This window comes from Dama dama, chromosome 15 (assembly GCF_033118175.1).
Source record: "Dama dama isolate Ldn47 chromosome 15, ASM3311817v1, whole genome shotgun sequence".
NCBI lineage: Eukaryota > Metazoa > Chordata > Mammalia > Artiodactyla > Cervidae > Dama > Dama dama.
This window is the reverse complement of record NC_083695.1, coordinates 82,201,293-82,469,423: the sequence shown is the minus strand read 5'-3', so window position 1 is coordinate 82,469,423 and position 268,131 is coordinate 82,201,293. Positions and strand designations below refer to the sequence as shown.

Below are 268,131 nucleotides of genomic sequence, written 5' to 3'. Positions count from 1 at the left end.
TTTCTGGTCTTACATTTAGGTCTTTAATCTATTTTGAATTTATCTTTGGGTTTAGGAAGTGTATTTTTAGGAAGTGTATTGTGTTTAGGAAGTGTATTTAGGAAGTGTTCTAATTTCATTCTTTTACTTGTAGCTGTCCAGTTTTCCAAGCACACTTATTAAAGAGGCTAACATTGCCCCATTGTATATGCTTGCCTCCTTTGTCAAAAATAAGGTGCCCATAGGTGCGTGTGTTTATCTCCAGGCTCTCTATCTTGTTCCAGTGGTCTATATTTCTGTTTTCTACTGGCACCCTACTGTCTTGATCACTGCAGCTTTGTAGTATAGTCTGAAGTCAAGAAGGTTCTTTCCTCCAGCTCTATTCTTTCTCAAGACTGCTTTGGCTATTAGGGGTCTTTCATGTTTCCATATGAATTGTGAAATTTTTTGTTCTAGTTCTGTGAAAAATGCCATTGGTAATTTGACAGGGATAACACTGATTCTGTAGATTGAATTTGGCAGTATAATCATTTTCACATTATTGATTCTTCCTATCCAGGAACATGGAATATGTTATTGGTTTGTTTTCTTACCTGTTATTTATTTTAGTCATTAATGTATTCTTTGCCTACCTAATAAGTTCATGGCAATTTAGTAAATAATTGACTCCTTAGTTATTAAGTCCAAATTTACACCAACAATCAATACATTATACTCTAATCTCTTTTTGCAATTTTTAGGAAAATTTCTATTTAATTCAGTGAATTAATCATGGTGACTATTTGGAAATGTGAGGTAAATTTCAATATTTTTGTTACTTTCTATGATTATTCACAGTGACTCTTTAGAAAGTTTGAAGAAAAATGTACATATATACATGTGTAGATAGAGTGAACCATAAATCCTATACATTCTTAAAATAATTTGAAAAATTGCTCATTTATCACAGTAAAATTACTTTATGTTTCCAATATTTAAAATGAATTTAGTGGCCTTAGTACAATAGTATTACACTATAAAAGTTAAACACTGCCATTATTTTTTCTTCATGATGCCATAGACAGTTCAAAATGTTCTATCATAGTTTACATGGCTCATAAACCTTACCTTTCATTTGACATTGCAGATGTGTTGATAATAGGATATGGAAACTCTGTAAGATGGTTAAAGGAAACAATTAATTAGCATTTAAATAAAAGAGCTCCCTAAGAAACAGTTTAAACAGAGAATAAACTGATTATTTAACAGGTAATAGTAAGCAGTTCTGGAATAGAATTGAAGGGAATGAATAAAGAGAGTAAAAGGAATTTAAATATGTGAAAATAAATGAAGAAATATTGCAATATATTAGACTTACTGCAGCTGTGTATACATCATCATTTGAAATTTGACAGTCTTGTAATTCTGCACTTGTTGTATCTCATTATTCTGCTTATAAAATGTGTACATGCACAGGTCTCCTAAACCTTTTGATAAGGTACCTTTACCATTTCCTTTTCTAAGGTGAGAAAACAGAGAAAAGCAGAAAACAGCCGAGATCCTGCACCCTGTTTATTCAAGTGAAAAAACACAAGGGATGTGAACACAAGACCCAAACACTCATAAAAATGATTCATGATGATAGTCTCAGAAGAAATTAATAAAGCCTAAGAGAACTTGTCAGAAGTATGTCCTAAAGATGATTTTATTTCAGCAACTGTTGTATTTTAAATGCTTTCATTTTCTTTTGATGTCTTTATCTTATTTAAAGATGCTATTACTCATCAAATATGATATTTCAGTCCAGAAGGCTGTAGCTGTGAATGAAACATAATATTCTCATCAACAAGTAGATAAGGGGATTCAAATCTCCTGCTTCACTGTGTAAGCTGATTACCAGAGAGGTCAGGAAACTAGTTTCCACTTCCTTTCAGTACCATCTATTTAATATGATATTTTCTATAACCGACCAGACATCTTGCCTTTCCCTTATTCATTCCCAGCCACTGATTGGCAGCCCATCTTGGTGGTATACGAGGTGGACTAGGAATAGAGTGGTGGCAGGAATTTAGGATGAGGCCAGGAGGAATGACCACAGATATCATTCACTGAGTGTTCAGTGAGTAACCACTGTGTACCAGGCTCAACAATACGCAGGATGGATAAGCTCTTTGCCCACGTGGAGCCCACAGGGGCCACAGGAAATAACAGACACACATTCATCAGCTCAATACAGACTGAGTGAGCGATGATGTAAAAGCTATTCGCATGAGGCAGAGACCCACTGCAGGCTGCGGCTGGTACATTATGTTTCATCAAGTCTCTCAGGCTGGACAGAGCTGGTGTCTGGAGAACAGACAGAAAGCCAGCAGGATCAAAGCACAGACGGGGTTGGTGAAATGGTCAGGGCACAATCATGCTGAGTCTTGAAGGCAATGGAAGGAGTTTGGGTTTTATTCAAAATGCAGTGGATGGTCATGAAAAGACTCTGTAGGGGAATAATTGCACTTTAAGGACAAACAATGACCACTAAGCACTGTTCCCTTGGTGGAGGAGTGACTAAACATCACTGGATGGAAATGCAGAGTGCTGACCTGGGTCCAGAGCTTAATTTGGCTGGTCACTAGTTATGTGACCTTGAACAAGTCACTGACTCTCTATCCTCCTTATTTCATTTGTTTTCAAATGGTGATAGAGAGGAAGAGTATAAGAGAGAAGGAAACAAAAGAGATAATTAAGGTAATCTCAATACTTGGCAGATGGAAATTTCAGATAGTAAATTGAAAAAGCAAACAACTAAGAATTTAGTGTCAATAATATTAATAAAATATTAAATTAATTAAGCAAGAAGGAGTCATCTCAGTCCCCATTCTGGAAAAGCCCAATGGAGGATATATAGAGGGCTTCCCAGGTGGCACTAGTCGTAAAGAACCTGCCTTCCAATGCTGGAGACAGTAAGAGACCTGGATTTGATCCATGGGTAGGGAAGATCCCCTGGAAGAGGGCATGGCAACCCACTTCAGACTTTTGCCTAGAGAATCCCATGAACAGAGGAGCCTGGTGAGCTACAGTCCATGGAGTTGCAATGAGTTGGTCATGACAAGCAACACCACAGCGCAGGATATATAGAAAAGAACCTAGAAATTTGTTAGAGCCATTGCCTTTGTTCCTTTGGTTAAAGTTTATATCAGGGCCCTAAGGAAGAAAAATTTAAGAATGATGCTAGAATCTACTCTATATCCTTTAGATTTATTTGTTCATAAGTGTATGCATAGCCAACTTCCCTAGCACACACATTCTGACTGCAAAAATATTGAAATACTCTCACACTGGCTAGTAAATAACCATGCCCCTAGCCCTCTAGTGTCAACTCCCACCGCCAGACTGCCAACCTCCATGACCATGCAGGTCTCCACTATGTGGCAACTAATGGTTGATACTTGGCTTGGCCTAGCAGAGGGTCTCAAGGAACCTGGTCAGGGTCAGTTCTTATATCTACTGAGACCTATCAGAATATTGTTTTATTGCTGTTATAACAAATTGCCACAAACTCAAGGGTGTAAAATATTTGTTATCTTGCAGTTCTAGAGATCAGAGGTCCAAAGCCAGTCTTAATGGGCTAAAAAAAATTTTTTTTAAATCATCATTCTGGAGGCTCTAGAAGAAAATTTGTCTCCTTGCCTTTTCCAGCCTGCAGAAGCTGCTTGCATCCTTTGGCTTCTGGCCCCTTTCTCCATCTTCAAGCCAGCGACATAGCATCCTCAAATCTCTCTCCTTGTCTAACCTTTCTGATGTTCTCTTAAAGGACCCTGTGGCTCCCTTGAGCCTGCCTGGGTAAGTCATGATCTCAGTATCTCAAGATCTTTAACTTCAATCACATTTTTGAAGTCCCTTTTGCTACATAAGCTGACATAGAGGTTTCAGGGATTAGAGGCAGATATCTTTGGGGGCCATTATTCTGACTGCCACGGTGGTTATATATTTAAAATATCATCTCTGAATGTATATAATAAGTTACTTTAAAATTTGCATAAAATAAATCTGATTGTCATAGTCAAAAGCTGACACATGAAAGAATCCATCATACAGGAAAAACTTAATATAGGTCCATATCTCAAGAAATATTTTAAGTACTTCAGACTTTTAATTTCCCATCTGATTTAGTAGTTCTCAGTATCAAATAGATGAAACAGTTAAAAGTGAAAAAAAGTTTGGAGAAATATAAAAAGATGGAGTAAGGAAGAGAGAGAAAGAATAGAAATATCACTTGTGTGTCCAGATCTCCTGTAAGGATTGAGAAAGGGAAGAGCAAAGACCTTCAGGTGAATGGATCCCAGCAAGGCTAGAGGAGACCCGAAACTGATGGTGGGATTCAGCAGATAACGCCCAGCCCTCCCAGGATCAGTTGTCTCTCAATCCGGTATACTAAGGCACAAAGGAAGTGAAAAATGACAATTTGAATTTCCTCTGTGACTTAATGTCCCTGGAACTACATGGGATTGGTTTGATGAGATTTGGGGAAATTTAACGATGGATGCGACTTAACAGCAGCAGCAGCAGCAAGACTAGTCAAGGCTATGGTTTTTCCAGGGGTCATGTATGGATGTGAGAGTTGGACTGTGAAGAAAGCTGAGTGCCAAAGAATTGATGCTTTTGAACTGTGGTGTTGGAGAAGACTCTTGAGAGTCCCTTGGACTGCAAGGAGATCCAACCAGTCCATCCTAAAGGAGATCAGTCCTGGGTGTTCATTGGAAGGACTGATGTTGAAGCTGAAACTCCAGTACTTTGGCCACCTGATGTGAAGGGTTGACTCATTGGAGAAGACCCTGACGCTGGGAGGGATTGAGGGCAGGAGGAGAAGGGGACAACAGAGGATGAGATCACCGACTCGATGGGCATGAGTTTGAGTAAACTCCGGGAGTTGGTGATGGACAGGGAGGCCTGGCATGCTGCGATTCATGGGGTCGCAAAGAGTCGGACACGACTAAGCGACTGAACTGAACTGAAGACACAGCTAATTTTAGAGGGCCAGGCCATATCTGGTGGGTCTTTGTACATCAAAATGCCTTGGGGACTTCCCTCGTGGTTCAGTGGTTAAGAATCCACCTTCCGATGTAGGGGATGTGGGTTTGATCCCTGGTTGGGGAACTAAGATTCTCACAGGCCACAAGGCAACTAAGCCTGCACAATGCAACTACTGAGCGCATGTCACAACCAGAGAGAGGCCCTTCCACCGCAACGAAAGAGCCTACATGCCTCAACTAAGACCCAATGAAGAAAGAAAAAAAAAGCCTCGTATGCAGGGAGAACAAGTGTCCTGAAATAAAATCCAGGAGCCACAATAGGCAGTTAGCTCCATGAGGAAGGGTTTGTTAGTCTTGTCACCACCAATTCCCAGATATTGCACCAGGCAAAGAGCAGGGGCCCAGTAACTGTGGTAAATGAAAAGAAGAAAAATAAATATATGAAAATATTTGGTATAAACAAAGTCTTTTTGTGTAGGCAATGAACATGTAAATGTTCCTTTCAATAACAGGAAAATGCTAGAAACCAATACTCAATTCAATATACTGCATTTTGATGCATCATATCAGAACCTAAATGATCAAATGAAAGAGAGCCCTATAGTCCTGTCTATAAATACAGTTGCCAGATTTATCAAATAAAAATACAAGGTGCTCAGTTAAATGTGAACATCAGATAAATGACGAATAATTTTTCATATAAGTGTTTTCCAAATATTGTATAGCAATCTAGCTATAAAGTCATATTGTATCATATTTTAGACAAATTGTAACTTTGTAAAGATGTTACTGCCTTAATGATGTTATTATGCAGGAAGAAAAGGAAGTGCTGTCAGATTGTGTTCACAAATGGGGGTAGAGGGTGGATACTGGCTGTGTTGCATTGTGCTGTTTTAAAAGTATGCTTAACTATGAGCCAGTGCCCACAGAGAGGGGACTGAAATTCAGCTTCTCATAAATTCTGCAGTGCTACTGGGGAACAGTAATCAACAAGGATAAAATCTGGAGGGAAGGTCAGTGAGGCAGGTAAGAACTGGTACATCCATATTACCTAAAGAAAACACGGCTCCACGAAGCAGGACCAAGCAGGACCTAGAGAGGACAAAGAGGGAAAAATAGAATCCCCCTGTGTGAGTTTTGTTAGATTGCCTATAGGAAAAAGCCCACATCAGCCCCCACAGCCTACTTTAATTTTATGTTCATGTTGTGCTTGCTTAGCCTATGAGCTAGAGTTGCGCCTGCCCTGTGTACTAAGTGGCCGGCTTTCATAACAGCCCTGTTGCTGGTGAAGTAATTCACAGTGTTTCTTAGGAAGGACATGGTGTTGCTGTGTTCAGTTGTGCCTGATCTGAAAAATCTCTGTTGAAACCTTTTTTTTTCCCACTAGGCATTTAGATGCTACCTGGCTGTTAGGCCTGAAAATACCAGATGGAACTGGGGAGCAGAGCAGACACTGTTGTCATAGAAACGAGATGCTATCCCAGCTCTATGCAGCTGCCATCTTTTTTTTTTCCCCCCTTTCTCTGTGAGGAGTTCTGATAGGAGCAAGAACTGATAAAATATAGAGACCCCCCTCCCCCACTATGCTCACCTACCTCGGAAAATAAAACTACATTTCAAATGTTGCACCGGTAATTCATTAATACATCCTTCAGTGGACTGAGAACATGAAACTGTGGAGAAATGACTTGATTTCCGGGTCTTCTAATCAGAGTACAACTGGGAAGCCCATGCTTTGACATCATCTTCTTTCCTCTAAATGTGATGCATTTGCCCTAACCCCAAATGAGACAATATCCTTTGCAACCAGGGGAGCTCAGCTTTGACATTTCTGGAAAATGCAGCCTAACTGTTCGGAATCATTCTGCAATGTCTGTGCTCAGCAGGAGAATGGGGAGTAACCTCTCGTAATTCTCTGCATTCCCCACAGTGGCCAGCAGAATGCTGGGCACATGGGAGTGGTATGATGAATCCTTGTGGCTTGATGTCTAAGCTTGAAGGATGCAGTTATTGGCCAGGGTCCCACACTGCTGCCTTTTTTCTTGGGCCCTGGTGACTTCCACAGGGGAATGTGACTGTGAGCAAAGTATTCAACACAGGTGTGTGTGTGGTGGGGGTGGGCAGCAGTATTTTCTAGAGACAAGGCTGCTTTTGTGTCCTTCTACCCTTGGAAACAGGTTAAATCCTAGGACCTTGAAAGCTCTGGCTTGAGGAATTGTGTTTAGCAACAGGGACTACTAAAATTGATACAGTTTAGGGCAGTGATTTCCTGTATTCATTTCCTATTGCCACTGTACCAAATTACCATACACAGTGACTTTAAACGACACAGATTTATTTTACAGTTCTTAAGGTCAAAAGTTCAAAATCTGTTTCACTCATTTGAAGTCAAGGTGCCAGCAAGGCTTGCTCCTTCTGGGGCCTGTAGGAGAGAATCTCCTCTTGCCCTCTCCCACTTCCAGTTTCACCTACATGTATCGGCTCTTGGCCTCTTTCTCCATCTTCAAAGTCAGAGGCTTGGCATCTTGCTTCTATCATCATTTTGCCTCCTTCTATAGTCAAAGCTCATTGTCTCCCTCTTGATTATGTTCACAGCTCATCCATATAATCCAGGCTAATCTCCACTTTTCAAAAATATTAGGTTAATCACATCTGTAACCTCCCTTTTACCGCTTAAGGTAACACTTGCAGGTTCCAAGGAGTAGAATATGGATATCTTTGGGTCCATTATTCAGTCTACCACATTTTTCAAACCCAGATGGTAGTCAGAATTACCTGGGAAACTTTTCAAATATAGAGATTCTTGATACGACTAGAGATTATCATACTAAGTAAACTATGGTTTTTCCAGTAGTCACATATGGATGTGAGGACCATAAAGAAAGCTGAGCGTCAAAGAATTGATGCTTTTGAACTGTGATATTGAAGAAGACTATTGAGAGTCCCTTGAACTGCAAGAAGATCAAATCAGTCCATTCTAAAGGAGATCAGTCCTGAATATTCTTTGGAAGGACTGATGATAAAGCTGAAACTCCACTACTTTGGCCACCTGATGTGAAGAACTGACTCATTAGGAAAGACCCTGATGCTGGGAAAGATTGAAGGCAGGAGGATAAGGGGACGACAAAGGATGAGATGTCTGGATGGCATCACCGACTTGATGGACACGAGTTCGAGCAAGATCCAGGAGTTGGTGATGGACATGGAAGCCTGGTGTGCTGCAGTCCAAGGGGTCACAAAGAATTGAACATGACTGAGTGACTGAACTGACTGAAAGAAAGTAAGTCAGAAAGAGAAAGGCAAATACCATGTGATATCACTTATATGTGGAATCTAAAATATGACACAATATGACATATGACAATATGACACAATATGAAACTATGTGTGAAACAGAAATGGAATCATAGACACAGAGAACAGACTGATGGTTGCAAAGAGGAAGAGGTTAAGGGAGGGATGGACTGGGAGGCTGGGGTTAGCAGATATAAGCTTTTACATACAGAACGAATAAGCAATAAGAATTTACATTATAGTACAGAGAACTATATTCAACATCTTATGATAAAACAACAGAAAAGAATATTTAGAAAAAGAATGTACATGTAAATATGTGTGCATGTGCTCAGTCATTTCAGCAGTACCTGACTCTTTGTGATCCTATGAACTATAGCCTGCCAGGCTCCTCTGTCCATGGAATTCTCCAGGCAAGAATACTGGAGTGGGTTGCCATGCCCTCCTCCAGGGGATCTTCCTGACCCAGGGATCGAACTCGTGTCTCCTGTGTCTCCTGCATTTCAGGTGGATTCTTTACCACTGAGTCGCCAGGGAAAACTGCTTATATATGTATATGTATGTATAACTATATGTATAACTGTAATTAACACAGCATTGTAAATCTATACTCAAGAAAAAGTAACAGAGATTCTTAGACCCTATGCTAGAGTGAGCCTACTGGAATTTCTTAGGTTGGGTGGGGCCTGAAAAGGTCTTTGAAAGACTCCAGTGATTTTGTGGGAAACTTTCGTTAGAGCTTCTTCAGGGTCTTTTTTAGACACACGCACTGGAGAGTTCATGACACTGTGATTGGTTTCTTCAGGGTCACTGAGCATGTGGGAGAAGTTTTAAAAAGGTATGTGTTTGGAAGCTTAGATGGCCAGATTATCTTCTGTGTTCACAACTCCAACTGATTCACTCTGGCAAATGACTACATCACATGACCTGGACCTAGTGACTCTTCCATTTAATGGGAAAAATACCAAAATTGTGTGCTAATACATCCCTAGACCTTTACCATATGAAATATATATCTTGATATCTGGGATCAGCTGTTGTTTCTTTTCCTTATAGAAACATCTCCATTTACTGCCTGAGAACATTCTCTTCCTTCAAAGATGCTTCCATGCTGTTCTCAGAGCTCTTAAAGTTGCCTATTTTGCCTGCTTCAAGAAGAATAGCTGTGGTAGAGGAAAAAAACCTGTATAGTATCTTTAGAAAAACTGTAAATATTTCATCATTTCTTACTAAACATACATTATTTACTCTGTAATGTAAATATTTTATGGACTGCAACTAGCAATTTTGGAATGTATTGGTATGTTTGGAGAATTGCAATTCAGTTAAAAAAAAAAAATACCCTACACTGCATACCCAGCTCATATTTAACTTACACACTCTTTAAAAGGTGTTTAACTCTCACAATTAAGGGAGCAATAGAATCTATTTTTCAGAAGGGAGGCTTGAGGATCAAACTCAGAACCTGAGACATTTGTGTAAAAAGAGCAAGTTGGAAACTGTAACAACTTTAGACTTCCCTTCCTTGCAGGATAGGAAGGAGATATAGTTACCAGCCAGAGTGGGTCCTATTTCATCTAGTGGAGCAAAGAGAGCAGACATGCCCACACCCAGCTTATTAGAATGTTCCCAATCTGGTTAGGAGTGGAATCTGAGGAGAAGAATTCTACCACACACAAAAAAAAGGCAGAAAATCTTCTCCAGCTTTAGGATAAGTATTTGGAGCTGTGGCTAGGACAAGAAAATCCTTTCATTAAATAAAATGGCTTCATGTCAGACATTTAAGCCAGATTTTCAAATATAAACTTAAACTGTTTGGAGAATTTTTTTTTTTTAATTCCAGTGACTCTCCAATATAGAGGTCATAAGAGCTGCCATCTTTCTAAATTACAGCCCATTTCAGAGGTTGGCTGTAATCCAGGAGGTTGCATTATTCCAAATTGCCTGTCAAAAACTGTCAAAACACTGCCATTATCAAAAAGTAGTCCTTTTAAATAATTTTCTCACTCTTTCCCCTGAAACTTTACTGGCAGTGAGCCTTAATATCATAGCTTATAGGCATAGTAAGTGAAAGCCTTTCAAATGAGAAGTGGGAAAAAAAATTCTAGGCATAAAAAAACATACAAAATTCCAGGCAAAAAAATGAATCAAGTTTGGAAATGCTGAAACCCTCAAAGCAATAGCCATTGCTAATCTACGTGTGAAATGGTAACCAAAGGATACAGAATTAGGAGTCCTAATGGTATGACTTTTTTTGCCACATTTAGCACATGGAAAAAAAAACAAAAACCTGGAGTCAGTTGAAAGACTCCATATTTTCCCTCTTGCCCCACTCCCCTTCCATATCATCTTTCTAATAAAAAATATTATATCTTCAAGGTTACTGATGTCTATTCCCTTCATTTCATAAATGTGGAAATTGACATCTAGACAACTGTCTGATTTACCTAAGGTTTCGTGACAGATCTAGACCTGAGCCCAGTACTCTTTTTAATACCCATTCTAACTCTCTTTTTGATTTAGAAATCCGTCTGCTTCATCTTCTACTTTTTAAGTTAGACTTGACCCTACAGAATTCCCCTGCTTGGAGAAGAAAAACCTACCCCCAAAAGAGCACTATATTCTCTCTGATATAGACCTTGATGTTAAAACTTCAATTCTAACATAGAATTCCGGCAACTATTCTGTTTAAGACCATTTATCTTTCAAACAGTGTAAGACGACAAAATATTTTAGAGACACTGCTCTTATTTTGAGTCATTACAATTCAGGCAACGAATTAGGAAATCAACAGGGTGATTCAGTCTTACAATCACCGTGACAGTTGTATTTGTCAACAACTAGTTTTCAGAAGAAATGGAACTCAGAGAAAATACACAGCTTCCAGATTCAGACAGCAATACACAGAAATAAATCTCTAAGCTATCAGTAGTGTGTTATAGAGAACATTCAATGTGCAGGTGAATTCTTTTAACAGAAAGACAATGCTTTGAACAAATGTAGCATAAAGATATTTCAAAATAGATCTGCAGCTTCTAGGGATGCTCGTAATATATGTAATGGTGCTTGGTCTCATTAACAAGCAGCTCAAATTCTTCAGCTATCATAAAATACAAGTCATCAGCGGCACATTCTCAGCATTCTCAGGACTAATATATCTGTCTGACCCAACTTCTGCTCTGCAGTTAACAATTTTGTTTTAATCTGTAAAAAAAGAAATCCTCCTCATCTTTAAATTGGGCAAGTGATCACCCTAAAGTCTAGTTTTCATGGTGCCTATGGTTCTATGTTTCACAGCAATTTCTAGATTGGGCAAATGTTCCTTTTAAAATGACTGAAAAGCCACAATTAATTCATTACTTACAAAGACAACCCTAAGACCTTCCAGCAGAGGACTCCCTGAAACCACCCCACCCAAAAGAGCATTTTTGGCTTGGGTTCTTTTGGTTCTTTATCCTGCTGTTCAAAAACCTACCAGCCTAAAATATCTGAGCTTAAGAAAACATGCATAAAGAAGTTTTTTCCAGACTGTGCCTTAAGGAACCCTTGGGCTTCCTAGGTGGCGCTGATGGTAAAGAACCCACCTGCCAGTGTAGGAGATGCGGGTTCCATCCTGGATCCAGAAGATACCCTGAAGGAGGGCATGGCAACCCACTCCAGTATTCTTGCCTGGAGAATCCCATGGATAAAGTAGCTTGGTGGGCTACAGTTCATAGGGTTACAAAAAATCGGACATGACTACAGCTACTTAGCAAGCAATATTTCTCAAGATATTCATAGGCTTTCTTTAAAAATAACAGATATTGGTTCGAGATGGTGGAGTAGAAGCACTCATTTCCTCCTGTGAGAGCACTGAAATTGCAACAACCTGTTGAACCTCCATCTATAGGAGGATGCTGGAACCCACTAGAAAACAAGACCAGTGATTCTATATGAAAAAAGTTCAGGAATGGCATTCTACAGTCCCCTGGAGACACACAATGCACATTAGTTTATTAAGGTTCTGAGACATCCTGAAACGACAAAAAAAAAAAAACCCTAATTTGTAGTTTAAAGAAATGATCCCAAACAAATTTGGTCATGACCCTTGTTTCCTGTAACTTAGTTAACCGTATTAGGGCCGAGGATGTCTTGCAATCTATAATATGGTTCCAAGCCTGATCCGGAGTTCTGTCCTTCGCAGCTACCAAGGCCTTGGTCATAGGCTCTTCAGCTTCTTTCCGGCCAGGCATTCTGAAAGTTATATTCCTGATCTAGACTTGCATTCCAGTAAACTGGTCTTCACCAGGGGAACAAGACATGACTGTATATTTTGAATAGAGCAAATCACCACTGATAATTTTGCTGCTAAAACATGTTTTCTTGATGACAAAAATAATGAACATTTGGGCTTTCCAGTGGTCCAGTGGTTAAGAATCTGCCTGCCAATGCAGAGGACATGGGTTAGATCCCTGGTTCAGGAAGATCTCACATGCCACGGGGCAATTAAGCCTGTGAACCGCAGCTGCTGAGCCTGTACTCTGGAGCCTGTGAGCCTCAATCACTGAAGCCCGCACCACAGAGCCTGTGTCCTACAAAAGGAGCCTCTGCAAGGAGAAGCCGGAACACCGCAACTAGAGAATAGCCCCAGCTCTCTGCAAAAATAAAGAAAGCCTGCATGCAGCACCAAGGCCCAGTGTGGCCAAAAATAAATATTTTTTAAAATAATGAACTTTATTCTGCACTTATAGCATATAGAAATGCCATCCTCACTACTTTGGCTATAAATTCTTTAAATCCACATTAACATACCTAAATTTTTCTTTTCCAGATAAGGAAACTGAGGCACACACAGCAAGACTGAGGGCTGGGATTACCAACAAGTAAGTAGGATTCAGATTTAAGCCATCTGGTTCCAGAATTCCTGGTCTTCACACATGTGCACACACACACACACATACATACAAACATTCAAGTTTGCAAATGAAAAGGTGGGCTTCTCCAAATACATTATTTCTCATGATACGTAAGTATGACCAATATTTCCTTATGTCCCCTAAGGCTGGGAATAAAAATAAGATTGCAAAATAAATAGCACAATGATATCTCAGTTTTAAGACAATTGCTACCTTTGAAAATAATGTATCATCACCCTGCCTCCACACAAGGCTACATCTAAGCTATCTAAGAAGAAATAATAGCTACAATTCTCTTAATTGATTGGTTTTCAGCTACTAATAATGGTAGCTCACATCTGTTATCCCATTTGATACTCAACGACAATTCCGTGAAGAAGCAGAGCAATTATGATCATGGTCTCTATATTATAGATCAAGATACTGAAGGTTCTGATTTGTTCAAATGTGCAAGCAATAAGGGTTGGTTCTAGACACAAAAGTCACCACTTTTGCTTAGCTTTTTCTAAACTGAGAAGCCTTAAAGTCTAGATTCTTTGTCCAATTAAAAATTTTTTTCTTAACTTCACACTCTTTTAAAGAAAGGCCAGAAATCAGTGTAGACACAGCCAAAGACCATCACAGTGTCTCTTGAGAAATTGATGTGAGAAACTAGCATTTAATTATGAAGAAGAATTATGTTAATTATCCATCCTGCAAAGTTATGTTTACTTAGTTTTGTAAAGTCTAACATACCTATTATGATTTTTCCATTAATTTTTTCCTTAAATTTCATTATGAATACATGGTGTGGCCCACTCCTGTTATTCCAAATACATGTTATACTTCTTCTGAATTGTATCTCCCTTTTGTACTTAATCATCATTCAGAATGATGGATGACCACAAGGAGCCATGTCTTACAACTGCTCAGCTGTTTCAATAAATCACAAACAGTCGACATTTCCCTTTGGTGTACGTATCCAGCTAAAAGTAAATTTAAATGGCAGCTATGTGAATAAAGTCATGGGAAATTCTGCCCACAAAGTGTTTAGCCCTAAGTACTCTCTTCCAGGAGCTTCTTCTCAATTTGATATCTGCAATCAGTCATATGTTATTCCTTTTGTGTTAAACGAGATGAATTATAATGTTTTGAAGCAGTTACACAAAGATCTATTTACAATACAACCCACTGAAAAGTTTGCCATGACTTCTGTTTTCACACAAGTTCATATTTCAGCTCCTTTCTAAGAAATCTATTCCAAGTCAAGAGCCCAACAAGCAAATACATTTTAAAGACATGCAGTCCTGAATTATATACCTACTTCTTCTGGGTAACATAAACACAACATTCATCATCATTTTTGAATCATAGACAACTCCACTGTTAACCCACACTACACTTCACTTAGAAGCTTATGCTTCCTTCTGTCTTACGAAGAGAACATACAGCTCAAGACAAAGATTAAATATAAGCATATTCTGAGGCTTGACATGTTTTGGAAGTGTGTTTTCAGACAACAAGAGGAATTTCTGCCTTGAGGATGTAAAAAGCTTTGTGTTATGGCCGTTTGGGCCCAGTATTAACATTACACTAGCACCCCCTCGTGAGTTTGAGTAAACTCCAGGAGTTGGTGATGGACAGGGAGGCCTGGCGTGCTGCGTCTCAAAGAGTCAGACACGACTGAGTGACTGAACTGAACTGAACTGAGCACCCCCCCCCCTTCTCTCTCTGCAACCAAGCTCTTGTGATGCCAAATGGCCAAGGTTTCCAGCAAAAGGAGCCCAATGACCTTGTCTTTCCTCTTTGCAAATAACAAAAGGGTAAAAAGCACTGAAGGTCATCGCTTGGCCTCCTGATGATATTCAACATGGATCAACGTCATAGTGACAGTTCCCAAATCTTATTGTAACACCTTAGTGAAGGGACCAACAGATGAGATTGATGGTACCAGATTAAAATCTTGATGTAAAGTCTGCTTCTGTGCAGCCTGCTAACTTGCTTCAGTTGTGTCCAACTCTTTGCAATCCTATGGACTGTAGCCCACCAGGCTCTTCTGTCCATGGGATTCTCTAGGCAAGAATACTGGTTCTTTACCACTAGTACCACCTGGGAATCCCATCTGCTTCTGTGGTTAGTATCAAAAAAAAAAAAAATTAGTCACTCAGTCATGTCTGACTCTTTGCAACCCTGTGAATCAGGCTCCTCTGCCCATGGGATTCTCTAGGCAAGAATATTGGAGTGGGCGGCCATTGCCGCCAGGGGATCTTCCCAACCCAGGGATCAAACCATGGTATCTTGCGTTACAGATGGATTCTTTACCATCTGAGCCACCAGGGAAGTCCAGTTAGTACCAGTTTTAGGGCAATTTCCCATAATTTCACTGCTATGTTAATTTCAAGATAATACTGTGTGCCAGGCATGATGTAAAACATTTTTTCATGGATTGTTCATTGTAGTACCCAAAATAACTCGACACTCTTGATTCCTATTTTAAAACTGAGGTCTAGAGAAGTTAAGAAACTTGTCCAAAGTCACACAGTTAATTATGGTAGTGCTAAAATTCAAACTGAGGTCCATTTAGTTTCTGTTCATTTGTGGTGCATTTTATAGATTTTAAGTCAGTATTTCTTCCCTCTTCAGATGTCTGCATGTATTTCTTTACCAAAGACTTGTTTTCACATAAATTCATAATCTCTTTCCTTGCAAGGCAAAAATTTAATGCTATGTAATCTTCAAAGGATATGTTGAATGCTGACAAGCCACCCAGGCATTTGGGGAGATGGGATAATACAGAAGAAGACCTGGAAGTCAATTCCTGGAGTTCAACTTTAGCTTGGTTTTGATGTTAGTAAATTCTTGAAAAATTATTTGAATAATTACCATCATCCTACTACAACTATTTACAAAGCTTTCACAAGACATTCACTGCATATAGACACATGGTTTTTACCCAGTGGATTTGCTCTTTGAGGTGAAACCCTCCTCCTCACTCCCACTTCTGGCAGGGGAGGGGGGAAGGTGGAGGAAAAAGTGGAGAGAGAGAGAGAGACAGGGAAGAAAGGTTTTTGTTTCCTTGTTTCATAAAGTCTAGTTTTCCCCAGTTGAAATCAGGTGTTCTGGTTTTTCTCTGTTTTGTCGAAAAAATAATTTTTCCATCGCTTAACACTGTGTGGTCTCTGGAACCAAGACTCTTCACTCTTACAAAAATGCAGTAATGGCCAAATTTCCACAGCCAGGAGGAAAGGAAAGATTGAGACAGTTTTCTCAATAATTGCTTCAATCCTCCCCCTTGTGCTGGCTGTAGAAACTTGGCCAGCGACTATTAGAGAGATGCTGGATTGATTTTCCCTCCCTCTAGTTACTGTTTCCTCTGCCTAAAATGCTGCTCTCCTTCTAAGTTATCACACTCCCTCTTGTTCTGCAGGTCAGATGTCATCTCTCCTGGGAAACCTCTACTGACATTCCTCTCTCTCCCCTTCCCTGATTCCTGTTCATTCCCTCCATCTCCAGCAAAATATACCACATCTTCCTCTTTGTTCCTATAACACTTTGTTATGCCATTCTCACACTTTCCTGGGCTTCCCTAAAAACTGCATTTTCTGAAGGCAGGGAATTAAAAAAAAAAAATTCACCAATAAGTCCCCATAATGTTTGATATGTAAAAGGTGTGCAGTCCATCTTCTTTTAACCAGATTTGTACCAGAAATAGCCTCCCTAGTCAAATTCCAAGGGAAGAGAAACTTCCCATTGTCAGTGCTTCCTCTCATTTCTTGCAAGAAACACCAGCTTACTCCATGGCCTGGTCCCTTGTGCACATTTGGAAGCCTGGGTACATGTGCACAAGTTTTGAGCAACACATTCTTGGTCAGGGTGGGTCCAGCAGGAGGAAGAATAGAAACAAACCTTCCTTTCCTCATTTACCTCCCAGTGACAGACCTCCATATTGGAATTATTTCAATTGGCTTTAGAGATCCCAACTGGATCAGAAAACTAAGATCAGAGAAAATCACACAAAACAGCAAATCCTGATTATTCACAGGGGTTTCAGTGGTTTTTTTACTTATGTTTGGTAGAACACTTACTTCTAAGGACTCCTTCCCTTACCCCAGTTGCACATATATTTGGCGGGGCTGTCCATTAAGATATGGTTCAATTTTCCACGGAGATGGGATATCCTAGGCCCACCAGAAAACTCCATCCCACTGGGCACAGTGATTGGTCAGGTTTGGGGGAGTTGATTATCTTAACAGGACCAATTAGTGTCCTGTTTCAAAATCTGATATGGATTGGGAGGGATGTGGAGGGGAGGAAGAGAAATGAGAAACAAAGAGCAAGACAGATAGATAGAGACTCACCTTGAGAAATGACGGAAGCCCTTGAGAGGACCCATGAGAGGGGAAAGAGTGGGAGTATGTGTGTTCAATGGGGAAGATAGTGCACATTACGGAGCAAGAGATCCAGAAGGGTGCTCTGGGCCTCAAGTGCTGATCAATACAAACAAATGTGAGAACTTTAAAAGAATTTACCCCTTGGTGGAGCATGGGAAAAGAAAAGTCCTCCTGGCCACGACAGCTTTCTGCAAGGGCCTTTCAGATGGTTGCAGCCAGTCTGGGGATGAGGCCATTACAGAGGAAGCACAGCTGAGAGATGGAAGGAAAAAGACATACTTTTGATGACATCATGTGAACCCCTGAATCCAGCCTTACTTCCACTCTCTAATAATATGTAGCAATAAATTATCTTTTGGCCGAAGCTAGCAGGAGTTTGGTTTCTGTCACTTGCAACTGAAAGTGATCTGACCAATATATTTTTCTAATACATAAATCTGCTTCCCTTTTCCAGGTTATGGGAAGGGTATTCCAAGTGCAATGATGCAAGGCCATTGACTTAATTTTGATGCTATGTTGTTCAGTCACTCAGTCATGTCTGATTCTTTGTGACCCCATGGACTGCAGCACACCAGGCTTCCTTGTCCTTCACTATCTCCCCCAGAGTTTTCTCAAACTCCTGTCCATTGAGTTGATGATATCATCCAACCATCTCATCCTCTGTTGCCCCCTGTTCCTCCTGCCTTCAATCTTTCCCAGCATCAGGGTCTTTTCCAATGAGTCAGTTCTTCACATCAGGTGGCCAAAGTACTGGAGCTTCAGCTTTGGTGTCAGTCTTTCCAATGACTATTCAGGATTGATTTCCTTTAGGATTGACTGGTTTGATTTTGCTGCCCAAAGGATGCTATACTTGGAGCTATACTTGGCTGTTACTTTTGGGAAGATGTTACCTAAGAGTGAATTTAAAGGAGTGAGCAGGTTGAGAGAGTTCAGATTCAGACTTTATTAGAACACTTGTCTTACTGATCCATCAGAATTTATCTCCTGATAAAACTTCTTGCCTATATAAATACATTCTGGCTCTTCAAGAGTGATTGCTTTGGCCTGCTAGGGCCTGCATTGAAAGATGTCACTGTCTATGGATTCTGCAATTGTCCATTTATTCTAACACAAAGTGAGTTTATAGTCTAACTGAATATCTTGGAAATTTTCAAACTATCATAAAGGTGCTTGGTAAGAAAAGTTTGAGGTTAATGAGATTCCTAATAATTTGCATTGTTTTTTCTATAACCTAGAAATAAAGCAAAACTCCAAGCCTTAATAATTTAAAATGACCATACCAGTCAAACAGTTCTCACATTTTCAATTTTCCTGTAACATATCATGTTTCCATTGAAGTGGACAATTATAGCTGCCTGAAAAAGTATTGTTTGATGTCTGTAAGCGCAGTCAGCAATCAATAATTTGAAATTTGTACCATTTGTACCTTTAAGTTCTGGCACATCATTTTTTTATTTCATTCAATCTGCTTACTGTTGAAGAAAAAGGATTTTGAACCATTGCCACAGAGCACATTTATGTGTGAAACAAGGTTCATTTATACAGTGGAAAGTATATCATTTTGACGTTTATTTGCAATATTAATTGTGTATATTGATTCCATTTTTTCAGAAATTGTAAATTTATTATAAATACTACCGCTGATGACCTTATTTTGGTGAGAATGTTCTTCTGGAGAACTTGAAAACATTTTGGAGTCAAGTCATGGATTTTTAAATTCAGAAAGACAGCATATGTTGTAATATTAAATTAAAATTCCATGATTGGTTGTTAGTCCAAGGACACACTTGAACAGGAAATGCGTTTTTTTAAATGTTGTCTTTTAACTGTTAGGTTAAGAACAAACGGCCTTTTGTAATCTTTAGCTCTTATTTATGCATTTCTTGTGTTTGATCTTAAGCCCAAACATAAATGTAGTGTGGAAAGTTGTCTTTAGCCATTTCTAAGTGTCCCCAGTGTTTTCAGTTAATCATAAGAGCAGCCTATCTCAAAATTTTTCTTTGCCTTTTCTGAATATACCAGCCCCCACACAAACACACAGGGGTATAGGTTAGGATTTGGAAACTGCTGAGTCATCACCCAAGGAACACCTGAGTTCAGCACACCTGGGAAGAAAAATCAGAAAGCTACTGCCCAAGAATCCTGGGAGCATCTTCACAAAGAAGAAAATTTCAGATTCCTCACTAGGTATGAGATGCTCTCGAGCTGTTAAAAAGATTATGAGATGTAGGCTGCTGGGCAGGCACTGAAGGAATGTTGCCAGCAAGACAGGAACACTCTTGAGACAGGATAACTTCCCTCTGGGAGAGAGTGATAATCTGGATTCTGTCCTTTCACTCACTCAGAAGTATAGGTCAGTTACTTTATTTTACAGTCTTGTAATTAAAAAAATTACATCAAGCTATTTAGTGCTTGCATATTTATCAAGCACCTTCTGTGCGATGATGTGATAGGCACCACGGAGGGGATGTGGTGGGGGAGATGAAAGCCTTGACCTTGCAGCTGAGAGGCCTCTAATGTGGTGGAATAAAAAGTAAATGTATAGAACTCTAAGACAATGCAGAAGGAGATAAGTGCCTGCAGAGATGTATAGATAAAGTGCTATAAATATTTACAAGAGGAAAAGACTGTTTCTGCCCTGAGGAAATTGAGAAGACTTCACAAAGGAGGGGGCATTTGAGTTGAATCTTAAAGGGTGGGTAAGAAGAGACAGAGAGAAGAACATTAAACAAAGGGAATCCATGACAAAGGGCAATATATATGTGTGTATATCAATATATACTATATTGATATACTATATATGTGTTTTTGTTGTTGTTGTTTAGTTGCTAAATTGCGTCTGATTCTTTGTGACCCCATGCCCTGCAGCACGTCAGGCTCCCCTGTCCTCCACTATCTCCTGGAGCTTGCTCAAATTCATGTCCATTGAGTCAGTGATGCCATCCAACCATCTCATTCTCTGTCGCCCCCTTCTTCTCCTGGCCTCAATCTTCTCAGCATCAGAGTCTTTTCTAATGAGTCGGCTCTTCTCATCAGGTAGCCAAAGTATTGGAGCTTCAGCTTTAGCATCAGTCCTTCCAAAGAATATTCAGGGTTGATTTCCTTTAGGATTGATCTCCATAGTTTGATCTCCACAGTATACATATTATATAGTATATTCAGGAAACATTATCCAATATACATGGCATATAAAATATAGAAAATAGAGAAGGGAAAGATAAGACTAGAAAAGCAGACTGGAGCTAAAATGTGGCAAGGCAGGTCTTAAATAACAAAAGCAGAGTTTGGACTTTCCTCTGCAGACACTGAGAGGCCACTAAATGTTCTTGGGTAAGACAGCCAAGATCCTATCAGAATCTAGGAAAACTCATCCTAGCACTGTTCTTTTTCATGAAAATTGGGGCATCTGGAGGGAGACAACCAGGAGTAAGGCAGTGAGAGGCTGATGGGGGTGACAGCAGCTGGAATGAAAAGAAGGGGAGCAATCAGGAGATTTGGCAGAAGTCAAACAGTCAGGTTCCAGCAGCTGCCTGAGTGGTGGGTGCAAGAAACCAGTGGATGGCTGAGTCTGGGTAAGGAGAGGATGGTGGGAGGTGATGAATTTGATCCTGGACATGTTGACTTAAAGTTTCCGATGGTAGACAGGAGCAGAGTCCAGCCGACAGCTGGAAATGTGGTTGGGAGAGAGGATGCAGCTAAGATAAGGATTTGGGAGTCAGCCAGAGAGAGGTAAGAGTGGATACCCTGAGAACGGATTAGATCACCAAGGAGAAACCATATGGAGGGAGGATGGGGATGAGCAGAGAGGAAACTGAAAATGGAAGACTGGAGAGTGCCAGAGAAGTGCTCTATAATAATGAGCATTCATAGAATAAAAGGCTATTATTTGGAGATGAAAGGGACCTTAGAGCTTAGTTGGTCCAATCTTTGCATTTGACAGGAAGCAGAGGCTCAGAAAGGTTAAATTACAGCCGGCAAACAGCTGTATTCTGAGCTGTACTGAATCCAGATTGAGACGTAGGTAAAACTTGTTTCCTTGTCTTCCTACCTCCCTTTTCCTGGTAATTCTCTCCTCCTCTATCACTTATAATAATATTCAGATTTGCGACATTCACTCAGTTCTTTCTTGGAACCATGTATAGGGTCATGGTTATAGACTTTGGAGACGAGATTCCCTGGATTCTAAACTTGACCTCTCTCCTTCCTAGCTGCATGACTTTACACAGACTAGTTAATCTTTCCAAGCCTCAGTGTCCTCAGCTGTAAATGGGGTAATAACAGTATTTGCCTCGTAGTTAATATATGTAGAACACTTAGACGAGTACTTGGCATTGTGGAATTGCTGTATAAGCATTAGCTGTTATTTTATGAAGTACTCTAAATTAGGAAAGTGTATAATTTATTGTTCAAACTGGTAGGCTTTTGAGCAGTGCCAGGCGGAACCATATGGGAGCCTGAGGCAAAAGGAAAAATCAGCAATACTGATCTTTCTTTTATTTAAATTGGTATTTTGTTAGTCATGGATTTTTTTTTTTTTGCATTTTAAATTTTTTTTTTTTTAATTGCTGTAAAGTATGATATGTCTAGGCTTCCCAGGTGGCGCTAGGGGTAAAGAATCTGTCTGCCAATGTATGAGATGATGAGATGTGGGTTTGATCCTATCCCTAGGTTGGAAAGATCCTTCAGAGTAGGGCATGGCAACCCACTCCAGTATTCTTGCCTGGAGAATTCCATGGACAGAGGAGCCTAGAGGACTACAGTCCATGGGGTCACAAAGAGTTGGACATGACTGAGCGACTGGACACACACATGATATATCTTGATTGCTTAGGTTTTTGGCATCACTTAAATTTTGCACCCTAGCAAATACCTCACTCACCTCATTCCCCTACCTCTAAGTCTGCTTTTAGGGGTGATATAGGGGACTTTTAATAATTATGCAGGAACAGCAGGCATATCAGTACATTCCCTGGACCCAGTGAGACATACAGCTCCCTCTAGTAGCTTCCACTGCGTGATCTGTAGAGCTCCTCTCTATTTGTGTGTGTGTGTGTGTGTGTGTGTGTGTGTCTTTCCTGCCACTAGGGGACACGCTGCCCTTCCCAGGGCATAGCTGTGACCTCAAGACCAATTGGGAACCATGTATGAAATTTGAGTTTGTCCCACAAAACACCGCCTAGAATTGGAAACTGGCCCAAGCCCCTGCCTCACTGAAGTTGTTTCCCTGTAAGTTTGTGGCTTTGGCTTTCTTTCTTTCTTTTTTTTTTTTTTTGGACTGCACAGTATGCGAGATCTTAGTTTCCCAACCAGGGATGGAACCGGTGACCCCTGCATTAGAAGCGCAGAGTCTTAATCGCTGGACCACCAGGGAAGTCCCTTCAGCTTTCAATTCTTATGTCTCTGAAAACATGCCACTAGGGCCAATGATAAGCTTGTCTCAGGAATGAAGATGACTAAAAGCTTAGTGTCTTACTATGTCCTGGAGTATTTGCATAATTTGAGGGATAATATTAGACCCTATCTCATACGATTAAATGAAATAATGTCTATATAAACTACTTAGCAAAATGTGCGGACATGGTAAATACTCAATAGGTGATAGGAGCTGTTATTGCTGTTCCACTAATAACAAATGATTACATGTTTATCATTATGGTTGGACCGGTTGAAGTTCTTGGTAGCCAACAGTGTTTGATCTGCAAAAATAGCAATCTCACATGGTTCAACCGCCTACTAAAACTATACTGTGTTAATTAGACTAGTTTAAACTCTATTAAAATGTCACTTGGGGGATCAAAAAATGGTCAGATGTTGGCAATTTCATATGGTTCACCCTAATAAAAACAGTCTATTGTTGGCAAGACAGTTAATCAAAAGGGCTGAGTAATTAACGATTTCTATACTGCATAATCACTTCGCATGGATAACTGCTTGGTTTCTGATTTAGCAAGTTCTTCCTAATTTACATGCTATACAATTATCTAGAGTATCACTGCATACATTCCACTGCCTTCCACAAACATTATGAAGCTTTCCCAAGCTTCAGGTGTCAGGTTTGGTGAAGTGACTGAAAAGAGTAGATGACTATCCTAGAGTTGATTTTCTCCAGTGCTCAGAGTTTTGGAGACTGAGGTTGTACTTCAGATTGTGTCCTTTTAGACAGTACATATTACTGTAAGTAATTACTTCTCATGGTCATTTTCCTATGTTTATAATTCCCAAGTTTTTCTTTTTCTTTTTCTTTTTTTAAATCACTCTTACAGCAGAGCCAGTGCAGTTATCAGAAATGATATATGAGATGGTGTCAGATGGGGGTGTTTCCGGCTTTATTCCCAGTTCTGTAAGCTACAGCCCAGAACAAGCTGAAAGGAAGCCTACACACTTGATTTTGATTTGCTGACATACACTGTGAACCCCTTGTGTCCAGACTCCCTAAGTTATCCCCGTGAGAAGACAGGATTTAAAAATGCATAAGTATTATACTCTCCGGAAACAATGTGGTTTAAGTTACAGTATGTCAGCCAGCTTGACCTTTGTGTTTTTGCATTTGCAGAGAACTGGAGGGATTTGCAAACTCTTCCCTTTGTCTTTCCAAGTCTTCTCAATTGACTTAGATCCTTCCTGCAGTGTGCTCATTCAGCCTCCCCTAGTTCACATAGAATTTGGCCTCAAATGAAGTTTATCTAGAAGTGTTCTGATTAAATAGGGGTAAAAAAAGATTCTGGGAATCATTGGCAGTCTTTTAAAATGCCTAGGAAGTCAGTTACCAAGAATCTATAGAAATAAACAGATTCAAGATTTTTCTTGAACTCCCATTAAAACCAGTGAAGCAGTAACTGGGACATGATACGATTAACTCTCAGAAATAGAGGATGGTAGATAAGCAGGTCTATGTGAACTTCAGCATAAACAACTTCAATCGCGATTTCTCCCCTGAAAATGACCAAATATGCAAATATTTTTTAGAAACAATTCTTTCAGAAGAAAATGTATCAAAGTAACTTAAAGCAATCTTGCGAGGCTCCATCTTTGTTTTGCTGACTTATTTATTGATTTATTTATTAGCTATAATTCTTCTTTGTGTGTAAAAACATTTAAGATCTGCTTTTAGCAAATTTCAAGTATACAATACAGTGTTATTAACCATAGTCACCGAGTTGTATATTAGATTTCAAGAACTTATTCACACACACACAAAAAAATAAATAAAAAAAAAAGAACTTATTCACCTGCAGAACTAAAACTATTCCACCTGACCAACGTCTCCCCATATGCCCCACCCTCCAGCCCCCAGTAACCACCATTTCACTCTCTGCTTCTGTGAATTTGACTTTTTTTAGAATCCATACATAAGTGAGATCGTGTAGTACATATTGGTCATTCTGCACCCAGCTTATTTCACTTAACATAATGTCTTCCAGGTCCATCCACCTGATTGCAAATTGCAGGATTTTCTTCTTTTTTAAAGGCTGAATAATATTCTATTGTATGAATGCTTTATTTAATTCTTTCTCTCTCCCTGGAATAGAGGGGAAAGAGCTTTTCAAACTTCAAGTTAAAACTTCCTCTTTCCTTTCCCTCTGCATGTCTTGTCTTCCATCCATTTTTCTCTGCTTACCCTTTTCCTGGCTAAAGCACTGATCATGTGTCAGTCTGAGCCCCTGAAACCTCAGTGTACAGACTTCAAAATATGTCTGTCTGCTCTCTCATGCTATGAAACTGACTTTGGAACAATCTCTTTATTCCGGGTAGTACGGGTTCCTGAACTTCTCCTAGCCTGGCACTTGGTCCAATTTATCCTTCCAGACAGGGGTATTCCTTCCCACTTCTGTGAAGGGCACTTTTTGATGGCTAAGTCACAAGCTTCTTAAGGTACTGCTTTTCTTTAAAACAAAGTTTTATTTGCAACCTTTTTGTTTTCATAATTGTTTTGCTGTTTTGTTTCCTTCTCTAATACATAATAAATATTATATTAATTTTAAGCAAATGGTAACCCGTTTTTGCCTCTTTTCAAATTGCTTCCTTCAGAGGATGAGATTGTTAGGTAGCATCACCAACTCAATGGACATGAATCTGAGCAAACTCGGGGAGATGGTGAAGGACAGGGAAACCTGGCCTGCTACAGTTTATGGAGTTGTAAAGAGTCGGACATAACTTAGTGACCGAACAGCAACAAATTCTGCGAATCATGTTCATTTCTTTTTTCATTCACTGAATTTTTATTTGATCTCATTTTATTAAAAAAGTATCCATCACATAATATACTGTGAGATATTTCAGTGCTGTTACTCAGTAGTGTTGTTGAGAGATATTCAAAGACGATTAAGAAATCATTCCTACCTTCAAGAAACTTGCAACCTAGCAAAGTAAAATAAGAAATATACACAGTAACCTATAATACAAGGTATATTATAGTAAATATCATCCAAGTTAAATGGATTAAGGACTTCCCTTGTGCCTCAGCTGGTAAGGAGTCTGCCTGCAATGAAGGAGACCTGGGTTCGATCCCTGGGTTGGAAAAATCCCCTGGAAAAGGAAATGGCAACCCACTCCAGAATTCTTACCTGGAAAATCCCATGGACAGAGGAGCCTGGCAGGCTACAGTTCATCGGGTCACAAAGAGTTGAACATGACTGAGTGACTTCACTTCTAAATGGATTAAGTATTCAGAAAAGCATTCTCCTGAATTTCAAGTCTCCCTCAGCCTAAACTTTTATTTCTTAAGTCAGACATTTAAAAAATCATGTCCCACCAGGCATCTTTTTTCATAATATCAGATCTTTTCAAAGTAACTTAGCCATGAAAGACTTCCTCTATTTTCCCTCTCCAAGAACAAAAGCTTTCCAGTCAACGTATCCTGATAGTCTCATATAGTGTTGGTGAACTGTGGTAAATGTGTGACAGCCACTCCCAAAGGAGGAAACCAAGAAATCAATGCCAATATTTGATCAGTAACAAAGGGATGGATTAGTGATTGAAATAAAGAATGCCCCCAAAACATGGATATTATCACCAGTGATAATTCTCTCATGCCTAAGGAAAAAAAGATTTTAATGTCATCAGCTTAGGTTTCTACAGATAGGTATTTTAAGTACTAAATCATCCTTTGACATTTCCTGGGATCCGCATGGAGGGAAATTATTAATAATGTTAAGTGATTTTTGTGGATTTTGTGAAACAATTATCAAAATTATATACAGCAACAATTTCCTATAATTTTCCAGCATGTAGCATGGTGCCTGGCTTGTTCTAAGTGAATGGATGAAAGAGCACGTGTTATTGCTCGTACCTAGCAAGGTGCCTGCCACACAGAGGACACTTAACACATATTTGTTAAAAGAATGATTGACTCATGCTCTTTTTCTAGGTACTAAAAACTAAGTTTTGACAGTGATTTACAGTCCTCAGGACTGATGAATGTTCTGTGTTGATTCCAAAATCTCAGTATTTCAGGTAAGGGTCAAAGTCTCACTTCCAAGCATCCAGGGTCAATGTTATTGCTTCCCTTTGACTTGATTAACTCTTACTCATGCTCTGAGACCTGGTTTGAATGTCAGTTTCTCTGGGAGGCTTTCCCTAACTCCTAGACTAGCATTTATCAAAGTCTGCCTCATGACCCATCTGTATCAGATCCACCTGGGTTTTTAATCAAAGTACAGATTCCTATCAGTATCAAACAGATACTGATGCAATCATGTTCATATCAGCATTATGCAAAATAGCCAAAAGGTAGAAGCAGTGCAAGTGTCTATCAACAGATGAATAGATAAACAAAATATTATCTGTATATACACACACAGAATAAAATATTATACATTCTTGAAAAGGAAGGAAATTCTGATACATGCTATCACAAGGAAGAAACACAAGGACATTTTATTGCTGGAAGGAGAGCAGAATGGAGAGTTATTAGATGGAGTTTCAGATTAGGAAGAAGAAAAAAGTTCTGAAGATGGTACAAATGTTTGCACAATAATGCGAATGTATTAACGCTATTAAACTGTAGCCTTAAACATGTTAAATACTAATAAAATGGTAAATATTTTGCTATCTATACTTCACCACAATTTAAAAGAAAGGGTATATTCCTGGCTTCCTCTCTGGCTTATTAAATCAGAAAATTGAATGGAAGGAACAGGAATGTAGCAGGAACCTGCAAGTCTTCCAGGTGACGCTGATATAAAAATGTCAGAACACAGATACAAACCACATTAAATAGCCCCTGCTTTATACCTCCCACAGCAATCTACACTCTCACTTTGTCATTCATGCTTGCAATTTGACTGTATGCTCCACGAGGGCAGGGACTATGGATGTCTTGCTCAGCACTGCATCTCCAGTATTTAGTACAATACCTGGCTCAGAGTGGCACTCATTGTATATTGATTGAATTGCTTTATCTAAACAGTAGTTTCATATACTTTATTTGAAAATAAATATAATAATTGTCTTAAGGGACTGATAAGAAAATCTGAGATACTACACATAAAGGATTTCCCACTGTGCCTGACTCATAGTAAGAGCTCAATTACTGTTATTATTATTACTAGAAGGGGGAGGAGTATAACTATTCAAGGTTTAGAACAGGAGTTACAAGCTTAGATACTCACAGCCTCCAAGCAGGTAATAAAATTGCTTTCAGCATGCTGGGTTTATAATATCCAGTAGGAAGTGGTGGGTACTGTGGAGGTCAGAGTGTCTATAGTTCATCTAAAGGAGGTTACCACTACCTAGCTTTTGTCTGTTGGTGCTATAAGAGTACTCAAGTCCAGACCTAGCAGATCTTTTTTGTTTTTTTTTTAAGAAAAGCAGGTAACATGAATTTCCACCTGAAATTTCACAGTTTATAAAAGACACCTGGTTATTTAAAGTTTTTGAAAGTTCTGTGTAAACCAAATAAAACACATTTGTTCATGGGCCATGAGTTTGTATCCCTGGATTTATCCCGAGGCCCAGAACACTGTAGGTCTGCAGAACAGATCCTCCTTGTATGAAAACGGAACTGGAAGCATCCATCTTGTTCGGGCTCACTGTACTTCTGGGTATTGGAGACTATCTAATTCAAAGCAATCAAAACAATAGGGGAAAGGGTGTGGGCATTGTCTTTATACTGACCTGTTAAGAAGGTCAGGGCTATGGCAGGCCAAGATGCATGTTCATGGATGCTTACAGCAGTGTGGACCATCACTACCAACCTGAATGGTAAGATGATAGTGAGGGATCATGCCAGATGCTTTTATTTAATTGTTTTCCAATAGGATTCTTGGTAAACTATTTACTGCCTTTGCAGTTAGGTTATTTATCTACACCCAGAAGGACAGAATTATTTCTAACAGCTAGGGGGCTCTAGCAGTCCACCTTTTGGACTCAAATGGATTTGAGCTCTAACAGTTTCAGATCTAAAAATGGCTGATTCTTAATCATCATCTCTAAATATCAATAGATTAATCTTATCTAAATTTTATTTAATCCATATACAAAATTGCCAGTAGGATACGTCAAAATTCTTTCCATTTTTTTTTTTTACTTTTTTCTCCTTTTCATTAATTTTTTTTGTCTATGTGTAATTGAGCTTCTTGATTTTATGCTGAAAGTATTCGTCTAAAAATCTAAATTAGAAAGTAAATTTCTATTGATGTGGTAAATTATTAAAATATCTGATAATCCTATTTAAGCATTTAGGTTGCTATATTTTAATTCAATTCTTGCCTAGCACATCTGGGGGAAATCTATGGAATAATACTGATAAAAATCAAGAAAAAGAAACTCTCACTCCACAAAATTTAGACAATTTGACCATTTTAGAACCAAAACAACACTTCAGCTTTTAGGGATGCTAAACAAAAGAAGATTTAAGTGGCACATCTGAAGTTTTATCTGCTTGTCATTCCTGCTATTTTTTCTGACATTTCCACTATCGAGACACTTAAATGTTATAATTTAGCCTTAATTCCCAGTTTCTCTTTCTTGTGCCCTCCATTTTGCTCTAGGATATGTTTTAAAAGCACTTAGAGGCACTTAATGGGCAGATTTAGCAAAATCTTCATCCTGTTTCCACAACTCAGTCACATACAAAAGCCTGAATAAACTCTTTCCTCTTTCTGCCTTCATCCCCTAAAAATATTGATTGTGGTCAAAGGGGGAGGCAGAGGGAGATTTCTCTTGTGTGAAAGCCTCACAGAAATAAAAAAAATTTTTTTTGAATTGGTTCTTTTCAGATACAAAATGCCCACTTCCTCTTTCTTATCAGCCACTTTAGTTACTACTGGAAATAACAGTACTTAAACAAGTACCCACATGTATTTTCAGTTTCCTGAACATCTCAAACATCACTGTTTCCCAAATATACTGACTTCAGAAAAATAGAAAATACATTTTATTCCAAACCACTCTTTCTGATTTGCAAACCCAAGAGAGTTTAAGGGAAATGCAATCCACATGTTTCTGGCCATTTCTAGTCACATACATTTATCTAAAGGTTTCTTTTTCTTTTTTCTTTGTAAAAATAATTTGATGTCTATGAAGCTTTGAAAATAAATCTGGGTACTTTTTATTTTTCTAAGAAAGAGGAAGTTTCTTGGGATAAGAGTAAATTAATAGAAACTCTTTAAGATTTGATTTGGCTTCAAATTTAAAAGTCATTTGGTAAGGGTGCGTTCTACACTCACTTCTAATCTATCACACCATCTAGTCCCTTCACTGTTTATTATTTCCATTACACTGTTTCAAATTCTTTGTGTATAGTAAGTCATTCATTCACCCAACTTATATTTAGAGTGCTGACTTGAGCCAGGCCCTATCTGTGTGCTGGAGACACAAACAGAATATGGTAGAGTCTAGAGGAAAAAGACATGCTGAACAAGGGATTCCAAGTCTGATGAGACATTGCCAAGGGATCACAGCAAGCAAGGCTTCCCAGAGGAAGGGTCTTAGAAGACAAGATCTTCAGCCAAACAATAGAGGGGTCAAGTCAACAGCCAGGCTAAGGGAGCAACAAGTTGTAAAGCTCTGAGGTGGAACAGAAAGAAGGTCAATACAGTTGGAGCTTAGGAATGGGAGAGGAAAGCGTGCAAGGTGAAGCTTGGCAGAGCATGTAAGACCCTGTCACTCCATCTGCCTCTCAGAATTCATGCAAACTGATAGGGACAAAGTAGGATCCTCCCAGCCTGACATTCCTCCCAGACCAACCCGCTGTGAGCTTCCACCTGAGGCCACCAGCCAGGCTAAGCAAAGGCTCCAAGGGCAAAGACACTTCCTCTGAAATCTTTTAATAAAGATCTTATATATAAAATAATATATTCATATATATGTAATAAATGTATATGCATAATATATGTAGTAGGTATGAATATATATTCAAATATATTTATATATTTTTTATCTATACACATATATATGAATGCAAGTCTATCTTTTCTATTTTACTACCTTCTAAGTGGAGTCCTCTCCCTCACCACCGCGGCTGCCTTTGTTCAGCTCACTTTTTCGCCATGCACCCCAGGCTATGTGATTCAGTCTCACTGTCTCCAACCTCTTCCCTTTCCAGTATCCACTGCTGTCCTTAATACTGTCACTTCCCTGGTGAGAAATTCCAGAGACGTTCTAGATGAATCTCTGATACATCTGCTTTCCCCAGAGGGCAGAATCCAGAGAAGTTTCTGGCCCCCATCCACTTCATCAGCCAGGCCTCCTGCCATTTGCCTCCCCGACACCCTCTCCTTCACCTCTGGGCCCTCTGCACTGTAGCCAGGCAGTCACACAGGTCTTCTCCTCTTCATCTCTCAGTCTATGCTGGGAAATATTGTTTCCATGGGGTGTTCATAGGAGTTAGGCCTTCAAATAGTTAAACATGTTGGCAAATGATGATAGTTTGTTATGCACTAAATGATGTCCCTGCTTCCCCAAAGCTGGGCTTCCCAGGTGGCACTAGCAGTAAAGAACCCACCTGCCAATGCAGGAGACATAAGAGACACAGGTTCAATCCCTGGGTCAGGAAGATCCCCTGGAAGAGGAAATGCAACCCACTCCAGTATTCTTGCCCGGACAATCTCATGGACAGAGGAGCCTAGAAGGTTATGGTCCATAGCATCACAAAGAGTAGGACATAAGTGAAGAGACTTAGCATGCACACACACAACGGGAGGCAAATATGCAGTGAGTGTATGAGTAAACAAGTTCTCCTTATGTTGTGAATAACTAATAGCCATTTAATATTCCTGAATATTCTCCTCCACAAAGTGCATCTCTGATGGCTAGAGGCTGAGGCCCTGTGGAAAACAGTGAAAAACTGCCAGGGGTGAGAGGGTAAGCATTTGGGGGTGGTAAGATATTCCATTCTTTTATTTCTTCACTATCACTTGATCAAGGTCCAGTTTTGTAATTTGTGGGGCACAAGGCAAAATGAAAACGCAGGATTCCTTGTTCATAAATTATTAAGAATTTCAAAATAGCAATAGCAGAGCATTAAGCCAAGCTCAGGACCCTTGTAAACATGGATCCCATCTCATGCTCATGAAACCACTTCTTGTTTGATGGGTCTAACCTCATCCTTTGTATTCTTAGCACTGCTTGTCTATTCATTTATTGTATTACATGTAGAATATTTCAGTGTTGGAAGTCCCCCAAACTATGCCCAGGTTCAATGATTTTCTAAAAAGATGCATAACATTCAGCATCTAGCTGTACTCATATGCTTGGTTGCTAAGTCGTGTCCGACTCCTTGCAACCTTATGGACAGTAGCCCACGAGGCTCCTCTGTGCATGGGATTTTCCAGGCAAGAATACTGGAGGGGGTTGCCATTTCTTTCTCTGATTTTCCTGACCTAGGGATCAATCCCACATCTCCTGTGTCTCCTGTATTGGCAGGTGGATTCTTTACCAGTGAACCTCTTGGGAAGTCCTGTTGTACTCATGGCCATGGTTTATTACAGTGAAAGGAGACAATGCAAGATCAGGAAGGGAAAAGGTATACGGGACAAAGTCTGAGGAAACCAGGCACAAATTTCAGAGTTTTCTCCCAGACGAGTCACAGAGGATCCATTTAACTCTCCCAACAAGGAGTTGTGACACTATGTGAAATACTGTGTAACAGAGAAGTTCACTTGAGACTTGGTGGCCAATGTTTCTATTGGAGCTGGTCATATAGTCACCCTCTTTCCAGCATGAACCAAAATTCTAGACTCCCAGAAGAAAAGGGAGTATTTAGGATAAAGCATATTGTTTCCACAAACCATTTAGGCACAGTGAGTCATTCTTATCAGGAAATGCTGGGAACCCTCCTGAAATCTAAGTTCCCTGATGCCAGTCAAGGGCCAACCTTTAAAACAGAGCATTCTCAGGATAGCACTTTAAGATCTGCTGTGTTGCCTTTTTTTTCCCTAAACAGTTCCAAAGACATGTTTTCCACAATTCATTAGGTTTTGCTAATAAATGTTTATGCTAACAGGGAATAGTGAATTCAGACATTACTCATCTAATCGGAACACTCTTTCCAACTCATGCTGGGTTGATATACTTATCAATGAATTCAGATTTCTTCTGTTTAGCAATTAAGATGACACCTCTAAGAAGCCTGTAAACGATGACAGAGTGAGTCTCAGCTATCTGGCAAAGAAGCCTTTCTATCTCGGTTCCTACAACTCACTTGACCATGAGGTGAAAGTGGGAGCTCATCATACCTTTTTTAGAAGTATTACCCTCAAGCATTTGGATGCTGTTACAAACCAACTCCAAGCTGACCACAGGTTTCCAGAAATGAGTCTCTTTTTGGTGAGCTTGATGCTCATCTGCTCCAGGACATGCTTGTCTGCTCCAGAAAACGGTGTAATCGGCAGCCCTTTCTCCTTTCAACTAAGTGACCACAAACTCAGTTACACGAAAATAAAATTGGCTGAAAACACTTTCAAGCTAACTCTTGCAAGGATATTGGTGTTTGACAGCGCGCAGTAAGTATAGCAAAGCCTTAAAGACGGATCCCCCAGCCGGCAGAGCAGGGAATCATTTCGGTAGGACAGGAAGCTGTCCTGAACCCTCAGGCGCACCTTCTACGCACTCTAAATTGGAAGTGTTCAACAGCAGCCTCAGTCAGTTCACTGAAAGCCTGCACTGACTTCATGTTCTTCACCATTTATTAGTCTTCACAGTGATTACAGTGAGAATGACTCAGGTTAAGCCAACTGTCTCCTAATATTTTGCAGAGGCATATAGGTGAAGGGGTCTAGGGTAATAATTCAAATTATCCATATTTCTATTTGTCCATATTGTGTTTGGTCTTGATCATTCTTCAGTATTTCACGATGGGAGAGATTAGACAATTCACCAACCAATGTTAAAGACGTGTTTGTATTCCACACTTATCAATTCAGTGCACTAGGGAGTGTAGAATATAAACACATGCGTTTTACCCTTCAGAACATCATGAATCTTGGATAAACACTGTGGCATAAGGGAAAGGACACAGGACTTAGAACTTGGCTCCTTGGCTAAGAAGCTGGGTGGCCTTGGGCTAGTCACTCTTTGGTAAGTCATTAAACAGTTCTGAGCTTCAGTTACCTCATCTGTTCAATCAAATAAATAACTTCTCTCCATCACAGAGTAGGTATCAGGATCAAATAGTATGATTGAATTAATGTTGAAGTGGTTGGTAAACTATAAATTGTATATGCTTGTGTATATGTGTGTGTGTGCATGTGTGCATATGCACTTAAAGAACAAGAGAAAGTGATTGCATTTAAGAAAACCAGCACGTTTAATAAATGATGGCAATAACCCAGCCCCATTATGGGGAGCAGTTACTGCCATCCTTTGCATCAATGATGGTGCAATTAACTTAATTAACACATACCTCTGCGGTGAGTCTGCTGAAATAACACTTTGCCTTTTCACATGGCCCAGCCTTGCCAGCAAGGCGTCTCCAACTCATGCATCTTCCAAGTTGAGAAGCCAGAATGTTAAATGGTTTTGAGTTGGTATGCAGAAAACAGAATTCCAGAATACCCAGCTCGAATTACCTAGAGAAATATTAGAAAACTCATCGAAAACTTGTAGAATAAGGCAGACACCTTATTGGGAAAGAAGGAAGGCAAAAGGAGAAGAGGGCAGTAGAGAATGAGACTGTTAGAGAGCATCACTGACTCAATGGACATGAATTTGAGCAAACATGGGGAGATGGTGAAGGACAGGGAAGCTTGGCTGCTGCGGTCTATGGTGTTGCAGAGTCAGACACAGCTGAGCAACTGAACAGCAGCAACAACAAAGGCAGACACCAATGCATCTAAAGTGGAGGCATGGATGGTTGTGACCCTCTAAGGAAGTCATTCCCACCAATGCCAGAATAACTTCCCACAGAGATAGCATCCTGTCCTTGCATGTGAAAGTCCCTCAGTTGTGTCCAACTCTTTGCGACCCCAAAGGCTATACAGTCCATGGAATTCTCTAGACCAGAATACTGGAGTGGGTAGCCTTTCCCTTCTCCAGGGGATCTTCCCAACCCAGGGTTCGAACGTGGGTCTCCCACATTGCAGGTGGATTTTTTTACCAGCTGAGCCACAAGGGAAGCCCAAGAATACTGGAGTGGGTAGCCTATCCCTTCTCTAGCGAATCTTCCCAACCCAGGGATCAAACCGGAGTCTCCAGTACTGCAGGCGGTTTCATCACCAACTGAGCTATCAGGGAAGCCCTGCATGAAGTACAAACAAAAGAGCTTTCTGCCCATCAAGATGGCAACAAGGGCTTTGATAAGTGAGAGTGAGTCTGTGCCCGGATAAGGAACAAATCTGAGGATTGGCCACTTTGCTGTAGCATGGAGCCTTGACTGAATGCTCTAGAGGAATGGTTTAGGGAGACCTGGGATAAAGGGCATAACACTTCTATTTGGGGGTCTTCAGTTTCATTCTAGTCCTTCAGAGTAGCTGAAAAGCTCTCAAGAATGTTCCTTCTACTTCATGACCTTCTCTTTTCTCCTTTTCTCAATTCCATGGATCCACTCATTTTCTATCTTTCTACCTATCTCCTGTGACTCTGAGGAGCTTTATTTTTTATTTCCTTTCATGTTGACAATTCACCTTACACTCCTTTACCGTATTGATTATTTCAGGCACGCAGTTCATCAATAAGATTACATTTTCCTTCAGCTCCGACGTTCTTCTGTTATTTCCCACAGCAATTGAGCAGGGGGCTGGTCCATGATAGAGTCTCAGGAAACAATTGCTGGATTTCTTTTTCTTTCTTTTCTTCCATTAGAAAGTGGATGTACTAGTTCCACCAGATTGGCTGTCTGTATTGGAGACTTAGGGGCTTCCCCGGTGGCTCAGTGGTAAAGAATCCGCCTACAGTGCAGGAGCTGGAGGAGACATGGGTTTGATCCCTCAGCCAGGAAGATCACCAAGAGGAGGGCAGGGCAACCCACTCCAGTATTCTTGCCTGGAGAATCCCATGGACAGAGGAGACTGGGGGGCTATAGTCCACAGGGTCACAAAGAGTCGGACATGACTGAAATGACAGCACAGCACAGCATTGGAGACCCAATATAACAGTGGCTTAATAACGGGCTTATTAAGAGGCTTATTTATTTGTCTCTCACATAATGCTGTGGAGATGGAAGGTCCAGGGTAGGCAGGCAGCTTTGCTTCAGGAGGTCATCCTGGGGACTCAAGTCCCTTCTGTCCGCTGTTCTGTTTCTCTGGTTGCTCTTCTCACATGCCTGGTCAAATGTAACAGGCTGAGCAGCAGGATGGAGAACAGCAGAAAAATGGAGAGTAAGGATGGCCCTCAGTGATTCTTCACATCCTCTCTGTTACCTCTGATTCATCAGATCCAGGCCACAGGCCCACAACTGGCTGTAACGAAGGCTCAGAAGTATAGTCTTTATTCTGTCAGGTGTCCAAATAAAAATCAGAGCATTAATTAATTTCGAGCAGTGATTTTTCAAGGTTTTTAACCATGATTCATGATAAGGAACACATTCTACATGACAATCCAATACAGGCATCACATACATTTAGAAATTAAAAGTTTTTTGAAACTATTTTTACCCCTTCTCTGGGTAATGCATTTTTATATTTCATAAATGTTGTCTGTGACCAATGAATGGAGCATGGCCTGCAATTTGAAAGGTACTACTCTGAAAGGATGAGAGAAGAATCCTAGTGGGTAGTTGGGGGTCTCTATTGGGAAGGAAGTATTTGGGTCTGACCTTAGGCAAGATCAAGTACCTGCATCCTTTGTAGTGTACATCACAGTACTATCCACCATACTGGATACATACAAGAAAATAAATAAGTCAACCAAAGTAATCAGACCACGAATCGATTGGGCAATCAATGAAATCTTAGAGAATAAAGGTGAATCTCTACTGATGCTTGAGACAGAGTATTGAAGGCTAGAGGGGCCTTTCCACCAAGAGATCCTCTAGGGATGGGAAAAGAAGAAATTCTTTTTGTCTCTTATTATGCGTTATGTGCAGATAAAACATTCACACAAATATCCATCCTATTGATCCTTCTGTATTTTAAGCTTAACAGATAATTCAGGTCAAAACCAAATTGATCTTGTGTTAATTCTTTGTCATGGCCTCAAATTTATGAACTGTGTCAAGGGCAGTCTCACATCTTCATTGCGCTAGTGTGTCTCCTAGACTATCCTAATTCACTTTTGTGCTAGAATAATCTATATAACAGATTTGTCATTCTTTTGATACATTTCAAGTCTGGGGAAAACCTCATACCGTGTGATGTTTTCTTCTTTGACAGTTTCAACTGACTTTTGTCAGATTTTTGACAGGGGAAAATAAAACCAACAACGCGAAGAACATTACACTGCATTTGTTTTCTGAGCAACAGTTTTGGATGAGTTTGAAATGACTTTTAAATGATGTCACAATCGATGCTTTAAAACAGGCCCAAATCCTTTGTGCTGCAAGCACTGTTGGCTTAATTAGTTCTGGTGGGGGCTGCGTCATTAACTGCCGGCTAATTGTGTTAGTGGGCTCCTACTGCAGCGCTGCCAGAGGTTTGGGTTTTGGTAAACAGTGCATTTCCATGGCATTCATTGAAGGACGCCTGGGCAAGTGGCAGGACAAGGGTGTGCTTTGCTACAGAGCTTTTCATTGTTGCAGGCAGGGCCTCCGAACCACTCACTCCCAAGTTTTTGGTCGTCTTTCCTGCTTCTCTATTTCATCACTTCTGGGAGAGGCCCCATCCTACCACTTTAGACCTAATGAGTAGCAAAATAAGTCAGAAGTTTTCACTGCCTTTAAGGCTGCTAAAAGGCTTCTGAAGAAATGAGTCAGTGTTTTCAGGCTTGTTTTCATTCCACGTCCCAAAGCTCATCCGGATCGGCATCTGTGTTTGCTGCCTCCGGAGAGTGAGAGGCTAATTACTGGACAAAGCTGGGGATTAAGCTTCCCTCTTGCCCTCATGATGGAATAGTCCCTCCGGAACAGGGTTTAGGGCTTATTAGGAGAGTGGTGTAGAGAAAAGGTGTTTCCTCAGTGCAGCCCTTCCCCATCCTTTCTGGATAAAGAGGAATGAAATGTACAGGGCTTTTCATCTACCACCTTTGGCAATCACTAAGAAAATCTCGCAAGTCCCCTGCAGATGGGGTATCTCTTGCTACCTAGCCAAGCTAAGACATGACAGGCACTTTATTGCATCAGAGCTGCACACCTTGAATGCATTTTGTGGCATAAGGCCAAAGTACAAATGACTTCCAACTCTCACAAAATGCAATATTCTTTCACAAATGCATTAAAACCCTTGCATTGACTTATTACTACTAAGAAATGAAAAGTGCTTGAAAACTAAGGAGGAAGTAAGGTTTCCTACCAGAGGCTCCTAAGGGTCAGGCACCTTGACAGCCAATAAGAAGCTTCCATTTGCAAATAATGTTCAAAAGACACATTTTAATGTAGTCAGGCTGGAAAAGGGCTCTGAAATCTGAGAGCAATGGCTCTTCCTGTACCCCCAAAGGGCAAACGTTGATGTACAGCCCTAAAGGGCGAAATTGGTGCTGCCATATAGACCCTTATGCCAGCCTCCTAGATTTGGATGATTTCTAGTTTCTCATTTTCCTGAAAGACTGCACGAGGTCTTCCATGTTTATAAAAGAATCGCTAACCCTTGGCTTCCAAAAATTTGCTTTCGAGGATGAAGCCTCCAGGTTAACTGTAGTCTGGCCCTTCTAAATTCTTCTCTCCCAGAGAGAGACACATTTCCAGATGATTAGAGAACTTCAGGTGGGACTGTTACTCTGCCTCTGGCTTTATGCCTTAGAATGTGACCTAAGGCAAACTATCATTTCCCATAAATGAAATATGTCATATGTTACTATTAAAGTGAGCCAGAAAAACAGCATTCTATTACAATAATTTTTTTTAAAAAATGTAAATGTCAAATCCCCAAAGGAATAATACATATTTGATACTATTATTGAAGCAGCAATACCAGCAATTGCATGAGGTACTTACATTTAGTATTTTTCCTGTAGCAAAGGGATTTTATGTAAATCTTTCAGTTGAATTATTGTGTCAGAGGAAAATGAGAAACAGCATCACTTATTATGCATGCCATCAGTGTACATTTCTTGGAGATGACTGTGTGTCTGTTATCAGTCTAAATGGTGGGGATGCAAAAATAAAATGAATAGGAAATGTTCCTGCCTTCAAGGAACTCACATTCCAGTTGAAGATGCAGATATAGCAACCAACTATAACGCAGTGTCACAATAGTTGTGATAAAGACTCCAACTAGTCCATGAGAGTACACGTTATAGACAACGATTCTTCATAACCAAAGTCCTCACTGTCCTTAGAGACCTATTAAAGCTTAGCTGGGTCTTCAAATATCAGGAAGAAAAGTGCATATGATGGAGACAGAACAGCATGGGCAAGCTTGTAGCAGGAAAAAAAAAAACATGGCACATTTAGGTAATAATGAGTGGTTTCGAGTAGTTACAGAGGTAAGCCTGTCAAACTGTCTAATGTCAAATACTTTGATAGACTAGTTTGAGTTAAAAAAAAAAAAACCTTGAGTGATTTGTGAGCAGTATAATTTGACAAAATGAATGTATTTTGCATTATACTCTATAGGGCCAAGGCAGTGAAAGTAGGAGACAAAATACTGCATGGAATAAAACTGTCATACTCACCATGACTCATCTGTTAAGTTATGAAAATACACTTACATCAAGAAATGCAAGAAAATTGCTCACTTCACGTGCTTATGGGTGGATTGAACCCAATTTTGTAGCATTAAAACCAATTTCCCACTGAGAAAACATGTCACAGATGATGGCATGAACCTTTATAATTATTAATAATATTTGATATTTCAATGTCACCTTTCATCCCGAGATCAGTCCTGGTACACACGGGAACAGATAAGCTCCAAGGGAACAGAGATAATACTAATACAGTAATTCACACTGCATTTCTATCTTTTATATTCCAATGGCTTTCCAGCTATGTATTTTTCTCGCTTTTAGAAAGTCGTGGATATAGTTGTAAAGCAGAGGCTTTTTTGAGCTCCTACTACAAGAAGTTTTAGGGTGGTGTACGGGCCACATCTTTCTGCACACAGCTATCCTTGGGAGATTACTTCTCTTTCCTTAGTTTCTTTACCTGTTGATCTCCTTCTGAGAACCAGCAGTGGGCTATGTTCTCATGGATTCTCCAACTTCCTTCAAACGATTAACATCATTATCATCATCATTACAATAATGGTGACTACTACCGTTGCTGCTTGTAAAACATTCACTTTAGGCCTGCTCTGTTCTACTTTCTGAGAACTTTATATACCTGCGGCATTAATAATTTCACACCAACATTATAGAGTAGGACTGTTCAGCAGAACTTTCTGTAATGATGGACATGTTCTATATCTATGCTGTCTGATATGGTGGCCACTAGCCACAGAGGGATATTGGGTACCTGAAATATAGCTAGTGCTACTGAATAGTAAAAAATCTACCAGCAATGCGGGAGACCAGGTTCGATCTTTGGGTCAGGAAGATCCCCTGGAGAAGGGAATGGCCACCCACTCTACTATTTTTGCCTGGAGAATTCCCTGAACAGAAGAGCCTGGCTGGCTACAGCCCATGGGATCGAAAAGAGTCAGATACAGTTGAATGACTCACACAGTGCTACTGAGGAACTGTGTCTTTCTTTTATTTAATTTTCATTGACATACTCACATGGCTAGTGAACTTGATATACACATCACATAAAATAATTCGACACCATTGTAAAGTTCTGTTCAATAGACCTTTCTCTGATGATGGAAATGTGGCTAGTGACTATTGAGTTGGACAACACAGTTATATAATTTGTGGTTTATTTTTTCATCATCAGTAAGAACTTAAGACTAGGGTGATTGAAAAGCTCAGAAATATCTCAAAGCTTACAAATATTTTAAAAGAAGTCCCATATTTTACATTTGGAGAACTTTTATTTATATCTTCTCCCTGTCAAAATTTTATTTAAAAGATGCCTGTGGAATGGTAGGAAAGCACAGGATAATTTCTTAACAAAGAACCCTTATAAAAGACGTGGGTGATGTCCTTAAATGAAATCTCATTGTCCTCCAACCATTTCACATGGTCTGCAATGACAGGCACTAGTCCAGCCACTGAAAATTGAAATTCCAATTACTGATACTTCCAAAGGAAGACATTCACCACCACTAAAATGGAGTGATGAAAGAGAGTTTTATGTTTTGGGTGTCCATGGAGAAACAATCTTCAGATAAACTCTTAATTCACATTTCTGTAATTCTCTCACTGAAACCACCTCCCCAGGATTTCTCTAGTCTGTGTGTGAAAATATGGGAATAAACTGTTTTGACATGGAGAAATTGATTGGAAGACTTAATTGCATTTCCGCTTAGTCCACTCTGTAACTTAGACTGTTATCACTGCCAGAGACAGAGATTGCAAGTAGCCTTTGGTTTGAACCATCTGTCGCGAAAATGTGACATATGTTTGCTTTGTTTACTCAACAACCAAGCGTAAACTGATACACTGAACAAGAAATCCGTGTGTGGTGTGACTGCGTGTGTGTGTGCGCGCGCGTTTGTACGCGCGGCGCGTGTGGGGAGGGGGGTGCTTGCTTAGGGCTTCACACCCGCCCCGGAGGAACACGTGCACAGGAGCGCAGATCCGTCGGATGTCCCCTGGGTTTGGAGCGCGTGTTGATGCCTCCGCGCACTCCAAACAAAGCGCAGCGCGCGACCCAGTGGCCGCCGCCGCGGTGAGGCACACGCCTGACTTAAGTGTAGTTGAATGAAGAGCTACGCAGCCCTCCGCGTCCTTCCTCCTTTTTTCCCCGCCCTTACACCCCGGCCTCAAACTTCAACCCAAGCCCCTGCCCTTTTCAATTATCCACCCTTCCGTCAATCAAATTGACCATTTTTCTCTCTCTCTCCTAGGCAGCCCATTGTCTAGTACGATGGGTTTGCATATTTGACAGCTGGGCTCACCTAGACATGAAAACTCGGCTTCCCCAAGAGATGAACTTAGACACCAGCAAAGATCCCATGTACAAGTCCCGAGCCCCTGGATGAGCTTGCCACCGCGAGCTGTTGCCCAGACCCTTCTCTGGACCCAGTGTAGACGTTAATGCCCCGTGCGACCCCCGGCGTGTGAAGAGGGGAGCGTGTCTTCAGGGCGGGGTGGGGTGGGGGTGTGGGGTCAGCAACCTGGCTGAGAACGAGTGGTCCCAGGGGTTGGGATCAAGGGCTGCGCGTGTGTTGAACCTTTAAATTTATTATTATTTTAAATTTTACTCTTGAAACAGCCAAGATGGAGGTCAGCTTATAAATTTCCCAAAGCCAGGTCTGACGCGGTTTAAATGCAGTGGGCGAGGGGGTGCGCTTTTGTCCCCTTGTTCAGGCTGGAGAAGAGAGGCAGAGACTGCGTGTGCATGTGCGAGTGTGAGTGTGAGCATGTTGGCGTGGATGACTGGCTGGGCACATCCCGCGATCGCAGCTCCGAGGGCCAGGGTCTGAGCGTGTATTCTAACGCGCCCCGAGGGCCAAGGTCTGAGTGTGTGTTCTAACGCGCCAAATCTTGAGTCACAGCCGCGGGTGACGTGGGGAGAAACTTTGCGGTGAGAAGAAGGGTCTGGTTTGATTGCGCTAAGAGGGAAGGAAGAAAGAGGCCTTGTGCATTGTGCGTGTGTGTGTGAGAGAGAGAGAGAACTGAGAGAGAGAGACTAGCGGCGCTCGCGGCCGGCTGCATAGCGCTGTGTGTCCTGTGCGCGCTTGCGGGATCCAGCCCCGGGTCCCACGGCCCGTGAGTGTGTGCATCTACGGCGTCCCTGCGGGCGAGTATCGGAGGGGCTGGCGGTGTGCTGCGGCTGGCGGGAGCAGGAACAGGCGGAGGGTGCTCCGACAAAGAAATCTGGCCTCGGAACCCACTGTCCGCCGAGCAGCTCCCAGTAACCACTAACATCCCTAAGGGACCTCCCGAGCCGGGGCTCTGCTCGGAAAACACCCTGCCCCAACTTGGTCCTCTGCGCTCTCGAAGATTACCGCATCTTTCTTCCTAGTGCAGAGAAGTGAGATTGGAAAGGGAAGGAGGGGGCGAGTACAATCCCCCCACCCCAACCCCCCACCCCCCAGTAAATAAATAAATAAACTGGCATCTCGCCGCAGCTGGTTAAGTCCAGGTTGGTAGCATTTGGATAGAGTTCTCCCACTCTGTCGGTTTGGGAACCCGTCGCCTCACCCTCATTCTCCCCTACCCGTCTTGTGGGCGCCCCTGAACTTTGGGGCGCAGCGTCTTGCGCGGCGCGGGGCTGCACCTGCCCTGGCGCTCCAGAGCTGCGGGCCCTGTGCGCTCGGCCAGGGTGGCGGCGATGATGCGCACGACTCCGGGGCGCTGGGCTAGTGTCTACGCGGCGCGGACGCCAGGAAGCCAGCCGAGGACAGTGCGGCGGGTAGGGGCTCGCGAGCCGGGTTTCAGCCCCAACCGGGACATCGGTTCCCCCTCTCGCGACTGCCTCTGAATGGAGGCGAGCCCGAGGAGGAGGGGATACGGCAATGGGGGGCAGCGATTGGTGGTTTGGGTGGAGAGGGCCGGCTGAGCCAGCGAGCTGGCGTGAGGAGGGGGCGGTGAACTTCCCGGGAGAAGGGGCTCTTTCCGCGCCAGGGCTGGCGAGAAAGCTGCCGCCGCCGAGTGCTTCGACTCCAAGCAGCGGCCGGCTCGCTCTCGGAAAGTAACGTTATTTATTTATTTGCTTGCGTTCAACCTCTTGGATTGGACCCAGCAGACACCCCCTTGGACTTTGGGAGCCCGCGTCCGACCTCTCTAGCCTTTACCCTGCGCGTGCGGGCGGCTCCCGGGAATACACGCACATGCACCCCCGGGGGCCCCCTCCCTGCGCCCCGACCCGGGTAGGGGTGGGCCCTCACCCGGGCGCTAAAAAGTCCCCCAAGGCAGGAGCCGGGGAGGGCAGAGGGGCGGGGGAGGCTCCAGCGCTCTCCGCTCTCGTTTGAAAGCGCGCTCTCCCTTCCAGGTTGGGTCGGACCTGAACCCCTAAAAGCGGAACCGCCTCCCGCCCTCGCGCCAGCCGCCCGCCCGGAGCTGAGTCGCCGGCGGCGGTGGCGGCGGACGGACCGGGGAGTTTCCTCTCGCCCTGGTTGGAGCTGAACTTTGGGTGCCCAGAACAGCGCAGCCGTCCGGGGATCGCTGCATGCTGAGCTCCCTTGGCGAGACCGAGCGGCAGGCCGGGATTTTCGGGGGGGCGGGGACCAGCTGCGCGCCGGCACCATGTTCCTGGCGACCCTGTACTTCGTACTGCCGCTTCTGGGTAAGTCGAGGCCGCCGCTGGCTTTCTCATCCGCGGAGTCTTTCCGGGAATACTAGCGGCAGCAACCACCCCCCCACCCCCGGCCCCGGCCCCAAATTGCGTTGCTGGTGCGGTGGGGGTGGGAGCGGGAAGTTTCGTTGCTGAACCCTCAGCAACCCCGGCTAGGGAGTGGGGCGCGGGCGGCGCGGCACTTGCCCGCAATTTTTCTTCCTTGGTTTTTGTTTCCTACGTTTTGTATTGACCTAGCCTGCGGGCATTGAAAGGGTCTGAGTCCTCCAGCCCCGAGCCCGAAGCTCCTTGGGAATCCACGGGAGCTCGCGGAGGCGCGGCGGGCAGGTGGGGTGTGGACGAGCACCCGGCCAGGAGAGCAAAGTTGGAAGGAAAAAACTTTTTCCCCAATAGCATCTCAGGGCTCCCCACCGGGCGGGCTGGGGACCAGGGTTCGTCCTCACCGCGGCCAGTGCCCAGCCCGTTGCTCTCGCCTTCCGAAAGCCCCTGGGCTTCAGTCGGGCCAGGCGGAGCGAATGGCTGCAACTGGGGCCGGCGGCCCTGGAGGTCCAGCGTACGCTGAGGCCGGTGGGTCCCGGGGCGGCAGGGCCGGCGCTCGCGGTGGGCAGCGCTGGCTCCGGCCAAATCGCGAGAAGCCCGCAAGCTTCGGGATGGAGTAGGGGGAGACCGGCGACAGGAGGTGCGAGGCGCGAAGATGGACTCGGGCGCAGCGGGGCGGGCGTGCTGGGTGCGCCGGGAGCCCCAGAAGCCGGGCCCTGCGCGCGTCCTCCCTCCCCGCTGGCGCCCCGCGCCCATGCCCCGCCGCACTCACGCGCCCTTCCCTCCGCCCGCAGACATTCTCCTGTCGGCCGAGGTGAGCGGCGGGGACCGCCTGGACTGCGTGAAAGCCAGCGATCAGTGCCTGAAGGAGCAGAGCTGCAGCACCAAATACCGCACGCTCCGGCAGTGCGTGGCGGGCAAGGAGACCAACTTCAGCTTGACCTCGGGCCTCGAGGCCAAGGACGAGTGCCGCAGTGCCATGGAGGCCCTCAAACAGAAGTCCCTTTACAACTGCCGCTGCAAGCGGGGCATGAAGAAGGAGAAGAACTGTCTGCGCATCTACTGGAGCATGTATCAGAGCCTGCAGGGTACGCGCGACCGGCTCCTTTACCCGCCCCCCCGCCCCAGCCCTTGAAGACAGGGGGCCCCCAGGCCCCGGGGTCTGGCTGACTTCATCTTCCACTCAGTTCTCCCCAGCTGCAGAATGAGGACCTTTCATGGGCCCTCAGGGACGTCGGCAGCTGGTGTTTGCTGCCTCCCTAGCAGCACTGTTGGGGCCTGGTTGTTGGCAAACCCGTGATGGGGTGGAGGGACATCCCAGGGACCCCTGCTGACCTCTCTGAAACTTGGTCATAACACCGGAGTAGGAATCCATTAAAGGCCGCCTCGAGGAACCTGTGACTTCCCTCCGAGGAGGAGAGCTGGCTCCCCAGGATAATCCAAAAGCTTGCACTGCGTCTTGCCTGGAGTTTCTCTCTCCTCTCCTTCTGTTCTGACACAAGATAAAGAACTCAGGATAAAAAGTCCAGTGGAATCTTTACCATCCCCCCACCTCCAAACCTGATCAAAGGCAGATGTGAGGGGAAAAAAAAAATTGTCATCTTAGCTGATCTGAGTCTTGAACCAGCTAGTGTGGTTCAGCGTTGGTTCATACAGAAATGACTCAGAGAGGGACAGGTCTGCTTGTTATAGTCATCCATTACAATGGCAGTTCTTTGGTCCTTGTGTGCCAGAGGTGGCTCATGTTTGTAAATCTAACACAAACATTCAGTGCCTTCATTCTCCACTGAGACTCTTGCTGAAAATCTGTAATATACAGATTTGACCTCTCAGCAGCTACTTCCTCCAGAACCTGTTAATGAAAACCTATTTCAGAGGCTGAGTGTTTAATAGCCAGAGTACCTGCTTTGTGACCGCATGTCATGTTTTGGGAGCCAAAAAAAAAAAAAAAAAAAAAAGCAGGGGAGTGGGGGCTCTTTAGGGTCACCTTTCTTCCATTGGCTCCTGGAGGCAATCTGGGCTTGTGACGTCACTGATTCCTTCCTCTCTGGTTTCCTTCCTTTGCAAAGAGTGGGAGAGTTTTCTGGCAAGATCAGCCTGGGTTGCTCTCCAATGTTTTCATGGCACTCTGGGGAGATCAAGGACAACAGAGGCAGAGGGAATGAAAAGAAATAACCAGAGCCAAATAGATGCATTTGAAATCTTTGAAAGTTTCAGCATCTTTTTGTTACACAATCATCACGTAATTAGAATTCAGATTCAGTAACAAAAACTGCCTGAAATATGCCTGTTTTCCAATCTGAACCCAATCTTTCTGTTGTTTTTAGGAAATGATCTGCTTGAAGATTCCCCATATGAGCCAGTGAACAGCAGATTGTCTGATATATTCCGGGTGGTCCCATTCATACCAGGTAAGCAGATTCATACTTCCACTCTGATGCCCTCGCCCGCTTAAAATCCATTGGCTTGCGTTCTCTTTGGCTCTCAAGCAGTGTATAAGGAGATAGTTGAATGGCACAGTGTTTCTGGGAAATTAGAAACAGGATGATGATAATGAAGAGGCAGAATGCCTAGAGATGATTGTATGACTTGAAAGTAATTCTAAATGAAGTAATGTGGTGTGGTGGTTTGAAAGAGGTTGGAGGAAAGTGACTTGGTTGAATTCCTCCCCACCCCCCCGCAATAAAATATGATTGGCTAACTCTTGCAAAGGGAGTGCCACTTCTGTCTGTAGGTGGCAATCGTATTCCCTTCTTGCTGCATACTGTACACAGTGCCTCCCTGGAAATGGGATCTATTTAAATGATGCTGCTTTACTTTACAAGATGCTTGAAGATAATCTTAGATTGCTGAAGACTCTTGGATGGACTCACGTGTCTGCCTTTGATTTAAAACATTAAGTTCTACTATTTGTTAACTTTTTGTTTGTTTGTTTTTAATTTTTCCTGAGCAAGTGTGTGCATATATGGAAGAATGTGTTACTGCCCTTTCTAAAGTGGTCTCACTTCCCATGGTTTGTTTTGTCTTTGCAAAGCTACATTTAGTTTGGAAGTGAACTTGGTTTTAGAATTAAGTTTTCTGTAACATCTGCATTCAGATAGCCCCATAAATAATGAGTGAGGCAGTAATTTCCCTTAATGACATACAGATTCCAGACTGATGTTGTCTTTATTTGTTTACAGTTAAGACTTTCTCAAGTATACATGGCCATCACAAATTGTATGTTTCTTGGTGGTTAGACGTGGTGGTTCACATTGAATGCGATTCTATGAGATGGTGTTTTGGTCCTGGTGAGAGTGTTCTAGTGTTTTAAATGTCTTATGCTTTCCTGCAGAAAGTTGTAGAACCAAGAAAGTATGTAAATACTGAAATTATGTGTGAGTGTATTATACATAAATTCATTCACAGACATCTATTGAGCACCTGCTGCATTCTCACCATTGGGAGTTTGGCAGTGAGCCAGATAGAAGTCATATCTGCTCCCGTGAATCTTAGAAGCAGCCAGCAACTGGCATTTATTAAGCTTTTGTTATGTGCCAGGCACTGTTTAAGATCTTTTCATCACTAGCTTATGTAGTCTTCGTCAAGTGTGTCTTACATATTGTTATTTCCATTTTAGAGATGAGATGATTGAGGCAAGGGGAAGTTAGGAAACCAGCCTAAGATCACAGAGGTCGTTACTGGTGAAACCAGCATTTAAACTCAGATTTATTTGCTTGGTTTTGTAACATTTGTCTCTTACTGCTCAGAGTGTGCTCCTCAGACCATCAGCATGGACTGATGTCACCTGAAAGTTTGTTAGAAGTATGGAATCTCAGGCTACTTCCCAGAGCTGTGGGATGAGAATTTACATTTTAGTAAGCTTCCTGGGCTGAGTGCTTTATATGCTCAAGAAGCTTGAGAATCACTCCTCTGTATTATTTTTTGTGTGTGTTTATGTGGCCTGTTTCTGGGATAGAATATAAGAGGACAAGTTTAGTATCAGAGGCATTCATACATGATCCTAAATAATGTTGATAGCTTATACCCCAGATCCCTGTTAATATTCTCTGTCCCTTTGGCCCAGCCAGGACAGTGGCTCAGACAGTGGAGTAGGAATGCGCAGGCAAGAGTGTATGACCATCAGAGTTTTTGTGTTAGCAGATCAGTAGGAACTAGGGTTGGGTACCAGAAACCTGGCTGACCTTCCTGGTACCGTGAGGCGCAGTGCCTCCTGCTGGCTGCCTGTGCCTTGGAAGCATTACTGCTCAGTCTTTGTACCAATGCCTGGAAGGATGTGAACCCTTCTCGCCTGCTGGTCAAGTGAGAGTAAGGAAATAGGTAAGGAAGAAGGTTCATGTGGGTTTTAATTTTAAAACTGTTATGAACTATAGGGCTGTAATAGACTCATTTTACTTTCTCTGGGTCTCTCTTTTTTTGGTATAATGAGACCATTGAAGTAAAAAATCCCCAGTCCTAACAGTCCATGATTCTGAGGGTGGATTGAGGTCACCTCCAAAATCCCCTTCTTTTCAATCCTTGCATTCTTTCTCCACTTAAAGTGACCTGGCCATTCTTGGATACCACTGGCTTGTCTGGATTTTTTTTTTGATGATTATCAGAAATGCTTCTGCCTGGACCAAGTCCCAAGTCCCACCCATTCAATTTTTTGGATTGCTCTCTCAAACAGGTATGTTTTCGTGACAAATACATTGTAAGACCCAGCCTATCGAGGACCCAGAAGTTGTAATGAATTACTCAGGGCCAGGAAGATCTTGTCTGGAGCTATATTTTAAATCTCAAGGGCATTGGATTTAGGTTCCAGCTGTAATGAGCTTTGACCTCTACAGTGACTGTGTTTCTTAAGTGGGTATAAGAGAGCCAAATGGAGCCTCGAGAGGTTTTGAGCCATTGAATAATGCATATGATCCAGTTTGGCATTTGTAGGATGGAGAGGGACAGAGGATTGGGATGATGAATGCTGCTCTTCACGGTGTGACTCTGAGTTTCTAGAACATCTCTTCTGTTTTAAGAGTGTCTCTGAGGAAACCGGGACAGCAGGGCCTTTGCCTTTTACAGATAGAGTAGCCATCAGAGTTTCCATATTTGGATGTCTCTGCCCAAGGTGAAGAGAGTGTTTATCCACATATGTTAAGGGTGAGCTGAATCCTTTCACCGAACAAGACATGTTTGACGTTCTTGCATTTCCATTTTCCTTGGACTCATCAAACCCACAGCCATCTTTGCCACTGTTTACTTGATCACTAGTTAAAAGGCCATATGGAGATATTATCAGTGATGGGAACAAGGAAGGGACCAAAAATAAGGTTGAATAATGTAAAAACTGTCATCTGAAGCCTGAACTGAAGAAGGGAAATCAAGCAGGCTAGTCTGGCGAGAATTGAGGTGGGAAGTTGGAAGGATTCTTCTCTTGGAAGCACAATAGCAGAAGTGGAAGCATTGGCCTCCAAGGCACTTTGAAGGGCTCTAGGAAGTGGCCTTTCTGTGGGTGGATGCTGGTGTGATTTTTAGGGGTCCCACCAGACAGTGAGCTAGAGGACACAAAGGAACAAGTGAGTCAGTGCAAGAGGACGTCAGAAGAGAGGATCAAACACAGGAAAGTGTCTTGGGAGCCAAGAGGGCAGGGCTGTGTGGGTGCTCAGGGTGTCTGAGGTTGGAGCTATCAAGTGATAATTTCACATCTGTGACTCTTAGCCATGACTTTACTCTTTCACTTCCATTCTGCCTCACCTTCTTCACCAAAGTTCAAATGCAGCAAGAAATAAATAGTGATTTGAAAGGAAGATGAGCTTGTTGGCACTGTTTTTGGACTCTGGAGGGGGAGCGCAAAGCAGTGAGAAATTTGAAGAGTGGAGTGGGTGCTGAGAAGAGCCTGGAGGTGGAGGATCAGAGAGTGGATATTAGCCCCTCGAAGGCAGCAAGAGACTTTTTTTTTTTTTGAGATTTTTTTTTTAAGAAAGGGCTCCAAGATTTAAAAGTATTGATTGGGAGGTTGGATTTTGTAGAGGAGTCAAGAAATGCCAGACCTTCCTCAGGGGTAATCAAAGTCAATGGTATTTGCAAACAAGAGTCAAGTGGAGAGATTGTGGGACAAGAGTGATGCTGGTATTTGAACATCCTGTATCTGCTTTGGTGAAAGACAAAGTTCTAGTTCTCTGGCTTTGCAACCATTTCCCTGCCAAGTCCCAGTCAGTGGCTTAGATTTTCGCAGGAAACCTTAGGATCTTGAGATTGGTTCCCAAGTAATTGGAAATGGCTTGTCGCAGCATCAGATGCCCCTAAGCTCTCCTGAGTTTGGCTCCTTTTTGAATGATGCTGTAAATCATGAGCCAAGTTTAACATTTCTGTTTTAATGCACCATCATATTTATGTAACTATTAAATGAAAAGTTTCTTAAAATGTTTACATGTTGAAGAAGAGCCTTATAAGACCATCTGCTGTCTTGTCAAATTATGACAAGAGAGAAGAGCTTGTAAGTACTAGCTGCTAGGGGTGTATGGTGGTCCTCTCCTTTTTATTCAGCTCTCTAATCATGTGTCCCTCTGTTGAGAAACCCTATAAGTCTTTTGTTCTCTATTCTGGCATATGTTAAATTCCTTCACGGGGCTTCCAAGTGGTGCAGTGGTAAAGAAACCACTTGCTAATGCCGAAGCAGCAAGAGGCGTGGATTGGATCCCCGGGTTGGGAAGATCCCGTAGAGTAGAAAATGGCAACCGGCCCCAGTATTCTTACCTGGAAAGTTCCATGGACAGAGGAGCCTGGCAGGCTACAATCCATGGGGTTGCAAAGAATTGGACAAGGCTGAGCGACTGAACACACAGCACACGACCATCTTCCACACCTGGGCTCTGCCCTCCCTCTCGAAGCCACTTCACCTCTCCAGTCAAGCTCACTCTGTAGGCCATTCCCAGGTATTTCGTGTGTGTTCACTTTCCCATGCCTTGACACTTGGCTTTGCCTCCGTTTGGGAGGTTTCTGTTAGTTCTTCAAGAACAAGATCAGGTTTCATCTCTGAGGGCCATGCTGGAATTCCCCCAGACAGGCACTTCCACTCAGGATTCTCTCACGCTGCAGTTCTCTCTTGCCTTTATGATAGCTGTTAATCACAGACTATCGAGAGGACTTATTTATGCGTCTATCTTTCTCACTGGAAAGTTGGGGATTTGCTTATGCTGCCGGGTGTTTGCTCAGCATCAAGCGTCCTTCCTGGCTCCAAGCAGGCATTAGCACAACCATATGTGCTAAGTCACTTCAGTCCTGTCCGACTCTTGGAACCCCATGTACTGTAGGCCGCCAGGCTTCTCTGTCCATGGGATTTTCCAGGCAAGAATACTGGAGTGGGTTGCCATTTCCTACTCCAGAGGATCTTCCTGACTCAGGGATTGAACTGGCATTTCTTACACCTCCTGCATTGGCAGGCAGGTTCTTTCCCACAAGTACCACTGGGGAAGCCTTTATCAACCATGAAATTGAAATTGAAATTGAAGTCACTCAGTCGTGTCCGACTCTTTGCGACCCTATGGACGGTAGCCTACCAGGCTCCGCGGTCCATGGGATTTTCCAGGCAAGAATACTGGAGTGGGCTGCCATTTCCTTCTCCAGGAGATCTTCCAAACTCAGGGATCGAACCTGGGTTTCCTGCATTGCAGACAGATGCTTTACCGTCTGAGCCACTAGGGAAGCCCTTATCAACCATAGGTGGTTGAATATCAGCGAAGAGCCTTAGGGATCTAATCCTTTGCTTTTGCAAAATTGAAGTTCAGAGATGGGAAGCCATTTGGCCTGGGCCACATTGCTTGAGGGTCTCCTCCAGAACCTTTACTTGGATCTGGTACTGCCTTAGAGAATGTCGGCGTTGTCCTCTTTCTGTTCTGCCTACTCTCTGAACTAACATCATCTGTCTCTGGGACCTCAGCTACCATGAACACTGATGACTTGGAGTCTTCCCTCCTGCCCCTCTCTAGCCTCTCCTGAGCTCTAAACCAGCATTTCCAGTTGAATCCTAGCTGAATCCATCAGGTTGTATCTCAGTTACTTCAAACTCAGCGCATACAAACTGGATCTCATCATCTCCCCTTTTCTTCTTAGATCCTCCTCTCCCTGTGTCTCTTGTTTTATATAAAAACATTGTCTGCCTAACTCGTAAGCTTTGGAATCATCTCCACCATCTCCCCTCCCCTCCTCAACTCCTTCCACTGGACCCATGACTAAGTCCTCCTGAAATTACCTGTTGTTTCTTGAATTGCCCTTCTCTCCATTCCCATAGTCTACCTATCTTATCTTTCACTTGAGCTTTGCATTGGTCTTCTTACTGGCCCCACGCCTGTGTCTCGTTTCTCCTTGTTCAACCTGGCCACCCATCGCCATCTGTAACCTTAGCACCTTGGTGACTTCCAGGAGTGATCTGGTTTCAGTCTCCCTTGTTAGATTCTTCTGTTAATCAACCTCCCATCTCACCTCAGTCACCTGTGTCTAAACAAACTAGGTTGACCAGCTGCTGTCCCCCCAGTGCTCTGGGCAGCTTTGCGCCTCTTTCATCTTTGTGTGTGCTGGTGCTGGAGAATGGACGCATGCTCCGGAGTTGCACTCACCTGGGCGGATCTCTAGCTCTGCCGCTTGTTTTGGGCAGGTCATTTGATCTCACTGTACCTGGAAATCCTTGGATATCAGATGAGATGGTGATAATACCTCCTTTAAGGTTTTGGGGAATTAAAAAGGCTATATGTAAAAAGCCTTGCCTCCTGCCTGAAATATAATTGGTCCTCAATAAAATCTCAGTCATTTTTAATGCTGTGCAAGGCAGTGTTAGCTGCTGGCTCACTCCTGACTCCAAAAGTGGGGCTCATTTTCGACAGACCATATTCCCTGGTCCAGGCTTCCCAGGTGGCTGAGTGGTAAAGAATCTGCCTGCCAATGTAGGAGATACCGGAGACACGAGTTCCATCCCTGGGTTGGCAGGATCCCCTTGAGGGGGGAGTGGCACCCCCACTCCAGCATTCTTGCCTGGATAATCCCATGGACAGAGGAGCCTGGCGGGCTTCAGTCCATGGGCTCACATGGAGTAGGATGCTGCTGAGTGACTGAACATGCACACGTGATTCCCTGGTCGTGGAACCATGATTCTATGTCTTGAAAAGCATAGCAACCCCCAAGCTTTCAGAAAGGCTGCTCATCAACTGGGTTGGACAAGAAAGAAGAAATCTATCCAATATCTAAAGGGCCCTGGCGGAAAGCCCTAACTTTTAATAGCCCAGTTTGAGTCTTAAATCCCCCTCGGGGAGGGTCTTCCTTCTGCCTGCTCTGAGCCCCCTGTCCCTTCCTTTGGCTCTTTGCTGCAGCTGGCTGTCACCCCGGGTGGGAGCTCTTGCTGTACTTAAGGATTCTTGTGATCAGCCTACCCTTCTCAGCTTGACTGATTCCCATTCTTCTAACCTCTCCCCATAAATCTTCTTTGCAACGCCCCTCATAGCGGGAAGAATTACTGCTGCCTGAGAAGGGCATGCCTCAAACCTGGGAAAGGCTTCCGTCTCCACAGGCCCTGCTAAGTACACTTCCATTTCACTTTCACAGACCACTACTTTTCGCTTTTATTCTCACTCTCCGGCCCCTCGGCGATCCATGTTTATGGTACGACAGTAAGAAATTACAAACAGGTAGGAAAGGAAAGCGAATTTAAACCATTCGTAGTCTCAGCTCCCGAGGATAACCACTGTAAACATCTGATAGGAGCCTTTGCAGCTTTTTTCCTATATATATGACTATATACAACTGTGTGTGTACATATATATTTATCTTTTTTTTTCTTTTTTACAAAAATGAAGTCGTAGTCTACACTTGCTTTCTTATTGCCTACCTCATGACCTGAGGAATCTGGGTCTTATGTCACCGACCACTTCCTAAAGGCAAGTTTTATTATTTAGATGAACTGTCAACCTTGAGAAGTTTCATGAGTAAGGCGTCAGCTCTTTCCAGCGTCTCAATGCTTCTGGCAACGGCCGGAATGTTCCAGTGCAGGCTGTGAAAGTAGAGACAGTCAGATATTTTGCATAGAATAACTGTAGGTCCCGTTACCCAAAGAGGGGCGATAAAACATCGGTGAGTGACAGGTAATTGCATGAACTGAAGATTGTTACAAGGTGCAAAATTATTTATAGCCAATATGTCTGTCCTCATTCCTTCTCCTTAGTCTTCTGAAGTATTTCTTTCTGCCACCTCTTAATTTTTCTGCTGTCGAAGCTTGTTTTTTCCAAAGAATGTCCTTTTTTTGTTGTTGCTATTCTCTGGGATACAGTGGAGAATCGTCAAGAGAAGTCATCAGGATTGTTTTATCCAAAGAGCACACTGGTCCAGGAATCAAGAGCCTGTGTTCTGCCTCCAGCATCTAGCTGGTGACCTTGGGCAAGTGTTTGCCTTTCCGGAGAGACACCCTCTCCTTTTGTAAAATAAGGGCAGCAGCTGAAGATGACCTGTAACGTCTTCCTTCTTTCCCTAAGGGCCTAACTGTGGAATCTTGTGTTATTTTGTGACTTACTGTTTTTCTATCCAGCCTTTTATTTCTACCAGAGAAAATCATCATCTCACCATATATATTTTCATATTAATAACATTTATAAAGCATGATTTATTCAATATATACCTTACTTTGCACCAGAGTGTATTTAAAGCATCTCATTTGAATACATGCAAGAAGATAAAATAAGAAAGTGGAGAAAATAAAGGAGAGGGGAAAACGAGAGTAGGAAAGAGAAAAGGAAGCCAGGAGTGAAGACAAAATGCATGTCGTAAAATTATATTTTAACAAATCAAATTATCGGAAGTACAGTGCAAAAACAAAGGGATAAATATAATCCCCGATGGTAGATGCCATAGGACTTTTGGAGGTCATTCTAGTCCAATCCTTTTATTTTACTGATAAGAAAACTGAGAGTTCCATAAATTTCCAGGACGGTGAAACATAAATTGTCGAGGACAGTGATGACAAGTAAAATTAGGTATGTGTTTGTTTTTAAATTGATATTTGAAATTCTCCATCTCCTGGCATTTCCTCACCTCCTTTAAATTGTCCTTCACCTGCTCCTCAGCCATGCACCCTTTTAGCTTGCCAGACTTTGTTCTCACAGTTAGAGTGAGAAGCACAGCCTTCGACTTCAGTTAAAGGGTTGGCTGTCCATTGTTTCGGAATTACTTCAGAACAAGGGTTAATTAATAGGTATCTGTTTGGCAACAGAACCCAGTGGCCAGAATGTTCATTTTCTTATCTTTTGACCCCCTTCAGAATTGTCTGCAATGAAAACTAAGAAATTATTTGTTGCTTTAAGCCTGCCCAGCCTTCACATTTTAAAAAAAAATTAATCTTTTGTCTGGATTTTTTTTTGTTAAAGAAACTAACCACTTCCCGTAATTTAGAGACTCAACTAGCTGGGTCAGTGATGAGAACGAATGGGTAATTTGCATAAGGGGCTAATTTATTATGTCCCCTGGGCATTTCTTTCATCTCTCTTCCCATTCTAATTAATGTTCTAAGAGGGTCTATCACCATATCAGAAATTAGGGGTGAAAGCAACCATTGTTAACCTTTATTCTTATGATTTTTTATCTTCTGTGATCTTTTAACCATTTTCTTTTCATATCCAGGGATTTGGCCAGATAGAGCTGGGGAGAGCAGGGAGAGGAGATTTTAGGGGTGTGCTCTTTGCTGATCTTTCTTCAAATAGTGGGTTGTTGTAAAAATAAAAATGACTCAGGGTGGCTTTCCAACCACGGAGGGATTTGTAAAACACACAGAAGTGTACAGTCATGGTGCAGAATTGTTACTGAATTTGAGCCCTCTAGAAACATCTATATAAACATGTATATACACACGCACAGATAGAGATATATGTATATATCTGCCTGTTCATGTGTGTATGTGTGTATTTATAGCATGTGTGAGTGTGGATGTCTGTATTATTAAACATTTTGCCTCTAAAAGATCTTCCTTGACACGTGTTTCAGTCTGTTCTGGCTGTGACAAAGACAGCTGTGTGTGAGAGAGTGTGACACAGCTGAGGAAAGGCAAGAGAACAAGCAATTTCTTCGAAAATCAATTGCAATTTACTCCCGCTAAATTGGCCCATGGTCCGCCCCGTCCTAGCATTAGCATATGACAGACTTTTAATCATTTGGTCAAATGGCCTATTTCTGGTCAAACCACAGTTGCCTCTGGGACTCTGCCCTTAGTCCTAGAGCTGTGTTGTCTCCAGACCTGCTGTCTCTTTAAAGAGGATATAACTGGGGGGGGGAGGAGTTCCTAGGGGAGCCCCTGCTGAGTGCCCTCAAGGCCATTATTTCCTTTTGATCCCCACCTATGCTAAAAGGTGAGCTCCCCTGGTGCCTCAGACAGTAAAGAATCTGCCTGTAATGTGGGAGACCCAGGTTCCATCCCTGGGTCTGGAAGATCCCCTGGAGAAGGGAATGACAATCCACTCTAGTATCCTTGCCTGGAGAATTCCATGGACAGAGGAACCTGGCAGGTTAACAGTCTGTGGGGTCGCGAAGAGTCAAATTACACTGAGCAGTTAACACTATGCTAAAAGGTAGGTATAATACTCTGATTTCTGAAAGGGAAACATGAGATCAGAGAGGATGATTAACTTTCTCAGCACCACACCACCAATAAGTAGAAGAGTTAAGTCTCACATCTTATTCCTGCATCTTCAAAGCCTGTGCTCTTTCTAGTTATGTGATGAAATTTTAAGCACAGACCTGATCCTTTACTAAGGAGGAACCTACGTAGTTCCTGCTGTCTTCCCTTAATTCCCAGTTTCCCTTCCTCTGTTTTCCACCTTAAAGCACTATTTGACAAAAGGCCTTTAAAGTTGAAAGATAAACCAATATCTATTATTTTAATACTTAGCCCTGCATTCCGATGGGTTCTTAATTGACAAGTAAAATCCAGAACACGCATGATATTAAAACCATTCCTGTGGAACTGCAGAAATATTAACCAAAGAAGCAATTTCTGGTTTGTATCTTTTTTTTTTTTTCATTTCAGTGTGAGATGGAAGGATTCTAAAGTAGAGCAGAATGCCTAGAGCCATTTTTTTGTCATGTTGTTGTATAAATAGCATTATACAGTGGTAAAGAAAGAAATACATACTTTAGTCCCACTTGAAGGTGACCTAATAGGCTATTCAGAAAACTAAGATCATGGCATCTGGTCCCGTCACTTCATGGGACATAGATGGGGAGACAGTAGAAACAGTGTCAGACTCTATTTTTTAGGGCTCCAAAATCACTGCAGATGGTGATTGCAGCCATGAAATTAAAAGACACTTACTCCTTGGAAGGAAAGTTATGACCAACCTAGATAGCATATTAAAAAGCAGAGACATTACTTTGCCAACAAAGGTCCGTCTGGTCAAGGCTATGGTTTTTCCAGTGGTCATGTATGGATGTGAGAGTTGGACTGTGAGGAAAGCTGAGCGCCAAAAAATTGATGCTTTTGAACTGTGGTGTTGGAGAAGACTCTTGAGAGTCCCTTGGACTGCAAGGAGATCCAGTCAGTCCATCCTAAACGAGATCAGTCCTGGGTGTTCATTGGACGGACTGATGCTGAAGCTGAAACTCCAATAATTTGGCCACCTGATGCGAAGAGTTGACTCATTGGAAAAGACCCTGATGCTGGGAGGGATTGCGGGCAGGAGGAGAAGGGGGCGACAGAGGATGAGATGGCTGGATGGCATCACTGACTCGATGGACATGAGTTTGAGTAAACTCCGGGAGTTGGTGATGGACAGGGAGGCCTGGCGTGCTGCAATTCATGGGGTCGCAAAGAGTTGGACTCGACCGAGCGACTGAACTGAACTGAACTGAACTGAATAGGCTATTCATTTGTCTTCCATCATACTGGTACCACTTTCCTTCACGTCCCTCTGATGGTGTAAGAAACACCATGCCAACTGTTATTCCTGTTGCCCTGTGTACATTATTGTTTTGTATATAGTTAATAATGTATGAAAATAAGTATTGATTGCATTCTTTGTAGAAATAGGCCAGCAGGTTTTCTAAAGCCCGTGTTTATGAAATGTTTCATTGATCCCTGTTAGTATGAGTTTCAAATAAACTCTTGATGAAGAAGATACCAGGAGATCAGAGAATTCTGGAGAGTTCTTGATGGAACCATTATATTCTCATATGTTTAGGAATGGCAAGTGGGATTTGAATGGGAGGCGTGACCAGGTGAACTCTAAACATACTCCTGATGGAAATGGTTACACTCCCCATGAGACCTTAAGAAAATAAATAATAATTAGCAACATCTATGAGAGGCAGTGAGCTAGGTGTTTTGCATGCAATAGCTTGTGTTAACCTTGTTCAGTAGAGGGTACTCTTAGCCCCACTTCATGGGTAAGAGGACTGAGACCCAAGTAAGGAACTGGCCTGAGGGCACATGCCCAGGAATGGGTGGAGCCACATTTTCACCCAGGAGGCCTGGCTCAAGAACCCACACTGTAGTGTCTTTGCATACGTGTAACAGGAGAGAGAGTCCCTGAAAGTCAAGGGCACAAACTGCATGAAGTCATAGACATTTCGTACTGAGTTATATATATGTGTGTGCGTGTATGATATACACATGTAATATATATTATATATAAAATAAGTACACTATAACAAAGAGAAGAATTGGTTGATTTCTATGATCTCTGTTGACTTTCAGTATTTTGGTGTGATAGAGTGGCATTTCTGTCAAATTCACTCATCACTTACTTATTGAGAACTTATGTGATGATCCTAGTAAGAGGCCTAGGTGAGTCAGACCCTGCTGTTGCCTTTTAAGATTTCTTTTTTCTTGCTTTAGGGATAGGTATAAAACAAAACAAAATAGGTTATAGGGATAGGTATAAAACAAAACAAAAAAATAGGTTATATGAATAGGTATAAAAGAAGCAGGTTATGTTGCTAAGTGGTAGGCAAATGAGTAGAACTCCGTACAGGTTCAGATGTAGCCCTAAGGAGAGAATATCTGACTAGATGGAGATATGGACCAGAAAAGGCTTCTGAAGGAGACTTTGAGCTGGGCTTTGAGGGGTAGATAGAAATCTCGTACATAGAGTGGTTGGGGAGGGCATTCCAGGCAGGGGCAACAGCATGGGCAAAGGCGCGGAGTGTCCAGGTTGCAATAATAAGCTACTTTCTACAGCTGGGGATGTCGGTATGAGCAGCGGTGGGAGACAAGCTGGGCAGAGAGGTGGGTTTTTCACGCTCAGGGGCTTGGCCTTTGTCTCAGCAGAACCAGGGAAGGATGACTGCTCGTGTATCTTAGCACTATTGGTATTTTTAGGTTGAATCGTATGAAATTGCCATTTTTGCAGGTCAGCATGGTAGAATAGCACAGATTTCACACGGCTCAACCTAATATAGCTGTGTGTCATAAAAGCACGTGGGGTTCTGGATGCTCCCAGATTGGAGAACGACATAGGGTTAGGATTTGTAACTCCTCATCTCAGAGGGTACCTGCTTACTTCAGCTCCTGATGGACACAGAGCAAGTGGAGGTCAAGTGTAAGCTTCTTTCTTTCAGACCTTCTCCTTGGGGGGAACAGATGCCAAAGGCAGCCAGTGCACACAGCTCCCCAGTTAGGTGCCCAGGGCGGGCAGAAGAGCAGGAGTCAGTGAGGCCACCTGGACCTCACAGGGTGGTCTCGGAAAGGGAGTGGGGCACCTGGAGAGCAGCTGACAGCAGGATTGAGTGCAGGAAGCAGGGTGGTCTGGGGCCAGGTTATGAAAAGTCTTCATGCTGTTGTTATAGGAGACATATTGACTTGTAGCAGGAGAAAGGGTGTTATGGAAAATTGTTCAGTGGATCCTCTTAGACACCGAGTGATCTGGCTGGTGAAAAGGGATAGCCTGGAGGTCAGTGGGAATGTGTACAGTCTTGGATCCCCCAGAGGAATGGCTCCCCACCTGCCTTCTTTTTTGTTTTTCCCTAAGATTAAACGTATCTATTTTTGGCTATGCTGGATCTTCCTTGCTGCATGCGCGGACTGTTGTAGAGAGCGGGGGCTACTCTCTGCGGTGCATGGGCTTCTCATTGTGGTGTCTTCTCTTGTTGTGGAGCACAGGCTCAGTAGTTGTGGCACATGGGCTTTGTTGCTCTCAGGCATGTGGGATCTTCCTGGAGCAGGGATTGAACCTGTGTCCCCTGAATTGGCAGTAGATTCTCTACCTCTCAACCACTCGGGGCTTCCCTCATAGCTCTGCAATGCAGGAGACCCGGGATCAATTCCTGGGTTGGGAAGATCTCCTGGAGAAGGAAATGGCAACCCACTCCAGTATTCTTGCCTGGAGAACCCCATGGACAGAGGAGCCTGGTAGGCTTTATAGTCCATAGTGTCGCAAGGGTTGGGCACGACTTAGTGACCAAACCACCACCATCTCAACCATTCCAATGCTTGCCCGTCTACCTTTTGCAGTGCCTAAATCCAACCCCAGTGCTGTCCTCCAGCCTGGAATCAGGATGGGCTTCTGCTTTTTTGACTTGGGGACAGTGGTCAGTCATGGGTCAGGTTTGATCTCCAGGCCAGAGTTGTCCTCCTGGCTGGCAGAGATGGCCCTGCTCAACCAGTGTGTGTCCACCTGTTGGGAGGACTTGATGTATGGGCTTGTTTCTGAATTTCTTTTCTAGATACTCTTTTATTCTCCTGGCTCCCTAGTCCTGGGTCTCACTTGGCAGTTTTCTGCGCCCCATTCTCGACTTGCTTCAGAACTTTTTGCAAGAGTCTGTCTGAATAAAAACTCTAAGATTCTAAGTGCAGGGAGTTGTCTTAATTGATAGAGATGCCCACTAACCCCAGGGCAAGCCCAGTGAGAGAAGGGTGAGGAAGGAGGGCCTTTGGGATTGCAGCCAGTAATTACCGAAGCTCACGGAGTGGTTCCTAAGAAGAAACCAAACCCTCTCTGTGGTTTTTTGAGCCCAGAGTGTGTTTCTGATGGTGTTTTAATGATACCACTGGGGTGGGAGCAGGAAGAGGTTGTGCTTTGCCCTTTATGGCTGCTGCCGATCTCCTATAAGAACACACCCAGAGCCAGGGAGCTTTTTGCTAAAGCGCCACTGGGCAGACCATCTGTATTCATTCCGGAGATTGGGGTGGGGCTGGGGAGGGGCAGGGGAATGAGGTCCCAGTAATCCTAGGAAATTATGGAATGCAGAATAGCAATGGTAAAGAGCAAAGTCTTGGGGTTAAGCACATCCAGATTTGAGTCCCACATTCCAGCACTTACTAGGTGTGGGACCCAGGGTTAATAAAGACTCAGCCTATAAGTGGGGATAATAATAGTATCCAATTCATAAGGTTATTGGCAGTAACACTTAGGATGAGCACTGAAAAGTGCTTGGGAAATGGTAGGTGAATGACTGCCAGGAGCTTCCTTTTACATGCGCCCTAACTTCCTGCCTTCTCCCTCCTCTCCCAATTTATTAGCATGAAACAGCAATAGTAGATTATTTGAGTGGATGTAGATTTCTTTTCTGCTCTGAAAGAAAAAAAAAAAGACACCAAGAGCCATACGGGAAATGATGATCACCAGTTCAGTTCAGTCCAAAACATCAAGTATCTTCTCTAAAAATAATAGTAGTTGCATTCTCTGAGAACCTCCTCTGTGCCCGGCACCGTGCTAGTTGCTGGGGAGATGGTGGAACCAGGAAGAGGGTGCGGACCACAGGGACTGTCAGGGAGGGAGCGGGAAGGAGGAGCCACAGAGGGAAGTAGGATGCATTAGAGAGAGGAAAGCTCTGGAAGACAGGTGTAGGGATGCGAGGAGTGGACTCCAGGTGAGCCAAGGTGCACTGGTAGAAAGGGAGCACAGAAAATTAACAATAAGATAGGCTAGTCCTGCGTTGAGCAGCTGTGAGCATGCTGAAAACCTAGTGTGTCTTTTTCTTGATTATTCTCAAGAATGTTTTAAAAAAATGTAATGTTTGCAAACAAAGTAGAAACAGTCGAAGCATTGTTTTCTATTAGCAGTATAAGGTTCACTGGCTATGGGTATTTTTTCATCCTTGTCTTCCAAATTGTAATTTTAAAATATGAGGCATTTCATATTCAAGAGTTTCCTTTGTCTGAAATAAATTATTCATTTCTACCCACTTTCAGAAACAATGAACATAATACTTAATGCATCACAATTAAGCGGGTGTAGCTTCATATAAAATTATGTTCTGTGCATCTTGGTGGCAGACAGAGCAGCGTATCCTATATCTTGTCGACATTTGTTCCTCATAAGCAAAACATAGAGAAGGAGAGACTCTGAAACGTGTTTTCTTTCCTCTCTTGATGGAGGAGGGGTAACTTTAGACCCGAGCAGCCTTGTTTTTGACATTCCACAGCTGCTGGGGGCTGTGTCACTGTGCAGAGAAAGTGAAGTTACTGTTACTTTATTGTGCACGGGGTCAGGTGAGGGTCAGAATTCTTGAGCGCTGCCCATTCATCTCAGCCCCCTTTGTCTGGGTTTGCGATCCCTCTAGAATCCTCTCTGAGAAGAGTATTGCCTGGAAATGACTTCCTTTTGGATTTAGTGGCAACTGCTTCCTGAATGCTGGCCGGTTGGTCACACAATGCACTGTTTCTGAGCCTCTGGCTCTTTGAAGTACCTTTTTCTGTGTGTTTGTGACAAGATTCTGCCTCTGGGACATAGGCATTGCCAGCAAGGATTGAGATGTCCATCGCAAGCCTGTTCAGTCTTGAAGGGGATGGTCCTCAGGAACTCAAGTCCCACCTGAGAGGTCAGAGTCAAAGCTGGCTATGATTGCCAGAGAGCAATTGTGAAGAACATCACTTGTGAAATGCCTGCTGGTTTCCCAGCAGTAGGATACCAGATGCCTCCTTAGATTATTTCATTTCATCCTGAGTGTTGGCCTAGGGTGGGGTGGAAGCATTATTTCCATCTTATGTAAGAAGAAACACAAACTCAGAGAAGTCAAGTGTCGTGCCGAGGGCCACACAGCTAGTTTTTGGAAGATGTTGAATTCAAGCCTAATTTGTCCAGCTCCTAAGACCTGGGTTCTGGTATGCTTTTCTGCTTGTTGCTTTTTTTTATTGTTAGGTCAAGAACAAAAGCAACCACATGCAAGATGAGTTCTCAGTTACCTCTGGTCTTAGCACTATTGTATTCAATAGAAACAATACTATCTTTCTAATTTTAAAGAGGGTTGAAACTTAGCTAGCAGGGCTTCCCAGGTGGCTCAGTGGTAAAGATTCTGCCTGCAGTTCAGGAGCCACAGGAGATGTGGGTTTGATCCCTGCATGGGGAAGATCCCTTGGAGGAGGGCATGGTAACCCACTCCAGTATTCTTGCCTGGAGAATCCCATGGACAGAGGAGCCTGGAGGGTTACAGTCCATGGGATTGCAAGGAGTTGGATACAGCTGAAGTGATTTAGTTCACACCCACGCACAACTTTAGTGACTGAACAACAACGACAAGGAAGATGTGCTGGACTTGGCCAAAGGTTTTCCCAGATGCTTCCCTGCCCTTGACTCTGGTGTAGTGTGCTGAGCACCTGCCTTGGCTGGACTGACTGTGTCTGGCCTGTGGGTGTTCTCAGGGTCTCTGCTTCCACCTGCGTGCCTGTGCAGCTCCTCTGGACTTTATTCTGAGTCCCTTGCTCTGACCAATATCTCCCTTGGAGTCTTCGTACTCTCAGTTTGAGGAGCCCCCTTTGAGTCTCTTTGAGCTGTGTCCATCCAACTTCATGCTGGGTGGTGCCACCAAGTATTAGAGTTATTCTGGTCGTAACTCAGATGTGCTCCATGTTGAACTTGCCTCTCTTAAACCCGGGAAACCAGGAAGAGGCTTGTTTAGAACCTTTAGGGAGATACTTTCATAGGTTGGGGAGAGTAGTGCCCAAGTGGAAAGAATGTGGATTTGGAGTCAGACCTAGGTTTGCATCCTGACTTCATCGTCTCATAACTTCAGCAAGTTATTTACCTGCATTAGGCCTCCATTTCTTGCTTTTTCCAGTGTGGATAATATCTATGCTGCAGGGTCATTGTGAGGACTGAGTTGTGAGACATTATGTTTAAGTAGAAATGATAGAGGGCTTCCCTGGCGGCAATAGCGGTAAAGAACCCACCTGCTAATGCAGAAGACACAGGAGATGCAGGTTTGATCCCTGGGTTGGGAAGATCCCCTGGAGAAGGAAATGGCAACCTACTCTAATATTCTTGCGTGGAAAATCCCATGGACAGAGGAGCCTGGCAAGTTACAGTCCATAGGGTCACAAAGAGTCAGACATGACTAAAACAATTTAGCACATGCACGCAGAAATGATAGAAATTCTTACTTAAAAAAAATGATTCTTACTAAAAAAAACATAAGAACTTACTCCTCAGCCTCAAGACACTGTGCTGCACCCAGGGAGGGGGTGGCAGTCCTGTGCGCAACCTTCTAGATTTCCCTCAGACCAGGTGATTGCTTTCTGTGGACCTCCTAGTATATCTGAAGTTGCAACCTTGAGATGGTCGGTGACCAGTGGCCTGGTTCAGCTTGTGAAGCCGAGCTATGCCGGCTGTTTCTGTTTTCTTGCTGTCATCTGAAACCCTGCCTTACAGCTCCTTGATTTCCCCAAACATTCTGTAGCCTGGAGTAGGGTTGGTCCTGGACTTGTTCCCCTGTGCCCTCACTCTTAATTAAGAGAAAGTGCAGTGCACATGGGTAGACATTCCAGAAAGTGCTCTTATGCAGATCCTGTGGCTACTACTGTTGGGGTGCACCTTGGAGACTTGGGCAAGGAGAGTGCTTCATGGGTTCACATGCCGGGTGAGGATGCTGAGTTGAAGGTAGAATTTTCCTATCAGGTGCAGAACCAAAGAGCTTTTTAGATAAGTGCTCTGATGTGGGCCAGAAACACCAGGCAAATATTTACCCTAGATGTAAAACACTCACTAAGTTAAATGTTATTTAGAAACCCTAAAATAGAAAAAATTACACTCAGGGTTTTTATATCTGGTGATTGTTTAAAAAAAAAAAAAAAGTCCGACTGCTGTTACCCCTTTCCTCTGAGCTGTTTTTTTATAACATGGAATGACAGTGGAATGGTACCCTCCTGGCCTGCACATTCTGGAACTTTCCCTCTCGGTCCACGTTTACCCCATGCCCCTCTTAGACATGTACCCTTCCCTCCCACTCCCATTCCCAGTGACTCTGCTCTTCTGCTCTGGATGCCCCGACCGTGGACCTGGCACCACCTCACCTGTCCCTCCCTGTGGATCTCCACGTGCCAAGTGTGGGATGCTGGCTTTGGCAGACGTCCCTCCCCACCGGTTTCCAGCTCCTGTTGACTAGGTTGTTTAAACTCCAAGAAGACTGGCACACTGGGGGCCTTGAGAAGGTCTATGCAAGTGTCAGACACCTGGGTTTGAGACTCTGAGCATCCCATTAAAAAGAGTTACTTTCCTTGGCTAGACCCCTCTGTTCCTCTCTGGCAAAGCAGTGTATGTGCTGGTGGTTCTGACCTGGCATCATCGAGCATTACCTATGTCCTATGGGGGAGGTTTATGACATCCTGATGGCTCTCTCCACCCCCACCCCAGGCGTGCTGTTTCGGTTGAAAATTGTTGGGCTACAACTGCATGCTTTCCTTAGGAACTTGTCGGTTCTGACCTGTCTTATGGTCTTTGATGCTTTGTCAGGGATCTTAGGATGACTTCTTTCTTCTGTTCATCAACAAATTTTTACCGAGTCGACTGTCTGTGGGCTGGACACAGCGATGGGTCCTGAGGACACGGCATGGGTGAGACAGATAGGGCTCTGAACTCAGGAAGCTCATGGTCTAGTGGAGGAGGCGTAATGAGTTCAAAGAAGCTAGTGGTTTTTGATAACAGTAAGTCATCTGAAGAAGATAGACCAATATGACATCAAATAGAGGGGAGAGGGTAACCCCACAGCATCAGGATAATAGGAGGGCCTCTCTGAGCAAGTGACTTTGCCCAGGGACCTGAATGACAAAGAATTGCCTGTTCTCAGCACTGATCGGAGTGCATTTAGCAGAGGGCAGAGGCCCCCAGGTGCCGTCTCCGTGAACAGGGAGGCCAGTGTGGTAGGAGACGTGTACCGTTTTGCCAGTGATGGTCTCTTGCTGCTGCCCTGGGCAGGGGGCCAGTGAAGGGGGCAAGGCTGACACCGTGGGTCAGAAGGGAGCCACGGTGGAGGTGGGGGCGCAGAGAGCACTAGGAGACTTTGGAGCCATGGTTCCTGCTTTGGGGAGGCGCATGCATTCATTCACCTTACACAGGAAAGGTTCCGCATCTGCGTGAACCGCTCTAGAATTCTGAGGTGTGAGCAAAGCAGCTGTTGGGGTTGGACCCGGAGGCTTTGTGTTTGAGTGTTTCTGACTTTGCTCTGTTGCCCTCCTGATATATGTTTTGAAAACATAATTCTTAAGTGAGAGTTCTCTTTCAAGTCTGGATTTATGGTTTCCATTGATTTGCCTCTTCTTTTAAAGACAATGAAATGGAAGTTAATTATAGACCATTGAGGATAAAAGAGTCTTTTCTGATCCCCAAGTCCAGGCCCTTGGCTGATGAATGGATGACTGGACTGGAGACTAGAATGGCTGAGGGGCTTGCTAAGGGGGCAGACTGATCCAGTAATGGGGGTCAGACTCGGTCTGGGTGGAAAGAACATGCTAGGCAGGGAAGGGAGAGGTTGAGGCTGTGTGATGTGAGAGAGCAGGCGATGAAGGAGGCCAGTGGGAGCTGAGACTGGAGGAGCCACCTCCGTCTGGTTAGACTGGGCGGGGGAACGCTGGTCTGCACACACAGCCTGTGTGCCCGCTCGTCGGAATGCACTGTGGTAGGAGCTGCGGGCCTGCATGGTTTTCTCAGCCCACGGTCATCATTGTCGCATTTGGGAAGGACTGACCACAGTCATCTGGGAAGAAGAGGCCCTGAGCCCAAGCTCTGGATTTCAGGGCTGCCGCTCACTTGCTTTTCAGAAAGAACCCCCTTCTCTTGATGATGCCCTCTGCCCTCCCGGGCTCGGTCTCCTCAGCTGTGAACGGGCTCACACTCCGCCTGCCCTGGGTACTTCATAGACTCCTCGGCAGGCAGGCATGAGATGACACGTGGCATGAGATGCTTTGTGAACTGCACGGGTCAAAACCAGGTAGTGTTGATTTTCCTTCAACTCTGGGGAGAGACATGGATTCAAGACAGTGTGGAATGATGAGTTCTAGAACTCTGAGATCCGAAGGAGCCTGAGGGAGCTTTTTGGTTGACAGCTGTTTTCTCCTCCTCCCCCTTGGTTCCCAGGTCACCCACATTCTAGAAGGAGTTTGAGACCACAGGTCTGTCTCATTCAACCTGTGGAACACACAAATGGCTCCTGTTTGCCTCTTATTTTTTTCTTTTTTCTAACTTTTTATTTTACGTGGGAATGTGGCTCCACGGTAAAGAATCTGCATGCAATTCAGGAGATGAAGGAGATGCAGGTTCAATCCCTGAGTCTGGAAGATCCCCTGGAGGAGAGCATGGCAACCCATTCTATTATCCTTGCCTGGGGAATCCCATGGACAGAGGAGCCTGGAGGGCTACAGTCCATAGGATTGCAAAGAGTCAGGCATGACTGAGGCAACGTACACATAGGTGATTAACGATGCTGTGTTAGTTTCAGGTGTACAACAAAGTGATTCAATTGTACACATACGTGTATCTATTCGTTTTCAAATTCTTTTCCCAGTTAGGTTGTTACAGAATATGGAGCAGAGTTCCCTGTGCTATATAGTAGTTCTCTGTTGGTTATCCATGTGAAGCTATTATATGTAAAGTTGATGTGTACAAACGCATCACTGAATAATTGATTAGTTCTACAGGTATTTTCTGATTCTTTCTCTGGGCCAGGTACTGTTCTGTATGTTGAGGATACAGTGAGGAACAAGCCAGGAAGAGGCCTTGCCCTCAAGGAGCCCACATTCTGTCCAGGGGGAGACAGTTGGTAAAGGGATGTAGAAGGAAAACAAGCAGAGGAGAGAGAGAGGAGAGGAGCGGAGGGTGAGCACTCGCTTAGACAGAGGAAGCCTTCTCTGGTGAGAAGTTTGACCCGAAGTAACAGTGGAATCTGATACAGTGTTTGAGGAGCCAGCCAATGCCCAGGCCCAGGACTGGGGGTACTGTTGGGTCCTGAACATGGTGACCAGTGGCAGGACAATGGAATGAGCGGGGGTAGAAGAGCCAGCTGGGGCGGGTGACATGGTTGGATGACTTGCTGGGCTATGATAAGGACTTTGGGTTTGTACCTCCTGGGACGAGAAGCTCTTGGAAGGACTGTGAAGGGTTTGTAGTTGTTGTTCAGTGGCTAAGTCATGCCTGACTCTTTGTGACTCCATGGACTGCAGCACACCAGGCTTCCCTTTCCTTCACTGTCTCTTAGAGTTTGCTGAAATTCATATCCGTTGAGTCAGTGATGCTGTCTAACCAGCTCATCCTCTGCCGTCCCCTTCTTCTTTTGCCTTCAATTTCTCCCAGCATCATGGTCTTTTCCAATGAAGGATTTGTGGCAAGATAAAGTCATGATCTTATTTGTCTTAGAAGTAGTACTCTTGATGGTAGATCTTGCCTCTGGTAGGGCAAGAGGAGAAGCAGGAAACCCAGTTAGAAGACTGTGTAGCATCAACCCTTGAGCCAATGGCAGCTCACACTGGGTTAGTGATTTGGAGCCGTTAAGACTCAAGGGATGCACTGGACTTACTGATGGGTTGAGTGTTAAGGGCGGTAGACAGAGAGAAGGCGGGGATGACTTCTGGGCAATTTGGATGCTGTCATTTAGCTGGGTGAAAAATGGTGTCATTTTCTGAGATGGGGAAGACCAGGGGTGAGTGCTGTTATTTGCTTTGGGAAGTGAGGATTTAGAATTCCGTTTTGGACATATTAAACTTTAAAATGCTTTTAGCCTTCTGAGCGGAGGTCTTCCTCTCTGGAATTCAGTGTTCACAGGGCGGCTGTTCATCTTTGTGCTTTAGTGCATATGTATTTCCATGAATAATAGTCCACTGTGGGTGGGCGTTTAGGTTGTTTTTTTGTTTTTGAGATTACAAATAATGCCACAATAATGTTTTTCTTCTGGCCTTTCTGTATGTATATGGCAGAATTTATACTTGGAAACAGAGCTACTGGGCTATGGGCCATGTACATTTCATTTTGGTAACAGTTTTATTGAGGTATAATTCACATACCATACAAGGGGATGGATATTTTCATGCGTTTTTAAATCCTCCAAAACCACTTTCATTGTTTTTAAGTAGTCGGTACATTTTTCAATTTACTAACATATTTAACTGATTTATTTGCTAACCCTTCCGAGTGTTCCTTTTGCTGATGCATATCTTTAAATAGTTATTTCATAAAGTTTCCATGCCTAGTAATTGCTGCCCTTTTTTTTTCTTTTTAAAATCATAGACAATATTTTAAAATTTTAGATCTGTGGAAAAGCTAAGCAGATGGTATAGAGGTTCTTATATAGCCTCCTCCTCCACAGTTCTCTCATTATTAATATCTTGCGTTAATGTGGGACATTTGTTACAATTAATGAGCCAATATTGACATGTTATTATTAACAAATGTACCATTCCCTTTTTCTGTTATATAGTTCTGTGGGTTCTGACAAATGTAGAATATCTTGTATCCACAGTTACAGTATCATGGCTTCCCTGGCGGCGCAGCAGTAAAGAATCTCCCTGCCAATGAGGAGATGTAAGAGACGTGGGTTTGATCCTTGGGTCAGGAAGATCCCCTGGAGAAGGAAATGGCAACCCATTCTGGTATTCTTGCCTGGAAAACACCATGGACAGAGGAGCCTGGCAGGCTATAGTCCATGGGGTTAAAAATGAGTTGGAGAGGGCTTAGCGGCTGAACAATAGCAGTATCAAATAGAATAGTTTCATCACTCTAAAAATCCCCTCTGCTCCATCTGTTTATTTTTGCCCTTTCTTTGAGCCTTTGGCAACCACTGATCTTTTTACTTCCTCCCTAGTTTTGCCTTTTCCAAAATGCCACAGGTTGGAATTATACAACTTTCCTCCACGTCTTTTTGTGACTTGGTAGTTCATTTCTTTTTATTACTGAATGATAGACATTGTCTGCATGAACCACAGGTTGTTGTTGTTTTTTTTTTTTTGCATCCATTCACTTATGGAAGGATGTCTTCCTTTCAGCTTTGGTTGATTTCGGTTTTTGGAGATTATAAATAAAGCTGTTATAAACATTTGTGTTGAGATTTTTCTATTCCTGCTTACTCATTTGTGAACATAGCTTTTCAACTCCTAAATACCTAGGAGTGCAATTGTTAGACTGTATTTTTGGTATATAGTTAGCATTGTGAAAACTGCCAAACTGTCTTCCAAAGTGGCTATGCATTTTGTGTTCTCACCAGTAATGTATGAGAGTTCTCTGTGTTCTCATCAGCTTTTGACATTGTCAGGTTTTTGGATTTTAGCCACTTTAATTGATGTGGAGTGATAGCTCATGGTTGTTTTAATTTGTAATTCCCTAGTAGCATATGCTGTTGAACACTTTTCCATATGCTTATTTGCCATCTGTGTATCTTCTTTGGTGAGAAGTCTGTTCAGATTTTTACTTATTTTGAAAACTGGGTTGTTTGCTTTCTTATTATTGATTTTTAAGAGTTCTCTATATGTTTTGTATGTAATTTTTAAAATCAGATATGTGTTTCACTGCATCTTTTTACACTTCAAAATGTCTTAATTTAGTCTTCATTCTTGGATAATTTTCCTAAGTATAATACTTTAGTTTGGCAGTTATTTTCTTTTAGCACTTTTACAATATTATTCCACTGCTAGTTGGCTTCTGTTGTTGCTGATGTGAAGTCTGTTGCCAGTCTACTGATTGTTTCTTTGAGTAACCTTTTAATTTTTATTTCAAATTTTTCTTTCTTTCTACTTAATCTGAGTAGTTTAAGGTTTCCCTGTTGTTTTCTATTCACTGATTTCACTGATATTTAGGTAGGATTTATTTTGAATTTATCCTGTTGGGCAATAGGTATAATTCTGTCTTTTATCTGAACACCTGTACTTTTGCGTTGTTTGGAAAATTCAGTGATGATCTCTTCTAATATGTCTCTGTTCTTTCAGTTCTCTTTCTTTTAAACTTCTGTAAAACAGAGTTGTTACTCTTTCCTCAGTTTCTCAGAACTGTGGATCCATATTTTCATTTCTGTATTTCTCTGAGTTCTTTAGGCCTGTCTTCCTAGTCATTCTCTCTTCTATGTTTCACTGAACTCATCTATGGAAGTTTTTATTTAAACAGTATATTTTCATTTTAGAATCTCTATGTTTTTAAAAAATCTTATTTTTTGAGCTGTGTTCTGTGGTTCCCATTTCTCTTTCTATCTCACTGAATGTGTATTTTTAAAAACTCACTTTCACATTCATCTCTTCTCTCATTCTTCCAGTTGTTGCTCCTTTCTATTTTGGTATAGGTTTTAATTTGCAACTATAAGTTTATCTGCAGTGACAATGGCTCTTCCTAGGAGTACTGCAGAAGTCTTGAAGGCAGTGTAACTTGGCATAAATAGAGTCAAGTCTGAAGTTTTGGGAGCGTGTTTTGAAAATTTGACAGAGATCATTTCTTTTAAACTGCACTATCTATAAGAAGTCACTTAAGCAGAGAATGACAATTTGTCCCCCCCCCCCCCCAAACGAATGCATATAAAATAAAACATGTTCTTAATGGCTCTTCTTTGTGTTTCTCATTATTTCAGGAGAGAAGGTATTCATGAAAATAGGTTTTTTTTAAAATTGCAATATAGTTGACTTACAGTGTTGTGTTTGAAAACAGTTTTTAATAACAGAGAGCCCCTTCTTTTTGTATCTTGCCCCAGGCTAGTGAGCAGAGATACTCTGGGTCTCTTTTCAAGTTCTAGAACTTCTGGGTCTCTGGTTTCATGCAGGGAGGGCTTTCAGAGTTTTCTGGTCAAAGGTTTGTGACCATGGCAGCTGCTCCCTCACATCCCTGTAACAGTGTACATTGGAATCACCAATGTACATTGGGCTGTACACTGGAATCATTGGAATTCCATGTACATTGTACACGGATTGTACAATTCAGTGTACATTAGAACCACCAGTGTACATTTGGCTGTACACTGGAATCATTGGAATTCCAGTGTACATTGCAATCAACTGGGAGCTTTAGTATCCTGAAACCTGCACCTCACCACAGAGATTTTTTTTTTTTTTAAGCTTCTAGATGATTCTAAATGTGCAACCCACATTTAGTAAGTTGAAAATTACTGCCTTATAAATATATGCCGAGGCTTCCCAGGTGACACAGTGGTTAAAGAATCCTCCTGCCATTGCAGGAGACATAAGAGATGTGGGTTTCATCCCTGAGTTGGAAAGACCCCCTGAAGTAGGAAATGGCAACCTACTCCAGTAATCTTGCTTGGAAAATCCCATGGACAGAGGAGGCTAGCAGGTTATAGTCCATGGGGTCCTAAAGAGTCAGACACAATTGAGCATACACACATAAGCATGTGCCCAGTTCCCCGGACTTTTTCTAGCTTTCATGAGTCTTTGTTGTTGTTTTTGCATTTAGTATTTTATCTTTTGGGGGGGTCGGGGAGGAGTTTATATATCTGCATCTGTTCGGGTTATCGTATTGACCGGAAATGAGAGGCACATTTTAACCAATGTGTTTAGATAATCGGACTTAAATGGAAGGTTTCAAGAGCCCTCTCTGGCTTGTTGAATTCTTCGTGCGATTTTTAATTTCTCTGAAAAAGATAAGTCTTTTTCTGGAGCCCTTCCCTCTTCATTCCTTTCAGCATGTGTGCTTATCAAATATCTTTAATTAAAATGAATTTATAGTTTGGGGCTGCATTTGAGTTAGTGGCATTCTCTTCTTCTCCTTTGTGATATGAATATTTGAATATTTTCTGTGGTTGGAGATATATTCCAAAATAAGTTAGCTTTGGAGGGGGTACACATGGGAATTATGGACTTTTGGGAGGGGGGAGAAAGCTGATAGTTCAAAAATCAAGGTGAAAAGAAGTGATATTTAGAAAGGAGGTCATTTTTCTAGCTGATTTGAGAAATATATTTCTGAAGTGAAAAAGGAAGCAATTTTTGAAGGGATTCTTTGTTACTAAAGCATTTGCTTTCATAGATACTTTCTCTCCTGAAATAATCAAAGAATCAAATTAGGGCAGTTTTAAGGATTTGTTTTATTTTATATGGATTAGGTCTTGGGGATAAATTGTCATTATCTGTGAAAGTGACTTTTTATAAGAGGTGGAGTTTAAAAGGAACAATCTCTGCTTTTAGTCAGAATTTCAAAACAGGTTTCCAAAACTTCAGACTTGACTGGTCTGGTCTGTGTTGTTACATCTGCATGTAATTGTAACCATAGACACTTGTGTCCCTAAGTATGTACATCTGCAAATGATTGTATTTTCAATTACCAATGCACAGGTTGGGTTTTAGGCTATGTCTAAATAAGAATAGTGGAGAGATGAAGCAATTATCTGGATAATTCAAGCTAAAAAATTAGAGTCCCCCATATTATATCTTCGCTTTTCTGGATATTTCACTTGAGAGGATGTTTTGATTGAAATCATCTGGGTAATTGCCTCAGTTTTCCACTTCACTTTGTATGTGTAAACACAGCTGTTGTATGATTGACTTTTTTCTTCCAATTTCCATTTTGGAAAGCACCATTTTTCAATATCAAAACTCTTACTTGAACCTACTTTTCATATACTTGGGTACTCTCTGCCTTCCAGGGGAAATAGCTGGGTAGCAGGTTGATTTTCCTGCCCCTGATGTTGAAGGAGCTTCTTTCTGAATCGAGTGATATTTCTAGCTAACCTCTAGAGAAATCAGATGTCTAGCCAGTGCTGTCAAGTCCTGTACATTAAAAAAGCTTCGGTCTTCACCTGTATCTAACAATCACAAATAGCATGGCAAATACTCCTGTGTTTAGAAAAATATCCAATTTGACCATCCTATCAGTTCCAGATGGTACCTGCTTCTGATGAGCCTCTGTTTACTGCCAAAGTGGAGGCTCAGCCAATGCATTTTAATTCCATTCCCAAACTCATCTGCATTGTGCAGCAATACAGATTAATACCCATTGAGCTGCTGCTTGGATCAGCTGAGGATGCTAACACGGTCAAGGGGGACAATGATGAGATTCTCAGCTAGGAGGTTTCGGAGACCTTCAGAGACTCTGCATCGTTGCATCGGGGTGAAAGCACGATAAGAGCTGAGCAATTGTGTGGCTGAGATCTGTTTTGACAGATTTGGTTCTCCAGGGCACCTCTGTTTTCTCAGTCTCTTCCAGGCAATTTGAAATGCTTACAACCAGAGAGTTGGACCAAAGCATGGGGACCATGAACCTCCTGGTGACAGGTTCTTGGAAATGTGTGAATTCATTTTGCCCCCTGTTGTTGATTTTTAAAGTTCTTTAAGTTCTGGCAAAAAACACCCTGATACTACAATGTCTGAGAGTATTGTTTTTCAAAAATGCACATGTTTTAGAAATCCATTGTGTCATGAAATTATAAATTATCCATTATGTGAAAATAGTTGCATCTTAAGTAAGGACTTGCTTTTGAGGATTGAGAGCCATTTTATTAATCACTTAAGTACTTTAGCACAATGGTTGAGAGCATAAGTTCTGGAACATATGGTTTTGTGCATGACTGCTAAGTTGCTTCAGTTGTGTCTAGCTCTTTGAAACTCTGTGGCCCATAGCCTGCCGGGTTCCTCTGTCCATAGGATTCTCCAGGCAAGAATACAGAAATGGATTGCCACGCCCTCCTCCAGGGGATCTTCCCAACCCAGGGATGGAACGCATGTCTCTTACATCTCCAGCATTGGCAGGCAGGTTCTTTACCTCTAGCACCACCTGGGAAAGCCCCATATGGTTTGATACCAGGTCCCAACTCCTTAAGTCTTGGCTGGATAATTTTAACCTTTCTAAGCCTCTGTTTCATCATCTACAAAACAGGATGATCTTGACATACCTTTACGCACCTTATGAGATTGTCTTGAAGATTAAAAGCTTATTGTCTTCCCTGACATAGAGTAAGCACTCAGCTGGTTTCATTCATTTATTCCTTTTAGTCTACAAATATTTGTGTGGTTATGGAGAAACATAAGATTTAGTCTCTATCCTCTAGCAAGCTGCTCATGGCTAATGGGTTTGAAAGGCAGATGAAAGCTACCTGCGATACCCTATGATGAATGGTAGGCAGACATACCCTTTCTAGTTGTTTTCTGCCTATACGAAGACCTTCTTTTTTGCCACTCAAATGTCATTTATGTGTCCCTAAAAGGAAAATGTTCAAAGTGAGTCATTCACTCTTTGGGTTCTTTGGTTTTTGAGAGAAGCTAGGACTTAACCCCTTGAAGAGAAATCCATCTTTAGAAAACACCTCTTTGTAAATGTAGTTTTGTTTCTGTGTGGGGAAAAGAAAATAGCCATGGGTGCCAAGATTTTAGTCTTAATTTTTGCTGCCTGGGGAGATGGGTGAGGCATTGTCTGAGCCTAGAAAGAGTAATGCGAGGATAAAGCTGAGTAAGTGAGCCCAGGGTTGGGGGGTCTCACCATCCAGCAAGAACAGAGCTGTGGAGCAGTTAAGTCACAAGGATGGGAGTTAAAAGCAAGTGTGTTAGGTTAGCCTGGCAAAACAGTAAGAGCTTTGTTCTAGGATTTAGGATTATGGCAGCTGCTTCCTAAGACTGAAGTCACTTGGATTTTCTTGGTGGCTTGATGAACCAGATACAGAATATTTAAATGCAGTGGCTTCCCATTTTTTATAATATACCATGGAGAAATCAGACAAACACCTGCTGTAGATGCCTCTTTTTCTCTTGCTGAAGGTGAAGTGCTCTGATTTCCCGGATCCAGCAAGTCCTAAGAGACACATTGTGACCTTTTAGTCTGATGACCCTCAATTCATATAATGAGGATCCGTGCTAATAGGGCTCCACTGTGAAACATTTTCAAGATTGCATTTATGGTTTTGCTCAGACTTAACTCTTCAAAAGTTTTGATAAATCCTGGGAGACTTGACTGTCGGCTTTGCTATTGTTGTTAGATTAAAAAAAACCCCAAATATAAATTATCTTTTAATGAAGACCAGTAACCTTCTTTTGTTGATGATGATACTTGTCTATAACAAGATAAATAATCATTTTAATTATTACCGTGGCATGGGAAACTACCGTTTCAAAAGAATTTCATTCTAAGTACATGACAGACTAAATTAGCATTTAGGAAGTATGAAAAGGAATTCATTGTTAAGTTACGTTTTTATCTTATGTCCTATCTGACTTTCTTTCTTTAATTGAATGTTATTATTTTGGACCACATAATATTTGCTGTGGGTAAAATAACAATAACTCATTAGATTCACTGCCTCTGTATGAGATCAATAACAAAATTTCCATTATTTATTTTCCCAGAAGACCTTTAGACACTGCACTTCCAGCACGGTATAAAGGAAAGAGATTTTTATAATGATTTACTTTAAAAAGATTTTCACCTCTGATATATATCTGGCAAAGACCCACTAGAATTGCACTGTGATAATAATAATTATAAAACAAAAATGTCAAGAAATTGTTCTGTCGTGATCTGCATTTTGACTATATATGAAACCTGATAAATACAGGCATGCAAAGCATAACAGTGTTTAGACACAGGCTTTGTTCACACAACATTTATTAACATAATGTGTTAGAAAGAACTACGTCTATAAACATTTTTAATGGAAACCCACAAATTAAGATGAACGTGTTTGTTGACTGATTGGCTGGGTGTCTGTCTCTTTCTCTCTGGACATCTTGGTAAAATGCATTTTTCTGTTTGTTTCTAAGATAGCTGAATGTGTCTCCTGATACTCCTGCTTTGAGATTTCTGTTCTACGTGTTTCAGGGTGAGCCTAGTTGAGGAAAATGAAAGGCAAACACATAATCTTCAGGAATTTCTCACTTTAGGGAAATTGCAAATGTTAATCCTATAGCTAGCAAGCTAGCCTTCAAGATGGGCAAAAATGATAGATTCTTTTTTGGTATTGCAACCTTTAAAAGGAATGGCTATTTGTTTTGCATGTCAATAGTTTGGAATTAAATGGGGAGGAAGAGATTGAACTATTCTGTCTCAGGAAAATCTGTAATGTCGCATGGATTTTAGATTAAATGGATTAGATTAGAATAATTGGAGAGGACATTATTTCTTCATTGAGCAGATGACAACCAATTAAGTTGTAATTCTGAGCCCTTGTTGAATAAATAACTCTTATTATCAAACACGACAGCAAAGGATCAGAGGAAGGATGGGTGTGTGTTTCTCAAGGCAGTCACTCACTTTCCAGAAATTTCACATGTATACAGAATACATATAGAGAATGTAGACGCAGCATGGTATATGTCACATTCTGAGTCGTTTTAAGTCTGGTTCATCTGAAGGCAGGCATCCCATGTCTTTGGAGGGGCTGGAAGGCTGAGTGCAGATGGTGATGTTTGTAACGTTCTCCTAACACAAGTCAGGAGAGTTAAACCCTTCTGATACCTTGTGAGGTCACAGGGAGGTTACCTTCCTGGCCAGTGGTCCCTGGGGCCGGTAGTGTTGAAAGACACAGCTTTCCTGTTGTCAGATACTTTACCTTCCCCGCAGCTGCTCACAAAGGCCTGTGAAGAAATCAGCTGTGTTTGAATGCACTTAATGTTGTATGTAATTCTGGTGTTAAATTTATTGGACGGCTGAGCCGAACGTGAAACACAGTGTAAAAACAAGGCTACATGTGTCAGCTTTTTGGCACATTTGGAAGGAGCTGAAGGTTTGGGGGATGTCTGCATTATAGAGGAAAACCGGCTGTGAAGTCCGGGAGTGATCTGGAAGTTGGCTGTCTAATCTGCAGTGACGCTCAGATGTGTCATTGTGACCCCCAGGGTCTAGGCACAGGTGTTGTTTGGCCCCAGGAACTCTCTCTTCCCACCTCCTTGTGACCTTCTTGAGCAGCCCTTTGGGGTTTTTGGCCAACAGAGGTGATGTTGCATCCATTCTAGGATATCCTTCATCCAGAGTCTGAATAGGATTAAATAATGTACAGGACTCCGGCAGGACCCAGGAATGGCTGCAGGTCTTTGTTCTGCTGCTATGATACAGTGTACAGAAGTAGATGTGGGTATCTAGAGTGAAGAATAGTGGTTAACAGTGAAGGATGCAGGAAAGAAAGAACAGAGTTGCTCCTCTTGCTATTTTTTCTTTTTTAAAAATTTTTATATTTTTTGCAGTTTTGTTGGCTCATTAATCTACTCATTAAATATTTATTGAGTCTCTGCTACATGCCAGGCATTGTGCCAGGCAACAAATACAGCAAATTGCTTAAGAGTTTAGGCCTGAATCGAATCAACTTGAGTCCTTTCTCTGTCATATACCAACTGTGTGACTTGGGACACGTCACTTAACCTCTCTGAGCCTTAAGTTTTCTCATCTGTAAAATATCATAATGTAAGCATCCATGTGTCGATCAGTAGAAGTGTGGTTAAATATATTCTGGTTCAATCACAGAGCTGAATACTATATAGCTATAAGAAAAGTATGAGATAGCTTTCTGTGTAAAGATCTCCAAGATAAGTAAACATTTCCAAGTGCAGAGCAACTTGTATTAATATGCTACCTTTTATATAAAACATGAGGCTTTTATATACATCAACTGTGGTTGGATACACAAGACATGAATAATAATAGTTATATGTGAAAGGCCTTCTCTTGTGGCTCAGTGGTAAGGAATCTGCCTGCAATGCAGGAGATACAGGAAATGTGAGTTTATTCCTGGGTGGGGAAGATCCCCTGAAGGATGGAAATGCAGGAAAGGAGGAGATGGCAACCCACTCCATTATTCTTGCCAGGAAAATCCCGTGGACAGAGGAGCCTGGCAGGCTACAGTCCATGGAGTTGCAAAGAGTCGGACACAACTGCGTGACTAAGCGCGGCACATATGTGAAGGGGGTATGGGAACTTGGCCTATGGGGGACTGCAGTGGGAGGGAGGCTGTACTATATACCCTTATGTTGGTGTTTTTAAAAATATTTTTATACCATGTAAATATATTGCCTCTTATAAAATAATAATAGTAGAGCCTTACAAGTTAGTTGTGAGGATTAAATGAGATCATGCACCTCAAGTTCTTATCCAAAGCCTGGCTCAGAAGAAGCACAGGTTATGTTGGTGTGGTGGCAATGTTGAAACAAAGTTACAGGTAAGAAGGAAGCCTTTCCTGTGAAGTGGAGAAGGGATACTCACAGGATATTACTAATGGGGTGCCTGGGAAGGTATAAAACATTCTGGAAGCCTAGTTGAGATTGTTTCCTGAGCGTCTTGGGGAAGTGATAGGGAACCTTGCAGAGGTGGTGACAAGACCATATACCTTCATATCCTTTCTTGATTAAATAAATGTGTCATTTAGTTCTAACAGCTGCTTCTTCCCTCATATGGGATACCCACAGTGGATATTTAATTTGTATATATATGGAGGATTTATTTAGTAGTTTTCACTAGTTGCTTGGTTTTAATCATATTTTCCCCCACCTCTGGGTCTGTTTTTCCGCAGATCACCTGCCTCCTGGAAGGCAGGAACCGTATTAATTTAGCTTGTTTTCTTCCTGGTGATTTGTTCTTACTTGGTAATTTTTATAAATACGAAACAGTATGTACTTTTCTCCTTTTGTATCTGGTCCTGGCAACCTTCTTTTTGGGAATGGAGGGAAAATTTTCCACCCGGGGCCCTGTTGCGTGCTGAAAGGAAATTGTTGTTCTCCGTTCCGTGGTTCCTGGCAAAGGCGTTGCCTCCAGGCTCCTTCCGGGGAGTTGCTGGGTGAGGAGGGGAGGGAGCGGCAGCCCCATCGTTTTGGGGCCCCTCCCCTCGGGGGACATTGGGTAGGGGTGGGTATCCTCAGCAGACACTAGGGGGCGCCCACGTTCATCTCCTGCTGGTTATGTGCCTGCAAAGTGAAAGTGAAGTCGGTCGTGTCCGACTCTCTGCGACCCCATGGACTGTAGCCTACCAGGATTCTCCATCCATGGGATTTTCCAGGCAAGAGTACTGGAGTGGGTTGCCATTTCCTTTTCCCGGGGATCTTCCCAACCCAGAGATCGAACCTGGGTCTTCCGCATTGTAGGCAGACGCTTTACTGTCTGAGCCAGCAGGGAAGTCCAATGTGCCTGCAACAAATGCAGAAGCAAAGGTAGACAGGCTCTGGTCAGAATAGACGTGACCTTTATGGCTCCCTTCACTGGACTCCTCCTCTGTCACTGTCCTGAAGGGCAATTGCAGAGCTCACAGGGGTGATGTCTTTCTCAGTTTACCCTTGAAGCCCTCCAGGTTCCTCTATCCATGGGTTTCTCCAGGCAAGAATACTGGAGTGGGTTGCCATGCCCCGCCTCCAGGGGATCTTACTGACTCATATCTCTTGCATTGTCAGGCGAGTCCTTTACCTCTAGCACCACCTGGGACGCCCTTGGGCTAACATAACAAACACCATAGACTGGGTGCCTTGACCAATAGCGATGTGTTTCTCACTGGAGGCTGGGAAGGCCAAGATCAAGGTGCCAACAAGGTGTAGGTTTCATTCTGAGTCCTCTCTTCCTGGCTTGTAGGTGGCTGTCTTCTCTCTATGTGCTCACATCACCTCTTCGTGTCTGTTGGCGGTTGGGGGGTGGTTGGAATGTGGGGAGCAAGCTCTTTCTGGTGTCTCTTCTAATAAGAGCTTTAATCTCAGCATGAGGGACCTCATCTCTACCTAACTGCCTCCCAAAGGCCCCATCTGCAAATACCATCACATTGGGAGGTAAGGTACTACTAGCATGGTGTAGTTTGGGGGGAGGGTGGTCATAGACATTCAGTCTGTGAGAAGTGGACATCTGTCATTTTTGGGGAGGGAAAGTTGCTGAAACCCATTCTGGTGGACTCTGCCATCTTACGCAGCGTGGGGCAGCCACTGGCTGGATCAACTTCTTTGGTTCGGATTGGGGTTCCAGGTACCGGGGGTGGGTTATGAGTTAGCAAAATGTTTGGATATTCAATCAGATGTCGTCAGCACCATTTCACTCATTGTTAGGGAGAGTACATGCACTTGGAGATTTATTTCTTAAGAAAAAGAAATCTGTGGATCAGAAAATGAAACTGGTTAACAGCCTGGGGCTACTTAGGAAATGATGCACTTTCAGGCAAGTTATAATGGCCGTTTCAGCTACACGTGTCTTCCCTTTGAGTGGCCTTGGCAAACCAGCTCCAAGGGTTTGGTGTGGTTTGGTTATCTGCTCTCTGAGAAGGATACAGATGATCCTGACTCAGTGGATCTGGAGCTTGAAGACTGATTTTCCTAGTGCTACTCTGGGTTAGTGGTATGGGTCCTTGTGTAACCTCTGGGCTCCATGCAGAGGCCCTGAGTTATATAGTTTTTGTCTGTCTGTAGTATAACTTACATTACCAAGTATTTGTGTATATAAGGGGGACAATAAGAGATCAAAGGCATAATCTAACGGAGGGCAGAGTTTACAGGCCCATGTCTATGAAGAATTAGCTGATCTGGACCCCAGTGAGTGGACCTCCCTTGAGTGAAATCTCCATTGCTATGCATCCTGAGTTTAAGGTATACTCTGGTCAGAATAGACATGACCTTTATACTCTGAGGGTTCAGAAATATCCATCCCAGGTGAAAAAGGCTGTCTAAATGTTAGGATTCTAGCCCTGATTTCCCCACACCAGTTGGAGCTGGTTTCTTCTTTATGTTTGTCCCTTTATATCGCTAGATCCCAAGATGCTCTCCAGTTAAACAAGTAAGTGGTGTGACTCGAGTCAAATGAGAATTAAATGAGTTTCTGTAGCTGGAAGTTCTTCCCAGCACTTTAAAAGTTACACTGGACAGGAATAAAACAAGTCAGTGTGGGCATTTTCTTGAAAGGTAACCGAAAATCAGTGATAGTGGGGTCATCAGAGCACTTTTCTGGATTAGCACAAAAACTCTGCATTCATCAGAGCTGTAAATGTAAGTACAGTTCTACCTATTCCCAAAAAGTAAAGAGATTTAAAATGTTTATTTAACCCAGGGGCTGAGGAGCAAAACAAAAGGAACCACATCCAAGAGTGAATCGATCCACAGCTGCCCATTCCAGGCACCAGTTATATAGTAAATAAAAGATTTTTCCCCAAAGCCATGTTAGTGAGGTTTAAGGAAAATAAATTATTTTTCCCCCTTTTATGTGAGATGGACTTTTATCCATAATTTGTGTTGGGGGAAAAAATGAAAAAGTTGTTTGTTAAAAGAAGCCAGGCAAAGTAATTAGATTGTTCAGTTTTCAAAGAGGAAGCCATTTGGGCTGGACAGAAGGAGAAAGATGCTGATAGATTGGGAGTGTCTCACGGGTCGTGGCTCTGGGTGGGATGGAGAGAGGAGCCAGGTGAGCAATGGAGCAGGCAGGCTGTGTCTCCCTGGAGCCCTAGGTCTAGCAGGGCTCGGCGGGAGAGGGTCACAAGAGAGGAGAGTGAGTCCTGGGTCCTTAAACCAGGGAGACTCAGCATCCTAGCTGGGCCGGGCCAGGTTGCAGCAGTATCCGCCCAGGGCATCTGTGCAGGGAAATCATTGACTGGATTGCTCTGAGATACTGGGGATTAATCCTGGGAACTCCCTAAGACAGGGAATCCTTATAATTTAACATGCTCACCCACTGCCAGGTGTACTCAGAAATCTGACTCACTCAATTCAATGTAAGTATACTTTTTGAATTATCACAAGACGGAACAGAAGGGAGTGTCTTAGAATTCTGGTTTAGGCCTGAGCTTAACTTGTTCTTTGACCTGAACAAGCAAGCTGTATTTATTGAAAGGTCAGAAATCTCCTAAGCAGGAAAGTATCTGAGAAGTGGGCTTTCCAGGAGTTCCCTCTGAGGTGACTTATCAAGATCAAGATGGCACTTCACACTGATGATGACCCTTAGTTGTAGATCCTGGGAACATCTGAGCCTTTGGGGCCTCAGAATTGGAGATGGTCCCATAACCTTCCTGATTATTTTTTTTAAAACACCTTTGAGGAGTTTAATGATTAAAATGTGTTCCACTTCAGAAAACTTCAGAACAAGCTGTAAAAAGTAATTTGCAATTCTTCCTTTCTCCATATCTATGTCGAATGTGGTGTTTAATTACTCCATAATAGCTTTTTGTTCTGGTGATTTGTTACAAAAATAGACAAGTTCTTTATCATCATTAAACACCAGGATTAGTTTTTTTTTTTTTTTTTCCAATTAGGAATCATTTAACTATCTTAAAAGGTTTAAAGAAAAATCCCAAGAACTTTTTTTGAGATATGAAATTTTAAATACAATATCTTGATATTTACAATAAATGAATTCATTCAAATGGTGTATATTTAAAGAAAAGTCAAGGCACTAAAATACTCATCTCTTTAAATCACCCAATAGCTATTTAAGACAAGATCCTGGAGGGCAGCCAAATTACACTCTGTAATGTATATTCCCCGGGAGGATGAATTCTCTGGTGTTTTTGCTCACGGTATTTCTGAATAGTACAGAATATGTTTAATCTTTAGCCTATCTATTCTAACAGTTTCCAGAGTTCAGCAGCAGTTTTGGATAGTTTGACATAAAGAGGCAGCCTTCTTATCTGAAGCTCTTGCCCTTTGAGTCATCAGATATTTGTTGAAAAGAAGAGAATGTGAACCACTGAGGAAGAGAGAGGTTTGCCTCCTCTCTCTCTTCTCTTTGGCCATCCTCTCCATACCAGTAATAACATCATCATTCACATAGCCATATTTTGGAAAAAAAAAAAAAATCCCTCTGAAATGGTCCTCTTTGCAGATGGAAGTGCAGTTGATTCATATCTTGGCTGAATTCATTTTAAATAAGCTTGTGTGCCCAGGTCTTGATTTAGGTGCTGTGGAAATGTGAAGTAATGCCTGCCACAGAGCATTAGCTTTTATATTGTAGTTAGAATTTAAATTTATGGGTATATTCCACCAGATTATTTTTCTTCACTAAGCAGGTGAGTTGGGAAAAACTTGGCAGCTGTTTTTAGTTAAGACAAAGGTCTTGATTTGGAAAGGGAAAAGGGAATACTACTTCTTAAGGCTGGGAAAGGAAGACATTATGTAATCAAGGTAGCCTTCAAAATAAGAAACTTTCACTTGGATTTACTTAACATATATAATACGTACTTTACATAAATTATGTCTTTTGACTCTGCAGTGAGATCCAAGTGACTTTAGGACTAGTTATCTCCGTGCTTTTCATGATGCAAAGGCACATTTGCTGTGGTGAGTACAGATTTGTAACTTTGTATCATAGCAGTTTAGAGTTAGATGGATTTTTAGCAATTACTTAGTTCAACCTCATCAGTTTAGGTATGGGAGGACTGAGGTTCAGGAAGTTATCATAACTTGACTCATGTCAGAGAGTGGTGAACAAGTTGGGACTAGAAATCTAGACTCTTGGTCAGACCTCGCAGACTCAGGACACTCACACAGACTGTACAGGGACCCATCTGCCATTGCCAATCCCCATACCTCTCTCTGGAAATCTCTTAAAGCACAGCTGAAAACAGTTCACTTCCCTGTTCAGAAGTCTTCGTGGCTCCCCTTGGAATGCATTTTAAATATGTATATATATAAAACAATAATTTTATAATAGAAAATAATGTCCAAACTTCCCTTAACATCATATTCAATGCCTTCCCCAACCTGGAATCTACCCCCCTCTTACCTTTCTAGCTTCCTCTCTGTTTTTCTTCTGCCCTGAGAACACTGAGATAGATGCTCCTTTCATCCCAAGACGCTCTGTGTTTCCACATCCCCATGTTTTCCTTCTGCTTCTGCTTTTGGAGTGTGTCTTCCCTCTGAAGCATACTCAGTTAATTTCAGTGCATGATCAGTTGCACAATTGTGTCTGATCTTTGTGATCTCCGGGGACACTAGTCCGCCAGGCTTCTCTTCCATGAGATTTTACAGGCAAGAATACTAAAGTGGGTTACCATTTCCTTCTCCAGGGGATCTTCCTAACCCAGGGATTGAACCTCTGTCTCGTGCATCTCCTGCATTGTCAGGTGGATTCTTTACCACTGAGCCACCTAGGAAGCCCATTAATTTCACTGGCTGCTGCTTATTTAGCCCCTTTATAGCTGACAGCTTTGATACAGTTCTTATTTTCTGTCTTATGATTGTGTGTATGTGTGCACATGTGTGTGTGCAGGCCTGATTTCTTTAGTAGAATGTGGGGTTCTGGCCTGTTTATATGCATGGCTTCTGTCTAGTAGTTGCTCAGTAAATATTTTTAGAGTTGAAACCAGGCTTGTTTATGTCACCAAGAACCCTTCCCTGTACTAGCTAGAGAAGCTAGATTTCAACTGAGAATCTTATATATATATATATATATATATATATATATATGTGTGTGTGTGTGTGTGTGTGTGTGTGTGTGTGTGTGTGTGTGTGTATACACACACACATTGTAGCACTTTTTAAGAAATTTCTGGGGAACAAGTATTTTCCATCTGGAAGGCCATCCAACATAGTGAGAAGAACCTGGATGCTGGCATGAGAGAGACCTGATTCCGAATTCAAGCTCTATTATTTAATAGCACTGTGACCTTGAACATGTTACCAGCCTCAGTTTCCTCATCTGGGGATAATGAACTCATCTTTTAGGGACACTATTGGGATTAAATCAGAAAACACATATGTAGTACTTTGAATAGGGTAGGCACTCAGGCAGTGGTGCTGAGAATCATCCTAATGGATCAGGAATCCCTTTGGTTAGGAACCATACTTTTGACAAGTTTGTTACCCTATTTGCTATTCAATGATGAGCTCTTTGGGTTGATGAGATTAAACACTGAGACCTCCAGAAAGTTGTCAAATAGGTGGATGACTACTTCCTTGGGTGGATGATGTGGTCAAGTACAAAGTGGCTCAGAGAAGCTCCAACACGATTATTTTCATCAGTGATAACTGCTTAAGATAAACCATCATCTCTTCCTTAAGGAGAAACGGAAGAGGGAGAAGGGTACCTACCAGTCCCTCCATCATGAACTAAGCCCCAACAGTTAGTTCCAGAAACTAACATATTTCCTTCAAACATGTGTGCGTTGGGGGAAGGGCAATCCTACAACTAACTTTCTGTATAGAAGCGTCATAGGTTTATGGTTTAAGCCAGGAGAGGAGCACTCTCCTCATCTCCCTTTGTCACTCCAAGTATCTGCAATGAACACAGCAGGCTACACTTAAGGAGGTTGGGGAGGATCAAAGTCTTAGGAGCAAGACTCTTGCTTTCCCTACTCTCCTTCCACAGGAGAAGAGGTCTGTCTGATACTATGATGCTGAGCAGGTCCTAGATGAATAATGACGCAACAGTTCTGCAGGGCCGACAAGAACATACAGAGTCAACCCAAAGTGTTGGCTCCTTCTCTGCAGCCCAGCGCTTTGATGCAGTTTATACTTTCAGTCTCATCTTTGATGGGAGTTGTATGGAGTCATTCCATAGAAACGCTTGAGCTTTCTTTGGGACAGAACTGATGAGTTGGTTAAGCCAGTTGTTTTGACTGTGCAGTCACTGCCCTGGTCACTTGTCCTCATTGCCTGATATCCCAGTTTGGTTTGGTGTAAGCCAGGGTGTTGGCTTTCTTTTGCTGCCCTGACAGATTATTCCAAACTCAGTGGTTTAATCAACGCAAAGTTGTTATCTTGCAATTTTATAGGTCAGAAGTCTAGTATGGGTCTTACTAGGCTAACATCAACTTGTTAACAAGACTGTGTTCTTTCTGCATACCCTAAGGAAGAATCTATTTCCTTGCCTTTTCCAACTTCTTGAGGACACTTGGATTCCTTGGCTCATAGCTCTCTTCCTCCATAATCAAAATCAGCATCTTAGCATCTCTCTGGCCCTTTTCCTGTCTGAGCATCTCTCTAGAGAAAGGCTCTCTACTTTTAGAGATTCATGTGATTATATTGTTTCCTCCCAAATAATCTGAGATAACCTCCCCATTTTAAGACCGTTCATTTAATCAGATCTGCAAAGTCCTTTTTGCCAATTAAGGTAAAATAGACACAGATTCCTGGGATTAGAACATGGGCATCTTTGAGGGGCCATTATTCTGCCCAGCAAACCCAGAGATACAGAGATAAAGGAGAGAGTATTGGCCCTGGCTATCTTTTGAAGCCATCTGGCTTCCTAGGAGTCGCTAGCTGGAGATAATTGAGATATTTTTGAACAGAGGGATTCAGACTTACAATGGTCTACAATGACATTTCCATCATAATTTCTTTACTTTTCCAAAGCACACCACCCAGGGTTTTTCTAAGGCAGGCCATTGCTTACTGTCTCCCAGGTCTGGGAGAAAATGGAAGTGGTGGGAGGAGAATGGTTAATGAGAGCTTTGATTACCCAGGCCCTGAAACAGGCCATCTAGAAATAGCCATGTTACAGCGGGTTCTTTTGAAACACAAAATCAGGTACATTTGGTAACGACTGCTATAATTTCAGACAACATCTCAAGCCACAAACCAGCTCCAGAAATGAGCTTTGTTCTTTACAGCCCACTTTGCCCCAAACATAGGCCCTTTAAAACAACTTGGTAGGCACTCACTGAGGAACAGCCGAGAGGGCGGAGACCCACAAGTGTGCATCTCCGCGTGTCCGGCGCCGAGCATGGGGCACGGCCTGCCTTGGGTGGTAGAACGAGCGTGGTACAGTGTGCCCTCCATTTGTGAGCGTGTGGAAGAAGTGGGTCTTTGATGACAGGACACTGAATGAAGCCCTGTGTTCCCTACTTCTACCCACCGCACGCCCAGAGGAGATGAAGGATCCTGAGAGATTTTGTCTCTGCTTCCACTATGCGCAGAACGGAGGTAATTAAGCCAATGAAACTTGCCTTCCATTTCAGTTTACTGGAGCTACTGAACAGAAGTAGGTGTAGGAAGTGAAGAGCATCTCGCTTGAGCAGGCAGGATTCTGGTGCATATTATCTTTTCAAAACACGTCACCCTAACCTTCTATTCGCACTGCACACACCCTAGAGTGGTGTTTGTGGAATGAAAGGATGACAGTATAGTTCAGTGCGGAAAAAGGCTGTTAGCTTTGGACTTTAGCCGTCCCATGTTGGAAGCATGGCTGTGCCACTTACCAAGACTGTGACTCTGGATACCTTACTTCACCTCCAAACCTTCTCTCTCTCTTTCTTTTTAAAAAATATGTGTCTATTTATTTGGCTGTGTTGGGTCTTAGTTATGGCATGCGGGATACTCACTGTGGTTCACAGGCTCACCAGTTGTGGGGAGTGGGCTCTCTAGTTGCAGCAGAGGGATTTAGTTCTCCAGTGGCATGTGGGATCTTAGTTTCCCGGCCAATGATCGAACTCACACGCCCTGCGTTGCAAGGTGGATTCTTAACCACTAGACCACCAGGGAAGTCCCCAGACCTTCTCTCTTAACCCCAGAGAGCCCAGGAATAAAAAGGTCAGTTGGCATACTTCTTTGGGCATTTGCTGAGTAAAGAAGAAACAAGATGTGTTGGTAGGGGTCTCAGCTACTTTGTGATCGCACTTCATCTCCATAGCCTGCCACATCTGAGGTCCATTTCTGTGTCCTCTCCAAGGGCACAGACATACCTCTGGATTTCTTAGAAAGTTGCAACAAGGTCGGAAGTGTAGAGCTTGCCTCTGCCCCATAGGCCCAGTTCCTATTACCCTGGACATGTGGATCAAAGAGGAAGTCAAAGAAGGAGAAGCGAAAATCTCTAAACAACTCAGGGTTCACAATTGAGGGCTGAAGGGAACCCCTGCAGATGACATGCAAAGCCCCTTGTAGATGGAATTTCTTTCAGCAGAAATTTTCTATCTGTGAATAGGCGCCTGTCATTTCAGTGTGATCTTTAATTATTTTCAAAAGGCAACCCTTTTGATCGTGAGTCTTAAAGAGTTCAGATGAAGTTTTCTGTGCCTGCCTTATTTGGGAAACATTTGTGCTTTGTGAAGACTTGGGCACGCCAATATTTAAAAGGCCAAGCCGAGCATCTTCATCTCTAGTCCAAGGGACCAATTGGCAGAGGGCAGCAAACAAGAGACCTTTTGTGCCTCCGTAATTGTAGAGCAGTGGGCATTTTATAACTGCTGAGTGGACTTCAGAGTTAATTACCATTTAGAAGTCTGTGTAAGATAATCTTCCAAAACACTGGGGGTCAGGAAAGTTTCAGTGCTTTATTTATATTTAAAAACCTAAACCGGCACTGCCCCATAGAAATAGAATATGAGCTACAGATGTGATTTTAAATGTCCTGGTGTCACATTCAAAAGTAAAAAAGCACAGGTGAAATTAATTTTACCATCTACTCTAACCCAGTCTGTCCAAAATATCATTTCAGCATGTTATTCAGTATAAACAATTATTAATGAACTATTTTACTTTTTTTGCTCAGCCCTTGAAATTCGATGTCCTTGAAATTTTATGCTCTCAATTCAGACTCACCACGTTTAAGTGCTCGGTAGCCACCTGTGGCTAGGTTACACTGAAGCCCTGATTGGTGATCCCTTGAGAAGTGAGGATGTTGTTTTTCATTTATGCACAGCGTTCTCACTGCCCAGCATGGTACCCAGTACCTGAGCATGATTCTTTAGATGTGTCCATAGGATGAAGTGCTGGATGCAGTTATGAGATTGGCTTGCCCCACTGCGGCCCAGAGAAGTAGTGACATTGCCAGTCATTAGAAGTGTAACCAGCAATCCAAGACTCACTCTTTTTTTCCTCAATCGCTTTATTGAGATATAATTCACATACTATGTAATTCACTCACTTAAAGTGTACCATTTAGTGGGTTTTAGTATATTTGCTGGAAAAGGCAATGGCAACCCACTTCAGTACTCTTGCCTGGAAAATCCCATGGACGGAGGAGCCTGGTAGGCTACAGTCCCTGGGGTCGTGAAGAGTCAGGACACAACGGAGCGACTTCACTTTCATGCACTGGAGAAGGAAATGGCAACCCACTCCAGTGTTCTTGCCTGGAGAATCCCGAGGACGGAGGAGCCTTTGGGCTGCTGTCTATGGGGTTGCACAGAGTCGGACACGACTGAAGTGACTTAGCAGCAGCAGCAGCGGTATATTTGCAGAGTTGTCCATCTGTCAGTCAGTCAATTTTAAAATGTTTTCATTATCCCGAAAGAAACCCTGCACCCCTTAACTGTCACTCCCTTCATCCTCTCCTGCCGTCTACCCTAGCTTACTATTTATTTTCTGTCTCTAGATTTACCTGTTCTGTACATTTCATATAAATGAAACCGTACTTAGCAAACTATTTTCAAGATTCATCTACACTGTAGCATGTATTAGGACTTCATTTCTTTTCATTGTCAAATAATATCCCATTGTATGGATATACCACATTTTATTTAAATATTTACCAGTTGATGGTCATTTAGAGTGTTTTCAGTTTTTGGCTATTATGAATAATGCTGTTGTGAATATTCATGTACTAGTTTTTGTGTGGATGTATGTGTTCCTTTTGGGGGGTAAACAGCTAGGAGTGGAATGGCTAGATCATATGATAAACTCTCTATTAACCATCTGAGGACCTGCCAGATTTTCCAATGGGTACACCATTTTACATTCCCACCAGCAGTGTTCCAGTCTCCCCAGATCTTTACCAACAGGTATGTTTTTGATTACAGCCATTCTAGTTATCCTAGTGGTGTGATATGGTATCTCACTGTGGTTTTGATTTGTCTCTCCCTGGTGCCTAGTGATGTGGACCATCTTTCTGTGTGCTTATTGGCCATTTATATATCTTTGGAGAATTGTCTGTTTGGATTCTTTGCCCATTTTTAAATTGAGTTATTTGTCTTTTATTTTTGAGTTGTAATACATCTTTATATATAGTTTAGGTACAAATGTCTTATCAGATATGCGATTTGCAATTATTTTCTATAATTCTGTGAGTTGTCTTTTTACTTTCTTAATGTTGCCCTTGAGACACAGGCGTTTTTAATTTTGAAGTTGTTCAGTTTATCTATTTTTTGTTGTTGTTATTGTTTGTGCTTTTGATTCCATACTTAAGAAACTATGGCCTAATCTAAAGTCAAAAGATTTATACCTGTGTTTTCTTTTAAGAGTTTTATAGTTTTACATTTTTGAACCGTTTTGAGTTGATTTTTGTATATGGTATGAAATGAGGTTATTTATTAATTAAATAATTTAATTATTTTGCATGTAGATATCAAGTTGTTCCAACACTATTATTTGAAAATATTATTTTCCCCCATTGAACTGTCTTATCAGAATTCAGTTGATCATAAATGTGAAGGTTCTTTTTATGGATTCTTAATTCTATTTCATAGATCTGTGTGTCTAAAATATATAACCATGCCACAGATCACTCTAGCTTTGTAGTAAGTTTTGAAGTGAGGAAATACGGTCTTCCAATTTTGCTCTTCTCTTTCAAGACTTTTTGGCTGTTCAAGATCCCTTACAATTCCATTTGAATTTTAGGATCGACTCACCAATTTCTGCAAAGAAATAATGGAATTTTGATGGGATTGTGTTGGATCTGTAGATCAGTGTGGGGAGTATTACCATTTTTTTCCACCCTTGATTGATTTTCCTTTTCTAGAATCTCACATTAATGAAACTGTACAGTATGTACTCTTTTTGTGTAAGGCCTCTTCCACTCAGCCTAGAATTAATGAGATTCATTCATATTGTGTATTATTACTATTTATGTTCCTTTATATTGTTGAGTAGTGTTCTACTTGATGAATATGTTGTACTTATGGTTATTTATCCGTTCTGTTAATGGACACCTGGACTGTTTCTAACTGTTATGAAGATTTACATACAAGTTGTTTTTGAGGAATTTGTTTTCATTTGTCTTAAGTAAGTACCTAGAAGCAGAACTGCAGGATCTTGGTGTAGGTGTATTTTTAGTTTTATAAGAAATTGCTAGACCTATTCCCAAAGTAGTGCAGTTTTACATCCCCCCTAACAATGAATGAGAGTTTTAGCTGTTATTTATCCTCGCTGACATATGGTTTTGTGAATCTTTTTAACTTTAGCCATCCTGGTAAGTGTATAGTGATATGTTATTGTGGATTTAATTTGCATTTTCTTTATGACTAATAATGTTGGACAATTTTTGTGTGCTTATTGGTCATTTGTATATCTTCCCTTGTGAACTGTCTGTTCAAATATTTTGCCCATTTGAGTAACAGGTTGTTTGTCTTTCTGTTAGTGAGTTGTAGATGAATTTACTTACTCATAAGTCACTGGAGTATTTTGCTGTTTTTTTTCTAGAAATGTTGCAGTTTTAGCATTTATCTGCAGGTCTATGACTTATGAATATTTTTGTGTATGGAGTGAAGTAAGGGTCTAAATTTGTTATTCTCTATATGGATGTTCAGGTACCATTTGTTGAAGAGACTTGCCTTTCCTCACTGGATTGCATTGACTCCTTTGTCAGAAATCGCATGATTGTAAAGCTGTAGGTCTGTTTCTGGACTTAACTATTTTGCTCCATTGATCTGTTTGTCTATCTAAATGTTAGCAACACTCTGTCTTGATTATTATAGCTTTATTATATGTTTTGAGGTCAAGTAGTGTCAGTCCTCTGACTTTACTCTTTTTCAGGATTATTTTGATTACTCTAGATTCTTATATTTCGTATAAATTTTACAACTGGCTTATCATTTCCCACCAGAAGTCTGGTGGAACTGCTGTTAGGATTGTGTTCCATATGTAGTTCAATTTGGGGATAATTAGTATCTTAATAATATTGAGTCTTCCAGCGGGTAAATACTGGAATGTTTTCTGACTCACTTATCTTGCCGGTCCCTTTTCTCTCGTTTTCATGTTTTGAGTCCTAAGAGGTGCGGTGGTGAGGAAGGGCCCTACAATCAGCTTGCCTGTGGGGTCTTTGACAAATTAACCTGATTTGTTAAATGGGAATAAGAAGGATAGTTATTTCTTCGAGTTTTGGGGAGCATTATGTGGAATATTTAAGAAGAGTCCTTAGAATTGAGGGTCATAAGTGTTGGGTTTGTTTAGGACTGCCCTTCAGGATCTGGCTTAGATTGTACCTGGTCCGCTCAGAGTCTCAACCTTGAAGTATCTCTTTTCCTCACTGTGCTGTTTTCCTCCTTGTGTAGAATTTAGCACCTTTTCCTTGAGTGTATCTCACTCTCCTTATCATCATAAGCTCTTTGACTATGAGGTCTGGATTTTAGCTTCTTTGGGGTCCATTAAGTGCTCATTATAGTGTGTTAGCTTTGGTGGACACTAAAAAACTCTCAAGAATTTTAAGTTTTTTTTCTGAAGGTGATCACATATACTTTCTTATATTTTCCTCAAAGAAATAGTTAAAGCAGAGTTTATTCTCAATTACAGATGAGGAAACTGAGGTGGAGCACAAGAGAGGCTAAGCTACTAACTATAACCAGTTAGGAACAGAGCTAGAACTAGAATCTAGCCCTCTGGACTTGAAGAGTAGTAATGTGATGTTTTATTCTATTACATAATTTTTATATATTGTGTATTATATTATCCTTGTGTGTATATCATATTTATTATATTGTATATATTTTTATTATGTTATCATGCTTGTGCTCACTGTTCAGTTGTGTCCACCTCTTTGCGACCCCATGGTAGCCTGCTAGGCTCCTCTGTCCATGAGATCTCTCAGGCAAGAATCCTGGAGTGGGTTGTCATTTCCTACTTTAGGACATCTTCCAGACCCAGGGATCGAACCCATATCTCTTATGTCTCCTGCATTTACAGGCAGTTTCTTTACCACTGAGCCACCTAGAAAGCCTTATTATGTTATAAATGCATATTATGTACAATATGTATGTTATATATGCAATATATGTTAGAGTATTTTTATATATGTATATATAACAATTTCTTAAGCTCTGTGAGATGCTGGAATTCCTCTTATCAGGGCAAACCAGCCACAAAAGTCCTTCATGAAAATGACATTTACATTTTGTGACTTTGTGACTAGGTGAATAATATCATATAGGTTTAAATGAGCACCTTTTGCAGAGGTGCTCAGTGGGGTACGATCTGTGGTAAGCACATTTACTGCCTGCTGACTCTTCTTCACAAGGATGGACATTTACAGCTACAGAGGTTGTTTGTAAGATGTCCTCAGCACTCCTCTCTGTCCCTCTGATCTGCTTGACTTCACGGTAGAAGAGCCCCTCGCAGCCTGAGGTCCTGCCACGCCCAGCTGTGACTGATGTGGATGACGGGGGGATAAGAGTTGCATTTGCTCCCAAACCTATGGGTGGGTGACTTTAAAAACACGTACTGCCTTCCCCAAGAAAGACCTGTGCTCTGACCGATTCATGATGCATCTAGAGTTCACCTTTGATTACTTGCTCCAAGTTACCCATGAAAAATACTAGCACTTATGTGATGTTGAGTGTGGGGGTAATACTTGTAGGGTTTAACGTTTTTCATGTGATAAGCATTGATCTTGCTTCCAGAGCACACCTGTGACTAGGAGAGAGTGAGTGCTCCCCTGCTAAAGATGTTTTCTATATCTCTCCCTGCCCCATTGCCCTCAGCGGCATTTCTCCATGCTGGAGGGTGGTGGACCTGGGGAGTAGACTGTGATATTTTACTGGCGTCTGGTTGTTTGATTTTAGAATCCACGCAAGTACATTTTATTCATCCCAATATAGGCATAATGGCTGGGGTGCCAAAGAACTTCGTTGATCTTAATGATACCCTGAAACTAAATTTCTCCCAAGTCTCTGTCCAGATTACCTGCTTCCAGTAAGTGCCTTCTTTGTGTCAGGCCCTGTGTTGAGTCTTTAGGAGCTTAATATCCTTTATTCCTGACAACAGCCTCTGTCACTCCCACCGTATCAGGTAGAAATGCTGAGACGGAGAGAGGGCTTCTAACTTGGCCAGTGGCAGAGTTGGGATCAAAACTCAAGCACTCTTGACTCTGGAGCCCGCATACATATTACCTGCACTGACTTACCAGTTACCTCCATTATTTCCCTCCCACCACCTCTCACCACCTGTCACACCCTCCTGGTTAGATGACAGCTGGATCAGGGGCAGCTGCACACATCTTTGTAACTCCGCCATGTGTCCTTGTGTTGTCTCCTTTTCGTGGTCCTCCTCTTGGAATTCTCCTGTTTTCATTCAGGTCTGCATCCTCTCCCCATGCCCTACCTTGCCTTAGCTGTTGCCATAAACCTAGTGAGATAGTTGCATTTTTTTAAAAGAGAATTTGTAAAATTTTAAAAATGTAAAGGTGCGTCTAGGTGGTTTCTGCAATTGGACCCCAAATTCGCAGATAAAAGGTTAGAATTCTAGACATACAGGGATTATGGTATTAAAAATACTATGCGCATGGCTCAAATTAACTCCTGGGTGTGGGGGGCTTGGAAAGAATGCATGCTAAGTTGCTTCAATTGTGTCCCACTCTGTGTGACCCCATGGACTGTAGCCCACCAGGCTCCTCTGTCCATGGGATTCTCCAGGCAAGGATACTGGAGTGGGTTGCCGTGCTCTCCTCCAGGGGATCTTCCCAACCCAGGGATCGAACCCACATCTCTTACGTCTTATGGATTGGCAAGCAGGTTCTTTACCACTTGGGAAGCCCCAAGAATGTGGTATGTTTGCTTAATCATCTGTCTACACATCTACCAACTGGGCAATCATTGAGAGACAGCATAGCTTAGTGGTTAAGAGTTAGATCTCTGAGCCCAGGCTGCTTGGGTTGAATCACAGATCACTTTCTTCCTTGTGACTTTTGGCAACTTTAATTATTACCTTCTCTGAGTCTGTTTCCTTATCTGCCTATAGTTATAACTACCTCTTATGGTGATTGAGAGGATTAAAGCAAAGTCTGTCATACACTTAAAATAGCGCCTGATCCATGAGAAGCTTTGAAAACACATTAGTTATTGTTATTGTTCAGTCGCCAAGTTGTGTCCGTCTCTTTGCGACCCCATAATCTGCAGCATGCCAAAAAGGGCCAGCTGTGCCCTGATATTCTTCCCTGGATTTGGACACATCAGTGGACAAAACATCCCTGGAGTCATAGTGCTTTCAGCTTAGTGAGAAGGAGAGAGAGAGAATTATAAGTGTGTATCTGTGCACTAAGAAGACATACAGGTGGGGTTTGAGTGTGTCTCAGAGGGTCCTACTGAAAGATCCTGATTGTGTTCACTGTAGAACTTTAGAACAGGAAAGAATTGCGGAGACTCTCTAGTTAAACCTTTGGAAACTAGAAAGCTTAGATGAATCGCCCCATTTATTCAGAGATTTATGGAAGAGCCAGGACAGAATCTGTATCTCCTGAAACGGATGTCAGACTAGTGAATATCACGTGGCCAAACCTCCTCCTTGAAGACTTGAGCCAATTTGCTGAAACATTTACTCCAAAATCATTCTCATCAACAATGCTTGATGCTGGGGCAGCTTCTCTGAACTCAGACTTTAATTGTTTCTGGCTCCCGGGAGCTCTTATGACAGTAATTTGTGCCAAGTCATCAGAATAATGATGATGGCCATTGTCTTACGTTTACTTAAAAGTTGTCCATCCTGGTAATGATCACCTGGCAAAGAAAAATTGTCTAGATTATTCTGCTAGACATTTGTAAATATCTAGTTTGGATTTAGGAGACTGGGTAACCAATCAAATTAAAACCCGGATCTCACAGACCTGTCTGAGGAATTCACATATGATAAAACTAATCAGTTGGCTTTGAAATGGAGATGAAGGCATCTTTAGGGAGGTGTATGTTGGATGGGGGTGGAAGGGGATAAACACCGATTCAAGGAAGCATAACCCTTAAAAGTTTCAGATGGTTTATAATTTATCTGTAATGGGGAAAATACTTTACCATCAAGATAATATCTTGGAATAAATTTGAAATCACCAGCCATATTATGGATATGTTTGTGGATGTATGTAAATTGTAGGGATTGAAGTTTTTTCTGTGAATGAGATGACAAATAAGCTGTATGCCATAAAGCCCATTTGATATAATGTAATTTTAAACTTAAAACCATCATGTTTAAGAACCATAAGGGACCTTAGAGATCATCTAATACAAGTCACTTTGCAGATGGAGGAACAGAACTCCAGAGAAGGCAAGTGGCTTGGCCCATAGTGTGAACTGGAATCCAGATACTTAGATTATTGAGTTTGGAGATTTTTTTAGAAGATAAGGAGTGATACCCACACCCTCACTTTTAGTATTTTTTATTTTTTACCCATAGTGGTTTTATGGCATTGTTAATCATAGCTATACTTGATTTCTTTTGCAAGATGAACCCATTCTTCAGCTCTTTATACATGTTGGTGCTTAATAAAAATATTTTCTGTGACTCCTAATTAATGCTGAAATAAATTTAGGGAAGTTAGAACAATATTGTTTGTCAGCGTCTTCCTTGGTTTCAGCTATTAATGTGGTTTCTTATGATTTCCCAGCTAGCTGATTTAAAATAATTCAGAGAAAGTCATATATGCTGTGCTTTTCAAAGCAAAGCCCTGGTTGCTAGAGGGATGGAGTTTAATATAGTTTCATATCACAGAGGTTTTAATAATGCAGTCTAAAGTATTTGTACATGAATTCATTAGGCCTAGATTAGTCTTATTATAATTACTCAAAAAGTAATTCAATTTAAGAGAAAACATTTTAAATGGATATAAAATACCCTGTTAGCTGGGAAGCCATACTGTTCTACTTTATCAGCTCCATAAAGTACTAGCAGATTTGAACATAACTTTCACAGTATACAGAATGCAATCATAAAAAGTATTATTCCTAAATCTATTTTTTTATGTTCTTTCAGTACTTAAGAGCTTTATCCTTCTGTGCTAGGAATGAGATATACTCGGGATAGAATGTCATAAAAATGTTAGGGACTTAACTAGCTCACAGCCCGTGCACTGCCTCCCCAACTCAGCGTCAGCTGATGGGTCACAAGTACAGAGCCTCAGATTGATGCTGGTCGCACATTCCAGAGGAAATGGAGCAGGAAGAGACTTTGGGGCTTTTGCAATTTTTTTAACAACAGTGACAGGCGGAGGAGGGGGTCTTCATTTCTAACATGGTTAAAGGTGAGGGGAGCCAAGAGCAAGGAAAACAATAGAACTTTCCCTGGCCCACATCCAGAATGGGACAGAGAATAAAAAGGAGAGAGTGATGATATAGATCATACAAGTTAAAGAACAACTTAGTATTTGGTGCAGAGGGCAGGAGATGGGGAGTGAGGCCTTGCAGTTGGTCCTTAATGACCAAGACTCACCGGGCTCTGGGCAGTGGAAAGCTGCCTGGGTACCCCTGGGGAAGCAGGAGGGGCAGGGAGATGAGTTCTGTGGCCACGTGGCTGCCTGAGCTGTCTGTGCTGTCTGGCTTTGGAGACACAGAAAACTAATCACGGCCCCTGTGTGGTGCCATCGAGGCCAGGCAGGGGCTCTGGCTGGACTCCAAGAGAGCACAGACCTGCACTCGGACAGGAAGGGGTTCCACTTAAGTGGTTTGTTGTGTTCAAACTTTTACTAATTTATTTGATGAGCAGCAGAACCCTTTCCAGGCAAATTCTTCATCGAACCCCACTGTCCTGAGCAGAGTGGTTCTCAGTTCAGCTGCCACATGCAGTCTTAACTTTTTTAAACCCTGGACCTGCACTCCTCACACCTTAGGGCAGGGATGGGTGACCTTGAGACATAACGGCACAGGCAATGCCAGATGGGTGAGTGGTGCCAGAAATGAAGGCCAGGCTCTGGATTTTTGGAACATCTGGTGCTCATTCCAACCCCGTAAAACTGGTGTTTGGAGATAGGATGGCAATGGATCTCTGATCTTAAAGATTAAAAATAATTGATTCATAAAATAATATTTAATAATTGCCTTAGAGTCTCTTAATGGCACGTAGCTACATGATGACAAGAAGGAATTAAAATGATCATTTAATTTTAATGGATTTTCCTCTTATGATATTTTACAGTCCTGTACAAGTCACAACTGGTGATTATTTTCAGATAAGATCTCCTGGAGATGGGAATGGCTACCCATTCCGGTATTCTTGCCTAGAGAATTCCATGGACAGAGGAGCCTGGTGGGCTACAGTCCATAGGGTCGCAAGGAGTCAGACATGACTGAGTACCTAAGCACATTCCCTGCATACAAGTCACAAATGATGATTATTTTCAAATAGTAGGCAATCAATAAATGTTTGTTGGCTAATAATGCTACAAGTTATAGAAGTCTATCTAAATATTAGTCACTGTGCACTTTGTATGCTTTACCTCGTTTAATCTCCAAAGCAATTTATGAGACAGCACAAAAATTAGCTATTTTTATTATCTGCATGTTGCTGATAAGAAAAACACGGTTTTGGGAGGTTAAATAATTTGCCTAAGATCACACAGTGAGACATGAAACCAGTTCTGACTTCAGGACCTGAGCTCTTTGCTACCCTACTGCCCTATTCTGTTGCTTATTGTTACACCAACATTAAATTCAGTTACTGAATGTCTACCGTAAGCCAGCTCCATGTGCTAAAAGTGCTTTACATATATGATCTGGGTTGTTCTTATGAAGTTTGAAAGATATTTTATTTTCATTTTTTACATATAGAAACTGAGACTCAAAGAGGTTGAATAGTTGCCCAAGATAGCTAGGATGGTAGACCAGCAAGTATTTGAACCTGGTATTATGTGACTTTGAAGTCTATGAGCTGCATGCTGATTAAATGAGCTAATTTGACCCTCATGATACTTCTATGGTAGGATAAAAGCTTATCTCTATCAGCTGATTTTACAAGTCAGAACATAGGCTACAAGAAGCTTCACCTTGAGTTTCCACCTGGTGAGGGGCTGGGGACCCAATCTTAGGTCATGGGTTCAAGTGGCCACCATCATGCAGAGACCCGACACTGGACTGTATTTAGGAGAGAAGGTGTTAACCCTGCTTTCCCTGGGAAGATCACCTGCCATTTTTGGACCTAGACTTCTTCAATTTGAAGCTGAACTGTTCTGGAGTGCTGAGGAGACTTTGGTGAGCCCCACTTGTCAACCTTGAAAATAAATAATTTCAGTTCATTTACAGAGATTTACAGAAGTATACAGACTGAATTCTAGAAAACTCTTCAATATCTGTGCATAGAGCTTGCTGGTTTTTGAAACTTCGCGAGGGGGCAGCTCTGCTCATCTTGAAATTGACTTTGGTTAATGGTGAACTTGACCCCATCCAACGAAGTGGTGTTCATTCCAACTGCTCCCTACATCCCTTCTTTTGCTCCTGGTTAGTTAGGTCCCAGTAGCATTTACGGGGCTTTACTGTAATGGCGTTTGAAAGAGAGTGGTACTTGAAAGAGAATTTTCTTTCTGTAGTTCAAACCACAGGAGGACTCACAAGACAGCTCTCTCCCCAGGTGAGACTTCTTAAATGGGAGTTAAGTACAGGCATTTTCAAGAAACTAAACTCCCCTCATATATAATTTAACCTAGAAAAGAAAGCAAAATTGAGAGAGTAGTATGATCACATTGTTTGAGGGCTAGTAACTTTACTTCCCTCAGTCTTACGGAAGTCAGGCACACTTTCACTGTTTGGCATATCTTTAATGCTGTGGGATGTGGGTTAGATGTGATACTGTAATAATAGTGAGGATTTCTCTAACCATAGTTACGAGCTGAGCTATGGATTGAAATAGTAAATTATTCCTAGCAGACTGAATGGGCAATAAGACTGCCATCTAGTTCTCCTCATAAAACAAAGCAATAGATAAATAAAGGAGATCCAACTCACTTAACCCGCGCGGCTCTGTGCACCGCTAATTATTAACCCAGGCACAAGAGAAGGGTTCACCCAGAGTGTGGTTAAATCATTTTTAATAGAGGTAAACACGAGCCATGTGGATGAGTAGCACTCAAGCAAGTTTTTAATCAGCAACGTTTAGGAATCACCCAGCCTAATTGCCATAACTTATTAATAATAATAAATAATCTGGTCTTTTTATGGCTCCTGTCTCTGGAGGACTCAGTGCATTAAAGATCTCTGGGGTGTGAATCTCTCAGTAGCTATGGGGGAGGTGGGCAAATATCCCTGATGCTCATTCCTAACAGAAGAAAGTGGACATTGAGGCCAAGAAAGGCAAATCTGAGTTCGTTCGTTCTTACTTGCTTCTTCCTACATCTGAATCGCCAATTTATAGATGCCCTTTCATCTATCTATAGGACCAGAATGGCTCTGGTGGGGGTGGTGTCGGAGAATAGGCTTTTCTTTGTTGATGTAAATGATTGGGGTTGAGGCTTTTTCCCTTGGGAAGTGAGTATGAGCAGAGCTCTGTCTGGAGGAGTTCATTTCCTCTGCACAAGTGTCCCTGGTGTCCTTTGGGTTCAACCTGACTGTGGCTAGGCTGGGCATTGGAAACTCCCAACTCCTTACTTGTGTGATTTCCAGTTCCTGGGGGGCAGAGAAAAGTCTTATTCTCAGTCATTCTCTGCTGCTGCGGATGGGGGATGAAGAAATGTTTGTGTAAATCATCGGACTTAACCTCCCCAACACCATGGCATGAGTGTTAAAATCTGTCCAGGTCAGCTTGGTTCAAAGGTTGTAAGTGATTGACTCCCGAATAATTCTCAGTGGTTGGTTAGACTGGAAGGAGATGATTGCTCTCCAAGTTTGAGGCTGTTTAATCCTTATAAGTGACCAATCCTTGTGGGTTGGGGGTAGTGGACACGTGCACCAGAATAGAAGATGACAAAAGGTATTTCTATGGCTGATGTCCTCTGAGGTCTGCAGTTTTGGCGGGTGTAAAATGGCACAGAATCTACCTTCTTCTCACTTATTTTCCATTCTTCTGTCCATGAATCATTTGAACATGAGCCTGGATGGCTGCTTCCGTCTGGAAAAGTGAAATTTTAAAGAGGGTACCCAGACAGTTATTATTCAGAGCAAAGAGCTAAGTAATGCTAAGAATGGAATGATTTATGTCATAGAGTACAAAAGACATAAATTTAGAGTGTAAATTACAAGATAACTCATGTGCAAAATTGTTGTAATATTTATACTAGTGTTTATTAAAATTTACATTTGAATAAAAAGGTGCAAAATGTAAATGAAGCTGAAAAGTAGATTTAAAAAGAATCTGAAGTAGCTTATATGAAAATCAGGAGAGTTTTCTGGGATAAAAGATAGGAATAGTACTCTATGTAGGTTTGTCTGTTAAACCATGAAATATACAGTGGGATTGGAACGAATAAGGTCTCTAATTCCTGAATCTCTGCCTGAATTTCCTCCCTCCCTGCCCACTGATACTTTCCAGTAACTCAGATCAGTACTGAAAGCCATGGAGAGGAGGTTGAGGTTTCTGGACGGATGTCGAGGCTGGATCCGTATTTGAAAGGCTAATCTCATTTCATTGATGTTTTCAATGTTGGAAATTTTTGTCTGTATTCATTAAAGGAGAATGATAATTCTCTAATTTGTACTTTGCTACTAATAGGGATAATTTTGTGCTTCATTAAGGTTAAATGAATCTCATGTCGTCCTGGCTCAACCTTTCACGGACACCATGTGTGATCTTGGGAGAGATCTCTTCCTTCTGTGGGACTCAGTTTCTTCATCTGTAAAACAAGGGGGTGTTAGCAGATGAGTGTTGAGAGAGACCAGCCCCCTACCCTTCCCTCCTGTGTGGGAACACACCACGCCAGGCAGTTAGGATCCACAAAGGCCATCCAGACGCATAGCTCTTGTTCTCAGGAGCACGTGGTCTTCATAAATAACTAATTATAGTATGAGCTCTAATTGCAACATGCAGAAGTTACTCTGGGAGCACAGAGGCGCAAAGAGCGACTTCCTTCTCTGCAGGGGTAGGCTCTGAGAAACGTCACAGTGGCTGTGCCATTTGAAGGGGGAGGAGGAAGGCTTCTCCAGGTGTGCAGGCTGGTCAGAGGGTGGGTGGTTCAGACTGTGCATTGCAGAGGGTGCAGTTACCACGTGACTGTGGTAATTTAGGGAGCTGCACACGGCCCTTCTCACGGTCTCTGGACCGTCAGGGCATGGGGGCTGAGTAGCTTTGTATACACTGCCATGTCAGAACTTGGGCCAGTGATGAATTACTGAGGTTAGAGAGTAATGTATGGCATGTATAAATTAAAGCAGGGTTTAAGTTTTCCTGTAATGGCACCAGTCTGGCCCATTTACATTCCAGTTGGCTTTCCTGAGTGTGAGAGAAGGGGTGGTGATTTAGCCAACTCCCTGGGAGTTGTAAGCCTGTGTTGGTCTCATCTATCCTATAGCCACTGGCCTAGGTATGTCCTGGGGAGCATGTGTATTGCATGTGAGTGACCCCTTATGAGGGCACATGTGCCCCAGTGGGGGCTTCCCTGGTGGCTCAGAATCTGCCTGCAATGCAGGAGACCCAGGTTTGATCCTTGGGTCAGGAAGATCCCCTGGAGAAGGGATTAGCAATCCACTCCAGTATTCTTGCCTGGAGATTTCCATGGGCAGAGGAACCTGGAATGAAAACTGTTCTCACCATTCTTCTCTCCTTGCAGTCTGTTAAACCCATTAAGTACATGGTTATCCACACCATTTGTGGCCCCTTGGCTCTTTGTGACCTTGTGGGAGCTGATGTTTTAGCTGAAGACTGACAGCAAATATAGATGTTGATGATATAATTCTCATTTAGTTTTTAAGATCAGATAAATTTTAAATTCAGATTGTAAATATAGGGCATGTTCATTGTTAAATTTAAAATAATACAGAAATTCTTATATAATATTTAAAATGATCCCAGATGCAATTGCCTGAAGGTTAACATTTCTCTGGCCATCACATAGATCTCTAGACATATACACCCATACATGCACATACACAGGCTCAGGATACATGTTCCATGTTACTGTCTGATTTCTTTGCTCAAAAATAGTAAAAATCATCCACCATTTTAAATGGCTGAACCATAATCCATTGTATGGATGTATTGTTTTTGATTTGGTTCTCGATTGACAGGCAAATAGGCAATCTCTGTTCCTTGTCCTTTATACACAATGCTGTAATGAACATCTTTGTAGACTTTAGGTATTTGAAGACCTTTACATATTTCATTAGATGACATTCCTAGCAGTGGTGTTGTTAGGTTAAGGATGTATATTTAACTTTTCCATACATACTGTCAAACTGTCTTGTAGAAGTTTTGTACCTATTTACAACCCCGTGTTGGCTCAGATGGTAAAGATTCTACCTGCAGTTCAGGAGATCCTGGTTTGATCCCTGGGTTGGGAAGATCCCTTGGAGGAGGGCATGACAACCCACTCCAGTGTTCTTGCCTGGAGAATCTCCATGGACAGAGGAGCCTGGCAGGCTACAATCCATAGGGTTGCAAAGAGTCGGACACGACAGTATGGCGCAAACCCATGATCAGGGCAGGAACTGGCTTACATCTACATGGTGGTGTCTGTATTCTTGCCAGTGCTATCCTCCATCTTTAAATTACTGGTTGAGAAAGTAGGACCAGACAGGAATGTTTTGGGGATGATTGGGAGTCTGTAGAAGCGGGGTGAGCCTGATGTCAAAAAGTACCTTGCAGGGGCTTCCCTGGCAGTCTAGTGTTAATACTTCACCTTCTAACGCAAGGGGTAAAGGTTCGATCCCTGGTCAGGAAACTAGGATCCCACATACCTTGTGGCCAAAAAACCCAAAGCATAAACATAAGCAATATTGTAACAGATAAGGTAAGACTTTAAAAATTGTCCACATCAAAAAACAAAAGTCTTGAAAAATGTACCTGACCTATGCATTCATGTTCACCAAAAGATAGGGACAAAACATCACAGTCTGTAATTGCCCAACAATTGTCTTCAGAAATAATCCAAATATCCATCCTCATTAGGATGGAGAAATAAATTATGATAAAATCATAAAATCACCCAGTAGATACCCAAAGCAATCTATAGATTCAATGCAATCCCTATCAAGATACCAACGGTATTTTTCACAGAACTAGAACAAATAATTTCACAATTTGCATGGAAATACAAAAAACCTCGAATAGCCAAAGTAATCTTGAGAAAGAAGAATGGATCTGGAGGAATCAACCTGCCTAACTTCAGACTATACTACAAAGCCACAGTCATCAAGACAGTCTGGTACTGGCACAAAGACAGAAATATAGATCAATGGAACAGAATAGAAAGCCCAGAGATAAATCCACGAACCTATGGACACCTTATCTTTGGCAAAGGAGGCAAGAATATACAATGGAAAAAAGACAACCTCTTTAACAAGTGGTGCTGGGAAAACTGGTCAACCACTTGTAAAAGAATGAAACTAGAACACTCTCTAACACCATATACAAAAATAAACTCAAAATGGGTTAAAGATCTAAATAGCCCAGAAACTATAAAACTCCTAGAGGGAACATAGGCAAAACACTCTCTGACATAAATCACAGTAAGATCCTCTATGACCCACCTCCCAGAATATTGGAAATAAAAGCAAAAATAAACAAATGGGACCTAATTAAACTTAAAAGCTTTTGCACAACAAAGGAAACTATAAGCAAGGTGAAAAGACAGCCTTCAGATTGGGAGAAAATAATAGCAAACGAAGCAACAGACAAAGGATTAATCTCAAAAATATACAAGCAACTCCTGCAACTCAATTCCAGAAAAATAAATGACCCAATCAAAAAATGGGCCAAAGAACTAAACAGACATTTCTCCAAAGAAGACATACAGATGGCTAACAAACACATGAAAAAATGCTCAACATCACTCATTATCAGAGAAATGCAAATCAAAACCACAATGAGGTACCATTACATGCCAGTCAGGATGGCTGCTATCCAAAAGTCTACAAGCAATAAATGCTGGAGAGGGTGTGGAGAAAAGGGAACCCTCTTACACTGTTGGTGGGAATGCAAACTAGCACAGCAGCTATGGAGAACAGTGTGGAGATTTCTTAAAAAACTGGAAATAGAACTGCCGTATGACCCAGCAATCCCACTTCTGGGCATACACACCAAGGAAACCAGATCTGAAAGAGACATGTGCACCCCAGTGTTCATTGCAGCACTGTTTATAATAGCCAGGACATGGAAGCAACCTAGATACCCATCAGCAGACGAATGGATAAGGAAGCTGTGGTACATATACACCATGGAATATTACTCAGCCATTAAAAAGAATTCATTTGAGTCAGTTCTAATGAGATGGATGAAACTGGAGCCCATCATACAGAGTGAAGTAAGCCAGAAAGATAAAGACCAATACAGTATACTAACACATCACATATATATGGAATTTAGAAAGATGATAATGATAACCCTATATGCAAAACAGAAAAAGAGACACAGATGTACAGAACAGACTTTTGGACTCTGTGGGAGAAGGCGAGGGTGGGATGTTTTGAGAGAACAGCATTGAAACATGTATATTATCAAGGGTGAAACAGATCACCAGCCCAGGTGGGATGCATGAGACAAGTGCTCTGGCCTGGTGCACTGGGAAGACCCAGAGGGAACAGGTGGAGAGGGAGGTGGGAGGGGGGATCGGGGTGGGGAATACATGTAAATCCATGGCTGATTCATGTCAATATATGGCAAAAACCACTACAATATTGTAAAGTAATTAGCCTCCAACTAATAAAAATAAATGGAAAAAAAATAACCCAAATCACCCAGTAGAATACTACCTAGCAGTGAGAATGAATGACCTACTACATGCCACAGCATGGATGACTCCCACAATCACTGTAGAGTAAAGAAGGCAGACAGAACAAATTCATACTGGATTAATCCATTTATATAAAGCCTGTTGGCTCAACAGGTAAAGAACCTGCCTGCAATGCAGGAGATGTGGGTTCAATCCCTGGGTCGGGAAGATCCCCTGGAGGAGGAGGCCATGGCAGCCCACTCCAATTTTCTCGCCTAGAGAATCTCATGGAGAGAGGAGCCTGGTGGGCTTTGGTCGCAAAGAGCTGAACATGACTGAAGCGATTGAGCCCAGAGCCCAGAAGTATGCCTAGTGGTTACTGTTGGCGGGTGTTAGCCAGTGCTTGTTAATTTGTGCTTTTTGCTAATATGTGTGTTTTTAGATGCCAGACCTAGTGCTTGGCATATAATAGCCTCTCAAATATTTGTTGAAAAAGGTGAATTAGTATTTTTTTCAACTTGTCACAGATTTTGACTTCAGGTTTAATATGAAGACCTGGTGTTATTAGTTGTGAGTTATTAGTGGCGAATTCATACAGATTTTCTACTTATTATGATTTAAATATGGAACTTTAGTAGAGTCATGGGCCTTTCCTCTGTTTATCCTGTTGCGTGCCATTGTCACTTCTGTTGTTGTTTATAAACCAGCCTGGCAGCTTAGTAGTAGGCAAGAAGATGGTTTGTGGAATCAGACAGATTTGGGTTCAATCCTGAGCTCATGGTTTATTCCTCTGTGGTCTCGGATCAGTTTCTCAACCATTTAGAAGCTCAGTTTCCCTATCTATAAAGTAAGGATAATATTGCACCTTGCCTCACAGGGTTGTAGTGAAAATAATAATATTAACATGAATAGCAACTGGCAACTTTTGTTTACAATGTCCTGGGCACCAATCTAAGACTTTAAAACATAGGACACAGTTTGTTTTATCTTTCCAGTGCAAATGTATTTGTGGTTTAGGAATCTGTAAGCCACAGGGTTAGTAACCATCGAGCCAGGATTTAAACCCACGTAGTTCCCTTCCAGAGCTCAAGCTTTTAACCACTGCCTCTGAGTAGAGGAAATACTCTACAAGAGTGTTTAGCACAGTCAGTGTATGTTAGCTATCATGCTCATCACTGTCACTTGCAACACAGTTATTAATTTTTTTCTCCTTTCTCTCTCCCTTTTTCCTCCTGTTTTTCTTTCCTCCTGGCAGATGTTTTCCAGCAAGGTAAGCTCATTGCCTCTTGCCTGCTTTTCTATTGCTTGTGCTCTTTTGGGAAAGAGTATCACCTGTGTGCAGAGGGTCATGGGGCTTTCCATCCTTCTGTGGACATGCCGCAGGGACTTTAGGAGAGATGTACCATGAGGAGGATGGCCCAGGGTGGCCTGAAGTGCCATCAGCCTTCCAGAGCCTCTGCTGTCCAGCCTCTGCCGTTCCTCTGGACCTTGTTTGGGGGTAGAACGAGGACTAGACAGCTGGGGCAGGGACAGTGGGGACGGGTTCACGGCCAGGCACCTATCCGAGGGCAGGGCTGCTGTGGGCTTGTGAGACAGGTGGGGAGCAGGTGTCTCTGGAGGGGATCGGGTGGAGGCCCCTGTTTCTCGGAGCTCCTGCATCAAGGCCAGCTGCTGGTTGGCCAGGTCTCCACATGCCACCTCCACCCGGGGGCTTCTCTGCCAAGCAAAGCTGTCTGGGAGGTGTGGGCAAGACCATGGCTGGCCAGTCACTTGTGCCCTTCAACCCAGGGGGACCTCACAATCCTTCCAATTGGGCCAGTGACTGAGAGGAACCCGGCAAGGGTGTGCAGTGTCTTTATATTTTTCCAGTCAAGTTTATAGGCTCAGGGGAGCTGGAGAAGGAAAGCGTAGCCTAGACTGTGTCCTTCTGGTGCATGTTTAAGTCCCTACTCAGGATACATAGCTTTTGCGCTCTGCGAGACTTGCGGGCATGGCCTTACCGAACCCACTAGATACACATTCGGGGCAACTGCCTCTTTCCGTTTTTCATCACCGTCTGAGACTACTGGGAGAAAGTGGACAGTCCGAATTGTATATATATTTAAGGTGGGAAGCGTGTGTATCCCACGCCTGACACTTCATTCTCAAGTCCCAGGCTGCCTTAGGATCAAAGAGACTGGTGTAAAAAAAAAAAAATCCAGGCATCCCATAAGTAGCTTCCAAATAATTTTATGGGCTGGTTATTTTCTCAATGATTATTTTACCCCAAACATGCAGCGTGTGATGGAGAAGGTCTGTCTGCTTTCTTTGATTGAAGCGCAGTTGTGGGTAACAACGAAGGGACTTGTGTTGTCTTTTAAGAGTGTGGAGTCATAGACCTACTTTTATAAATAATTCATAAATCTAAACCAGCCAGAAGTAATAAGTTCCATTTGGCTGGAGACGAAGCGATGGGCAAAATTGAGAAGGTGCCACGACTGTGGGTGTAAAGCATGTGCTAACGTCAGGGTCCTGGCTATGGTGTGTTTTCTTCCTTGACACATTGAGGGTTCAATGACATGCTGTGGGAGGCAGTTTGTTGTTGTTTTTTTTTTCCTATGAACTAGAGAGCCAAGCTCTCCCCAATGCCAAACTACATGTCTTCTTTTGAGACATAAAATGCGCGAGTTTGGAAAAGTCTTGCTGGAGCCAGTGTGCCGAGGCCCCTGGAGGATGGAGAGAGAAAAGGTTGGTATCAGATCTGGCTTTTCTACCCATAACCATGAGCATTCAGTTATTGTAGTCAGTATAAAAAGTGGCTTATCAGACTGCTCATGTCAAGTTTACCTCCTTCTTTAATCAGTCACGCCATTCCATTGATGGGATTTGACTGTCGGTAACAATGATATGCAGAGCAAAACTTATATAATCACCTGCAAATCATGGACTATTGAGACTTAATAGGATCTTCCAGAGACAGAAGCTGCTAGCTACCCCTGGCCCTGTGAGATAGTACTAGAATTACAGATGGGGAGAACTGAACTTGCTTTTGTGAATTATTTACATGGCTCTGGCCTTGCAGGACTGTTTCATACAGAGGGACATTCTCTGAAATGATGGCCAAGAACTCACCAGCTGGTTCCCCTCCTTACCTCTGCTTCTGGCCATTCTGCCTGTGAAATGACTGCTCAGTAAAATGTGACAGTAAGAATGTGTCAGTGACAGTAACCTCAGAAAAAGACAAAGCTGCTGTGTCTTGCAGACAATGTCTGCAACGTGACTGCACGGCATCTTCTTGGGGCGGGGGCGGTGGGGAGGGTGCGCGGAAACTCTGCTACCAGAATTGTGCCATTAACTTGAAACACAGGAGCCATGGAGTGTGCTAGAAATAAACAGCAGAAAACTGTGGTTTTAGATGAACAGAAGCCACAGGGCCGTTTCTGCCGCCCATCCACATGGGCAGCTGTGAGTGGCTCTGGGCGGACCATGCTGTGGGCATCAGGCCTGGCTTGCTTTGGTTTACCCAGGGACTGAAGGGCAGCTGGGTTGGGGGATGCTGGTTTGCAAAAATGTACTCTCGGCCGTGAGTGAGTGAGGTCTCTGCCCAGAGGAATCCTTGCGTGTTGGGGCTGCCGTGTGCTAGGGCTGGCAGAAGAGGGAAGCAGGCTTGCAAGTTGACAACATCAGATGTTCTCAGAGGAAACCGCAGTTTTTTCCTCTGGATAGCGTTATCTTTTATTTCACTACAGGTCAGTCTTGTTATAGCGGGTGACAGTGCGGCAGCTACTGCGGTCTTTCTCTGCTGGTACCGCGGTGTGTGCACGTGGGAGCCGATTCCTACCCTCAGAGCCATTTCTGAGCTCGTCTCAGTTCTTTCATCTGTAAATGCCACTTGCTGTGACGGTTAGATCACAGGGCCCAAGGACCATCAGGGACCAGTGGGTCTGCAGCTGGGCCTTCTGTGTGTAGGAGTCCTGGGGACCATGGGGCCACATTTTCAAAGAGCCTTAATTGACCCACATTCTCCAGTATCCACAGAGCTCATGAGCCATTGGATGGCTCTCAGGAATTCTGAAGAGCCACAGAATTGCTCTTCACAACATCAAACGCAATTGAAAATGCTGTACGTGCGCATGTGTCTAGAATCTCGAGTTTTAGGGCACTTTTATACCAATCCCTTAATAATGAAGTCAAGACTACACATGCACACACACACCGCACAGCTCATTTGAAGTTACTGAAGCACCTTTGAATGCTCATCCATGGGCTCAACCTTGATTCTGAAATCGAACAGAAACTGAGTGGCTTGGAAATGAGAACCCCACCACTCAGCTGGGCATTTGAAAGCATCAGCAGGCACCATATAAAGATTTCACCATTGAGTTAATTCTCTGCTCAGTGAACTGAAGTCCTTGATAGACTCTGTGCCTGAAGAGGCATAGCCTTCCCTCCTCCTTGGTTCTCACCTGGAGCTGGGATCTTGCTATTAGAGAGGGTTTTCTTCCAGCTCAAGTAATTTTTGATACCTTTCAAACATAATGCACTTGTTTATTTTGTAACCGTTAACTATGTGCCAGGCACTTTCTATGAGGGTAAAGGAGTGACTGAGACAGCGAAGTCCCCTGTTCTCATGGAACTCATGGTCGAGCTTGGGGAACATTTGATGCCAGCCATGCAAATTAATAAACTAGGTAAATTTCAAGAGGGATACAAGAAGTGAGGGCTTCTCTAGTAGCTCAGCTGGTAAAGAATCTGCTTGCAACACAGGAGACCCCATTTCGATTCCTGGGTTGGGAAGATCCCCTGGAGAACGGATGAGCTACCCACTTCAGTATTCTTGGGCTTGCCCTGATGGGTCACATGTTAAAAATCTGCCTGCGACATAGGAGACCTGGGTTCAGTCTCTGGGTTGGGAAGATCCCCTGGAGGAGGGCATGGCAACCCACTCCAGTGTTCTTGGCTGGAGAATCCCCATGGACAGAGGACCCTGGCGGGCTGCAGTCCATGGGGTCGCAAAGAGTTGACCATGACTGAGCAGCTAAGCACAGCACAGCACAAGCAGTGAAGAAAATATCACGGGTGGTTCACTAGGGGCTCGGAGGGCCGGGGGTGTTACATGGGGGTGGCCAGAGAGCGACAAGGAAGACCAGCTATTGGAGAATTTGGGGACCGGCAAGAAAACTTACAAGGGAGGGGTCTGGTGGGCAGGAATGTCCCCCGTGTTCCAGAATCAGAAGGAAGCTGGCGTGAGAGAGGAAGTTGTATGAAATGAGCAAGGAGAGGAGGGCAGGCTAGGGGTCAAAGGAAGGAAGTCCATGGTGGTAGTGGTGAGATTTAAGTAGAAGAGTCGCATGGTCTTAGTTACATTTCAAAGCACCGTGCTGACTGCTGTGAAAATGCACAAGAACAGCATGTGAGAAGTCAAAACCAGAACCAAGGCTGAGTGCTGAGCAGACTCCGGCCCGGCTGAGATGGGACCCTGCCCTCAGGCCCTAGTGGCTTCTTTGAGGAAGTGTGGTGGTTAGTGGGAACTTCCTACCCAGCCAGCTCACCTCTGCTGAGCACCATATTTTGTGCCTGTGTGGAGTCTTGTGCCATGACTTAAGGCTGGCAAATTGTACTCATCAAAGACGTCAACAAAATATTCTTCGGTGTGTGTTCAGATTGTAAAAGGCCACTTTTCTCCAGTACATACATATGTCTTCATCATCTGTATTCAGTTCAGTTCAGTCGCTCAGTTGTGTCCGACTCTTTGTGACCCCATGAACCGCAGCACACCAGGCCTCCTTGTCCATCACCAACTCCCGGAGTCCGCTCAGACCCGTGTCCATTGAGTCGGTGATGCCATCCAACCATCTCATCCTCTGTTGTCCCCTTCTCCTCCTGCCCTCAATCTTTCCCAGCATCAGGGTCTTTTCCAATGAGTCAACTCTCCACATCAGGTGGCCAAAGTATTGGAGTTTCAGCTTCAGCATCAGTCCTTCCAGTGAACACCCAGGACTGATCTCCTTTAGGGTGGACTGGTTGGATCTCCTTGCAGTCCAAGGGACTCTCAAGAGTCTTCTCCAACACCATAGTTCAAAAGCATGAATTCTTCTGCACTCAGCTTTCCTTATAGTCCAACTCTCACATCCATACATGACCACTGGAAAAACCATAGCCTTGACTAGATGGACCTTTGTTGGCAAAGTACTATCTCTGCTTTTCAATATGCTGTCCAGGTTGGTCATAACTTTCCTTCCAAGGAGTAAGCGCCTTTTAATTTCATGGCTGCAGTCACCATCTGCAGTGATTTTGGAGCCCAGAAAAATAAAGTCAGCCACTGTTTCCACTGTTTCCCCATCTATTTACATATATATTCTTAATGTATGTGCTTCCCTGGTGGCTCAGATGGTAAGGAATCTGCCTGCAATGCAGGAGACCTGGGTTCGATCCCTGGGTTGGGAGGATCCCCTGGAGGAGGGCATGGCAATCTACTCCAGTAGTCTTACCTGGAGAGTCCCCTTGGACAGAGGAGCCTGGCAGGTTACAGTCGATGGGGTTGCAAAGAATCGAACATGACTGAACAACTAAGTACAGCACATTAATGTGTGTGTGTGTGTGTGTGTCTGTGCGCGCGCGTGTGTGCATGTGTGTGCGTGCACACATGTGTGCACGTTTGTGTGTGTGCGTTTGTGTGTGTGTGTGTGTGCTGCCTTTGTTGAGGAGGTGGGCCAATTGCTTTGCCCTACAGCCTTGGTTTTCCCATCTGTAAAATGAGAGCATTGGGGAGATCCCTGACCCAACGTGGCTTCCTGCTGATGCTCTGTCTTAAGAAGTTTTAAGTGAACTTGAGTTAATAAGAGTACAAAAATGTCCCATGCTGCAGATTCTGAGTATTGTCCAGAGAACATGGGTGAAAAGAGAGGTTGAGGATGAGGTGGCTGAGAATTAAGGTGAAAAGAAACTTGGTTGCAGAAGTGTCACTACTCTGAAGGCCTTTTGGAAACATCAGTTCTTTCCTTTGCATGTTAATAATGGAATTCACACTGGATGGCATTGCTTTTACTAATCTGAAAAGAACAATAAATCATAGTTTGCTTTCTGGCAGCCCAGCTCAGCTCGTTAATTGTTGAGGTGGGTTTGTGGTGACAGTGACCACTGCCATTTATAATGTGCTTGACTTAAGCTCTTTTGCATTTTTCAAATGTGTTGGTCTCATTGCTGGAGTTGGATCTTAGGTTTTTCCCAACCACTTCAGAAGACCCATCTATTATAAAACTCTGACCCTTTAGCCATGAATTATGGTCCCCCTGGTAACATTATACATTATGAAATATTGTTTTCTTTATGAATGTGGGATTTGGGTGAATAAATTAAATCTATTGTTACCACCTCCAGGGAAAAACTCCAAGTTGTCATATGATGCTAACTAGTAAATGAGAAAAATGCGTGAACATTCTTACGGTGGAAAGTGGCTGGTTCCCTGGTCACACTTCTCTATGCTAATATTTATGGTGTATGTATATCATCCCCCTTTCTGTTCAGAGTCAGTAGAATATTCCAAGTCATGTAGGACATGCATTCATCTTTCCAGCACAAACTGAACATTACCATTTAATTTCATGTAGGTTCACTTTGTGTGAGTGTGTTGTGTAGGAAAATGATAGGAATAGTTAAATAATCACATTCTTTGAGATGCTTTATAACATTTTGCATGGGCTGTTCAAGGTGGTCTGTTCCCTGCCAACTGGCCTAGCGTAATGCTTTTCCTTGTAGCAGATTCTCTGTGTCCTCACTCCAATCCTGAAGTATGAGTTTCAGGTGAGGTCTCAGAGTCTCTCCTCCCAGTTACTTGAGTTTCACAATTGCCAGATCAAAGAAAGGGAGTAAGTTTTATTGTTGAGATGGTTGCTAATAACCAGAGGAATTTTTCTTCTGTAAATTTTATCTTATTGAAATGATAATAATAATGATGATGGTACCACCAATATTTGTCCACCTCCTGTATTCCAGGCATTGGGACAGTTGCTTTGTACGCATTTTCTCATTGAATCTGTCCCTGTATTTTTCGAAGTAGGTTTTATAACCAACAATCCCACTTTACAGGGGAGAAAACAAGCACAGAGTAGAATCCATCTAGTGATGTTTATATAAGTCATGAGTAGTAGAGCCAGGATTTTATTTTATTTTGTGGGTTTGAATCCAACCAGTCAATTTTATTTTTTTCCTTTCCTCTTTTTCCGACTTTTTCTTAAAGGCTCCTACCCTTCTCCCCCTACCCTATCTCAGTGTTTTCCAGCTGGTTCAGTTCCAGCCTCAGCCTCTGCTCTGCTCTCTTCTTCACTTACCTGTCTGCCCTGGGGGGCTTGGGCGGAGGAGGGCAGGACTGGGAGTGGGAGACAGAAGAGGAGGGAAAGTGGGTGTGAACGCTGAGATAAAGGCAGGGCTCTGGCTCCAGGACACCTGGGGATTTAATAACCACTTTATACTATGCACTAGGGACTCAGGAAAGGACTGGGGCTGGACTGGGGGCAGAGGGTACAATCCTAGACACAAGGGGATGGGCGCAGGGAGAAGGGACAGGGACCAGGGAAATATATATTTATTTATTTTGGTTGAAAGACCTTATTCTACAGTAAAGTTTTAGATTTTTCTGAAAAATTGTGAAGCTAGAGAGTCACCATATGCCCTGCATCCCGTTTCCCCATTACTAACATCTTACATTAACGTGGTTCATTTGTTACGACTAATGACCCAATATTGATCCATTATTATTAGCTAAACTCCATGGCTTATTCAGATTCCCTTGCATAAGTGCATGCGTGCATGATCAGTCGCTCAGTTGTGTCTGATTCTTTGCAACTCCATAGACTGTAGCCTTCCAGGCTCCTGTTTACATGTAATTTTTCAGGCAAGAATACTGGAGTGGGTTGCGTTTCCTCCTCCAGGGGATCTTACCAACCCAGGAGTTGAACCTGCATCTCCTTTGTCTCCTGCAGTGGCAGGTGGATTCTTTACCACTGCACCACCTGGGAAGCCCATTCATATTCCCTTAGTTTTTGCCTAATGTTCCATCTCTTTTCTGGGATCCTATCCAAGACATCACATTACTTTTAGTAGCCATGTCTTCTTAGGCGCCTCTTGGCTCTGACAGTTTCTAAGACTTACCTTGTTTTTGATGACCTTGACAGTGTTGAGGAGTCCTGGTGTTTTGAGGAGTCTCTGTTGTAGATGTCCCTCTCTGAGAATTTGAATAATGTTTTTCTCATGATTAGACTGAGATTATGGGTTTGGGGGAAGATCACAGAGGTAAAGCTCCATTTGCCTGACTTCATATCAAAGGCATTTCCTGTCCACATGATCTATGACTCTTGATGTTGATCTTGAACACCTGGCTGAATTAGTGTTTGTCAAGTTTTTCCACTGCAAAGTTACTTTCCGACTCCTTTCCACACTGTACTCTTTGGAAGGAAATCTATGCATAGCCTACTCTTAGGGAAAGTGGAGAGCTATGTTCCATCTCATTATGCAGAGGCTAGCTACTCAAGTTATTTTTCTACAAGGGAGATTTGGTTCCTATGCTTCATTCAGTCATATATTTAGATCAATATAGACTTATGATTATTTATTTTATTTTGTTGTTGTCATTTAGTTGCTAAGTTGTGCCTGACTTTTTGCAAGTCCATGGGTTGTAACCTGCCAGGCTCCTCTGTCCATGGGGTTTCCCAGGCAAAAATACCAGAGTGGGTTGCCATTTCCTTCTCCAGGGGATCTTCTTGACCCAGGGATCCAACTCACAAGTCCTGCACTGGCAAAGGATTCTTTATTCTATGTGACAGTTGCTCAGTTGTGTCCGATTCTTTGCGACGCCATGGACTGTAGCTCACCAGGCTCCTCTCCTCATAGAATTTTATCCTATACCTCGGGTTACAGTGTAATTCATATTTTATTTACTTTCTTGGCTTGTCCATTGGAAGCTTTCAGTGAACTCCTTGTGTCCCTTTGACATATCACTGGCAATTATTTTTTGAGACCTTCTGCAATACTTTCTGATACTGTAAGATGCTTTAGACTCATCTTGTATATTTCCCATCCCTGTCCTTGATTCAGCCATTTCCTAAAGGTGCCCTGCTTCCTTTTATTGGAGAATGATGTTAGAAACCAAGATCTAGGTGCTGGGTGTGCTTATTGTTATTGGGGTGTCATTTCTTTTAGACCCTCTCAGTTGACAGAGCAAAAACGGCATGTGTGTGTATTCTAACCCATGCATATATGCCTGTCTGTTTCTATATACAACCACTTGTATCTGTATTAAGTGTGAGTTCTTACTGGTGTATCTAGCTCTCATCATTACCACATGGATCATTCTAGGCTTCTCCGCTTATATGCACATTCCCACTCCCAAGGTGAGACACTTGAGCCAGGGTTTTCAACGCAGGAAGTCTGACTTCAGGTTTTACAATACACTGCCATGATTCCCGCTGAAGGACTTTCTTCTACTCCTGGTGAAACGCAGTCACAGATCCTTGACCTTCCCTAGGCTTAACAGGACCACCCAGATGCAGAGGGGTGAGTTTATTAGGTACCTATCTATGTCAGTTCCGGCTGTTGTAACAAAATGCTGTAAACTGGGGAGTGGGGTGGGGTGTTAAATAGCAAACATTTATTTCTCATGGTTCTGGAGCCTGAAAGTATGAAATCAAGTTGCCGGTAGATTCCGTGTCTGCTGCGGGCTGGTTTCCTGATCTGGAGAAAGTTGTCTTTTCTGTGTGTCCCCAGGAAGCAGGAGGGAATGAGCTCTCTGGCCCATGCTGATGCCTCCAATGTGTGTGTGTGTGTGTGTGAGAAGCAGGCTTGCATTTTCACATGCTCCTCTAATGTCTTTATTAGGACCATGCTTACAATCCCTGCAATGACAATTTATCTTGAAACGGTTGAGAGTTCAGCTCCCCTCCCAGTTCCCCTCCTAGATATGTCCCTGCTCCTGCTCACTTTGTGAAACTCAGCCTGAATCTTCTCTGCTGGGTTATCCTGACTCACTCATCCCAACAGGTGGAGAATTCTGCCTCCCACTCTGTGGAGTTTCCCATCACCCCCTCCTGCCTCCGTCAGCACTTCTCTCAACTCATGTTGTAACGATCTGTTTGAGCAAGTCTTCCCACCCCAGATCAAGCCCCTGGACAGAGGAGCTGTGTCTTTTAATTTGAATTCCCAACACCAAATGCAGTACTTAGCACATAGTGGGTGCTCAATAGAAGTTTGATGAATAACACTGGACTAAAACTACAAAGCTCAGAGGAACTGCATTTTGTGTGTATGGTTTATGTGTGTGCACATGCATGAATAAAGACATGCACATGTACACACACTTCTTTTTATGTTTGGCATTTAGGTGCTTAGTAAGGTTGAAGCAGATGCTGTCATTGTAGCCGTTGAATGTTGACAGCCAAGCCAAATCCTTTCTTATCCATGAGTCCAAAAGTTTTTTTTCTATTCTGTTTCCTTCACCACTTTTTTTTTTTTGAGGGGACAGGTTTTGAACCCAGAATGAATCAGCAGGTATTACCTGCTGTGGTCTGTGTGGGTATGAGCAGGAACATGAGATATATAGCAGACACATTTCTACCTTCCAAGAGTTGACAATTTTATTGGAAACTCAAAGCCAGTCTGTCTAGGGGCCAATGGGCACTACCCTTTCTCAGTGCTGGAGGAAGTCATAGGGGTTCTTCTGCTGAAAGAGTGGGGCTGGAGATGGTTTAAAGGTGGAAGACCTGAGTGGACAGGACCAGGGCAGACCTGTACGTGGGCAGATGGAAGACAGTCTGAATGGAGGTGGAGGCAAAGACAAGTTTGGTGTTATGTTTATGGGATGTTGAGAGTGCAGTAAACTCACCAGGCTCTAGGTTAGGACTGGGTGGGACCAGTGATGGGGGCTTCACAGCCTGTCAAGGGCTGAAACCCTCTCTGCTTACTTGTGCCCCCAGATCTACCAGTGTGATTGAAAAGATTTTGTCTACCAAGTGCATAGTATTGTTGTTGAGTTATTGCACTTTCTTATTCCCTTTATTATGCCTTTTGCTGTCTAAGGTTGACCCATCAGTGTTTCTGATCTTTACAGTGAATTAGTTATGCCCTTGAGTTGATGGAATTCTAATCCATAAAAAAACTAACTTGATATTTTAGATAGCTTGAACAATAGTTTTCTTGGTTATTTTTATATCTAGGCAGCAAAATTTAGATTTGTTCTAGGAAACACAAGAAAGCCATTGTAGCTTTTTGGGCAGAGAAATAGCATGTACTATGCACACGATGAAGGTGCTATGTGTTGGGTGGCAGAGGATAAAGATGGTCTCTGCTTACTTCTGTACAATATGCCAGGCACATACTTTAATGCCTTTCTTCCCCAGAATGACCCTAAGAGTTTCACGTACTCATTTATCTTCATTTTTTATCCCCATTTTTCATATGCGGAAATAGGTTCAGAAAGCTCATGTAGTTTTACTTTGCACAGGGTCTCCCATCTAGTAAAGAACAGGGCCTGAATTCAGAACCAGGCAATTGGACTTAGTTCAAGGTCTTAACACTGTATCACAAAATCATTTTGGAGGGACCAGATTAATGGTTAATGTAGGCGTTAGCTATATGGGTGTTCATTGCAAATTATCTCACCTTTGCTATATGTTTGAAGACTTCATAATATGGAGGAAACAAGGAAACTTAGTTGGGTTCTTTATAGGAATAAAGATCACATGGCTTCCACAGTCACGGATACAGAGAGGTCAGTCAGAGGTTGGGCCTCCCTAGATGAGTGGGCCAGTCCTGGGGTCCAGCTGTGGGGCTCCAGCTGAGGGGGGGACCCAGGTGAGAGACAGGTGGAGAGCAGGCTGAGTGCTCTGCTGGTTTCCTGGGTGCTCTTGTAATGAATAACCAAGAACTTGAGGGCTTAAACCAACAGAAATTTATTCTCTCACAGTTTTAGAAGTCAAGGGTCTGAAGTCAAGATGTTGGCAGGACTCTGCTCTCTCTGAATGTTCTAGAGGAGGGACCGTCCCTGCCTCTTAACCAGCCTGTAGAGGCTCCCAGAAACTCTTGGCTCTCCTTAGCTTGTAGCTGCATCTTTCCAATCTCTCCCTTCACCATCACATGGCCTCTTCTTATAAGGACACCAGTCACTGGATTTAGGGCCCACTCTAATCCAGTGTGACCTCATCGTAACTTGATGTCATCTGCAGAGACCTTATTTCCAAGCAAGATCACAGATTGAGGTTCAGAGTGGACATGAACTTTTGGGTTGGGGACACCACTCAACCATGACAAGTGACCAGCCAGTCTGGGAGGTTCAGAATAAGGAGAGGGGATTATGGGAGGATGAGGCGGCCGAAGAGAAAGTAAAGGGTTGAAAGATAGGGAGGAAACCCTGAGCAGAGTGGAGAAGGAAATTGAATTAAATTTGATAAGAGAAAGAAACAAGGGCTCCAGAGAGAGGAAAACAAGGCAAGTAGGTTTTCGAGGAAAGGGCTGTGTCTCAACCATGGGCCTCTCTGTTTGTTTATCTGCTGAATATCTTAAAGAATTAAAATGTAAATCTCAGAAATTAAATCCACGGGCACAATGTCAACAGAGAAGGCTTTTGCAGAACAGACAAAGCTGTTCTTTCTCCTTGTGAAACAGCCATGGTGGGAAACCACGTCTGTATGCACAAGATTTATTTGAGATGGATTAAGGTTCGTGATGAGCGAATCTCTGAAGGATTGGAGGTGCAGTTCTCATAAGCCTGCAAAAGTTCAGCTCCTTATCTGAGGCTTATCCAAACCTGATGAAACCTTTTAGGCCAGCATGGAGGTTAGGGACCTCCAGCAGCTGAAAGTTAATATCCTGCGTCAGGAAACCACCTGCATTGTGAGGGGCAGTGGGGAGAGAGGCCTATAAATTAATGTGCTCTTGGAAGGGAGGCCCTCTGTGGTTTGGGGCTTCCTGAGCATGGACCACCCACTCTCTTTGGTGGGGGGATTACAAGCTCAGTCCTTTGAGCCCTTTGGGGGAGGGAGGTAATACCTCCTGGTTCTTGAGATCTTTTACCACATTCAGTTCTCATGTCAGATTCAGTTCTCAGTCACCTCCTTAGGCATCCATTTGGACTCTTGGACCCCAGAACATTCTTCCTGTAGCAGGCTGCTCTTTGTTAGGCAATCACCTCTTCGGAGACGCCTTCCCTGGCCATCTTCGTTGAAGATATTTCCCCAGACACGTTCCTCCATTGCCTCATCTATTTCCTTACAGCACTGTACAAGATGGGTATTGGGTTAAATAGTGTGCCCCAGAGAACTTCCCTGGTGGTCCAGTGATTAAGACTTCGCACTTCCAAGACAGGGGGTGCAGGTTCAATTCCTGGTTGGGGGACTAAGATTCCACATGCCACAAAGGATGGCAAAATCTTTTTCTTAAAATTTAAGATATAAAAGGTACAGTTCAGTTCAGTTCAGTCACTCAGTCATGTCTGACTCTTTGCGACCCCATGAACTGCAGCACACCAGGCCTCCCTGTCCATCACCAACTCCTGTAGTTTACTCAAACTCATGTCCATAGAGTCGGTGATGCCATCCAGCCATCTCATCCTCTATCATCCCCTTCTCCTCCTGCCCCCAATCCCTCCCAGCATCAGGGTCTTTTCCAGTGAGTCAACTCTTCGCATGAGGTGGCCAAAGTATTGGAGTTTCAGCTTCAGCATCAGTCCGTCCAATGAACACCCAGGACTGATCTCCTTTAGGATGACTGGTTGGATCCCCTTGCAGTTCAAGGGACTCTCAAGAGTCTTCTCCAACACCACAGTTCAAAAGCATCAATTCTTCGGTACTCAGCTTTCTTCACAGTCCAACTCTCATATCCATACATGACCACTGGAAAAACCATAGCCTTGAAAAAATACTAGTGTGCCCCCCAAATTCATGATCCCTGAAACCTCATGATGTGACCTTATTTGGAAATAGTGTGAGTGAAGGATCTTGAAATGAAATCATCCTGGATTTAGAGGGGGTCCTATATTCAATGACTAGCTATTCTTTTAAGAAGAAGAGAGGCCCCAGAGAACTACAGAGAGAAGGTCACATGAAGATGCAGGCAGCCATTGGAGTGATGCTGCCACAAGCCATGGACCACCTGGAGCCACCAGAACCTGGAAGAGACAAAGAAGGATTCTCTCCTAGAAACTTTAGAGGGTATATAGCTCCACTGATGCCTTCATTTTAACCTTCTGTCCTCCAGAACTACAAGAAAATACGTTTTTTTATCTTCATTCACCAAGTTTGTGGTCATTTGTTGTAACAGTCCTAAGAAACTAACAAAGCACCCAATACTGTCTGAAATTATTTGTTCCTTTTTTTGTTTACTTACGGTTTTCCTGTCTCTTCAGCTGGAATATAAACTACTCAGGTACCAGGGCCTTGCTGTGTTGCTCATCCCTACATCCCAGTGTTCAGAATAGTGCTGAGTAGAGTGTAGGTGCTCAATAAGTATTTGTCAAATTAATGAACCCTGTGAGACAAGCATTGTTGTCTTAAAACTGTCACCCAGAGAGGTTTATTCACTCACCCAAAGTCACACATTTGGAAGAGTCAAGATTCAAACTCAGGCCTTCTGGCCCTCAGGTTGAGGTTTAGTCTACTGCATCACAACAGCATTATTGAAATTAAAAATATTATCCTTAGAATCTTTATGACTTATTTGAAATGCATCTCCCCCAAATAGTATAGTTTTATACCTTCCCAAGCCAGAGCTGGAACGTTCCCTGGGAGGTTTGGGGTCTTGGCCTGCCCTGGAGCAGAAGGAAGTCCTCACAGGCACAGGGACGGGCAGCCTTCATGCACACCCCACCAGAGCCGAGCTGGACCCCCCCTGGGGCCTGACCTCCCATGAGGGAACCGGATGCTCTTCACACCTGGGCCAGATGGGTATGCCTCTGTAGACAGACTGGGAAGGCACAGCACGCTGGTGGATTGTAACTCTGATGGTCACCCCTCCTCTCGTCTCCCGCAAAAAGAAAAAAGGAAACTTGGATTTGACTTTTTTCCCCCTGTTCACTCAAACACATCTCTATCACTCAGTAGGGCCTGCTTTTTGTCTTAGAATTGATCATCTTGTGGATTTGATTCCTGATGAATCTCTTGATGCCTGATCTAAACTCACCTCTAGTTCTCAAGGTCAGCAGGCTCACGTCACTCGTCCTTTTTAGTTCCTGTGGGTCTGCTTGTACCTGCATCTTTTCTAGCCCACCCTAGTGCCATTTACCTCTCTCTGTCTTTCTGTCACACATACGCATGATTTTAACTTTTTTTTGGGTAAAAATGTACATACTTTAATTTTTTTTTTCTTAAAGGAAATATGCTTTGATGCACCAGCAGACCTTCTCTAGCCTCTGTGTACTGTAGGACTATGTGACTTCATATTTAGTATCTACAAACAAATTTTCCAGTTTTTACAGTTTTTAGCCAAAGGGAGTTACAGTTAGGACTTTTGTGTAAAGCTTGTCTTTCCCCTTATTACAACTTTCTCTCTCTTTTTTTTGGTAAATAATAAAACATGATTTTTAAGAAAAAGTAGTATAGAATATAGATTTTCTAATATCCTTTCCTAGTGCATGTCTGGTTATAAGAAGATGACTGGATTTTGGAAATAAGTTCAAGGTCATTCAAAGTTCATATCGCTGAATAAAGTGAGCTAGTCATCAGTTGTGGTATTGCCAGTCTGAAATAGAATGTAGTGTTAGGGTTAGCAGAATGGCTTTCCTGTCTCCTCCACTAGACCACAGGCTTCTTGTTGGTGGGACCCATCTTAGTCATTTTTTTATTTCTAGGCCTGATACACAGTGGGTATTTAATGGGAGTTTGAATGAATGGATGGGTGGATGGATGACTAATAGCTTTATGGTGAGCCTTATTCTGAAAAATAACCTTGTATAGAATTTAGAAAAATGATTATATGTGTGGCCACTCTGAAGGTACATATTAGCATTCTGTTCTGTTCAAGGAGGCCCCTCACTGTATGGTCATGGCTTATATGTTTGAGTGGATAAGTGGTAGTCACTCAGTCATGCCTTACTCCTTGCGACCCCATGGACTGCAGCCCACCAGGCTCCTCTGTCCGTGAGATTTTTCCAGGCAAGGATACTGGAGTGGGTTGCCATTTCCTTAAATTCTTCTCTCATGTTTTCTTTTGGGGAGGGGGTGCTTTATTGCTTTGCCAGGCAAAGGGAGACACACCAGACGTCTGCCTCAAAAAACTATGTGTCTCAACCCCAGAGAACTTGATGAGGGTTTTTATAACGATGGATCAAAGATGGGGTTCTTATGTTTTCTTATAGTCACTAAAGTGTAATTGCTCTAAAATCTTAAAAATGTACAGATTGAAAAGTAGAATATTAATGTCATAGTAAACTGGCATTGAGGCAGATTTGAGGACTTTTGGGGCGATCGTACCTAACTACTGTGTTATCAGGGAAGTTAGTTTTCAATGCTTGAATTTTCTCATCTGTGAGATGAAGGGATTAGACAACATTTTGAAGACTATCCCTGTGTAGTCTATTATTCTATGAAATGATGACTTCTAGCCACTTCTGCTTTGATGCTCTAAGCTGTTTACCTTGTCTCTTTCCTCAACCCCACCCCCAGTTTGGATCTTTCCTTCTTAACTAGCTTTTAGGCCTCTCCTCCATCATGGCATCCCCAGGGGCATGGTGAGCTGTGTATGTGTATTTCATCTCACTTTGAACTAAGTGTTAATCACCCTGAGACTGCCTTGGTTTTTTCAACAGCTCATCAGGGCTGTGTCTTTTCTGTGAACCTGCTTCTTGTTTGAAATAGTGGTATGCAGGTTTCCAAAAAGTCAATCTGAATTTTGGAGGGAGATTTTGAAGCCTCACTCCAAAGGTTTCTCTGTGTCTGGTGGGGATTCCCAGTCGGGAGTGGCCCAGCCGGTAGCACAACGCTCCTTCAGAAACTAACGCCTGTCTCTTTGTCCATATATCCCCTATTCTTTCAGACTTTAAAGATAGTATGGTAGACAGAATATTGGCCGACCAAGGATCTGTGCCTCGAAATCCTTGAAACTTGTGAACTACGTTATGTTGCATGGAAAAAAGGACTTTGCAGACCTTTGCTTAGGGCACCCATGTATACAGGGATGAAGCGTGCTCAAACATTATCAAATATGGTTTAGAAAAGCCTATAAGACTCTTCTTAAAAAGAGTTCAAGATATATATGGAAAAGGTTGTTTGATGCATAGTTTGGGGATAACTAGGAGAACCCTAAAGGAACCCTCTTCCTTGGTGAGGCTTAGGGTTCACTGAACAGAGTTTGCAAGTTTGAGTCTGAGCTGAATTGCTGGGAACTAAGTAGGGAATCTGAGTGCCCCACTGATGGTCCTGGTTACCCTCCCCTAAAACAGCACTTGGCCTGCCTCCTACAAGAATGCTGAGATGCTGTTTAAAGGTTGTCAATTTGAAGGGCACAAAATTAGCAGTCCATTAGACAGGCTGTGACACTCAGTCTGATAGTGAAAGTATAACAAAAAAGGTAGAACTAAACCAGTAGGTCAATTTAAAATAGGGAAAAAGTTCTCCCCAAAGGCACTAAGGAAGACTCAATGGAGGATTTATATTTTCTTAAACTTGGCCGTGAAGGTATAACCAAAAAAGATAGAACTAGATGAGTAAATTAATTTAAAATAGAGACTCGGTTCTTTCAGAAGGCACTAAGGAAGGCTCCGTGGGGGATGTGTTTTCTAAACTTGGCCCTGAAGGAAATGAAAATATTATTTTAGTGTAGGGGGTTCATAAACTGTGGCCTGCTAGCTGGTTATTTTTATGAATAAAACTATATTGGAACACAGCCACACCCCATCGTTTGAATGTTGTTTATGGCTGCTTTTGCGCTATAGTGGTGGTTGAATGGTTTCCACAAAGCGTATGTGATCTACAGACTGAAAACATTTATCATCTGGTCCTTTACGAGAAGAGTTTGCTAACCCTTGCCCTCCTTTCCTCCACAGCAGGTATTTGGTCAGCAGACAGAATGAATCAGCAGTTTCAGAGATGGTTCTCAGTCTGTTGAGGGAATTAACAAGAAATGTTTGATGGACTGATGAAGTGAGCTTATCAGTGTCTCAGAAGGACTGCTAAATGTTGGAGTATCTTCTTAGTTCAGTCATGTAGCAAAAAATTATTGATACTCCTCTATGTGTGAATCAGTAGGCAAAGGGTTGGTCATAAAAAGTTTCTCAGTGGTTTTGTTTCGGTTCTAACTGTTGAGCATTGTTAATCCATGGATGTATGGTAATTCTGTGTCAACCAGAATACTTCATTATTCAGAAAACTGGTCCTTGATCCAGCTAAATATTGTGTACTTAGTTAGATATCGACAAGAGCTATACTAGAAATTTTAATTAACCTTTCAAACTCCCTTTCGATTTCTTCAAGATAAATTAGAGAGCATGGAGTGTCTACTGGGTTCACCCAAAGTGAGATGTAGTTTAAAGTTGACCCAGAAAGGTGAGCTGGGTCAGGAATGATTCACTGGGGATGGCTTTGTTGTCTTGACTTTCTGGTGGGAAAGGATCTGTGTGGTTATTTTTAGATTTTCTGTTCTCCTTTCTCAGTCAACTTTGGCAACATTGATTTACCTAACAGACCCAATTTGTAAATAGTGAAATAAATTCACAGGAATATTTAGAAACCACTATCCGCATATACAGCAGGTTGAGGGGCAGTAAATGATTAGTTACTCGTTCACCATCCTAAGGCTTCTCATTTAAGAGTTTATAATGAGCTTCCTCTTTATAGATTGTTGACTGGTTGGCTTTGGCCAGGGCTGGCACAAGTGAATGGAGGGAGGAAGGGAGGGCTACCTGGAAGCAAGTTCAAATGTAAGAGGACCCCCATTGCACTTGGCTTTGAGACTGTCTGCACCTCGTTTGCCTGTCTTCTCAGGTAGCAGAATACAGAATTTTTCCAACAAAGACAGGATTTGTGTCTCTAAGGAGACCAGTCCTTCTCTGCTGGCTACATCAGAAAATACAAGACAGATGTAATTGATGGTGAGGGATTGGTGACATTTCCATGAACTTGGGACTTAATGAAGCCCTTTATCTTTTATCCCCAACATGTAGTTTTTTTTTTCACCTCATCTCCCCAGAGTGTATTTGGTTTTAATTTCCTTTCAAAGGTAAAGAATAAGTTAATAGATTTTTAAGAATCAACTCAAGAAAACCTCAACATCTTAAAAATCCTTTGTGTTTCCTGCCCCTCCCCAAACTTTAATAGCCCCTGGAGTGGGTGTTGGAGGTGGCAGGAGTCTTTTGTACTTTCTAAACCTGCTGTTTGCAGAAGTGGCTGTTATGACTGCCGCAACATAATTGCTCTTAAAATGCCTCAATAATGAGAAAAAAAAAATCTATTTTTATTTCCTAATCTTGATGCTCCTTGGCTTCCATTTTTCCAGGCCACTTTAGTAACTTCTGAAAATTAGTCTGACAAATATGGTTTCCCAGCTTGATCGGAGAACAGCTCTTTGTCATGGGGGTTGGCTGTGTGAGTGGAGGGGAGCTGGGGAGAGATGAAGGTGGAGGGGGGAGCTATGAGAAGGGCGGAGGGACTTGATTCCTAGGTGGCAGCCGTTTCTGCCTTCACTTGACCACTTTAAAACATAAAGGCAGAAAGTGGACCTTTTCAGACTCCCCTGGGACTGCCTCTGTTTCTCCAGGCTTGATTGAGAAAGAAAGGAAGCATTTCAAATTCTCTGACTGTTCTTGGTGCCAGAACTGGTTGTTGGGACAGCCAGTTTGGATCTTGAGCGCTGTGGAGGGCCCAGCCACCTTCATATGGAGTTTTCTGTGTTTTTATAAGCCCTGCTTCTAAGAGGATGTGCTCGGGCTGAGGCTGGGTGGACAGGAACTTAGCAGCTTTGAGAGAGAGGTTTTCTCCTGGGGTGAAGGTGCACTAGGCAGGTTCTTCGGATTCTCAGATTCTTCAGTTTGACTCTTCCTAGATTCAGCCTCCAGACAAAGCCAGCTCTGTATTTGCGTTGGACAATTCACTTACCCCTCACTGGACCCTTGTGTTGATCTGATTTGGGATGCCCCGGAAGCAAGGACTCCCAGGGAAGAACCCTCTGCTGGTAAAGAACCCGCCTGCCAGTGCAGGAAACTCAAGAGACCTGAGTTGGGTCCCTGGATCAGGAAGATCTTCTGGAAAGGGAAATGCAGCCCACTCCATATTCTTGCCTGGAAAATTCTATGAAGAGAGGAGCCTGGCAGGCTAGAGTTCATGGGGTCCCAGAGTCGGACACGACTGAGTGCACGTGAGCAATGCATCTGACTCTTTGCGACCCCGTGGACTGTAGCCTACCAGGCTCCTCCGTCCATGGGATTCTACAGGCAAGAATACTGGAGTGGGTTGCCATTTCCTTCTCCAGGGGATCTTCCTGACTCAGGGATCGAACCTGGGTCTCCCGCATTGCAGGCAGGTGCTTTAACCTCTGTGCCACCAGGGTAGTCCTTGAGCAGCCCCTAACAACTAGATGCAAGCAGTTTTCCTAGATGAGAGGCCTTAAGGCACCCAGCCTGCAAACCCCAACTCCCAGTCTCTGGTTGGAATGAGGATGTGTTTGTTAGCTTTAAGATAGACATTCTTCGCCCATGGGGACGAAGAATTGCTTGGGGGTGGGGTGGGGCGTTCAAAACAAGTTCATTTTATCTCAGTACAGGCAAAAAGCCCCAAACCACTAAGTAATGAAATTATTCCTTCACACATAGGGAGGAACAAAAGAAAGGATTCACTTGTGCAGTACACAGTTACCAGACAATTCCTACCCACCTGTTGACTGTAGACTAACTTGCACTTGTTCACGTTGTCCTGATCACTGAAATATCAGGCCTTTAGTTTTCTTTTAAATGCTTTAGCTCAATTCAGAATGTTTTCAGGTACAGTCCACCCACTGACCCTGCCCCGGAATTGTAGAGGATCAATTCCAGGACCTCCCATGGATACCAAAATTTGAGGATGCTCAAGCCTCTTATCTAAAATGACATAGAATTTGCATATAACCTACACCCATCCTTCTATATATTTTAAATTATCTCTAGATTATTTATAATACCTAATACAGGGTAAGGCTTTCTTGGTGGCTCAGTGGTAAAGAATTTGCCTGCCATTGCAGAAGACGCAGGTTCTACCCCTGGGTCAGGAAGATCCCTTGGAACAGGAAATGGCAACCCACTCCAGTATTCTTGCCTGGGAAATCCCATGGACAGAGGAGTCTGGTGGGCTAGAGTCCATGGGGTCACAAATTGTGTGACAAGACTTGGCTACTCAACAACAACAGCAATACTAGGTAAATAGTTGTAAATACAATGTAAATGCTGTATTTCACTTTTTGGAACTTTTCTGGAAGTTTTTTCTTTTTTCTGAATACTTTTGATCCGCGGCTGGTTGATTCCACAATGTGGAACCTCTGGCTCCAGAGGGCCAACCGTATTTGGAGGAGATAGGCTAGTATAAACTTTGTCATGTTTCCCTGGCAATGTGTGAGTTGTCCCTTCATGCAGGGTGACAGGTATCATTAAAATTAAGTCAGGTTGCAGGATGCTGTGTGATTTAGAATGTCAGTTTTTCACGGTGTGGCTGCTGAAAAGTTTATCGCCTTGTGCCAAAAAAAGTCATTCTGATTTCATTTTTGAAAGTTGAATTTAAAACTCAGAATACACTTTCTTTATAATTATGCTTCTTATTTGGCAACATATGGTGAAAATTTATACGGCCTATCAATGTAAAAGAACAGAGCTGAGGCTCTAGGCTTTTATGGTGATTACATCTACCTGTATGGGGGCTTTATGTGCTTACAATTTGAATCATTTATAGATGCACACTCAACAGAGTTCTAGCATAACTAGTACTGTGAGTTTTTTTTTGCTGACTAAATGATAGGCAAAGCAATTTTCAACAAATGTCTCCCAGTAGGCTGTCATCATAGAAGCCTTGTAATATTGTTTTTTAACCTTAGCACTGGCAGCTATCCAGAAATTATTGCATTGATACCAAACTGCCTTGCACCAGGCAGTTGCCCTTTTCTCCATGGGAACTAGTGAACGCTCAAGTAGGTGCCTGCTCCCCCTCTTGAGTCCCCTTATTTTTTATTTCAGGGAGATCTTTTACCTGTTCTTGTTCAGCTGTAGGTAGCCAGGCACACAGAAGTTTAAAAATACAGCAAAACAATTCTCTGGATCGTGTTATTATGCCTTTAATGCATTCAATTAACATTCAGGGCTTTGTCACCAAATAAATGACGCACATCGGTGGCACAAAGGGAGGGAAGGAAAAGGCTTTGTGGGTGTTTTTTTTTTTCCCCCTTAGACAGAGTCAGATCAGACTTCCTTTTTTCTTCCTTCTCTCCCAGCTCTTTGCTTTTCAGTTTCTTTCAGAATCTCTCGTAAATGGCTTTTGGGAATTGGCAGATCCTGATTCTGTGTTTTGGGGAAGGATTTTTGAGACTTCTTTGGAAGGACTGAATGAGACATACATTCTGCAGTTTCCCTGCATAGGAGGTGGAGCAGAGGGTGGGATCCAGGTGGCAGTCTTCAGGTCTCTGCAGGAAAGGAGCCCCCAGTGGGAGGAGATGATAGCTCTCCACCCCAACTTCCTGTCTGGGAGCCCTCGCTCCAGTGAACCTGGCCTCCTGGGAGCCCACTACTCCTCTTGAACCTCAGTAAGTGGGGTGCACTGCTCGTCTCTTCTGTCTAGGTTGAGAGAAGTACAGTCTGAGGATGATTCGGTTCTAGAAGTTTGACTTCAAACACCCGTGAAGTTTTGGGTACACCCGCCGTGTGTCGCGGTGGGCACTGGGAATCTCACAGAGAATGAACGATTCTTCTCTTATTTGATGGGAGCCTGTTGTTGTGTTTGCATGCTCTGTCGGCTCTGGGCCTGACTTCTGACTGCTCCCCTCAGCTGCATCCCAGTTGCCACATGTGAGCCCTCCCCAGCTCTGGTTTCTCTGTCTGCCTTGCCTGGGGGATCTCATCAGGTTTAAAATGCCTCCCTGGGGGGGCGTTTGTCTCCTTCTAGAAAGCCTATGCCCATCTTCACCTTCATCAGGAAAAGAGTTCTTTAAAAAAAAACCTCTAGCCTAATGCTTTTACCTTGACCTTCTAAAATGATGAGTGCTATAAGTGGCGAAATAGATAACTATTATATATCCCTGGTTTTCATAGAAGATTCTGTCTTTGGCTTGGAAAGAAAGCATAGTACTGGATAAAATTGGAACTGTAAACTGTAGTAGAAAATCAAACTCAAAGCGTTGAATATAATTGGGGAAGTCAATGGTTTTCAACCTACTTTCTTTATTTCTCTTGCCTAAGAGATGTTTCACTCAGGAATTATCCATGAACGGCTGTATGAATGAATTTCAGAACCTGTTTATGTACTAATTCTGCTGCACTTGATACTTGATGAGAATAAAACTTAAGATAGTTAATGTATCTAGTTGCAGATGTAAATGTTGCCCCAGAGGGTAAAACAGGCTTGGGGTGTAGCTGGAGTAGGGGTGGGAGTGTGTGGAGGAAGGACAGAGGGACGATGCCTTCTAAGACAGAAAGGAAGATGACTGTGTAGATGAACATAGCAGAGAGCTCAGTGGAGCTGAGGGGAGTACTAATCCTTTGGTAAACAAGATGTGTTGTTCGAGAATGGTCCTTGGAGGAAATGTTTCTTGAGCTAGGATTTGGAGGAACAGAAATATTGTGTGCCAGTTCCCCCCTGAGACCCGCCACCTCGAGCACTTGCCCTTTGTGGTGGAGAGGCAGAACTACATCTCTGCCTGTAGGATTCATTAACTGGCCCAGGGAGCATGCTTTGGTGCATTAAAAATGCCCAGTTGCCTGCCCATCTATCTTTTTATTATAATTCTAGTAATACACATGTTACTTGTTCAGTCGTGTCCAATTCTGTGAGACCCCTTGGACTGTAGCCCGCCAGGCTCCTCTGTCCATGGGGATTCTCCAGGCAAGAATACCGGAGTGGGTGGCCATGCCCTCCTTCAGGGGATCTGGGATTGAACCCAGGTCTCTCTCATTGCAGCTGGATTCTTTACTGTCCGAGCCACTAGGGAAGCCATATTTAATGCCTCTGAAGTACACACGTGTAAATGGTTACAATGGTCAATTTTATGTTAGGTGTGCCTAACATTTTAACCATTTTTGTATGTACAGTTTAGAGGGATTAAATACATTCACACTGCTGTGCAGCTGGGCATCTCTAGCACTTTTTCATGTTCCCAGATTGAAACCCTGTTCCCCTTATACAGTAGCTCCTCTTTCTCTCCTACCCTCGCCCCTGAGAGCCTGCCTTCTGCTTTCTGTCTCCAACAATTCTAGATAACCTCATATAAAAGAAGTCATACCACATTTGTCATTTTGTGCCTGGCTTACTTCATTGTTGTCTGCTTTTTTGGAGACTGGTTTATCATAACCAAGAGTCTGTGTAACAGGTATTTGTTCTTCTCAACCTTGGCTCCTATGGGCGTATTTTCATATGACTGGATCTCTCCCTCTGCAGATTTTGGCTTAAATGGTGTTGCCTCAAAAGGGGCTGCCCACCCCAACCATCCTAAGAGGTTCTGTTTCCCCATCTTGATCCCTGAATTCTCCTTGTTGCCCTGTGCTGTGTGCTGGGGCTTCCCACGTGGTGCTAGTGGTAAAGAACCTGCCCATCAATGCAGGAGACAAAAGAAATGTGGGTTTGATCCCTGGGTTGGGAAGATCCCCTGAAGGAGGGCATCCAGTATTCTTGCCTGGAGAATCTCATGGACAGAGAAGCCTGGTGGGCTACAGTCCATAGGGTCGCAAAGAGCATCCTATCTTTATTTTTTTTAATTAATTAATTAATTTTAATCGAAGGTTAATTACTTTACAATATTGTGGTGGTTTTTGCCATACATTGACATGAATCAGCCATGGGTGTACATGTGTCCCCCCATCCCGAACCCCCCTCCCACCTCCCTCCCCATCCCATCCCTCTGGGTTGTCCCAGTGCTCCGAAGAGCATCCTATCTTAAGATCCCTTCCCCCTTCTTGGCCTCTGCTTGTTGCTCTCATTTTTCCCATCTGCCTGTAATTATGTATAGGTTTATGGCTTCCTCCTCATTGTCTGATGGGTCCACCAGCTTACAAGATCTGAGAGGGCTGGGGCGTCTAGGCATCTAGATGTCTATCTAGAGCATGACCTAGTGCTTACTTATCACATGGTAAGTGCTCATAAACATTGTAGTGTAGTGTAATGGATGGAGGGTGAAGGAAGGTGTCTGTCTCTAGCCTTGGCTGTGAACCCTCATGAGGTCATACATGTGGCTGTGAGCCCAAGCACTTGGATTTCAGACTGCTTCTTTTCTTAGTGCAACAAGATTGTGACCTGCTTTGCTCTAGCCCTTCCATGGCTGTGTACTTAGAGAAGGTAAACCTATTTTAATATCCACCTAAATAAAACACAATTAAAAGCTAAAACATTTCTGCTACAGAAGAGTCAGTCAATCCCCACCTTCCTGTGCCTGATAAAATGATCAAATGCCTTAAGTCTGAGCTGCTTCACTGGATTATTCAAGCCACTAACTCTTAGATTATTATGCTAATTAGACTTTATTAATATTAAAAATAAGATAGCAGTTTTCAGGTGTGGAGAATTCTAATATAACTCTTTGAAGAAGGCTAGGACGTCTCAGAGGGGCTTCACTGAGCATCTAGTCCAACTGACTCACTGTATGAAGGAGAATTCGCGGTAGGGTAACTTCAGGGGACGCCCAGAGTTCTCCAGAAATGCTGGCTGAGCAAACACTGGAACAGGCTTCTGAGAAAACAATGTGTAAATACTAAATACTCACAGTATATTTGCATTCAGGAAAAGTTAAGTCTTTTTCTAGAATACTTGGTACTTTTTAAAACAAATATAAGGATTGCCCTCATTGTTTTTTACCCCTCACTGCCTTGAAAACCTCATCTTCCACTGAAATGCAATGCTTTGATCATTTAAATAGCAGTTATCTGAAGGCACCTGTGAAAATCCTCAAGGTACCTGTACATTGAGCTCACGTTCAAGTTCCCAGAAACATTACTGGTTCTTGAGAAAAGAGCGGAGACATGACCCTGTGTGAACAGGTCATCTCTAGTTTTGGGGAGCAATAGCTTGAAGGGACATTAGCTTGAGCCTGGCTGGTGAGTGGAAAAAGCACTTGATGTTTGCTCAAAGCTCACATGGATTTGAGGCACGAACTGCAGTTAAAATTGTTCTGTTTCTATGAGGGAAAAAGTCATATTCCTTATAAATACCATACTTTCATTTGCTGGGAAAATCTCATTTCTTTTATGTTCTCTTCACCTGAAACGCAAATAGGAGTTTGCTTGCGATTAATTAAGCGGATGATAGATGGCACTTAAAATGAAGATTCAGCATTTTCCCCTGTCTGTATACAGAGTACAGAGGTAATTGGATGGGAAACAATATGGCATTGAAGTGTAAGTTTTTTTAAAAGAGCCTTTCCCCTTTGACTTATACAGATAAAGAGTCTGGCCTTTCAGAATCGTGCAGTGTCACTGGCGTATGTGTAAACCAATCAGTTGGGCCACATGCCCTCATTCTGTACGTGTCCCGCTCACTTGGCTGTTGGCAAGACCTTGCTTAGTGGCGCATTAGTAATTAGGAACTGCCACCACCTCTGCGGGAAGTAATGTGGCTTTTTTTTCTCTTGTCACTTGGTTCCTCGGGGGAGGCATGGGGGAGTCACATTTCATCACTGGTAAAATGCAAACCTATTTGGAAATGACGAGGTGGTCCGGGACTGTTCTAACCGCGTTTGAACCCTCAGCAGTGTCTCTCTTTCCTGGGGACTGTCACTGGGCCAGTGCTGCAGTCACTCCAGTTAGCAGCTGGAGGTTTTCGCGCGATCCTGCGCTGGGGGCCTGATCAAACCACAGAATAGGTACTGCTGGCTGACCCAGTGTTCTAAGGCCCTGAGAAGAAATTCCCCGTGGTACTTCCTCCATCACACCCCCCCAAAAAGAATAAAATAATAAATTTAAAAGGTTCAAAACTGAGTGGCATTGATATATATACACTACCACGTGTAAAATAGAGAGCTAGTGGGAAGCTGCTATATAGCACAGGGAGCTCAGCTCGATGCTCTGTGATGACCTCCAGGGGTGGGTTGGAGGGGTGGGATGGTGAGGTGGGAAGGAGGCGCAAGAAGAAGGGGATATATGTATACATACAGCTGATTCACTTCGTTATAGAGAGGAAACTAACACGACATTGTAAACCAACTATGCGTGCCCAGTCGCATCCAACTCTTTGCGACCCCATGAACTGTAGCCCGCCAGGCTCTTCTGTTCATGGAATTCTCCAGGCAAGAATACTGGAGTGGGTTGCCATGCCCTTCTCTGAGGGATCTTTCTGACGCAGAGATTGAACCTGAGTCTCCTGCATCTCCTGCATTGGCAGGAGGATTCTTTACCACTAAGCCACCTGGGAAGTCCTCCCCAAAATAATGAAGTTCATGAAAAAAATAATAAAAGGCCCTAAACTGCAGTTTTCTTAATGGTACAGAGTTCATACCTAGATATCAACTAGGGGAATCTAGTCCTATAGGACATTGTGAAAAGTACAATAATATCTATAGTTAAAAAAGTAACAATAACAATGGTACCCAACCCTTATTGTCCAGCTGGTATTCAGCAGACTCCAAGAAGAGAATGTGTGTGCAAATGATTCCTTAAGGAAGAACTGCCTGAAAAAACTGGGAAGGGAGCAGGGGGAGGGCAGGACAGAGAAGTGGGAGAAGCCAGGGCAGATTGGATAAAGACCGTTTGGCATGTGGGCTCCTGGTGGAAGGGGTGTCCCGCCAAAATATGCTCTCCACATGGGTCCTGGCTCCAAGGCGAAGAAGCTTTCAGTTCATCAGCCAGGGCTCTGGTTAGACAGCCAAGACCCTAGGGTGTAACTGATGTGGCCAGTTTTCCCTGAGCCTCCTGCTTTGAGAACTCAATCCCGCCTCCTGCCATGGCAGGGAAGAGGCACCGAGGGGGCCTCGTGTCTCTGCTGTGACCTCTGAGAAGATGTTTCAATTAGTCCTGGGGCAGCCAGCCAGGGAGCCCGGCTATGGTGCCACCTCCCATTGGAAGTCAGGGCCTTGTGACAGAGCAGCCTTCTCTGGTGGCCAAAAGCCACCCCAGCCTGTCTGGGGATTGGTTTGGGGCTGTACCCAGAAGCTGCAGGTCCCTGCCAGGCCCAGTAAAGGAACATGTTGTTCCTCTGGGGAAATGCTGTCATTTATCATTAGTTTGGTGAGTTGAGGGCACATTTGAAAACGAGGGAAGCTGATGGATGCTGGCATGTGGACCTAGAGAGAAGGAGCCCCCCTGCCTCATCTTCCTCTAAGCTGGGTAATTTCTCTTTCTTCTAGTCGCTCAGTTGTGTCTGACTCTTTGCAACCCCATGGACTATACAGTCTATGGAATTCTCCAGGTCAGAATACTGGAGTGGGTAGCCTTTCTAAAACCTCTCCTCTAACAGCCAGTCAGGAGGTCCTGGCAGTTTATGCTTTGGAGGGGCTCCCCTGGTCGTGTGGGGGCTTTGGAGGGCATCTCATTGCATGTCTGGAGATAACGACAATCTGGTTAATAGAAAGTCAGGAAAGCTTTCCCTCTGGGCCTATCTTTACAGCATACGGAAATCATAGAATCTATTCCAGGTGTGCATTTCATGAGTAGTTGGTGACTTTCTTGGGAGGCTTCCTGGTGTGGTGGGCACCATACCTTGTGAAAATGATCCGTGCAACCTCAGGAAGCACTTTCTGCAGCCGGTGCCCTGGGATGCCCCCGAGCACCGACCCAGGCAGTGACGCTCATACCAGTGAACTTCCCAGGGGAGGCAGTGGTGTGACGTGAAGAACATTGGTCTGGTGATCTGGAGATCTGTCCCGGATCCTGACCGCGAAATCAGAGCATGTCCCTGGGGATGTTGAGATGGAGAAAACACTCTCCCAGCCTTCAGGGCTCTCGAGCAGAAACTGGACCCACAGATGGGCAGTGATGCTCAGATCAGTGGCCCTGATGGGTCACCAAACACAGAGCAGCCTGGCACCAAAATGCCTGGTTAGGCAGCATCGGCCCTTGTTGCCCTTATCTGAATGAGGGACCCAGTGAACACAGAGGAGGAGTAGGTGAATGAGCCAAGGAAAAACGGGGACAGGGTGAAAAGAAGAGGGAGGACCATAAACTGGACATCTCTTCCCAGCCTGAGGAGCCCTGGGCCTTTCCCGGAGTGGAGAAGGATGAGAAAAGGAAGAGCTGGTAGTGTCTCCCTCTTCCTGCTGCTCATGCTTTTTCCAGTTGATGACATAAGCACCTTGCCCTCCATCCACTGGGTTCAGCCCACTTGGTGCTGAAAATGGGGGTGAAACAGCATGACTTCAGACCCACCAGTATTCACATCCAGCCTCTTGATCTTGAGTAAGTCACCCTCTATAAACCTGAGACCCTCCATGGAATGGGTATAATAAAGGGCCGCTCGTGGGCTGCTGGGACAATTTCATACTGCGTTCAAAACCCTTAGTAGACAGTGGCGTGGGACACACACTGCAGGCAGTGAGTATGAGCTGTTAGCATTAGGTTGGACCGGTTGGGGTGCTCCCTGAATGGTGGGTAATCTCCCAGTGTGAGGTGTGTTCTTGCCCACCTGGCTTTATCTCACCTGAGGGGATCAATCAGCATTGAACCCCAGTCCCAGGGAGCAAAGCTGCTTCCTCATCTTTCCAGAATGCACCGATGAGATGGTATTGAAATGGTGAAAGAAAAGAAAATTGATACACAAATGCTGTGCTTGTTCTTTCAGAGGAAAAGAATACATTTTTCCTCCCTTTAATACTCAAGACTTGGGAAAAGTCAGGAAGTAAAGAAAAATGAAGAGGGCAAAGTGTGTCCAGACAGACATTTGGGAAGGCCCTTGGGTGACCTTGATTCCGATAGATAAATTGTCCCGTGCTGTCGTCACAAACAACTGGGCTACTTTAGGCTGGAAGTGTGGGGGAACCAGGGGCTCAAGATTCTTGTGAAGTGTCTTCCTGGTGGGCCCAGCCCTTGGTGAGACTTGAAGATGGAGGTCATTGCCCAAGTGACTACAGCCATCAGTCCTAGACTTGGCTTGCTGCCTGCTGCACTCCAAGCCCAAGCCTGGACAGCTCTCACAACTGGCAAAGTGGTAGCGAAAGTCCTTTGCATGTTTTTCCTCCTGTGGTACGTGAGTATGGTATGAGTGGGGTTTTCTAGTGCCCCAGAAGTTGGACAGGAGACAAATGGTGGCTCCTGAGTCAGTGAGTCACGGAGCTGCTTCTGGATCATCTCCAATTCAGAAGATGGGGAACAACTTGATCTGTTTTGGTACCGGCCTTAGAATCTAGGGTGTTCTTGAATGTAGCACAGTGGCTGCTGCTGGCCACAGAGTCGAGAGCGCTGCAGATCCGCTTACTCAACAACTTTGCGAAGTGCTTTTTAAATTAGGCTTTGACTTCTGGGGGCAGGGGAGTGATTACAGACAGAATGATGTTCAGTCCAAACTCTGCCACTTAAAACACATTTGCTTTTTAACTGAACATATAAGACATGTTCTCTTCCTGTGGTTCCTAAATAAAATTCGGAGCCAGAAAGAAAATTCTTGTGTTATTCTTAATATCATCATTTGGTCAGTTAGTCATCCTCCTTGATTTATGGAAGACAGTTGTCACTACATTGTCAAAGGGCAGCATCAGCCCCTTTGGTTTATCTAGGTTTATCTAGCTTTGGTATATCTCGGTTTTCCCCCCTTCATTTCTCATCTGTGCCCTCCTCCCCACCCCTGACCCCCACTCACATGTGTTTAGTCTGTGTTCTTGAATATGTGTGTTCATGAATATGTGTGTATCCATGAAAAAGATACAAATGATATTGCACTTCATAGCATGCTCAGTTTCTTATCGTTTCACACAAAACTTTTAAAAGATCAACTCGTGTTTTTGGAGGTAGAGCGAGTGTATAACTTCCACTGCAGGAGCATTTTAATAAATTCTTGGAGGGACTTCCTTGGCAGTCCAGTGGTTAAGACCTCGCCTTCCAATGCAGGGGGCTTGCAAGTTCAATCCCTGGTCAGGGAGTTAAGCTCTCACATGCCTCATGACTGAAAAACTAAAGCGTGGAAGCAATATTGTAAAAATTCAACAAATATACTTTTAAAATGGTCCACATCAAAACAGTCTTTAACAAAACAGTAAATGCTTGGAAAAAATTGTGCTATTATGGCCATTTTACAAATAGTTAAGCTAAGACTTCTAGCCTAAGAAGAAACATGAAGGTATACAACAGAGCTTCCCGGGTGGTTCTAGTGGTGAAGAACCTACTTGCCAATGCAGGAGATGTAAGAGATGCGGGCTCAGTTCCTGAGTTGGGAAGATACCCTGGAGGGGGACATGGCAACCCATCCCAGTATTCTTGCATGAAAGATTCCATGGACAGAGGAGCCTGGTGGGCTCTGGTCCATAAGCTCGCCAAGAGTTGAACACGACTGAAACAACTTAGCATGCATACACGACAGAGTTAGGCCTTGCTTCTGACTCCTGGCCTGTGCCCTTTCCACCACTGGGTCAGTGACCTCAGTTGTTAAAACCTCTTGGTGACTTGAGTCTATTAAAGGGTCTGATCATGGTCATCTTGCTGATTACATCCTTATCAAGTCCTTGCCTGGCACCTGGGCACCCAGGCTTTTGGCCTCTCCCCTCCTGTTCTGTTAGTCTCACAAAGGCTGTGCTCACAGACCCCTTCTACCCATGTTTTCTGCTCTTTGTTACTCAACAGGATCTAGCAGTGCCTCCCATGCTCTCGTGCAAAGGTAGTGTTCCCAGCATGTGATTATTCTTATGGCCATAAGAATAGTAGTGTCTTTGTTTCTAGGTTCTCACAAATGGAGTCCAGTGGGCTTGTTTCAGCTCATTATTACCACCCACCTCAAGAGCTTCATCAAAATCAGCTCTCTACCAGGAAACACATTACTTACGGATGACAGCAGTTGTGTGTGATGATTTAGAAGGGAGGAAAAGATTGGGCTTCTGGACCCAAGGCTTTTCCGTATTAGAATTGTGGATCTGTGAAAGGCTTATAAACACTGTTCAGAAACGGAACAAAGATCTCAGAAGAGGGATGCTTTTTCTAAAGAGACTGCAGACGCAGTTTACAGACGAGTCTAGAAAGAGTATTATTTGAAGAGGGTGGTGATGGAGCTATGCAAGCTAAGAAGGGGTGGAGCTTTTAATTGGAACAAAAAAGAAGCTTCAATCCCAGAATTCAAAACTGAAGCAGAGCTTAGAATCCTTAAAAGAAGATAAGAAGGCGGGGGGGGGGGGGGGGGAACAGGTAGAAAGAGGCCAATGTCTGTCTGTTGTTGGGGATAGAAACTCGAAAGTAAGGATGAGGGACAGGCAAACCTTGGAAGTACTGCAGGCTTGGCTCCAGACCACCACAATCAAGCAGATACTGCAATAAAGTGAGTCACACAGTTTTTGGTTTTCCAGTGCATATAAAGGTTATGTTTATACTGTAAACATATATATACTACACCTAGTCCACTGGGTGTACAATAGCATTATATCTCTGCAAAAAGTACATACCTTAATTCAAAATACTTTATTGCTAACAACCATCACCTAACCATCATCTGGGCTTCCCTAGTGTCTCAGTGGTAAAGAATCTGCCTACCAAGCAGGAGACTCGGGTTTGATCCCTGGGTCAGGAAGATCCCCTAGAGAAGGAAATGGCAACCCACTCCAGTATTCTTGCCTGGGAAATCCCATGGACAGAGGAGCTTGGCAGACAAAGTAGTTGAACACGATTTACCAACTAAACAGCAACGATAACCATCATCTGAGCCTTCAGTGAGTCTTAGTGGTCACATCAAAGATCACTGATCACAGATCATGGTAATAAAAATAATAATAATGGAAAAGTTTGAAATATGGCGAGAATTACCAAAATATGACACAAACTGAGCAAATACTGTTAGAAAAAATGGCACCAATAGACTTGGTTGACATGAGGTTGCCACAACCGTCAACTTTGAAAAAAAAGTGCATTATCTGTGAAGCACGATAAAGCAAAGTGCAATCAAACCAAACAAGATCTGCTTGTAATTAGTTTTGTTGGGAGGAAAAGTTAAGAAGTTAGTGACAAAATTTGTAGTGACTGAATATTGACTGAAAGTTGATACATAACTTTAATTATATCTTTCTGTTATTTGTTACTCTATTATTACAACCCTTATTATTTAGCAACTGAATAATGAGAGAGAGCATTGATATTGATGAAGACCTTCAAGCTGAAGTATTTATCATGGGCCCCAACTTTCTTGGAATATGTGTCAGGGAGCATAGATTCACAAAAGAAAATTTCATATTTGTGAGGACAGTATAAGTATTTGGCTTTTATTTATGTTCCCACACGCTGCACAAATAGGTTTTCCGTCCAGTGTGCTGGAATTTATGCTGCAGAGTCTTATTACAATATTGTAAATTGAACTGTGTATGATTTTTCCCTTGGAAATACCATTATTTTTCCTGTATGTTCACCTCAGCCAGGCACTTTAAAAACCTTTGAGTCAAAAGGTGTTGTCTGAATTAATTCTGTATTTGTTCAGGAAGAAATATTTGCTGAGTGGCATGGATGGGAATAATGATTATTAGGGAATCGAATTCATTTGACAGATTGTGGATTGCCAACGTTACAGGAGTCAGTAGGAAATAACATGCCTCCTTTGCAAGGTCGGCTTGGTGGGTGACCTAGAGTCTGGGGGACAGTGCAGAGGGCCAGCCTCTCTGGGCCAACGACTCCTGAATTCTAGACTCTGCCCCTTGCTCTTCTGTTACCATAAAACATGCATCTCTCTAGAGTACCTGCTTACTTCCAAACTCTTGTGACTTTTCAGAGCCTTCAGGACGGGTGAGTCGTCTCCAGCTGCCTCGGGCAGGCAGCCTTTGCTCTATGATGAGCATAGGACACGGTCCAGCCTTTTCTCCCACTGATTCTCCCCCTGTCCCCAACGCCCTGGCCGAGCGAGTTTACTCAGGACCCCTCAGCACTTTCCGGGCTCTCTTTCTGAGCCTTTTTCTACCTGGAGTAGCCTGTTCCCAGCCCTCTCTTTCTGTCTAAATCCCACTCCTTATTCCAGCCCCACACCGTTCCTCTCCATCTCAGACCATTCTCTCAGACTACTGGCCCCAAAAGGCCGGCTGTATCTTTTGTCTGTGGAGGCCAGTTCTGGTGTCTGCGTGAGTGAAGGACAGTGTATTGTGATGGCCAAGAGGAGGGGTTCAAATGCCACCTCTGCCACCTACCAGCCGTGTAACCATGGGCTGACACTTAACCTCCATGCCTCAGTTTGCTCATTGGTAAGATGGTGATGAAAGAATTTACCTCATAGGTTTTGTGTTTTTTTTTTAATTTTAAAATTTATTTATTTTTAACTGAAGGATAATTGCTTTACAGTATTGTGTTGGTTTCTCCCAAACATCAGTGTGAGTCAGCCATAGGTATACATGTGTCCCCTCCCTCTTGAACCTCCTTTTTACCTCCCTCCCCCTTCCACCCCTCTAGGTTGTTACAGAACCCTGGTTTGAGTTCCCTGAGTCATAGAGCAAATTCTCATTGGCTATCTATTTTACATGTGGTAATGTCCTCATAGGGTTTTAATGAAGAGTTAATTACTCTTTATGAACTTAGATCAGTGCCTGACATATCCGAGGCTTAATATGTTAAATAGAGTCCTGAGAGTATAGCCCCTTGATACTGAGGGCCTAGTTGGTTAGGTTGGGGTTGCAGTTGGTCTTCTCATCTGGACCGTCATCTCCTTGGGGGCCAGCCAACCTCATGCTTCTGGGTAGCTTCCTCAGCATCTAACACTGTGTGACGCACATCAAACCGTTAAGGAAGGAAACAGATGAGAGCTGGGCCTGGCTGGGAAGAGCTTTGGCTCTTGCAAACAGAGGTGGTCCCCCTATATACAGAGTGGTCCAGTGCATACAAGGGCTTCAAAGGATGGACTTGAGACTCCTCTTAGTGACCCCAAGCAAGGATGACCCCTTGGGGGAAGGGCCAGAGAAGAGCATGGGGGAGAAGGGGGAAGGCACAGGGTGATGCTTCTCTATTTATGTGCCTCTGTTCCTTTCGGGGCAGTGTTTCTTTGGTTCCACTCAAGGCTCCCTTGGTTTGAGTATATTTACTGACTAGCCAACAAAGGTCCATATAGTTAAAGCCATGGTTTTTCCAGTAGTCATGTACAGATGTGACAGTTGGACCATAAAGAAGGCTGAACACCAAACAGTTGATGCTTTCAAACTGGGGTGCTAGAGATGACTCTTGAGTTCCTTGGACTGCAAGGAGATCAAACTAGTCAATCCTAATGGAAATCAGTCCTAAATATTCATTGGAAGGACTGATGCTAAAGCTGTAGCTCCGATACTTTGGCCACCTGATGCAAAGAGCTGACTCACTGGAAAAGACCCTGATGCTGGGAAAGATTGAGGGCAGGAGGAGAAGGGGGCAAAAGAAGATGAGATGATTGGATGGTATCATCAACACAATGAACCTGAATTTGAGCAGACTCTGGGAGATGTGAAGGACAGGGAAGCCTGGCATGCTGCAGTCCATGGGGTTGCAGAATTGGTCACTACTTAGCAACTGAACAGCATCAACTGACTTCAGCAAAGACATATACCATGAAAGACCTTGATCAGATCACAGATGGTGATTAATCCCAGCCCTCTTCTGGGTGTCCAGTGCTCACCCTCTTTTAGAACTTGGTACAGTTACTCATGGGTTGTGGATGTGTCTCCTGCACCCACTTTTGAAACCTTTTGGATTGCTTCTCCAAACTGCTAAATTTCATTCATGAAGCGGTGAAGTTGTTGAGTGCATTCCTGCATGGTAACTCACAGAACAGTGTAAATCTTCCCGTCTTAAGAAGCCTGATATCTGGCTAAATGACAATTAAATAATAATAAATCAAGAAGTAGTTAATTAACAATACATTTTGTATGAGTTTTGGTGGGGGAGAGAGAGCCCCTATCCCACCACACACACACACACACCTTGTGGGCTGGAGTGCTCCAGGCGGGGGGCTCCTGGTGCTGTGAAGATTGGCGTGTTTATAATTCAGCTTTATTTGAAAACTTCACAATTTACCGTTGGGAATAAGCCAAGCCCCGACAAAATCTATATGCAGTTCAAGGAACACTGCAGGCAGAGCTGTCCCTGCTTTTGAAAGTGTGCATTTTGTAAGTCTGACGTGCATACTTTATGGTAAGAAGTGCCAAAGTGCAGATTTTGAGAATGCAGTTGTAGCAGGAGCTGTAGAACCTGTTGTGAGTGGATATGGCAGAATGGGTTCAGACTGGCGTCTCATGGCTGCTCTGATCCTGGGCTCCTTGGTGGAGACTGTTTCATGGTAGCTCAAGAATTGGGAGGAATGATGCTGAAGCTGGAGCTGAAGCTCCAATACTTTGGCTACCTAATGCGAAGAGCCAGACTCACTGGAAAAGACCCAGATGCTGGGAAAGATTGAGGGCAGAAGCAAGAGGGGGTGACAGAGGATGAGATGGTTAGATAGCATCATCGACTCAATGGAAATGAGTTTGAGCAGATTCCAGGAGATAGTGAAAGACAGGCAAACCTGGTGTGCTGTAGTCCATGGGGTCACAAAGAGTTGGACAGGACTTAGCGACTGAACAACAAAAACAGGAGTTGGGACATTTGGCTTTGTCCTCGGTGCTCCCAGATACACAGGTGTGTGTACTTATTTGTCAAGAGGAATAAATAGGAAGGGGTGAGTAGAGGTGTTTAATATTTATAATGATACAACTCAGGTGTTCAGGAAGCAGTTTTATTGTTCCTTGTCCATGTGATACATTTTCTAGGCTAAAGTAACATCTCGTTGGTGGTACCTCATGTTCCTGTGGAAATCGGGAGTGAATGCTTGCTCCCTCTATTTTTTTTCCCTCTCTTCTGCATAGTCTCATCTGCCCTCCCGGTTGCAATCACCCACCTGTATTCCGATACCTGCCAAGCTTCCTCCCAAGCTCCAGATCCTCATTTCTGATGCTTCTTCCTCAGCCTTCTCTGCCTCATCAATGCCCTAAGCCCAGGCCTGCCCGCTTCTGTGTTTCCTATCAGAATCACTGTGTCAGCTCTAAGCCTGGACTCAGCCTGTTTCCTCCTGTCCTCCCCTCTCCACCCACCACGTGGATATTCCTTAGGATCCGCGATTCTACCGTCTGGGTCAATTTCGAGTCCTCCTTGTTGGTCCCATTCCTGCATCTCCTCTCTCAGCCCAGGCCCTAGTTATTTTGCCTGGACTATCACACCTGCCTCTTAATGGCCATGCTCTCTCTGTCCTCCACACAGTCACTGTGGCCACCGTCATCACACACAGATATGCCCCTATAATTGTCTAGTTCATGAAACCTGGGTGACTCCTTATTGCTGGAGGAGGAAGCTTACGTTTCTTGTAAGCCTTTGATATTCTTCACAGTCAGGGCTCCACGTCCCTTTACACCTCAGCTTATCTGGCATCCTCTATTTTCAATGACTTTTTGCCTTTCCCAGACAAGTCAGATTTGGTACAACCTCTGCGCTTTTGATCATGCTGTCTGTTGGTCTCTGTCTATCTTGTCTCCTTCAAGAATGACTGCTCAGCCTTCAAGCCTCAGCTCAGAAGTCTCTTCTCTTAGAGCTATGTACACCGACCACAGCTCTCTATCATCACCTGCCACGCTGCCTGGCAGTCTCCTGCTTGTCTGTTGCTATGTTAGTAGAAGGTAACTTCTTGCGTGCTGACACTGAATCTTACCTTTGTATCTCCAGGGTCAGTCCGTGATAAGCTTGACATCACTGGTGCAGGGATGGTTTGAAAGATAGAAGGAGGGCTAGCTGGATAGATGGAAGGACGGAAGGAAGGAGAGTTTGGGAAGACAGGAAGGAAGGGAAAAGGGGGAAAGGGGGAAGAAAGGAATGAATGAATTCCATTTGGAATCCTGTTCTCCAAGCAGGCACTTCTGTCTCATCTCCCTGATGCCTGAGGATGTCATATACTTTTTGTTTCCTGCTCCATGTCTAACCAGGAGCCCTGCACATAGTAGGCTCTTAGTAAGTATTTACCGATGGACATGTTTATGGAAAATGTGCTTTCAAACTCTTGGGCTACGAAAAAGAAAAGAAATGCTGGTTAGTAGTTTTTTTCTACTTATAAATTGCAGATTTTGTTTGTCGTCTTTTTAAAAAATAGTGCATTTGCTGGGTTACTTGTGGTGGAAACAGTCTGCCTGCATCAAACATTAGTAGCCCCTATATTTTTTTAAAGCCTCCACTTAGGAAAAAGCTAAAGGAAGGGCATTTGGTAACCAGCTGGGAACTCCATCTTCCATGCAGGCCTGCTTTTTAACTTAATGCTTAGGCCCTGCAAAGTTGAAATGGCCCAGTCCCTTTGGAAAATAAGGCAATGAACTTAACAAAAAGAGAAAAATCAAGATTTCCATTTTCTCCTGAACATGGAAAGCAGCATAACTAAATTCTTTGTTTCCTTTTATTACCGTATTGATGGTTACATTTTGTAACTATGGTAAAATGGAGCAGTCCTGTGGTGAGGGATGCAGGGTAAGCAGTGCCCCGTAAACATAGGGACCCTGAGGATGGGAAATGTCTGGGCAGTTACCTTTACTGATTTTTCTGAAGCTCATAATTTAGCCCACAAAGTCAAGCTAAGCAAGGAAATCCTAAGATGAGGTTCCCCGGCAAGGATTGTAATGAGCGTAAAATCAACCTGCATTCATCTCACCCTTTAATGATCTATGCATAGTAATCTAACATTGCATTTTTTCCCTTCTCCGTCCTTGGTGGAAGGCAGCCTGCTGGGCTCTCACTTGCCCACGCTTTCTGATAAATGTCAAGCCTATCCTTTGGAGCTGGCACGTAGTTAGAAGTCACATATTTCCTCCAAGTCATCCTTTCTCCCAAGGATAAGGCTCCATGTTGAGGATAAAACCCAGTGCACATTCTGCACTCGGCTCAGAACAAACGCTATTAACCTGGAGGAAAGCTGACATTTCTGCAGGCTGCTGCAGCGTTGGTATTTTATTTGCTTCCCCTGGGGCCTGACTGTATCCTGCCTTTCGCCGTGATGTGCTCAGGTGAAGCTTGAATGCCGTGTGCAGGTTTTCTAACAGGTTGTGGAAGAAAGAGATTTCATTTGGAGTCCTAGGACCAAGGGAACCAGGTGCACCTGCCACCCGAAATTGATTAGGACAGTGCATTTGCAGGCAGGACCCATGGTTGGGGCTTTCTCATCAGTTACGGGAAATGGTTGTGCAAATCTTTTGGAAAAAAAAAAATACAATAAATCCATAGCTCTCTCAGAGCCATTTATATATTATATTTTGCTTTCAATATCGAGAGAAAAATCATGGTTTAAAGCTTATTAAAATGTTACCCATATAGATAGTTTTAAAAGATAATTTATATTAGCAGTGGTGCATAGCCTTTTAAATTAATAATTCAGAACTGTGACTAGAGGTTTCAGTAATCTCCAGTAGTATATTATCTGACTGTTCCACTGAGAAATTAGCACTTATGGACTAAGGATAAAATTGAAAAATCTAACCCATTTGGTGAGTCTGTTCTTAGTTACAAAAGCCTTCTTAAATGAAAGTCTATTAGTGTGAGAATTCTGATTTCTAGAATCAAATCTGTTTTAGGTCATTATGGAGTTTTATAAAGAAAAGCCTCCTCTGCTCAGCCTAACAACACGTTGAAGTCTTAAAACTAGGCAGACTATTGATTTTCAGCAAGAGTTTTACTGCCCCAGACACTGAAGAATGATTCTCATGACTAAAATTTATAGGTTATTAAGGAGAAGAATGCAGAGAAAAGACTAGTTGAAAGATTCAGAAAATTAGCTCATTTTGTTCGTTAGAATTCGCTAAGCGCCCTTTCCTGAAATATAGATATATCTGAGTCTGGAAAGGGCTTCTTGGTTACATGGTAAATTTATATGGATCAGAAATATAGTGGAATCGTATTTTAGCCCGCAAGGACACGATCACTCTTTGGAGGTTTGCAAAGAAAAAGCAAAGTGCTTTTTTTAAAGAAGCTTAATTCGAAAAGATCAGGGTTGGCAGATCAGACCACTGGTGGACTTTTTTTTCACCTGCCAAAAAACCTGTTCAGTCCAAACTAAACAGACACATAACAGGAAGCTTCTTCTAGCTTAGGGGAGGTAGTCAATGTGATGTTTTGTTTTTAAAATATCAAATTCTGTGCCTCAGTTTAGAATAGGGGAATCGTTCTGAATCCTTGGGGGTACTAATCTGTCTTGTACCTTTCAAAGGGAATGTGTAGAGTTATTGGAAAGGCAGTCATGTGAAAGCAGTAGGGGTACTCTTCATTGCAGTTGGATTAAAATACAAAATGTGCCTTATGCCAGAGGCAGTGCAATATAGGAGAAATCACGGGGAAGGTTTGAAAGGGGCATCTGGTCTCAGCTCCATCACTGAGCTCCTGTGACATTGGACGCTCTGAACCTCAGTTGCTCTACCTGTGTGATGGGGTTCACAGCAGTCATCATGCCTCCCATCATACCCACCCTCAGAACTGTGATCCAGCCTTTCCTATAAAGGAACCGTGACCACGTGGCTCAGAAACCGGAAAAGCACCAGTCAGTCCTGTAGCACCCGCTCCAGGAAGTGAGGTGTTCTCACTACCCAGGACTGCAGGGGTGAAGTGTGAAGTGTTTGTCGATGAGTCATGTCTGACTCTTTGCTACTTCATGGACTGTAGCCCTCCAGGCGCCTCTGTCCATAGAATTCTCCAGGCAAAAATACTGGAGTGGGTAGCCATTCCCTTCTCCAAGGTATCTTCCCAACCCAGGGATCAAACCCAGGTCTTCTGCATTGCAGGCGGATTCTTTACCCTCTGAGCCATCAGGGAGGTGTTCTCAGTATCCAGGGCTGCAGCGGTGAGGATGAGAACAAAACATCTGCATGAAAGTGCTCTTTAAAGTGTATTGATGTACAGTATACTGACACATATATAGAGAATTTAGAAAGATGGTAACGATGACCCTATTTGTGAGACAGCAGAAGAGACACAGATGTATAGAACAGTCTTTTGGACTCTGTGGGAGAAGGCGAGGGTGGGATGATCTGAGAGAATAGCATTGAAACATGTATATTATCATATGTGAAACAGATCCCCAGTCCAGGTTTGATGCATGAGACAGGGTGCTCCGGGCTGGTGCACTGGGATGACCCTGGGGGATGGGATGGGGAGGGAGGTGGGAGGGGGGTTCAGGTTGGGAACACATGTACACCCATGGCAGATTCATGTCAATGTATGGCAAAACCCACTACAATATTGTAAAGTAATTAGCCTCCAATTAAAATTAATTAATTAATTAAAAAAAGAGAGACACATGTAACCCAGTGTTTATTGCAGCAATATTTACAATAGCCAGGACATGGAAGCAACCTAGATGTCCATTGACAGGTGAATAGTTAAAGAAGATGTGGTACATATATGTGATGGAATATTACTCAGCCATAACAAGGAATGGATTTGAATCAGTTGTAGTGAGGTAGATGAACCTAGAACCTGTTATACAGAGTGAAGTAAGTCAGAAAGAGAAAAACAAGGAATATATGTATGAAATTTAGAAAAATGGTAGTGATGAACCTAGTAGAGAACAGACTTGTGGACAAAGGTGAGGGTGGGACAAATTGAGAAAGCAGCACTGACATGTATAAAATAGATAGCTGGTAGGAAGTTGATGTGTAACACAGGGAGCCCAGCCTGGTGCCGTGTGGTGACCTAGAGGAGAGGGATGGGGGGAGGGGACGGAGGTGCAAGAGGGAGAGGAGATATATATATATTTATGACTGATTCACCTTGTTGTACGACAGAAACCAACACAACGTTGTAAAGCAATTTTCCACCAATAAAAAAATTAAATTAAAAACAAAAAGTGTGTTGATGTAAGAAACTGACCCTGTAACAACTTCTGATTTTAAAGAGTTATGTATCCAATGCCAGAGACACAGACTATATTCCGTAGATATGTGTGTGTGTGTATATGTGTGTATATATATATTTATGTAGCATGAGTGAATGAATTTACATGTCAAAATTGATATTGCCTCCTTCAAAGTAGACCCCTGAAAGGTGCAGCTCACGGCCCACTGAGGCTGTTTTTGTATCAGTATTTTGTCCTCAGGGCTCTAGATGTCAACAACAGCTAACCAATGGGCTCTCGGTCTCTGAGCGCGCCCCTTCTTAAGCCTGCCTTCTCACAGAGATGCCTTCCTCCAGCACAGAGCTGAGCAAGTCCGTCTGTCCAGCAAGCAGGAGGGTGGGGATTGAAACCCTCAGGCGGTGACTGCCCAGCCCTGTTGGAATAGGGTCCCTGGGCTTCGGCCTGCACACAGGGCCGTGTAACTTGTGTCTCCTGCCAGCTCTCCAGCCTCTGTGTACACAGACTTCCCTGCAGGCCGGCTGGAACTACTCAAGTGTCCCCTAAGTTCCATCCAGTCCCTGTGTGGCCTCCTGCCTTCACAGCTGCCCCCCTTTCTGCCTGGCCCTCTCTTTCTGGACCTGTTCCCTTTCAAGAAGGGAACACAAGTGCTACTTTTTCTTGAAAACCTCTTCTTTTCCACCTATGTCTGGGCTTCCTCCTGTTTCCCACTGACAACCTTACCATGTTGGACTGTGATTTTTAGGATCCGTGTCTGCCTTCCTTACTAGACTCTGAACTTAGCGAGAGTAGGATTCCTGGGTCTTTGTTTCTTCTCCCTACCACCTCAGCCTCATAGGCTCTGACTAAGCATCTGTTGGGAGGGTGGAGGGATGCATGGAGATATGAAAGCTTCCACATCTTACCTGGTAACTTCTAGTGTATCAATTCCCAGGATCAAACGGCCTGGCAAAGAGATTGGGGACTGCATATTCTGTTAAGATTGTGAGTCATTCTGGATTCTTTCTGCTCTTGTTCCAGAAAAACCCCAAAGGTTTTATAAAGCCTTTGGCAAAATCTGGCTCAGAAACATTTGACCTGGTCTCAGTTTCCAAGGGGTTCTCAGAGCTGAGGATAGTCAAGGATAATGTCTTAAAATGCAGCCCCCGGACAGGAAGGCATTCAAATGGGGGATGGGGGGGGGGGTGGTGGGCTGCTGTTGGAAATGCAGGAGAAGGGAAGAGGTGAAACCACCAAGCTGGAACGTGGGACATTTGCGTGGGGACTAATCTGAGTGTTTTTTCCCTTGACACACCTCCTTCTCTGCTTCTTTCCACACCAACACCTGCAGGGTGACCCTTCCTGGGGACTCTTCTTTAATTGCAAGTGGGAGGGAGTCAGCTGGCAGAAACGTCGAAAGCTCAGAGTCCATGGGAGAGGGCATGTGAAACTGATGAACTCTTGGTCTGAGAAGCAGGGAGGTTCAAGGGAATCCACTGCCAAGATATGATTGTGGTTCAGCATCTGCCAGCAGCCACCATCGTTCCAGCTGTGTGTGTGCTGCTTCAGGAAGCCTAATAAATCTGTTGATTTAATTACACTAAATTACTTCATCAGAGAACTTTTTTATGCTGCAAATTCTTACTTTAATAAACCAGAGAGAATAAAGAAAAATTTCTTGAATATCTTTGCCAAAATCAGTCTAGGCATCCATTTTCAATGTAATAACTAATAGCGGAGGAGATTGAAATAGATGTTATTACAGATTTTTACAAGGCAAAATATATTTAAGCAGGATCAGAAGGTTAATTAAAATTATAGTTGGGTCTTGTCATTACCCAGCCACCCTTTTTCTTCTGCACAGTTGCTCCCAGTTTAGCGTCTGTTTGATAAAAATGCTTAAAATGGAATCCTCATTTAAAAGAGAATTAGGCTCAGTATTATTCCTGAGCCTGATCTCATGTACCTACATCGGAAATAAATGCATAATTAACCCTTTTTCATGATAAATTAACATTCATTTTCCTAGGATTAGTAGGAAATAGCATAATACAGGGCAGGGTTTGCCTTCATTCCGACAGCCTCCTGGGACCTCTAACACTCTTAACGGATTAGTGAAGCCGTGTCTATGTACATGAAAATACGAGGCAGTTGCTGACTGTCAGAGAGAGAGCAGTTCCTAATTGACAGCTTTTACAACTAAACATAGAAAGATTAGCCTGCAAATATTGTGAGGATGACTTTGGAGTCCTGGCCGGGGTGTGTTAGCCAAAGGACGTGTCCTGTGAATATTTAACATTGAAAATGAATTCTTCTAGAACTTTTCTACATCAGGTTAACAGAAACCATGCAAATCAAGGTCCCTGGAGAACAGATAAGCTTTCAGGAGAAGCTCTTTGTCTGGTGCCTTCTCGTCTAAAACTCTTGGGGGTTTTCTTGCTTATCTGAGCCCAGCTTTATCAACTGATAGGTTTAAATTTACATAAACAGTCTAGCTTGTTTCATTTGATTTATTATGATCAGGTTGGAAAAAGCAGGGGCCTGTTGAAGAATAGAATCCTGAGCCTCGTTGAGTCTTTAACTCAAAATTTCCAAAGCCTTGACCAACCTGAATAAGTTGCCTTCAGATATTTATTGAGCATTCCAAAGTCACAGCGTCAGATCTGCTTTTTATGTGTTTAAAGGAAGGGGTGGGGGAGGAGAGAGTGGAAGAGACTTCTGCTATTGTAGTCAGTTACAAAGAGGTACAGGTTTTCTTTGATTTGGCCCAAAATACGGGAGTTTAGCAGGGCGAGTGGAGCAGCATCTGTTGAATAACTATGATTTCCAGGTCATACTCCTGGCATTTTGCGTGAATTATCTGTCGAGAGCTTGAAAGTAGAGTGAGACGCTTGCGAGCCCTGCAGCCCAGAGAGAGCACAGGGTTAACCTCTCCCTCTTCCTTTGCAGTGTCACATACCCAGTAGATGCTAAAAAAATGGTTAAGGATTCTTCTCAATGTGTCCTATTCACTTTTTGTCGTTCAGTGGCTCAGTCGTGTCTGACTCTTTGCATTCCCATGGTCTGCAGCACACCAGGCTTCTCTGTCCTTCATTATCTCCTGGAGTTTGCTCAAACTCATGTTGGTTGAGTCAGTGATATAATTCAGCCATCTCATCCTCTGCCACCCCCTCATTTTCCTGCCCTCAGTCTTTCCTAGCATCAGCGAGTGAAAGTCGCTCAGTCGTGTCCGACTCTTTGCGACCCCATGGACTATACAGTCCATGGAATTCTCTAGGCCAGAATACTGGAGCAGGTAGCCTTTCCCTTTTCCAGGGGGTCTTCCCGGCCCAGGGATTGAACCCAGGTCTCCCACATTATGGGCGGATTCTTTACCAGCTGAACCACAAGGGAAGCCCTTCCCAGCATCAGGGGCTTTTCCACTGAGTGAGCTCTTCATATCAGGTGGCCAGAGTATTGGAGCTTCAGCATCAGTCCTTCCAATGAATATTCAGGGTTGATTTCCTTTAGGACTGACTGGTTTGTTCTCCTTGCAGTCCAAGGGACTCTCAAGAGTCTTCTCCAACACCACAGTTCGAAAACATTGATACTTTAGCGCTCGGCCTTCTTTATGGTCCAACTCTTCACTTAGTAGACTCCATATCAAGACAGGCTCAGTGTGAAGTTTTGGATAACTTTGGTCATTTTCCTCCTAGTCTTATCCTTAAAGTGAGTTCATTGAGGCCTTTGATGAGTGGGAAGTTAGGGTCAGCTTTGGGGGAAGGAGTATTTTATTTCACTTTTTAAAGTTTAGGATACAGATGAAAGGCAAAGAATGAACTATAATACTCAAGTCAAGGAGAATCTTAATGCCCACATGGGGCGCTGGGTGAATCTGACAAAGGCCCTGGAGTTCATCCTGTGTTTTGAATTTGCAGGCAGGACTTTTAGTGGCGAGAAACAGCAGTGCAGGGAATGGGTACAAAGTGAGTAAAGGTCAGGGAATGAGACCCAGCCCACCGCCTGCCTCGAGAAATGGCTGCTTATTTCCCAGGGGCAAGGGCTGCCCCATCTGGATACACCTCGAAATACCACTCGGGGTTTTGTTTTCAAAGGGAAGCTACTGAAGTGATCAGAAGTACTAACAGATTGTTTACGTAGCAGAGTCGTGGGTTTTGCCTTTGAAAGAAAATCTAGTATGTATGTAATCTGCAGGCTGAATGTGGTTGGCGTCAAGAAACAGTTGGATCAAATAAAAGTGACAATGAATAAAACAGCTTGAAAACAGCAGCCGATACACAGGAAAGATTCAGCACCCAGCCCCACAGCCTCTGCCTGCCAGACAGTGGAAGGGAGGCTCTCTGGGAACCTTAGGAAAACCCCTTGTCCAGACCCCTCAGGACGACCCTGTCCTCTCCCTCCCCTGCCCCCCTGCCGTGTCCCCTGAAGGGGGACCGAGCATTTACTTCCATGGGTCAGGCCCTCTGCCCGTCCTTCAAAGGCCCGCTGAGCAGGTGGGACCAGGCGAGGACCAAGGATGGCTCAGCAGCAGACAGACATTTGGGGAAGGAAGTAGCCATCTGAGCCGTCTGATCCAGATGGATCTTGGGCCAGGGCTGCCCAGTGTGGAAACTGGTTACACAGGCTCTGGATGCACGTGTGGTTTGACCCTCTTGGAAACTTTGGAAACCAGTTTTTCCCTGCCTGTCCTCCCTTGAGACCTGGTAACAGGTTTAGGGGGAGGCATTGATGCCCAGCTCCTCCAAAAGTCAAGTCTCTCGGGTGGGCAGGTTTTTTTGCTTTGTCTAACTCATTGCCATATTCCAAGTACCTAGAACAGTCCCTTGTACCTCGTAGGCTCTCAATGAATAATTATCGATGGACAATCACATTTACCTGTTTGACCTAAAAAAGTTATGACCATTGACTCTTAATAAGAATTAAGAATTTCATGAATCAGGACTGAACTTTGTACCTGATCCAGAGGTTAACTCTCATGGGTATTTCATAGGCAGGGTTATATTGGGATTCTGAGTAGAAAGCAGGCTTCCTCAAAGTGTGGCATGGTATCACAGAATGCTTGATGAAGATACAGGTTTTGGAGATCGGGCCTAGACCCACTGCTTCAGTTGATCTGAGGGCAGAGCCTGGGAATCTCCATCTTAAACTCCAGGTTCTCTGGATTATTCTGCACAGCACAGTCTGAGAGCTTTGGTCTACCGGGGCCACCCAGTGAGAGTCTAACAAAGAAACTGGGAAAGGAAAAAAAAGGACTTAAGTTGTAGCTAATTTTGAAAATGAACTCCTTCAGCATGCAGCAGGGGTTCCATACCAGGCACTGGGCCAAATGCACAGAGGTTTTAAGAGGATGGAGACAGTCTCCATCAGCAACAAGGTTAGGATCTGGCCAGGGAGGGAATGATGTGAATGGAGATGACCTTGAGGTAGAGAGGAAGAGGGTGGCAGATAAAGTGTTACAGTTGTTCAGGCGAGAGATAGACAGAGGGGAGCAAAGACAGAGGCATCATGGAGCTGGACCTGCAATGGTGAGTAGGAGTCAGACAGTGGGTGACAGCAGGAAGGCAAGTTCAAGTTTGAGGACTTTTTTAGCCTAAGTATTGACATGGGAAAGACTTGCAGAGCAGATGGCAAATTAGGAAGACCTTGAGAGTCTGGTGTCAGGGAGGGAAGCCCATGAAGGGAACAGTTGACAGTCTCCTGCTATTTCAAAGTTAAAGAAAATATGTCTGAGAACATGCTGTTGGATTTGAGATTAAGGAGGGCGTTGGAGTCTTTAAAGGGAGGACGTTCCATGGCAGGTTTTGGCTGAGATCAGAGTTAAAGGAATGGGTGGATTTGTTAAGGGAAAGGGTAAGAAAAGGAGATTGAAGTGTTAACTCTACTCTTTCCGACTCCAGGGAGGGATCTGGGATTGTCCATTGTACCATGGCAATTTGAGGAGCTGAGGGGAAGTGTTTTTTGGAGAGGGGATCTGAGTGTATTTTTAACTGAAGATGCAAGAGATAAGGGAAGCAAAACAAGGATAGATATGGGAATGGGTTTAATTAGCCATGAGGTCACGTTCCTGTCTCTGTCTCTCTTTCATGTGTATATGAAAAGGGGGTATGTGTGTGTGTGTGTATGTGTATGTGTGTATGTTAGAAAGAGACAGAGAGACACAAACAGACAGACCGAGACCAAGGCAGAAACTAGAAACTTCATAGCTGCACAGTGACTTCCAGAATTGTTCTGTGGGCTGGGAGAATAGCAATAATCCCCCGTTCTTATCCTAGTTAGAAGTGATTTCAGGGACCAAAGAAAATGCTGTTAATGACTGTTGGGTGGGTAGTTGATCTGAATCACCACTAAGAGAGCAGAAAGAAGGGGGAAGCAGAGGATGAGATGGTGTTAGATAGCATCACTGATTAAATGGACATGCATCTGAGCAAACTCCGGGAAACAATGAAGGGGAGCCTGGCGTGCTGCAGTCCACGGGATCGCAAAGAGTCGGACAGGATGGAGCAACTGAACAATAGCAACAACAATCCATGATAGAAGACGCATATTTGAGTGATAAAAACAAAATATCGCAATGCAGAGTCTATATGTCTGCTCTTTTGAGCATTCTTAAGATATTTTTGACCACTGGGATGTGTTGAAGACAGGCCAAGGTACTTAAGAGAGAACCACCAAAGAAACATAAGACTAGTTGAATCAAAACTTAACGCAGGTGCAGAGATTTTAGGACTAAAAGCTCTGAGAAGCTTGGTGTTTCCAGAGAAGGGAGTCTGAAGGACAGTTATAAAATCCAGTAACTCATTATTAAGAGCTGTCTGTCCTTGGAAGGTAGAATGAAAAAACACAATATCGGGAAGTAGTGTCAGTAACATACGTAAATAGAACAATAGTTTTTTTTTTTTTATAAGAAATTTTCCAAAAATTTTGTATGAATGATTTCATAAGTGAGGAACAAGAGGTCGGCAGTACTTTTAAATGACCTTTTTGACACTGGTCACTGGGGCAAAAATCAAGGGATGGTTTTTGGAGGGAGGACAGGTCTGGTCAGGCTTCTTCTTGCTAAGGGTGACTCTGAGTTGCTGCTGTTTGGAAGTGAAGTAAAGATCTTATTTTTCAAGTGCAAATCGTATCTGACTTTAATAGTATGAATTCTGTCAAGTAGTCCATAGAATAAATTTGCACACAGTTTAACATAACACGAGTACATTAAATAGGATTTGGCATTAAAAGACCCAACACCAAATGGGAATCCGAAAATAAATGCCCACATTCTCCCCAGAAGACCGTTCACCCTGAGGCCTTGGGCATTAATTTAACTGAATGAGGAAGCCACTGGGGCAGCTGTCAGGAGCTTATTTGATTTGTGAATAAACAATGCCTTCATTTTAAATGCTGTTCACTCTAGCCCAAACCCAAGCAGGACCTACAGCACAAAAGGGACTAATTGGTTACACAAAAACTACCGAAAAACCAAGCAATCTGAGGTTTTTAGGGGGCCAGTGCTGAATTTTTATTCAAAGGGAAGTGCAGAATAGAAGAGGTGCTGGAGGGTTTGAAGCCCTGTGAATGGTACCTCGCCCCAGGTTGTGTCTTGCTGTTCGTGGATACGGTGCATTCAGACATCCAGTAATGAGGAGCTGGGGTGTGACAGGCCATCCAGGAGAGTGTGATCTTTGGGCTTGTCAGTCTGAATTAGCCAGCATTCTGTCTGGAGCACACAGAACCCATGTGACAAGAGGGGCTAAGAAACACGGCTGTCCTTCGTTGATCCCCTAAGGGGCTCTAGGGCTGTGCAGACCTCTTCAGGGACAGGAATGATGTCAGCTGAACTGGGGGTTCAGTGGGGGCATCTATGAAGCATCCACAGCAAGGATGGTTGACATTGTGTAGGGACCACTGGCATGCAATGTCCGCCATCACCCTGGTGCTGGGGAGAGGGATTGAATTGAGGACACAGACCCTCGAGGGGTTCACTTGAGTCAGTCCCTAAATGTGAAGAAGACCTGTGACCAGCGTTGAAGGAGAATGTGAGGTTGTGGCTCACCCAGGGCCCCCCTGCCTCCGTGACCCCCACAGTCACCATGTGCCTTCCAGTCTGCGAAGAGAAGATGGGGGACCCAGGACCCCTAAGTGAGGGCCATGTGCTTTGCGTTCAGTGGACCTGCCTTGGGCCAGCTCATATGGGGGGAGGGAGGCAGCCCAGCTCAGCCGGGAGGGAGGCCTCCTGGGAAAGGCCAAGGCCTGTTTCCAAGGAGCAAATTGTATTTATTCATGAATTCACATGAATTTCAAGATGCTGCTGGGCATTTGCACTTAGCAACTGACAACCAGCGATGAAATGGGCCTTGAAGGATTGTGATGCTGGAAATTTTGGTCTGTGGCTAAGTTTTTTTCCAACAACGTCTTCCATGAGTTCAGAACAGATAGCTCATCTGGGGTGTCGGCCTCTACTTTGGCCCCTGGTGTTTCTCCAGCAAGTACCTGGCTTGTAGGCACTTAGTGAATGCTGAACCCAAACAAGGTGGGGTGGGCATGTACAGAAACGAGACTGAAAATGTTATTTAGAGTGCTCATGAGTCCTTTTCCTCCCCGAGTCACGTGTGTTAATGGAGCATGAGGTTATGCCCTATTCACAGATTTTTATGGTATTCTCTTTCCTGAAGAGCCAGCTAATAACCAGAGGTGTTCAGTGACCTTCTTTATGAGTGGGCTTCTCTTATGGGTCATTACATTGATTTCCCCGTCCAGGCCCGGAGAGATTAAGAGTGGGGCACTTGGCCTTTCCCACACTGTGGACCAGGGGTCGCCTGCCAGCAGCAGCCTGTGGCGGGAGAGTGGTCATTTGCCTTGTGACCATTACAGTGAGGAGGGGGCTGTCTTCACATTCTGTTCCACATGAAGGTATATCTTGCCTTTTGTAAGACAGAGCCTCCAGATCCAAACTCTGTCTTTGTGAATCTAGTCACCTCGTTCTTCCATTCAAGGCATGCACAGCCCTGGGAAAAAAGGTCTTTTCTAACATCAGTGTCTTTTTTTTAAGCAACTGGGATATAATTTGCATAGCATAGACATCACCCTTTGGGCTTTCCTGGTGGCTCAGCGGTAAAGAATTCTCCTGCAGTGTAGGAGTCACAGGAGACGCAGGTTTGATCCCTGGTTTGTGAAGATCTCCTGGAGAAGGCAGTGGCACCCGACTCCAGTACTCTTGCCTGGAGAATCCTCTGGACAGAGGAGCCTGGCAGGCTCCAGCGCACGAGGTCCCAAAGAGTCAGACGCGACTGAAGTGACTTAGCACACAGGCATGATGTCACCCTTTAGAGTGCTCGTTAGTACATTCACAGAGCTGTACAACCATCACAGCACAGGGTCCTTTGACAGATGGAATAATTGTCATTTTAAAAATCTATTTTGATGGTTGAAAGTTTTAAACATGGGATTTTTGCATTCCTGTGAGCTTTTTGCATTAAGTGAAGTGTCTCTGTGTGTGTGTGTGAAGTGTGTGTGTGTGTGTGTGTGTGTGTGTGTGTACGTTCTCCAGAGGCTCTGTAGGTGAACTTTGGGATGGACTGTGAGGCCTGATCACGTGGCAAGAAGGGACTGTGAGCCAGCTGAACTTTGGAAGTCCTGCCCAGGAAGGCAGCAGTTCGGGGAGGCCATCAAGATTGCCTCAGCCCCCAGCCACTTCCTCAGGGTGATTAATTTGGTGTTCAGGTGTTCAAGCTGGTGGAGAAGTAATGCTCTGAGCTCTGAGACTAGAGTTAATGCTACTCTGTAGGATCTCTGATCTCTGCCTTTGTCTGTCTAGACCTCGGGTCCCTGATCTCCTCTGATTTGACTTTCTCCCCCTCTGATCCATGACATGGGCCAGACCAGGCCTGGCTGCAGAGACTCCAGGTCCAGTTACTGCTGGCTTAACCCAGTCTTCGCACCTTTGGATTCTGGGAGAGCTGATAAGACGTGATGTGGGCAGAACTCAGGAGAGTCCCAGATAACAAATTCAGGAAGATAATCCTGTGAACCTGAGGGAAAAAAGTGGTAAGCAGGAAACAACATGGAAAACAAACCCCTTCTTATCGGAGTGTTGCTATCTGAGGTTGTGGCCTAAGGTAATTGTGAGTGTCTTAAATGGCCCTCAATGCTATGTTAACAAGGGCCACTTGACAATGAGTTTATATGTGAGCCATTTGCAGATGTACTTGCAATTTTTGTGCACAATAGTAGTGGATTTTGCAAAGGATGCCTTTTTTTCATGGCAGAGTTGTAATCGGCTTCCTATGTCAAGGCGGTTTCCAGGCTCTGTTACAGAAACACCACTATTTCCAAATTTGTTCTTGTACAACATGGTGGGGTTCATCCTACATGAGAATCTGCATGTTTGAGAGTTGAAAGGTGAGAGTCTTGGATTCTGAACCAGCAGGAGAAACAGCACATCAGATGCTGTGAGTTATGGGAGAAGCATCAGATTAGAGAATTGATCTCCCAGTGACCTCACTGAAGAAAACTTGGAGTTTCAGAAGACCATGGAGATTATGTTTTCTAGCGGAAAATTTCCCAAACCATGCTTAAAGATGCACCCCCCCCCCACCCTAATCTTATTAGTCTTATGGATGAAGCCCAAGGCACCGGGGCTCACTTCTCTTCTCCCAGTTGGCAGCTTAGCTCTCATGCCCGTTCTGAGTTCTCTCCCGAGCCCATCCTGCAGGCTGAAAACCAGCCTGTATCTCTGGTTGCCTGCTGAGATGGAGACACGGCCCCCAGTATGTCCTGGTTTCTACTCTTGCATGGATTTCCTATGAGAAAGTGAGCAGTAAATTAAGATCCTGTAGCCGTAGAATTAATAATTCATTGTTGTTATTGACAGGTGTCCTCCTTTCCGAGTAGTTCAGGAACCCATGGTGGCTTGCGTAGAATTGAATGTGGCGTGTGAGTGGAGATTCAAATCTATTCATGGCCGTGTGCCTGGTGGTCCCTGCCACTTGGGGGTTGTCTAAAGGCATGATTTGTTAAAGGCAATACATCCTTTTGTGAAACTTATATTGCCCATTAATTGGTCATTGATCTCCAGCCCATTTAGGACAGTTATTCTTACAGATAATTGTATGCCTTTGTCATGTTGTATAACACTGGATCTTAGTTTATTGCTTGTGGATTATGGTTTCATCCCAGGCACTTGAATGATGTCTAATGATTTCTCACTGACATTCATCCAGCAAATATTCCTTGAGCATCTAGTGTGAGTGAGATGAAACACCATGCCTGAGCTACTCAGAGATGCATAAGTGATGCTTGCTGCCCGCTAGGCATTTTCTAGACTGATTGTGAAAATAAGACATACACCCAAATAACTATTACAGGAAAGTGCTAAGCACCCTTCTATAGTGTTGGCAGGAATGTAAAATGGTTACATCAGTTTGGGAGAGTAATTTGACAATGTCTTTTAAAATTAAAAATAGCCTTTCCTATGACTCTGCTATCCCATCTCTAGGAATTTAAGGGTAAAAACGTGGTACCTAAAGACATAAAGTCTGGAATACTTATTGCCACATTATTTGTAACAACAGAAAATAAAAGCCAAAAGACAAAAAAAAAATCTTTTATATTCAGCAACAGGGGACTGGAGAATAAGTGACAGTTCTTACAAGGGGGTAGAGTGAAGTTGATGGCATGGATGAGGAGGTTCCGTGTGGTGACCAGGAAGGATGTCCTTAATATACTGATTGGTGAAAAAAAAAAAAATTCACATAATTGTTTCTGTAAAGAAAACCATTGTTGCTTATTGGAATCTTTAGGGTTCAGTCATCAGTGGGAGGTGGGATTAATTAGTAACTTACATGATTTGTAAGGGCATCCCAGGTGGCACCCGTGGCAAAGAACCTACCTGCCACAGGCAGGAGACCTAAGAGACATGGCTTTGATCTCTGGATTGGAAGGTCCCCTGGAGGAGGGCACAACAACCCGCTCCAGTATTCTTGTCTGGAGAATCCCGTGGACAGAGGAGCCTACAGTCCACAGGGTCGCAAAGAGTCAGACAAGACCAAAGTGACTTAGCCCAGCCCAGCATGCTGTGTAAATTGCAAATTGGTGTTCTCTTTGTTTCCCGAGTCTATCTAAGTTCAGCTCTGGGGCGGAGCAGGGGGAAGCATGTGCTACCCTCTGGCCCTCTGTACATGGTCACCTCCGGCCCGCACGCTGCAGGGGGGCGCCTGCGGTCAGCAGAGCGGGCTGGTGGCTCCTTCGCAGCCACAGCCTCTCACCTCACCTGTCTGCGGACAGCACGAACCAAGCAAAAGCCTTGCCGGGTACAGAGAGCCTTCTGGGTTCTCACTTCCGGCCAGCCAGACCCAGGGCCTGGGCACCATGGAGCTTTAGACCCTGAAAGGAGCCCCGTCCTGGGGGGAGGTTTCCTGTGACGGAAAACTCTGGCCTCCTCTATTCTGGGACCCACTCTGGGAAGGAAGGTGGGGGACACGTCACAGCACTCGGGGTCACCCGCTCGGGCGTCCTTCACGCGGTGGCCTGTGAAGTCTCTGAGGAGGTCTGCAGCGGCAACGTGTGCTCAGGGCAGAGGGACTGGGCCTGGGAGGCCGGAGGAGGGGGCAAGGGGAGGAAGGGGAACAAGAAAGAAATGTGCTCCGCTTCTGTTAAACCAGGATGGCCCGAGTGTGTTGGACTGAGGAGACCTTCTTCACGTGACCCCCTTCCTCCAGTTCTGAGGGGCACATGAGGGAAGTGCTGGGTTGGAAGATCCATGGGTGTAGAAGGAGCTGGGGACAGTGGGGTTCCAGGTTACCCTGCCCCCCTTCAGAGAGGCTGGGTCAGACTGGGGCCCTGATCTTTGTGACTTTGAGGCCAGGACAGAGACTGGTTTGCTTTTCCTCCACCTTTTTGGCCTGCGCTCACTCATTTTGGTCCATGGCTACGTCATCCATATTTGAATACCGTCAGGACACACGTTGGCATCTGTTTTTAACATAGCCAGTTCACACTCTGCACGCTTGCCTTCCAGTGCAACAGTCTGCTGTGGACGATGGGCGGCCCCTGTGTGTGGTGGCGCTGAGGGGGCCCAGGGTGTGTGGGTGCATCATTTGTGAGGGCGGAGGTTGTATCGGTGTGGGGCCTTCAGCACTGCTACCGAGCTTGGAGCACCCTGCACCCCAGTGAGCTCGCCCCTGGGCACCCACTGCCCTTGCACCAGGGTAGCCCCCAGGACTCTGGGCTCCAGCTTTCTGCGGGAACCCTCTTTGTTTTGCTCTCTCTGAGTGTCCCCCGGGGGTAGAGGGAACAGGTCTCTTCTTCCCCCTTCCTTATCTCTGGTGGACCCAGCATCCACTGAGCATTGGCTAGACCCCACTGTCTTCAGGCTGACTCTGTCCTCCCAGCACTGCTGGCTTCTCCTCCGGATTGATGGTCTCCGGTCTGGTGGCCTGGCCCCGCTCCAGGGCCGTAAGCCTCACGCCTGCCTTGCACTGGACGCCTGAAGTTCAACTCCAGCTGCACAGAGCCATCTCTTTGGGCCTGCAGACTTTCCTCGTGAGTAAGATGGAGAGCAAACCACCTGTTTTGCCCACCGTCCAAGTGTTTGCCTGAATCATTCCTTCAACAAATATCTTTTGAGCCTGCCACCATGCCCATTATGGATTGCAGCCCTCGGGAAGCTTTCATTCCAGAAATCTGGTCATGGCATTTCTGAATGCGCTTGATCATGGGCACAAGGGAGAGCTTCAGTCATGGGGTCACTCTGACATCGCTCATCTCTGGGCAGCATGCTGACCAGGAGTTCTGACCTTCCAGCCCATGGATGTTGACTCTTTGCAGAGTGTACTTACTGCCTCTACTGGTGGGTAGGAGAGGAGATGGATCTGGTAGGGATTCTGCATCAACACAACTCAGGGACAACTCCTAGTGAAAGCAGGAATAACAGGTCATACACCACCAGGACTAGTTAGTAGAAGTAACTCCAAGATGGATGATGATCTTCCTAGTTGGAGGTTTTCAGACCTGCCAGGCTTACTCTTTGAGGAGCAGAAGGCTCTGGTCAGTTCAGGTTTGCTGTGTTTATGCAAAGCTAGAGGCTTGCCTGGTGGCTCAGATGGTTAAGAATCCACCTGCTCTGTGGGAGACCTGGGTTCATTCCCTGGGTTGGGAATAACCCCTGGAGGAGGGCATGGCAACCTACTCCAGTATTCTTTCTTGGAGAATCCCATGGACAGTGGAGCCTGGCGGGCTGCAGTCCATGGGGTTGCAAAGAATCGGACACGACTGAGTGACTAAGCACAGCACAGGGGATCCTCAGAGCTCATCAGAGATGCCCCTCATCACTACCCCTGAGATTCAAGACAAGAACTGGACTGTGGCCATCTGTCTATCCATTCATTCAGTTGTTCATCAGGAATCACTGCTGTATATGGTGCTAGGAATACAAAGCTTATGAAGTAGTTCTGTGGTGAAGAACTCTCAGTTTAGCAGGACAGACAGATATGCCGACAAGTACTGGACATTAGTCACCAATTCTGTGAGAGTGTGGCCTGGCCCGGAAAAAGATAAGGCTCATGGAGGACAAAGGCAGCACGGTAAAGTTGGCAGGGAAGGCTTTTTCTTTAGGGACAAGGAGGAAATTGGCAGAAGGGCGAGGAGGTGCTAAGGGCGTAGGGGCGGCGTGTTCAGAAGCATGAAGACCTGGTCAAGCAGAACCCTAGATTCTATGGAAGCTGGTAAAACAGATGGTGCCTCCTTTTGCCATTAGTGACTGGAGAGCTGGTGGGCTGAGTATTCCCCAGGCGGCTAGTTCAGAAATGTGCACGAAACAGCATTTTGACACCTGGGCATTTGACACCCTGATCTTTCAGCTTTTGTGAATCAGACCCTCAGAAGAAATCACTAAAACCCTACTTTGGAATCCACCTGGAGAGGAATTTGCATTCAGGTCAGCCAGCAAGATTTTCTTGATAAACTCTTTCGGAATACTCTACCTCCAGATTTTACTGTCCACTCACGTAGGGTGTCCAGAGAGCTGAGGCCAGAGGAAGTGTTTGGATTCACCTTTCCTTTAATGGGTAATGATGGGTAATGTTTGAAAGCACCTTTTCACTGAGTTCTCACCTGATTCATTCGAGCTGGGAGACCAGCGCAGGTTGCGATCGAGTCCACTGTTGTCTCATGGTTTGAAGACAGTTTCTGCTGCTCAACTGCAAAGGAGTTATTCGGCAGTTGGGAGTAGCTGGTTATAATTAGCCAGCATTGGCAATGTTAAATTTATAAATGAGGGCGCCGTCGTGCCACAGGTTGGAGGAGGAGGTAATGAACCCTCCCCTAGTTTGGTAAAACAATGGGTGTAACTCAAATTAAAGAACAAAAGAGAAATAGTGTAAAGCCTGCAGTGAAATACCGTCTCTAATTGGGTTTTCCTTCCACAATAGCACAGATGAAATGCAGAAGAGTATCAACGTAACCTTTCCATTTGCTGCCTTTGTCAGCCAAAAACAGATGGTTAACGTGATTTAGATTTTTGTTCTTATTGTAGTACTTAGCCGTTTAATTGGAATCAGATTATCAAACCTCTTTGTAAACAACCTAGAATTGAGATGTTTGTTTTATCACTGAATAAAATAAATAAAGAATCAGTTGGGATGGAACGTGTGATCGATGAAACTGGAAAAACACTGTCTGGCAGACGTGGGGGGCAAGACAGATTTTTGAAACAGTTTTAGGTGTATTTCAGCATTCCGACCACCACACGGATCTATACACAGGCAAGGTTTGTAAAATCATGTAAATATTACTTGTCTTCTGAATGAAACATGCAAAATAGAATTCTTGGTAAATTCTGTGGAAAACTGAAGAAAATCATGGGAACCCATAACTTAATTTGAAATTACTCCTAATGACCTGTAATTTCCTCCTTTTGAAATAGTCCCATTACATTAATCCGATTGATGTGGTGATAGATTATTCTCATTAAAAGGCATCTTCTTTTGTTGTCGTTGCCAATCTACCATCTCAGTTCTGGAACCAGGAACCCTTCAGAAAGCTGTGGTTCTATCCCACCCTTCAGTTTGGTTGAAAGTGGAGCCCTTTATCACTTTCTTCCTTGACTCCAGAGACCCATTTGTAGACGCAAATAATCTCATTAGGTACCAGCTTCACATGCAACTGATTTTTGGGGGCCCCCCAGGTCTGCATGGAATGGTGGCCTTCTTTGTTTTCTAGCATTTTCTTCCAGCGGGTGTGCTGGAAAGCCTGTTCCAACAAAGGGCTTCTCCCTTTCCAACGGGCTAGATTCATCACCCAGAGTTGGTCTTTATAACCATCTATTTTTAACCTAATCTGTAAAGCGCTATGGCTCTGGCACGGCCCGTGGTTCCACCATGCATCTAGCGTGATGGCTCTGTGGCACGGAGCAGGGCTGTTTACACCCTGACAGCCAAACCTTCAATGTTTCATGAGGTGCTAGAGGACTAATTGTGCCTTCTCGCATTTTCCCCAGCACACTGCTTTCAGAGCTTGCCTTTGTTCACTGTGTTTCCTTGAATCTGACTGTTGATAAAAATTGCCCAGCAAAGCAGTGAATCTGGGCGGTGAAATATGAAATCATATTTTCTCATCTTGTATTCCATTAATGTTTGATCAGTTTCTGGGCTCTGGAAGAAAGGTCTTTGTTTCCATCAGGGCCTTCTCTAGATGTTGATGGATGTCTTGGAGCAAATCATTCTTACCTTGGGGCTGCCTGTCCATACCCCGTGAGTGACAAGCAGGTGACAGGTGGCGTCCTTTGTTTACCTCTTCCCTACCTCGACTAGTGGGTGGAGGATTTAGAGGGAGAGTGTGTCGCTGTGTTGCTTTAAGAGCCACCAGTTCTTGAAAGGTATGCAAGCACAGGAACCTGCATTGAATTTATTTTGTTCTGCCAGTCATCAGCTTCATGACCGGGGGCAAGTTACTTCACCTGCTTTAAAACGATTTTCGTGTTTTAAGTATGGGAATAATAAGGTATATCTCTTCGGATTGCTGTGAAGATTAAATGACATCAAAATCTTGACATATAAGAGTTCTGAGAAACTCTTATGATAGTATTACTTTAAGAGGAGACTGAAAGTAGCAAGTTTTTTTCAGCTTTTCTATATCTAGTATATAAACCCCCACTCTAGAACACAGGTAAGGTTCTGGACTATTGATTCTGTTACTCAGGGTAATTCCCTTTTCTGAAGAAATGGTAGAGTTGCTTTCAGTTGGATATCCCCTGGTTAGTGTCTGGCTAATTGTTTATTGATTTAATAGTCTCCACTGAATAGTCAGCAACAGCCAAGGGGGTGGGACTCAGGGACTTAAAAGCTGGAAGTGGGGGGACCTGGTCTTATGCAGGAGCAGATCTCCTTTCCCCTCTGCCTCAGGCCAGGACTTGGTATATTGTAGATGCTCAGTAAGTGCTTGTGATGAAGGTGTTAGGAGTCAGTATTTTTAGAGTTAACTTTTCATTGAAGTTAAGTATACAGCTAGTTGCAACTTTGCAGAGTGAACCCAGCCATGGAACCACCACCCGATGGAGAAATAGGGCATTGCCAGCATCCAGGAGCCCACTCTGTACCCTCCTGGTCACTGTTCCCCCAGAGGTAGCCACCCTATTCTGCCCTCTTTCATCATGGATTAAGTTTGCCCATTTGTACCTTTCATACATGGAAATTATATAATGTGTACTTTTTGAGGCTTTTCCCTTTTATACAACTTTATTATGTTCGTGAGCTATATCCATGTTGCCGCATGGAGTGACAGTCTGTTCATTTTCATTGTTATATAGTATTCCATCCTGTGACTACATCACAGTTTGCCTGCTCTATAGTTGTTAGACATTTGGTCATGTCCAGTTTGGGGCTATGGATGATGTTCCAGTAAAACTCTGCTCAGTGTTATGTGGCAGCCTGGGTGGGAGGGGAGTTTGCAAGAGAATGGGTGCATGTATATTTTTGACCGAGTTCCTTTGCTGTTCACCCAAAAGTAGAACAAACTTGTTAATTAGCTATGCCCCAATACAAAATAAAAAGTTTAAAAAATCATTTTATGTTTCGTTTGGTGAAATTCCGTTTTATGCTACCAGTTTATTTTTCCAAAGTGGTTGTGCCAACTGATGCTCCCACCAATAGGCTATAAGAGAACTACAAGCTCCACAGTCTCCCTTATGTAGTTTTAAAAAATTTTGTCCCTTCATTTTAATCATCTTGGGGGGTGTGTAGTGGGATCTCACTGCAGTTTTATTTTGCATTTCTCTGATGACTAATGATATTGAGCACTCTCTATTGTGTGGGGTTTTTTTTTTTTTTTTTGGGCAACTTGAAAGTTCTCTTCAGTGAATCCATGTTCGAGTACTTTGCCCATTTTTCAACTGGTTCATCTGTCTTTCTGTGATTCATTTGTAGAGTGCTTATAAAGCCCTGATACAAGCCCTTTGTCAGATAAATGTTTTGCAGATATCTCCTCCTACACTGTAGATTGCCTTTCATTTTTGAAATGATATCATTTAATGAACAAAAGTTTGTTTATTTAGTGTAGCCCAACTCATCAGTTTTCTTCTATGATAACTGCTCTTTGTGTTTTGTTTTAGAAATTTTTGCCTATCTCAAGTCATTAATATATTTTCCTGTTTTCTAGAAAGTTTATTATTTACTTTCAGAGTTAGTAGAGTTACTACTTTTTAAAGAACTCTCAAACAGGAAGCTATCCAAGGTGACATCTTAAGGTGATGACTGTTTAATTCCCAAAGCAGCAGGTAACACCCAGCGTGTCAGGAACTCTAGCATTGCTTAGGTGGGATGGATTTATAAAGCCCTGTTGCTCCACAGAGGACGTGACGCTGACCAGGTAGCCATAGGAGATTGCTAACTTTTCACAAGTGTCCTAGTCCTCCTCTGTAGTAACCCACTCCTGCTCTAGGAATTCCAGAAAGATTTATAAAGGGAGAGGGCATGGTGAAATGGTAGCCCAGGGTGCTCTGAGAAAGTCTTAATTTTTTGTTCAGAACTCCCCTTGCTTACCTTGTCTCTGCATCCTTTGAAAATCCTGATGTCCATCTTCTAACCAGCTCCCCTGGCTCAGGAACTCCATAGATTGCTGGCTTTGTATTGTTAAACAGATCACTTAACTGTCCTGAGTCTGTTTCTTGATCTTTAAAATTGGGACAATAAAGAGGACCTCTTAGGGTATTTATTTGTTGGATGGATGGATGAATGGTTGGTTGATCGATTGTTCTGTCCATTAAATAAGACTAGGTTTATAAAGTACTCAGTCCAGTGTTGACATATGATTTTGTGTTTAGTAAAAGGACTTAGAGGGCTTCCCAGGTGTCTCAATGGTAAAGAATCGGCCTGCCATTCAGGAGACACAGGTTCCATCCCTGGGTCAGAAAGGTCCCCTAGAGGAGGAAATGGCAACTCACTTCAGTATTCTTGCCTGGAAAATCCCATGGACAAAGGAGACTGGTGGGCTACAGTCCATGGGGTTGCAAAGTGTTGGACACCACTGAGCGACTGAGCATGCACACACAGAAAAGGACTTGTCTTCTACTCCCTACCTAACTTCAGCAGTAACTATTTGGTAAATAGTAAAATTACATCAGCTTAGCTAATCTAGTGCAGCAGGTACTAAATAAGTTTAAATTATGTAAGATGTCCACTTTGTCCATGTACAGTTTTGTTCTATGATCATGGTAGCAAATGTGTGTGATTTTGAAATAATAAATAAATGCATAAAAGACACTGCATATTTAAATTGGCCTATACGTGACTGCAGAAAATTCTTCTTTGCTTCTGCACTTTCTGCAGAAAGCGAAGAACTAAAGAGGCTCTTGATGAAAGTGAAAGAGGAGAGTGAAAAAATTGGCTTAAAGTTCAACATTCAGAAAACTAAGATCATGGCATCCGGTCCCATCACTTCATGGCAAATAAATGGGGAAACAGTGGAAACAGTGGCAGACTTTAATTTTTTGGGCTCCAAAGTCACTGCAGATGGTGACTGCAGCCATGAAATTAAAAGACGCTTACTCCTTGAAAGGAAAGTTATGACCAACCTAGATAGCATATTAAAAAACAGAGACATTACTTTGCCAACAAAGTTCCGTCTAGTCAAGGCCATAGTTTTTCCAGTAGTCATGTATGGATGTGAGAGTTGGACTATAAAGAAAGCTGAGCACTAAAGAATTGATGCTTTTGAACTGTGGTGTTCAAAGAAGACTTTTGAGAGTCCCTTGGATTGCAAGGAGATCCAACCAATCCATCCTAAAGGAGATCAGTCCATTGGAAGGACTGATGTTGAAGGTGAAACTGTGATACTTTGGCTACCTAATGCAAAGGACTGACTCATTAGAAAAGACCCTGATGTTGGGAAGGATTGAGGGCAGGAAGAGATGGGGATGACAGAGGATGAGATGGTTGGATGGCATCACCAACGTGATAGACTTGAGTTTGAGTAGGCTCTGGAAGTTGATGATGGACAGGGAGGCCTGGCATGCTGCAGTCCATGGGGTCGCAAAGAGTCAGACACGACTGAGCCACTGAACTATACTGAACCATGAAGATGATGTTGTGATATTACATAGCGTGGAGGGCACTAAATAATTGCAGTAGCCTCCCAGCTTGTATTCCTGCTTCCTCTCTGGTCCACCTAACACTACCATGCCCATCCACTGTCTACCCAGCAGATGTGAGTTGGGTCTTGTCACTTCCATTATGAGAACCCCTCAGTGATTTCTCATTGCATTTAGGATAGTATCCAGATGCTTTCCCGGGCTTCTGAATCTGTGCATACCTGACCCTTGCCAGCTTTTCCATCTTATTTCCTACCCTTTCTCCCTCTCACATTGTGTTCTAGACACAGTAGTCTCCTTCCTGGTGTCTCTAAGTCACCAAGCTTGGCTTAATCCTTGAGTTCTGGGAAAGCTTGTTCCTTGACTTCTCCCCATATAGTTGGGTGGTAGAATTTATAGTTGGTGGTAGAATGTTCCTCTTACCATGATATTATGTATCTTGTTTATGTATTTGTTTGTTTTTCTTGCTTCTCTCCCTCACTGAATCTAAGCTGTGGTTCACGCCTGGAACACAGTAGATGCTCAATAACTGAATAAATAAATGAATGACCACTTGTCATCAGCCTCTGGATTCTAGGGCCCCCAGCCTGCCAGGTGGTCATCATGGATCTGTTCTGCTGCATCCTACCCTCACCAACCACCAGGCCAGCTCTCTGCCCCCTTCACTGACAGTCACAGATTCTGGGTAGGCTCTCTTCCTTCCATCTTGCCATAGGAGCTTGAACCTCTCGACTTCCTGGCAGATTCGTCATTTCCATTCAAGTATCATCTCCAGTTCCATTTTATCCAGTGATAAGTTACTGCTTCAGTCCCCCATTAATGATCATTGGCTACCTGCCCTCACAAAGAGTCGGTGGTTGTGACTTAATGCGTGCCCCTCCCAGTTTGGCTTCCTGGTGGCTATGTGTTTGTAGCCTCCCTGTCTGGGAGGGGCTTCCTTCATCAGTAGCATAAAGTATCAAGCTTCCCCTTTGGAATGTTTCTCCCTCAATGGTCTCTGTGGTTGGGGATAACAGAAACCAAGGCCACCTGCTTAATTCATAGAGGGAACTAAGAACCTGGGTGCATCTTTTGGAAACCTAGGCACTGAAAGCCCATTTGGGGCTTATAAAAGGGTCTTGCTTCAATACCCTTTTTTGGTTTTAGCAGTCAGCAGAGAGCACTGGAATCTTGTTCATCAGAATAGAGAGAAAGAGGAATGTGCTGGACTGGGAATATGCTGGCCTGGGGTTGGGGAGGAAGCTAGAAGGAGACAGAGAGGAGGGGCAGTAGGCCTTCAGGAATGCAGTGGACCGAGAGGTGAGGCCTCTGCCTGAAGTCAAATCGCAGCCGTACCACCTCGCCTTTCTAGGCCTCCATTTCCTCATCTTTAAAATGGGGAGAACAGAGTAGGATGATGTGGGTAGAGTGCTTAGTTGACACCATGCTAGACATATAGTCAACCCTCCATAAATATTAACTGATATAACTAGTAATCTGTAGAAAGCTGAAATGTTGATATAACCAATAATCTTTAGAAGGCTGTAATTGACCTGCCCCCAGGGGGTCACTCTTGGAGCACTTGGAACATGTTAAGAAGGAAGATTCTGTATGAGTCACTCTTGGCCCCTGGGACCCTGATTCCAAGCTTTAGAAGAATTTCCCAGGCAAGAATACTGGAGTGGGTTGCCATTTCCTTCTCCAGGGGATCTTCCTGACCCAGGGATTGAACCCACAGCTCCTACACTGGCAGGTGGATTCTTTACCACTGACCCATCAGGAAAGCCCCTTAAAATGGTAATGGCTTTATTTTTATAAATATCAGACCACACTCACATCTGACCCACCCAGAGGATTTAAGGGAGTTATTTTTATCTTTACAAAACTGGAAATATACGTAAGAGGAGAAGTCCTAGATCAGGTCCTTTTTTTGAATGCCCTCAATGAACATGGGGCTTCCCTGGTGGCTCAGAGGTTAAAGTGTCTGCCTGCAATGCGGGAGACCCAGGTTCGATCCCTGGGTCGGGAAGATCCCCTGGAGAAGGAAATGGCAACCCACTCCAGTATTCTTGCCTGGAGAATCCCATGGACGGAGGAGCCTGGTGGGCCATATAGTCCACGGGGTCGCAAAGAGTCGGCCACGACTAAGCGACTTCACTTTCACTTTCAATGAACATGTTGGAAGGTACAACATTAGGGATGAGCTGAGTCCTTAAGTAGATTAGTAATGAATATACCTGGACTGATATGAAATGCTTGGAAATTATTAAGCAGTGGCAATCATGTACCAGAGAAAGAATACATTTTCTACTTCTCAAATTATAGGTGCCTTCCTGTAGGGGCAACACGTGTTTTTTCCCTTCAATGTGTAGTAGGCAGTTTGTGTGCACACAGCTTAATACCCCTTCAGCTATGCATTTTCTTTGATCCTGAGCTTATTAAAAAATGCAAATCTAAATTGTATCTTATTAATGTGATCCTTTGTGTTAAAGCTGTGGGGGGTTAAAAATCCCAGTTTCTCTGGCATATTTGGATTTTTAATGTGCAAAGTGTGGCAAGAGTCTGACTATCTGCAGGCCATATTTTTTAATCAACTGTTATATGAAAGATCTTTTATTGTGCTGCTATTTCTTGCTTTCTTGGAATTCAGGGAGATAAAGAGTAATGACTTCATTGTTATACCCCAAATATTCTCAGGCATGTTGAGATCCTTATTAATTTGCTGTAACTTCTCCAAGATGACAGTGGTTCTGTCTTCTAGGTACATGCTGGAAGCATATTTTAAAGATGCACGTAACGTGGGAGATAGTTAATTCATATAATTTGCTGGTGACTCCCCTAGGCTTGGGCTTCCCAGCTTGTGGTAGTGGTAAAGAACCTATCTGCCACTGCAAGAGATACAGGAGACGTGAGTTTGATCCCTGGGTCGGGAAGATCCCCTGGAGGAGGGCATGCCAACCTACTCCAGTATTGCCTGGAAAATCCTCTGGACAGAGGAGCCTGGTGGGCTACAGTCCATGGGGTCACAAAGAATCAGACACAACTGAAATGACTTAGCACGCACGCATGCTCCTAGGCTTGTGGGGCACTCGCGTGGTGACCGTGCCCAGATAGACCTTTGTCCAGGTATTTGCAGTCACCTTTAGACCCAGTGGGTTCTTATTATTAGAGCGATTTCTTTCCTTTAAAAAGTACTGTTTTAGGGACTTTATTTGAATTGAATTAAAAATTGATCCCATGAGAATATAGATGCATTTTTCTCACTTGTCTCATTTCTAGTTTACCAACTTCTCATCTTCTCATCCTCCCTCTCTTTTCTCCATGTCCTGAGAAAAAGCTGCATCCTCGTATTTAATCATTTGTTTTTCTTAAGATCAAAGCCAATTATTTTATAGAAGTCATCATGTGGAAACGCTCATTTCCTGTGTATCAGGCTGTCAGTAGGTACCCACAGTAAAGCTCTTTCTGGAACAAGGCCCCTGATAGTGGAGTCATGGCAATGTGGAAGAAGTAAGTGAACTAGTTAATGATAAAACTAAAACAGCCAACACTGTTGGCACGTCTGTGTGTGAGGCAGACATTATCTCATTTAATCCTCATAACACCTCTAAGAGGTTCCTACTCTGATATCATATCCCCATTTAACAGATGGAGAGATAGAAGAATAGAGGTTAAGTAACTTGTCCAGAGTCACGTGACTGTAGGGATCTGGGTTGAGAGTCTGTGCCCAGAGCCGCTCAGGCTCCGGCTGTGGGAAGATTCAGTGTTTCTCCTACCTCTGCTCTTAGCTTCGCTGTGTGGCTTTTTCTCATCTTTAAATGAGAATGTTGGGCTAGATGATCTCCACACTGAGCCTTAAACTTTTAAAATTCATGGTAATTATTACAATAAAGTGCTCCAAGCTTAAGCCAGAAGACAAAAGGCACAATTCTGAAAACATCCTCCCCCCCTCCTCCCCTTTACCCCCCACCAAATAATTTGCATCAGTATCACTTTTGATGACAGCACAGTGGAAAGAATTCCAGCAGTCCCATCCTATAATATCCATCGTTTCCTGAAGAAACTGTTACAACTCGTATTCCAAAAAAGGCTCCACGTGGCTTTCTGACACCTCCACGGTGGTCCCCAGGAAACAAGTATCTGGGGGAGGAGCGTCGGTCGGCAGGGAGAGTGGAGGGTCTATTTTTAACCTGAGATCTTTTTGGAGGGTTGCTTCCTCCTCTGTCATCTCCAGTTGGAGGAGGCGAGATTTCACCCCGCTCTCATTCACTGAGGTGGCCATCGTGGTTCATAAAGGAAATTTTCCGTTGCTTGCTGTTGAAGTGTTTTACAAAAGGAGGTTTGATGTACTCTGTGAGAGCCTGGCAGGTGGCAGCTTCCCGTGCCACCCTGTGACACATGCCAGCCGATGCGAAGTGACATGTGGTGAGAGAGTCACGCTTGGCGCGGGCGCTTTCTTTTGTGTTAATAAAACAGGTAGCCTTTCTGTGGAGAGTCAGGAGCAGAGACAAGAGCCGGGCTCTCCTGGAAGAAGGATGTGTCACCATGTGCATTTTTAGAGGCGTCTCAGACACTCAGGCATCTGGATAAGGGGAAGCTGATGTAGCGGATACGTTTAGTTTGAGTTTAGCAGGATATATTTAGGTGTGAACCCCCAGCTTTAGCCAGTAGTGCACGTGGGCTTGACCTTTGGCGATGGTCAGCTGTCGCAAGATCTGTCGGGCTTTGAGTGCCTCTAGAGCCGTCAACTCTCTCACGGCTATTTCCGTAGGGCTCTCTGCCACCCTTCCGCAGGAGATTTGGGAATGCAGGCATATTCAGTGGGCTCCATGTTCCCTGTCAGTGTCTCTTAATGGAACATTTCCCTTACACAAACATAAACAGTAACATAAATGTAACATCCAAGTACCCACCAACCTGGCTTTCTCAAATCTTAACATTTTGCTGTATTTGCATCTGATCTGTATGTGTGTCTCTCTCACACACAGACTCAGACACACACGCACGTGCAGATAAATAAATCATTGCAGATCCCTTCATCATCCCCAGCTCCCCAGGGACGGATTTGCTGTGAAGCTAATGAAACTTAAGATGATGGTCCCTTTCTTCCACAGTCTCTAGGAGAGGCCCTAGCAAAGTGTCTCGATGATTATATATTTTTGCAAAGCTTTGCAAAATTTGCACTAGTGAGAGATTTTAGCTGCAATTGGTGCAGATCACCACCTCTTTCCACCCTGACCTTTCTTCCATCACATGTTCCCTCCTGTGTCCAGAGGATCGGACGTGTCTCAGACACTCAAGCCTCTGGATAAGGGGAAGCTGACGTTGCGGATACGTTAAGTTTGAGTTGAGCAGGGTATGTTTAGGAGGCGCCCAGTTACTTCATTGTATTTTTAAGTTCCAGCTGGACATCCCGGGGGAGGCATGATGGCACAGCTTCCAGGAATACCCCACTGCCCACTGTTCCCACCCACTAGCACCACAACATGAGCGCACAGGACCAGAAGTCATAGAGTAACGTGGATGTGTCCTGTGGGGCCCACACCTGATATTTGTGGGCAGAAGAGGAGAAACAGTTTGAGATGTATAGAGCCGGAAACTAGTCTCAGATAAAAAGTCACATCATTCAACATGTTAAATTATAAGCAAACTATCCTACTTTGATCAATCCCAACTCACATTGGAAATACTTGATTAGAATTATATTTGATAATGTAGTATACACGGTGATAAACACATCGTGATTTCTGTTCAAAACTCTGTGTTCATGTTTCAAAGAGCGCCTCCTGTTGTGTATGCTGTGGCCCCCAAGCCTGTGGTGCGCTTAGACTGTTCTGTTCCCCTCTTGATTTGGTGTTTCTCATTCTCTTGCATGTTTTTCTTTTTTTTTTAAATGTATGTGTTTGTGTGTGTACACTTGTTTTTTAATTATTTCTTTTTTTTTTCATTTATTTTTATTAGTTGGAGGCTAATTACTTTACAGTATTGTAGTGGTTTTTGCCATACAGTGACATGAATCAGCCATGGATTTACATGTGTTCCGCATCCCGATCCCCCCTCCTGCCTCCCTCCCCATCCCATCCCTCTGGGTCTTCCCAGTGCACCAGCCCTGAGCACTTGTCTCATGCATCCAACCTGGGCTGGCGATCTGTTTCACACTTGATAATATACATGTTTATATAAGTTGTTATTGAAAGAAAGTGAAAGTCGCTCAGTTGTGTCCGACTCTTTGCAACCTCATGGAGTTCTCCAGGCCAGAATACTGGAGTGGGTAGCCTTTCCCTTCTCTAGGGGATCTTCCCAACCCAGGGATTGAACCCAGGTCTCCTATATTGCAGGCAGATTCTTTACCAGCTGAGCCACTAGGGAAGCCCAAGAATACTGGAGTGGGTAGCCTATCCCTCCTCCAGTGGGTCTTCCCAACCCAGGAATTGAACCAGGGTTTCCTGCATTGCAGGCAGATTCTTCACCAACTGAGCTCTCAGGGAAGTCCTAAATTGTTATTAATTCAGTACAAATACTTCTACAACTTATTTTCAGACACTGTTTTGAGAGTTATACATTTTGATACATACAGCTCTTGTTTGTTTATTTTCACTGGATTTATAGTTTTCATATGGGGTTCCCTGGTGGTTCAGATAGTGAAGAATCCTCCTGTAGTACAGTACAGCGATTGAATCTGCCCAGGTTCAGTCCCTGGGTCAGGAAAATCCCCTGGAGAAGGAAATGGCAACCCCCTCCAGTATTCTTGCACAGGAAATCCTGTGGACACAGGAGCCTAGCGGGCTATAGTCCAGGGGGTCGCAAAGTCAGACACAACCGAGCAACTCACGCTTTCGTAGTTTTCATGGTGTGAATATACTATAATTTATTTGTCCTGTGTTCTGTCAGTGGGCACTTGGGTTATAATAATGATGACATGGAACTAAACAGCACACAATGAAAATCTTATTCATCTGTGTGAGAGATGCTCTGTAGCTGTGACCTGTAAACTCTTTTTGCTCAGGTATTTCCTAAAAAAATTTTGAAAAGCTGTGTAACTCTTTATACATTTTTAATTGGCATCTAAAAAGTATTTCAATCTAAGTTTATGTACTTGGAAAGGATTTAATTTGCATAACATTGTAATAGAGATATTTAAAGATAAAACTGAAGATTGAAAAAGAATTCAATGAAATGAAACGATTTGACTCTCACTAGCATCCATTTAAATAACATGCTATTAAAATATTCTTTAATAGTTAGAAAGTTTATATTACTTCCTTTGCCCTTTGAATTCGAAATTCCATTTTTCCATTCTCAGAATTTTATCTTGATGCAGTACATTTTTATGTTTGACAGTCTATTATTGATAATCTCATCATATTTCTCTTCTTCATATTGATTCAGAGTTCTAAGCGATTTTTGAATATCATTCTGTCGTCATTTTTTGAGTTTAAGTACCTTTTTCTAGTCATGGCTTGTCTTTGTTCTGTGTGTTTGGATATTTTTTGTTCTACTAGGCTTCTAATTTTAATGCAGTTAGTTTATTACCATTTCCTTTATGGCTTGAGGATTTATGTGTCTTCTTTAAAAATTTTCTTATCTTAAAGTCATAAATATAATTTATGTTTTCTTCTAAAGGTTTAAAGTTTTGTTTTTCGTATTTAATTCTTTCATTTATTTAGAATTTATTTTTGTATATGGATGCCTTAGAAATCTAATTTTATTTTAGTTTTTTCAAGGGAATATCCAGTTGTCATAGGACTGTTTTTAAGTAGCTCGACTTTGGCCTAGTGACAGTTTTTGGTAAATTCAAATATATATATATATATACACATTCATATATATATAATATATACATATAAATTCATATATATATACACAAATTCATATATATATAATATATATATAAATTCATATATATATATATATATATATATATATATATATATATATACACACACACACACATATGTGTGTGTGTGTTTTATTCCTTGGGTATACTTGTTCTTTGAGATTTTTAACAAGAAAGGGCTAACTTGCTTAGCTGGCATTATTTTGTAGTCTTCACAGGTAACCAGCACTACAGTTAAGCCCATGCAATTTGTTTAGCTAATATTCACTAACTTGACCTAAATATAAGTGAATAGTCACACACATTTCCTATCTTAGAATGACAGGGGCAAAATTTAGGAACTTAACCTCATAGTAAACACAATAAATGTTAATGTTAAAATATGAGTGAGTGATTGAATGAGTGAATTGATGAATGAGTTATATGATAGAATTCTTAAAGGATACTTGTTATAGCTTAGATTATTATTGGCTTATCTTATACTTTAGGATGCAGGGAAATTGATCTCATTAATGGACTTGGCTTTCTAGGAAGCCATTTTCTCAGCAGAGCAGTATTTCTCAAAATGTGGCCTTGTGGAATCACATGGGAAGTGGGTTAAAATGCACATTACAGGATCCCACCCCAGATCCACTGAATCAAACTCTGTAGAGTGAGATCCAAGCTCTCCAGGAGATTCTTATCACTCAACAGAATTTTAAGTCACCTGTTTAGTGAAATGTCATTCAGAATCCCTATTCAGATATTCTGCCCGACAGAGCAGTGTCATTTAGGCCAGCTCACCTCTTTCAGCAAAGCCATCACACTTGCAGGTCAAAACGCATTAGAGTGGAGAAAACATTAGCTTAAGATTGGATCCTGGAGTCTCATATTCCAGGCTTTTTCTGAGGTCATGTGACCTCCTCGTACATGTTTCTTATTTCTTCCCTGTGTGTTAATTTCCCCATCTGCAGCTTTTCCTGCTGGTTGGAGATATAGTTAAATTGGCCATGTTCGTTATAGGGGAGAGAGACAGAGTTAAACTAGGACCAGAGGCCCTGCCAGCTGCTATCTTGTCCCTGACCCGTAAATCTGAATAACATTCGCGTAGCAGTTGCAATGTACGGATATTTTGTCATCAGTTCAGAGCAAAGTGACCCTTTCTGAAATATGGCTTGGGGTCCAACCTGGAAACCACCATCACTGCCATTTGTAGGTTGTTGGCCACACAAACAGTTGTTTACACAGAGTGCCTGAGGGTCCGTGGACCCATCGTGCTATGCTAAAGACAACCAAAGAATTTTGTTCAATCCAGCCTTCTTAAGAGAGTCATTAGGACTTCTAGGTATTTAAAAAATAAATAAAAGGGAACTGACAGTTCCTGTTTGTCTGAGAAGGGCTTGCCCAGTATCCTAAAGCCCAGCCTCAGGAACTGATTCATCACAAGTCTCCAAAATACTCCAGCTTTTTCTCTTCACAGTAATTCAATTTGAATGAACATACACTCAGAGTATATGAACCGTACAACTGGTTTTAAGCAGGGATAAAGCTGGGATCATCCTCACCTCCATCCTGAATGGTACAATCATCTTTTATTTCATTCTGCTCGGCAGTGGTGGCAATTAAAGCTCCCAAAGTATGAAATGTTTTCATCAAGTCAGGCATTAAAAATATCGGCCTGTCAGAGGGGGCAGTGGACCCATGCTTTACTGCCGCTATTCTTCAGCTGCACCAGGGCATGAAGTGGTGAGAAGCATTCATTTCATGCAGTGGGAAAATAAGGCCAACTTTGGCTTTAATCTTTATTATGAGGAGGCGAGTCTCTGTTGGAGGGTAATGAGTGGATGCACCCCATTTAGCTTAAAGTAACAGATCTATATAGAGTTGTTAATTTGTAGATAAATATGGGTTTTTTTTTTGTACCATGGATGTCTCTTGATCCACACAAAGTGGTTATATTAATACTGAAACATTATTAATCAATACTTTGCTCTTTAAAAATACATCAGTAGGACTACCCAATTACCTTTAAGTATATATCAAAGGGCACAAAGCAATCTGATGTGTACTCAAAGTCCATTAGAAGCCACCAGACATATTAATTAAAATTCCTAGTTACAATGAACTTTACAATGTGCATAAAAATTTTCTGCTTTGAGTAACAAATAGGTATGGGCTAACTGAAAAGCTGGAGCTTGCAAATCTATTTGAGGACAAGGGAGGGCCTGGGTGATTTTTGCCTTAGTGAAACCTAGGAATGATTTTATTTTACTTGAATCCAACATATAAAGGGCTGTTACTCAGGATTGTGAATGGAAAGGGTCAGGCTCCTCTCCTGTGTGTGTGTGTTGAAGGGAAGGGAGGAATTCTCATAAGTTGAAATCAAGCATTACCAAAATGATGCATAGGACTTCCCTCATAGCTCAGTTGGTGAAGAATCTGCCTGCAATGCAGGAGATCAGGGTTCGATTCCTGGATTGGGAAGATCCTCTGGAGAAAGAAATGGTAACCCACTCCAGTATTCTCGCCTGGAGAATCCCTTGGATAGAGGAGCCTGGCAGGCTACAGTCCATGGGATCACAAGAGTCGCACACAATTTAGCGACCAAACCACCACCCAAAATAGCGTCTGCATGAGTACTAAGTCACTTCATTCATGTTCAACTCTTTGCGAACCTATGGACTATAGCCTGCCAGTTTCCTCTATCCATAGGATTCTCCAGCAAGGATACTAGAATGGGTTGCCATGCCCTCCTCCAGGGGATGTTCTCGACCCGGTAATTGAACCCACATCTCCTGTATTGGCAGGCAGGTTCTTTACCACTACCATCACCTGGGAAGCCCACCAGTAGTTGCAATAAAACTTCACGGGAGATTAAAGGCAAAACTAAACACTAAGATGGGTGTCATCCAGCCCTTGCCGATCCTGCTGTGTGGCCAGGCATCGTTGAATTTGATCAATCTGGTTGTGGCAAAGGCCCACAATGAACGAACCCCACAGCATGGTCTCTGCCCTGCAGTAGCTATTTGTACTAATGGACGCCTCTGAATTTGTGCTGAGAGGTAGATAATCTACCATTTTGTCATCTAACAACAGTAGTGAGCTTTCATTTCAGACTTCATTTCTTACTGCCAACAGCCCAGCCGTATCTCCTGTCCAAGAAGACTCAATTAGCCAAACTATTTACCAGACTGCCCCCAAATTATACACAATCCAGGAGCTTAAAGAAAAAGAGGAGAGAAAGCCAAGACATGTGAATGCTGTTTCCCCCGCCTCCCCCGCCTTGTCCGTACCGCCCCTCCCCTCACCCCCCACACATCTGGGTTCTGTGCATCTGGTTATTTCAAGGAGAGAGAGCATAAGCTCTTAGGGCCCAGGAACTGGATTTACAGTAATATGCTCACTAAACAAAACTCGACAACTAAGACCTGGGTGCCCCGAGGAACGTGCTGTAATGGTTCTGGACTCTATAGCCTCGTACATTTCTAATGACTTTGTCAGAAAGTGGCAGCCTCATCAGATCTAAGGAGGTGGCATTTAGATATGAGATCCATATTTAAGCATCACATACCCGAGCATTGCTGATTTAGGGATGTGCTCTCCCCCTACCCCTCGGCGTCTGTCCCTGGGCCATTATCCAGCACAAGTCATCCACCGAGACTAGTGTCAGGTGTAACTGATTGTCATTCAAGCAAGTGAAATCTTTAGGTGGACATTAGTCACTGCTTTAGACATGTTAGCTTCAAGTGGAAGCAGTCAATTACAGACCAGAGGTTTTATGGCTACATTATTACCATCATACGATTAGGTTTTCAGCAGTAGCATTCTGTGTGATCGATCTGTGCAAGGACATTGATGGATCACTTTGTTCTTCAAATGTCAAATATGTGGGACTTCTGTGCTTTATGTATTTACTGACACGCTCATCTCCTGTGGATACCTTTTACCCTCTGTGGTGTTCAGTTTTAGCAGATGATTGCCATCTCTTTCCTTCAAAGACTGTGTGGATTATATGTAATCACATTTATAATTTCCTTCCTATTCTCTCAACAGTGAAAAGCACTTCTGAGTTAACAGTACTATAAAGAAGTCTTTACCACACTAGAAGGATCTCTCACTGGTGTCAAGAAATAGACTTAGACAATTGCTTTTATTTAGCTTTCTAATATGCAGACACCATACTAGAAATTAATTCCCAATTTCAGGGTATAGGTTAGACTTCCAAAAGTTTGATTCTCTGTTATTATGCTATTTGACCTGTCTTTCTTAAAGCTATGTTTAATATTTACTTTTTTTTAAAACAAATGTATTCCTAAATCAAATCTCTGAACTGCATAAGCCACCACCCTCAAACATCAGTAAATATGATTTATTTAATATTGAACTTATAATATTGAACAGGATTTCTTATGTGAAATCCTTGACAGGCTCGTAGAAGACTCTTGGAGCTACTTTCAGTAAAACTATTAGGTCTTAAATCTAACCCTGAAGATCATCTGTCCCATGCAATAGCTAAAACAGAAACTGGGAAAGCTTTATTCCCCAACAAATGACCAACTGGGCTTCCAGTTGTTTTAAGAACTTCTCAGAGGGCACATGATGGTCCTGGGAATGCCAGCTTTCTTATTGAGTCAGAGCTATCTCCATTTCTACCTTAGGACCTATAGTTCTACCATATTTTTCTTTATATTTATTTTTATTTATTTAGCTGCTCCTGGTCTAGTTGCTACATGGCACACAGATCTTTAGTAGCAGCAACAGTGGCTGACTTTATTTTTCTGGGCTCCAAAATCACTGCAGATGGTGATTGCAGCCATGAAATTAAAAGACGCTTACTTCTTGGAAGGAAAGTTACCACCAACCTAGACCGGCATATCGAAAAGCAGAGACATTACTTTGTCAACAAAGGTCCGTCTAGTCAAAGCTATGGTTTTTCCAGTGGTCATGTATGGATATGAGAGTTGGACTATAAAGAAAACTGAGCACCGAAGAATTGATGCTTTTGAACTGTGGTGTTGGAGAAGACTCTTGAGAGTCCCTTGGACTGCAAGGAGATCCAGCCAGTCCATCCTGGAGGAGATCAGTCCTGGATGTTCATTGGTAGGACTGATGTTGAAGGTGAAACTCCAATACTTTGGCCACCTGATGCGAAGAGCTGACTCATTTGAAAAGAGCCTGATGCTGGGAGGGATTGGGGGCAGAAGGAGAAGGGGACAACAGAGGATGAGATGGTTGGATGGCATCACTGACTCAATGGACATGGGTTTGAGTGAACTCTGGGAGTTGGTGATGGACAGGGAGGCCTGACATGCTGTGGTTCATGGAGTCGCAAAGAGTCAGATACAACTGAGCAACTAAACTGAACTGAACACGTGATGTACTTTGCTGACCAGGGATTGAACCTGGGCCTTCGACATGGGAGCACAGAGTCTTAGCCACTGGACCTCCAGGGAAGTCCCCTCTACCGTATTTTCTACTTTAGGAACTTTCCCAACTCTCTTGGGTCAATTTTATTAGCTAGTACCACAGGGAGGAGACCATCTAGTCTTTCCAAGTAAGGGAGGCAACTCTACACACATCAAGGGAAATTCTCAGGAGTTGTTCATTATTCATTTTTTTAAGGCCAAGCCTGTGTTTGGCAATATTGTGGTGTGTGCTCAGTCGCTCAGTCATGTCTGACTCTTGCAACCTCATGGATTGTAGCCCGCCAGGTTCCTCTGTCCATGGGATTCTCCAGGCAAGAATACTGGAGTGGGTTGCTGTTCCCTTCTCCAGGCGATCTTCCCAACCCAGGAATCGAACCCTGATCTCCCTCACTGCGGGCAGATTCTTCACCATCTGAGCTCCCAGAAGGCTAAATCACAGACATAAAAGGTCTAGCTCTGTGTGACTGGTTCTTCCCGTGTCTTGAAACAGGATTTTCTGCAACACAGAGCTTCTTCCATGAATGCAGGGGTGTTTGGGGCTCAGGCCTTCCTCCTATAAAGCAGAAATTCACAGCTGCTTTTCTTCTCTCGCTCCCTTTCCCACCAAAGAGCAGCATGGCTGGCCTCTCTACAGCTGGCCTTTCTCACTTCTGTTGTCCCTGAATGCCCTAGCAAAAGGGTGACCCTGTACCTCTGGCGTGTCCACGGGTGCTGAGGACAGCATTAGCAGCTGGCCTGCACCCTGGCACTTACGCTGAATGTCATTCCAATCTCTCCAGGCATAAAGTTGATGGAATCATCTTGACCCTAGCACTCGCATCCAGCTTCAGCCCAGGGTTAAATGTAACCATTCGAGTGGTCACTTCTTGAAAAAAAAAAAAAAAAAAAACTAGCTACTATGCAAAACTAGATCTCTTATCAAAAAAGGCACATTTTGACACTTGAAGAAGTTTTAGGGTAGAACACGTGTATTTTGCCTAAACTGTACCTTATTTTCTGGAGGGGGGACTTCCCTTGAGGCTCATATGGTTAAGAGTTTGCCTGCAATTTGGGAGACTTGGGTTTGACCCCTGGGTCAGGAAGATACCGTGGAGAAGGGAAAGGGCACCCACTCTCAGGTGGCGCTAGTGGTAAAGAACCTGCCTGCCAATGCAGGAGACATAAGAGATGTGGGTTTGATCCCCGGGTTGGGAAGATCCCCTGGAAGAGGGAATGGCAATCCACTCCAGTGTTCTTGCCTAGAGAATCCCATGGACACAGGAGCCTGGTGGGCTACAGTCCACAGGGTCGCAAAGAATTGGACATGACTGAAGTGACTTAGCACACACACAGTACCTGTTTTGATGAAGCACATGTTGTTGTTTAGTTGCTAGGGCGGGTCCAACTTGCAAAAGAATTGGACACCACTTGGCAACCTCATGGACTGTAGCCTGCCAGGCTCCTCTGTCCATGGCATTTCCCAGGTAAGAATACTGGAGTGGGTTGCCATTTACTTCTCCAGGGGATCTTCCTGACCCAGGAATCGAACCCACAACTCCTGCATTGGCAGGTGAATTTTTTTTTTTTTTTTTTTTTTTTACCACTGAGCCACCTGGGAAGCTCTCTGAAGCACATAGCTAAGTGGAAATACCAGGTTCTAGGAGCTGGGGTTGTTCTCATTGAGCCCAGTGTTCTTCAGGGACACACTGTGTATGTACATCAGAGACACAACCGCTCTGTAGCTGATATGCTCCCGTGAGACAGTGAGGAAGGACACATTCTAGGAGCAGCCTGAGACTTCTGGGTTACCCACTGCCTCAACCTGCCTCAGCAGCCTCGCAGCATCCCATGGATGGGAACCAGGTGGGCGAACACCTCTGGGGAGGAGATGTGGCTTGGTGCCCACTGAACACCATGCAGAGATAGCTGTATTTACTCTGGCATTCCTGCAGGAGACAGAGCTGCAGATTAAGTTGCACAGACACAATGGAGGTCCTGGCTAAGGAATTTTAATCTAAAAATTCCCAGGTTTTAAACTTAATCCTTGAGCTCACTGGTATAGTTATTCAGATGGGGATCTAATGAAAGTTATGCTGGGGCTCAGAAGGGTAAATGTGTGAAGCATTTGGAATCAATTTAAAGCTAGAAATGAAATGAACAAGGACACTTGCCAATACACCATTAAAATAAAACCCAGAGGTTCACTGAGGCATGTACATAGACAGGCATACATGCCCGTTCTGGTCCTGCTGTCTGCTTTCTGTGCAGCTCATGGAAGGTTGTGGTGGTTGGGGGGCGGGAGGGGCCTTGTCTTAGCCCACCTTAGAAGTATCTGGGCTGGGACTTCCTGATAAATCTAGTCTGGGCTTCATTATGAAGTTACACTGGAAGCACAGTCAGGGCGGATCCCCTCCTCAACAAGGTCTCTGTGGAATGAGGCCTGAATGAGCCATCCACTGGAAGCTACCTCTTAGGGACTACACTCCTGAAAATGTGACCAGAACCAACCAGAAAGTCTAGATTTCCTAGGAAAATAAATGGAGGTACAGGTGGATAGTAAAAAGAAATGCTTGATTGACTGAAGACCAGGGAATTCCAAGTCTGACCGTTGGTAGTACCTGGGAGCTTTGTAAAAATACAGATTCTCGGGAGGATAGCACAGGAAAAACTTAGGTGTATGTTTGGGGCTTTTTTCCCCCTTATTTCTTCAAGTTTGTTCTCCAGAGAATTCTGAGGCCCCTGAGGTTTGTCACTGCTTGAAGCAACCAACTTTTCAAGCACTTAAAACCTGTTGGCAAAAAAGAGAGAAGATGTGCTAATTTTCATTGAAATAGGTCACCTAAGAATCTTTAACCAAACAAAATTTTATTAACCTGACTTGATATGAAACACCTTCTCGAGTAAAGCAAAAACATCATTAAAATATATATATATGTATATATATATATATACACATATATATATACACACATATCATAATGATGAGCTTCCCTGGTGGATCAGCAGTAAATAATCCGCCTGCAATGTAGGAGCCACAGGAAATGTGGGTTCGATTCCTGGGTCAGAAAGATCCCCTGCAGACGGAAATAGCCACCCACTCCAATGGGGAATTCCATGGACAGAGGAACCTGGCAGGCTACAATAGGGTCGCAAAGAGTTGGGCACAAATGAAACAACTTAGTATGCATGCATACATATAGATAAAATCCAGATTCACAAATCTAATAACGATGGATGTCCCTTCTCCCCATCATTTTCTGGAATGTGGCTACACTAAGTCTAGACATTTCTGCCCAGCTAGTGGCTTTCTCTCCCTGAAACCAGCCTCAGCGTCTGGCTACTATCTTTTGAGAAAGCACACCCTGAAAAAAATACAAAGCCCTGCCATTATTATTCATGCGGCTTTTGTTTATCTTCCCCAAAGAAACAATTGAGCTGTAGCAGATGAGTGATGGTTGCCGGGCTGTGGCGGAGGTAAAAGCCACTGCAGGTGGAGCGGCTTAATGGGGTATTAATTGGGAAGCAGGTGACGGCAAATAGGTAGCACAGCAGGTATGTAAATAGGCTCATGGGAAGAAAGGCATTGGGTTTTATGCTCTTTAACTAAAAATAAAGACCTGATATTTAGCTTATCTTTGCTGAAATCCTGCACTGTGAGGGCCCTGACAACCGCCAACATCATCAATGATTCATTATTATCTCAGCATCGTCCAGGGGACTTAATAGGATCTTCAACCTCTTCATTTTTCATTGTTTCAGCTGATTCTTTGGCTTTAGAATGAATACTTTTCTTCTCTGTTTATATATCAGAGGTCAGAAAAGCTGTTACAGATTGTATAGTGATGATGACATTTATGCCTCTAGCCTGCCTTCTGGTAGCATCCTTTTGCTCTGTCTCATTGGAGAAATGCAGCACATCGGCATGAGTATGAATAGTAAAACTACCAAGAGCAGTAGTTGTCTTTCCAGTAGTCACCTTGAGGGAAAACACTTATTCCAGGGCTCTCATTGGCTCAAAACCTGTTCAGGAAAACCATTTCAATGGTTATTTTCATGGCCAGTTTGTAAGTGCCCCCATATGAAAAAATCCTTATATATATTTATCACTTATTTTCTTCCCCTAAACATTACCCAGCATCATCACCTATTTCATGACCACACTTAGTGCTATGTGACATTTGGCTTTTAAAATCCATCCCTGATGCAGAGGTTCACTGCTGGTCAGAATATTCCAGAGAACACACCTCAGGCTTCTAGGGAAGAGTTCCATGAAATGTCCTGAGTGTTGGCAGCCTCTTTGGGATAAGTGTCTGGTTTCTCAGAGCAAAGACTTTCCATGGCACACACTTAGAAATTTCTAAATTTGGGCCTGCTAGTTTGAAAGTTCAGGCCCATTATTTTAAGGCTATCTTATTTTATAGTAACTTAGAAAACTGTTAAACAAACCACTTCATGTTTCCCTTCCAGTTAGCTCTCTCTGGTATGTTGGTAAAAAAGTGAAGGGAAACTTAGGTTCTTGGTTGCTTGGTTGGTCCACGTTTATTGTTTTCTCTGGGAAGAAGCAGCACTAGTCTTGAAGAAGTGTTTAGCACTTTACTGTTGAAATGGCTAGATATTAGTGAAGCTTTCACAGGCTAAATATTAGTGAAGCCACAGTGTATATCCCGTAAAATGAATTAGGTTTACATTATCATGCAGATCTTTTCTTGTAGTTGAAGTACTCATTAATTTTACTGCTAAAGAGATGTTAGTAATTAAATACCTCTAATTAATGAAAATCAGACAAAAGCAAGAGCTGCTCTTTTTATCTTCAAAGATAGAGATGTTTGTAGATCTATCTCGTTGTGGCTTTTGTCTGTAGGAGGACCACAAATCTGAGCTAGTTGGGATCAAGTGTTCTGGTCCAGAGAAAGTCATTTAAAGACTTTGCTTTTGGAAAATTAAAGGAGTAGGCATTTGAGGATGTTATAAAGATGATCTGAGATTAGGGAAAAAAAAATACTCATAAATGAGAGTCAGTCCTACATGTAATAGCAAATTTCATGGTTGAAGATGCAACAGTGTTGAGGACAATTAATAGTTCTGAAGCAGTGGTTGAGTTCTGGGGTAGGCCCTCGAACACATAATTAGATTATTAAAAATGGCCTGTCTTAGGCTGACTAATTACTAAATTGAAATCCAATTATGGCTTTATGATTTTGCTGAAAAATATTTAGCTGTTTTATTTGAATCCTTGTAAGAGATCATTTCCTCTTTGCATCAGCATTTGCACATGTCATAATATATTTTCCAAACAAATCTGACCTCAATTATCTTGGAATCTATCGTAAATTAGATAAAATATATTTTAATGAGTGTTTTTATGTCTAATATCATACTTGTGACTCTCCACACTTGAGGAATTAAAAGATGGCAGTAGAAGACTTTGCAAGTATCTTTTTAATGAGAGGCATGCATATTTTAGAAATAACTAAATTGTGCCATCTTAATACACGGAAAGGCATTATGCTCAAATATGTGCCCGAGTGTGCTGCAACACAGACTTGGTTCAATTCTCAGTAATTGGCATTGGAACTGTAATAAAGCAGTTGTTTGCAAAGAGATGGGCTTGGAATTTCCATGCACTCCTGCAGTGTGGATTTAAATGCTAAGTTAAATATTTATGAACCCGAGATTTTTATAATTGATCATTGTATGATTTATACACAGTAATTATAATTAGGTTGAAAGAGATTTTAAAAAGCCAGTTTCCTGGTAGCCAAGGCCATTAAATAACGCTAAGCTGCCAAAACAAAAATTAGATGGGAACCCAGCCATCAAGTTCCGAGTGCCTGTCCCCGGGTCCCATGTACAATGAGGCACTTCACCTCACCAGGCACCTCACCTGGGCACCAGCTCCTACATCTTCTGCTATCATTTTTCATGCCTTTGTTTCAAACCTAGTTGAACGTAAACAAGTAGAAAACTTCAGAGATCCAATGTGTAACAAAAGGAAAAGGTGGAGGAGGTTGGAAAGGTTAATTAAAAATGTAATGATCCCATTTGCTGAGACAGCACTATTAATCATTTTGCAGCAGCAAGCATGTGACTTACTTACACACCACTTATAGGAGGCATCTAATTTTTTAAGATATGGATAGTGCAGGGGGTGTGGGCCACAGTATGTTCTTTATGGAAACAGAAGCTCTAATGGGTGAACTTGGAGTGAGTGAGCGTGGGGCAGGTGCGAGACTCATGGTTAATACAGGGCACTGTCTTCACCAGGCAGAATTATTATTTCCAAATTCATAGATATTCAGAATAATTCAGTCACTGTGAACCCTAGAGAGAGTTCTTGGATATGACTTGAGGCTTAATGTTGTTGTGGAAGGTGTGAAAAAACAGGGCAAGGAGGAAATTCATCATTGTGTAATACAATATGTCTGAAACAGTGTATGAATGACAAAATGGGCTCCAAAGAGCCAACATTGCCTTTTAAATGTAATTTTTAGCACCCCAGCTGGAAAAGGCCAAGCTCTTGTAGGATCGATTACAAGGGTCACAGCCTGTACGATCAGATTTGCCATCTGATCCACGTGGACAGTAGAAGACCAGACTGTCAATGTGAGCTTCCAGAAAAGCCTGTTCTACCCCTGTGAAGATCTTGGAGCTTTTTACGTATATTTTATTTGCTGGGATAACACGTTAGAGGGAGCCTATTAGGAGAAGAACAGTAGTTAGGTTAACATGGTGATTAATCAAGGCAGAAAGAAAGAGGAAACTGGTTGTGAATTCAATTCTGCAGCCTTAAAAAGAAGGGCAGAAAGATACCCGGAAATTGGCAAGCATTTGTAAACAACAGTCTTTCACTGTGTCTTGTGGACTTTCTGCTTAATAAAAATGCATCTTCATGCAAGCCATGCAAATTTTAATATAGTTACTGTTCTATTCCACCTCATAACCTATAGAAATGATTTCTAGATCCTTGCATCTGTGTTTCATCCTGAATCATTTTGACTGGTTTGCTGGCCCGAGCATTTGCCAATAATGGTGGCGTTTTCTAAGTGTAAATAATGAAGGGCTGCCAGCCACAGCGATAGCCTCTTTGATTTGGGACAGTGTGAGGATTGTACTTGGGATAAAGGCAGATCCTTGCGCCAGAGGAATTTAGAATGGGAAAGCCTCTCCCAGTGCGTAATTCATCCTTGACACCTCCACACCTCCCTATATTGGAGGGACCCTTTACATTTGCTCCGTCTGAAGGTCGGGGTGAAAATCGTTGGTTCGTGTACTCTTTGGAGCAGCAAACAGCTGAGAGGTCAAGAGCTGGCTTGGTTTTGGTTTTCGTTTTTTACGCTCCATCCCTGATCAAGTTGTTTCCTAAATACTTGATGCTATAATCAGAAAAGGCAATTTATATTATAATCATCAAATCAAAAACTTTGAGGCTTGAAGAGACCTTAGCTATATCATCTTACAAATGGGGAAACCGAGGTCCACTCAGGAAAAGCACTCAGATAACTGGACCATGTTTCAACCCCCTGACTCTGAATTCATTGCTCCTTTGGCAACATCTTTTTATTCCATGGTCTGGGAACTGGCCCTCCAGTTGCTGTGAAGGTTATACCTCCCAAGAAAATAGGAAACAAGTCACATTAGATGTGATCACAGCCAGAAAAGCTTAGAATATGACAGAGAAAGCAATATGTAAACCTGCAAAGTAACAGCGTGGTGATGTGTAACTTTGAAAGGAAAAGCTGGGTAACGGGCCTCTCCATCACACAGTGCCCGGCAGGTGCTGGAGAGAGTTCTTTAGCCCGCCAAACCCACACGCACACGCCCTCCCCCAGAAGAAAGAATTTCTAGTAAACAGCCTTCATTCTGAGAATGCTTCCCATTCAGACAGCATCCCAGACATTCTACCGAGTTAAAGAATGAATAACAGCAGATGGAGGGGGATAGAGCTGGAGGAGGGGGGGGGTGGGTAGCGGCATTTTAATGCTGAGCTCTGAAATGAGCTGTGGAGAGGATGGCAGTCAGTTACGGTAAAGCTATTCGGAAGCCCTCCCACACAGGCGACAAGGTGCGCGTGCGCAGCTCGTAAACCAGGCGCGCGCCTGCGCCTCCGCCCCCCGTGTGTGAGTGGATGGGTGTTGGGTGTGACTCAGTGCCCTAAATCCATGTCTTCTGGCCACTTCTCCCTCTGCCCTCAAGTCTTTGAGGTCACACTGTTGTGCAATGGGGAATGCATTTAATACAAATGGGGCATCAATCTTCCCTCCCAAGTGAAAACTCACTTCTACCTTCTGTGTCCTGTGATTTCACCTCTGCTTATTGTGAACTTCATTGTAGCAGGGTCTCTGAGAGAGAGCTGGCAGTGAATTTGTGAGGACTCTTAAGAGGGAGGTGAAAGTTTTTGGTGCTCAGGGTTGTTGTTTTCCATATTCTGTGCATGTGAGACTTTTTTTTTTTAAAGAATAAGGTATATACGTGAATCAACTTTTTTCAATGTTTTGTTTGAACATTTTCAAACACATTCAAGTGGAAAAAGTTTTACATCAAGCCGCCTTCTAGAAGCTACCTTTACATTTGAGTGTAGTTGCTCTGTAAGTATCCATCCACCCATCCTTCTGTGCATCTAGCAGTTCATCAGAGTTTTAAAAATGCAGATATCAATATGCTTCCCCTAAATGCTTCAGGATATTTACCATCATCCAGTTCTTAATATTTATTTCTTTTCACTTTAAGGTAAAATTTCTGTATGTACAGACTTTGTGTCCTATTCTCTGAGTTTTGACCCAAATTTCTACTAAGAGAATATTACCGTCACTCCAGAGAAAGTTCCTCTTCCATTTTTCCAGTGAGCCCCCACCTCCATCCCCTAGAAGCAACCACTCTTCAGATTATTTTTCCATCATAAATTAATTTTTCCTTTTCCAGAACTTCAAGTATATGTTGAGGTGGCTAAAAAGATGTTTTGAAAAGAATCCAAATGAACTTTTTGGCCAACCCAAAATTATTCAACGTGTACTTTTTTTTTGTAAAGCTTCCCCCCCTCCCCCTTAGAACAGTGTTTCTGAGATTCATCCAATGCCATTGTGTGTATAAATAGTTCATCTGTTCTTATTTCTGACTGCTATTCCATTATGTGGATAGACTACAGTTTGCTAGGCATTTTCTTACTGATGGATACATGACCTGTTTCTAGTCTTTGGTTATTATCAATAAAGTGCTGTCATATTCTTGTCCAAATATTTTTATGGACATATATCCTCATTTTCTTGAACGAATACCTAAAAGTGGAAATGCTGAGTTATAGGGTAGGTATATGTGTAATTTTATAAAAATCTGCACCCAATTTTCCCAAGTGAATGGATGATTTTACCTTCCTGTTGGAATGTATGAGATTCCAGGAGCTCCACATCTTTGTAAACATTTGGAGTTGTCAGATTTAAATTTTAACCACCAACATAGTGGTTGTAATTTGCATTTCGCTGATAACTAATGATGTTTAAATTTTTTATGTGCTTACTGACCGTTCATACAACTTCTTTTATGAAGAAAAACCAATTTTTCAATTGGGTTGTTTTTTATGTTGGGCTTCTCAGGTAGCTCAATGGTAAAGAATCCCCCTGCCAATCGCCCCTGCAGGAGACATGGGCTGGATCCCTGTGTTGCAAAGATTCCTTGGAGAAGGAAACGTCAACCCATTCCAGTATTCTTTCCTGGGAAATCCCATGGACAGAGGAGTCTGGCAGGCTACAGTCCATGGGGTTATAAAGAGCATGCATGCAAATGTTTTAGATATTTGTCCTCTGTCAGATACATGTTTTGCAAATATTTTCTTCTAGTCTGTGATTTGTCTTGTTTTCTTCATTTCTTAAGAAATTAAGTGTCTTTTGATGAGCTTTTAACTTAGTGAAATCTAACTTACCAGTTTATTTAATGTTGTTGTTTTCTGTGCTCTTTTCTAAGAAATATTTGCCTGTAATTTTCTTCTTTTTTTCCCATTAGATTCTATTATTTGGGTAATACTGGCTTCATGTATCAATTTGGGAAGGGTTATGAGAATGTTTTGTGTGAATGAGAATTAGAAGCAAAAAGTCACTCATTTACTTGTAAGCTGGAAATCAGTTAGTGGCCTGTTGCCTATCTTAATGTGCCAGGTTGTGCATTCTGGAATCTGTCTGAAATAATGATAAGGAGATGGTGTTCTAGCAGTATTATTTATCAATGAAAACAGAATCACCTCAAAGTGAGGCTGAAGCATGCCAGGTGCTAAACGGAGTGAACTATGAGCGATTGGTTTGGACATAAAATGATTCATCCTATTCCCACTTCATGCAAAACTTTTCTTTGGATTTCACATATAAATGTGATCAGACAATATTTGTCTCTGTCGGACTTATTGTACTCAGCATAATGTTCTCCAAGTTCACCTGTGCTGTTGCAAATGGCAGTATTTCCTTCCTTTTATGGCTGGATAGGGTTCCATTGAATACATACACCACATTTTCGTTATCTGTTTGTTCCTTGATGAACACTTGACTATTGTAAATGATGCTTTAGTGAACATGAGTGCAGATATTTCTTTGACAAAGTGATTTTGTTTCCAATGGATATATACCCAGGAGTGGAATGGCTGGATCATATGATAGCTTGCCGTCATGTGAGAATGTTAGCTCTATTTTTAATTTTTTGAGCAACCTTTATACTGTTTTCTATGTTTTCTGTAGTGACTGTACAGTTTACAGTCCCACCAACTGTGCACAAGGCTTCTCTTTTCTCCACCATCTCACCAGCACTTATTATCTCTTGTCTTTCTGACAAGTTCTCTTACCTCTTGATGAAAGTTGTTCTAACAGACCTGAGGTGATATCTCATTGTAGTTTGATTTTCATTTCCCTACCAATCAGCATCTTTTCATGGACCTGTTGGCCTTTCATATATCTTCTTTGGAAGAATGTCTCTTCAGATCCTTTGCCCATTTTTTAACTTGGGTTATTATTATTATTGTTGTTACTTTGGTGATTTGAATCATGTAAATTCTTTACATATTTTGGAAATTGACTCCATATCAGAACATGATTTGCAAGTGTTTTCTCTTCTCCCATTCCATAAGTCACCTTTTCATTCTGTTGATGGTTTTCTTTGCTGTGCAAAAGCTTTCTAGTTTAGTATAATTCATTTTGTTTATTTTTTGTTGTTATTGGTTGTGTCATACCCCAAAAATCACTGCCAAAACCCATGTCAAAGAGCTTTTTTCCTGGCCAGTTTTTAAAAACTGTATTATATGGAGAACTGCCAGAGAGAACTAAATTTTCTGGACCTTGTGTGTTAAGTTTAATTATTTTCATTATAATTTTATTTGAAGTTTATAAACATAAAACCATCAACTCTTATTCTTTGCTTTTATACAAACTGTAAAGACAACACGTACAAATTATACAACTGTAAAGACAATACATAAATTAAGTATTAACAAAACATTAAAAGCTATGAAATGTGAGCTGATAATATAAATTTAATATGAGAAATGATATTGTCTGCTGAAACTAAATTAGTGCTTACAGTTTGGATGTAATTCTCTGTTTCAACATGTATTGATTGGTTTGAGTTTGACAGGCCTACATTACTGGGTGCCATATGATGACTTAATTTTTCTGTCATTTTTCTCCATTTGAACTTACATGAACTGCTTGTTCCTATGTCCCTGGGTACATCATGTAAGTATTAAGTCCAGCTATGTGCCTATATTCCTTTCATTTTAGCCAGAGATCATAAACTACCATTGAACACTAATGAAAGTAAAAATGTAGGTGGTGAAATTGCACACCAATATCCACCTGATGCGAAGAGAAAGACGCTGATGCTGGGAAAAATTGAGGTCAGGAAGAGAAGAGGGCAACAAAGGATGAAATGGTTAGATGGCATTGCTGATTCAATGGACATTAGTTTGAGCAAACTCTGGGAGATAGTGAAAGACAGGGAAGCCTGGCGTGCTGCAGTCCATGGGGTCACAGAGTGGGGCACGACTTAGCAACTAGCTTTAAGGGCCTTATCCGGATGATCCAGAGTTTGGTCATATTCCTTTATCATCATTCCAAAATGCATAACTTAGAAATCTCCAGGACTTCCTTTGGTAGTCCAGTGGTTAAGAAACTGCCTGCCGATGCAGGGGACCTAGGGGGTTAGATCCCTGGTCTAGGAAGATTTCAGATGCCGTGGAGCAGCTAAGCCCCACAGTTACTGAGCTCACGCACTCTAGAGCACACGTGACTCAACTAGAGTGTGTCCCCACTTGCCACAACTAGAGAAAACCCAGGCACAGCGATGAAGACCCAGACAGCCTTAAATGAAAATAAATAAAAGAAATCTACAATTGTAGTCCTTCAGGATTATCAATCAACGCTGCCAGTGGGCCCAACAGCACCACCTCTCAAAAGAGGAGAAAGCTAGAAGTGTCACCAGGGCCTGGTGGAGGCCCTGGGGGTCTGTTAGGGCACGTGGTGCATATTTCACTCCTCGGGTCCTGAAGTGCCCGCGTGTGAAAACAGAGGCGCAGGAGCGAAGCCACTTTGGGAAGATGACGATGTGGAGAGAAGGCCCCAGGTGTGCTTGTTAAACCAGCAGGATGTGTGCGCAGCTGCTGGCTTCCTGCTCGGCTCACCGAAGAAGGGCTGAGGGTCTCGTTTATTGCCTTGCGCGTTAAATTGTTGAATGCGCGCGTCATGGAGAGAAACATGAACCTGGGGCATCATAAAGTTCTGCTGGTAGTGCCGGGGTATATTTTTGTGATTTCAGATATTTACACATAGTTCTTTCTTAAAGTGAGGCACACCATCAGTAGACCAAGGAGAATTTTTCATTCCCTGAAATGTTGGACTTATTGCGTCTGTTCTTGTCTTGTATAGAATCTTGCTTTACTGTAGCAGAACATTTAACATGAAATCCTGGTGGCTCATGTGGTAAAGGATGTGCCTGCGATGCAGGAGACTTGGGTTTGATCTGGGTCGGGAAGATCCCCTAGAGAAGGAAATGGCAACACACTCCAGCATTCTTGCCTGGAAAATCCCAGGGCCAGAGGAGCCTGGTGGGCTACAGTCCATGGGGTCACAAAGAGTCAGACTTGACTGAGCGACTCACACTACATTCTTAACACATTTCTTTTTTTAATTTTATTGATTTACAGTGTTGATTTACAATGTTGTATCAGTTTCTTCTATACAGAGAAGTTACTTAGCCATGCACAGATATACATTCTTTCCCATTCTTCTCCATCATGGTTTGTCATAGGATACTGAATGTAGTTCCCTGTGCTATATGGTAGGACCTTGTTTATCTGTTCTATATGTAATAGTTTGCCTTTGCTCATCCCAAACTCCCATATTGTCTCTCCCCTAACCCCACTCCCCCTTGGCAACCACAGGTCTGTTCTCTATATCTCTGAGTCTGTTATTCTTTCATAGATATGTTGATTTGTATTGTATTTTAGATTCCACATAGAAGTGATATCATATGGTATTTGTCTTTCTCTTTCTGACTTAGTTCACTTAGTATGATAATTTTTAGGTACCAGTGGGCAGAAGACCTAAATAGACCTTTATCCAAAAAAAAAAAAAAAACACAGATGACCAATAGATGCATGAAAAGATGCTCATTATTAAGAGAAATGCAAATCATAACTATAATGAGGTATCACCTCACATCAGACAGAATTGCCATCATTAAAAAGTCTACAAATAGCAAATGCTGGAGAGGATGTAAAGAAAAGGGAACCCTCTTCCACTGTTGATGGAAATGTAAATTGGTGCAGTCATTATGGATAACAGTATGGAAGTTCCTAAAAAAAACTAAAACTAGAGCTGCCGTATGCTTCAGCAGTCCCACTCCTGGGCATATACTCAGATGAAACTATCATTTGAAAAGATATATGCACCCCTATGTTTACTGAAGCACTATTTACATTAATCAAGACATGGAAGCAACCTAAGTGTACATGGACAGATCAATGGATAAAGAAAAAGTGGCTTATATGCACATTGGAATATTACTCAGCCATTAAAAAGAGTGCAATAATGCCACTTAGATTTTAAGTACACAATACAGTATTGTTAACTGTAAGCATGATGTTGTATAGCAGATCTCTAGAACTTATTCATCTTGCATCACTGAAACTTTATACTTCTTGAATAACAACTCCTCATTTCCTCTCTTGCTGAAACAAGGGAGGAAATGGGGAGTAACTACCATTTGTACTATTGAGTAGCAGTAACTATCATTTGTACTGTTGAATAGCAATAACTATCATTCAACTTTCTGCTTCTATGAGTCTGAGAGTTTTAGATGCCTTGCAGATGCAGAGCCATAAAGGATACTGTCCTCCTGTGACTGGCTTATCTCACTTAGTATCATGTCCTTAAGGCTCATCCATGTTGTTGTATATGGCATATTTCCTTCTTTCTTTAAGGTAGAAAAATATTCCATGTGCCCTTTATATGGATACTAAATGCACTGTCCTATCTTTCAGTCCCATCCAATCCAGTTGAACTCTCTTTCCTCTCGTGCTAATTCTCAAACGCCCTCATGGTCCCCGTCCACGGGGAACATAGAGAGAATGAAAGGGGGTTTCAGAACCCAAGAAGGGGCTGAGGCCTGAGCAGGAACTTCCTGGGGTTTGAATCCCACAGTTGTGTGGTGTCTGTCTGTTGCCTCCTAGCTGTCCCTGGAGGGTCATTGCTGCACCTAATTATCAATTTTCCATGGGCCATATTATATATAACTTGGCTCTCGGAGGTTTTTCCATCACTTCCCCCTCTCTTTGGTAAGACCTATAATGTGGGAAATGGGCTTCATTTCCCTTGTCCATTCATCTTTTAACTTTGCCCATTGGACTTGGCCCTGCCAGCCCACCCAGCCACCCCAGTGAGCCCCACCTCCTCTGTGATCTCTCTCCAGCCTCACAGCAGACCTCCTGGCCATGGACAGCCCTGGTTTCTCTGAAAGCCTGAGCACAGAGGGCTTGGGCAGAAAGCAACATATGTTTTTTTGAGATTCCTAAGGCCTATGGTTTGTAAGCCCATTGAAATTCTATCCAAAATACTAACTGAATTTTTCTAATCTGCAACCTCAGTACTCATAGATCCCACATTTTCTTTGTGGTAAGTTAAATGGTAATTGAGGTTTGCAAATTTTTATGTAATTTATTCTGGTTTCCTTCCAGTGGCCTGTGAGCTCAAACTTAAATACAGCTTCGATGTAGTTGCTTCTTCCTGTTTAGAGAGCTGGCATAATATTTTGTCTTCTGGGCTCAAATAACCATGCAATTACTCTGTAATCATATAGTAATTAGCATGTACTATGTGCATTTATTACATAATTATATTCCTGGAGGATCGCATGGCAATTATACTTACATTCAGCATATCATTTTATATACTATATAATAAACAAGTATATAATTTGCTGCTTTTTTCTTTTATCCTAATTTCAGTTTACCAGCCTGGAGCTGGAAACTTGTCCTCCTGTTGCCTTGTTTAGACCCAGGCAGGCAGGTGTCTGAGCTCCTTCGGCCTCACTCAATACCTCCTAATTATACCTCTGAGACAATGCTAGGAGCTGGAGTGCCGCCGTGGGCTCCTGGCCTCTGTGCCCCTGATGCTTCCTCATTGTCACAAACTCATTAAGTTATTAGCTTCAAAACACAGAGCTGATGAGAGCTGCCAGGCCTGCCAGGTGGTGAGAGGCCAGATCGCACTGAAAGCAGAGACCTGTGCGAGCCGCGCCGGCACCTAGCCCTGTGGTCATGGCCTGCCTCTCTCTCCTTTCTGCAGTGGAGCACATCTCGAAAGGGAACAACTGCCTGGATGCCGCCAAGGCCTGCAACCTGGACGACACCTGCAAGAAGTACAGGTCGGCCTACATCACCCCCTGCACCACCAGCATGTCCAACGACGTCTGCAACCGGCGCAAGTGCCACAAGGCCCTCCGGCAGTTCTTCGACAAGGTCCCGGCCAAGCACAGCTATGGGATGCTCTTCTGCTCCTGCCGGGACATCGCCTGCACGGAGCGGAGGCGGCAGACCATCGTGCCCGTGTGCTCCTACGAGGAGAGGGAGAAACCCAACTGTTTGAACTTGCAGGACTCTTGCAAGACCAATTACATCTGCAGGTAAGTGCGCTGGCAGCTGCGTGTTGAATGAGGTGGCAGAGAGAACCTTTTTGCGGCTTCAGTGGCCTGCTTTCTGTTTTCTGAATTTCTGCGTGGGGTGGGAAAGGGGAGTGGTTGGGATGGATGGGGCCAAAGCTGACCTCTGCCTCCAGTCCAAGGTTCTTCAGAAACTGATCAGGCATCAGGCTCTTGCACTCAGGAAGGTTTCCATCTTTAATCTGAGAATAAGGGAATGAGGGAAATAGGACTATGCTCAGTAAGTTCAGAGAGTCACCTGAGGTCAGGTGAGCTTGAAGGCTTGTGCCCCTACTGCTAGAACTGAGAGCTGCCAGGGGTCAAAAAGGGTTAAGTCAGTGGGATGAGGGCTGGTGGAAATATAGGGGCTCTTTGCATCAAGATCACAAAGCTGGAAGAAAGCAGCAAGAGGGTGGAGCTGTGTCCAGCCCTGAAGAGGAGAACTTCCAGAAGGCCTAGGTCTGTTCTGGGCCATTTGATCATCGACCTGTCTGAGAATAGATGCTTTCCACGCTTCCGGATCTCAGCCCCGATCAGAGACCTGGCAGAGTCTGGGCTGTGTTGTTGAAAACAGGCACTTGCTTTTCCTTTTTGGCCATGTATACATTTATTTTAATGTTTCAGGGACTCCAGGAATATATTCTATGTGTATTTTTTTTTTTTAAAGCAAAAAAAGCTGTAGGGAGTTAAGTAGAAAGAAAGGAAAGGTTTCTTTTCTTTCTGTTCTCACTTGCTCCTAGCCGTCACTGTCGACAATGTGATGTGTGTCCTTCCAGAACTTCTGGTTGAATTCATTGCTGATGGAAGCGAGTAGATTTTGATTAGCAGAGACTCGAGTCTTTGCAGCCTGAGGCAATGCTGGTGCTGCATTCAGAGCACAGAGTGGATGTCAGGTTAGAGATGCAGGCGGGCATCACCGGACAGCACCTGTACTCTGCCCCCGGGGCAGAGTCAGGAGTCTTCAAATACCGTCGTTGACAAAATCCCACGCGCTTGACAAATTTCACGGGTGGGCAAGTAGGTGAAGGTGTGACTATGTGCTTGTGTTCTTCTAAGATTCCCCTTTCTCAGGAGCAGAAGACAGAGAAGAGTCTGTCTGATAGTTGGGAGGATTCTGGTGAGTGAACGTTCTGGGCATTTTAAGTTTTCTTCTGATAGAATGGAGTCCCATTCTTTCCTTAGACTAGCTCTGATAGTGACCAAAGGAAAATAAAAGTGCTTGTTATCCTTAGAACCCCCCTCATGCTGAAGACTTTCTGGAAGTAGTGTCTCCATTTTTTTTCCAAGATGGAATCTCTGTGAGGAAGAACTCAGATGACTGAGCTTGTTGTGAAAGTCAGGTGTTCAGGCAGTGTGACTCTTCCTCACCAGTCACCCCTGTTTCATTGAGACCCTCCTAGCTGAGGGCTGTGATCAGGGATGGCTGTGCTCCAAGGGTCCTGAGGAAGAGGCAGGACCTCCTTGCAGCCATAACCTAGGGAAACCAATCATCCAGGGATTCTGAGAAACTCTCTAGTGCGAAGTCACATCTGTCCTGTCCGACTCTTTGTGACCCCCATGGACTGTAGCCCGCCAGGCCCCTCTGTCCATGGAGATTCTCCAGGCAAGAATACTGGAGTGGGTTGCCAGGCCCTCCTTCAGGGGATCTTCCCCACCCAGGGATCGAACCCACGTCTCTTATGTCCCCTGCATTGGCAGGCGAGTTCTTTACCACTGAGTGTGGTGAGGGTCCAGACCAAGGGAGAAGCCGCGGCAGCTTCGCCTGGAATTAGAATACCGGGGAGCTGCAAATCTAAAGATTATCACCTGAAGACCCTGCACCCAAAACCCACGTTCCTGGGCCCTTTGAGCAGAAGGAACCCTCTGCTAAGAGCAGGACTTTCCAGGGTTTTCCTTGGTTGGAAGCCAGCTACAGCCGTCCCTGTCTGCAGATGTTACCTTTTCACTGATCAAGCCAGGAGGCCTGGAGATGGGAGACTGCTGTAAGGGGAGGGGATGGAGCAGTGAGTCAGCCCTCTGTCCCCTGGGCCACGGCTGGGAGGGGTGAGAGAGCATGGTGATGGAGCCTTCCCTCCTCTTCTGTCGAGAGGTCCAGAGGGGGTTCCTGACACCCCCGGTGCAGCCTGAAAGCCCATTCTGAGGGTTCGTTTGCATCACTTGGCCTGCTCTATAAAAAGAGAGACTCTTTGGAGGATTGGTGAGAACTAGTCAAATCAGATTGCTTCCCTGCTAAGCTGCAGTGAGAAACAGCAAGAAGTTTGGGAACTTTGGGAGTGTTCCGAGGAGGAGTCAGGAGTCTGCAGGTAGGGGGATGGTTTGGGTGCTGTGTAGGGACCAGGTTGGCTCCAGGGACCTTGGGCATTGTGGCAGCCCCGGGGGCACAGAGTGACTTCAGCTGATGGAGGAACAAGGAACAGGGGACAGCTGGACAGCCCCCACCTTAGAACTGACTGTGCCTGGTCACTCCCAAGGTCAGGCTGCGGTGACAGCAGCCACCAGGCAGCGGGCCGAAGTTGGACTGGACTGGAAGTGACAACCAGAAGCCGCTTTTGTGCATCTGCCGCGTTTCTGGCTCTGGGCTATTTGGGAATCTAGATCCTAGACTGTCGGGGGCCCTACCAAGTGATACTGGCCTCAGTGTGATTGATGGCTTTTATACCCCGTCTTGAGTCCTCTCTAGGCAGGTGAATCAGTGACTTCCCCTGGTGTTACCTGTCGTTATTTAGATCAGATTTTCTTTCCCGAGCCGAGCCTAGACTTATTACTCATGATTACCCCCTCCCTGTCGCATGTGGTAAATGTAATTTAAGCTGCTAGGTAGGCTGGCAGTGTTTTCTTTCATCAGGTTTTATTAATCTTGTCTTTAATTTTATGCCTTTTATTGCATCCCTGCTCGATCCATCTCAGTGAAGCCCTTGTAGTTACTACTACCCACAGCAGCAGCTGGGGCTTTGGCGGAGGGGGATTCATGTTAAAGTAGCTACAGTGTTAAAGTAGCTCTGACCTAGATCCATCAGAGGAAGGGAGGTACCCCCAGTGGGATGGCGAAAGGCCCAATGTGAGTATCCCCAAAGGGAAGGGATGACAAAAGGGGAAATCGCTTCCTAAAAAGCATATTCTTTGAAAGCTCGCCTTTCCAATGCTCCGTTGCCTTCTCAGCATCAGCCATTATCAAAGAGCTGCTGAAGCTCATTAAAACTTCCCTGCACTTAATGTTTTCCAACTCGAAACACACAGGTTTCCTTCCCCAGGGTCCAGCAGTGCCTCTGCACAAAACCTGCCTCTCCGGCCTTATGTCTTCAAACAGAGGAGACGCAACTTCAGCGTTTCCTTTTGACTTTATTTTCCTTTTTTGCCTTCCCCTTTTAGAGAAGCCGACAGATTTCTTTCCTCTTGGGGTGGTAAGGGAGAGGCGAGCACTTGACTGTTTAGTCCTCTAAGCTTGTCTGCAGAAAAACAAACTCGGAGATAGTAGCAGGAAGGGGGTGATGAAATGTAACAGCCTCCAGGTCTTACCCTGAAGCACAGTGTCTCCCTCGCCAGTTTTCTCTGGTTGCCTTCCTTAGTGCCTGGCAGGATGTCAGGACTGGGTTTGATCCTAAAGGGAGCCGATTCCTTTATCTTTGATGCACCTGGTTATATGTACAAAATTTAAATTTGCGACTCTCCTCCTTCCCCCCAAGCTCTGACATACTAAGTAACTCAGCACTTGGACCCTGGCTCAGTCCAGTCGCTCAGTCATGTCCGACTCTTTGTGACCCCATGGACTACAGCACGCCAGGCCTCCCTGTCCATCACTAACTCCCGGAATTTACTCAAACTCATGTCCATTGAGTCAGTGATGCCATCCAACCGTCTCATCCTCTGTCGTCCCCTGCTCCTCCCGCCTTCAGTCTCTTCCAGCATCAGGGTCTTTTCAGATGAGTCAGTTCTTCGTATCAGGTGGCCAAAGTATTGGAGCTTCTGCTTCAGCTTCAGTCCTTCCAATGAATATTCAGGATTGATTTCCTTTAAGATAGGCTGGTTGAATCTCCTTGCAGTCTAAGGGACTCTCAAGAGTCTTCTCCAACACCACAGTTCAAAAGCATCAATTCTTCGGCGCTCAGCTTTCATTATAGTCCAACTCTCACATCCATACATGACTATTGGAAAAGCCAAAGCTTTGACTAGACAGACCTTTGTTAATAAAGTAATGTCTCTGCTATTTAATATGCTGTCTAGATAGGTCATAACTTTTCTTCCAAGGAGCAAGCATCTTTTAATTTCATGGCTGCAGTCACCATCTGCAGTGATTTGGGAGCCCAGAAAAATAAAGTCAGCCACTGTTTCCATTGTTTCCCCATCTATTTGCCATGAAGTGATGGGACCAGATGCCATGATCTTAGTTTTCTGAATGTTGAGCTTTAAGCCAACTTTTCCACCCTTCTCTTTCACTTTGATCAAGAGGCTCTTTAGTTCTTCTTCACTTTCTGCCATAAGGGTGGTGTCATCTGCATATCTGAGGTTATTGGGTGCTACAAACAAATATGTTCATAGCTCTTTAATTTTTCTAATTAATCACTCAGGCACCTTCGCTGTTCTTCATTACCAAAAGGACTAGCATCTTCCTCTTGAGCAAGCCCCCTCCTGTTTTCATCTACAAATTATAGACTTATGTGCCAGAACTTGTTCTGCTACCAACACCAGGCAAAGAGGGAGCCGGAGGCCACACCAGCCCTCCTGACCTGTGACTCTAGCAGCCGCCACATGGTGTCGCTGTTGTGAACAGCCTGGAGGGTGCTTGGTGGTTTGGTGGCTGTGCCCTTCTTGGTCATTCTGCACCTGCAGCTCAGGCCAGAGAAGGCAGTGGCAACCCACTCCAGGACTCTTGCCTGGAAAATCCCATGGACAGAGGAGCCTGGTAGGCTACAGTCCATGGGGTCACTAAGAGTTGGACATGACTGAGTGACTTCACTTTCACTTTTCACTTTCATGCATTGGAGAAGGAAATGGCAACCCACTCCAGTGTTCTTGCCTGGAGAATCCCAGGGACGGGGGAGCCTGGTGGGCTGCCGTCTATGGGGTCGCACAGAGTCAGACACGACTGAAGCGACTTAGCAGCAGCAGCAGCAGCAGCAGCTCAGGTACCACATCCTTGGGTGCAGACCAACAACTCTTAGTTCATACTCAGTCTGCAGCCACTATTTCCCAAAGTGTGATGTTTTGTCGTGGGGGCTGGGTCCTAGGGGATTCCCATCAGACCCAGCCCTGCAGCCTGAACACACAGTATCTCAGACTCTTCCTTGCCTGGCGGTGCATCCTAGGTGGGATTGAGTGTTGTACTTAACATTTTCCTTTTTTTCTTGAAGTTTTATTGTGTTAAGAATGCTTAATATGAAATCTACTCTCTTTAACAGGTTTTTAAGTGTGCAATATGGAATTGTCTACAGGCAAAATATTGTACAGTAGAACTCTAGAACTTACTCCTCTTGTATAATTGAACTTTTGTTCCCACTGATCAGAAACTACCTGCTTCCCCTCCCGCTAGTTCCTGGCAGCAGGCAGTTCTATTCTTTGCTTCTGTGAGTTTGATGATTTTAGATACCTCGTGTGAAGTGGAATGATGCAGTATTTGTCCTTCTGTGACTGTTTTATTTCACTTAACATAATGTCCTTCAGGTTCATCCATATTGTTCCATATTGCTTTTTTAAGGCTTCAACAGTGCATGGTCAAGGGTATTGCATACCTTTTCAACAGATTCTGATAACATCGAATTTTAAAAGGAAAGGGATCAGGGCCCTCTGTCTCCAAGGCTTTCTTGGCTACACCTCCTCCAAGATTGACTTGCTTCTTTGCCAATGCAGGGGCTTTCTAGGTGGCGCTAGTGGTAAAGAATGAGTTGGCCAATGCAGGAGACATAAAAGACGCAGGTTCGATCCCTGCATTGGGAAGGTCCCCAGGAGGAGGGCATGGCAATCCACTCCAGTATTCTTGCCTGGAGAGTCCCATGGACAGAGGAGCCTGGTGGGGTCACAGAGAGTCATAGGGTCACAAACAGTTGGACATGACTGAAGCGACTTTACATATACACACACTGCCAGTGCAGGAGACTGGTTTTCAATCCCTGGGTTGGAAAGATCTCCTGGAGAAGGAAATGGCAACCCACTCCAGTATTCTTGCCTAGGAAATTCCGTGGACCTGGCAGGCTATAGTCCATGGAGTTGCATAAGTGCCAGGTACAACTTAGCAACTAAACAAAAACAACTCGGTACCCAGTCTCTGCCTCCCCATAGTTTCTATTTGACCAAGTGACCAAGTATATATGTTTTTACCTTTCCCCAGGAACTAAGGATCCTATAACTGTATCCTGGAGGCCTGGTTGTTTTGTTTTGCTTTGCTTTTTTAGCAGAACCATGAAGGTCTCCTTTGGTACAGCTCCAGAGGAACAGCATATATAACTTTCAAAATTCTACCCTAGCCAACACCACATTTTCCACACTGAGGCTGACCCTGTTATACTTAGAGGAAATATGTTGTTGTTAATGTGTTAACTGGGACAACTGGGGAAACATGTCAAGACCATGCAGCAAATGTCTTCTCCAGTGACTTACTTGGTCTGACAGTGCTAATATATCTTTAAAAGGGGAGGAATGTATTTCCTTTGCTTGGAATCAAAGCTGTTTTGCATAGTAAACTGCAATTTTTAAAGAGCAAGGACATCCTCTGCTATTTGGGCTACCTTCCTGAGTTGAAAACTAGATTCAACATCACGCGATCTCCAGGCTTGTCCTGACATGTGGCAAGCGCAGGAGAAAATGGCTCAGAGGATAATTAATGCCTAAAACTGGAAAGGGAGATTAATTTGGCACTTAATTTTATTTTACGCTGATAAATTCACAAATGGAAATCAGCAATTAGACAATGCAAACTTTTGAACCATGGAAAGAAAGGTTCAGGAATATGAGAAAACACAAGTAAAACATTTTCCAGTTCACTTGAGCAGTTTTCATTTCAAATGATTACATGGGTGTCTTTAGCGATGCAGGGTGCTGGAATGGCTCATTTTTTAAGGTGCCCCACCTGCGCGAGCTGCCTGCCACCCAGTCTCCAGGCTGGAGCCCCCCTGGGACTCCCATGGGGTCGGGGAAAGCTGTATGTGTACAGATTCATCAAGCAGAGAGCAAGGATGTCTCCTCCCAGCATCTGCTGAATGGTGGGGAGGAGCACACTTCCTGGTGGACCTTCCAGATCTCCACCCCCAAGCCGGCACATCCACTTGACACCAGCTAAGCAGGGTCTGAGCCTGCCATGCCCCTGTCTCACAGGGGTAACCTGAGCTGTGAATCAAGCGGAAACCCACTACAACTTTCTCTGTCTTGTCGTCTCCTATCTCTCTCCTTATCTCTCCTTTGGCAGAGGCGGGTGTGAAGCCATTTGTCTGTTCCTGCTGGAGCCTGTTGCTGAAAAATGCCTGTCCAGATTTACTCAGCTCTCTGGCTATCCCCAGCCAGGCCCTCCCTGCGCCTGCCCAGCTCAGGGGCTCCGCTTCCTTCTCCCCACCCCATACAAGAGGTGCTTATCTTGTCACCTCATGGTCAAAGAGTGGGCTTCCCCCACTGAAACCTCTTGGAAAAATCCCAGTCACAGACTTTAACCTTGTTTGGCTTGTGTACCCATCCCTAGACCAGCCAGAGGGCCCATGTCCTCTAGCCCAGTGGAAGCCACCGTAGGCAGTGTCCGCAACAAGAGGGAGGGGAGAGTACCAGGCTCAGGGAAATGAAATGGGGTCCACAGTGCACGCTTCCATCCACATGGAAGTGGAAGGTTCATACAGCCAGGCACTCAGAGATGAAAGCACAGTCCTTCTAATGATCTCAGAGTCCAACATGAACTGTCCCCTTGCCCTTACCTATCTGGCCTCTTCTCTGGCTCCCCTGGTTCTGCCTCATCTGTTTTAGATACTCTGGTCCCTTTGCTGGTCCTCAAATGCACTAGGCGTGTCCACCTCTAACCTTTGCTCCGGCTGTTGTCTCTGCTGGCCCACTCTTTCCCCAGATGCTCTCAGACAGACTCCATCACCTCCAAGTCTCCTGAAATCTCATTTTAATGAGTTCACACTGGTCACCTTATTTAACCTGTAAGTCCTTGCTCTCTCCCCTTAGCGTGTTCTCCTTTTTTTCAAGCACTTATCAGCTTCTAACATACTATATAATTTATTTATTTGTTTTACTGTTTGCCTCTTTTTTCCACTATAATGTAACTTCCACAGTTAGGGTTCTCGAACTATGATATATCCCAAATACCTAAAACTGTGCCTAAACAGTATTCTATACTTAGTATTTGCTGAATGAATCAACTTAAAATCTGAGGGAGGGTCAGAGAAGGAGGTTGGATATAGGGATAGATTTGAGGATCATCAATATAGAAGTCCTTGAGGGTGTAAATATGATAGAATTTATTCCCCAGAGAAAGTGGCTGAGAAGAGAAACAGGCCAAAGACTGAACCTGCAGAACATCAGGTTTATGGTAAAAAGTATCTGTAAAGGCCTTACAGAGGCAGGAAGTTGGAGAGTTGGAGAACCAACAAAAGACCTCAGCGGAGCTGAGGGAGATCAGATTCTTAGGAATAAAAGTGGGGTGAGCCTTGTTGTGTCATTCAAAGGTATAGAGGGTGGAAGAGGAGAATTCAGAATGGATTTAGCATATAGGAAATCTACCTGTCCATCTATCCATCCATACATATATCTCTCCCTTCCTCCAATTACCCATCCATCCATCCCTCGTCTGCCCATCCATCCTGTCATCCATCTGTCTGTCCATCCGTCCATCCATCCAGCTGGTCTGCAGTTACTGTGCCAGGAGTAAAGACCTAGTTTCTAACCAGCCATGCAAAAAAGAAGAGGGGTGCAAATAGTTATTTCAGCCTGGTGTGAGAGTCTGTGGTCAGGAAGACACAAAGTTCTATGGGAGGGCAGAGATAAGAATAGCCAACTGGGCCTTGGCCTGGGGGGTCAGCAAAGTTTCCCGGAGAAGCTGCCGTCTGAATAGGGCTGAAAGGATGAGCGGCATGGGAGAGACCAGCAGTGGTAGAAATGGGATAGAGGCCCTGGGCTGTGGATTTGAGGAAGACGTGGGAGCAACAACTCATTTGCTGGGTTTTAATGATGAGAGGCACTGGTTTCCATGATCCCAGCCCGCGTGGAGGAACTGGATATCAGACTGGTCTTGCTCACTCCGAAACCTGTTTGCTGTCATTCTTTCCAAACGATTGTCTTTCACGACAAGAATGCAATGTTCTTACATTGTTCAGCCTTACTACCTTTCGTTCCAGACAGGCAGAATGATCATCCCGGCCAGCCTCTGGATCTCGACGCTCAGTAACTAAGACAGCATTGGTTTTAAAGACAGTTTTCACAGAGCTTAGGACATAATGTTCATCACAGCCTCTTGGCATCATCTGAAACATTAAAAAAAAAAAGCACTCCTCAGGTAATACATGCTCATTAAGTTCTTACTTTATCTAATTTCCTTTTGAGCACTCATTGCTTATTGTAGAGTGGTTTCTCTGTGACAGCTTACTGATAGCAAGAGTTATTTCTACAAATAGGAAAAAAATCTTTCCAGACCACACTGATTTTCTTATTATTTGTATTAACTCAGGTGCTTACTCGGGTACATTCACTGAGCGCAGTCTGTCTGACCTGAGGGTCCCAGGTGTGTAAGTCACGTGACTGTTACCCAGGAGTTCCCACTCACCTGGTTGCTTAGGCTCCCTCCGTAACTCCTTGCTGAACTCTCGCTGGAGTTTTGAGTCCTTGACCCTCACCTTCCCCTGGGCAGCAGATACCAGGGACTTGGCTGTGTATCTCAGGGGAGATGAATTCTCTGCTGTCACAGAGTAACAGCCGGCTCTAAACAATCCATGGTTTTGTCCCCAAGTTGGGGTCATCCAAGTGTTGGTCTTCCTACACATGTTCTCCTTGCCCTCTGGCCAGTTCATGAATCATAGGAAAACCTCCATGCTGTGGCTTGCATCTTGAATGCAATGCTGATAAAACATGTGGTGGGTGAGAAGTGATGAAATGGAGGTGGGTGGGGGACTTGCAGGGAGCTCTGGGACCCTAGATTTCAGACCGTTTCGTCTCAGATCCCAGTCGGTCCCCTCTGCTGCTTTGTGCAGGTTGTTGCTCTTCCAAGGGGACTCTTCTGCTATGTCCAGTGACCTTTTCAGGTATTAGGGCCCATGAAGTTCCCAGACAGGGTCACCTAGCTCCCCTGTTAAGTCTAAATCTAAACCCAACATACAGATTTTGGAGTCTCTCTATTTTTTATGTTTTTTTGGGGTCTTTCAGAAGGGGATGCTTCCATTTCATAGCATTCTTTTTTTCACATGTGTTTTATCCATGGAGCAAACAGTTGGGGGAAAGAGAGGTCCTAGTATTCCTAGGGACTTCCCCATTATCCAGACAGACAACCTTTGGGGTCCACGGGTACCCGTTTTGGCTGGCATACTGGGCCCTTAAGCTGAGGCTGTTCCCTCCCATCCCGGCCTCCACAGGACATAAGACTTCTTTTGATCATGCACGGTTTGTAACTGACACTGGTTCCCTTAGCCTGTGACCCAGAACCATCTCATTTTGTGCAGGCAAGTCCACCCCCCCACCCCGCCTCGCACCAGGTGGCTCTCACGCCTACACTTGGAGTCCCACTCCACCCAAGGACACCCCAGACCCCCACTCAGGCACTACCCCAACTTAGATATCCTACCGTCAGGTTGGCATTTGCATTTCTACGAGGCATTTCCAGCTCAGTGAATGGGAAATTGGCTCTGTGATTTCCGAAAGCAATTAATTATGCAGAAAATGTTGCATAAAAAAAAAAAAAAAACACAAAAAACAAGCATTTAAAGAACCATCAATGTGAAAAGTGCCACCAAGCTGGAGTTGGAACTTTTTTCCCCCTTCCCCAGTAAGCTGTCAGTGTGTTTGTGAGTGAGGCGGCCCTGGTCTCTCATCTGGGTTCTGCTGGTTCAAGGACATGAACAGCTTATGGCCTCAGTTTTGCGTCTATAAATGGAGGTAATGACTCCATCTTCACAGGGCAGCCATAAGGGTTAAATGCAATATCTAAGCAAAGGCGTCAGCACAGAGCCTGCCACCTAACAGAGCAAACACTCAATAAATTTTTTTCCTTTCTCCCTCCCTCACGCTTTCCACACATTTTGATCATAGAGGACAAAGGAAGTGTAAGATTCCAAATGCAACATTTCCCACCCCATCCCTGCTCCATCAGCAGACGGAGACCTTTAAAGTAGGATTTGTGGGTGGAAAGGGTAGATTTTTACTGCTTTACACTTTTATGCACCCACAGCATTAAACGGCACGTGGAAATTCCAACACTGTTACATGAAGCTATGCTGCTCAGCTTCATATTGATACATCACCATCTTTTCAGTTGGTACCATTAGGGAAAAGCGGAGGTGGGGGTTGACAGAGTCCAGAGGTGTTTGGAGCATGTGTCATCTCAAGAACGCTTCTGTCTAGAAGAGACAATTATCACCATACAAAGATACCCACTGAGATGCGGATGGAGCTGGCCACGAGTTTGTTGGGCCTGGAGTCCTAGATTCACTATTGTTTAAACTGAATGGGCAGTGGGGGTGCCCCTGGCAGCCTCTCTGGGCACGTGCTGCTTCAGTGACCCAGAGGAACCGTGAATAAAGTGTCCTTAGAGGTACTTGTGTCTGAGTCAGGGATGCAAGGCATCCAGCAAAGGGCAGTCACTGACTCAGTGCCGCTGAATCCGACCCTTTCTCTCGTCTGTGTGGTTCTGTGCCATGATTCATCTGATCCTCCTGTCAGGAAGCAAGCCCCTGCCAGGCACGGGATGGCTCGTGCAAGACTCAGGGGCTCAGAATCTGCAGAGCCAGGGACGTTATTGCAGGAATGTGTGGGTGACAGTGATGGTGATGAAGGTGGTGACGAAGAGGGTGACATTTATGTGACATTCGCAGTGCGCCAGGCACTGTACTGGGCACTCCACCACCCTGGAAGTGGGGGCTGACGTCCTCCTCCCTGGTTCACAGAGGAGGGGGCGTGATCTTGAGCAGCTTCTGCAGATTTCCAAGTGGTGTCACTGGAACCAGAGCCCAGAGGGCCCAAGGGGCTGCAGAGCCAGGGTTCTGTCCTCTGTCTGCCTGTCTCTGGTGCGATGCATGTGTCTCCTGAAAACCACCCGCTCAGGGTGTGTGGAGTCGGATATTGCCGGTGATTTTGTTTCTAACTCTTTATTTATTCATTTTAAAGCAAAAATTTTAAATAAGAGACCTTGGGATCTTGATAAGGCATAAATGCCCCCTCATTAAATATATTGTGTTGGCCAAAATGTTCAGTTTTGCACACGATGTTTCGGGGGGAGGGGGGGAAACCCTGAAAGAACTTTCTGGCCAACCCAGTAATTCAGTTCTCATTAGGACAGTGGTTTTCAAACTTTTGGTTTCAGAACTCCTTTATATTCTTAAAATTACTGAGGATCCCAAAGGGCTTTTGTATATATGGGCCAAATCTATCTATGCTTACCGTATTGGGAGTCAAAGCTGGAAAAGTGTTTATGTATTTATTACTTCATTTAAAAACAGATACCCATTACCAAGATAATGGTAAAGTGATAAAACGATAAAAACCAAGATACCCATTACAGGTTACCATAAATAACAGAACATAGTTTTATTTTTTAAAAATCCTTACATTTGCAAAACAAAAAAAAATTCAGGGAGAAGGGTGACATCGTTTTACACTTTCAGAAATCTAGTGTCTGAGAGGACACCTGGATTCTTCTATCTGCTACGGCATTCAGACGATTTCAGTATTGCATGTCACCTCTGGCCTCTGGAAAACGCCACGGTACTCTTCGAGAGAAGATGAGAATCAGAAGGATAAACCAAGACTCAGCATGGCTGGGAAAATAGTTTTGACTCAAGAACACCTAAAAGGCTCTCTGAGTTTGCCAGGGTCCCCAGACTTCACTTTGAGAATTGCTGCGCTAAGACCAGAATCGTGTTGGGCTGGAAGACGTGTGCCCGCAAGCGTCTGTGTGGTCTCCTGGAACTGAGACAGTCTGAGTGTGTGTGTGGCTGCCTCGTGTCCAGCCTGTTCACTCCCGCAGGTCAGGATGGCGAGGCTGGGGGAGGTGGCTGGGAGCCGGTGCCGCAGCCCTTCTAGGTGGAAGAGGGTACAAGTAACCAAGAAGCTGCTGAACTTCCATCAGCTGTCACTCCAGGGCTGTGTGGTATCGAGGGAGTCTGGCCCAGCCTGGTTTCCTGCCCTGAGAGATGCCGTCCCGATAGACAGCACCTTTCTTCTGGTTTCTAGTGCAACAAAGCATTTTAGCATTGTATTCAACGCAGCCAGGCAGAACTCTGGACTGACGTGTAAAAACATGCTGTGTCCGAGACTCGGTGGTGCTTTTTTCCCCTGGAGGGGCTTGGTCAGAGTCTCCCGGGTAAACGTCTGGTCCTTGCAGTGTGTGGAATGTGGACCATGTCAGAGGCAACCCTTCTCTGCTTTCCCAGCTCCATCGTCATTTGCTGTGGGGGAAACGAAAGGACTGTAATGGACTCAGGCCTGAGATAACCCTCAGAATAAGAAATGCTGGGGAACTGGCAGTTTGAGAGTCCTGTGAGCACCCGGATGTTGGAATTCCTGTTGGATGGTGAGCTGGCTCCACGAACAGCTTTAAACTTCTTAGTCATCTCTCTGTGTATGTTCACTCCAGCAAAGGATCCTGACATCGTCTTGTGGGAAATAAACCAAAGCAAATGGGAAATGTTTGCTGTTCCATGTTCCAAGTTCAAAAATTCAAGTTGAAGCATTTTTCACTACAAAGATGGTTTGAGAAAGCTGACTTTCTGCTCAAACCTTCTAGCAGGTGGTTGGTTCCTTCAGTGGCTCAACAGAGCTGGGGTGCCTGATGCTTTGTGGGGCCCACAGCATTCCCAGTGACGCTGATGCTGATCTGGGCTCCACACTTGGAAAGACACGGTCTTAAGGAACGTTGCTACAGGAGCCTGGTAGGCTACAGTCCATGGAGTCACAAAGAGTCAGACACGACCTAACAACTGAACAAAAATAAGGAAGGTTGACCAGGTGATAGCCAAGGCTAATGGGCCGCACCCTGCTGTAGGGGTCTGCAAGCTGAGGATGAGAAGGAGTGGGCAGCCAGACGGGCCCTGGTGGGGCACTAAGACTTAGCAGGCGCCCTAGAAGAGGCCAGTACACTGTGGCTGAAGTGTGGACTGTTAGCCCAGATTTGGGGGGGTGCGTGGAGGAGACCACAGCTGGGCAGTTTCTGTGCTGCTCTAAGCTGGGCTCTGGATGGCTGTGGGACCCACTGTGGAGGACTCTAAGGTCTTCCCAGGCCATAACTGAGCCATGGATGGGTCAGAGGATGCTGAGCCACGGCCACGGTGAATCTATTTAGTTACTGCCTGAACTGGCCCCACAGCAAGGTAGAACTCTGCCCGCATTGATTGTGCAGGGGAAGTAGACAGTCTGGTCATCCATAGGCTGAGCTTGGCCTAAGACTGGAATTCATTTGGCCAAGTTATGCCGGAAAAAAGGAAAGCAAAGCCGAGCATTTTAAGACAATTATCTGAATAGAAATCCTTTTCTAAAATGACCTTCGGCGCAATCTTTGGCATGAATGATTCACATGAGGAAAGCTGACAAGCATATTCTGCTCTTCTTGTTGCTTTTTCCGAGTGGAAGTGTCTTTGGCTGTCAGGAGGGAACTTGGGATGGGCAGTGCCTATGGAGGAGCTATGACTCAGGCTATTCAAGCACACATGGATGTTCAAGATTCAAAAGTGGTTTCATTCCATGAGCAAGATCACCATGAACCTTGACTTGTTCAAATAAATATGCAGGCTGTCTCCCCACCGCTAGCTCACTGCTCGTCGTAGGGCAGGTGCAGCTGGTGGGAGACAAGGTGCAGTGTCCCCGTGGGGCTGTATCTCCATCTTTGTCCCTGGCCCACCAGGGCCACCACCTCACATGCAGCGTCTTGCATTGTAGGTACTTAGTGACCGTGGTCCTTGGACAGTTGGTGTCTTTATTGAACCCAATGCAGCCTGTGCCAGCACTGTGCCAGGCGCTAGGTGATTAGCACCCTTGGTCTTGGGCACCTAGAAGCCGAGGTACCTTTGTTAGTCTGTTAGTCAGATGCTGGGGTTCTGTCTAGGCTGTTCCCTAGCATCCCTAAGCTCAGAGGAAGCAGGAAGAGCTGTTTTCTGGAGGTATAAGAGGCGCTGCTAAACACTGCCTGTCCATGGGACTCTATCTCAAGCCCCTTGGGAGAGCATCCTCTTGAGGGAGCCAGGCTTAGTGTCCTTGTCCACATGGGGGAGGAGGGTGCTGGTCTCAGGTGCCTCCGGAACCCAGCTGGTATTATGACCTTCCTAGGCTGAGGGTCCTGGAGAATGCGCTTGCTTCCTCTATACCTGTCCCTACGTGTGAAGGGACACTTAACTCACCTGCCCTGTTACCTGCCCCTCAGGATTGAGATTGGAGAGACAGAGCTGGCCTTGAAAGCCCCTGGATAGTAGTAATGGCTGCACTCATATCCAGTCCTTCATGGAGCGCTGAACTCTGTGCCAGGCACTGGATTCTGGGCCTTAATCCTCCCACATCCCTGCTATCAAGTACTTGCATTTCACACTCCCTTGACGAGGATGACCGTGTTCACAGCCTGGGGAGGTGAGATGCTCAGGGAGGGACCACCTGGGCCAGGCTGACTTCTCCACATGGCTGTGTCCTCGGAATGCATTTGGACCTTACTGAGCAGTAACAACAGATATTATTTTTTATTTTATGTTTTTAAACTGCAAGCACTATTAAACCAAAAGAATGCCCACTAATTCTGTCATTACATTTTATTGGGCCTAGTAAAGATCACTTATATCCCTTTAAATCAGATTTCAGCTTCTTATGTGCACAGTTCACAGCAAAATGGCGGCAAATGTCCAAGAGCTAGAATTAAAAGATGGAACATTAATTCTTCTTTCATTGCTACAGGAGTGAGTATAAGCTGGAGGATCCCTGGTCGTCTTTGCAAAATCTGGCTCTAACTCTTACCAGCTGGATGGAGGCCTTTCTGGATCCTGGGGTCCTCCACTGTAAAATAAGACTAAGCTGGCTGGTCAGGTTATGGGGTGTTATGGGGCATGGTGACAGGCTGTGAATAAACCTAGCTGTTTGTGCAGCGCCTGGAGCAGTTGGAGGTGGACTGCTGTATCCCCTCATCTGAACCCAACTCCTAACACCAAGATGTTCGTGATGAATATTGACCTGTAGGTGACTGGAGCCATACGTAGTGTGTGGCACTTGGATTCATTTGTTCACTCACTCATTCAATGAATGTTTTCTGAACATCTGCCTTGTTGTTCAGCCACTCAGTCCTGTCCGACTCTTTGCGATTCCATGGACTGCAGCACACCAGGCTTCCCTGTCCTTCACTATCTCCCAGAGTTTTCTCAAACTCATGTCCATTGAGTCAGTGATGTCATCCAACTGTCTCATCCTGTCTCCTCCTTCTCCTCCTACCCTCAATCTTTCCCAGCATCAGGGTTTTTTTCCAATGAGTCAGCTCTTCACATCAGGCGGCCAAAGTATTGGAGCTTCAGCATCAGTCCTTCCAATGAATATTCGTGGTTGATTCCCTTTAGGATGGACTGGTTTGATCTCCTTGCTATTCAAGGGACTCTCAGGCGTCTTCTTCAGCACCACAATTTGCAAGCATCAGTTCTTTGGTGCTCAGCCTTCTTTATTGTCCAACTCTCATATGAGTACATGACTACTGAAAAAACCATAGCTTTGACTATACAGATCTTTGTCAGCAAAGTAATGTCTCTGCTTTTTAATACACTGTCTAGGTTTGTCATAGCTTTTCTTCCAAGGAGCAAGTATCTTTTAATTTCATGGCTGCAGTCACAGTCCGCCTGTGCCAGTCATAATCCCAGTTGCTTGCCTTCTCGTGGCGGAAGCAGTGTATCATCAAAGTGAAAAGGTGAAAAAGAAACTGATGGAGGGGAGATGTGGATGCAAAGGCCAAAGCCAACACACTCCGTGGGGCTCAGAGTGGGGAGGAGAATTGATGGGAGGGCTCAGAGGAGACCCTTGATGGCACTGTAAATGGGTCGAAATAACTCTTCAAGATCACCCATTTGGGTGGAGTGGTTGAGGGAACAGTTCATTAGAAAATGGTTTATGAGAACCATGGAAATCAGCTGCTCTGCTCTGCAGGGGGGAAAAAGGAGGATTGTAGTTTTAAATTCAACTGAGAGCCTTAGGTAACATGTAGAAACTGGGATTGGGGGTGTGGGTGCAATGGGGTATGGAGGTGGAAGCGTGCTGTTGAAAGGAGGATGTTAAACATGAGAGAAGGTTCCTAAAAAGAGTATGTATTTTCTGAAAAATGGCGGGGGGGAGTTATCATCTGATGGCATTGGAATAAGCGATTTATTCTTTTGACGTGTAACACCACAATTCCGTCTCCCAAACAGTGCCCCATCGAGGAAGGAAGATATTAGGGACTAGTTGTTTGCTGAGCTCAAAGTCTTTGTTGACCTTAAAACAACTTGCCTGGAAGAAAAATGACCTCGTGTGTATTTACTATTGAACATAATTTTCCTTAGGAAGTCTGCAACACTATTAAAGATTAATACGAGATCTTCTTTTCATATGTTTCTGCTTAAAGTTGTTTGTGCAAGTGCAGCCTGTAACCATTCAGACATCCATGTGCCTTTCCCCCTCCCCACCCTCTCTCAGGACACAGAAACTAGGCTTCTTTAATGTGTGGCAGATTAACATTCGACTAAGCGGAGCTTGGAGCTTGGGGCTCAGGTCTCACAGGGCTGTCCTCTGGGTGTAGAGAGGGGCAAAGGGGCAGCTTTGCAAATTGGTAAGTTGAGAGAGCCTGTGTAATTTTAATTTTTCATCTTTTGGGAACCCTTGAAGCAGCAAGGTTTGGCTGAAGAAAGCTAGGCAGCATTTGGGAGAATTTCTAGAATTTACCTACGTCTCATCAAAGAAATATCCATAGTTATTGTTAAGTTTCTCTGACATGAGCATTTTGGTGCTACATTATGTTCTTCTGGGGGTACAGACAATACCTCCTTAAATTTACGCTGGCTTGATGCCAGCCAGGCCAGTAGAGGATACCGTATGGGGGTCATGGGTGGTGACCTGTAGAATTGCCTTGACCTGTTTCTGTGGGTGTGATTCCACTGCCCTATAAAACTCATTTCTTTTCTTGAAGATGTAGAGGACTCACCGGAAAAATCTCTCTTTGGTCCTAATGGAAGGAAAAAGCCTGATGTTAATCTTGAGTTTATCGAGCACATACAGACCTTGAACAGGTGGATTAGTGACCTCAGGACAAAGCATTTCATTTGCCAACTTATTAGCAGATGGATTCTAAGGGAAATATCTGTGTGGTCATCTCTACCCTCGGGCTTCACAGAGGTCTCAAGGTCAGAGCAGAACAGGAAACAACAGCGCAGATGAGCGCTACTCTCATCTAGGAATCTGCTTCGGCTGTAAACAGGTGATAGGTGCCAGGTACACATAATCCTTCAGGAACACTTGGAAGGACTTCCTGTCATTCAGCCAGAGTAAATTAAGCTTCAGGAAAGTTAAGGTACTTGCCCCAAATGTCATGGTTTAGTAAGCGATTGAATTGAAATTTAAGTCCTGGCCCATTTTCAAATTCTATATGCAAAACCTTTACTGAGTCCTGCTTTTTCATAGTGTTTTCATTTTCTGTTGCTGCTGGAACAAATTACTATAAACGTGGTGGCTTTAAATAACACGGATGTATTCTCTTCCAGTTTCTGGAGGTCAGAAGCACAACCTGGATCCCACTGAGCTGAAATCAAGGCATCTGCAGGGCTGAGTTCCTTCTGGAGGCTTAAGGGGAAAATACACTCTATTGTCTTATCTCATTTCTTGACTCATGGCCCCTCCTTCGTCTTCTAAATCAGCAGCAGCCAGCCCAGTCTTTCTCACATGGTATCACCCTGACCTCATTGGATTCCCTCTTCCACTTTTAAAGACCCTTGTGATTACATTGAGCCCATCTGGACCATCCAGAATAATCTCCCCACTTCAGGGTCCACAACTTTAATCACATCTGCAAGGAGGCACTATTACCATGTCAGCTGACATATTCTTAGGTCTCAGATTCCAGCGCCTAGAATGTATACCTCTTCATGGACCATTGTTCCACCTCCCATAGTAGTTTCTCTCCTGAGCATCCATCTTGTTTTTAATTTTTGGTGTGTCATGGATTGTGCAGCTAGATTCCCTCCACCGCCCTTCCCAGTGGTTTCTAGAAATCACAGAGCCAGGTACCTAGCTTTCATCTAGCCAGGACAATGTGTGCATTTTGTACTAACCACATCACTGCTTCTCTATTATCTTTCTTCAGCCCCAAATACCCACATTAATTTTTGCATTTATTCTGTTCTTTAAAGCTACATCTGAATTCATCTAAGATTCTTTCTGAAGCAAGAGTGGGCATACATAAATGAAACCATGGTGGGTGACTTTTGCTGCCCTGGGTACCTAAGGCGGTTGACTTAGAGTTTCTTAAGATTCCAGGATGAATGTCAGACAACTTCTGTAATTCACTCCTGAGGATGGAGGTATCTGCAGAATTCTTGTTGGTTTTGTTTTTTAGTTTGCTACATTGTGTCCTACTCTTTGTGACCCCATGGAGTGTAGCCCACCAGGCTCTTCTTACATGGCATTTCCCAGGCAAGAATACTGGAGTGGTTGCCATTTCCCGCTCCCGGGTATCTTCTCCACCCAGGGATCAAATGTTCTTCTCCTTCAATAGCCAGCGGATTCTTTACCCTGAGCCATCTGGGAAGCCCCACCTGCAGAATTCTACATGAAGTAAATTCACAGCTTGTTGGTTTGGAGTTTTAAGATGTGGTTCTACTGGCGAAAGATTGGGTGAACATCTAGATTTCTATTTCTCCTAGTGGCCAAAAGTCACAAAACTGATTACTGAAGTTTTCCTGCAGAAATATTACAGAAAAAAAAGTATTGGATAAGATTCACTTCAAGAGTTTTAGCGTCTTTGTCACAGACAGCTGTTGGATACTTGAGAGCATAAATGATACTTTCATCATCCAGAAAAAGAACTCCCAATTTCTTTTCTACCTCCATTTCTTCCTATAAGATCAAGTACCACCAAAGGTAGGTTTTCTGCAATAGTGGGCATGCTGTAGCATGGATAATACAAAACAGATTTATTTGATTTGACTATGCAGCATAGCGTTGTTTGTGATGTAGCTGTACTCCCATCATGACTGAGAGTCTGCTTACTGCATGGCCAGCAACGTGTGCGTTGGAGAAATTTGCTGAGGGAGCTGAAGGGAGGAGTCTCAGCTGAAGGGCAGCTCTGGGGCATCGAGTCAGGGACTGTAAGGAGCCTCTTCTGGGTTGGGATGGCTCCCTGTGCCAACTACCCTAGCTTGCTTTTCAGATTTGCCATGTAGAGATGAGCTGTCAAGCCCTGTCAGCCATCTGCAGATGTGGATGGACGGCTGTCAGTGTTCAGGCAGGGTGACTTGGTGAGGGTGTGGAGACTGAGCTGATGCTGACCTGGACTTCCCTCCGGGGGCTGCTGCAGTTCGATGTGGACAGAAGGGCTGAGGAGGCATCGCATCTCTGCCCTGCAGCCTGCTTTCACCGAGCCCACCACCCAGAGGTAGACCCCAAGCAGGACACGTGGACTAAAATGATGCGTGGCTCCACCTACATTCACTCTTGTCATGGGTCAAGCTCAGAGGGCAGTGACCACAGCCTCCTGGGACCCATGTGCTTGACTCAGAGCTGCCAAGGGGCCAGCGGAGCAGGGCCTCCCCAGGGTGAGGGGCGCAGGTGTGGAGCGTTGGCTTAAAGGGTCTGGAACCTCCCTAAGAATCTGGATGAACCTGAGCGGGGACTTGAGGGGAAACAGGCATTGACTTCTGCTTGGTCACAGGGGCCTTCCTGTCCCAGGAAACACAAACATTAGGCAAGCCTTGAAGACTGCTGGATCTTCACACCTCCGTTTCCCAGTCACATGTGGCTGTGGCCTGCCTAAGTCACCAAGAAATGCATCAGTTGGCTGAGGGTGGGACGCCGCATCAAGGGGCCGAGGAACACAGTGGGGCTTTGGCTCTCTGCGCCTGGGGCGTGCGAGCCTGCCTCCAGGGCCTTGCACCAGGGAGGACACGTTTGCTCCCAGAGAGTGGGAGGACCCAGGCTTTCTGAAGGACAGCCCGTCCCTGGCAAACACTGGGCCTCTGCTTCAGGAAGCCAGAATGTACAGTCCAAAAAAGGAACCAGAAAGTCAAGAACCACCACCCCCCACCCCCCGGCTGCAAAATCTGTTCAACATAGACTCTGATTTGCCGAAGGATCCTTTCCAGATGTGTTCTCCAGTAGGCTGCTGGAGGAGAAGGGTCAAGGTAATTTTCTAAAAACAGAAAGAGGAAAAATCTGTTTTGTGTCACTGTTCCAGAAAATTACCATTCCCCTGCTCTTGCTTTGTCATCTTAGGCAGCGTGTTTTTCTAATTGATTTTATTCTTCATAAGAGATCAGCAGTATTAACAAACTTACTGATGTTTAGTCATTTAAAAAATATATCTTTTCCCCCTAAACTCCTGGGGGAAATAAAATAGCTTTTCTTAAAATGCTTTTATTCTATCAGCTCATATGGCTGAGAGGTTTGTAAGTAACACCTCAGGATCCCTAGCTTCAGATTTGTTGAGTTTGTTTTGGTCGGACTTACTGCCCTCAGTGACACAGGTTAACCTGTTTTAGGCACAGATGTGTTAATACTTCATTTTAGTGCACTTCGCAGAAGCTTTGTTTTATACAGGTTGAAAGTTTGCGACAACTCTGGGTTGAGCAAGTCTGTCTGCACCATTTTTCCAGTAGCATTTGCTCACTTCGTATCTCTGTGTCACATTTTGGTAATTCTTGTGATAGTTAATGCATAAGTGATTCGTTGTGGTAGTCTGTGATCAGTGACCTTCGATGTTGTTATTGCATTTGTTTTGGCATTTTTAACAGTATTTTTAACTAAGGTATGTCCATTTTTTGGACCTAATGATATCCCTCACTTAATGGTGTACAGTAAAAGCATAACTTTTACATCACAGAAAGTCAAAATATTCATGTGACTTGCTTTATTGCAGTATCCGATTTACTGCAGTGATCTGCAACCAAACCTGCAACATCTCTGAGGTCTGCTCACCTGTCATATAAAGACCAGCAGAAGATAGATTAATATACATATTTCTCTGTGTTGAGCTTGCTGTATGTTTTTGTGGCAAGTGCTTCACATTAGAATGGACCAGAAATTGGGGAGAAAAGATGAAGCATAGTGGGAAATAAAAATGTATTGCACAAAGTGTATTCTAGGTTCTGAGCAAGGTGCTTTATATAACTGTCAGTAAGGTATCACGGCAGCCGTTTAAGGCAACTGTAATTCCATTACCCCATTTTCCTGGTGACAAAACTGAGGATTAGAGATGTCCAATACGTAGCTAAGTTATTTAACCGTGGAAGGTAGGAGTGGGATTAGAAACAGGTGCACGCCACTCCTAGGGCCGTCATCTTTTGGCTCCTCCAACTGACCCACTGAGAACGCTTTTAGAAACTAAATGGCTTGAGTTGAGATCCAAGACTTTAAAGCCCTAACACTCATGTTGGATTCAGAGCAAAACACCAGTGATTTCTAACACAAGCAAGTTAATGAATGGATTCTATTCCAAGCTTCTGAGTTGCTAGTGGGTCAGCAAGTCTTGCAGTCTTGTATGGGCAGTGGTGTTGCCCCAAAGACTCCTTAATAAAGGGTGGCTTCGTCCATGGACAGACTCAACACCTTCTTGGGCAGAGTCTTGCACCTTCTCTGACCCCTCCTGAGCCCCAGTGTTGCCTGTGAAGTGCTCGCTGAGGCTAAGTCAGTGGAATCTTAGGAAGAGGACTGAAGAACACTCTGGTCAGACAGTGGGAAGAACAGAGCACTAGATGACTTTAATTCAATCCCAGGGAAATTAAAGTCCAACACCCTCCTTACTTCTCCCTTCCTGGGCTGTTATAGACAGCTAGCAATTCCTCTTCCAGTGAAAGCCCTCAGCCACCGCTTACCATGTGACAGTGAGCAGGACCTTAACCTCTTTGGCCCTCAGCTTTCTTGAATGTGAGATGAGGGGATCCCATAGAAAGATCTTGTCTCTAGGGACTTTGCCGGTGGTCCAGTGATTAAGCCTTCACCTGCCAGTACAAGAGGGTGCGAGTTCGATCCCTAGTCGGGGAGCTGAGATCCCTCATGCCTTGGGGCCAAAAACCAAAGCATAAAATGGAATCAGTATTGAAACAAATTCAATAGAGGACTTTAAAAAATGGTCTTCATCAAAAACATCTAAAAAAAAAAAAAAAAGATGTGATCTCTATACTCAACAGAAACCAAATGCCTTGACACTAAAGTCATGTGTAATGGTGAAGTGGAATCATGGATGAAAATAATAATAATGCATGAAAAACAAGTGGATTTCTTCTCCAAGTAGCTTCAAGTGTCCAACAGACTGTTCTGAAGTGGAAGGGAAATCCAAAATCGTCCAACATCATATGATGATGTTCAGGAACTCTGGTTAATTAGTGTCAGAGCCTGGATCCCATTCAGGATCTCACAGTTCTTCACTCAAGGCTCCATTCCATCAACCACACAGCTTGTGTCCAAGTATGGGATTTGCCCTGGGGAGAAAAAAAAAACATTTACAGGATTAGAATAATCCAGGATGAGTGAAACTGGGCATTACTAGTATGTTTTTGAACTGTTCTCCATAACTCTATTTTCCTAAAATTGTTAGCAGAAAAAGTAGGTAAATGATTTTTCCTCCACTGTCAAAAGACCATCTGCTATTTGAGAAGACTCTCCTAGATTTTATCATTATAATCATTTTTCTATTTCCAGTTAGCAGCATGCTTCCTTTAATACGATATTTTCTGCATAAACCACTGTTTTCTCTTCAGCAGATTTCCTAAGGCCAACTTGGCATTTGCCGGCATTTTTCTCCTCTTTAAGGGTGGGAAATTTCTCTTTCAGAGGGAGATACATTTCTACATTAGTGCCTATTCATTTTCTTTTCATTTTCTCAGAGAAAAACAATCAGGTTCATCACTGCTGTCGTCATGGAGATTTCATGTCTCCAGAAGAAATGCACTTGTGGAATTTCTTTGTTAATCCTACCCCGGCCATGTAAGCTTTCTTGTTTAGATCACTGCAGCCCAGGCAGAGGAAGTCATTGAAAAAGGTTACAGTGTGGTTCTTTACCCAGGGTGGGCAGGAGGATGCATGCACTGGGCAGTCCTGGGATGCTGGGGCTGGTTGGCCACTGGACAGATGAAGGTCTGAGAAGCGCACAACCTGCTAGATGCTTGACTCCTGTGGTGCCACGACCTCAGGACAGTCACAAGCCACCTCTCTTATCTTCCTTGCAAACTGTCCTCTCCTTTTCCTCCTCTACCCTCTGTGACTCCACAATCTACTGAGCTGATTCTGCCCCCTCCTTTTTTTGCAGTCTTGCTTTTCTTTTAAAAAGATATTTATTTATTTGGCCATGTCGGGTCTTTGTTGTGGCACTCAGGATCTTCGCTGCATCACTCGGGATCTCTGGTTGTGGCACACAGGCTCTGGAGCAGGAGCACGCAGTACTTGTAGCACTTGGGCTTAGTTGCTCCACAGCATGTGGGGTCTTGGGGCTTCCCAGGTGGCGCTAGTGGTAAAGAACATGCCTGCCAATGCAGGAGACATAAGAGATGCGGGTTTGACCCCTCAGTCAGGAAGATCCCCTGGAGGGGGACATGGCAACTCACTCCAGTATTCTTACCTGGAGAATCCCATGGACAGATGAGTCTGGCGGGCTACAGTCCATAGGGTCACAAAGAGTCAGACATGACTGAAGCGACTTAGCACACATGCATTCAGGATCTTAGTTCCCCAATCAGACTGAACCCAAGTTCCCTGCATTGCAAGTCAGATTCTTAGCCACTGGACCACCAGGGACGTCCCCAGTCTGGACTTTCATTCCATCAACACCCACCACAGGCTTCCTTGGTGGCTCAGTTGGTAAATAATCTTCCTGCAATGCGGGAGACCTGGGCTCAATCCCTGGGTTGGGAAGATCCCCTGGAGAAGGGAATGGCTACCCACTCCAGTGTTATGACCTGGAGAATTCCATGGACTGTATAGTCCATGGGGTTGCAGGTTAGACACAACTGAGCGACTTTGACTCACTGACTCAACACCCACCATTCAAGGGGATCCTCTTTCCCTCCTCCTTTTCTAGTCCTCAGTTCTCACCTCAGGGTACCCAACTGGCTTCAGCCTCCAGCACAACTGTCCTTCCTTCCTTTGACCAGTTCCCTGCTCTTCTCATCTCTGCTAGAGCAGAGAGGGCACAGAAGAAGTTTCAAGCAAATCTTTGCTTAATAACTGAAACACCCAAGAGTCCTTCTGTTCTGCAGACCTGATCATGTTGTTTCTTTGTTTAAAATCCTTTGGTGGTTCCCGCTGCTTTCAGGATAAAATCCAGCCTCTTAGGTCATTCAAGGCCCTTGCTGATCTTGCTGGCACCATCTCCTGTCACTCACCATGTGCTCCCTGTGGCCCAGCCATCCCCAGTGAACAGTTGACAGTTTTCTGGATGATGCATGCGTTAGGTGGTGGTGGTGTTTTTGTTTAGTTGCCAAGTCATGTCTGAATCTGTTTGACTCCATGTTAGGTGTAGTGGTTGAGAATGTACTGTGGCTCTGGAGTCACCTAGAATGTGGTCACGTTTCAGTTCCAGCACAGAGCTCTACAACCTCTGAGGAGTTACTTAACCTCTCTTTGCCTCAGTGTCTCCATCTGCTAAATGGGGCTGGTAGTATCACCTACTGCAGTTAAAATTAAATATGTGAATAAATGCCAGACGCTTCAATCAGTGCAAATAATCTGTGATTGTTCTCCTGGGATTTTTATGGATGTGGTTATTTTATCACTTATTGCTTCCTTCTGCAGAGGGAACACCCTCTTCCACCTCTACCTGAAGGATCCTACTGATCCTCCAAGCCTCAGTCTCAATATTACAGCTTCTCTGAAACTAGTTCCTGTTGTGTTAAAAGCTTAAATTGTAGAATCAGAATTTGTTGTTGTTGTTGTTCAGTTGTTAAGAAGTGTCCAACTCTTTGCAACCCCATGGACTGCAGCACACCAGACTTCCCTGACCCTCACTAACTCCTGGAGTTTGCTCAAGTTCATGTCCATTGAATCGGTGTTGCTATCCAACAGTCTCATCCTCTGCCACCTTCTTCTTCTGCCTTCAGCATAATGGTCTTTTCCAATGAGTCGACCCTTCACATCAGGTGGCCAAGTATTGGAGCTTCAGCTTCAGCATCAGTCCTTCCAATGAGTATTCAGGATTGATTTCCTTTAGGATTGACTGGTTTGATCTCCTTGTTGTCCAAGGGACTCTCAAGAGTCTTCTCCAGCACCACAGTTCAAAAGCATCAGTTCTTTAGGGCTCAGCCTTCTTTATGGTCCAACTCTCACTGGAAAGACCATAGCTTTGACTATACAGACCTTTGTTGGCAAAATGATGTCTTCGCCTTTTAATATGCTGTCTAGGTTTGTTATAGCTTTTAAATCCTGGTTCTGCTATTCACTATTTCACTCTAGTCTAAACTCAATAAGCTGTTGTTTCCTCCTCTGTGAAATTAGGATAACAAAGTAATAGTCCTTACCTTATTAGAGTTGCCAGGAAAAAATATAAAGTATATGAAGACATACCTAACATATTCTAAATACTTGATTCATGTTGTGTTACTTTTATTAGCAACATTTCTTATCTTTTATTGAGAACTAGCCATCGTGGTATTATCATCTTTTTACTTGTTTCTCTGGGCTTCTAGATGGCAGGTTATTTGGGTTCAGGGACAGGGAACTCATTCATCCTTATTAACACAAGCACTGGACCCATCATTCAGTCAATACAAAGGACAAGAAGTCAGCTGCTTTGTCAATACCTGTAATCGTTTGCACACGTTGCTTTGAGAGATTTCGGTGGCTGTGTTGTTGGGATGGGAGCATCTTTAGAGAGAACTGTTTTCTTTCTTCGGAAGATACTGGAGACTGGAGGTTAATTTATGACACCGTTTCACAAGTCATTTGACATAAAGGTGATTAGGGATGGGAGAGGTAGCTCATCCAGGAAGTGCTGAAATTCAACTCCCAAGAACTTTGAGTTCCCAAAAACTCAAAGGAAGTAAAGATACTTCCTTTATATGTGGGACTGACTACACCATGCTGGTTTTCTGAGAGCATTGTGCTAGTAAATATTTAACAACTGGTTCTCTAAGAACAGCATAGGGTTGTGATTTGTAGAGCTGACTGATTACCATGATGAAAATTCTCCCACCTCGTCCACTTTCAAACTACCATTGTGAAGTTAACCAACTCGCAGAATTCGTGAAAACATACAAGTCCACCCACTTGAGCAACCACCATATAAACTTCCTCTGCCTTCAGTTTTTCTGTTAAATGTGAATCCCATAAAGTGATCATCGTGTCTCCAGGCATGAATGGCAAAGGGAGGTGGGTCAGAGGTGAAGGAACCAGCAAAATGTTCATGTTTCAGGAATGCCCTGTAGGCTTATTTTTGAAACCCTTGCCATCCGCTGGCTGGTTTTGTCTTAGGACTGAGATCTGGGCTGACAATCTTCTCTCTAAAACCAGCCTGTTCGGGGAGATGCTCAGAGCAGTATATCTAGTTTTATCCTCCCAATCAGGGTTATGTTCTCTGCAGCAGACTAACTCAATTAGCCTTTCATTCCAGAGTCCAATTGTGAGTCAATTCTGAGGTTGTTAAGCAAAATGAGTCTGGTGGCATTAGCCTCCCGCTGGAGGATAGTAATCCGAGTCATGGTGCTGTTCAGTTAATAGTCTGCACGAGAGACTACGAGAAGCAGGAGGCTTGGAGACAGCGCGACCTTTCATCCCTCTCTGGGGGGCAGCTGGGAGTGCGGGGCTGCCAGGTCAGGGAGCTGATCGGCTTGTGTGCAGAGCTGGAGTCCCAGCTGCCTGAATCACACAGTTGGCCTCTGCAAAGTTAGAAGCCCAGTGCCATGAGATCATTAACTTTCATGACCAGGAAAACTCTTCTGAAATTGACACTCGATCCAAGATGGATGCCATTGGTGCCAGTTGAGTAAGTCTGAGTCACCTTTAGGGATTTCTTCTGAAAGATAAATCCTTTAACCAGGCTGCAGAAAATGGCCAGGTTCCACGCCCTTCGGTGTGTTCAGTTAGAGTCAGAAAACACCAGCCAGGCTCAGACTGCGGGAGGGATGCAGGCACACACACACAGGCGCATGCACCAGCCTCATTTGGAGGATTTTTGCCAAGCCACTTAGCTGCACCACATGGCCCTGCTCGGGAAGCGTTCTGAGGAGTGTCAGGTGCTGTGCAAAGAAAATAGAGCAGAGCTCCAGCACCTGCCCCGGGGAGTCACAGTGATGGGACCTGGCACACGACATACGGAGTGTACAGATCGGCACAGATAGGGAAGCTCAGACACGCCTTGTTTACATGGGTTCAAGGAGAGACCAATCCCAGAGGAACACTGTGCAGCCTTTCCAATGTGCTGTGCACACAGATCACTTCATAAGGCCTTTTAATCTTCTTCCAGTTCAAGTTGTAGGAAAAGGGCCCAGAATATGCTTCCTACAGACCCTTTACAAACCCCTGTGATCTCCACACATTCTACCTTGCTCAGCCCCACCCAGGCAACCCTGTTTATATCATTAGGGATGCTAAGTAAATACAATTTCTTGGGTGGAAAGAAGTAAAAACAGCCCCGTGTATGTTGGCTGCCAACTCAAGTGCGCTAAAGAGAAGGAGCTAAGACAGCCATCCATTGTCTCCTGTAATCGCCAGATAATTTAGCTTCTCTTGAAGTCTGTTGTGTTCCTCACATAGAAACAGAGCTGTTGTCTGCTCGGATGACCTCAGAGATGGCCCAGTTCTCATTTAGAATTTCTCCAACAATATCCTCTTCAGACTGAAAAACAGCCGGTTGGCCACAAAGAGCCCCTTTCCTCTGCAGACCAGTGATTCTGCAGCCCCTTTGTGCTTCGGCAACTTCACCAGCACCCAGGCTTCTGGGTGGACTGCACTGGCCCCTGGAGGCTTCCTGAACTGCAGACAGAAGCTGTGCTTCGACCAGGGGACCCCCTACACCCAGTCGCATCCTGACCAGTGTCACCGAGTCCCTTTTGCCTTTCCCTGCAGTGCTGGAAAGGCAAACTTCCCCCTCAGCATCCCTTGGCTGGAATATACCACTGCCCCCTCCCTGGGGTAGTAGATGAGTGATGACTTAGAAGACCAGATACGCATATTCTTAAAGCCACTAGGAATTATGGGAGCAGATGGGCTGTAGGATCCTATTTGGACGCCAGGGACATGTTTCTGTATAAAGTAAATATTTTCCCACTGTGGATCTCCGGTGAGTGTGTGCAGAAGCATATTTCCTAAAGATGCAAATAAGTCTAGTCAGAAATAAATATTGAAGGGAAACTTCAAAGCGTCAAGATTTCTCCAGTTGCAGGCCCTGAAGACTTCTCTGCAAAGAAGCAGACACAGGTGGGCAAGGGGATGGCTGGGGGCTTGTATATAAGAGAAGATGCTAACATTTAAAGAGTCTACACTCTCTGTATTTTAGGATGTTGAAAAAGGCCTGTCGAGAAAGGAATAAGGAAAAATTATGTCTGTGCAAAAGAAGCTTGGGCTATTTTCAAACACATCCTCCCCCCTCCCCCAACTTTCTTCCTGTTGCAGATCTCGCCTGGCCGATTTTTTCACCAACTGCCAGCCAGAGTCAAGGTCTGTCAGCAGCTGTCTAAAGGAAAATTACGCTGACTGCCTCCTCGCCTACTCGGGGCTTATTGGTAAGATGGGGAGACATGGGATGGGAGAAAATGCTGGTTTACAAACACCCAGAGTCCTTCCGTTGTAGCCTGCCACTCTGTGGATGTAAAAATCTCCTCGGAACCCTCTGTGCTGGTGTTTTGATGTTGAGTCCTTTAGGACTTGTCTCTAAAAAAGGGGGGGCAGGCGGGAAGAATAATGGATGCACAAAAGCAGGGAGCAGGAATTATTAAAGAGCAGGGAGGCAGCAAGTGTGAAGACCGGGGACGCATCTCAGTTGAAGAACTGACTGCACAGAACAGAGTAAGTGGGGAAGGCATGGTTATGGACGAGGAGAACAAGTCAAACCAAATTAACTGAAGTAGGTAACTTTGAAGAGGGGGAGCTTGGATGTCACTCAGTCTGGGGAAATCAGAAAGGCTGTTTCCCTGAAATGGCCCTTTGGAAGGAAAATCCCTAAAGACTTGGTGTTCTGCTTGCCATTAGTAGTCTGGGTAATTCAGCTCCTGGTGGGGAGGGAGGGAGGTTTCCTTAATATTTTTTCCCTGAGAACAAACATAGCAGAAGTAGTCTTGTTCTGTCTTTCAAGACCTGAGGTTCTTGGCATTCCGGAGAGCAGTGCAATTAGGCAAAGCACTGGTGAATTGGGAGAGGACAGGAGTGAGGCAGGTTCGTGCCCAGAAATAAAGAGGGCAGCGGTAGAAAAGGATGGGGCTCCTGGTACCAGGGTTGTGGGAAGCCTTGGAAGCAGGGCTCCCTCACGACTGTCATGTGAGAAGGAACACATAGTGAAAGCTGGGCGAGGAGGAGAGAAATCACAGTTGTCAGAAGCCTGATGGCTCAGCCAGGGCGCCAGCTCCTGCCACTATCACACTAGTCACTGGGCAGGAAGAACGTCCTATCGAGAGTGACAGCACAGACCAAAGTCTTTGTCGCCAGCATGTCTTCAGCAAGCGTCACTGGGAAAATCACTGGCCATACTGAGTGCTGGGATATTACTGGTGCTGTACACTCAGCCCGATTTTATTTGCAAGGATACCTGTGCTATCTTGGGTAATACCTTTCACCAGCAACTGACCATTCTCACTGATAGGTCCCATGAGCTTATCTTCCTTAAGTCAGCCCTCCATTTTTATTTATTTTTTTCTTTGGCCATGCTGTGAGACTGGCAGGATTGGCATGTGGCTTCTTAGTTCCCTGACCAGGGATCAAACCCGTGACCACCCTGCAGTGGAAGGCTGGGGTCTCAACCACTGGGCAGCCAGGAAAGTCATTCCTCCAAATTTGCATTCAGTTTTTCCTTTTCTTAAATACAGTAGTTCCTAGTAAGGATTATTTATCAACAATAGAATTACATGTTTAAGAAATAACAGAATGAATTAAATCATGTTCATTGTAGAGTTTTTTAAAATGCAGAGAAGCCCACAGTGTTAAAAGATCTCTAGCCCCACTCCCAGATGTAATCACTGTTAATGCCTTAGTCTGCACATTCGAGGTGCACACGCTCATTGAAAACTCCATGTGGGTTCAAGCTCAACAAGCTGTTACATACCTGAGGATAATGAAATCACCTAAGGGAAGAACTAGTTGAAACAATGCATTCTGTGAGCCAGAATTTATTTCTCTCTTGGGTCCAGATCTTTCCCTCCACTCTGGTCATTGGGTTCTAAGATCTCTGAAGATAAAGCTAGTTCCTACCTTTTCCAAATGTCAGAGATCCATTCTGGAGCCAGACATACAGTGGGTGCTTAGCAGACATACTCTAACCTCTTCATTCAGTGTTTGGGGTGCCTGTTCCTTTCTCACCTAAAGTTACAAACTTCTCTCTGCTGTGGGTTGAAATTTTCATCCCAAGGTAGAATGGGACATTGTTTAGTTCAAGTCAGTAAGGAATGTAGGGCAAAGAAGATATGTCCTTGATCCATAAGAGCTTAAAAAGAATTTTTTTTTTTTCTTTTTCTGAACCAAATATATCCTGTGGCTCACTGGACTGCCTATTACTTCTTACTTCCACAAAACATATAAAAACAGAAGGCTTCTTGGCATGAGTAGGCATTGCCTGGTGTGAGCCACCCAGGAGAAGACATTTGGGTCGTGTTAAGTGTAAATGCATTGTTTATTTGCACCAATACAGAACTCATCAGAAGAACAATGAATACACAAGAAGATGTAGGCAAGAGACCACCCAGCGTTTCTTTGAGGATTTTTGAGGACTATTAAGACAATACCACTGGCTTAGGAAATTTCCACTGTTTATTTCCAATTCCATCACAACTTGCAAGACCTTGTTTAAATCTGTTGAGAGTCTAGTGAGCAGAGGCATCCTTGAATACATCTAGAACTTGGGGTAACCCATAAGGAAAGCTTCTAAGCTTCCCTGGGTTACTCTGAAGGAGCCATTTGCTTCTCAAGGAAGTAGATGCAAAGTCCTAAAAGGCCTTTTAAGATATGTAAAACCAGCTCTATCTATTTGTGAAGATTAATGACATTTTCAAGAAAATGCGAGGGATTTGGCAATTCATGCATTCTAAGTTAATTCCCTCCTGCTCCATGACATCCATACCATTTGTGCAGAGAAAAATACCCTAAGCGCATCTCAAGGAGTTCTGTTAGAATTTTTAAAGTAAATGTGCAAATTATTTTATGTGCTCAAGATAAATTGCCAAAAAAATGCACTGCTTAACATAATTTCCCACTCAGCAAACACAGTGTTTGTAATTATCCACGGTGTTATCCACGGTGCATCCGAAGTCAGAGGAACATTTGTTTCTTTTCAGGCTATAGGAAAGTTTATATCATCACAAGAATAAAACGCCTTGTTTTTACTCTTTTAGGTACAGTCATGACCCCCAACTACATAGACTCCAGTAGCCTCAGCGTGGCCCCCTGGTGTGACTGCAACAACAGCGGAAACGACCTGGAGGAATGCTTGAAATTTCTGAATTTCTTCAAGGACAACACATGTCTTAGTGAGTTTGAAAAAATAGACAACAGCCACACAAACGTTTTCCCCTAAGTTCAAACTGTACTTTTTGTGTTTCCTATGTCTGCCTCCTCTGTGTGTGTGTCTCTTTTTTTTTTCCCCTGATCGCTGCTGGTGAATCCAGATCCTTTTAGCCACACTGCGTGGTGCAGCTGGACCAGAGCAAGTGACGAACTGGGTGCCGCCCAGGTGGCGAGTCCAGAGGCCCCAGGAAGCGAAAGACTCAATAGCCAAGGGCACATCGTGTGGGGAGGAGCACTTCTACCCACAGATGAAATGTTGATCTTGGCAACCAGCCCCACGTCCGTTCCAGAGGTTTTTAAAACCTGGGCAGCATACACAATGTGAAAGACTTCGGGCAAGTTAGATGAGGGTAGGCCCCCAAAGGCTCTGTGAGAAAAATTAGAATGTTAACATCAATAGCCCCCTGGATGTTCAGGGTTGGCTCAGAGGAGAAGCAACACTTCTTGAGTGGAATGGGCTGGTGATGCAGCCAGGAGCTTCAAATATCTCCGGAGATGAGATGAGCTGGGGGTGGCGGTCAGGGGGAGGTTTCTGCTTGGAAACAGTACCATTATTATTGCAGGGTCCTTTAGGCAATTTGGAAACACGTTTCCCAGGGGAAGAGGGATAGAGAGAAATGTACGGGTGTGAACGATGGGCCTCATCAAATGAACTTCGAAAGCACTGTGCCAGATCTCCCTTCTATCCACCGAGTTGTGTGCGCCCCAGGCGAGGATCCAGCTGAGTACCTCATTTGTGTCTTGCAGCAGCCGCCATTCATTTATCAGGTGCCTCCTCTGTGTGTAAACTCCCTCTAGGAGGAGTGTAACATATATCCAGTCGGCCAAAAAGCTCATTCGGGTTTTCCCGTAGGATGTTAGAGAAAACTTGATCAAACTTTTTGGCCAGCCCATTACATTGTCTCATTGACTGTAATCTGCACAAGAATCCTGGGAGATGCACTAATTAGTATCCCCATGCCCCAGTGGAATAAGCAGCTGGTATTCACCTAGACCAGCCACGCCAGAGATAGGATCCAAAGCCCCACCCAGTTCCTTCTTCTGCACCCCGTGGGCTTCTGAATCAGGCCTGAGATTGAAGGGCTGATGGATAAAAACACAAGCCTGAACATCAAGGACCAGGTAGAACTTCCCAGTGGGAATCCTGGGCCAAGGTTCACCTGCCTCTGAGCACTGTGCCCTTAGGTGACAATTTCTCCATGGTACTCTGACTGATTTCTAAAGAATTAGCCAACTATTTACAGCTTGCACACAGGAAAGCTTTTAAGTGTTACTTCAAAAACCTCCTCATTGTTTCTTTTGTTGAAAAGACAAATCTAAGAGATTCACTCAGTGGGTACTTGGCTATAACCAAATGCTTTGATTATCTTAAAACGAAAACAAGCTTTTGGATACTGAAGTGAAATTTGAAACTAGTCTAACGTGTGGAGACATTTGCCAGAATAACATTGGGCACTATATCGTGAAACTATACCTTAAACCTCTTTTTGGTCTTAGCTAAAAAAAAATCGTGTGTGTGTGTGTGTGTGTGTGTGTATCCTGTTTTTCACATCCTGCACACTCTTCTGGCAGAATCCAGCTTTTGATGAAGATAAAGCAATGACCATAGAGGTCAGTGTGAGAAAAAAAGATGATACTCACTTGGGCTGGAAAACCGCTGCCTCAGAGAGAAATTAAAGTGGTCCCTGCTTAATAATATTTTGGTGAAAGGAAGAATGGTATCTTAATGCTAATGATTTTTTAATAAACATAAACACATTTGGTCTTCAATGAGGACCAAAGCCAGCCAGAATTTTTCATAGTCATTCCATTTATACTTTGATCAGATGGAGCACAGCCTACCAAAGACACAGACTAAATTCAGCCTCTTGCAACAGGCCTTAGGGTAGAAGGAATTGGAATTTGTAGGTTTCAACCTAAATGCAATAACCCAGTTCCCCCATCCCTTCAAATTAACCAAACCTCTCTAATTCCCCTAGCACAAGCATGACGCCAATCTATTGCTTCCCTGGTGGCTCAGACGGTAAAAGAACCTGTCTGCAATGCAGGAGACCCGAGTTCAATCCCTGGGAAGGGAAGATCCCCTGAAGAAGGGAATGGCAACCCACTCCAGTATTCTTGCCTGGAGAACCCCATAGACAGAGAAGCCTGGCAGGCTAAAGTTCATAGGGTTGCAAGGAGTCAGACGTGACTTAGCAACTGAACAACAACAATGTATTGTATGCTTTCTCTGTTTGCCCCCTCAACCAGAATATAACCTCCAAGAGGACAGGGACTTTTCTGTCATGTTGGTGTCATTTGTCCCCTGCTGATTCTCAGCACAGAACAGTGCCTGGCACTTAGTAGATATTCCATTGACACCTGAATGAATGAGTGAGTGAGTGGACAATCTTCCCAAATGACAAGGCAGACATGCTGGAAATCACAGTTTCAACAAATGACATGGGTCTCCTGAATCTACATGCCTTAACAGGACAAAGGGAGGTTTTGTTTTATTGTTGTAGTCCTGGGTCATTTGAGGAAACTGGTTGCCCAAGTACCACCTTCTTTACCTTCCACCCACCCATTAAGCTCTGTAACCCAACTGGGAGCTCAAGAAGCATTGATATTAATTTGAAGCTGTTTCCTACAGACTTAAAAATGTAAAGTTTTTGAAAACAAGCTTCCAATTTGCTGAACTTCAAGGATAACAATTTTAGAACAAAATGTCACTTCTGAGAGGAAGATTAGGCTTAAATTATTCTGTCTCGTATATTGAAAAATGCCAGCTAAGAGTCATATATTAACAATTTGCACATTCAGGTCCCAAATGGAAGAGTTTGATTTTTTTATACAATGAATATGAAATAAAAAAAAAAATCCTAAATCCAGGCCAAATCCCTGAGGACCTGATTAAAACCTGTTTTTTATTCATCTCAGGGAGGGGAACAACACACAACCAATTTACTCTTGCCATAAAAAACAATCTAATCCCATGAAATTGTAATAAGCTTTTAAAGTTTTACATTTTAAACTTTTCATTTAAGCAGGGCTGCGCCTTCCTAATTATGCAGATTTTGTTCAGAAGACTGGGAGCAGAAAGGAAAAAAATAATCTTGCTTACATTTTCACGATATATTATTGATGAGGTTTGGGATATAATTTCCTTTAAAGAAATCGGTTGTGTTTGTACTTTGAGCAATGCCAGGCTCATAGTAGGTGCTCTTTGGTAGCGGATCACATTTTTTTTTTTTTTTGCTGTTTGATTTCACTGCCTGCTGAATTTGTATGAATGCAACTGAGTCACCCCAGTCTCATAATTAGGGATGTGGTACTTACTAATTAGCTTGCCATTAGTATAGAATTTTGACACAAGCATTTTTTTGAAAGATGGAACAGTGATTGTGATCCCAAATAGCAGGTCTGAGGCTATTTTGAGTCAAGTTTCAAAAGACTTGACTGATGAATGTTTCAGGGAAAGGATCTTATTCAGTACCTGGTATCTGCAGAGGGGCACGGTAAATACCTGTTGCACTTATAGAGCGTAGCTAAGTGTCCAGCTCAGGGTTTAATGAGTGAGTTGATTTTAGAGCACCTGACCCCTGGCTGGCTCTCAGTATGTAGGGAGTGGATGGATGGATGGGTTTTGCTCAGAGAAGTCCAGTGCTCTCATCAGAATTCTTAGGGTACCCCTCTGGCTTCACGAATCCTGTCCGTTACATTTGCTGCTTGACTTTGAAATTGAATTTCCTCCTGTTTTACTGCAGAAAATGCAATTCAAGCCTTTGGCAATGGCTCGGATGTGACTGTGTGGCAGCCAGCCCTCCCAGTTCAGACCACCACTGCCAGCACCACCACAGCCTTCCGGGTCAAGAACAAGCCCCTGGGGCCAGCAGGCTCTGAGAATGAAATCCCCACTCACGTTTTACCACCTTGTGCAAACTTACAGGTAAGAGAGGAGGCCCGAACTCTCCGTTGGCATGGACTTCTGGGTGGGGACGCAGACTCATTTTCTGAAATGCATTTAGAGATGGATGGAAAGAGATGGAATGCTGCTCAGGTTTAAATCTTAGAAGTGCATTTTAAGCATGAGAGGTGGAGATCATGATGTACTGTAGAGTGGAGAGACAGATGGACTCTGGGACCAACTCTGCCATTTACGAGGCATGGGCCTTTGGTCCAAGCACTTGTATTGATCTTGGTGTCCTCACCTATAAAATGAGGGGCTCGGACAGATGAATCCTTAAGCTTTCTGTTTGCGAAGTGGTAGATTTGAGTTGGCTATTTGTTTATTTAGTATGCTTTTGCAGTGTTCTGTCCGAAGCAGCAGCATACAGAAAAGGAAAGAAGGAACTCTTGGCTTTCTAAAAAAAAATTTTTTTTTAGTTTTATACAACTTTTATAGGTTACTTTCCATTTACAGCTATTTCAGAATATTGTCTATATTCCTTATGTTGTATAACACATCACTGAACCTGTCTTATTCCCAGTAGTTTGTGCCTCCCACTCCTGTATTGTCCCTCCCCCCGTCCTTCTCTCTGCTTGTAAACACCAGTTTATTCTCTCTGTGAGTCTGCTTCATTTTTGTTATATTCACTAGTTTATTGTATTTTTTTAGATTCCACATATAAGTGATAAACAGTAATTATCTTCTTCTGTCTGACTTATTTCACTTAGTATAATGCCTTCCAGGGTCATCCATGTTGCTGCAATTGGCAAAGTTTCATTCTTTTTTATGGCTGAGTAGTAGTCCGTTTGTGTGTGTGTGTGTGTGTGTGTGTATCTTCTTTATCCATTCATCTGTTGATGGACACTTAGGTTGCTTTCATATCTTGACTATTGTAAATAGTGCTTCTGTGAATATTGGGGTGCAGGTATCTTTTCAAATTAGCATTTTGTTTTTCTTGTATATATACCCAGGAGTGGAACTGCAGACTCATGTGATAGCTCTGCCTTTAGTTTTGTTTTTTTTTTTGAGAAACCTCCCATACTATTTTCCACAGTGGCTATACCAACTTACATTCCCAGCAACAGTACTCAAGAATCCCCTCTTCCCACATCCTCCACATGTTGTCTGTGTCCTTGTTGATGCTGACAGGTGTGAGATATCTCCTTGTGGTTTTCATTTGCATTTCCTTGATGATTATGATGTTGAGCATCTTTTCATGTGCCTGTTGGCCATCTGCATTTCCTCTTTGGAAAAATGTGTATTCAGTTCTTCTGCCCATTTTTTAATTGGGTTGTTTATTTCTTTGATGTTACGTTGTATGTGCTGTTTATATGTGTTGGACATTAATCACTTATCAGCCATTTCACTTGCAAATATTTTCTCCCATTTATGGACTTGTCTTGGGAGCCCTTGGCTTTGTCTCCATCACCAGCATTTAGACTCAATGTGGAGTATTTAATTCTATCTAAAGCCATGCCAGAGACAGTGTTATTAGTGAAGTACTAAGGCAAATGTAGCATCCTGGACAGCTTCATTCTTCAGGAAGCACAAGAAGATGCTCTTTCGTTTGAGTTGCCATGAAACACTGCACTGCAAACCCCTCGCGTGAACAGAGTCCAGTGAAAATGGCCCAGAGACTTCTTTGGGGTTGAGGCAGATCTCCAAGGGCCAGGACCACAATGACCTACAAATGGTCATTTCCTGACTTTAGTCAACGCAGAGTGCCTATTCTGCCTTTTTATAATTTTTTCATCATAATGAGTATTCAGCTATTTGGGAACCTGTTCATATACTCACCAAGGATTTTCACACACTTCACCTCTTCGGATATTACCCTCCCGATGGCTGGGGGAGAGATGGTGTGATTGTGTTGTTACGGCAGTGTTGTTCACCTTGTTCTTTCATCAGAGGATGTGGGGCTCCGTGAGGAGACACTTTGGCTCGAGCCCGCAGAACTGGCAAGTCATGGAGCCGGCCCTGGAATGTGAGGCTTGTGTTCTTTCCTTGGTTCCTCCTGGATTTGAGAGGCAGTGGTGACCACATGGTGACTTCTGCCTCCTGCCATGCTAGGGGAAGGGACATGTGCCAAGCACAGTGATGTCCCTTCAGCCTTGTCACAGGAATACGTCCTCCCATCTCTCCATCATCCCCACCTGGGGCCCCACCGAGATCCCCCTCACCAGAACACTAACCAGAAACTTCTCTTCAAAAACCTTCTTGACTCACTGCCTTGTCTGTTCCCTGGAAAGTATTGGGGCAGTTTTTCTTTTTTTCTGTTTTACACTGTTTATTTGTTTATTTGGCTATGCTGAGTCTTCATTGTGGCACGTGGGATACTTCATTGTGGCGCTTAGGCTCCTCGCTAGTTCTTCTCTCTAGTGCAGTCCCCAGACTGAGTTGCCCTGCTGCATGTGGGACCTTCATTTCCTGACCAGCGGTCAGGGATCAAACCTGCATCCCCTGCATTGGAAGGTGGATTCATAATCACTGGACCTCCAGGGAGGTTCCGGGTCAGTTTTTCTGCTTCTGCTTTGCTTGCTCTCTTCTCGCCCCAACACTCCCCTCTTCTTTTTAAGATATCCTACGTGCCATTCAGCCGAGCTGTTTCTATTCTCATCCTCCTGGGTCCCCACCAACATCGCACTCTCAAACGCACTCACACAGAAGACTAAGGAGAAGGTGGGCGGGAAGGCACAAGCCTAGGGTCAACCAGATGTTCTTCATACTTCTAAAGCATTTCCTAAGCCCTTCTCATCTTCAAAGCACCGTGCAAAAAATGCCAGAAGTAAGGGGGAGGCTGGGGAATACTGCGACATCTAACCTCGCTAGCCTGCAGCAGAGCCCTGTGGTTCAGGGAGGGGAAGCCACTTGTGCTAAGTCACCAGCTGGTTAGAGGTATGTCTAGAAGCAGACATAGCACCGCAGAGCAGTCTCTTCTTTCTCTGTGGCCAAGCCTCAGTGTCCTGCTTCCTCCTAGGGCAACCTTCCGTTCTTGTCGGGTCCGCTCAGATTCCAGCATCAATAAAGACTGGTGGCCAGATGAGAGTAGGACCCTGTTATAATGAGGTGATGACAGTGGCCAGAGGTGGTTCCTGACCACAAGAAGAGGCAAAGCTCTGGCTGCAGCAGAAACAGGTTCTTCTCTGCTCATATCTAAGTACGTGGAGCTTGATGGTAGAGGCATTGTCCAGCCTGTTTATTAACCTCCTTTGGTGTTCTGGAAACTTCATGGAGGTGGGCATTCAAAACTAAAATTCTGTCCTCTGTGAATGTACAAATGGTAGGCAAGATGCAGCTGGTCAGTGTCTTTGGAAGTTCAGACTCTGTGAATAGGTGGCATCTCAGAAGAATAGTCGTTACTGGAAACTCCTTCAAATTAGTTTTTCCCCATGGGAGAACAGTCTGCAGCCATGAGGAGGTGTTCTTCTCTGCATCTCCCTGTCAGCTCCCACCCCCCCAGATCATCTGTCCTCTGCTTTTTGGGGTACAGTGCTTGGCTTGGCCACCAGTATTTACCTCCAGTTAGATCTGCTCGACCATCTCCCCTGTAAGGGGAACCCTGTACCACTGCAGGGTTTCCCTGGCAACGTCAGGGGACCCATGAGGTCTATTCCCAAGAAACAGGCTTTCCTTCCCCTATACTAGTGGTAGGGACTCTGCCTCATAAACAGAGGGACAAAGTGCAATTAAAGTGTGATGTTTGTTTCAGGATTGCCATTTAACTTCTCAGCAGAGTGGGGCAGTGGAGACAGGTGAATACAGAGGAAGCGGGGGGTGGGGGCGGACAGCCACACCTCTCTTCCTGATGACACACGCACAATCCACCCACCTGGGAGCTAAACAGTGTTTTACTTCTAGGGAGCTCTTAAGGGTTCACGAAACCTCACCTTACCTCCTAAGATGACTCCCTATGAGAGCCCATTTTTGCACACATGAGGCAGGGGGTGAGGGCTTGGGTCAAGCATGTGTGCAGACCCAGGCTCTCATCCTCACCAGCACTGTGATCTCTCCAAGCCTCCACTTCCTCATCTACAAAATGCTATGACTTCTTTGGAGAAGGAAATGGCCACCCACTCCAGTATTCTTGCCTGGGAAACCCCATGCACAGAGGAACCTGGCCAGCTGCAGTCCACGGGGTCACAAAGAGTCAGACTTCCTAGCTGCTAGATTGAGAGGATTAAATGGTGGTAATTTTTCATTGCCTGGGGTAGAGTGAATGTTCCAGAATGTCACATGTGATGCTTAGTCCCAAGTCAGTTGGCCATTTTTAGTCCCTTTGCAAGAGATGGATGGTGGTATTGTGCTTTGCTTGGGGTGTTACACTGGGGAATGGTGGTGTGAGTTAGCGCTAACAGTTGTTAGAGCGAGTTTCATTTTGTGAAACATTTCACATGCATTGTGCTCTTTAGTCCTCACAGCATCCCACGAGTCAGGTATGGTAGTCATCCTTCTCTTTTACAAATGAGGCAACTGAGGCAGGGACATGATAGGAACTTAACCGAGATCATAAGTAATTCTCTGGTGGGGCTAAATGTCTGACTCCGAGGCCAGTGCACCTTCTCCTTGCTCCATGACCTTGGACAACCTGGGCTCTTTCTTTGAGTTAGAAGTGGATAGAGAGAAAGAAGTAGAAAATAGAAAAGGAGGTCATGCAGTATTTGTCTGTGTCTGTGTCTTAGCGTAATGTCCTCTAGGTTCATGATCTCATTTATATGTGGAATCTAAAAAAGTTGAACTGTTTAAAGCAGAGACTAGAATGGTGGTTACCGGGGGCTAGGAGTGGGAGAAATGGGAAGATGTTGGTTATAGGGTACAAACTTTCAGACATGCAAGGTGAACAAGATCTGGATATATATAGCATGGTGACAGTACTTAGCAATATCATATTATATGCTTGAAATTGCTTAGAGAGTACATTTTAGTTGTTCTTATCCCACCCCACGCCCAAAACTGGTAACTGTGTTAGGTGTGTAATAATATGTTACTCAGCTTGATTGCTGTAAGCCTTTCACAATGTCTGAAAGTGAAAGTGTTAGTTGCTCATTTGTGTCTGACTCTTTGGGACCCTATGGACTGTAGCCCACCAAGCTCCTCTGCCCATGTGATTCTCTGGACAAGAATACTGGAGTGGGTAGCTTTTCCCTTCTTTGGGAGATCTTCTAGACCCAAGGATCATACCCAGGTCTTTTGCATTGCAGGCAGATTGTTTATCATGTGAGACACCAAGGAAGCCTCCAATGTATACATATATTGAAACATCAAGTTGTATGCCTTAAGTAAATACAATTTTTATTTGTCAATCATACCTCCATAAAGCTGTAGTGGGGTAGCAAGGATCGAAAAAAAGGAAAGGAGAAGCTGGATTTTGACAGACCCATGTGTCTCAGTGCTTCCTGAAGGCAGCAGTTCGAATGATGGAAAAAACAGAAAGCTCATGCTTTAGGCATGGATGTTTCATGACTAAATCCCAGGAGAGAGAGTATAAGGGAAAGACAAAGTTTGCCAGTAAAACTTCTTGCAGTTTGATGATCTCTTTAAAATGACCTACATTAAGAATGGTTGAAAGAATCAGTGGAAGCCAGAGGATCGGGAGGGATGAGTGACTGATGAGAAATGGGACTTAGCCCACAAGAATGTGGTCCCTGGCATTGATTTAGAACTCTTGCTTCAACATAGGGCTCCCAGGAGACTCATTCTTCCCATCTGTCCTTCCTTTGCCTGCCTGGCTGTCTTCAGACAAATTACCATTTGCCAGGGGGTCCTAGAAATATCTTAGAATGGCGTTTGTCCCAGTGCATGTGTCATTACTCAGAATAGAACTGACTTAAACCAGCTTGGGATCCATTGGTAACAGATTTGGAGAAAGTCAACTATCTTTGGCAGCTCTAAAGTTCACTTCCCTTGAGAAGCACCCTCTTGTAATATTTTTAAATATACAATAATATGAGAAAACTCGGAGGGACTTGGGTTTCTGTCTTAACATTTGAGATAGATTTCCCCCTTGGAAGGGAAGAAATAAGAATAAACATTTTCAACAGTCGGTTTCAAAGTGTAATTATCAACAAACCAAACACAATTCTGTTTGGGGAAGAGTAGCTTTGGGTGTGGTGTATATAGGGCTCATCTGCAGTTCCTATGAAAGGCTCAGCTTTAAAAAAAGCAAAACTGATTGATTAGTATAAAATGTCATAGAAACGTCTAAGAGCTAACCCCCTGAGGTGATAAAATACCAGGTTTTGGGTAACCAGCCAAGCTCCCATGTCAGGATTAATTGGCAGGCATATTAGTAACAAGCGTGACACAGGCTGGGCTATTGTTGGCATATCCCTTTGACTTGTACAAAGTGGTCACATGATAAAGAAACATTAAAAATCCTACCAATTATTTCATCTTCTGTGCACTTGAGTGGCCTGGGAGCTGGAAAAAGCTCAGCATATTTAAATCAAATGGACTGTACTTGTCACTTATTTAAAGTAAATATCTTTTGGAAGTGTAGGTGTTAGAAAAATCTCTACTTTGCATTGTTGAACATCACTTAACTCTGGTGGCTTAAAGTGACGACCTCTTAAAGTAGCCTTTCTTTCGGCCCTAGCTTACAACGATCAAATAGGATTGTAGAGACTGGGGGATACAGCCTTGGGACTAGTGCTGAGGATCCTTGAGAAATCTTCACTGCCTCTGTCCCTTTTCTTGGAAGTAGATGTGAGGTGTGATTGAGAGGAGAAAATCTGATAGGTGGGGGTTCGTGCTCAGAGCTAAAGCTGCAGGATGGAGGTCAGGTGGTTGTGTGCACTTAGTGGGGAATCTTGGGAACATAGCTAGTGACATCCAAAGTCAGTTTGTTTTTGTTTGTTTGTTTGTTTGTTTTTTCAGTTTTTTTTTTTTTTCCAGTTTGTTTTTATGAACCAGAAAAACACATCTGTGAGTGAGACATGGAGGGACAGCAGTTGTGGATCTCGGGTTTACGTCCCCTCTCCTCATCCTAGTGGTACTTTTAAGGCAGCATTCTAGAGAAGAACTCATAAAAGCAACTTTTTCTATCATAAAGGAGATGTGAGTGGGGTCTAAATGAATAACTTTTGCAAGAATGCTTAATCCTAAAGTCAGCAGTGCAAAGGCTGGCTGTCCCTTCCTCCCTTCAACAATCATGTCATCTTCTTTGGCAGTCAGACTCTGCTAGCCCCGAGAGGGACTGTGCTGGCCCTCTGTGGGCCACGAGGGCAAAGACTCTGAGGTAGGCATTTTTTTCTGGAGCAGACCACCTGGATTCACTCAATTTCAGGCTAGGTCTGCACCTCCCTGGCCTCTCAGGAAAGCCTCAGTACAGCCCCTTCTCTTGGCCAAGTACAGTTTGAAGTTTATAGAAATGCATTGGGCACTTGTATGTTGTTGTTTAGTCACTGAGTTGTGTTAAACTCTTTGCAAACCCATGGACTGTAGCCCATCAGGCTCCTCTGTCCATGGGATTTCCAGGCAAGAATCCTGGAGGGGTTGCCATTTCCTTCCCCAGGGAATCTTCCCAACCCAGGGATCTAACCCGCGTCTCCTGCATCGGCAGGCAGATTCTTTACCACTGAGTCACCAGGGAAGCCCCTTGTATGCTGTAGCACAACATTTACAGGTTGGTAGTAGGCGCAGGAGAGTGAAAAGTAAAAGTGAAAGTCACTCAGTCATGTCCAACGCTTTGTGACCCCGTGGACTGTAGTCCATGGAATTCTCCAGGCCAGAATACTGGAGAAGGTAGCCATTCCCTTCTCCAGGGGATCTTCCCAACCCAGGGATCGAACCCAGGTCTCCTGCATTGCAGGTGGATTCTTTACCAGCTTAGCCACCAAGGAAGCCCAGTAGGGGCAGGGGGTGATGCAATTTGGCTGTCTTTAACCTCTGCATATAACCTCTTTAACTCATACATATTAGAATATTTGAATATTGAATTTGAATGTTCAATATTAGAATATTGCAAGAACCTCTATCTGATAAGATCTTCCATCTTGGAAAAACAGCATGCCTTACCCTTCTACTGCCCCAGTACCTCATCAGGCCTAAACAGAGTCCACCTGCCTGGATAGGGCCAGACCAGACCGGAAATGATTTTGAAGCTCTTCCCAGACAGGCCAAACCCCAAAAGTCTCAGTATGGCAGGAAGGCAATTATCCAACCCTGCTAAATACCCAGGACTCTGCTGGCTGTGACCAAGTGAAAATTTTAAGTGTTGAGTTTTAAAAGGAAAGCTGCCAATGGGTGTTCTATAAATCATTTGTGCCAGAAGACTGACCCCATTATGTCAGCTAATCCTGGAAATACAGGAGGTAAATTTAAATCTTCTAGCATGAAGCACTTAATCAATATTCTAAATGTTTTCCTTGCAATTTATGCTAGCAGAGCAATGGGGTGCTTTGGCGTCCCGTTAATCTTCTGGAGAAGAGGCGCTGGAGAGCAAGGCCAGGGTGGTGGGGTTTTGCACAGGCTGACTGCTGGGAGGATGGGAAGCTAGGAAGGAGATAGGGAGAGATGCTTATTCCACACCTGGCCCCTTGCGTGGCGGACTTGTCCCCTGGACTCATGCCATCCTTACCAGTGGTTAGAGTTGCCTGGCACGTACCTCCTTTTCAGCCTGTGGTTGACAACCTCAAAGTTGCTTTGCTGGGAAGAGCATGATCTTTGGAGTTGGTTGAACTTGAGTTAGGTTCCTAGCTCACTTCCCATTGCTCTCTGCCCTGGGGCATATTTCTTACTGTCTCTAAATGTCTCCTGTAAGTTATCACCCACCTCTGGGGTTTGTTGTGAGGATTAGAGAACTAGCACCGCTACGCAGAGGGCTCAGTGTGACTAGCCAGCCCTTTGCACTTGGAAGTGGCCACTGTTACGATGATTGATGAGCTTTAGCTCTGGATCTTGGAGCCATACAGGAAGGTTGTTCTCTGCTTTGGGTGGGGCGGGGGTGGGGGTGGACATGGATGAGGAAAGATGGAGCCCTTTAGGTTTTACTTCCTTAACTTGCAAGAAGGGTTTGAACCTCATGATATCCTGCTGGTTCTACTATGTGGTCATTGTAGAATGTCCCAAGGAAGGAGGGGAAGGGGAGGAATATTCTATGGACAGCTGGCCAAGAAGGAAAGGAAACCCAAGACAGTAAAGAAAGGACCTGGGATTAGAACTGTTTGAAATTCCATCCCTCCATGCCCAGGAGTCTCATGAGAAAACCACCTAAAATCAGACTCTCAGTGCTGTGAACTTGGAACCATGACAGTAGTCATGTCTTGGTCCAGCCTGGGTGTCAGAGTAGGACTCTGATTGCCACATCTCCTGAACTAGTGCTGACCTTGGGAAGAGGTGACACGCTGGTAAAAAGGAAGCAGTCTCATTTGCTAAAAAGATAATGTTTGAGAGCTAACCCTGCCTCTTAGCCTCAAAGACCAGAAGTTTGCAGTCTTTCCTGTATCTGCATTCCACCAGCGCTCTTATTTGCCTAATATTTATCTTTAAACTCAGTGTCTTTTAATAGGTATACTGTTAATAACATTTGTGAAACCAGAATCAATGCAATAGCTCTCTATATTAAAAAAATCATTATATATATTAAAGTAATAAAAATGTTTTTTATGCTACTAAATAATGTCCCATATGCAAGTGGTTCCCAAACCCCACTTTAGGAAACATTAAAATCTATTCATATGACAGATCCTAGAGCTATTTTTTTGGTAATTTGCATCACCTCTGCTTTTTATGGTTTTGTATTAATAAAGCAAATACGCAAATAGTTCTTTCAGTGGGTCAAGAACTATTCTAAGCACATTACATAAATACATATATATATATATATATGCTATATGATGCTGGGAAAGATTGAGGGCAGGAGGAGAAGAGGGTGACTGAGGATGAAATGGTTGGATGGCATCATTGATTCAATGGACATGAGTTTGAGCAAACTCCAGGAGATGGTAAAGGACAGGGAAGCCTGGCATGCTGCAGTCTATGGGGTCACAAAGAGTCGGACATGACTGAGCAGCTGAACAACAATATGTATGTGTGCATATATGTAATGTATATAAACTCATTCAATTTTGATAGTAACTTCATGAGGTTACTACTGTTATGATTCCCATTTTTCAGATGATAGACCTGAGACACATAGAGCCTTGATCAGGAGAAGAGAAAGTGAACAGCAGCCTATTTCTCCTCTGTGCATTTTTAACTGGCTATACTGTATAATACGTAAATCAGAACATTTTACCTTTTTGTTTCTGGATAACATTTTTCATTCAATAGAGACTAAATCAGTCCCTAAATTCTTGTTGAACATCTGGCATATTGAGGTGCCAGACTGGTTCATAAACCAGCATAAAGAAAGGTAATGATGCTTATTCTGACGCCAACTGGTGTCCTGCAGTACAACTCAATTCTGACACTAGCCCCCTGAGTTATCACAGATGCTACAGGTTAAGGGCACGGTCCCAACAAGACTGCCCACTTCAGATGCCAGCCAAACTCCAGGGGTCTCCAGGCCACCTGCTTTTCTGACCAGCTGGCTAAAAATTCAATTGTGAAACTTCCATAAAGGCTGTTCAGTGACCTCTTGGCTATGAACTGAAGAGTTCTATAGGTCAGGCTTACTCAGTTTCAGCCCTGTTAGCCTGTTGGCCTGGTAATGCTTTGTTGTGGGGATTGCCCTGTGCCTGGCAGGTTGTTGAGCAGCACCCCAGGCCTCCACCTTCTAGATGCCAGGAGCCCCTTTCCTCAACTGTGACAACCAGAAGTGGACCCACACACTTAGCAAGTGTCTCCTGCAGGACATATTCACCCCTGGTGGGGGACCACTCAGGTGTCTCAGTGGTAAAGAATCCACCTGCCAGTGTGGGAGACAAAGAAGACTTGGGTTCAATCCCTGAATCGGGAAGATCCCCTGGAGGAGGGAATGGCCACCCACTCCAGTATTCCTGCCTAAAGAATACCATGAACAGAGGAGCCTGGCGATCTGCAGTCCATGGGGTCACAAAGAGTCAGACGTGACTGAGCACACACACTCGCCCAGGAAATGAGGGCTGCTTCAAAAGCCCTCTCTCCTTTCTACTAATATCAGAGACAGTGGTGTGTGAGAGTCTTCTCGGGTTTCTTCCTTGTGTGTGGTGAGGAACATCAGGAGATGGAGGAGCAGACGGGTGCGTTGGACCAAATCTAAGTTGTGCCAGCAAGAGCAATGTGAAAAGGGGCTCTGGTGACCACCACATGCCCAATTTGCGACACTTAGCTTCCCCAAGGCCACACTCGCCTCAGAGTGAGGCCCGTGATAGAATCCTAAGCGGTGTTAACAGAAGTATTTGACCCGCTTCTCATCATTCAGGGACTCACAGGTGTCTGTGGCCTTCGGACCTTCTCTGAGGCCTCAGCCCTTCTGAGTGATAATTTCACCCATCCAGCATCCCAGATAAGCGCCCTACTGGTGACACGTCAAAAGACTTCTACTCCGCAACCAGAATGGATAGAAGTGTTTAGACCAAACTGCAGTTGGGTTTCTCCTGCATGGACTTTGAGGCTGGGGGAGTTTTAGGAGGGGCTGCGACCCACTGGGATCATGAGGCCAGTGCCAGATGGGTCAGCACTGAGCCCTCAGCACATGCGCTGAATCTAGATGAGTGTGACTTCTGGGTGCCATTTCCTGGGCCTTTTGTTTAAGAAAACAGTCTTGGTGCAGTATGTTATTTGTGGCACTTGGTTTGCGGTTTCTGTGAGGTTGCCATCATTTCTGTGTAATACACAGTGTTTTCTAGCACCCATTGTGTTTTGTGTGTCATAAAAAAAAAAATTTCCAAATTTTGGCTGCACCTGGAGTTTCCATTGCAGAATGCTCTCCTGCTCAGAGGGAGTTTATGTCCTGGGAGAAATGAGCTGCGGGGGGTTGGAGGAGGTGGGGATGGTCTTCCTTTAGCAGAAGCATGAAGCCTCAGGGGACCCTACCCGCCTGCGGCCCCTGGGTTCCCCCAGCAGCCTGCTTTTGGAGCTTGGGACCAGACTGCCAAGTGGCCCCGGGGCCCTGTGTGATGGGCCCAGCTATTCGTTGCGTGGAGACTGACAGTGACCTCCTGGGACTTAATCTTCCCGGTTTTAGGTGCCAGCAGATGAGCTCAGAGGAAGCTGTATCCCAAAATCCACCCATGTTAGCCCCGGGAGGAAATAGGCTGTTGTAAAAACACTTTTGGAAATAACTGCTTGTAGAGCGTTTTCAAAGCCCTTCATCCAGGAGAGTGCTTGAATTCAGAGTTCAGAATTGGGTAGGACTCTGTTAAGGCTGCCATACAATCCAGCATGCCAGTACGCATTTTCAACTGTGTAGTCAAAGCCTATTGGAAATGGAAGCTTTCAGGGTAAAATGGGCACCAAAACGCAGGAATTTCATCTCGGAGGCTAGGCTTCCTAGCAGGTACATATGCACGTCACCCTGTAGCACAGAGCGCAGTGTCATCCCTTGTGTTCATTTGCTGGGGCAGCCTTAACAAAGTACCTGCCGTAGACTGAGCGGTAAGACAACAGAAATGTATTGGGTGGGGAACCCGAACAAACTTTTTGGCCAACTCCGTCCTTCCCACAGTGTTGGAGGCTGGAAGTCCAAAGTCAAGGTGTCAACAGGTTTGGTTTCTCCGAAGGCTTCTCTCCTTGGCTTGTAGATGCCTTTCCTTCTTGCTGTATCCTTACGTGGCCTTTCCTCTGTGTGTGCACATCTTGGAGTCTGTGTGTCCAAATTTCCTTTTTGTATAAGGATGCCAGTCAAATTGGATGAGGGGCCACCCTAATGGCCTCATTTTAACCTAATTGTCTTTTTAAAGATCCTGTCTCCATCCATTGTCACCCATGTGACCACCGATAGTCATATCCTGAGATAACTGAAGGTTAGGAATTCAATGTATGAATTTTTGAGCCCATAACAAACACGTAAGTGGCAGGTACTCAGCAACAAAACATTTGACATTTTAAAAATCTTGCCTATGGCGTGACTTTAAGGGGAGAAGTTTGCTGTTATCATAAGCAATTCTTCAATCCCCAGGGCTCTAAGTGTCCCCTGTGCAGCCTTTGAACATGAGAGGCTCTGACTGTTGGTGGTTCTATGGTTGAAGGAATATGGGGAGAGGAAAGGCACCTCCCTAGGGGACCAGCTCTCCTGAGAAGCCTACAAACATCAGGTGTTGTCTGCCTTGCTGAATTAGATGCTATCAGATTTCGGGCTTCTGCAAACTTAATTCAAGTAACGGTTTCTTTGTGATTGGTGTATTTGCATGGTAGCTGACTTCAGTTCAACATATTGTTGGAATCCACAATACTGTAATTTAAGATTATTTTATCAGCAGTAAAGGGTTTTATAATTCATTTAAAAAGTTGTAATGGGCTCGAGCATCTTCAGTATAGTTTAATAATATAACATTTTATAGCTGGCTGTAAAATTTCAGATTACGATTTTAGCAATTGCGCAATTCTATTTTATAGTTTAATAATTGTTCAAATGAAGGAGAGTGTAAAGTTCCTAAAAACCAATTTAATGACTGAGAAAAATAGCCTTTATCCAAATCTATTGTACACCTTTAATGAACCCAGATGTCACCTTCTCAACAAAGGCAGATCGCGACATCTATTTTTCTCAGCCACAAAGCCCTGCAAATTAAGCACACAGAGTACAGTGTCTCTGAGTTATAATTTTCTCCTTTTTCCCTCTTATATCCCTAATCTCCTAGAGCTGGAATAAGCCTGTGGCCCCCACGGGGTGAATGGCAGCCAGGCCAGTGAAAGTTTCAGTAGGAACAGGGAGTGAATTGGCTTTCTCTTAAGAAGATTCTGCATTTTACAAATAGCCCCTTGATCTCACCACTTCAACCCCAACCCTTAACTTTAAGAAGTTAAGAAGTCTTGTATAAATGCCTCCAGATAACCCCCTACTTCTCCATTCTTTGGTGTAAGTGGCAACATGGGGAGCCCTACATTATTACATTGCTCTGCTATGCTTAGTTGCTCAGTCATGTCCAACTCTTTGTGACCCCATGGACTGTAGCCCCCCCAGGCACCTCTGTCCATGGGGATTCTCCAGGCAAGAATACTGGAGTGGGTTGCTGTGCCCTCCTCCAGGGGATCTTCCCAACCCAGGGATCAAACCCACATCTCCCACATTGCAGGCAGATTCTTTCTGAGCCACCAGGGAAGCCCGCATGATCATAGAATTGTACACTATCATTGTTGTTCAGTCACTCAGTCTGTCCGACTCTGCAACCCCATGGACTTTAGCACACCAGGCTTCCCTGTCCTTCACTATCTCCTGAAGTTCACTCAGACTCATGGCTGTTGAGGCGATGATACCATCCAACATCTCATCCTCTGCCACCTCATTCTCCTCCTGTCCTCAATCTTTCCCGACATCATTTCTGGTGTGTCGGCTCTTCACATCAGGTGGCCAAAGTATTGGAGCTTCAGCTTCAGCATCAGTTTTTCCAATGAATATTCAGGATTGATTTCCTCGTTACACATAATAAAAGTGTTGGCATATGGTATCGGGGAGAAGGCATTGTGTCATGTTATCATTGGAATTATAGTTCATGTTATTATATTTTGGGGGTTTTCCAGGTATATCATCCCACCACTAAAGTCAGTAGATAAGAGGTCCTGGGCCAGGTACGCAAACCCGATAACCATGGAGCATACAGAGCATACCTTGGGAATACAGTCCCAGAATGGTTGGGTGCAGTGTGTTTCTCCAGGGTTGGGAGGGGGGTGGAGCTCTGGCTCAGAGCCCTGTTTTTGTTACAGAGAAATGGCATCAGTCAGAGGAAGCCTTATGTGGCTAGAATCCTTTCTCTCTGAGATGCAATCTGAGGACTTGGGGCCCACAGCCTGTTTCTACTCTATTGTAAGCAGCCATGTCTGTTACATGAATAGTGGGGAGGCTGACTCTGAACTGCCCACCTGAGAAGTAAACAGGGGAGTGGTCATCTGTAGTGACTGCAGCCCATCTCCTGCATCATCTGGAAATGATGCAAGCTTATCTCCTTTTCTATCTCACACTTAGGGCCCTAGTTGATTGTTGTTGTTGTTTAGTCCCCAAGTCATGTCCAACTCTTGCAACCCCATGGACTGTAGCCCACCAGGCTTCTCTGTCTATGGGATTTCCCAGGCAAGAATACTGGAGTGGGATTGCCATTTCCTTCTCCAGGGAATCTTCCTGACCCAGGGATCAAACCTGCTTCTCCTGTGTTGGCAGGCAGATTCTTTACCAATGAGCCACTAGGGAAGCCCTGCCCTAGATGATACACCCTTCTTAGTCAGCTCCAGAGAATTTCTAGTTGAAATTTGGTGTTGCTTAGGAACAACATAAGGCTGTCCATTATCCAATGGCATTTGGATATCTTTTGGCAGGTCAGGGTCATCTCAGCCTTGATGCCACAGCTGAAAGGCACTGTTGCTGCCCAGGGACAGTCATGTGCTCCAGGCTTCAGCTGCTATCTGCACTTATTCCCCACCCCAGCACTCGACAACCCCTATGTTATATCAGGGGAGGGTATCACTTAATAATTCTGGATTCCTTTGGAGAGTCAAGGCAAGGCCATCATTTTTTTTTCTCCCAAACCAAGTTCACATTCAGGTAATATACCTGAAGCCTTGACCATGCCAATGCTGGACAAGGGATCATGCAGATGGTGTGTCAAGAGTGGCATGGTTATTTCTCAAAGTTGCTTTTTTAGGAAAAAGAGGCCATGTGCTTCGAAGTAGAAAATACTGAAGGACCAGACTTCTTGCTATAATAAAATAGGGCCTTCCTGTGGACTGCAGCAGACAGTAGTGTCAGCTCCCCAGTCCTTGGATTCATCATCTGTAATATGGGGGTAATGTGCAGGCCACCTGGAGGGTTGTGATAATTAAACAAATTAAAATTCTTAAGCATAGTAACTGAGCCTCCAGCACAGTAACTGTTTATATCATTATTTTATCCTCTTGGTTCGTCTGTGCTGACCATGAGACAGAAGGAGCCTTTACGGACGGACCATTCAGTGGCTTTTATCCCAGAATAATCTGGGGAATGAACATGGGCAGTGTACAGGATGTGGACCCTGTGGAAGTGGGTCTCAAGTTGAAATAATTTCACATGGTCACCCATTTATGATGTGTTCTCCTAAACATTTTTGGGATTTTCTGCTACTTTTCTCAAAAAGGGAAAATAACCACTTAAGGATGGGGAGGGGAAGAGTAGGCCCCCTCGATGCATTCTGGGTAAAGCCATCAGGCCACCAGCCCCTGTGGTCCAGAGGGCAGTGAGGCCAGCCCATCAGAGGGATAGTAATTCAGCAGTTGGACAATTGCTTAACCCAATTGCTGGGTAATAAACATGCTTAATAAAAAGGAATAGGACGTCTGCACCATCTTGGCTATAAATATGTTCTCTTGTTCTGGGGAACCTACAAGAATACCTCTGAGCACACTTAGATCGCATACTATAAATAAATCCAATTTCTTGTATCCCCTACTGACCTTTTATCCTTAGGACTTCTAACCGACAGTGCTTCCCTGAATAATAGACTGTGCCTGTGTTTGAGCTGTGGAGCTCACTTGTGGGAGGAAAATGGCTCTGGTTCTCTTGGGGGGGAGGTTCAATGAAGGGTTCCCCTCCCCTGCGTCCCTCCTGTTTGAGGGCCAGTCACATCGTGGATAAGGCTAGAGAGCAAGCTCAAGATGGTGTGCACTGAGAAGACATCGCAGGATTTTCCCCCAGGGCAGCTGTACCCTGCCTGCCCCTTGGCTTCAGGGACCTTAGATGTGACCTGACAGATGCTCACTTCTGGGGGCTCTTGGGGGAGCAGAACCCACCAGGCCTGGCTTGACCTCTGATCCCTTGGGTTGATTCTAGGCTGCCTCATCTGGCTCTGTCCATGCTGGCTGTGTGACCCCAGGCGTCTTACCCTTATTATTCTAAGGGTTGATTTAAGGAATATGTGTGATAATAGGTAATGAGTACCCTAGTGGCTCAGATAGTAAAGAATCTGCCTGCAATGTGGAGACCCAGTTTTGACTATCCCTGGGTGGGGAAGATCCGCTCAAGGAGAAAATGACAACCCTCTCCAGTATTCTTGCCTGGGATATCCCGTGGACAGAGGAGCCTGGCAGGCTACAGTTCATGGGGTTGCGAAGAGTCAGACATGAGTGAGCGACTTAAAACTTCAGTTCACCGTGTCTGGCATGGAGTTAATATGCAAGAGTTTTACATTCGGAATCAAAGAGATTCGAATCTCAAGACAGCCACTCAGAGCTTGGGAAACTTGGGCAGGTCCCAACCTCTCTGAAACCCCTGTGTCCTGATCTGTACCAAAGGGGACTGCCCCCCTCAGAAAGTCATTTGAGTTCTTGGAGAGCATTCAGTAACATGTGGATGGAATCATTATCAATGGAGGCTATTCTTTTTTTTTTTTTTAATTTTTTTTTTCATTTATTTTTATTAGTTGGAGGCTAGTTACTTCACAACATTGCAGTGGGTTTTGTCATACATTGACATGAATCAGCCATGGAGTTCCATGTATTCCCCATCCTGATCCCCCCTCCCACCTCCCTCTCTACCCGATTCCTCTGGGTCTTCCCAGTGCACCAGGCCCGAGCACTTGTCTCATGCATCCCACCTGGGCTGGTGATCTGTTTCACTATAGATAATATACATGCTGTCCTCTCGAAACATCCCACCCTCGAATTCTCCCACAGAGTCCAAATGGAGTCCACACAGAGTCCAATGAAGGCTCTTCTTAAAGAGTAGCAGTCATGATCATCATAGTCATTATCACTATCAGTCTACTTGGTTTTCCTCTATTTTCTAGAACATTTTTCTCTGGCTATTAAAAGCACAGTTTTTAAAAAAAGTTCCTCAGTTTTTTGCCTTTGCTTGATTTCTTGCTGCCCCATGAATGCTCTGTCTTCCCATCCAGCAAGTGAACAAAAGCCCAGGGTCCGTTCTGTCTCCAGACCTGGGCGTTTTATATCAAACCTTAGTTGCCACCATAAGTCACAGAACCATTACAGGGCACATAAATGCACAGGAGAATGAGAGGCTTAATAAATATTATCTGATGGTGATGAGGGCGCGTGTCTGATGAAATTGGCTTTATGCACTTCTCACCAGGGACCACGATGAATCTTTTCTGCTGCTGTCTGCACACTTGCATTTCTGAATGCACATTTGGGAAAACAAATGCTTCCTTTTGGGGCTTTCCCCCCTAGTCAGTATTACACCATGATCACTGAATATTGGCTCTACAAAGTTCCCCCACCCCAAACCAAAACGTCTGTTTCAAGCAATGTTTGGCATAATCTTCCTATTAATTGGGCCTAATTTTCTAAAATGCAGCTCATAATTGCTTCTTGTCTGAATATTTTACTAATCAAGCAAGTTAAGCATGAATGAAAACACCCGGTTCTCTGATGTAGTTGGCAACTTGTGTTTGCCTCAACTTGGGGGAAAGCGAAATAGATGTAAGATGATCTGGTGAAGTTAGGGAAAGAAGAAAGGCCAGGCCGAGTGCCGCGTTAAGCTCCCTGCTGTAGACAGTGTCTGCACACAGCGCTACTTGCCATCCTGCCATTAGTGTTAAATTACAAGCACCAGGCTGCAGACATCCTTTTATGGTGTGCGGGAGACTGACAGGCCAGCCCGAGGGACTGCTTAGCTAATGGAGGACTGTTGATATATCTTACAGGACTGTATCTCTTTCATCGCATTCATTTTTAAATCCGAGGAAACACAGAAGATCACGAGCCAGTTCTATTCAATATCACGTTCACAAGGCAAATTAGCTGAAGCTTTTGCATTTTTCCCACCCCTGCCTGAATCCGAGAACGCTAAGCATAGGGACCATAGAAGAGCTCGGAGATCATCAACAGCAACTTGGATTTTTAAAAGCACTTCCAACACGAGTATCACATTTGATTCTCACAACTCTGTGAAGTGCGCAGCAGGGTGCAGTTATTATAATTATAGATGATGGTTGAAAAGCCAGGACAGGACCTTCCTAACCTGTGTTCTTTATAGCATACCATATCAATCAAGCTGGTACCAGGAGTGAGTTCTAAATCATTCAATTTAGAGTTCTCAATCAGTTCTAGAAATTCTAACTGACCCACATTTAACCAATTCACCACATAAGCCAACCTCGCCACCATTCCCCTGTAAACATCCGATGCCCAAGGCAGGCTGAATGCCCCACACTAGGGGCCTCTCTCCTTCTGCTCACCTGGGCCCCTTGCTTTCTCCAGTGGAGATGCAAGCTTAAAAGATTCAGGATCATTTATTCTCAAACCTTTAGGTGCTGTTGTATTTGGTATTTTGCTTACCTATTTTATTTATTTATTTGGAGAAGGAAATGGGAGCCCACTCCGGTATTTTTGCCTGGAGAACCTCATGGACAGAGGAGCCTGGAGGGTCCATGGGATTACAAAGAGTCGGACACGACTTAACTACTGAACATTTTAATTAGATAAGCTGACTACAATGTAGTTTAAATTCCGCTTCCATTTAAAAATGGCCTTGGATTAGGTGTAGGCCAAACAACAATAAAAGACTGAGAAAAAAATTTTAAGTATAGGGAAATTGTGCACTGAGATTCCTTGGTGGGTATCAAACAGAAGTCATTTCTGTTTTAAAGAAATGAAAACTGGATGTTGTAGATTGCAAATGATAGGTGTAGCTTAGGCAGAACGTAAGCCAGGGAATTCCAGTCAGCAAACTCTTTTTTTAAAAAACTTTTCAAAGTGGCCTTGATTATGTATCCAAAAATCAGTCAATGTATGACATTCAATTTTTAAATTAAAATGTTTGATACAATACAGGCGGTAGAATATTACTTGGCCTTAAAAAAGGATAAGATTCTGCAATATGCAACGATGTGAACAAATCTGGAGGACCTCATGATAAGTGAAACATCCCCATCACAGGGACAAATACTGCATGATTCCACTCTCATGTGGTATTTAAAATAGTCAAACTCATGGAAGCAAAGAATAGAATTTGTGTTTCCAAGGGCTGAGGGAGGGGAGCATAAGGAGATGTTCAGCAGGGACGCAGGGTCAGTTATGCAAGATGAGTAAGTTCTAGAGGCCTGCTGTGTAACCTCGTGCCTGTCCATAACCGTGCTGCGTTGTACACTTAAAAATTTAAGAGGGTAGATCTCATGTGAAGTGTTCTTACCGCAGTGATTTTAAAAAGGAGTTTCTAAATTTTAAAAAATGGATACAAATGTGTAATTTTAAAGTGATTTAGTGATTTTGCTCTTTAACTTAATTTCTTTAATGACCAAGGGCCCAGCCCCCAGGGCTGTCAGGTTAGAAAGTTTCCACTCTAGGCTTGGCCGTGCATGCTAAGTCACTTCAGTCATGTCTGACTCTTTGCGACCTTGTGGACTGTAGCCCACCAGGCTTCTCTGTCCATGGGATTCTCCAGGCAAGAATACTGGAGTGTGTTGTCATGCTCTCCTCCAGGTGATTTTCCCGACCCAGGGATTGAACCCACATGTCTTATGTCTCCTGCATTGGCAGGTGTGTTCTTTACCACTAATGCCAACAGGGATTGAACCTACACCCCCTGCATTGCAAGGCAAAGTCTTAACCACTGGACCACCAGGGAAGTTCCTCAGGCTTGGCTCTAAGCTCAACCTAAATTGCAATGTTACACTTGGAACAGCCCACAGGTACCAAGTCTCCAATACCTTCTAGACTCTAGAACATGAATCCACATCACCCAAACACACACTCACTCATGCAGTGAGTTCACTGCACTCTGGTTGTTGGAGGCCTTGTCTGAACAGCCCAACTGGAATCTGAGCCTATGCTTTCTTGGGATGAGGAAGTATGCCTTCAGGCCTCCAGTCCTCTCCCCACCCCCTTCTTATGACTGGCCTCAACCTGCCCAGAGTCTGCCAGACTAACTAAACTTGGCACCCAGTGAGGCTTCCGAAGCCTGTACTGAGTGAAACATCTTTATAAGGTCTTCTTAGAGCTTAATATAATGAAAGCCTTTTGGCTGAGGTTCAGGTAATATGCAGACACAGTGTCTTGGAGGGAGTAGGTAGACGAGACGTGGTAGGAAAGCTGCCCAAGAATTATTTCACTCCCATCTCATTAGTACCCTCCTCACAGACTCTCCGCCCCTTCCCAACCCATGGGGCTGGCAAAAATCAGCTTGGAGGAAACAGCCAAACATAGGCTCTGAAAGACAAACACCCAAACCCAGGGGCTCAGAGCAGACCTTGTTTATGTGTCCACTTGTTTTACACGCTGACTTGACTACACATTATTCAGACCAGTGGTTGCAAGCAGTTGTTACTAAGTTCGTAGCAAAAGCAAATCACCCGGAAGGTGAGTTTCAAAACAGACAGGGACAGGGATTTTAGAAAGGCTGGCCAACTGCTTGTGACCTGACCAGAAATAAAACATCTCCTGCCTCTCCCAAAGTCAACAGGCAAGATCTGAAAAGCTGAGAAGTGTGCCACTGGGCACATGACCATTACTTTGCTCAGATCCACTAGGCAGGCAGCTTCTTTTTTCTGTCTTCTTTGTGTGTGTAGAAATTAATTTGGGCAAATATGTGTCACATGCACATACAGAATTGTTACATAGTAAGGTGTACCCATAAATGTCTATAATCAGGTGAATTCATTTTGTTAAAATGCAGTGTGAAAAATGAGAAAGTAATAACTGATTGCTCTGTTATCCTTCAAATTAGGTACACAGCCTTCTTAGGCTTTGTCTTATGAGAAAATATAAGATGTGCAGATTTAAATTGAGAAGTGGCTTTGAGTTCTGGACTATTTCAGAAAGAGCTCATGCGATGGTTTTCCCTAGCAACGGTCCAATTTGTGCTGCAGAAGAGGCTTGTATGCTGATAAACTGGTATTGACAAGTGTGATAGATACAGCTCGGTATTTAGTGAGTGCTGGAGAGCAAAGTTGATTGCATTTTACAGTCTGTGTATTTCTCTGTTTATTGCTTGTATTCTGTCATTAAGCAAACAGGTTCTTAATATAGCAAATCTCTCTAATCAGTAAAGCAAGGGAGAAAAGAACCAGAAGCATCATTAATTATGACCATTTGGCTGCAGCCTGGGCAATCTGTTGCTATTGGATTGAGCAACTTCCTCCAGTTTTATTTTCTGGAGGTAGAGCAGAAACTGGCTTTTCTTATACATGGAGGAGAGTAGAGAAATGTTCCATGCCCTGCTGGCTGACAGCTGCCTAAAAACCCAAGATTAAACACTAGTCCTGGGGCAGCAAAAGCCAAGCTGCAAGTGGGTATGCTATTAAGTCTCCAGTTTCGTAAACAGAGCAAGTGTGCAACTCCAAAGCCTGATCCCACCCGAGGCTCTGGGAGAGCCCACTGTGGCCAGAACGCGTGGGGCACGCGGTGCCTGATGAGTTAGCTTGACAAAGAGTTCTGGACTCTATGTATGTCTGAGCATTCTGTACAGGAAAGCAGTTGGCACCAGGCAGGCTTTCCAAATGCTAATCACAGGGTTAAAAAGCAGGAGAGTCATCGTCTGACTCCAGGTAACAGAGATTAATAGCATCTAATGCATTTATTAACCCTCTAGTGCCAGGGACTGGTGGAGTCTGGCTGCAATTACAGTGACACAGAAATTCTATTACGTGACATGCCTGGACTTGGGAATTACTGCCAGTGACAGTTTTATAAGACTATTGGAGGGATAAGGGTTGTGAAGAGCCTAAAGACCAAGTTCCAGAAAGAGAGAAAAGCTACAGGTTTGTGGATGGGTTTCTCCAGCAGCCTGTTCACTGTCTCAAGATGAAAACCTTGTGGTCCCGTGTTTTGGTGGTTTCCCCCAACTTGGAGGCTTCTCTTATAACCACATAACTATGAATTAGGTGATATGAAACCCTCTTTCATGAAAGAGATTAAATAATTCATTTTTCAACATGCTGGAACTGTGGTTAAAATTAACTTTTAGAAAAACTGAAATTCATTCTCTTCTTTTGTATCCCTCTTTAAAAAAAAAAGAAAGATCATATTTTAAAGCCACAAACTGTACGGTTTGGTGTCTAGATAGATCTAGCTAGTCAAGCTTTATGCTGGGCCCCTGTATATCTTTCTTTCTTTTGACTGCTCCACATGGCATATGGGATCCTAGTTCCCAGACCAGGGATAGAACGGAGTCCCCTGCGTTGAAAGGCAGACTCTCAACCACTGGACCACCAGGGAAGTCCTCTGTCTTCTTAATAAGCAGGGCTTGGCAGATGGAACTCGTTCCATTACTACACTCCTGCTTTTATCAATTTAGGACTTGGAAATGGTGCTCTCCCAGTTTCTTCTACCTTACCTTATACTTTGCAAGGTCTCAGAAGTTTTTGTTTGTTTGTTTTGTTTTCAGTTTTCCTGGGACTGTCCCAGTTTTCATCAACTGAGTCCATGTTCAAAATATGTAAATTATCTTTGTAATAGTTAAAAGTGGGAGATGCCCTGTAATTGTATCTGTTTGCATTTATCAGACATGACTAGTAAGACAGTGATAGCTGATGTTTTAAAAAGCACTCAGGATTATTGTCGTTGTTGTTCAGCCGCTAAGTCATGTCCAACTCTGCGGCCCCATGGACTGCAGTAGGCCAGGCTCCTCTGTCCTCCACTGTCTCCCTGAGTTTGCTCAAACTCCTGTTTATTGAGTTTGTGATGCTATGTAGCAATCTCATCCTCTGCCACCCCCTTATCCTTGTGCCGTCAATCTTTCCCAGCGTCAGAGTCTTTTCCAATGGGTTGGCTCTTCGCTTCAGGTAGCCAAAGTATTGGAGCTTCAGCATCAGTTCTTCCAATGACTATTCAGGATCAATTGCCTTTAGGATTGACTGGTTTGATCTCCTCGCAGTCCAAGGGACTTTCAAGAGTCTTCTCTAGCACCACAGTTTGAAAACATCAATTTTTCAGTGCTCAACCTTCTTTATGGTCCAACTGTCACATTCATACATGACTACTGGAAAAAGCTTTGACTATACAGACCTTTATCAGCAAGGTGATGTCTCTGCTTTTCAATACACTATCTAGATTTGTCATGGCTTTCCTTCCAAGGAGCAAGTGTCTTTTAATTTCATGGTGGAAGTAACAGATGCTCAGGCTTCTACAAGGGACTTCAAGAGCTGGATTTTCTTAAGTGGGCTCTGAATATGCGTAGGGGGATTTTTGACCCTTGGTGGTCACAGGAAGGATTCAGAATGAATACAGGACTTATAAGCATGCAAGCTGCTAGGCATGCACAGGTATAAATTCCCAGGCTCTGCCCCTCCATCTGCAGCTTATGAACCCTTAGAGGCATTGGACACCCAGCTGACACCATTGAGTCCAAGCAGCAGACCACTGGCCCTCCAGCCCAGGTTTGGTGTGGGATTTAAAAGATCCTCATGTCTGTGTGCAGTCTGATTCGTTTATGCAAGTGTTATCTGCCCTCCGCCTCCTAATCATATCACAGATCTTACTGTGGTTCTCATGAGGTTCTGGTGGAACTCAGGGTCTTCTCTGCCCTGCCTCTGAGGTTGTGAGGGTTTCCGGGATCCCCCAACCTCTCGATGGGAAGCAGTGTCAACTCACTATATAAGCAGAGTATTTAGAAGCCGGCATACATGGACTGCTAAGCTTCTGGAGTGCTGAGTGCTTCTGTGGATTGGTCACGGGTTTGACAGGAGAGAAGGCATTTTTCTCAAAGACTCTGCAGAAGCCTGGTGGCACATGGTTACTTTCCCTCAGCAGTTCATCCAGTTCTGCTCACAGAATAGTTCTTGAAGCCAGGTGAGCTTGAAGTTGCTGCCTCTAGCTTTAATGAAACCATAGGGCTGCAGGGAGACAAGGCCAGAAGTTGACTATTTACTTTAGACAGAGGCCAACAAGAGGCCTGCCTCGCAGGGAAGAAGAGCCCAGAGCCTTCACAGGCGTGGAGTTGGTCTCCATGTATTTTCCTGTGTGATTTGACCAGCCATCCCAACCATTCTCAGACAGAAGGCAACAGCCTGGGAACTTAGACCAGGGCATGTCTACACAGTTGTACAGCTGTGATCCTGTACACAGTTGAACTCTCAGTGACTAGTTTAGGACCAAAATTGACCGGTGTCAATGCAGTCCATTTAAGAAAATTAGTTAAAGTAGCAACAGGGTGGCAAAGAGTTGGACACGACTGAGCGACTAAGCATAACACAGCACCAAGACCTTTTAAACTCCGTTGGTGGTAGCCCCTTCACAATCAGGTAATATAGATGGGCATTTTTTCTAATACATCAGCGGGTTTCTAAAGTGACTTAGAAGTGTAGCCAGTGAGTCTCTCAGACGGTGCAAACAAAGAGAAAAAACACTGCAGTCTGTTGCTAATCATATAGAACAAAATAGGAGGGAAGCCCAACCAGCCCTTGGATCTCTTAGTGGGCACTGCAGTCTAGGACACGGAGGTGTAGCTTAACTGTGACAAAAGCACAGAAGCAAATTGAAGGATTAATGTGTCCCAGACAAGTCAGGCTGCCTTCTCTGCACGTTTTAGTGAACTTCTTAGTTATGCAAAGACCCTGGGCAAGGCTTTATGTCTCTAACAGATTAGGGGCTTCCCAGGTGGCGCTCGTGGTAAAGAACCTGCCTGCCAATGCAGATAGATACTGGAGACATGGGTTTGATTCCTGTGTTGGGAAGATTCCCTGGAGTAGAAATTGACAGCCCACTTCAGTATGCTTGCCTGGAGAACCCCATGGACAGAGAAGCCTGGCCAGCAGGCTACAGTTCATGGTGTTGCAAAGAGTTGGACGTCTTAGTGAACTTCTTACTTATGCAAAGGTATTTAGCAAGGTTTTATGTCTTTTATAGATTACCGCCTAGAAAAGAAAAGACAGAATGTGATGTTTCGGGGCCATTTTGGTGTCTGGCACAATTCCAGCTTTGAGCAGAAATAAAATGTGCAAAGTTCTACATATTATTCTCTATAGGTTACAATGCAGTGGACCAGATTTGCTATTAATATAGATTAAAAGTAGGCTTTTGAGGAAGGCTCCATCCCTCTTCTGATTTGCCCTCTGATCTTCTTATACGTAACATTTAGTGACCTTTGAACAGCCCAGGGGTGCTTCACAGTGTCTTTTTCTTGATGCCTGTTTAAAGGTTTCGATTTCATATTCACAGCTGGCATATGCAAATATAGGTAAAGATTATGATGCCTCCCAAGTAGCATTATGGTCAATAAATTACTCCTTGTGTGAATATAACATGATCTCAGCCTAGCATGTCTTCAACAAGTCGCAAAAGTTGTCTTGCAGTAGGCAGCCTGCCAGTGCATCCCCACAGAGCTGGTTGCCCAGATGCTCCTAGATTCAGGTGTGATGCTTAACCAGGGCCATCCTGTTGGCAAATGAACTCTCTGTCTTTTGCTACCAAAGGGCTCCTAGTTTCAGGGGGAGGGGTATAGGAGGGTTTCTTTGAGTGGATTTGGGAGGCAAGTAAGTAGCACATGAAGAGTCAAGCATGCTAAGATCTCTGGGAGAAACACTGGAAAATAGGAAAGAGCACGATTCCGTTCAGAAGTTTCAGAGACCCGTATTCTAAATATTGACTCTACAACTTAGATCACTCTGTGACCCTGAATAAGTCACTTAACGTCTCTGCTCTCTAATTTGTTTTCCTTTATAAAACAAGCGAGCTGTATTGGGTCAGCAGTTTTTATTATAATTGAGCAATGGAGTTTTTCCTCTAACTCAATTTCTCAGGTGGAAACCCAGTGGAAACTTGTTCCATTTGTGAGAAAATAGGGAGCTTAAAGCTCGTACAGCTCAGGAACTTATAACTGCCCAGGAAGCAGTTTTAAGATGGACAGATCTGGGGTCTGTGATACCCTTCATGATTCTTGGAAGGGACCTGTCAAAGGGTCCTTGCCCTGTGCCTGAGGCCCCCAGTGCTGAGTGGTTTACCCACCAGAAGGCAGGCCCATGAGCCCAGGACCACATCCTTTTTGTCATATGCCCAACCCTGGAAAATTGTTCAGTAAGTGTTTGTGGACTGGAACAACTAATAAACAGATGAACAAATACACAAGATTCAGGAAGACCTATCTCTATATTACTGATGAATGAGAATATTTATTACAACATTTTTACCTAGAAGGCACTTCATAAACAATTCAGAACTACAAATAAGTACAGATTATAAATGACTTTAAAACTTTTTTCTTTTGTGACGTGTGCAGTGGCTTTGAGAGGGGGCGGGTACAAACTGAGGTGTATTTTGTCCAACACACCAAATTTTGAAGACTTAGTATGAAAGTTTAAAGAATGTAGAAAAGTATCTCATTAATCATCTTTTATACTGGTTACATGTTGAAATGGTAATATGTTGAGTTAAAGAAAATGTCGTTAAAATTTTCTTTACCTGTTATCTCTTTATTTACGGGATTAATAGAAAAATTTTAATTATATTTGGGCTCATGGTTGTGACTCACATATTTCTAACAATGACACAGCCTTATACTGTTGATCATCAATAACTACTCTTCCAAAATGGTTTAGTCGCTCAGTCGTGTCCAACTCTTTGTGACCCCATGGACTGTAGCCTGCCAGGCTCCTCTGTCCATGGGATTTTCCAGGCAAGAATGCTGGAGTGGGTTGCCATTTCCTTCTCTAGCTCTTCCATAGTATGTATGAATAATTGTGTGTTTGTCTTTTCCCAGGCACAGAAGCTGAAATCCAACATATCAGGCAGTACCCACCTCTGTCTTTCTGATGTAAGTTGTTTCTTTCTGAGTCTCCCTGAATCTAGAAACAGAGCCTAGAAACACCTTGGAACAGGGTGTGATGTGAAAGGACTCAAAGACAACAAGGTTTCAAGCCCCCAAAAAATCCGAGTCTCCCTTGGTGTCCCTCTGCCCTTGGAGCCAGGGGCAGATCCTGGTGTACAAAGCAAGCGCCAAGTGTGGGATCCTCATCTCAGAACTGGACCAGCACAGATACCATTGTCCCGGTACCATGAGAACCTCTGTGACCACAGTTACATAAGTTCAGCCGGCACAGAGAAGATACATAACCCCTCTTGCTGCTTACCAGATGTCCCCTAGACTGCTCCTTTGACTTTTACAGCAACCCAGAAGTAGCCAATGCGGGCCACGTTACCCTCCCCAATTTACAGTTATAGCTCATGGTGGCAGGATGTGGTTTTCTGGGATTGAGCAGGTCCTAGGGATGGGGATGAAGGAATCCATCCTGGGGAAGAACAGCTGTGCTGACCGAGAGTCCAGGAGCCTGGGTCCTGGCTGGGACTCTGACTGACAAGCAGGGCAAATCCTCCATCTGTAAAGTCCAGGGTTGAACCAGCCAGCGGAGGAAAAGGCTATTGCCAGGCTCCAGTGCGGTTTGTGACTCATCTCTCTGTGAATCCCTACTTGCCTGGGCAGGCTTCCTGAGGTGATTCTTCCTGCCCTTCTTCATGATAGAGAGAGCGAGCATCCCTCCTCAGTCAGTGATACCCAAAGGGAGAATGGTTCCATGTTGCACAGCTGATGGGTGACCTTAGGAGCAGGGGTAAAAATCTTGGGTTGGCTTTGGTAAACCGTACAGCTAGTTGGGGGCAGGGATCGGAGAGAGAAAGAATGAGGCTAAAATATGCCGTGATAGAACAAACACATGCAGTGGGTGATAATGAAAACATTCTTTCTTACAGCGTGATTATGAAAAGGATGGTCTCGCTGGGGCTTCCAGCCACATAACCACAAAATCAATGGCTGCTCCTCCAAGCTGCGGTCTGAGCCCACTGCTGGCCCTGGTGGTAACTGCCCTGTCCACCACCCTATTGTCTTTATCTTTGGCCGAAGCATCGTAGCTGCATTTACAGAATCATATGGACCTGTAAAAAGACAAAAACCAAGTTATCTGTTTCCTGTCCTCTTGTATATCCGAAATTCCAGTTTTAGGAGCTCAGTTGAGACACTGCTAAAACAGTTTCATCCTACTGGAACTTTTTTCTTTCTTTCTTTTTTTTTTTTTTCTAAGAAAGCTTCTTGTGATCCTTAAGGCTTATATGGGATCCCCCGATACAGTGCTACATTCCACACTCAGAAGGCTTTGGGGCACGTTGGATTGTAAAAGGATGGTTTATTGTTGATGTGGCTGTAAAGTGGACTGGTGCCTTGGCTTTCAAGATCCTGATAAGGTTGATGATTTTTAACAGTTGCACTCTGGTCTTGACTAGCTAGAGAAGGAGTCAGTATTCCTAAAGAATCTTCTATATCTCCTGGAGTAGGTTTGCTTTTTGATGACATGACCATACCACGGCAGTGGTATGTGGAGGCCAAACTTTTTTTTGTCACAAAGCGAAGATTCTCATCAAGACAATCTTGATGGACTTTGTACAAACAAGCTTGTACCAGTGTTCTTTCTATATGTATTAGCGTTTTCCACGCTGATGTTTATGTACAGTAAACAGCTCTGCACTCTCTTACAAAAACAAAAAAACACCTGCCACATCCAATGTAGTGTCTGTCTCCTAGTCAAAATAGAGAATGAGAGTGGGTGTGAGACGTCACAGAACCTTGAGCATTGAGACAGTCTCCGAAGCCTTACTTGAGTGAGAAGCCCTTACACTAACAAGAGTCAAATATAGCTGAAGCATCATTCTAATACTCTTTACATGTATGAGGTTATATGTAGAAAAAAATTTTACTACTAAATGATTTCAGCTATTGACTTTCTATATTTTGAAAGTAATGATATTGTCTTCATTTTTTTTTTACCGGTGGTTTAATACAAAATATACGGAGCTTGTTGTCCTCTCATAAGTAGCATTAGCTCCAGTGTTGACTTCTCGAAGACAGGTCTTCAACAGCAGACTCAGGAGCCTCATGCTTTAGCAGAAAGCTCTGCATCATGTTACTGTGGATAGGCAGCAGGAAACAGCAGCCAAGCATTGTCTTTTTATCATTTCTGGAAACACAAGCGTGCATACCTGTGGGAAAACTGGTGGCCACTCGTCAATGTTCTACAAACTCTACAAATGGCACCATTGCCAGTTGACACAAACCAGGACCTTGGTTTTCATGTTACCTGACAATGGCAGCTTTGACTGGAACAGGAGACAGGACGTGCTGCCCTGTCTTCGGAAGCAGATCCATGCCCAGGATACACAGCTCTTTTCCTAAGGATTGTCTTGACTTTCAACTGTGATGGCTTGGCCGCTCTGTGGATCGGTTTGGTCTGAAGTCATCAGATATCTGCTCGCACTGTGTTCTGTGTCCTCCGTGATAGACTGTGACTGACTCTGTAAAAAAGAAAAAATGTTTGGGGGATGAAGAGGGTCACGGTCACCATTAGGTCCATGGAGATAAGTTGGCCCAGAGACACAGAACAGGGACTCTGGATATAAGGCATCTGACTTGTTAACTGCACGTCTCTTCCATCATTCTCTTCCTTCAGTGAATAGCCCCGAAAGTGCACTTCTGAAGTCTGGTTGAAATGGTGAGATTTGAAATCTACAAGGATTGAGTGCTAGTAGCCATGTTTCTTTGCAGCTGAACAGAGGCGAGGAAATTCCACCCAATAGAGTGTCTGAAGCGTTGGCTTTCTTCCAACATCAGTAGAGTGGATGGAGGAGGAAGCCCACAGTGCCCATTTCATCCTGATTCCCTTTGCCGACAGATGATTCCCTTTGCCTTGTAAGAATTAATCCAGTTACTAGGGTGGGAAATCTGTTAAACCCAAGATGAAGGCATAGTCTTTTAGCTCTGTTGGTGTTTGAAGTACATTTATATCCAAATGTTAATAAACATAAATGTATAATACTAAGTACCGAGTTTTTTCACTTCAAAATGTTTTCAAGGGAAATTCATCAAACAAGTTCGATTAGTGGAAGGTTTCATAAAGACTCGTACTTTGAATAAACACATTAAATGTGTTGAAATACTTGGAATTCCAGTCATCTGTGAAAACATATCTCTTCAGAGCATATTTTGTTTTAATTAAAGTATCTGTGTATCTACATTGGACTAATTGCATAGAGGTCGGATTCTATGTAATCTACTGTAGAAAGCTATTGATTACTTCTGTAATAAACAGCATCTCTAATTAGCTTCAGATGACCAAAGAGGAAATGGAAGTTACCAGAGCTAACAAGGGTAGCCT

The 268,131-nt window shown here is 43.8% G+C and overlaps 1 protein-coding gene across 1 annotated transcript; it reads left to right on the top strand.

Moving 5' to 3' along the window:
- The first annotated feature begins 43,641 nt into the window (after nucleotides 1-43,641).
- Nucleotides 43,642-267,795, top strand: GFRA1 (GDNF family receptor alpha 1). Its single transcript, XM_061162737.1, has 10 exons — nucleotides 43,642-43,750; nucleotides 44,051-44,344; nucleotides 45,187-45,480; nucleotides 46,720-46,803; nucleotides 199,710-200,046; nucleotides 229,975-230,084; nucleotides 232,899-233,033; nucleotides 236,817-236,998; nucleotides 264,693-264,746; nucleotides 265,679-267,795. The coding sequence occupies exons 2-10, from the start codon at nucleotides 44,305-44,307 to the stop codon at nucleotides 265,835-265,837; spliced, it is 1,395 nt and encodes a 464-aa protein (XP_061018720.1). The 5' UTR covers nucleotides 43,642-43,750; nucleotides 44,051-44,304; the 3' UTR covers nucleotides 265,838-267,795.
- Nucleotides 267,796-268,131: the final 336 nt, after the last annotated feature.

Excerpts from the sequence above, each read along its gene's own strand:
- GFRA1 (XM_061162737.1), top strand. The coding sequence starts at position 44,305 with ATGTTCCTGGCGACCCTGTACTTCGTACTGCCGCTTCTGG. Across the intron at positions 44,345-45,186 it reads CTTCGTACTGCCGCTTCTGG|ACATTCTCCTGTCGGCCGAG; the intron begins GTAAGTCGAGGC and ends CTCCGCCCGCAG. Across the intron at positions 45,481-46,719 it reads CATGTATCAGAGCCTGCAGG|GAAATGATCTGCTTGAAGAT; the intron begins GTACGCGCGACC and ends TGTTGTTTTTAG.